The sequence below is a fragment of the Pezoporus flaviventris genome, unplaced genomic scaffold (assembly GCF_033815535.1).
Source record: "Pezoporus flaviventris isolate CSIRO_AGI_PZ_B2104156 unplaced genomic scaffold, CSIRO_AGI_Pfla_v1 ptg000025l, whole genome shotgun sequence".
NCBI lineage: Eukaryota > Metazoa > Chordata > Aves > Psittaciformes > Psittacidae > Pezoporus > Pezoporus flaviventris.
This window is the reverse complement of record NW_026892573.1, coordinates 22,383,533-22,627,325: the sequence shown is the minus strand read 5'-3', so window position 1 is coordinate 22,627,325 and position 243,793 is coordinate 22,383,533. Positions and strand designations below refer to the sequence as shown.

The 243,793-nt window shown below is 38.1% G+C and overlaps 2 protein-coding genes across 3 annotated transcripts; one reads left to right on the top strand and one right to left on the bottom strand.

Annotated features, from left to right (window-relative positions):
- Nucleotides 1–9,347: 9,347 nt before the first annotated feature.
- On the top strand, nucleotides 9,348–164,175 carry ARHGAP42 (Rho GTPase activating protein 42). 2 transcript variants are annotated; one of them, XM_061457833.1, is made up of 24 exons: nucleotides 9,349–9,861; nucleotides 46,369–46,464; nucleotides 66,507–66,568; nucleotides 92,595–92,666; nucleotides 110,445–110,546; nucleotides 113,957–114,067; nucleotides 121,969–122,073; nucleotides 126,736–126,865; nucleotides 130,692–130,792; nucleotides 131,507–131,616; nucleotides 135,118–135,196; nucleotides 135,998–136,037; nucleotides 138,181–138,243; nucleotides 139,776–139,850; nucleotides 140,509–140,593; nucleotides 141,800–141,858; nucleotides 142,152–142,257; nucleotides 146,246–146,405; nucleotides 149,032–149,176; nucleotides 152,051–152,431; nucleotides 154,400–154,556; nucleotides 155,682–155,744; nucleotides 163,122–163,201; nucleotides 163,446–164,175. In XM_061457833.1, exons 1-24 carry the CDS (start codon nucleotides 9,708–9,710, stop codon nucleotides 163,532–163,534), a joined length of 2,625 nt encoding a protein of 874 aa, XP_061313817.1. In that variant the 5' UTR covers nucleotides 9,349–9,707; the 3' UTR covers nucleotides 163,535–164,175. The 2 variants fall into 2 exon arrangements, with proteins under 2 accessions (XP_061313818.1, XP_061313817.1); XM_061457834.1 differs by lacking the exon at nucleotides 155,682–155,744 and having other exon boundaries at nucleotides 9,348–9,861.
- Nucleotides 164,176–179,367: 15,192 nt separating this feature from the next.
- PGR (progesterone receptor) lies at nucleotides 179,368–216,262 on the bottom strand. Its single transcript, XM_061457829.1, has 8 exons — nucleotides 214,968–216,262; nucleotides 213,473–213,624; nucleotides 200,263–200,379; nucleotides 193,204–193,506; nucleotides 192,260–192,404; nucleotides 188,889–189,019; nucleotides 184,078–184,235; nucleotides 179,368–181,668 (listed from the first exon to the last, which is right to left on the bottom strand). The coding sequence occupies exons 1-8, from the start codon at nucleotides 216,095–216,097 to the stop codon at nucleotides 181,513–181,515; spliced, it is 2,292 nt and encodes a 763-aa protein (XP_061313813.1). The 5' UTR covers nucleotides 216,098–216,262; the 3' UTR covers nucleotides 179,368–181,512.
- Between the last annotated feature and the right edge of the window lie 27,531 nt (nucleotides 216,263–243,793).

Sequence of the window (243,793 nt, the reverse complement as noted above, 5' to 3'; positions counted from 1 at the left end):
CAGGAGGTAATCATAAAAGGACAAATGTTGTTATTCTAATGAAACAAAGATTGCAAAAGCAGATGAATAGGGTACAAGTCTTCAGAAAAGCAGTTTTCAGCAAATAGTAAGTAAAGTCATTTTCTGAAAGAATGTGAAGAAGAAAGGAGTACAGGTGGGGTTACTTAAAGATTGTTTCGTAAACCAAACTATTCCACTGCAAAAGACAGATAGTGGAAGTAGCAGAGACCGCTATGGCTGCATTGAGAGCTCTTCAATAACTTTAAACAGTGAAGAATGAAATAGTACAAAAACTGAAAGCCAGGATGAACATAAGAGACCTAGAACATACCAATATGTGGCATAAAGGGTCATAAGGACAGGAAGACAAAGTGAATAGTAAGGACATTGTTGAGAAACAAAAAATGCTGAGAATGTTTAAATACCTAGAAGATGGAATACTAAACCACTCAAGCACAAAAGCTATTCAGCCTGTTCAGTTTCTTCTTGTAACAGCTTAAGTGGCCTAGTAAATAACAAGGTGCAATAAACTTTGCAATTAGCATAATTTTTTAATGTTGGTCTGCTCTGGCACCCTAAAGCACAAGTCTAATGAGACTTAGCATCTGAAGGGTATAAAGCAGTTGGAAAAACTCACCTTCAAACAAGCAGTTTTCAGTAGCTCCCTGTCATGCTGGGAGAACATTGCACAACTCCCAAAGAGATCTTTCCAGATTCCAATTTTCATTCACTGAAATTTGTCCTCATGAAACAGAAAATACTGTTGGTGAGAAGATAAGAATTTCAAATTGTTTTAACAAATCAGTAAGGTAACTTGCTTCATCTCACTGGGTTTAGACGAAATGAATGAACAAAACAACATGCAATTGTGAGAAAATAAAATACAAAGTAAAAAATATTTAGCTAGATGGTGGGGACAAATAAGTTCAGTTAGAGTGGTTTATACAGCGATGCTCTTCAAAAGAGCTATCTCATTCTAAGATGCAATAATGAAAATGATAACCCATACTACAAATTCAGATTTGGTGAGTTTGCATAGGAAACTGTTTAGTTTAGGAACCGCCATGCGTAGGAAAAATCTAGAAATATTTCTGATTTTGAAAAAAGAGCAAGAGTTTTTAAAAAGAGGGTGAGGTTTTGAGAAAAAAAAAAAGAACAAAAGGCAGTGAGTTTGTTTGGCTCATAAAAGAAGATAGAGGAGACATGGTAAAAATCTCTGGAAGAAGGACTATAACCAATGTTCTTCATGTCCAAGGGAGAAGAAAAAGAAGACATACTATTGACAGCAAAGATTAAGGTTGGAGAAGCTTTTCAGCAGGGTGGTAAAACTCCAGAAGGTACTATCTGAAGAAACAAAGAAAATATCCTTATTAAGAACATTAACAGGCAGTTGAATTCTTTCTCAGGGGGGTTCAGGTACAGAAATTTATACTGTATGGTCACCTTGATTCTCTCTAGCATTAAATTTCTGTATTTTTATGTATTAAAAACATGGGGAAAAGCAGGAAGGGAGAGTCATTACAATGAAAAAATTACACAATTATTCTTTTCCAATACTAGGAGGAGAAAGCAACAAAATACATAACCTTCATCAATGTCTAATTTAATTTTAGAATTCTAGATTAGGAGCATCTGCTCCCTGAGGTAGTTGTCTCCAGCCAGTATAATTTAATAATTACGATGCAAGACAAGGACCACATGTGAGCAACTCTACATTGAATAGGAAAATAGATCAGCAGCAACTTCAGTTGCAACTTAATTTCCCATGGCTCTGAGCAACATCAGATAGTTTTGTGAGCCATGTGTATAATATGTTGAGGACATTTAAACAAGTATCTTCTCTCTCCTCCCAAATATGGGTTTATCATTGTGTAATGCTTAATTTTAAGTTACTGATATGAAAAATGATATCTGGATTGTTTTAATCATATGAAACTTAATTTCAATGCTTCCACAATATTTTCCATTCTGACACTTTATCCACTAAATGAAAAATTCCCCAGGTTAGCTATAATAGCCTAAATTAATAGTTTTTAGATGTGTTTATTTTTTAACATATTTGTGATATACTTGTCTATCAACACACTTATGGTTATACACTATTAAACTGCTAGTAAGAAAAAGGAGCTACAACAACGTGTGTGAGAGGTTTTTTTAAGAAATGCAAAACCAACAGGACTCAAACTGAAACAAAATAAGTTACCCTGTAGATTACAGTACAAGGAAACGTAGCTATTCCACTATCTACAGGAGGGCTATCCTGTTGTTCCCTTAATGTAATGAAAACATTATGAATTAAAAAAAAATGAAACACCGATGAGAAAAGGACAGAGTTCAAAGAAAGTGCATATTTCCCTTGTTCACATGAAGATCTATTGTGCATTCATAGATGGAGCCATGAAAAACAGACTTCACTTACTATTTGATTTGGTTTGATACTAAAGCAAGAAGGACTTTCCTACTTTTAGCAGTAAACACTTCAGTATCTTGGAAATGATATATGGAAATTATAAATTTCCATATATTTCAGAAGAAGAAGGGGAAAATCCATGTCATAGGGGTTATCAATTATACAGTAAATGGAAAAAAATGCTAAAAACACAGTTCCCATATAAAGAATGAATAAGAATATATTTAGGTAAAATATTCCTGGGGAGTTTAATTTTGCACTACATATCTTTTATGCATTTTAAGATTTACTGAAATAGGTATCCCTAATTTATTTTAGTGTGATCATTTTGCTATAAATCCTCAAGGGGACACTGTTATTCTATGACAGGTATTTTAGTAAACTCCCAACTGTAGATAAGTTTATGGAAGTAACTTGCTTCTGGCCCATTAATCTGTCTCAGTTTCCCTGTAAGAAGAAAAATATATTTCACTGCACGTATTTTGTTCTAAACCCAACCCTAGACTCCCACAGTCATAGCCTGTGTCTTTCACCCTAGGGCCACTACTCAATGGCTTTCACATAAATTGTTTGACTGGTTTTACAGAAGAATGAAACTAGAACATGTCCTTATAAACTTGAATCACCAGGCACAGAAATTATTCTGCCCGCATGTGCCATAAAGAATACTTTTTTTCTGGATTCAGTCAGAACTCATAAACCCAAAACTACTTAGTCCTATCAAGACGTAGGCACTTCCCCACATGCACAAAACCAGAGCTTTAGGTAACAGAGTTAGAAAGGCATTCAGCAGAAAAAATTATTTAGTTTCTGGTTTATCTACCTCCATAAACACATATTTACATGAATAAAAAAATACTTTAACAATTACTTCAAAATAGCATCTGTTAGGTATTTTCTCAATCTTGAATTGCACTACTTTCTAATTAAACTTTTCTGTAATTAGTTTTCAGGGGAGAGATCATTTTTGGTAAACCAGTTCATGTGTCATCCAACATCTCTATTGCAGTGTTTAACTTGGCCAAGTCCAGATTTATCTTTTGGAACTGAATCCAGCCTTTTACATGGTAAAATGCTTTCTCTGCTTTATGGCTGCCAAAAGGCTTGTAAGACTTGCCTTCTGGATGGGCATTTCAGCTGTGTTCTGTCCACACAGCGATGTATTAGTGATGGGCCTACCCTCCTTGCTACAAGAGCCCACTATCCAGAGTAGTTACTGTACTCAGCTCATTTCTCACACTTGCCCTGCTAGGGTGGACCTAGAAGATCCCAACACTCCCAGAAAAAAAAAAAAAACAGATGATGCTGTATCAGAAAAGACTTTCAGATCTTTTTCCCCAGTTATTTGCTGAGCCAATCTAAATGCAGATTACATGCCACAGAGTACTGAATGCGAGGACCTCAGTCTTCCAGTGAACAGCAACCAATGTGATACATCCAGGAGCTCTTGAACCTACTGACTTTTGTGCTGTATCTTACTGACAGACATAGCAAGAATAGACTAGTCTCCTTTCCCATGGAGTTAAACAGGTTACAATTTCTACTTCAAACTGGCAAATAGTGAGGTATGAAGATTAGTTAGTAATCAATTACATCCTTTCCTTCAAAGATCTTGCGCACCTGCAAATCATACCATGAAACTACTAGCTGTAGAAAATTGTGCCGTCTCACTGCTCTGCATTTATAGATCTGGTTCTGCTCCTGAAAACCAAGCAGCATTGCAAAGACTTTATGTGTGACCCTCTACTAGTTGTCACCTCCTGATATCTGTTGCTACACAGTACAGCTGCAATTGCTATCTAGTTTCCATACAGTGGAGGGAAACACAATAAAGAAGACCGCAGAGATGTCCACCTTCCCTCTCTTGCTAAGCTTCACATGGCATCCCTTCTACCATGACCTTCCAAAGTGAATGAGCTTCCTTCAAATATCCTCCATTATTCCTGTCTCACAATTTCTATACAGTCTGCAGGAAACAGACAGCCACTTTGATGCAAACATCATGTAAAGTTCTAGCACAGATCAAATTTTGCTTACATCTGCCTATAGTCTGTTTCTTTTTTCATATTTGAAGTGATAAGGTTAGTAAGGATGGCATCCACTCATGGATTCTGGATGTGAAAGAATAATTTTGGATACCAATGTTAAAACTGAGTTTCTTGCATTTCACCTTGATAATGATTTTTAGAGTCCCACTGTTTACTTACTTATGTCCAATAAACAACAGCAAATAAAAGTATCTAAGTTACTTATAGGATAATATAGCCAAGAGGCTATAACAGAATCCAAGCAAAGAACACGTGAATCAAATTTCAGTAAAGATGTTACAACTACTTCTCAGATGCGTTGCTTCCGGAGTGAGAACTAAAGCATGAAAATACTTCTCTGTAGTAAACAGTCATGGATATTGATCCTAAGACTTTCCATGCTGAGTGGAACTCCCTGATGCTGTCAAGAAGAAATGTGAGGCAAGGCATTGCATAAGTTTCACCCTTCTAGAGGTGGACAATGTGAATTAGGTCTGCAGGTACCAAACATTCAGCTGTCCCACTCCATAAGCAAATGTTTTAGCTACTAAGATATATAAATGAAACTGGCAGTTGTAATTATCTTGCTGTGATTTTTAAGCTGTCGCATCTACTGCTTCCTGTAGAACACTGACTAGCCTTCATCTTCAGTTACTTGTACTGTATCAATCCCATCTGGGATTTGGGAGCTGCTTGTCTAAGCATAACACTATCATGTGGTTTTAGACACCTACTTCCTTAGGTAAATTTCTGAGCATACCAGAAGGTAGAACCAGAGCCAGTTATGGAATATTCAGATTCAACAAAGAAGTACCCAGGAGGCTGAAGCAAACACAGCATGAGAGTCACTAAACATGATTTTTAATTTCAGCTTTGAACTTTGCTGTTTGAAGTTTCTCCAAACCACTTAGAGCTTGCTCACGTATTAAAAAGACTAACATATTTTTCAAAAATATTACTGATCTGTAATTATTGACTACAATCGGAAACACTGATAGGGATGCACATGTGAGTAGACCTTTGTGCAGAGAGACCAGTATCTTAGGATAATGTGATCCATACATACTAAATTACATACTAAATTACATGGTTTGGCTTCTAAACTATGATTTTGGCTAGCTACATTCGTCCTCCGACAATGTTAACGTGCTGTAAAAAAAACCCAAACAACAAACCAAACAGAACTCACTGGCAGTTACATCATTTAACAATCAGTTTACAAAATGGAGATTGTATTCAAACAGAGAGCAGTATCACTTTCAGTTTATACATACAAGGAATTATGAAATTTAGACTTACTTCCTCGCTTCATTTCTATTTATTTTTTTTATTATTATTATTTAATTTACCACTGCTAGCCAATTTAAACTTAGCATCTAGAATCTTAATTTAACAAGGAGAATCTGAAAACTTTTAATAGCATTTATCTAGCAAGTGACCAGGAATCTTGCAAATTCCCAGCAAGAAACCTGTGGGAAACTGAGATAAACCAAGATCTTTGGGGAAGCTAAAACAAATCAAAATACTCTGTAAATAATTGTTTGAGTGGGGTTTTCTACGCTTTTAATATATTCTGTGCAATACAGGTACAGAGCTAATCTTGTACCCTTGAGCAGTTCAAGTGGATGCAAGCTTCAGTGTCCTTGCATTCTTATTGCCTATAATCCCACTCTCTCAAGGGAAAGCAGCATTTTTCAGAGCTATGCCACACAGCTCTAGAAGTAATTTTCCCATAATTGTATATATTGAAGCAGAAGAAACAACAAGGAAGTTGGCAGAGTCTCACTGTAAAATATTTCCCTCTGGGTAACAGACACTCAGGATTCTTGTCTCTGTTGAACTGCTAAATTAATAGCATCTAAAGGAGCAACACAGAGCCATAACATTGAAGAACTCCGTGTGTAGCCATTTTTCCATTGTAAGAGTAGGGGACATGCACTGCAGTAAGCAGGACCATTACACACCTCTCCTTTCCTCTTCCCAGGCAATCTGGCTAGCAGGACTGTGATAAGAATATTCCCCAGGCACCTTCCAGTGTCAGAGCTGGGCTATCGATTGGAAATTATAGTTCAGTGTTTACATTTAAGATGAAGGAGAAATCTATAATAATTGACCTCATTAACATGTAAGATTTTAGGATAAGTTTAGAATAATAAACATAAAGATGGATGAAACAGGACAAAGCTCACCAGGGTTCAGAAAAGAAAAAAAAAAAAAGAGCATCTAATTTTTCATTCATCTCTTCACAGCCAGTGGTAACATCAGGCTAACTCTTTTACTAGAGCCTTTCACCTACCTAGGTGTCTGAATGAGTTGCCATTCAGTATAGTTCCCCTCTTCCAGCATACTGTTGGTTTTCAAGAAACACAAAACACATACTAAAACTTATCTTTTCATGTAGACTTTGTTGTTAGTTAACCTCTCTGTGGGTGTGCCAAATCATTTTTTTACCAGACCCTCCTCCAGATGCAGCCATAAGCTCACAGGTTAACTCTAAACCTTTTCTTCAACAGTGGAAGATAATGCAGGGCTGGGTGTACGTCTGCTCACATACTGCTTTATGAAAAAAAGATCATTGTTCACAAATCTATTTCCTTAAAAATGAAAGCTTTGTCAGAGAAGGGAACGGCAGTACATGTGAACTAGTCAGATTTTCACACATTGGATACACTGTATGCTGGGCAATTCTCAGTTCATCTAAAAAAGATGGAATTATTCTGAAAAACATACAGAACTAGTTAATGTATAATGCTAAGTTATTTGTAGAGAGGATGTCAGGCTGGAGGTAAGTTCTTAGTAAATGTGGCTCAGTACTGGTTTCATTAATTTTCCATTCACGATCCTGATACCAAAAGCAGTGATGTGGTTATGGAACTTCTGAAGATGAGAATATTATAGTTTATGAAATGAGTCATCCTGGTTATTACCAGAATAATTGTTCTGAACTAAAATGCTAAGTACATGGTTTTGGGATCAACAAATATTTCTGCTCTAACTTTGGAACATGCTGGTTGAAAACAAAGGAAAAGAAAGATCTGAGTACCTTAGCAAAGCCACAGAAATAATTTTGCCATGAAACTGCCAAATACAACCTCCACAAAAGTGTTAAGTGGCAGCTGGTAGCATGGCTGAATAAGGTCTTGCATGTAATTTCAGTAAACTACAATCAAGAAATAAAAAATCAAACTCAGAGAGATCTAGACAAGAACTATGAGAATGAGGAAGGAAATTAATGATTTATTTTATGACAAAAAGCTTTCATTTATTAAGCTGTCATAAAGAAGGGCCAGAGATGTCATTATTGCATTCTAGAACCACATCAAACAATAAACATGGTAGAAGACAGAGACTATTTTCAGCTACAGATGACACTAAAGGAAGAACAAGTGTGCCTAAAATTACCCAGTGAATACACGTAGGTGGAAAATTACGTTTTTAATAATCATAAAAATTCTATTTGGATCATCCTTCAGTAGTTCAACTGGATTTTAAATGAGGTTTATTAGCTTATGAGTGAGATTACATGCTACTGCCTGAAAAAGCAAGGAAATAAACCTGTTAATGCAGCAGCTCTTTCCAGTCTTATTCTATTACTGGAAAAATAATTTGTCTCAGGCAACATGTTGATGAGCAGAGTTTTGTAAATTAAGACTCTTCAATGGATCTATTAATATCAACATTGACAGCTAGCTCTGAGATTCTGTGGGCAGGAAGTGTCAGCCTTGTAAAACCAGAGAATTACTATTTTTGCACTTCAACAAATTCTGCAGCCCATATGGCTGGAAACTGCAGCCTCTTCTCTGCATTTCAGACACTCACAAAACTCTACTATGAATACAAAGCAGCAAGTTTTGACGAATGGTTTAAGAATTGTGAAGAGCACAAACAGAGTCAAGGAACACAGCACATACAGCAGCTTTGAGCCTTTCCCCACTTGCACGTTAAACTGTGTAAATATGGAGGCCATGAATGATTTGGCAGTAGCATGTGCACAGTGCACAGAGAAGCACCAACGCCTTATTGAAAGCAATTTTTGGCAAGAGGTGGGCGATCCTGAAGCACAATTATTTTTATGGCCAGGCTTGATGGTTGTTTCCAATGCAGTTATTGCTGACTTGAAGGTGTGTTTACAGACAGCTTTCCTCAAACCCAGTAGTACGGTTGTATACATACTTGTGCACTGACACTCTGTGTCTGGAAAAAACCACACCAGATAAACAGAGAGTCATCATCCCAAGTGCTTCTGTTTACGGAGACAAGCCCGCTCACGTACTTGGAAACACACAACTTGGCTGTGGTAACTGGGCTTGCGTTTCTTGACGCTCCTCATTAGGACGGATTTGGCCCTCACAACAACCAGGTGCCATGGCAGAACACTGATGTCCCTGTATTTTGTATTTCCTTGGCTTCCACCTTCTTCTCTCCTCATCCTTTATACTTCAGTGCTTTCTGTTCTGGCTATCCCGTTAGGGGATCCCTAACCTGCCACAGCCCCGGTACTCGCACATCAGGCAGCGACCGCAGCCGTGCCGGGGTGCCCCCGAAGATCCCCTGGCAGCGCAGGCACGCTCCGGCTGGTTGCCCCAACCCCACGCACCCGCTGCTCCTCCAGCTGTGGCAGGGCTGCTCTCCTCCAAATCGGCCTCTGGCATAAACCGGCTCCAAGCACCCGCTCTACGACATCCCTGAGGAGGAACTTCCTTCCCTTGCCTTCCTCTGGGTCTCGCGAAGCCCCATGCAACGGAGGAGGGGAGCGCTAGCCCCGACAAACCCCGTCACCTTGTGCCCGGCCAGGCCAGGCCGCAAAGAGCACAGCCACGCAGCCGCTGGAGGGCAGAGTGCGGATGGGGGCGGTGGCGATCGAGGGGCGGGCACTGCCGGGGACGCGGCCCCGGCGTGCGAGCATGCCGGGCCGGGAGGAGGGTTTGCTCGGCTGGGCCGGGGGAGGTTCACACTGAAGTTAGAGCTGGAGACAGAGGAAGAGGGAACGCTGCCGGAAGCGGCGGAGGCGCTGGGAGCCCGCGGACAGCATGTAGCTGGGTGACAGCGACTGGAGCGCTACGCATCCGCGATCAGTCTGCCTCGGGTGCTGAGGGGCTGGTGCCTCTCAGAGTCAGGAGCCTCTTCTGGGAGGCGGAGTGGGGAGCGGCAGCTGCGCCTCGTCTCTGCTCTTCCCCGCTCTCCCCTCTGTCTCCGGCGCCGTCCATCGGCGCGGCCCTCCCTCAGCCGCTCGCCCCTTCACCGCCGGCCGGGGGGCTGCGGCCGCTGCCATGGGGCTGCCCACGTTAGAATTCAGCGACTCCTACTTGGACAGCCCGGATTTCAGGGAGCGCCTGAAGTGTCACGAGATCGAGCTCGAGAGGACGAACAAGTTCATCAAGGAGCTGATTAAGGACGGCAGTCTCCTCATCGGAGCCCTGCGAAGTGAGTCGGGCGGGGGCGCTGGGTGCGGCGGGCAGGAGAAGGGGCTTCTTTTGTTTGAATGGGCGCCGGGAGCGGGCGGGCTCCCCTGCCGGCCGCAGCTGCGCAGCGCCTCGCACGCTTTCCCAGCCGCTTTGCCTCGCGTCGCCTCGCGTGGCCTGCGGCGGGACTGGGTGGGTTTCCCGGGGGAGCGGGGGCGGCACGGGGCCCTACCCTGGCCGGCGGGACCGGCCGCGCCCGCCCCGACGGCGACAGCGGGGAGCGGGCAAGAGCCCAGCTTCGGCGTTGAGGGCTGGAAGTGGCGGTGGGAACTCGTTCTGGGACGTTGGCTGCTAAGTGGGTATCTTCAGATAATGAAAGTGACTATAAACGGGCAGAGCAAGACACTGAAGTGAATTTATATGAACAGTTTATATCTCACGCACACCTCACATCCTCCCCTCCCCCGTCTTCATGTAGTAAAGTAACTTCTGTGTATTTTGAAAGGTTCTGAAGGATAAGTGTGAACAGCTCGTGCCCTTAAAGCTCTGTGAGTTGAGCACTGACAGCTTCCCGGGGTGTGAAAACGGCCCTCATGCTTTGAAGAGCATAAAGCAAAAACTAGAAATTGCCATGAGCATTACTAGTCGCGGCTTGCCCTCCTGTTCTGTAACTCCGTGTCTACTGCTTGTCTTTAAGGACTTAATTTCGGACCTCTCTTGTTGGTCAGTCAGAGCTTTCCTTCAGATAGAGCAGAGAAGTAACTTACAGCTCTTGTGCTGCAACATGAGATATTCAAGGAAAAGAATCACTCTAATCCTGAACAGTATCAGCCACATTGACAGGGTGTGCTGCTTTTTGTAGGGTGAAGGGTAGCAAGCATTGCTCTATGTGGACAGAGAACAGGTGTTGCTTCAAGCTCATTAGCTCATAAGTAACCGAACTGATGCTAACTGGGAGTCTAAACCCAAAGTTTGTCCCTTTACTTGGGACAAGAGGTCGATACGTGAAGGTTTTGTTTGTCCAGCAGTAGAATATAACGTTAATTGTGCTTGTTTATGCATCAACTGTAGATGATTTATTTACAGCATTGTATTTATGCTGTATGACTTTTTTGATAATAAGTGCATGTTTTTCTGGATTAATCTCAGATTTAGTGAGTAGATGGATACAAATCTAGCATCTTACATGAATTTGTGTTAAATTCAATAAATTCCTGTATTCGTGCCCACAGAATATGTGACGATAGAATACATAGAAAATGTGTGTGTATGGCTAAAACCTCAGTGGTGCATTTTCTTTCCAAAGCAAAGCAGTTTGTTCTTTAGTTATACTTTCTCTTTGCTAAAAAGTATTCTCCATAGAACAGGAAGTTTGAGCTTGTTTTAAGTAGTAAAAGTGTAAGTTATAAAACTGTACTATTGCAAACTGGTGCTATAAGATGTTGCATGCAAATAGTAATGACAGGTTTAGGATACTACTTGGATGCTTTGTTGGCCTGGACTAGCACTGGAAATTGACTGGGTTTTGTTCCTGATCAAATAATAAACAAATACAGCTTTCTTCATAAGTTGTCAAAGACTGCTGTAGAAGGAGTGTTGTTCTTGAGAAGTCATTTAGAAATTGATTCTGGAGTAATCCCATTATTTTCGTGAAGAATACTTGTGAGTTCTTGCTAGATTTAGACCCTGTATCTACATGTTTACCAATTCTCATACTCTTCAAGGAGCAGCACTGTTTCTGTCTTAAGTAATGACTACTTAACTTGCAAGTTTTCCTGATTTTTCAAACTTTTTGTCAAATGTTTGACACAATGCTTATTGAATTAAAATGCTGTGTGCTATAGTGTATTTTAGCTTTAGGAAAATAAGGTCTGATTTGTAGTAAGAAATATTTCTCCTTTTGTTCATTTCAAATCCCTTAGTTTCTTGACCATACCTTTCACAAAAATACTTCCTTAGTTCCTGTATTAGGACAACTAGGAAAATGTCTGTTTTTTTTCTAAACGAAAATAGAAATCCTGGATGTATGCTGTCCAGGCTGGTGTAGATGCTACAAGGACAGTGTACTTCTTATGGCAAGTAGTACTATTGTGTATTTCTTAAAGTAGAGAACTTCTGACTTGTTAAAGCACACTAGCTACTCCTACTCAGCTTTAAAATCAGTGGAGTGTAAAATATGTGTGCAAGGCTTTTTTGTTTTTCTTTAATTCTTTTAAATTGTCAATTAAAAATCTAATCAAGCAGTGGAGTAAGTAGTTGATTACAGTGATGAACTCTTATGTTTTGATCTTTGAATATTTAATAACCTATGAGCTCTGAAGAGCAGCAGGCATTATTTACCATGTTTTATCTCTTTAGGTGATAGGATTTTTCATTTACATATCACTTTGGAGGATCAGTTCTGTTGTGAGTGAAAAATCCGGGCTTTGCTGCAGAGCTTCAGTGGAAATGAATTTTGGAACATGTCCTTCCTGACCATGTTTAGAGAAGAGACAGTGAAGCTGACTTAACACAGTTAGAAAATACTATAATCTTTAAAAGTTACATACATTTAGTATCTCATATATAATATGGGACTACAGTGCATGTTTTTTTCAGATGGAATTAAACTTCTGTATTACAGAAGTTACAAAATACTTATTTGTGCATAATCCAGTATGTAAGAAGTTACTATAAAAATGCAGTAACATCAGAACCTGATGAGATTGCACATAAATTGAGGGTAGAACAAATACAATTAATTTAGTATACAAACATTTTGCTTTTTAATTGGAGTGATCCCAAGAGAAGTTCGTATACTATTTTAACGTGGTTCATTCTGAAGAATGCTGCTTTCCAAACTGTTTCCAGAGCTGTAATACTGTGTTCCATGAACCGGTAGTTGACATTTTGCTTCTCCTAAATATGTAAGACTCTGGGAGTACCTCAGAAAAGGTCAGGTTATATGGTCTAGTGTAGTCAAGTGTTAGCGTTACATTTGTATGGCTATTGTGCCAACTTCAGCCTTGTCCTGCAATTAGTATTTGCACTGAGAGACTATATTTTTGTTTTGAAATTAACTGAGGTACTAAATACCCTACTAACTCTTGAAAGGCTTAAGCTTATGCATATAATGGGTGTTCCTGTTACATTAAAAAGTTATCTTTCGACAGAGGTTTAACTCTCTGTGTAGCCACAATTAAATAGCAGCACATAGTTTTCTCTGGTGCACCTGGGGGGGAGGATTCCTTTGTTGTTAACTTACAAATTAGAAAAAAAAACCAAACAGACTTTTTAGAAAAAAATGATCTCCTGTTGCAACTGGCCATCTTGATTATTAGGTAACTGTTGCTTCGATAACTTTTTTTGGGCACCTAATTTAATAGCTCTTTCAGATGCATGTTTAAAATGCATATGCTTAAGTGCTTCATATAGTGAGATCCATCTGTAGCTGGATGTTGAAACTGGATTTTTTTCTTCTCATTGATTCCAGCTTCTTTTCAATAAAAACATCAAGTCTGTTGTACTTTTTGCCAGTAGTGTACTTTGTAATTTCTTTGTAGTTGCCTTGTTAAAACTCAACCTATTCTAGGGCATTGTCATATACATTATATGGGAAATTTCATTATAGAATTACTTACATGTTTTTGATTTCCATACTAGGCCTACTGTTTTGCTAGAGTCAATGAATATTGTATTAAACAATCCCAGAAAGTAACATGCATCTTCTACAGGTGATCTCGTGGCTTATTGCTGTGCAAATCCCTTCAGTCTTCCCCTCTGATTTTTGAGGCCTTCTTGCTCCATCTAAGTCCTATTTTAGCACCAAGTTTGTGTATTCAGAGATGGGAACTATGTAAATTTTGGTTTAAATGGTTCAAAATTCAGTGGATTTGCAGCTGTTTTAAGTAATGCTGTACCTTTTAAGGTGTTTTAATATGATGCAAACAGTAATGCAAAGCTGTAGTGTAATATAAGATTTAACAAATATATTTAGGAATTTTTATTTAGTAGAAGTCATTAGTAGTTTTATTTTACTACTTAAATGCATGGAGAAACAGAGAAACAGGCACAAGATGGAAATGCCGTCTTTTGTGAGGGGAGGGTCTGAGGGGGTGTTTTTTAACAGGGTTTTATAGAAATTCCATACAGAAAAGATTATGTTGAAACTGTTTTGGCATATAGTTTTCAAGGATAACTTTCTTGTCTCAAAAACCTACTTATAATGGGACGGTGATGAACCTGCCTATGTGCATGGAAATCCTGGGGGGGGGGGGAGGTGTAGCTGGCTGGAGAAAAAAAAAAGCCTGCAGAAGAACCTATGATCTTGTTATCTCTCTTGGGAATCTTTTTTCTATGTACCCCGCCCTCTTATATTTTTCCAAAGCAATGCATTTTCCCAGATATCTTGGCTTCACATTATTTTCATGAGCTTATATCTTTACAATGTCTTTTCCAGATTCTGACTGGAGCAGGACTGAGTTCTTTGAATAATAACCACCAAAGTTTGATAGCAGTCATTCTCTGCTATTAATACAGATTCTAAGTAAAACAATTGATTCTTTATGTTCCTCATGTGATACTATGATGTCAAACATGGAATGATAAAAGTATAGCTTACTAGTGGGAATTTCAGAAATAACTCATATTGCCTTTGAAAATTTATTACTTTTGAGTCTTTTTAGTCATAAAATACAAAAATGCGTAACTTACCTTTCATGTTAGGGTTGGGTGAGAGGCAGGGCGCTACAACATGTTACATTTCTTAGTCTCGAAAATCTGTGATTCTATTACCAAATGGAAAAAAAGTTTTCCACTAAAAGGAAGTTGAACCCTAGTAATTTGCCTTAATGTTTTGAAGTCATTTGCTTCCTCACTGTTCTTTCTGATAGGTGTTTGTGCTGTCCTGCTCAGCTTCTGCTGATGTCTGAATTATCTATGGATTATGGATGGAACTTTTAAAAGCAATTCAACAGGGTTCAGCCTTTCATGCAGATACCAACAATAAGCTGGTTCTTGTCCAGAGAAGGAGCTTAATTGCTTCCTCTAGTATTTAAAGCAGCTGCAGACTGTATCATATTATCTTTAGCAAAACATGTATGGAGAAAACAAATAGTAGTATGTAGTGGGCTGTTACAGAGTGGACTGTTTTCTGTCCATCATGTGATGCGCAATTTTGAACCAAGAATCCCTGCAAGTGAATTCCCATGCTGTCAGTAACAACAGCATATTACTGTTTTGTTAACAAAGTCCTTGGATGACTCAGCATGGGTGTTCTTGTGCCTTAGTATTTAAGCAGGTATTCTTTAAAGAAGTTTTGTAATTGGATTGTATCAGGTTACCAGTGGGGTGGGTTTGAGTTTCAAATGCCATATGAAATGATGTCTCTGCTTTAAAAATGTTGTACCATTTTTAAAATCAGGATTTTCAAACTCTCAAAGTGATTTCTGGAAAGGTCAAATTTGATCTGTTCCTTAATGGGCCAGTTGGCTTGTTGTCCACTATGTGCTTCATTTATTATGAATAAGATAAATGAATTCTATTAATAAAAGACCAGCTGCTTCATTAATATTGTCTTTACTAAATGGAAAATATGATGCTGTAGTCACTGAAGTTGTACTGTTCTCTTGGGTTTTTGTGAGCAGAAGTGCTACAGCAATTTGCAGTTTCCTGTAATAGTAAATAATTTTGTCCTCTGTGAAAAATCCAGAGGACAATACAGTCCTTACTACTGAATGGTATGTAAAGCAGTTCTGTGTCTTTGCCTTCCTATTTTTCCTATAGTCTCACAATGGTAATTAGAAATAAGTTTGGAATATAGGAGAATTGTGTATCATGAATTTCCTGTGTTAAATTCTATCTCCTGCTAACGTTACATTATGTAATCCCTACTTGTCAAACTCTATTTAAAAAAGTCTTTATCCTTTTCAGCTTTTATCCTGTTTCAGCTAGAAGGCCGTTCTAGAACCTTGTTACTCTGAGGGTTGAGTAACTCATTAAAAAAAAAATCAATCTGGAAATTAAAACTTGTTTATGCTCATTTTCCTTTCGCTCAACATTTCTGTACTGTTGTTTACTTGGATTTGCTTGGGGAGTAATCATGCCTCTTGCTAGACTGAACAGGCTGTTCTCATACTCTCAAGTGCTTCTCTGGTTTCTTTCTAGCTCTTTTCTAAGCAGTTTTGAATTTGCTTTTAAGTGTTCAGGAGATTAGAAGTAAAAGTGAAGGAAACAGAAGTAGTATAACAACATTTAAGAGTTTGATCTTTCCATATCAGATTGTGTGAGAACATCAGTCATTAAAGGAAATCAGTGTTTATTATCGTCTTCTGACTATGTGTTGCTATGGATTCCACAAGTTTATGATTAGAGGTGAAAATGTCCTGGGATGTTATAAGCAGTAGCAGTGAAGTAAATATTAACATGGAGGAAGGTCGAGCTACTTTACATCAGTTTAATATGAGATTGAAGTACTGTTGGGCAGTAACCTAACCTCTCATTGGCACCCTGTAGAGTGTAAATTACTTTTCTTAGAAAGATATTTCACAGCACATTATGAACTCTGGGCTATGTTACAGTCTAGTTTTTTCAAATCAGCTGGAAGTTAAAATTTAAATCAATTCCGTGTCCTGAATTGTGCAAACTTGTATTTCACGGAACAGCAAAAGCTTAAACAAAATGTTGATGCACTGGAGCTGGTGTTTTGCTTGGCATAATTCAGGCATGGGAAAATAGTATGGAACTTCTATATGTCTTCATAAATCTCACCTTCTTTTAGCTTAATATTCAAAGCAGGATACAAGGTACTGCAATGCCTAGGTCATATAGTTGGCTTTGGTATTGATATTGTTTGATTTTTTGCAGGTTGCTTAAAGAAGAGAGGTTTGCATATCAGATGCCCATTGTAGTGTCTGTTTGCAGACGTACTCTTGTTCACTGAAAGATAGTATGTTAATGAAAGCAGGTATCAGAAACAGGATTATTTTTCTTTTGTAAAGAGCCTTTAAGTCAAATTAACATAATGAAAAATAAACCAGTAATAAGAAGACTCTATTTCTTTTGCCAAGAAAGTTCCTTGAGGTTCCTTCCAACCTGGTATACTGTGATTCTGTGATTTGATCCTGCATAATTACAAGGACTGATAAGTCTCTTATTTTAATTATTCTTTGCCTTTTGTCCTTTAAGAAAACATTGTTTTCTTCCTTTGGTTTCCTGTAGGGGAGGATGTCTCAAACGTATTTACCCCTTGCTTTTTTCTTTTCACTCTTCCTCTCCTTTTCATAGGTGAGAGTCCGGTGTTCTATGTCAGTAATTAAACTGCCACTGTAGCTTGATATCATGTGCTTTACTGGTGTCTAGTTGATTAGATCTGTTGTGGTTTTATGTTTAGGTGTTTGTTTTATTTTTGGTGCTTGTTTTGTTTGGGGTTTTTTATTTATTTTTTTGTCAATTTTTTGCGATGTGTAAGAGATATCCACTTACCTGATAAAATTTACCTTTGATAAATCTGTGTTGCCTTTTACCCTATTTTCTATCAGTTTCTAAGATTGTATTTGTTCTTTCCTCCAGTGTTCTAAATAATTGCTTGATTTTGAGGTCAACCTAATGGAGCATTTGTTTCAGATCAGTGTCTTTGTTTCTTAACACAGCAAATATATGCCTATATTTATGAGAGCAGACTGCTTGGTTTGACCAGTTTGAAAATCCTGGATACCAAGTCTTGTGTTTTTATGTGTTTCAGTTTTAGTGTTAAATTGTATCTGTCCTAACCCCTGTTTGGGTTTATGGAGCTCTTTTTTTCTTATTATTTGGGTAGCAGAGAGAGAATTTTACATTTTTAATGTACTCATTCATATGAATTTCTCCTGCTGTTCTCACACTGGTAGCATTGTTGAAAACTGAGGTTCAATATTAAATTTAGTTGGGATCACACTTTAATCTTACGCTGTGTCTGAGTCATCTTTACCGTGCGTTGGCCTTCTTAGCATAGTGTTGCCTTTTGGTTTTTATAGTTTAAAAAGCTATTTCTCCTTACTCTTTAAATTCTACTTTGGTTTGGCTTTGACTGCACAAAATGGTGGCTGCAAGAGTGCCACAGCACCACATTAGTAGCTGACTTAGCTCTTGTGCTATTGGAGTTCCACTAGTTTCTGGTACCAAACCTGGTTACTTTAACTGCTTAAAATCCACCAATATGCAGGTATAGTTGAATACTGATTCCATTCTCCACATCTTCTCTCCGCCCTCCTCATCTCTAGTCCATGATCCCCTGCTTGCATCTCTGTATCATTTCAGTCAGCCCCTACGTTGTTGTGTTTTGTGCATTTTGTGCAACACACGCTGTACCTTGGCATTGTACCTCTGTGTACAGTCACATCTATATGTCACATCTGTTCAGGTTCCCTTAATTATTTTTCTGAACTGTGGAACTCTTGTTACAGGTTTCTTTCTTTCTGTTGTTCTTCTGTTTGATTTTTAAACTGAAATGATTACTTCAGTTAATTTGATTATATGATTACTTCAGTTAATTTGTCAGACAGGATTTTGTCAAGTTACCTGTTTATGAAACTTACTTACCATGGTCTAGGCCAGTCCCTCACTAAAACAAGCCCATGTAGAAAGCAAGGCTTACGGGGTGTCAGGCGAACTGGAATGTGAATTTGCCTTTTCACCCTTTTATTTGAGAACTGTGGACATCGGTATTGTCTACTGGATGTCACACTAATTGTGCAGTGATCTTGAATTCTTGTATCTCCTGTTCTAGCACCTTTGTCCTTTCTGTAAAGAGTGATTGAGCTGTCCAGTAGTTCTCCCAGAATTTCTGACCAAAGGAGGTTACTGGAAAGCATCTATCTGACACAGCATTTTGCTGTAGTTTTAAGCCAGCTCTATTGCTAAACAAAGAAAAAACCTTCAGAGCCTGCCCCTTCCTTTTTTCCACCTCTTTCTATCCTGTAAGTGGTATTATCATTGCTGTTTGCTCAGCTGTATACTCTACTGGATCAGGAAGCTGAACTAACTGCAAATATTTGCTGAATCATTTTCCATGTGTCCCAGTTTCCTGATTTGGTTTGTTATACAGTTGTGAAAGTGCTCCTCTGGAACAGAGCACAGAGGAACCTGGGAGTGGAAGTGACTGTAGAGGCTGGTGAACAGGAGAATGAATAGGGACAGGACATTGATGGCAGTTGCAGCTTAACACACTAAACTGTGGCTGAAGTTAATGTACAAGTTTCCAGGGAGTCAAGTTGCATTTTTCTTCTGTTACAGTCTTATTGTTTGGGAACCAGCGAGGTGACTTCTGAGGGGTTCTCTTGTGTTGGGTTGACCTTGGCTGGCTGTCAGGTGCCCACCCAGCCACTCTCACACCAACACTCCTTAGCACCACACGGGAGAAAGTAAGATGAAAAGCTTGTGAGTTGAGGATAAGGATAGGGACGTTGCTTCCCAATTACCATTGTGGGCAACAGACCAGATTGGAGAAATTTATGTAATTTACTGCCAATTAATAACACGGTAGAATAATGAGAAGTGAAAACACAACTAAAACCACCTTTCCCCACCACTTCTTCCCTCTTAACTCTTCTACCTCCTCCTCTTCAGCAGTGCAGGGGGATGGGAAATGGGGGTTGCAGTCCGTCCATAACACTTTGTCTCTGCTGCTCCTTCCTCTTCATTCTCTTCCAGTGCTCCAGCATGGGGCCCTTCCCACTTGGTACAGTCCTTCACTAGATGATTCAGCCTGGGTCATTTCCATAGGGTACGGTCCTTAAGGAGCATAATGCTTCAGTGCGGGTTCCCCATATGCCACAGCCCCTGCCAGTAAACCTGTTCCTGTGCAAATTTTTCTCCTGAGGCTGCAGATCCTGCCTGTAGCCTGCTCCTGCATAGGCTTTCTACAGGCTGCAGCTCCCTTGAGGGCGTTGTGGGGTCCTCCATGAGCTGCAGTGTGGATGTCTGCTCCATCATAGTGCTTCACAGTCTCCAGGCAGACAACTGTTTCCCCATGGTCTTCTCTACAGGCTTATAGGGGCATCTCTGCTCCGGTGCACCTACTCCCCTCCTCCTTGGGTCTTGGTGTCTGCACTGCTCTACTGTTTTCTCACTCCTCTCTCCCAGCTGCTGCACAGTGGTTTTTAACCTTTCTTAAATGTGCTATCACAGAGGTGCCACCAGATTCAGTGATAGGCTGAGCTTTGAGTAGCAGCAGATCTTACTTGGAGCTTGCTGGGGCGATCTGTGTCAGACGTGGGCAGCTCCTGGTGTCTTCTCAGCCCTTCTCCCCTCACTACCAAAACCTTGCCATGTAAACCCAATACAGTTTTTTTCCAAGTACTTCTAGTATTTCTGTCTTTGGAAGAGACACTTTTTGTTTTCTCTTCTACCTAGCAGCTGCCATCCAGGCAATTTGATGACTGTTGGAGAATTGTTATTGATGGGGAAAAGTGAATTTATGAAAGGAAAGAAACAGGAGAATGAGTTATTTAAAAGTTCTAAGGCTTGCAACTCATTTGTAATCTTACATGAGGTGAGCACTCAGCTGACCTGTTTACTCTTCTATTAAGGATATAATTTGTTATGATGACCTTGTCCTGCTTTCTGCAGAAAATACCAAGGCAAGAACCTGGTTGCTTCTAGAAAATTACCAAATATAAAAACAGTCTTCACTCATTTTCCTCAAGTTCTCACCCTTGCTCCTGTCTCACTGACATGCAAAAAGAGCAGAAATTCTTAGTACAACAACTGATACATAGGGTAGGGTTTCATGGTAAAGACATTTTCTTTTTGAGTCAGCTGAGTCCTCTGCTGACTGAAGTGCAGAAGAAGGCGTAACTGGATGAATGTTTTTTCTTCCTGCCGTTTGATTCATTTCAAGAAGTGGCTGAATGTTAGTGTAAACATGTGTGGATCAGTTCTTTAAAGCTGCAGTTCTTAGAAGTGCAGGTCATATTTAAATGAAGACCAGACAGATTTACAGTGTTATGGTAGTGTGTGTTGGTGTTCAGCAGCCTTCCTAAATTACCTAGATGCAATCAAGGGCGTAGGAACAGTGCAACTGTGTTGTTCAGAAGGTTTACAGTTCACTTTAAGTCCATTCCTTGCATCTTTTGACCCTTTTCTGTCCTCCTTATTTGCCTTTAACCTTTTGTTTACAAATGACAAGGAAGAGTGGAGGGAGGAGGCAAGTACTCAGCTTCCTTGGGATGCATGATTTGTATAAACTGTTACTTTAAATCCACTAACATTGTAAAGGGGTGATTATTTTCACTCTATGGCTAAAATGATTTACAAGTTGCAGGAAGCACATAGGACGAACTTGCAGCTTTGAAAAACATTGCTCTGAGTCTGAGGTTATCTGTTTGAAAGAAAAGTTCTGGTTTTGAACCTTTTCATGTCTAACGCTACCACTAGCGTTAAAACAAGCTGTATACTGATACTTGAAGGAAAAATTGAAATACACTTCCTTGTCCCTCTTATGAGGGACTAGTTAACCTACATACACAGGGAAGCTAGAGACCTATGGAGGTTATCTTCTGGGAGACTTTGGAATAAGTAAGACTTGAGCTTTACTTTCGGAGAGGTGAAGTCCCCTTATTCTGGGGAAAAGCAGAAATTGTAAGAACGTTTGAGAGACTACTACAGCTTAAACCAACACGTATGTGTAAAAATGCGTGCGTTCGTTCTTAAGTATTATACATTTGTTCTTAGGCAGAAAGTGTTTTAGCATAGACAAAAATGATCTAATTGCTCTTCAATAAAAATATAGTTGGTTTATAGTAAAGATTTTAGTCTGTTCTGTGTACCTAGAGATGAATCTTGTGTCGTGGTATGTGTTATTCACACAAAAGGCTTATTAATAGTTGTTAGTCAGGGCTTTCAAGAGTTGAGGTTTAGCATTTCACAGTGTCTTCTGGTTTGGATTCTCTGTTTGAGGGGCTTGGAGAAGCCAGATGGAGCAGACCAGGCAGAGGTCCAGTAGTTCAAAACAGGCCTGAGGGAAAGAATTTCTACTTTCCACTGATAACAGTTCCAGTTTAACAGGTCTTGGTTTAAGCCACAACAGAATATGTGCGTTTAAAATAATCTTTGGGAATATTAATTTTTGCTTAAAAATGTGCCTGTACTTTTACTGAAACATAGTATGGCTAGTATTACTCTCCCTTCCCCCCCTTCTTTATCTTTTTGCCTTCCAGTTTCAGCATAGTATTGTTCAAGCCTGCTGGTAAAACCTAGTACAAAATAGTGCAGTTCTGTAAGCATCATGAATGCCTGAAGAGATGTTTTCTTATTAATGAATCTCCATCTAGGAAATACTAACTGGATCTATTGTACAGATTGGATATTAGGGTATGTCACCTTTATTTCATGAATTGTTGATGTAATTCAGTACAACTGAATGAATGTATTTCAGTTTTTCAAGATAGTTTCTCCTTGTCAAATGCCAGGGCTTTGCTCTAGTTTTAGAGGGAATTCTCTTGCTGCTGCTTCTTTTTTTAAAAAAGTATGGTGAGACTTCTGTGTTGAAAAATGTGATTTTCTTTGTTGAGAATTGAAAATAACATTGTTAGAATCACAGCAGATGTCCCTTCTTGTTGCCCTTGCATAATCTGTTCAGGGACATTTTCAACAAGTTAGAAATAATGAATGTGTCATGCCTACAGGGCAGTTAACACTGTGAAAGGAGGAGGTTGGTGGAGGGGGCAGATGAGTACACTTCATAAGCTGAACATGGGCTTGCAGACTGACAGATGCCAGGAATATATGATCTCTGCAAATATAAGTTGAAGGTTTTTATGGATATTGTATTTGTTGCATTTATGGGTGTTGAGTCTGACCCTGCTGCTTGTTTTCAGGAGAATGCTGAAAAATAGTGAATGGCTGGAGATGACCCTTTGAACGTATGAAGAACGTACGAAAATGCTCAAGCTCCTTGGAAACCACAAACACCATAAAACATATGTTTTTTGCAATTGCTTAATCCAAAGAGAAAATTAAAAGTTATGAGGGGAACCTCAATCCATCTCACTCTCACCAGTTTGATGCCTGTGGCAGCAAGAGATGCCCTGACCATTAAGAGGAATCGTAGGTCAGCAGAGAAGAGCAGCACAAATGATTTGCAACTACTTCAGCCAGTAAATTGGCTTCATCTGGGGCCCAACTTACTTGCCTCTACGCAAACTCACATAGCGTGGGGTATAAACAAGAGGAATTAGAGACATGAGCACACCTGTAGGGTTATGGTCTTACTGTCGTCTCGGAGATACGATGGGATGGCCTCTGTGACTGGAGTGTTGGCATGGAAGGATACAGGCTGTTCAGGGAGGACAGGCAGGGAAATGTGGAGGGGGTGTTGCCCTTTATGTCTAACCAGCTGGAGTGCATGGAACTCTACCTAGGAATGGAAAAGTAGTTGACTCTGACCTTATGGGTCAGGATTAAAGGGAGGGCAGGGACAGGTGACGTTATAGTGGGAGTCTGCTACAGGCCACCCAACCAGGAAGATGGAGTAGATGAGGTCCTCTGGCCCTTTGTAGACAGAATATACATATGTATGTGGAGCTTTGAAATGTGGGAAGAATACATCCTAAAGACATTTTATGGTTTAGTGTTTGTCATGTTTTAAAATTATTCAAATTGATGCCTCTGTTCTTTCTGCTACTCTCCTTCGATGTTGTGATTGTGATTTGAAATTGAGGTTTTATGCTGTAATAGCCATCTTGAGGGGGTGTTTTTGGTGTGTGATTTTTGGTGTTGTGTGTTGTGTTTTGTTTTGTTTGTTTCCCCCTGTTTTTGGTCTTTGTTTTTTCCCCCGTTCTATTCTTTTCCCTATATTAGTTTTGAATGCTATACTGGATGGCTTTTTAGTGTTTACACATGCACGTACAAATATACACTGAAACAAAACTAAACAGTTGAGGATGGTAATACTACCTTTATTTCTATATGTACAGACACTAAATAAATATGTTCAGTTCAAGCTGCTGTGCTACAGGTATGTAAAGACAGCAAACTTAATGTTTTTGAAAGATCTTTAATGTTAGGAAAGTGGGGTTACAAGCTTGTCTTTGTTAGCCTGTTGAGAAACAGATTGTCTGAAGTATTTCAAGCATCTTTGAATTCTCATAGTAGTTGTATCTACGTTGCTTTGCCATCTACTAACACAACTGTTTTCATTGGAAAATAGATAAACTGATGTAAAAACAAAGAAGTGTGTCTCCAAGCAAATTCTTGCAGGCATAGATGTAGGGCTTGGCAATAGACTTACTGAAGTTTTCTCACAAATACAGTCAGTGTGGTTGGCTTTTTTGCTGTGTGAGCTTAGAGCTGCTGCATCTTCACACTCTTTTGGGAGCCTAAGGTCAAATGAGAAATCAAAAAGATTTTGTTTTATGAAGAGGGATGTAGGCACAGCAATACATTTCCTGTTTACATAGCCAAATCTTCTTTGTATGCTGAGAGATTTCTGGATACACTCATGCAGGACTTTTGAGTTTGCACTTAAAGCTGTAACTTCTGCTACTTAGCTTGTTGAAGATGCCGTCATCTGTACACTCACCTGTATGACAGAACACATTTCCTGTGGAGAAGCAAGCTGAGAGGATGCTCGTCTAAGTCTTGGCACCTTTTGTTCATCCTCAGGTTGCAGTATTGAAGCCAAAGGTGTTAAGGCCATGTTTAAACCATTAGTTTAGCATTTCTTTGTTCAAGTTCTGTTGTGAAGTGAAAAACATACAGATTTTTTGACAGGTCAAGTACAAGTTTGTCATTTACCCCCCCCACCCCCATACTCCAAGAGAGTAAACTCAACATGCAAATTCACAGGATCCACTCAGTTCCTTTGCTTCCATACGAACTGAAGAACTTCTGGGTTTTATATTATTGTACAACATTGATAACTGCACATAATACTGCTTTTTCTGTTTAGTGCCTTCTCTATGAGGTTAAAATACAGCAGGTTAAAAATGTGAGTATTCTTATTTACGTTGTCACAGCACAGCAATGATGTAATTCTCTGTTTTGTTGATTCAATTCTTTTACTGTTGTCTCCTAATGTAGCATATCCCAAGTCTCCCTGGGAGTGGTAATCAAATTTACAAAAATAATATAGTGATTCACATCATTTTTTACACCAGTTTTCTGACAGTTTTCAAGTCATTTATCAGTAAAATAACACATTATGCTGTCACAATTCCTTTTGTCACTGGCACTCCAGAGTCTCTTTGTCTTCTGTGAGAAGCTACAGTTTTAAATACACCTTGAGACTTTAAGACTGTTTAACAATAAAAACTCACATTCATGCCTACTTTTGTCACTTGTCTTAAGGAGTCACTGTGAAGCACTGAGTACTGGGTGGCTGGATGAAGCATCAATCTTGCAGTGTTTTCTTGAAGGTTTAATTCACCCAAAGGAATTTCATAATATTTTGAGAAACGCTTTCAATTGTAAATTGAAATGTCACTTAAACAGTGATATATTTGTACAAATGGAATGAAATACAGACAGTGATACTTCTTTTACAAATGTGCACTGGTGGATTGGGGGTCACTGCTTTAGTGGCTTGATGGTGATGGTTTTTACAAGTTTGTTGGTGGTTTTTTTTTTTTGCTTATTTTTAAGCATGTTAAGTGACTCATCTTTTTTTTAATTTAGTTTTTTATTATTCCCCTTTGTGGGGTATGCAGGAGGGGCTGAGTGCAGTGAATAGGGACAGGACTATGAGATTCTGTACCAGTGGCAGTTTGAGTTTCTATGTATCAAATCCCACGTCTGGATTCTTGGCAGATATAAAGATTAGACCAGTTGAGTGCTCAATTCCTGCTTTCCTTTTGTCTTAGTTGTTCCACAGTAAAATAAAGCCTGTGATTTTGGGGCATTTATCTTCTTTAGCTTCTGCCCATCTTTGTAAAGATAGTAATTTTGCATGCTCTGTCTTTTACTGTACATATGCAGGTGTTGAGTAATTTAAGCAGCAGTTATATATAATGGGAAATATAACTTCCATCTCAGTTTCTGTGTATGGCTTTAGTTTAAAATAAGGAAACATTATTTTCTATAAATGTGTTAAATACTTTATCAAGTTTGAAATTGATTTGGGTACTTCAGAAAAGGCATATTTTTTTAGTGTAGGAGAGAGATCTTAGAAAGTACTTTTTTAATAGAATAGCATAGGAACTCAGCACCTTTTTTTTTTTAACAGATTATTCAGATAAGACTTATCATGGCAGTAGAACTTGTCAAACTGCTGTATGTCATGCTAACAGAAGTTTTATCATACTGTTTTGTTAAACTTCATTACAAGTGTGTTGTTCTTACTCATTCCAATGTAAGGATTGTATTTGTGCCTTGCTGAGAAATCTTGGAGGAGGGATTTATTGTGGTTTTACTATTTGAGAGATCTACAGCTACTATATGAAATTTGGTCTCTCCATGAACTAGTTTCTGCTTCTAAAAGAATGACAACTATATGGAAAGCTGATGTTTTCCCCTGTTGGTTTGTTGTTTTTTTTTTTGTTTGTTTGTTTGTATTTTTTGTTGTTTTGTTTTTTTTTTTTAAAGGAAAACTTTAAAGTGAGAAGAATCAACAGCCTTTTTATTTCTGCAAAACCTGATTGTTTCCCTGTGAATCAAATTAATGCAGTTTAATAATTAAGTCCTATTATTATTGAAACACAAGTACTGCACTCTCAGTAGAGCCATGCACTTTGCCTTCAGACGAAAATAGAATAGAACTGACCAGCTGGTACTTAGCTTCTAAAATAAGTCAGATGAGGAGAACCTCTAAATTGTGGTAGCCTTCTGCTGAAGTTCCCCAAAGTGTCCGCAAATAACCCCTTTCCAGAAACTGCTTTATCTAACCTGGGTTTGAATCCTGGTGTCCTGTTGGGCTCCACAGCAGACTGTGATAGCAAGCAGAGGGGTTCACAATTTAAGCGTGCATGGTTCACCTTTGTGGAATCCTTGCTGCTTGGTTATTTTATCTGATGATGGCAGTTTTTGTTTTAACTGTTGCCTATGTGTCTGTGTGCATTGCTTGTCCTATTCAGATGGGGTTGTATTTCCCTTTTTTCTTTTTTTTTTTTTTTTTTCTTTTAAAGACCCTTTTCTTTCTTCCCCAGCTACTCTGAGAATTTCTATTCCAGTTAGCTTCTGCTTTTAAATAATCAAAGAATCAAAGCTGTCCCTCTGGTTGTCCTTTGTGAACCTTCTTTGTGCTGCCTTCACAGTAACCGTTCCCTTTCCGAGATGGATTGCAGGAAACTTCGTGGTACATTCAAGGTGTGAATGCATCAAAGAATGCTATTTTTGGCTTTGTGCTTGATTTCTCTACTGAGCCTTAATGTTTTTGACTGTGCTGATTGTTGAGTTGGCATTCTGAAAGAGCTGCCTACAGTGATTCCAAGATCTTTCTAAAGTATTAAAGCTAATGTAAATCTCATCAATATGTGGATGTAATTAATTTTTTCTATGCTCATTAATGTCTGCTGCTTACATTCAGTTCTCCTTCTTACTTCCCTGACATTTGAGGTTGTGACATCCTTCTGCTTTTCAAGAAAGGAAAAAACGAAAGCTGATTATAAACAGCTATATCAGCAACAAAATATGTTACTCGGCATTAACAGCCTTTTTCCAATCTGATCTCCAGATTTTCTGGTGGCTCTGATAAATAGTAAGGCTCTTCTGAGATCCAGAAAGGAATGAAGTGGCATGAAAGTGAAGTGTCAGTAGTGATAATACAGAAAATCTACTAAAGTTTGGTTCCGTTACAAGAAGCTGCAACTGAGTTCAGTACTTGTTGCTGCCTTTTCCTTCACTGGCAGTTGCGAGACCAGTTTGGTAGGTCTATCCCGTGAGATTCCAGATCACTGAATATTTTACTGGCTTAAAGCCAATATCCTCATGTGTTTCTTTCAAAATGAATACTCTCAGCAGGAATATGCACTTCCCTGGTTTCAATACTTCGCAGAATTGAAGCTTTAAGAGTCTTCGGCTCTTCCCTCCCTGCAGCTCTACTACTGCCCTGCCTTGATTCTTAAATGAAAGGATTTGTTTGGATTTAAAAATATTATGAGGATTATTTAGGTTGCTAATGAAATATCAGAAATATGGAAGAACAAGAGCTAAAAGCTTTGGAATTCTCACTGGAATGAATTTTTTCAGAAATACCTATCTCAATTCAGAAAGCTGTTGTGCAAGCACCCTTTGTCTGTGTCAGGGAATAGTCTTCATTAATGTCTTAGTCTGGGTTTGACTGGTTCTGATACTGAGGGATTGGTTTTTTTGGTTTTGACGATGAATAGAAACAGTTGCTGACAATATCAATTCCAACTTCTGAAATATTTTAAAGAAAGTTATGTGTGATTTTTTTGAAGCTGTTGTCAGGCATCTTTTCTGCTGAATGGGAGCGTGAGAGCCCTAGACAGCCACCTTTCTCTTGTCATTCTGTACTATTCATCAAAATGCTGTATTGAAACAAATACTTAACCCTAAAACTATTTTTGAGGTTTTTGGACTCTTTTATTAAAAAAATAATAGCCCACAGACAGGAAGCATTTCCTTCTCCTTCCCTCTGCAGTTCCTTAATAAAGCTTGAGAGTGTCTTGGTAGCTGTCTGCAAATGCATGAAAGGATAACATGAAGGGAGAAGTGATTTTGGAGTCATTAGTATGTGTTGTCTGAGGGATCTTCCTGTTTCCAATTCATAGAATCAGGTCATAGAATGGTTTGTGATGGAAGAGACCTTAAAGATCATTTATTTCCAACCTGCCTGCCGTAGATGGTTCACAGTTCTGATGTGTTTTTTTTTTTTATTAAACTGAATGCTGCAGAAGGGGCAGTCTACTCTCTAAATTCTGCATTCAAATGAGGTCAGTAAAAATGGCTACTGTGAATAGCTGTTGTTCAGTCGAGTAGATTTTTGGTAAGATGATCATAGCGTGGAAAACTAATATTGTCCCCTTTGTGTATTGGGGAGTTTTGGACTAACACTGTGTTTTCCAGAAGTTGCAGAGAGAAACTTGGTGCCGGTGCTACCATTGAAAGTGGAGAAATATTTGAAAAGGTGGTGTGGGAGGGGTTCAGGAAGGGAAAAAACATAAATACAAAATTATATTGTAAAAATGTTCTGTCATAGTGCATACAGATTCCTGCAATGCTTAATTAAGTGAACAAATGCTGATTCTTAAAGGCCAGGTAGTAAACAAATTTTCTGTGTAGCACAATTTAATGCAGACTGTAACTGTCTCTAGTGTCTATGAGTTTGTTTCAGCAGTCTTCATTTCCAGTGTTTATTAGTGCTAGGTCTGTCATTCTGTTACTGTACAGTTCTTACTGAAAGAAAAAGCCAGTATCTTGTATTTTTCAGGTTATCTTTTGTTACCTTGAATGTTGTCTGTGTTTCATAGCCTTCTGCATTTAATTTTAAAATAACTAGTGTCAGTGGTAAGTTTTATCAGGAAGAGTTCTACAAGGCCCTGCTGCAGTCATGCAGGTGATAATGATAAGGAGATATTCAGGTAAATGTACTGTTTTAGACTAGTGTGCAGTAAAGGTACTCTTACTGAATTTTTCTTACAATGATCATTTACACATCCACTTGAATGTTATCAGAGCTTCACCCTGTAAGCCTTAAGAAGCCAAAATTCTGTCAAGCCTTTATGCTTTGCTTCCCTATGGAGAGATGATGAAGAACAGAATCTGACTATTACACCCAGAAACACATTCTGTTTTTTCATTCAGTAGTACAAACCCATGAACTTTAAAATAATTTTGTTAGGTATATCGTGGGAAGCTGTATACCAGCTAGTAAAGTAGGCAGCTGTGTAGGCAGTCGGTCAGCTGCTAAAACGCAGTTCAAGAAGACTGTTTAAGCTGAAAACTTCACTATATTTTGCTGCTAAGGCAGAACTTTTGAGGGTTGTTGGATTTTGTTTTTCTTTAAGGGAAAAGAAGTGTAAGTTTTTACGTTATCAATAGGAGGAGGAAGGAATGAAGGAAAAAAGAAGGGGTGACATTGGTGTCAGTGAGAATCTGGCACTGTAAGACCTAGCTTTTATTTGATTGAGCTGGTGCTCCTTTTCTTAGTAACTGTATATGTAGCTTGGTGGCCTCCAAAACCAATAGGAAAATAATGCTGAATGAGGCTATTTATGTCAAACTTCATATTTGTTCTCTCACCCATGTTATTAGTGATTGCTGCTTCCCAGACTAATTTTGAGCACAGCCTTTACCCAGTTTATATTTCTTTATTTTCTCTTGCAGCCATTATGAAAATTGACAGCAGAACACACAAGATGATTTTAGATATTTAGCTTGAGGGTATGATATAAAAGTTAAACTTATTAGCTCTTTGGCTGCTAAGTAAGGAATGTGACCAGCTTCCACTGAGGTAGCTCTGATTTTATCAGTGCTCTGTTTTTTTTTCCCTGTGCAAAGTGGGTCCTAAGAGTATTGTTTTGTATTGAAAGGTTCTTGTAAAAGGATTTAGCAAGCCTGCCTTCATGAGTAATTGGTGTGGTAAGAGATACTATGATACATTGTATGTTTATGGCCCTAGAGAATCACAGTCCTTAATAGGTGACCTATTATAACAGTCAGCAGGAGCCATTATGGTCTCTCTTTTGACAAGGTGTAGATTGGAGGTCTGGAATTCAGAAAAAAATTAACCAAATAGAATTGACTTCTTTGGACAAAATGCATACTGCTTTGCACATAATGAAATACCTAAAACCATCTGCTTATTGGATGCTGTAATTTTAAATGAAAGAATTTAAAATAATTTAAAAATAACTGATGTGTGCTGTGTTTTGCTCCTCTTGCAGATGATATTTTAGTGTGTTCTATTTACTTATGTAAGGGAAGCTCACATGAATGTTTTGGGAAGTTTTACTTGGCTACTCGTGCAGTTTCTTTGAGTAGTTCAAAGATAATGGGCTGTTTGTTGATTCATATTTTCTTACGTGTTCACCTGGACATGCAGCAGGATTACAGTCAATATACATTGAGTTCTGAAAGGACCCTTCATTGCAGTTAAGTATTTTGCATGCTTATGAAAAGAACACAAATTGCATTGGAAAAGCAATGTCCAAAATCCAGACTACTGTACTACAGTGCATTTGTACTGCCCCTTTGGTTCATATTGCTCATTGAAAACAACAAGTGTTGCCTAGATCAACTAATTATTTTTTTTCCCTATAGAGAATTCCTATTCTGTTTTAAAAATAATAAATGGTTTCAGAATTGCATTCAGTTGCAGAACTTGTTTGGTTTTTATCTTGCTAAGATTTCCTGTGTTTTTACAAAAAGTATAACTTCATGGAAATCTTCCCACTTGTATTAAATGGAGACTAGAGAAGCCAATATGTGAAGTACTGCTGGGCTTCTGAAATGGAGTCTGCAACTCCTTTAAGCAACTTTTCATTGAGAAAATGTAGAGGACAGTGTGCTGCAATGGAAACCCACCCACTCACAAACTGTGAACAATGCAAAGCTTGAGCTTCAAGTGCAGCTTCTTACAGTGTGCTGGAGGGAAAGAGATGTTATGGTGATATCGGGCATTTTGCAGTAAGTCTTTGGATAAAAATACAGTCCTAGGGTTAAACACCAAATTTTGCTTTATGAATACTTAATAACAATGAACTGGTATAGTCTTGGAGCATTTCTACTTTTTAACTTCATCATCCCAATGAATTATTCACATACGGACTCATTGTTGACTTTTGCATCCTGTGTGGAAAAAGAATGGGTGGTTATTTTCCAAAAGCTATGTTGTCAGCTATTTCAGTCCTGTTTTGTATATTTCAAGGAGTTTTTCCCATTTCTGCTGGAGAAAACCAGTAGAACTTACAAGCAAGCAATGCTCCTCACTATTTTCTGTCACTTCAGTATTCCTCTGAATATTGATTCTTGAGGTTAGATTGAAATCTTTGTTAGTGGGAGTTAACATGATTTTGCGAAATACAAACAAAATTCTGCAACACCTTAAAACTAATGGAAACATTTTATGTGCAAACCCCCTGTATTAAAGTTATTCAGATGTAAACTGTACCAGTTAAGAAACATGAGAATTTAATTATGCAAACCTTTATTGTTCTGTCCTGGTTTTGTTTCAGTTGTCTTTTGTTGTTATTTGTTGTTTTTTTTTTCTTACAGATGCTTGAACTAAAGTTTAGCAAGTGACTGTTAAGTAAGCAAACATGCTTGTGTGTGGTGTGTTCTCATTTTTGTGGAGACTGACTTGAAACAGATACACAGTGCTAACTGCTGCAGCTGGAGTAACTGGTAATTCTGTAGGGGCTATGTTAAATAGATCAAAACAAGGTTGTACTGCTGGTTTTTTTTTTGTTGTTATTTTTATTGAAATCATTATTTTTTCTCTCATTTTAATGTAAAACTTTATTTTTTTTTTAAATGATGCCCCCTTGGAAGAAAAAAAATTGCAGCTTTTGTGGGGAGAGAGAAGTGTGAGGAGCTGCATTCTTTCCAGCTCTGGTTAGCATCTCCTGGTCTGAAGGGATGGCATCTGTAATAATGGGCATGAAGTGGGGAACCACAAGGGTCTGCCTAATCACTACTTTGGTGTGTGGCCTTAGGCAGTCTTGCTTTCAGCAGTTCCGTCTGTCACAGAGGGTATTGGTGTTGCCTATGACTTAGAAATATCCTTCTTTTACTGTCTTTTAGACTTGGCTTGCATGAAGGCTGAGATAATTCTGTGTTCATTACAGGACTTGGATGGTATGCAGTAAGCAGTAGTAGGAGGACAAGAGGAGAACAATGCTGAACTGAGGAAAAAACAAGTATTGCATAGTTGTCCACTTAGTGACTGCCCTCACGTTAAGAACTAAGTCAGGAAAAGTTTTGAAGGCAGAACATGAAGATAATATGTTTGTGCAAGCACAGAGTGTGGAAGAAGCAAAGCTGTATAATCAATTACAGGCATTTGGTAACTTAAACCAACTTTTGTCAGCTCATGCAGTTATTTCTACTGTTGAAAATTACACCTAGCGTACCTTAAAGCACAAATCACTAAACAAGCCCTTGCTGGAAGAATGACAACCTTTTAATATGATTGAAGGCATAGTGGTCCACCTCTTCTGGCTCTGAAGCAGTTAAAGATGATAGAGCTTCCATGTACCTATTATCACTCATCCCCTGGAGCACATCTCCTGTGGTTCAACCAGCAAGGTAGAACGTCTTCATGAGCCTTAATTTTGCAGCACTAACTCAGCTCCTTCTCCTTCATTGTTGTCTGTTGCTAAAATAGGTGACTCTAGGTAGGTGACTAAAGTGTGCTTAGTTATGAAAAAGAGAACGTCTTGCTAGCAGATGGTGGTGTTCAGCTTATGGTGTCTTGAGTCGTTCAAGCTGTTGCAAAACATACTTGTCTAAATGGTCCTAAAAGACCATAAGAACATCTGTGCGAGGTCAGACCTGAGGCTTACCTGATGTTATATCAAAGAATGGTTTGGGTTGGGAGGGACCTTAAATCTCATCCAGTTCCAGCCCCTCTTCCATGGACAGGAATACCTTCCACTAGACCAGGTTGCCCAAAGCCCCATCCCACCTGGCTTTAAACAATTCCAGGGATGGGACATCCACAGCTTCTCTGGGCAACCTGTGCCAGGGCCTCACCACCCTCACAGTAAAGAATTTCTTCCTAATATGTAATCTGAATCTCCCATCTCTCAGTTTAAAGCCATTCCCCCTTGTCCTGTGACTACATGTGCCTGTAAATAGTCCCTCTCCAGCTTTCTTGTAGGCCCCTTTGAGCCTTCCTTGTAGGCCCTTTCTTGTAGGCCCCTCTTGAAGGGCTGCTCCAAGGTCTCCCTGGAGTCTTCCCTTCTCCAGAGCTGAACAAGCCCAACTCTGTATCCTGTCTCTAGATAAGAGTGGGTGCTGTGCTGAGATGTGTTTTTTTTTCTCTCACACGCAGCAGTGACTGCTCAGGGTAGAGAATCATAGAATCATAGAACAGTTAGTATTAATAGTTAGAATAAGAGTAGGCAGAATGTAGTGATGCTTCCGCTGCTTCTGGTGGTTTGGGGCTTGGAGATTTCCTGAGGAAGGGGCTGTGTCTTTAATAGCTGTCAGTGGATTTTTCTTCTGTGAACTTGTGTAGTCCTTTCTTGAACCCACATTTTTCATATCCACAGCATCTGGTGACAGGGATCTTCACAATTTAATTACACATTTTAAGAAAAAACATCTTTTTTTCTTTGATTTGAGCTTGCTTCTTGCTATGTTAGATAGCTTTTTGTTTCCACTGTGGAACAGACAGCCACCATTTCTGTACTCTTTGTGATTCTGTAAAACTTGTAAGGCTCCCCAGTTGTTTTTTCAGGCTGATGACTGTGAGTGTGTTTCTGTAAGCAAGATTTTCTTATTGTTGTCTTACCATTTACCTGTGTCTCATTTCCCTGTAGCTTTCCCAGGTACTTTGGGATGGCATTGAGGAATAAGACAAAATCTGTTCATAATGTTTAAATTCAGGCATCTCATGGATTGATGGAGTGACATTAATGGTATTTATTTCTGCTCATTTTCTCCAGTTTCAGATAATTACTAACATTCAGTTTGTTTCTTGACCAGACATGAGTATAGAGTAATAAAACAACCTAGTTATTATTTATCTGTTTTAATGACAAGGTCTCATTTGTGAGTGATAATAATTAGTTGAGAACTCATTACACATGCTGTAACATAAACACTACTAGTACTAATGGATGGTAAGATTATTAATTAAAGGATATCACTCTGCCGGGAAGATAACAAGAGGATGTTGTCATATGTTCCTAAATCTTCTTCTGACAGGAAAATAGAATAAAATCCCAGAGAATTAAAATTAAAAAAAAAACCAAACAAACCCCAAACCAGTAGATTAAGTCTGTAGAAGCCTAGTTGTTCCTTCTTATAAGTTATTTGACTTAAAAAAACCTAGGCAGACTTCAGCAGAAGATCATCGAAGTTCCTTATTTTAGTCTGAGAAGTTAATTAAGTAAAGGGGTCCAACAAAATGAATGTGATTTTTCTGTTTCCTGTAAAATCAGAAGAGCCTCTTACTGAAATAGGCTTTTTTTTTTTAATCTTACATACTTTCCAGTTTTATTGCATTCAGCCAGAGAGCGAAAGAAACCCTCCAAAAAGAAGTAATCATATGAAGTTGTTCTTCACATGTAAAACTATTTCATGACTATTAAGGAAATAGTCATATGCAAATTGGAGTTAATTTTGAACTCCTTGAATGCTTGGTTTCTGAGCTGCACAAACAAGAGCTCACCTGGTGAAACAGATTAGAAGTTGTGCATTTCATTATTATTTAATGAAGCATATTTCATTTGGCTGGTTCCTCCCCATTATTAAAATGTAGGTATTTTGGTAACAGATTTTTGAGTTCAGGATTCTGCAAGTGATTTAATTTAAATCCTCTGAAGTGTGTCTTTAAGACTTTTAAGTGCTTTTGTGGCTCTCATTTCTCATTTTCCGAATTCCTTTCATATTTCAAAGGCAGAAGAGAGTATAACTGGTATACTAAGCTCATTTACTATATAAAACTGTGGTGTTTGGTATCCATTTTCCCATTCTCCCTAAATAGTGAGAAGTAGCTCTACGATAAGACAGAGTGCAAGCAACTCCTTTAGGCCAAATTTGGTAAAAACATTTTTTGTGCCATTTGACTTCACTGGACAAAATCCTGCTAGATTTGGGGTCTCAGTTTTGTCCTCCTTGTCTGGGAGTGCATTTCTGACTCTATAAACAAATCTTACTTACGTCTGTGTGCATCTGTTTTAGGGAAAAAACCCACGCAATCCTGTTACGTGCAATACTGAAGTTCATGGGACTGTGATATTAGTTGTCTGATCAAAGGAACTTAATCAAGTGTTGTATTCCTGAGCTCTAAGAGCCTGAAAGAATTTCATATAGAAAGTGTTTCATTTCCTTTAAAGCAAAGTGGTAGTAACTTTTTTTTTTTAATGAGCTAAATATACACATTTTAATTTTTTTTTCCCTCTCCTCCTCCTTCTGTTCTTACAAAACATTTTACTTTGTTGCCCAAGTGCAGAAAACTTTGCCAGGAAGAAGGGTGAGCAAAGCTTCTGTTTCCCATGACCCTCAACTCTAATGTTGTTCCAAGAGCTCACTACTTACAAATGCCTTGATAACTGCTTTCATTCCTTTCATCCCTCCCCCGCTGTCCAGCATAGGCCAGTGTGAACGATCCTCCTCTGAGCAGCAAATAGGGGGATCTATTTAATGTAAAAATCATGGCACACAAAAACATTTAAGGATATATTGCAGGAATTTTTACAGCTAAAGATCCGCATAATAGTTGATGCAGTGATTTGTTCTTTTTCCTGCAAGCAGTTTCTTAATAGCTCCCAATTCATACCAGAACTGTCTAACCCTGTTCTTCCCCCCCCCCCCCCCCCCAATTGGGTAGGGTAGTAGAGGGGAAATTGCATTTCATTTGCATGTACACCTATGCAGCACAGAACTGATTTTGCCCAAATAGTCCTAACTGTGGCTCCTTATGAATGCATTGCAACAGGCTTTGATTATATTGTGAAACTATATTATCATATATTGCTTTGTGTTTCACTGCCTGTAAATAGCCACATGCATTTTTACAATTTCTCTGCATGCACTGTAAGATTAAGAGCAAACTGAAAAATCCCTGTATTTTCAAGTACTACTAAAAGACTGATGCACTAATACCTTACGTTGCACTAGAAATCTGGGAATTCCCATGTTTTTTCTGGCAGCTCCTTGGTTGCCAGACAGGAAGTCACTGCTTTTTCAACCTCTGGCAACATCTGCTCTTAGTTTCTCTGTCCTTTTTTTTTGTGGTGCTCCTCTGCCTGCTCACTGATTGCTGTCTCTGGGATGTGCCAGGAGGAGTGAGAAATGACACAGCAAGCCTGATAAACCCTGCTTCAATGAAATAGATTTGGGAAGACAGGGCTGTGGACCCAGCTCCCTGGAACAGGCTGGGAAATAAACATCAGTGGAGTGGGGGAGGAATGTGGAAGATAGTGAAGGAGTGTTTAAAATCCCCAGAAGGAGCAAGAGAAAGGATGTTGAGGGTCAAAGCAAATTTACAGGGAAGAAAGTTTAAGAACGTAGGACGGGTAATGGAGTGGTAGAAAACTGTGGAGAAGGTAAAGTAAAATGATACAGAAGATATGGAAAAACTAACAAAAAAGAGAAAAAGGGGGGTGGGTGGGGAGGAGAAAAAAGTGCAGGGCAAAAAAGTTGGCATTCTGTCTTTTTCCAGTGCTTAGGATTTCTGTATAATCCTACACAAAGACTGCTGCTTTAAATTGTGTCTCATTCAATGACTGTTGAAACAAACCTGAAATTAATTGTATTTGGCCAACGTCAAACACTGCATTCATAAAGGCTGTCCTCCCTTTTTTAAACAGTTCCACATGGCTTTGTGCCCTTGAATTGGATACCTTGGTGTGCTATCTGCATTAGTAACACAGACATCTGAAAGAGATTGCACACTTAACATCTGCGATTTTAGCACAGCCTTGAATTACACTGACTTGAGATGTTGCACAAGGCTCTCGCCAGTGTTACTGTTGATATCCTTTTGTAGTGTGAGAATTAGTGTATGATGAAGACTATGTGAACAAAAGATTAATGTGGCTCAGCTACAACATCTTGTGTGCCACCATGACCCTGGACTCTTCTAGCGTGTGTAGCAAGTCAGAGACCAGCAAGCTGCATCTGCCTGTAAAGTGTAGCGAAGTGTACTGAAAGGCAGCAGGCTTAGGAAAAGAATGGTATACAGCCCTTGGCTGAAGTAAGCAATTTGAATGCCAGATAAGTCTTTAATCAAGGAGGCAGGTAAGGAGTGAAGTGTGCTTATTTCTGGAGATTTATTCTCTTCTGAGGAGAAATACTGGAATATTCCAGTATTTGAAATACTGGAGTCCTTGCTGTGGATCTTTGCCAAAAAGCTTACTGAATGAAAATAAGCATATCTGCAAAACTGGCATTGTACAGAAATATTTTGACTGAGTGTAACTTTAAAAAAATGTAATAATATGCTAGAAATAGTACTGTTATACCCTACAGCCAATCTTCATTATTTTGAAAGTGAACTGAAACCGAATGCTTTCTGCAACTTCTAGCCATGTTTGTGGAAAACAATTTTTAAATTACAATTGGTAGCAAAGGAAAAAAATTCTATTCTGTTTTTAACCATGTGATTTGTAAACCAAGTCATTTGGAAAGGTTTTATTGTTGCATTAATTCTGTGATTATGGCTGATGATAGGAAGGTTTAGACCCTAGTAATACCCTGCACAGTCAGTTTGCTTTCTAATCAGATGCAGCACTGTTGTTGAAAAGTCCTATAAACTAAAATATTGAGGAAGGATTTTTGTAGCAACAAGGTAGTGAGGAATAACATAGAAGAATGTGGGAGTACTGAAGTAAAATACAATGACACCACTTAATATGGCAGAAGTATGAAGTTATAGATGTGCCATAACTTTAGATAAGCAGATGTGCAGTACTTACCATGTGGTATCCTCCACATTGATGGGTATAGGGTGTACATTCTAGTTGCGTTTTCATTCTTTTGTGTAGTTATAATTCTGCCAAGTCAAAAGGAGTTAATGTATAGATTTTACAGATTTGCATACTACACTAAAATTCACTTCTTTCTGTTCTAATTGTGTGAAGAAGGTTGGTCTTCCACATCTGCAGACAAAGTGAGGTGGAGAAAGAAGGGGAATAGTGAAAGAAGGGATGGAATATAACTAATGTTGTCTTTTGACTGTGTAGCATTATGTGGTTCAACATCTACGTTTTGGGAAAGTTTGAGTGTGATTTTATCGAGTAAGCATCCTGATGTGGCCTAAAACCATCCCCTTCACATGAGACATCAGTGTTCTTTTCCTGGGGTGTCTTCAAGAATGTATCGAACTTGATGCTTAACCATAGAGAAAGACTAAGAATATCCGAAGTACTGTACAGTTTTCTAACATTAAGGAAGTTGAGACTTAAAAATGTTGGTATGAGTAGCTACAAAGTTTGTAGAAGGTAGGGACTTTTCAGTAGCTTTTGCATCATAGTGTTAAGGAAGTGGGGATTTTGTTGCATTTGATCAAGGGGATTTCTCAGTACTTACTAGAATGAGAAAGTAAATTGTGCAGTTTTCTCATGGAAATATTAATGAGTTAGAAAATGACACTGAAAAATTTCAAACTGCTATCGTGCCTTATTTAACCCCAGAGGAATGCAACAATGCATGGGCCACATGTTGATATATTCTGCTGATCTCCTTTCCCTGGAGACTGAGAAAGAAATTAGCTTCCTTGAAATTAAGAGCAAAACATTGAGCCTAAGGTGGAAAAGTAATGTGGAATTGTTGGGGTAGAGGGTTGTTTATTTTAGCTGCTTATTATTGATCCATGAATAGCAAGCTGGCAAAGAATATACACCAATGAAGCTCGCAAATTAAAGGGATAAAGAGTTCATTGATAGTAACAATGAAAGACTGTGTCAATACAGAGCAGTGACCCTTGTGCTGCAAAATCTTTGGCACTGGACTCTGTGTTCCCTTGTGGTTTTTTCTTGTGGCTTCTTTAGAAGGCATTATGGCAAGTGGCCAGCATTAGCTCCATCTGCTGCTGCAGACAGCTTCTCCTCTGTGCCGGCTTGCCCTGTGTTTTGCCAAATGAAATTCTTCTGCAGAAATTTGGAAAAAAAGCAATGAAGAGGAGAATTGTTTTATTTCTCCTCAGAAGAGGAGAATTTTTTCTTTTTTTTTTTCCTTTAACTTTTCTGATTGTCATAGGAAAAAAAATCCACAAATGAATACAGCTGAGAAGTCAAGAATAATAATGTATGTGAATAATTTTATCCAATAGACCTCTAAAAGCAGAAGTGCCATGTTCATTATTGCATGCGGTGGTATAAGCTGTGAATCAAGTATGGAAGGAAAGACTTTTAGTATTGAAAGCCATTCGAAACCAAAGGTGGCAGAAGCAGTGTCATCTAACTATGCAGATTTTTGTGCGTGTTTAAAAGGCATGTTAACATGAATTTTAAATTGCTTTCTAACTACAGGTGATACAGGCACGTGTTATGGTGGTGATATTTTATTAAGTTGGGGTTACCTGTTCTGGCAGCAAACCCCAGAATTCCTTTCATGTGCAGTTGAGGGAATTAACTGCAGTAGTGCGGTATGTGCCAGCACCTCCATGCTCAGCGTTGCTGTTTTGGGCTAATGTGCAAGTCCTTTACAGGTCCCCTTGTTTGTGCTGCTTGCCATCATATACATTATGGAACTGGAAGATTTTCTGTATGTGACAGTTACCTACAGCCGTTGCTTTTCATTTACTTTTCATTTTAAAGGAGTAGTGGGTGATGAAGAGTAAAAAGAGGCAAAAACATGTGAAGAAAATGGGAATTGGTGCTGTTTTCTGAATTAATATCAACAGCTGTGGAGCTGATATTTTTAATGAGAAAGTCCTTAAGACACAAAGTAATCTGTAGCGTAGTGATATACGCAATCTTGTATGATCACTTCTTTTAACTGCTTAATCATTCATACTGCCGAACTGTAACTGTACTGCCAGCTGCTGTGTTTACAGTCTGTGATGTGGAAAAAGATGTCCCACTGTGACATTTTCTAGTTACAATCAAATTGACTGTAGCAAACACAGAAGCTGTTGAAGTTCAGTGCTTCTCAGTGGGATGTTCTTGTTCCTCCAGCTTATTTCTGGCTATTGATATAGCTTTGCCTCTGTGAAGCTCATTCTTATATAAAATAGCAAAACCAAGGCAGTTCCTGGTTCATCTTCACAGTAAAGAAGTGTGTTGTGAAGTGTGTGTTTAAGGAAACATGTGTCTCAAGTATTTTTCTGGCTAAATATCATTTTACAGATTTGTGTCTGAAACACTGAAAGCCCCTTTTCACTTGTATGAATTTTTAAGTGTTTCCTTGCTTCTGTCATTTGGTGCAGTAAGAATTCTGCAAATCATGCTCATAGCTGCTGTTTCACAATAATAACGTCTCCATTATAAATCTACTTTTTCAAGTGTTTAGATAACTAAAAAAAAACGTTTATGAGAGTTGCTTAAGAAATAAATCAAGAAAATAAATTTACTTGTAAAGCAATTACTGAAAACCACAACGGTAACTCATTTTCAGGTACTGAGGAGTAAAAGTCAATGAACTAGATAAATGGTTCTCTGCATTTTAACATGCTGTTTTGTCAAGTACTCTGGCAATATTGTGCATTTTCTGCTGTTTTATTGTCATATTACAGCTCCTTAATGCTCTGTTTTGTTTATTTTTTTTGGTTTTAATAAACCTGTATGTCTGTGCATGACTAAATGAGATAGCTCATCAAACATGGCACTACAATGCATCTAGTCATATCTGGTAGTGGAATCAAACTGCCTGAAGGTTTGAAACACCAGAGACTGAACATGGTCTCCTTTCCAGTCTTCAACTGTCCTGAAATTCAGCTGACTGAAGAATTACCTCTAATATCCTGCCAGCTCAGCCATCGCCCCTTTGCTTCTGCTGTCTTTGAAGCCATACAGTAATAACTAGCATTGTGTCAGATCACCAGATACGCTGCTGTTCCTATTTTAGCCAGAGTGTTTGTTGTTTGAAGTCCCATTTACTGCATTCCAGCTAGCGCTCAGGAGTTCATTTGGATATGTTTAATCTTCTCACTAGGTTTCAAGTGCTGTTTTTCTTTATTAACCCAGTGAATAATACTAAGCTTTTCCAGGATGATCGACAACAGTAGGGAAAAGTGTTGGTTATTGGAACTCCATTTGCTAATTAAGTCATCTCTGTAAGTAAACAAGTGGAAAGACTTTAGCTTTGATGTATTTGCTAAGAACAGTTTCTTGCAGGCTATTACTAGGGTAAAGATATGGGCCTTTGCAAGAACATAAAGTTTCTGCTTTTGGAGCTTGTTTGTCTCCTACCAAAAGCTTGGGCTTTCTTCTGTTAACCCAGCCATCAGACTGGCAATAACAAACAAACAGCAGCCTTCCTACACAGACCAAAAAAAGTTCCTTGTGCTCGCTAACTTGTAGAAATATTGTTAAGTTTCCTTATCTGTAGAGCTTGATCCTTATTGTGATGGGCTGTGCCAAAACTGATATACTTGTTCTTCAGTTTTCAGGTAATAGCATCTATCATTTCATTGTTTTATTGCTCCTACTCCTCAAGAATTTGTTTTATGATGTGTTTAACAAATCTAGGACAAGAAAGTTGTTCTAGAACAATTCTAGTAATACAGAGGGACTGCATCATGTTTTTAGCATCCTATATACAGTATGTAAGGCCTTATCTGAAGCCTAAAATAATGTTACAGTTGAGATCAAATCCTCTCTTTTAGCAACAAAATGATTCTTAAACAAAAATGACTTCTAGGTTAGAGTTTTCTTCCATATTTTATTGGGTAAATATGTGTGAAGCAGATGGATAAAAAATGTAGAACTTCAGGAAGAGATACAATAGAGTAACATGTTTCCTGATTCCTCTGTGACTTTCCTGAATGGATGACGATTTTCATTGTTCTTGCATTAGCATTATAATGCTGATGGTTGGTATTATATATATCCGTATTTAATACTGCTGTTATATTACTTTCTTGTGGTTAAGCTGCAATTATCCTTTTATTGTTTCCGGTCACACTGTAGTATGCTTCTTTTAGTACTTCCCCTATCGGAGCTCCACAGAAAAAAATCTTGCTGGCCAGTTAAGTTGCTTCAGCTCTTAACTAAACCAGGCAATTCTGTCCCAGTTATCTCCTTCCACTGACTGCGAGTAGTGTGTAGATGGCTTCTTTTGACTATATGCCTCACTGCAAAACTGAGCTGAACCCTCCTGGGGGAAAAAAAGGGAACAAAAGGTGCAGGTGAACACTGTTAGAAAATAAATGCTGACAGAATTGTTGGTTAGAAATTCAGCCCTCTGGCAACTGAGGAATAATGGGGTGCCTTTTAACTCTTTTGTTGGTACCCAGAGAGATTCCTCTATTTGAGTGCCTGCAGAAGAGCAGGGGTAACAGTATTTATGATATTATAGAGATTTTTTGAGTAGCCGTCCTTTCCTGGATGGTAGACTTATACTGTCAGTCAATAAAGCTGATCAAGTTTTTATAGTAACTTAGAAGGTAAGTTGACTCGGCTTGGAAGAGAATTTCTGTCCTTAGCTAAGTGGAATATCCTAGTTTGTGTACTCCATGAAAAGAGGATATGACTATCAAAATGTTTATGCTATAAGCTGAATTAAGAGTGACTTTTGTAATGCCACGTATCTTGCATATGATAAAAAGTTGATTTGTTTGGTGTGGTGATTTACCTTCCTACATCTGGAAGGAGCAGGATGTATTGAGGGCTCTTGGGGACATTAAGATTCTGGGACATGCAGTGATAAATGACATCTTGTAAAGCTGGACAAGGTCTCTACTCCATGTGTCTGTTCTTATCATTTTTCCTTTTTGTCCAGACAAGGTAAGATCCTAGTGATACCACTTGCCTCCTCTTAATTGAAGAGGTGGTTGCTCCTAAATCTGATTTAATTCAGTTTTGAATCTTTTTATCTCTTAAAGAAGGCCTGCTTATTGCACAGCTAGTCCTTTTTGGGACTAGATGAATTCTGTAATCAGGTAAAGTGATGATGCTTCTAAGAAAGAAATTGATGAATATAACTAATGGAACTGCTTGGTCCAGTGTTGGTGGTTCAACTACGATGTTGAGCTTTGAATTCTTACAGAGTAACTTCTGTACAGCCTCTAGACAGCTGTCCAAGTAAGCTGGAGTTTTCTGTAGAATATTTTTTATATTTTTCAGGTAAAATTAACTTTATACAGAACCTGTAAATTAGTGTCACAGGAAGCATCTGGCCCTGGAACTTCATTTTATTCCTTGCTACACTGAAAACCTTAACCTTACTGTCACAGAATAACAGAATATGGTATAATACAGTGTCTTCTAATACTTTCAAGCTATTAGGATATTAGAGGCAGAAGTCTCCAAATGTTGTAATTCTGGACATTTTTATCAAGCTATGAGCTCTGTAATTCTTAAGTACATTTTTTAGACCCACTATTTCTTAGGTGCCTCCTCCAGGTTCAAAACATAAAAGCATTAACACGGTATGATTTGCTGACACAGTGAAAGAGCATCTGTGTATGACTAATCCAGGATATAAAATGGAGACTCCACCTTGGATATTTTTATCATTTGTTTTCCTTTCCCTTGACATTTGTTCCACTGAGCCCTGCACGTGTTGAAGAGTGATAGGGGAGAGTCCACGCTTCCTCATTTCCTTTCATGTTCACAGAGATGCTGGCCATTGTGGGCAGCTATTAGATTGTCCAGAGGAAATAAATTTGTATTCCTTTTAGTGAGAGAGAATTTTTACATTTCAGTGTACTTGCAATATAGAATATTTTTCATTCGATCACCTTAAGGGCCATATTGGTTTTGACATCAGTTGGTATGCAGCAATTTCATAGAAGGGTTTAGTACCCAGTGTAGTAACTTGCTGGAAGAGCCAATAATAAAACTGTGTTTCTTTCCTTTAAACAGAAAGCATCCTGCTGTGAACAAATTAAAGTTTGTCTTTCTAACAGCTGTAGAGCAATCAGTTACTCAGATACCAAAGATGCTACTGTATTTGCATAAAATGGAGTGGTTCATCTTCTGAAGATCTATTTTTTTCATGTACACAAAGAGTAGGAAACACTTTCTGTTTAGAATCTAATTTGGTAATGCATTTAATAATATAGTCTTCATTTACAGCACAGTAGGAAATGTTCAGTAAGGATGCAGTAATTTTGGGGAGCGTTCTTTCCTGTTTTACATGCTTTTAATCAAAAAGATACAGATTTTGTTTACCTAATCCTTTATAACCTAGTTATTTATCAGATAAACACATGGAATTCTTTACTAATACAAAAGAAAATCTGTTCAGGTCTACTTCCTAAAGACTGCTGGTTCTCTTGTTGGACTGATGTACTCTGCAGCTGCATGTAAAAATATGAAAGCAGCAGGCACTGAGTAAATACAGTGGTAGGACAAAATCCTGGTAGAGATTCTGTCACATGATTGTGGTTACCTTTAATTGAAAAATAAAGAAATTAGTCATCTTATTGTGTGGATTCTTGGAGATCTTTGACAGATTTTCAACCCATACCTCATTTAGGATAGTGGGTGGTTCTTACTGTTTGAGATTGCTCAAGTTTAAATCACACTTTGTGTGTGTGTGTCTTGATTTAGAGCATTAGGCCAATTTGTTTGTTTATATGCTGGGTTTTATTCCTGACAGGAAAAACGCGAGCCTTCTAATTTTGTGTCCACCATTGAGCAAATGAGTGTTTATGGCTTTACAGTAAGAGAAGGTTAAGGAAATCATAGACTTGCAGCATATCTGAGGTGGGGAGGGACCTCTGGACGTCATCTGATTCAACTCCCCTGCTCAAGCAGGGCCACCCAGAGCTGGTTGCCCTGGACCATGTCCAGACGTTTTTTGAGTGTTCCCAGGAAAGGAGACAGATGCATATTGCTTTTAAAACAGAATTTATGACTTGCCTTTTGTTCCTAATTTATCTCTACTGTGACCTTTGATTAGATTTAGCAGATATCAGAATCCTAATTGCCAATTTTTGCAGCTTCAGAATAGATACTGTAGATACATCCTCTATGACACAGAGAATTGTTGCTGTTTGCCTGGTCTTATCTGGGCTGGCTGGGTAGTGGGTTTAAATATTGACTGAGTTCATTCATTGTCACATTCATCTCTGCATTTGCCAATAGTATGCCCCAAAAAGAAAATAATAGTTTCATGTGGTTCCCCTAATATTCTGTATTAGTGATGTTACTTATTATTTTTTTTGGAATGTGTACAATTCTAATGAAATTTTATGCTATTAAGTTTGGGTTACTTTGACATTTCTCTGATCCAGAAGTCCGCTCTCTGTAATTCAAGTGAGAATAATGCTCATAATCCATGGATAACATGGTTGATTGCCAAGCACTTGTGTTTATTTTTTTCTCACTTTAATTTCTTTTTACACAGCTTTTAGGTAATACTGTATAGTGTTTTAGAGTATTAGACCAGTTAGAATATATTATTTTGATACTGTTCATGTTCATGAAATGAACTGTCATGAGCTTTATTTTAATCTGCAAGCTAATCTTGCCCTATTTTAAACATGTCTACTTACATATGCACTTTACCACTAGACATTTATTTCTTATGCTAATTTCATCTTTTTTCAAGAATTATAACAGTTCTTCAGTTGTTACCGTATTACCTTTATTAATGTTTGAAGTCGACTATCAGTGTGTTTCATAGGTTTCTGGAATATCTCTAGTACTTTGCTTTCGAAATGGTAATGGCGATTTTTGAATGAAGTTACTGTCCAAAAATGTAATAGGAAGGAAACTCTGTAAAGAGAAAAAATGATTCATGAAGAAATGCATGAAGCCTTGTTCTAGTGAAGTCGTAGTACAGTAATTCTGATTTTCTTCTCTCCCCGCCCCCCCTTGTTCTTGAATTCTAGATTTATCCATGGCAGTGCAAAAATTTTCACAGTCTTTACAAGATTTCCAGTTTGAGTGTATTGGAGATGCTGAAACTGATGATGAAATTAATATTGGTAAGTACTTTATGTGCTGTGGTTGCAGTAACGTATTGTTTCTTACATATTGCATATAATATCACAAATATAGTGGGGCAGTTCACAGGTTTTGATTTGTTTTTGGTTTTTTAAATGGAGCTTGTAACAAAAATAGAAAAACTTCAGTAAGTAGAAGTCATACAAGACTTGAAAAATACATGTCAAAAAATTACATCTTTATGCCATAGCTTGGTAGAGAAAAGTATTCAGCAGTAGTCCATCATCTGATTCAACTGTGAATTGTCTAAATTCTGCTCTTGTCTTTCATTTGCAGCCAGTTTTCAGTGAGATACAAAAAGGTACACGAGTTGCCTATGAAATAACATAGATCTGCACAAAACACTGAAGTGCCTAGTAAGACACAGGAAGTATTTAAGGGGCTAAAACACATTAGTATGTTCTTTATAACTTGTGCATTCCTAAGTATATAGTTCCCTGAACTTTTGGCACAAAAATTTACTAGCTGCTTAATGTTCTGCCTCTGTGCATACCCAGAACTTCTGCATTAGCAGAATTGAACAGCTCATCTTGAGTGTAAGTCTCTAATATTGTCAAAATATTCTTCCCTTAGCAAGCTATTCCTGGAAACATTTCCAGGATTCGGAAATTAAGCCTCTCTTTCCTTCAAAGCATTGCTGTAGTTGCAATTACTAATGTAATTACATAATAATGTAGATGCATTAGGGCAGTAGCACAGCAGCTGGAGTGCTGTAGCTCCTGTTGGTGAGAAACTTGGATTATAATCTGTCTTCGGAATGGCTAAATTCTGTGTCATGAGCCTTACATACCACATGGCTGCCATGTCTCTCCCAAAACATCTGAGAGGCAGGCAGGCAGTTTTTGAAGAGTAGTAGTTCCTAAAATTAAGTAATTTGGCAGTCCAAGAGGGAACAAAGGACTTGTTAGTATTGTTTAAAAGATCTGCCTAAGGCAGAGAGGAAACTCAGATTTAGGTTCTTCCATGCATATCTCTTATTATAACCTATTTTCAAGTCTCTTCTCCCTTCAATATGTACCATTTCCTGAATTATAAGTCATAGACCAAAAGTCTGAGCTGCTAGCTTTCACTGGCAGGGTTTGCCCTGTTCTAACCCCACAACGCTGTGATAGTCAGGAGACTGTGAACAAAGGTGGTTGGAATTTGGTCACTCTCTTCCATTAAACTTTGGCAGAGGGGTGGGAGGGGACATTTACTGGCGTACAGAAGTAAGGGGGAGAAACCAATCTGAGCTGCTGCTGCTCAGACTTGAAACTCCATACATTCTTCAGGTATATTAAGCTTGGAAAGAGGCAAAAAATAAATGGGTTGTGTGTGCTCTTTGGCATTCTGCGTTTTGTTTCTTGGCTGTTAGTTTGTACATATTTTATGCATTTAACTAAATCTGTGCTATCTCAGTGAAATATCTTGCATTTGGTCAATAACTTTTTTAAACATCCAGGGGTTTGCATTTAAAATGAGGTGACTGGGGACAAAGACAACTTTTATTTTACTTGCAACCTAAATGTAGCAAAGAAAAGACATTTTATGGTTTGAACATTAAGCAGGCATTTAAATCTACTTAGGAAAAAACAGAGTTCCTGAAGCTTGACAGCTGATTTATTTCACTTAAAGCTTCAAAGAAGGGATTTCTAGCTTCTAAAGCACACATTGCCTGATGGATTGTCATGTACATCAAAGAAGCTTGTAAGAGTAAAAGGTAAACTGACAGGAATCAAATTCAAGTCTAACAACTTGAATGATACTGTGCGCTTCTATATGGTAAGGCTCAATTTTTTGATCTCCTTAGAGCAGTGACCTAGAATTTATCCATATCTTTAACATGCCCCAGCAAGCTAAATGTTTGCTTATCATCAAAGACAGCTTTATAAAGAAGAATCCTGCTGTCTGTGCAGTGATACTCTGACTTGATAAATTTTGTACAAAACCACTGTATACAAAGGATCTTCATTCAGGAACTATATTCTGAAGAATTTAAAAATGCATTTCTCTTTTAAGCTTAGCAATGGAAATCTACCCTAATCCAATTTAGCTTTGGAAATTCACTCTGAATAAAGCTTCTTCTGTCATGTGATTATTTCTGTTTAAAAAAAAAAGTTTAAACTTTTTTCAAAATTGAAATATAAATGATTTGGGGGGGGGGTATTTATTTATTTCTGCTTACCAGTAATAAGTATTTGGAACTGACAGCTCTATGAACATTTTTTGAAGCAGTACTAGACTTGAAGGTCTTATTCAGTAGCTAAGTACAACATAATTATTTTTGCTTTTCTTGTCAATGTGAGCTCTACTAACAGCATTCATTTCTATTTGCATTTCCTGTAACCTGTGCCTTTTTAGATGCTCTCTTTATACAACTCACTTATTCCAACACACCCATTACACAAAATACATGAGAAGTCATTTCTGTTAAGTTCCGTGACACACTCAAGCAGAATTATGATAGTGTCCGTGATATTTATTTTAATCTAGTGATGTATTTTTTGTTTTCTTTTAATTCCTTTGATTTTTTTTTTTTAGTTTCTTTTTATTTACAAATATTTATTTTTTTCATAGAAGTGGTGTTCTTTGAAAAATCTGTTTTTTTTGTGGCTGTATAATGCATTTTAGCTAATCTTTCCATGTGGTTGCAAGTTACCCAGATTCATTTACATAGCCACTTTCAGATATAGCATGCCCAGTTTAGATCAAGACATTTTTTGCATAGTTTGTAAGCTATTCCCTTTACTTTCTTAAAAAGCAGACTGTCTTGTTCCTCAAATAATCCACAACTTCATTTCTTTTTCTAAACTGTGAAAATCAAAGTATTCATGCTTCAGAAGCTTTTTCAGATTTACAGATATTTGCCAGCAAATTGGGTTTGGGAAACAGTGTTCCCCAGCTTTACTAGCTGCTCTCATTAAAAAATAAGCAGCTAGTAACAATTGCCAATGTTGTCTCTTCCTCTGTTTTGAAATGCATGTGACAGCATGTGATATGCAGCAGTGCAAGGGCCATGATATTTGATGGGGCCATGCTAATTGATCGTTCAGCATGGATATTAGCTCCAATTGCATGTGATTCAGCCAAGCTGTAATTTCTTTGTGCAATTGAAAAGTTATGCAGAAAGTGGCATCTTCAAAGCAAAATTAAGATGAGTGACTAAAAAGGCATAGCATTGAAGGTTTGATGTATCTTACCCTTTCTCTGAGAGAGCATTGAGTTACTTCCCCCATCTTACTAACAACTGTGCTTTCCTTGGTCTGAGATAGGCAGAGACAACACTGCCATTGACTTTATTGGACATACCACCTTGTGCACAGTTACTGTCACCCCCCTTTGCAGTTAATATTTTGCACAAAGATTAAGTACTTTCTATTGATATTGAATGAATGTAAAGGAGGTGTCAGTCATTTGACATCCTTAGTGAGAGTTTGTTTAAAATAGATACATGATTTTTACATATTTTGAACCTTAATGGTAACAAAATGTTACATAGATGGGGTAGGTGCAAAACTATTTTTTAATGAATAAGTGTCTTTTTCCTCAGTAAGCACTGTGCAGGCATAAATTTTGCAAGGACAAGGTCTGCCCAGCTCCTCGTTTCCTAGTATTATCAAGGTTCTGTCACCTGATTCCAACAATCTCCCTTGATTTATCATCTTTTCTTTTGCACTATGTGGATTGTGGCTAATAGAGATGAAAGCAATAAATGTTATTACTTAACTGAATGGAATACTTTCTTCTTTCTTTAACAAGTTCTTGTCTCGTTTGTATTATGGCTAACTATAGATCAGTGAGCTTTAATATAAGCAGTGTAAGACCATGCTCTTCAGAATTCAAAGAAACCAAAACAAACAGATGCATTCTGATATTCTGGCATTTTACTTTAGTATCTATTTCTTATTAGTGAGCTCTATTTAGGAAAAAGCCCTGAAAGGCATGTGTATTTCACTCTGTCACTGCTGGGTTTGAATTATTGTTTATTTTTCCCTGAAGAGAATTATATTATGACAGATGTTCCAGGTTGCACCAGATGCTTGATTTAGGAATGCAATAAGAGTATTATGATCTATGAAATCATTATTAATTGAGCCACAAGAAATAGATTAGAAGTTCTAAAATGTGGTACCTTTGCTTGTGGGAACTGACTGCTTCTCTTGCTGCTAGCAGTTGTGGCTCATGTGATCTTTGCTGTCTCGCATCTCAAGTCGTTCACGGGATTATTAAAATGTCTAGCAACCAGCCATCTACGGAGCTGTTAACTCATACCAGGCAATCAGGTTATATACAGCAGTTAGTTTCATAGAATCATAGAATAGCTAGGGTTGTAAAGGACCTTAGGATCATCTAGTTCCAACCCCCCTGCCATAGGCAGGGACACCTCACACTAAACCATCTCACCCAAGATGTTTCGAGAAATCAACTAAAATGTACAGGGGAGAAAGAGCTTTTAAAAAAACCCCAAGCAAACACAAAAAACAAACAAACCAGATGACCCCTAAAAAACCCAACCCCCCCTGCCCCCCAAAAACCCATCAGCAAAATAAAAGAAAGGTAAACCTTTAATAGTAGTTGTTTGTTAGTCCACTGCTGTGTTCATAAAGCTCTCGTTTGAGTTGAGCAGTGATGCCAGAAGCTCAGTTGTCTTTATCGCTTGTACTGGGCATCCACATGCACAGTTCTTCTGAGCTAGCAGCTGCTCTACCCTCTTGGAGAGCCTGTCGGAAGGCAAGCATCCTGTCTTTCAAAGCATCAAATAGATCTGTCTTGGGAAATTTGTATATAAGAAAACCTAAAGAAGAGGAAAAAATAAGTAAGTTTCTCTTCCCCCTCCACCCCCCCCCCCAATGATGCGAGAGGTTAATTGGCATTAAAGAGATGTTAAATTCCTTTCTTTTTTGTTAATGGTACAAACTGTGTATGCAATGCTCTGTTAAAATGAAGAAGAAACAGCAAGAATTTGTAAGAGCTTTATGACTGACTGAAATATGTCAAGGCAAATCTTCACAAATCAGTCTGTAGACACTGCAGTCTCCAAGTTAGGAGACTCTTGGAGCCTAATCAAGAACCTCAGAAAGTAGCTGTTAGGCTAGTCATGATTTCAAGCCACTGTATCTCTATTGTTTGTAGTGTGTAGTGTTTTTTTGAATCTGCCTGGCTGTTTTGGAATTATAAATTAAATGCTAGAGCCTTTTACAGTCTGAATCACTTGGGTATCTTACAGGTCATCTCCTTAATTACTTGAGGTTAGCTTTGATGTTCAAGGAAGTTGGTTTTAGTTTTAATATTCTACCTGTTTTGGATCAAATTCTCATTCGTAACCAGGTTTCTGAATGGAATTACCAAATACCAAATAGATATAACTTGAATTCCAGTGGCTCAGCTCTCCTACTGCCTCATCCAAACCAAGCAGAAAGGAGGATCTTGATACCACCTTGAGGGTGTAATTCCGGGGGTGGATTTTTTTTTAGCATAGGCAACATCCCAATAACTTTGTAGTGCTTGAGTTTGTTGACCTTGTGGAACATATTAGAGACAAGCATATTTACCAAAGGCGTTTTTTTTGATGGGTGGGGAATGGCTGAGTCCTGAATTAAGGTAGAAAGCTATTTGCAACTGAGAGTGAATTTGCATAGAAAGACTGTGTTTTGTTTTTCCACAGTAATTACCTGCCTACATTTGCCAGCTGCTTTTCATCCTGTAGGAAGAATGAATTTTAAGATTAACTTTTTAGATGACCTTCAAAGCAACTTTGCATAAGCTACTTGTAAGCTTATTTTCTGAATCTTTGGTATTCCTGTTGGAATAATTTTATCTATGGAAGTTAAATAGTAACAAATTCTGGGAGGAACTCAGCACAATCAGGGTGTGAAATGCCTAAAGTATTTGTTTAAAATCTGTTAAATCTGCACCTACCATTATTTTTTTTAATTCCTGTTGCATCTTTAAACAAAAGCCACCTGTTTCCGGAGCACTATTTTATCTTGATTGCAAGAAAAAGAAATGAGTGATTTTATGCTGGTGCTAGGATCTCATGGAGGCTTCAGAACAGTACCTGCACCAGAAAGAGAAGGCTGGTATTCTGTTGGACCAGCCCAAAGCCCTTGTCCTTGCTGTGGAAGGTCAAATGAGGCTGACAAAGCAGGAAGTACAGTGATGTTGCAATAGGGTTTTATCTGTGCAGGAGAGAAAGGTTGAATACGATCAACAACACAGACCTAGTTTTTTCTTCTCCAAGATACATATCAGAAGGTTGTTAGAATTTGCATGTTTCATTCCCTGTTTACCTTAAGATGCTTATTCAAATAGAAAAAAAACAGATTGGGGTGGCTGATGCAGTTACTGTCTGTCTTACCCCTCCCTCCATGGCAGGAGTAGCTGGAAGTAGTAAGAGATCTCCTGAGTCACTTCAGTTTACAACCTGGTGTTCTACAGGAGTCCAAAATTCATGCTAGTTCGTTTTATTGGACTGCAAAGTTTGGTGTCTCAGACTGCCACTTGCCTTGGAGCAGATACTGTTTACAGGAAGTAATCGAGACAGGCAGTAGACAGCAGTAGCTTTGGTTTGTCCTGGTGCATTCTGGTTAGGAGATTAAATGAGTCACCATTTGATCTGAGCAGCTGAGTAGATGAGAAAGCAAGTCCATGCCACTCATGGATGAAGATGAAGTATCTGTTTTGTCCATCATTAATAGTTTGATCTTTTGGACTTTTATATCATAGAATCATAGAATGGCTTGGGCTGGAAAGAACCTTAAGTTCATCTAGTTCCAACCTCCCTGCTGTGGGCAGGGACACTTCCCAGTAGATGAGGTTGCTCAAGGCCCTGTCCAGTGTAGCCTAGATGCATTCTAGTTTATTGTTCTCATTCTGTGACTTCAACATGCTTCTTCTTCCCTCCTTTCTCACTTAGCTTTGTTGTTTCTAGAGTTGGGTATCTCAGTGGAAGTATGAATGCGTGTGGGGAGACGGTCTGAGGACTAGAGAATTGTCATACAGAGTTGGTTTGAAAATAAGTGATATGTACTGTTGCTGCATATCATAAACTTCTGGTAAAAGAGCGTAACATTTTAGAGCTGTCAAGTTAGTATATCTCCTGGGCAACAAGCACTTGTTTTCAGAAACAGGTAGTGGTTTGATCAACTCAGCTTTGAGATATTCATCTGCAGGTTTGAGCAAATAAGATGAAGGATTTGTACTTTCTAAAATGAAAATCCTTAGTAGAGATTAGAGTTGTAAGCACAGGAAGTCCTTGATCCCTTTGTAGGCCTAAATTCAACAAAGCAATTATGGCAAACCTAACATTTGTTTAAGTATTTGACGATATTTTTCCTAATTAAAGTGTTTTGCCATTCACATAATAAATGCACTAAATTTTACAAATCAGATAAACAGTAATAATGACTCTCGGTTGTATTCTGAACACATTGCTTTTATTTCTGCTAATTCAGCACCTGCAAAGAGCCACACACAAATAAGGTTTGTACAGCTGGAAAGATTGAAATATCAGGGTTTTTTCCTTTCATTTAAAATATGGATGTGCCTCTGAAGAATTGTGGATTGGCAAGCATGGAATGTAGTCATAATTCTAACTTTGTAGTTTATGGAATGCTAGGATTGAATATTACTTTTGCAGCTTAACCACTGGGCAACATACAATATGTTATTTCCCACATTGTCTTGTTATTCAGCTGTTCAAGAAACTTGAGCATCAAGTAGCCATTGTTTTCTCAGAATGAAAGATCTGTGTTCGTAGTCAATTTATACTGTGATTCTTTCTAGTGGGATTGGGTATCAGTCAACTCCTGAGAAGTCTGATCTGTCCAAGTCAAAGGTTAACGGTTAATTTAGTTAAGGTAACGATTAATGGTATTAAGTGGACTTTCACAGTATAGGAAGTTATGCTGTTAGTTTCAATGGGCACCAGTTCAGGCTCCTAGGGTGTCAAACTAGGTCTCCAGAAACACTTTAAAGATCACTTTGTACCTGTTGGACAAAAGATCATGTGTTGAATAATTTTCCCTACACCCTGCTGAGCTATGCTGCTATGGAGCTCAGCCCCAGGGTTGCTGGCATTGTGGCTCCATCAGAGGCTGATTTCTATTTACTGAATATGATAATTTTAAACCCTATTTTGCAGTGGCATGGAGATGCAGTATTTCTTAATGGCCACTTGTCTAGAAATGGTACCTCTTTTTTCTGTGAGAACATGGTGAAAAGAAAAGATTTTTTGTGAGTAGTCCCAAAAGCCCCCAGTCCTTCACAGAAGTGTAAAGGCAGGGGAGAGACAAGAAAAGTGATGTACTCATTTGTGGAAGGTTTTGATATAGTGCTCTGTGAGAGAAAGTGGTGGCCAGGGTGATCCATTCTGTCCCATATTCCTAATAAAATAGAAGAAATTGCTTAGAAGATTTAAAATGTTTCTGCTATCATTTTGTGATGCTGCGTTTTGGGATACATGCTATAGAGTAATAGAAGTCTAGAGTGGGCTTTTTCTGCTGCAGCTTTTCTAGTGTTGTATTTGAAAACTGTTGGGTTGAAGAACTCCTGCTGCAGAAGGTAGGTAAATTTCCATATTGAATTATATATTTTCAAAATATTAGCTACTTTTATAATCAGAGCAGGGTAATTCTGACACAGGGTAGATACATTGCAGATTTTTTTTTAATGAACTGTTAAAAGTATGGCGGAGGTATTTGAAAAATTGTTTTCTGTAGGTTTATTTTGTTTTTACTAACATAGGGTGCGATAGGCAGCCATTATAAACTTTAAAAGTCTTTCAGGACTCTAGGAAATGTTCTGCCCTTGTTTGATCCATTTAGAATTTTCTACTTGCCTTTGCTTTGTGAGGTTCTGCATGAAGAGGTCGTGGCAATTTACTGGTATTAACTGAAGTAATTGGATTTATTTAAATTGTGTAACATTGCATGTCTTAAGGTTATCTCTCCGAGTATTGTGTTTGACAAGCGCTGACACTGAATCTGGAAATCTTAGATAACGTGACTTTCTTGCAAGCCTTAGTTTGTATAAACATGTAGCTTTTTTTGTAGATTTTTGTTGAAAAGAAGTAGAGTGGAAAGTGCAAATGTCTTGGCTGAAAGTATTAACATTTGCATAAGGCTTATATTTGTTTGTTTAAATATTTGTGACACAATAGCTACTTTTTATACCAAAGAATTCTTGAGTATGATACTGTTTGTAACTGGATTTAGATACCTATGCTGCAAAGGTTTGCTTCAATAAAGTTCCGTAACAGGGAAAAGGATTTTTACTCCTGCAAGTGGCCCTACATTTCATGGTTTACATTTAGAAGGTTTAGAAAAATACCTTCAGAAAATACCTTGCTGTATTTGCTCATTAACTTTTGCAAGATTAAAATACTTTGGGGTTAAAATTCCAGTTGCCTGATATGGTATGTACATATTATATTGTACTTGAAAGCAGATCTTGTAAAGCTTTGGCCTTTGATTAAGCTCAGATTTTTATTTGCTCCCTTACATGGTTTACGTATTGGTCTGTGCTTTGAGGCACGTGTATGCTCAGGCAGGAGGTTCCATTATTACTGTGGAACTCACTGGCCTCTTCTGCTGGTCTGTCCTGCCTTTATAGTGTGACAGAACCTAAAGACTGGTCAGGGGAATCGCATGTGCCTGGTATATGGCCAGCAAAGGAAGAGCTTTTCATGGGAATCTGTTCATGGGGAGCAGTCCCTAAAAGCACGTAGGGATTGAGTGCCATAACCCACGGGGGTCAGGTGGGGAGACTGTTACTGGATCTGTGATAGTTCATTATCAGTTTTGTTTTTTTGGGGAGTTTGGAGCAGTTATTACCATCTCCCTGTCCTAATCCTGTAAAGAGCTAATATGCTCCAAATCGTGATGCAGAGGAGAAAGTATCAGTGCACTTACAGTGCTTTAGCTACAATGAAGTAGAGAAAAGCTTTGCGTTTTGTTTCATTACTTTTATTTACATAGATTTCAGTAGCTGTGCTCTGATAAAGTTCTCTGCTTGCTAGTGTATAGTGGAAGATGTGATCATATTTGAAGAAAGGTACCGTAGTCCTTGAAACATAGACATTAAAGTCTTGTCATTTTTCTTGCTGCCTGATTTCTGTAATCTCTTTGCAAAAGTTTTAAACCACGCATTTTTCATCAGTGTCTCTTTGTCTCTTATCATGCTTTTCCTTCCTGATGTACAATGGGTTTGTTTGGAAAGTTTGGATTTATTTTTGTAAGGTAGCACACTTATTTTCAAGAATAAAAAAAAATTGGCAAAGCTCCTTTCCTCACAGTTCAAGGTGGGAATTGCCATAGGACACAAAATTACCACTGGAAGTTGTGCTTCCTGGGAGGATCTAACACTTAAACAATACCTACTATCTATTTTTCTTATCAGCATGTCTGTGTTAAGTCAGGATAAGGCATCCTTGAAATTGGATGGAATTTTTAGTTTTTTAGTTCATCAGAGTTAAAAGTTCAATCTGGATTAGGTAGAAATTTCTTCAAAATCTGGAAGATTATGGTACTCATTGATAAAAAAGATGTGGATTAAGCCCTTGCAGAGTATACTTACCAGATTAATTGTGGAGCAAAAAGTAAGAATTTTCATTTATTGAGTCCAGAATTGCTTCACTTTGCCCGCTTTAAGTATGTCTTGATACTGTTGTAAGAGCAGTACAGACCAGACAGAGTTGCTTTTACCTTCGTGTATCTTCTCATGGTGGAAGTCTTTAAGGAAATTTTTGCTTATTTGGGCTGTGAATTTAAACTACTGTCTCCTGGCAGAATTTGCTGTCAATATGAGAGTGTCATGGTATTTCCATGCAGTTTTAAACCCCATATAGTTGAGTCTTTGCTTCAGCCCGTGTCTTTTACTATCAGAAGTACATTTCATTCTATTACAGGAAGGTTCTTTTCCTGTTGTTATGAGGTTGTGTTAAATGTAAACATGGACTAGAAGAGTCCATGAGGTCTTTATTACAGATCCATAAAATCTGATACCCAGATTAGGCAATTAAGAGAAACCAAATGGAGGATAAGGGAGCTCATCCAAAATTAATTTTCCAGATTTAAACGAGACTGAAACCCCATGAAGAAATGAAGCATTATCTTGATATTCTAACTTCATTTTCCACAATAGAGTCTTCTAACATGATTTATCTTTTGACAGCAATAATCATCTTAAATTTAAAACTCATCTGATACACTGTTAGTTTACAGACAGGAATTTACATAAATACCTAAGCAATATTCCATGAAACCTAAACAGCAGAAAGCTGTTACTCTGTTTCATCTAATAACTTGAGAAGGAAATCTAGAAAGGAATGAAATGGGTAAGAAGAACAATGGTTTCAAATCCTGCACTCATTTCCTCTTATTTTGTCTTCTCTTCTGCTTTCCCAGTAAACCTTACTTACAGTACTCAGCTCAGTGTTCCACACTGAAGCTTCTCCACAAAAGCTGCCACTTGGAAAGTGAGGAAAGCGACCTATGGTGTATATGTGTGCATACGTGTATATATATATGTGCACATGCGCGTAGTATACATACAGTATATTCTGATATACACTACAGATATAATATAGATAGCTTTTATGACACCCAAAATTCTTGTTAGGTAGAAAATACTGAGAAAGCAGATTGTTGTCTCTTTATTCCAGCATTTGTGTTAGCGGTGTTAATCTGAAATTTGTGATGTTTCTGTCTGATCAGGAAACCATCTGTTGCTCCTCTAGTCCCATTCCTCCCCCACCCCATAAGGCTTAAAGCCACAGAAAGAAGGGGGGAAATTTGATTTGATGTAAAGTATTTTTGAAGAACTGCTTGAAAAATCATTTGTGGTTGCAGATAATGCTACTTATTAAAAACTCTAGAATAGATCTGTAAATTAGTAACTGTGATATATTTTCTTTCATTTTAGAACTGGAAAATAAAGTCTCTTTTCCCAGATCTCCCAGCACTCATGGTCTCACACTTCTTCTGCTTTATCACTGGGTCTAGTAAACAAGTTTTAATCCTTAGGAAATTTCCTTATGGGTCTTAGGTCTATCTTGAATTCTAATCTAGTGTCGTGGTTTAAACCCAGTCAGGTAACTTGTTCACTCACTCCCAGTGAGTGGTGCCGAGCTGACAACAATCGAGGTCCGTGTCCCCCCCCCCCCCCACCGGGGCTCTCCCCTTCCCCGCTCCCGGAGGAACGGGGAGGAGGATCGAAAGAGTGCAACTCCTACGGGTTGAGACAAGAACAGTCCAGCAACCAATGTACAACACAAATCACCGCCGCTACTATCAACTACAACAATGATAAGGGAAAATAACAAGGGAAGAGAATACGATACCACTGGCCAAGAAACGAGTCCCACCCGGAAGCCCCTGTCCTTCCGGGTAACTCCCAGTTACCCCCCACCCCGGGCGTGACGTGCTGTGGTATGGAATACCTCCCCGGCTAGCCCGGGTCAGGCGCCCCGTCTCTGCTTCCTCACAGCTTCCCCTCCTCCCTGGCAGAGCATGAGCCTCACAAAGTCCTTGGTCAGGGTAAACATCACTTAGCAACAACCGAAAACATCGGCTTCACCAACACTGTTCTCAGGCTGGAAGTCAAAACACAGCACTGCACCAGCTAACACAAAGGAAAAAACATGACTGCTACTGCTGAACCCAGGACATCTAGTAATCTATTACTTTGTGGGAGAAACTCAGTTGGAGGCTTTAGTTGAAGTTCATGAAGTTCATAAAGTTCAAGCATGAATTCAGAGCCTGCTGTAACTTCTATGCTAGATACGACCAGTTCTGGAGAGAGGCTTGACTGACCTTCTTCCCAGAGTGTATTGGGAGCAGTGTACATCACAGTCCTGGCATTTCCCCAGTAATGAAATCTCTGCAGGCTTGTGCATTTTTTTGCTTTTTATACAGCAAGATACCCAACTTCTTATACAGCAAGAAGACAAATGACATTTCATATGTATAGAATCATAGAATGGTTTGGGTTGGAAGGGACTTTAAAAAACAGCTAGTTCCAACCTCCCTGCTGTAGGCAGAGCCACCTTTCACCGACCAGATTGCTCAGAACCCTATCCAACCTGGCCTTGAACACTGCCACAGCTTCTTTGGGCAACCTGTTCCGGTGCTTCACCATCCTCACAGTAAAGAATTTCTTTCTGATACCTAACCTAAATCTCTCTTCGTTCAGTTTAAAGCCATTGCCCCTTGTCCTTTTACTGCATGCCCTTGGAAAAAAACCCTTTTCAGCTTTCTTGTAGCTGTCCATTAAGTACTGGAAGATGCTCTAAGGTCTCCCTTGAAGGCTTTGTTTCTCCAGGCTGAACAACCACAAATCAGCCTGTCTTCACAGGAGAGATGCTCCAGCCCTTTGATCATTGTATATTTTTTTCCATGCTGGCATTTAGGTATCTGAAGGTCATGCTGATACCTGCTTGGAATGCTATAAAATGTTGTTTAGTGTCCTTCAGAGGATTTAAAATCGCCTATGCATTTTAAGTGTAAATTAAACCAACAGTCCATTTCACAGAAATGAGCATTTATTTTTATTCTGTCTTCCACAGTAACTTTCCATGCCATGTCAGGTTGGACATTACCTTCCAAGCTTGGCTTTACGTCTTTGAATTAAGTATTGGTTATATAATACCACTTCTAGGTTTTAAATATGTTGCTTTACTTTTCCAATAAAATATAAATGGTGTCATACCTATTGTATGTAACATTCAGGAGCGCAGTATAACACTGTACACTTTAGAATTGAGCTAATTGTTGGTAGAGTAGCTTCAGTAACATAGGCATGCTGTTTCAAGGTGATGCATTCTCTACACAAGTGTAACAAAAACTTTATATAGTTTATTGAAAAAAAAAAAGTTTCAAGGTTGTGTTTTTTCTTGGGGGGGTGACCAGCAGGTTGAAGGAGGTGATCCTGCCCCTCTACTCTGCTCTTGTGAGACCTCACTTGGAGTATTGTGTGCAGTTCTGGTGTCCTCAACATAAAAAAAGACATGGAGCTGTTGGAACAAGTCCAGAGGAGGGCCACAAGGATGATCAGGGGACTGGAGCACCTCCCGTATGAAGACAGGCTGAGAAAGTTGGGGTTGTTCAGCCTGGAGAAGAGAAGGCTGCGTGGAGACCTCATAGCAGCCTTCCAGTATCTGAAGGGGCCTGCAAGGATGCTGAAGAGGAACTCTTCATGAGGGACTGTAGTGATAGGACACAAGGGGTAATGGGTTAAAACTTAAGCAGGGGAAGTTTAGATTGGATATAAGGAAGAAGTTCTTTACTGTTAGGGTGGTGAGGCACTGGAATAGGTTGCCCAAGGAAGCTGTGAATGCTGTTCACATGCTGGCGGTGTTCAAGGCCAGGCTGTACAGAGCCTTGAGCGATGTGGTCTAGAGTATGAAGTGTCCCTGCCCATGGCAAGAGGGTTCCAACCCAAACCATTCTGTGATTCTATTAAGCAAATGTTTTTTTCCTAGGAACCACTGGGTTGACTTCAATGCAGTATACCAGAATTCTAGAGCATAAATGAGGCATAATATTAATAATGCATCCTAGGATTTCAGCTAAATGAGGGTTTTTTAAACCTTTTTCATTTCTCCCTCGTTTACTTAGTGCTACACTAAGCTTCAGTTCTCTTTTGATTATGCTAGTATAATTGTGGAGCTATACCATATGTTTGAAATATTTGCTTCCTTACAAAGCAAATGATTTAAAAGATTTAACTTAAAAATAAAAAGGGTGTTTAGTTTGATTGTTTTTTTTTAGTACTGGGAGCTATTTCTCCTGAATTAGGGAAATTTTGCAGCAAATTGTTGCTGGGTTGGGAACACTCCAGGGAAAACAGCTGTTGACCTGCTTTTAATTGTGGTGAATGAGACTGCAAGTATACAGCTGGGTACATATACCATTGGTTTCGTTTGTTGGGTGTTGCTTGTCATAGACATCAGTTTCATCATGATTCTAAGTGTATCTTACAGCTCCTTTGAGTAGCCCTTCATTAAAAAGCAGACTGTAAAACTATTTGGATTTTGTAAGCTAGTATCTCCTAATGGCTTGTAATAATGTATTAAGGCAGGACTTTGTATTACTTAATGGCTCATCAATAACAATCATGCTTCTTGAAAATAATTAAGAACGCCACTGTATTTAATGTAAGTTAGGTTTCATACTGTCCTTTATGTTATTGCTATGTTTTCAGAATTTGCTTCTTATCAGCGCATTCCCATGACATTTCCGCTTGTAAAATACTTGGCTCTTCCTTCCCTCGCCCCCTTTTGTATTTAGAAAGTTCACTTTAATTCTTCTTTCTGTATCCTAATTAAAAAGAAGGGGAGGGAAAAAAAAAAGTTGTTAACAGCATTAGTAAGAAAAGATTGTGAGGGCTATGTGTAATTCCTGGGCTTCCTGACAGCGCAGAGGGCCACATCTGACACAAATGTTTCTGATTTTTAAATCTTCTGTATTTTAACTATGCAAAACTATGTACCCATCTGTTCTCCCAGCCCAGGCCCCAAGTGAGGTGGGGCTGTCACCACTCTGCAGCCAGAGCAGGACTGTGGGAAAAGAGGGAAGGAGGAAGGGAAAAGTGTACACTGTGAAAAGAGGAGAACAGGCTGCCTTGCCTTGTCTTCGCCACCAGGCCTGCTGCAGCATCAAGCACAGATGAAGTTCTCTAGGGACAGACCCTGGCTTTTAATGAGGTCACACTGAGTGGGGGTTGTATGGGAAGAAGGGTGTAATAACATGAAGGATTCAGAAGTACTGCCCTACTCATTGGTGTTGTAGGAGAGCTGGTGGTGGTAAAGTGGCTTTTTGGTGCTATGTGGTGCCATTGCAAGGACAGAATAACCGCTGGGGTCACCAGAGACATCAGTGTTGCTGAGCTCTGTCTGTGTACTGGCTGTGCATCCTTGCTTATGGTCTGAACTACATGATTCACTTGTTCTCCCTGTGAACCTCCTGAGATGGGAAGGGATGGTCCATGACTTTGTGGGCACCTACTGTTGCAAAAAGGATGGATATGGTGGGTGTTAGGCATGGAACAGTGGAGACGCAGTCAGGATTGCAGTGTTTCTGCAATGAAGGTGTCTCTGGGATCAGGGGAACAGTTTGTCTTAGTGTTTAGAATGTAGGTTTTGTGTTCTTAGTGAAACTTTGTCATTATAATCCCCCAAAGGTGAAACCATGTGGAAGAGAAGATGGAGACAGCTTTTATATCTTTGGCTGAGGCAGTGTATATGTGATATACTTAGTACTTTTGTATTAGGGCTAAATATTGAAGAAAATCTTGATTTGCACATGCCGTTTTAGTACTTCTTCCTCTATCTTGGATTTACTTAAATCCTAAGCAAAAATTTCAACTTTGAAACTAAAAATCTGTTTCTGCCCTGAAGGAGGAAGGTTAGGAAAGTTAATCAGAAGCTTCTCTTACTAGATTGTTCTTGCCTCCTTCTCACAGTTCCTTGCCATCCTTCTGTGAGGTTTCTGATTCTTGCTTTTCTTCATTTATTATCTTTTTGCTCGTAAAATACTGAATATTACCTGACCAGAGGGGATTTGGTTTGTTTTTTCCACAACTGTGTTGCTTTTGCCTGCCAGTCCCACACCCTTTTCATTTGATTTAGATTCAGTCCTGTCCATACTTTGTGGCTGGGAAGTGGCAGTATTCGTGCTTGGTTGCTGAAAGGTGTGAAGTGCTAACTTGCTCATTGCAGATGATGAAGAAAATAAAATCATGACCCTTTGTTGTATTAAGGATGGTTTTAATGATGTGATCAGGAACCAAAGTGAAGAGGACCATAAGGCTTGATGTGGGTAGGGAAAATTGAAATTTCAGTAGGTTGGTATCTGGTATGATGGTGCTTGGTATGACCATTTCTTTTTGAAATTTGAAATTATTCTGTCATTGAGTGACTTCACAGTAAAAAAAAGTGGAAAAAAGGAAAAGGAATGGAGTTATAACATGCGACTGCAGTAATAGATCTTCTTGCAGTTAAAAATCACCAGTTATTTCACTGAAATAATCTGGAAACTGTTTCTCTTGCTGGCTTTACTAGAAAGTCAGCTGTTTCTCCGAAGTGCATCCTAATTCCCTGAATAGGTAATCAAATTCAAACAATATGTTTATCTAGTTTATTTGAAAAGATTAACATTTTCTTAATGATGGGTAAAGAATCACCCTGCCACATGTGCAAGGGATGAACTGGCTCTGTCCTGGTTTCAACAGGTAAGGATAGTTGTTAAACTTGGGGGTATTGGTATGAAAATATGAAATAGTTGGGCTCATTGTTTATTTAGTTTTTAGGATTTTGCAATGGCTACATAATTATTCTTGAATGTAATGCTTAACAAATTTCTTATCGGGTAAATTAACCAGTCCACCTCTTATTTCTTTACTTGATTTTGACTGATGGGACATTATAAGCTGAATGCAAGAGGCTGAGTTAATACAGTGGATAGTAAATTATGTTCTTGATTATCAAGCTGTAACTGATAAAGACTGAGCTGGTAAGTAACTGAAAGGCTCAGCTGTTGAGCCCGCGTCAAAGAATTCAGAAGTTTGTGCAGGAGGCCTAGAATTTCTTTTACTTAAAAAGTGGCAAAATTTTTTAGTTTGTGTGCTCTTGGGGAAAAATAATAAAGGAAAGGTCCTACAAGGTCCCACACCTCAGTCGGAGCAATCCCAGGCACAGCTACAGGTTGGGCAGAGAAGAGATTCAGAGCAGCCCTGTGGAGAAGGACTTGGGGTGTTGGTTGATGAGAAAATGAACATGAGCCAGCTTCAGTGCACGCTCCCAGCCCAGAAAGCCAACCGTATCCTGGGCTGCATCAAAAGGAACGTGACCAGCAGGTCGAAGGAGGTGATCCTGCCCCTCTACTCTGCTCTTGTGAGACCTCACCTGGAGTATTGTGTGCAGTTCTGGTGTCCTCAACATAAAAAGGACATGGAACTGTTGGAACAAGTCCAGAGAAGGGCCACGAGGATTATCAGGGACTGGAGCACCTCCTGTATGAAGGTAGGCTGAGAAAGTTGGGGCTGTTCAGCCTGGAGAAGAGAAGGCTGCGTGGAGACCTCATAGCAGCCTTCCAGTATCTGAAGGGGGCCTATAGGGATGCTGGGGATGGACTCTTCATCAGGGACTGTAGTGATAGGACAAGGGGTAATGGGTTAAAATTTAAACAGGGAAGTTTAGATTGGATATAAGGAGGAAATTCTTTACTGTTAGGGTGATGAGGCACTGGAATGGGTTGCCCAGGGAGGTTGTGAATGCTCCATCCCTGGCAGTGTTCAAGACCAGGTTGGGCAAAGCCTTGAGTGAGATGGTTTCGTGTGAGGTATCCCTGCCCATGGCAGGGGGCTTGGAACTAGATGATCTTAAGGTCCTTTCCAACCCTAACTATTCTGTGATTCTATGATTCTAAAATGCTCAAGACCCAATTGGGTGGACATTTAACTTACCAGGTGTATTTGGACTAAACAAAAACTCATGAGTAATGAGGAAAAAAGAATTTGTCGATAAAGAATGATTTACAGCTCAAGATATGCAGGTATAGAATTACAGTTGGAAAACATGGAAGTTGGAACAAACAGTGAAGTGCTTTTCAGCTGTAAAAGTTAAAAGAGAGCAAGAAGAATGCAAGGGTGACTTCTGCAAGGTCCAGGTGGGATAAAGGGTAAAAAGGATTTGAGTATCATCCAAAAGTAAAGTAGCAATTCATGAATACAGATAAGGCACTTAAGGCAAGCCGGATACTGGTTCCCTCTTACAAGGTATTGAAACATAGCAGATCTTCTAGAAAATGTGCTTATTCTGTTAAAAATTTCCAGGAAGTTGGGAAAAGATGAAGCCATATTATTGGAGACTGTCACATTCTGGAAAAACACTGAAGAATATGGAAAAATAGCCAGGAGGACAAGAGTTCTGTTAACATGCCCTCAGCAGTGTATGCTGTTTAACTGGGGAGACTTTTCTAAGCCTGTTCTTTTGAGAAATTCTGCAAGTTGTGTTTACTTGAGGGTTTTTTTCCTCTTGCTAAGATAATTTAGATTGCATCAAGTTTGTTGTGAGAAGCTGTAGGATTTATGAATCTGCATTTTGAGATGAGAGCTTTAAACCATGAAATTCAGCATCCTGACACTGGCAGCAATTGCTGCTAGATGCATCAGAAGAAAGTGGAAAAAGATACTTAGCTGTCTTCTCATGATTCTTCTCTGGCATTTTTGATTGTGGAACTGTTATGCCGAATTCTGAATAACCCATATGCCCTTGAGAAAGTAATATAAACGGGAAGATAGATTTTTCTAGAGAGATTTGCACCACTTGCTTACATGAGAATGAAGCCTTAATAGTTTTTTAATGTTTTCCCCTTTCTTGCCCTCTTTTATGGGTTAATACTTTTATTATGTTTCACTTGACATTTGCTATAGCCCTTTGACGTATATTTGAAGGCAGTTTTGAGCAAAGACTCTCACAGTTGTAACAGAATTCAAAGCTTGCTAATAAATCAGTCATCTGTTCTTGTTACCTGAGAGTTTGTCCTTGTAAAACTTAAAGCCAAAGAGCTGCTGAACCTAAACACTTGGCATAAGTAACACATTTCTTCTACAGTGTTGACTTTCAAATTTTTACCTGAATACTTTGCATAGTTCTTGAAAATATTTGTTGCACTTTAATAGGAATAACTCAGTATTTTCTTTTTGGTTTCCTTCTGCTCCTAGTGCTAAAGTAAATTTTGCTGCTGATTGTTGAGTTCTTTGTTTTGAGACTGATCTTTGCACATTTCTGGAAAATCAGTTTGCCGTGTTCTGATTAAAAATTTGTTTCTAAAATGCACATGACTCTCACCATTCAGGTTCTTTTCCTTTGTCTTTTATATGCTCTTGACCTGCTGCTTGCTTCAGTCTGGGCCTCATTTAATGAATACTCATTTTAGTGAAGTACTGTATAAGAACAGTATCTTATCAGTACAGCTTAAATCCAGATAATGGTCTCCTCTGGTCTCAAAATATATTTCTGACCAGTTTTTTGTTTTCTTTTCAGCCCAGTCACTGAAAGAGTTTGCTCGGCTTCTGATTGCTGTTGAAGAGGAGAGGAGACGACTGGTAAGTTTGCTTGCAATATTATGTTGCATTGGGCCTCTTTTTGTAAAAAATAGCACATTTTATTCCTCCTGAAGTGCTTTTTTTTTTTTTTTCCTATTTGTATAGTAGGTGTTAAGTGTTTCATAAGAATCACTTGGAATTCTGCAAAGGCAGAAACATGCTACCGCAGACTGCGGCAATTTTTAATGAGGTTTTCAGCCAAATGGTTATTGCATTGATTTAAAAACTGCTTCTTCACTCCCCATCCCAAAATAACATTTGAGTGCTGCTGTACCTTTCCTTTCACCCATCATGGCCTGTTAGTCACAAGACACAGCAATAAAGTAAACCATAAACAAAGAGCTTGCAGTGGAAATGTCCATGTTTTTATTTAATGAAATACTCTTATTAGTGTCATTCAGTGAATGTATCCTAGAAATCTGAGAATATGATAAACAAGTGGTAACAGAAAGAATATTCATCACCCCTGAGAAATCTTGCAGAATACATTATAGATCAGACTTGTCAGATTTGTTCTTTGTTATGATATTACTCCCTTTGTTTCCATAAGGATGAATCTACAGGTGCAGCTTTGTTAACAAAATTATAGGTGTATTCTTACACAGGTATTTTTAAAAAAATCTACATAAGCAATGAAACTAGTTTTCTTTTTTCTTCCTTGGAAGTCAATAATGAATGAAGAAGTTGAGGGAAGGATTAACCTTGGGAGGGGGATTTTTAAAAGTTGTGAAAGTTTAACTAGCTCTAATCCATCCAGTAATGACTATATCTGCCCTGGTTTTCCTTCATTTTACGGGTGCTTAGGGAGCTGAGGGGAAGGATTTTCTGACTCAGATTGAAGCAAACATTAATCCAGGAAGAGGCTGGTATGTGAAGTTCTCTTATTCCTAGGAGTAAATAACCATGGAATTGGTCTCCCTCTATTTCTATTTACGTATTTAATGTGGTAACTTCATAAATATTTATATGGTGCAGTTGCATAGTTAATATCACCTAAACCTATAAAAGTGAAAATCTTTTTGCTTCCTGCTAAACACTTTTTCCTGGTAGGTGGAGTGAGGTGACTGTTCAGTACCACCTTAAAGATGTTTAGTAGACAACTTAGTAATTACTTAGTTAAACAAGGTTTCAAACTAATAGCTTTCCAGTTTAGGTTAAAGGTTATTGTGAGCTAACTATTAGAAAAAGGAAAAACAATGGATAGGTGAATGTTTTATTTTTCAAACTGGTTAATCTGTCATAATATGTATGTGTAATTTCCTTTTTGTTTTTTTTTTCCTCAGAGGAGTCATTCCCTTTTTTTACTCTTAGAAGTTTCTGGTCTCTCTGGTTTATAATTTGATCTTCCCATGTGACATTTTACTTTGTATGTTGTAGGAAGGCCATTAGAGTAAAAGGGGGAAACCCCATGAATCTTACTAAGTGAAAAAAGACCATTTTCACTGGCCAGTGGCGAGTCCATCTTGGAGCCAGCTTGATCTGGCTCCAGCAGACATCGGGAAACTTCTAGCAGCTTCTCACAGAAGCCATTTCTGTAACCCTGTTACCAAAATCTTGCCAAGCAAAACCAATACACTGAGCTGTTGGATCCTAATGCAGGGTCAGAGTCTTGGGTGAGATTTCAGTCTCATGGAAAAATATTTTATGTATTATGTTAAGTTCAGCAGAATGCAACCATCAAATCATCATAAACAAAGTGGCAGATAGTATTCATGTGTGGCAAAGCCGCTCTTGATGGAAAGTTTTTTGCATCCAGCTTTTTACTAAGTTTGAAATAATTCCAGTCTGTTTACTCTTCAGGTTGAATGCTCATGCTGAGAGAATTGAGGACACACAGTTATCATAATAGTAACATCTGAATAAGAAAAATTCAGCTAACTTAAGAATTTTCTGCTTTTGAAAAGTTTGATTTGCCTGTTGGTGGAATTTATTTAATTATTATTGGAATTAAGCTATTAAATATCACTTTTGTCAGAGATGCTTGGTTTTTGTTCTCCAGTTCTTACTGCAGTTTTCTGTGTGCCATTGTAGAAACCAGAGGTCTTTTTGAGGATCAGTATGCCACGCTATGTGCTGAACAGATTGCTAGTAACAGGAGTTTTCTGCTTGACAAACTTGTGATTTAACTGTGAAATCTTCAAAAGTTTTTTTGCTCATTTCTGAGGGAGTATGAAGCATTCTGCATACACTTTGATTTCTCTGCCGGCAGCACATTAAGCCAACCAGTTTATAGAGTAGTGATGATTTTAGAAAAAGTTCTGTGCTGATAGGGAAGCTTGAGATGGGGCATTCAGGTCTTTAAGAATTTTATTTCTTTTGCTTCTGCATAAAAAGAGAACACTTGGAAAAGGTGTTGGTGTTTTGGCTTTGGTTTGGTTTGTTGTTTTGGTTGTTTGTTTTGTTTTGTTTTTTAATTCTTTTTGACATTTTGTGGAAGGCTTGGAGAAAAATACCTAGTTGAGACTGCTTATGGATAGGCTTCATCATACCATTTGCAACTTACTTTTAATTCTTGAAGTGTGTGACAGTAAAAGACAGTATTGTATCAGCCCATACTGTATTGAATGGCAGATGTTAATTTTAGTTACCAGCTAATGGTCTTATTTCCCTGCCTTGATTTTTCTATTACTAATTTATGAACTTGTGTAGAAGTGTATGAATGAAATTTTAATGTGGAAAGTAAAGTATATATTAATATCACCAATTTATTTCTCATCTGATGCTTATTAAATTCTTCATAATTACCATTATTGTTTTGATGAACACAGAGATTGTTAGAGTGCTTGCCCACTGAATGCATAAATTATGTCTTTCCAAGGAAATAGTTTGAGAAGTGCTTAGCAAGTCTTCTGTTCTTGCATGAGGAATCAGAAGGAGCTCAGTTTTGTTTTCTTTAGAAGCAGCTAATGAAACAAGATGTTATGAACAGTATTACTGGAAAAAACACTGCAGTATAAGGTTAAATAGAACTGGGTTTCACATAAATGTTCTGTTGTCTAAAGCTTTGCAGCCATTATTATTGGCAGCAGTAATAATATGGTGATTAATGTAAGTCAGTTTCTTTTATCCTGTCTTCTATTTCCTGATGCTAAAAAAATTTCTAGAAAAAATGAAGTCCGTGCACCAAACATTTACCCTTAAAATGCAAATAAAGGAGAAACATAAAACATAAGACATCTTTTTTATGATATACAGCCTCATGTTTGATATCTGTCATTTCATGGTGTTGGTAATTTGATGATGCTGTTGGTAAATGGTGCATTAAAGTGACTGAACTAAGCAGCTCTGATTTTTGGGTTTACAAGTAGCACAAACAGGATAAAAAGTCAGTTCATCCCCAGTGCCCTTCCAATGACTTTCAGGAACAAGCCACCAGGGAATGAAAAATAATGACTTCTATTTCTCGGTGATTATTAGGGAACAATAGAGATGCTATAATTTAATTTCATGTGAATATTTGGATCTATATCAAGGGAACTTACTTGAAAAAATTTCCTTCCCTTCTTGCTGAATTGACATTGTTTCTGTTAAACCAGTGATATGCTTTTTTATTTAGAGATTCATGCATTATTTATGTTTCCTATTCATTTGATATCGTTAGTAACCTTCATAACAAACAGAAATGTGCTGGGAGTGATATAAAACACTAATTCCTTTTCCTTTCATAGGATTATGCTGTGTTGATGTAAGAATAGATGAATTGATTCATGCTGCTGGTTTCCTCTTCCTTGAGATTCCCTATCAATTTGAAGCACTGAATGTGTTGTTTTGAGTGTAGCTCCCTGATTAGTTTTAATGTTTACTAAATTCCAAACTGAATCAGGTGTCTTGACTCTTACATTCCTTGCTACTTACCCAAGTTTTTATGAGTTGCTGGCAAGTGATAAATGGTCTTAGGGCTTTTCTGTCTGGCATTGTCAGTCAGTGACATGTGTTTGGTTGCTTTGAATTCCTGATCAATATTAAATACTTTATATGATAGTACAAAACTTCTGAAGTGAATAGTTGTGTACTATGCTCAATGAATATTTTTCTTTTTAACATCTGTCCCTTTATATCTCATGATCTTCATGCTTCAGAGAGTATCTCATTGTTGTGGACTTCTTTTGTATTAGCTGGATGTTCTCTTTGTGATTTTTGTATTTGCCCTCACATAAGGGGTCTGATGCTATCTGCTTTCAGGGATAGCATCAAAATATTCAAGTTTCAAAAGCTGCACTTGAAGAAAAATAAATGAACTGTTAAAACCAGCTATCCATGGAATGGTACATAAAATCAGATACCGAAGGACACAGCATGTTGTTGAGTAGAATTAACCTTTTCCCTATAATGTGAAGTGGGTTACAGATTCCATCTGAAGAATAAGCAGACTTTTATCCACAGGTATGCTGCTTATTACTCAGTTTATAAAGGGGAGATATTATGAAGTCATTTACATTAGCGCCCTCAAACTGCAGAGCTTGCAGATGTCATTTTGTTTCACGTAGGCCTTCTCTTAAAATGGCAAAAAAATAATGTATAATGGTGGGTTTATATACTTGGTAACTGGTTTTGGTGCTTTTTACCTCTCATACCAGGTTTTTGCATTTAAGTGAATCTCTTTGGTAGGAATCTGCCTGCCAGGAGACTCTGAAAGTATATTACTACAAGTGAGAGAGCACCACCACAAATAAGAGGGTTTCTTCTCTTTGTGATTAGGGTCAGCTTTTCTTCGGTTTGTTTTTTTTTTTTTGTGTGGAACACCCACCCCCCACCCCCATTTTTGTTGGTTTAAATTAATTTAAAAGCACCTTCAAGTTGTTTTTGGGGTGTTGGGTTTTTTTTTTCCTTACACTTAAGATGATATGCACATATCCTTCAGACCAGTTAAGGAAGCGTGTATTGTATTGTTTAACTTCTTTGAAAAGACTTCCTGATTTTTTGCATCAAACTAGTAATTTGGAAATACCTATTTGCTAAGTAAATGAGGTTTCTGTTGAACAAGGAACAGTCTTTAGTCAATGGAATTCCGAAAACTAAGAAAATACTGAGTTGCCCAGAGAGGTGGTAGATGTGCCATCCTTGGAGATACTCAGGGCCAGGCTGGATGTGGTTCTCGGCAACCTGATGTAGAACGTGTCCCTGCTCATTGCAGGTGGGTTGGACTAGATGACCTTTAAAGGTCCCTTCCAACCCAAACTGTTCTATGATTCTAGTGTATGTTTGTTTTTTAGACTGTCAGCTTAATGTCTACTGGCAGTCAAGCTAAATTTTAGAAATAATTGGGAAAATTATGGAAAATAAATCATCTGCCTTTTTGGTGAACCCCCCTTTTGAATACTTTATGCATTTCTGGTCTGAAAGCGTTATGTTGACTGGAAAAGATACAGAGATGGGCAACAGGGAAGGCTAGACACCTGGAAGTTCAGGATGAGAAGAGACTGCCTTCAAGGAGGACTCTTTAAGTAGCTTTACTTCAAATAAATTCAGTCAGTGTTATTTGGGGGCCTGGGATTCATTAATTGCAATGACATATTGCAACACCCTTTAAAATTTTTGGCAGATCAGACCTACTAGTTCTCAACAGCAGGCTAACACTTTAGCCCTTGAAATGAGATTCTTCTTTTGTTGTTTCTCTTTTTCCCTTATACGGTTGTCATTCCTGCTTCCTTCAGAACTAACCAGAAAAAACATCTTAAGTTTTGCTTCAGATAGAACTAAACATTTCTGTCACTCTTCTGGTCCATTTCCTGATCTGAGTCATTTGCAAATACCTTGAGAAATGAGTGAAAACGACAAAAGAAAAAACACCTCATCCTTTGTTCTCCTGTTATTGAGTGCATCACTAGGGAATTTATTCTGTATGCAGGGCAGAGGTATCAATGACAGATCTTTACATCCCCACCAGAAAATTTTTTTTCATACCTCAGAGTCGCCAGGAAAGGTGTGCTGAGTAGGGCAGTGCATCAGCAGCGGTCCTCTTTTGTCTTAGAAGGTAAGAGAAGTAGGGATCTAAAGGACCTGTTTGGTAAAACATCTACTTCAAAATGCTTAAAAGGGTAGTTGCTTTTCTAGAAGAAAACCAAATCTGCAACATTGGAGGAAAGCTGTGTCTGAGTGCAGAGATTGGTTGTTGCTGTTTCATCCCTTTTTACTGTAAATTGTTCCTGGAAATCTTTGAACAAGCCATGGATGCGTCTCAGTGTTGGAGAACTTAGCAGAGTATGTTCAGCCTCACTGTCTTCCTGCTTCCTTTTCATCCTCCTGGAATTTGTCTGGGATCCCAAACTGTGATAAGAGTAGGTTTTGTCTATGCAAGTGAAATTTGTGTTAACAGATAGCTGCATGTACACTAGTCATCTACGTTTCTCCAGTTTGGACTCGCGTTGTGGAGTCTGCGAAGAGGAATTGGAACTGTTCTCGGATACTGTCAAGCATAAGTAGATGCTCGAAATGTAATTTACTGGCAATGTATGCATATATTTCTCTTCAGGACATGTAAATTTTACCTTCTTCATGGTTAATTTGGGTGAATCTTCAGTTTTTGTGGAAGATGCTAATTTATTTATTTTAATTTATAGAACAGTTTTGCTTATTTTTCCATTTGTCTCTTCTGGAGAAAAATAAGTTTTTATTACCTAACATAGTATAAATTCTCATTTTTGGGATATGTAATACTATTTTGTGCAGGCTTTTGCCTATTGCCCTTGGAAGTCGTTGCAGAAGAGAGAGAATGTAGTCTGAAGCAGTATAAGATCTTCTGCTCTGGAATGGTTGGAGGAATTGTGCTACAGAAAATTTCAGCTAATAAATGTTTTTCAGAACCAGATTTGTGCCCCATCTATTGTCAGTGTAAAAACTGGGAGGTAGTTCGGGAAGTTCAGTGGCACCTAGAAGAATGGTTTTGTATTCATATTAATTGTGTATTTGTAGAGTATTTCTTGGACCCTCTAAGAAAATACCTGGTCTTCCCTGTTGTGTTGGTATAAGTGTTTGTGTGACTGTGTAGTGAATATAATTGGAGAAGTGATACAGCTGGAAAAACAATTCCTTTGGCCCTGACTTTCTGTCAGCCCCTTCCCGTCATTTCAGTACACCAAAGGAAAATGATGACCTTCTGGGACAGAATTACTATCAAGAAGATAGTAACTTCTTTGATATAATTGCTGTCAAAAAGATATTAGAGCTATGCCTGTAGATGTTATCTGTGACCCCTAGTAACTGATAAATGAAATAAAGAAGTGATAGGCATATTCTCTCAGGCAGGCTTCCTAGAGAGCATATCTGCAACATGATCCTTTGGTGTGTTCCTGTTGAGGGAGAACTCGCAATGCAGCTTTCCCTCTTGCTGTGTCTTGCACTAGAAGGAATCCTGTTTGCTATCTTTCCCTGCGCCACTCGAGTACAAAAATATACGTGTTCAGGGAATGTTTCTTAGCATTTGTGCTCAATTAAAAAAACAAAACAGAGTAATAAAAGTAAACAGCTCACGTTCTGTTATCATTAGTGTAGTTTAACATCTAACATCTGTATGTAGGCATGGACATTCCTGAACTTTCCCTAAATAAAAAACATGTACTAGGCCAATTTGGAGATAAAATTATGGATTATCTCAGTACAGAGTATTAGCTGGCTTTTCCAGATGACACTGCATCAGCTTCCATAACTTTCTCAGATAGTAATGTCTAGGAATGCATATGAAGCTCTAGTGTTACTTTTACCCTGGATACATTCCTAACTTGTTTAAAGTATAGTTCTAATTTCTCTAATAATTTTAATTCTTTAAAACCATTTGTTCCATTGTTATTGTGGAAATGAAGAAAAAACCTGAAGTCATCCGTATCATCTTATAATTGTAATCATTTATTTACAGTATTTAAAAGATCAAAGTGTTCTCACTAGAAACTAGTTGCAGCTCGTACATCTCACATCACGTGTCAATACCTGTTGACATCTGAGATTAAAATGTGTGTCCCTGTTTTCTTTAACATTGCACAAAGTACCTGTAGAATCATTTTGATATGACAGAATTATGCCATTAATACAGAATATATTCAGAGGTTTATGATGATGAAGTCAACAGAGAACCTACTGTTCATATTTTGCACTGTCTTTCTTAGCAGCTTTCTCTTTTCTTTGTGCTTTTTCTTTTTCCTTGAAAATGTGAATTGTTTCTTGTTGATATGAATGTCTACAGTGAAGAACTGTAGCATATGCAAGGTCTTTTGCACCCTGTGCTGCTCAGCTTGGTGCCAGATAATTTTGTTGCCTTGTAAATGTACCAGTTGAGGAAGAAAGCAGTCTGACTATTTTTAGAGACAATCTTTGCTATTTTCCAAGATAGCTGTCATAGAACAGAATTGTGACATAGTTATTTTCTTGTAGTAAACATTTTTAGTCAGAAGTGTGAAAGTGAAGGTCTGTCACACTGATCCCAGCTGTTTGTGTAGGCTGGTTAGCTGGCATCAAACAGGGACCACTTGTCTGTGGTGGTGGGGCCAAGAGACTGTGTGTAGGACCTGGGACAATTATTAAGAGGAAAGGAAAGGGGAGTGGAGATAAAGGGCTTCACTAGCTCTAGCTTCTTGTTTACAATACTTCTTAACATTCAGGTACCTATAAAATCTTATATAAACAGTATACAAAGTCTTACTAAGAAGGATTTCAGAATTAGTGGCCTTCTAGGGTTTGCTTTTCAGTTTTCTGCAGAGAATGGAAATGAAGAAAATCCATTGATCCAAAATGAAGAAAATACAGTGTGTGTTGCAGGAGTACTACAGTGCAGATCAATATAATTGATTCAGTGAACTATTACAGTTTCTCCTGCTTTATGTATGTTTGGGATGCTTGTATTTGCATTTACCTCTGTATGGATACCTGACAAGGAAGGTGCTAGGATGATTGCTCCATGTTACAGTATAAAATGATTACAGGGAGTCTTTAATCTTTGGTCTATGAAGTATTTTAATAAAAGATCTAACAGCTTGCTGTAAACAGTCCCATGATTTTTATAGTGTCCTGGAGAGCTGGCTTGGTGCCTTAGTAACATTCCTTGCAGTCCTTAATTGACTAATCAGCAGTGGGTGCAGTAAGAATAGGAAGTGGTTGGTGAAAACCAGTCAGTAAAACAATAACACGTGGCCAAGTCTCTGAAAATTTTGCTTTACTTTGCATCACTTTTTAGTTAGGAATTCACAAACTGGGGTTCCTTGCAATTCCTCAATTTTGAAGAATCTCACCAAGAGATAGAGAGGTGAAATCCTCCCTTCAGTAATAGTGCAAAACAATGGGTTAGTTGGAAGGCCGCTTGGTAGTTCATTTTATAAATCTAATTTGTTCTTGATTTCATATACTCACTCCATGTTCCCTGTATTTCAATGCATGTGATGTTTCATTACAGGACAGTAACTTCCCACAGTGTTTTGAGGCATTCATTGAGTAGCATTCTAGAAGAGTTTATTTTAATGATGTTTTGGTCTTCACAGAAATGCAGGTAGTTGCCATTTCATCTTGTAGGTGCTTTGGCTTTCCACACAGTCACTTAACCAAGTGTCTTCTCAGATGATTCTTTACAGAAAAAGAGAAGGATGTTTGCACTTCTGAATGACTGTTTTGAAGGAACATGAGTTTTGCTGGATCAACCAACTTTACAGCCTTGAAATTCTATGCATTTATTCTGTGACTGCAGGGGGAGGGAATGGAGTTGCTGGTAGCAGTGGGTATGTTCAGTGCCCATTACTAGCCTGTAATAATGTCAGACCATGCTGCTACCTGACAACTTTCTTATTTTTTTTTAATGGATTCTGAATTTATCTGCACTTCTCCCAGTAGTATGAGGAAAAGTACTTCATTCCTACAGTTTATTTTTGATTTTTTCTTCATTTAGTCTGATCTCCAGAATAGCTTGAAACCCTTACATTTGTTGTTCTTATCCAGTGTCTTGGGCAATGTGATTAAAAACAGATAACAACACAAGCACTTTATGTACCGAAGGGTAAGAAGGAACAAAGATGCCTTTGTTTAAAACAAACAACACCACCCAAAAGAATCCCCACCTTTTCAGAAGAAACCAAGATATTTTTCCTTAGGGAACCTGTGTAATCTGCATGAGCCATAGCTGTGCTACACACGGAGATGTTTTATTTCCAGTGTTCTCATTAGGATGTTATCTTAAGGTCTGCAGAACACTTAGATTGCTTTTGTTATTCCGTTCAAATGTCCGTAGGAGCTCCAGTTATTGTTACTTTTGCAAACTTTCTTGAATGCATCTTCCTGAGCAAGTGCTTTTACTTTGAACTAAGACTGAAAAAGATTAACAGTTTTGTTTGTTTTTCCTGGCAGCAGTGCCAATTTGCTATGTGCCCACTTCAGAAAACTGGCTAAAAGCAAAGCAAAACAAACAGGTTTTTAGCGGGTATTTTTCAGCAAGGTGGCCGCAGATTTTTTTCAGCATCACAAGAGAGGGCAAAGGAGGAAGTGAAAAAGAGCATGAAGAAGCAATGTGAGATCAATGAACTCTGCTTCAGCTGGCATGACCACTGAAATAAATGCCTGAAAAATCTAGCTTTTGGTGAATTATTTGTCGCAGCCCTGCCGTTACAACTAGTTGTGGTCAAGGAAAGAGTGTGGGTTTTTTTTTCTGATGGTAAAAGGAAATTATAGCAGAAATCTGGAAGCCGTGTCGCGTAGTCCTGCAGAAGGTTTTGAATGATGGGGCCGTGGAAACTGGTAGCCTTAAAGGTTATTGTAACCACTTCTTTGGATACCTGTCCAGTAAAACACTACCTCTAGAGAAACCATGCTAGAGCTTTTTCTCCCCTTAAGCTGGATCATACACTGTGATGAGACCTTTTTACAAGCTAAATGAGAGCTTTCTAAATTGATTTGTTGTTGGTCAGACTTGCATTAGAACAGAAAAAAGACTAAGAAACTTGTATCTGATACTGCTGCTAGCCCTTTTGCTCTAAATGTCTTGTCATCTTGTGTCCTGCATCCCTTTCTTCATTTTGTGGGCTGTACCCAACAAGCTCGTTTTGAACTTTCACCACTGACAATTGGCAGAACCTCTTAAATCATAATTCTTAAGCATTTGAGGCTCTGTGTGTTAGCTATCAATAAAGCTTTGTATGTATGCAGCTATAAAATTGTATTTCACAGTATGAAATCAATTTTTTCATAACTTCATATATTGTATTTTCATATTGGTTTGTTTATCATTATGCTGAATTTTTAAAGAGGCATCAGAATGTTCTCCTGTGGTTGTAAGGAACCACCCTGAAAGCTACATTGCACGTTTCTAATGTACTCTAAATTTTGGTTAGGATTCCAGAGTGCTGTACACAGAATGAGTTAATGCTGTCAATAGTATGGACATACCAAAAGATTTTTCTATGGATCATGTACCTATAAAAGTTCATTTATCTCTGAATAGTTCAGATCTGTGGTTAAGCTACCTTTCTTAAGAAGTATCTTAAATGTTCATACATGTGCTTATGTTTCCTGAAAGGATGCATACATCCAATCTTGGAGTTAACAGTTCCTGGGCATAGTACCACTACAAACAGGTCGGCTGATTTTGGCGTTATGCCTGGACATGTTCATTCATGAAATAGCTGCTAAAACAAAATACAACTTTGAATTATATTCATCTCTTCAAATAGCTGGTTTCCTCAGCACCAGCTTTCTCCTGTTTATTTTTTTTATTTTTAGCCATGATGGCAGAAGTTGCCCAAAGAAGCTGTGACTGCACCATCCATGGCAGTGTTCAAGGCCAGGTTGGGTGGGGCTTGGAGCAACCTGGTCTAGTGGGAGGTGGCAGGGGGGTTGGAACTGGATGAGCTTTAAGGTCCTTTCCAACCTAAACCATTCTGTGATTCTGGCAGGTTGTTTTTTCTGGTGGTAGGCTTTGTTGGTCCTAGAGAGATTGCAAATAGTAGATGATTTGTATCAAGAACCAAACATGGCACATAAGCAAATGTTAAATGGCTGTGCTTTTACACTGACTAATTTACAGAAGCTGTTAGTAACATGTCAAAAGTATTTTTGTAAATTGCATTAAGTAGTTTGTATGTCCATTACAAGCTTTTTCAGTGTTTTAAGCCAAACAAATCAGGATAGCAGAAGTATATTAATACTTCAGTGTTGGTAGCAGTTTAAAGGCAAAAAATAGCTTTCTGAATTTTGTCTCATAGACTCATTACAAGCCCAGATTTTTTTATATGTATATGAAAAAAAGACACGTACTTATCATTGTATATTAAACATCGACAGAGTTTGAGTAATTATTCAAGTTTGTACATAGCTAAGCATATGTATAGATAATGCATGTATAACTTATCTGCTTCTGTGTTTGTGTGTTTAATCTCATGCTATTACTTGGGCATTTTCAGAACCTGTTGAGTGTAAAAGCAATGAGCTTATGAAAGAATGAGATCAGGATCTGATACAGCTTCTTTCAGATAGTCTCATTTCCATTTTTTCTGCATGAGCTCCTGAAAAGAGGGAATTTTAACTTTTCCATTTTTATGTTATCAGCTGAACTTCTGTTACTTAGTGTGGGAAGCATGTATGCTGCTTACATCATCTAGCAGAGAAGAGGCAATCATCTGACAGGAAGAAATTGGAAGAGAGTTTAGGCTGTATGTCAGAAAAACTTCCTCACAATGACTTACATTGTGAAATACTTTGCCAAGGAAAATAGAAGAGTCTAAGGCACAAACTGTGACTGAGCCAAGTGTTGGGAAAAGTAATGTAGAAAAAGTACTTTGTATTAGGCAAAACAAAGGAACCACTACGTCAGGTACAACCATTTCTGGCAATTCAGAAAATTTGAAACAAAATCCTAGCTCTAGGAAACATTTCTGCCAACGTCTTGGCCGCTTTGTTGGATTATCCATTTGGTTAGTTGTATCCCTTGTTGTTAAACTTCCATTTGGGGGTTTTGTTTCAGGTAAAATTTTGAGGTGTTCTTCTTTTGGATTCAGAAGTTGCTGATGATATTTGGGCCTTCAAACTCTTGATCTCTTTTAGAAGTCTGTTGCTAAAGAGCAGCTTGTCTGTCTGCCTCAGTGTTTCCAGCTTCTGTTTAGGAAGAAGGCACCTGCACTCAGGGTTTTGGGGTTTTCTTTTTTGAGGAAAGAATATATGAAGCTAGTTTAGGAATTCTGACAAATGAAGCTTTTTAAAATAAATGCTGTGGTGAGTCTGACAGCTCAGCATCCCTTGAGGGATAGTGTGTGCTAATGAAAAAATATTTGTTTTACTTTTCACAGTAAGTCAGAAAGTTCTTACTTAGATTATTTAAGTGTTTATTTAGTCTTCTATTGATTTCCAACTTTCCCTTTACATCGTAATGGACCTCACAAAGAGGCAGTCACTCCGCTCTGGAGAGGTTTTGTTGACATTGCAAGGAAGGAAACAGGCCTGGCTGCAAAATTCACAGATCGGGATTTGGAAAGGCAAAGAGACAAAGTAATAAACATACGGAACTGATTTGGGGTGACTCTTAAGTAAGTCTAACAGCCAGAGTGAAAGTGTCTGGGAAGGTTTAAGATAGTGACTTTTAAGATGAGGACTTTGCAAAGTAAACTTTGTTGCTTATTTGCTAAGATACCTCTTTAACAGTTACAGAAATTACCTGATTATGTGTTTCTTTCTGAAAAGAGTATAAAGCCACACAAACTTTCAGATTCTTTCACTTCTTGAAGATTCCCAGCAGTACAAGAAGCTTTGGTTTTGTTGTATTTCCTTTTTCTTCATGGGGAAAAAATACTTTTCTTTCTTACCATTAAAGATACTGTGAATCATAGGTACACTTGGATTCTGATCTATTTTTTCTTAATTAGTTCTTTGCTCCAATTATGCTGTTTCCTGTGTTTATGTAGTCATTTCCCCCTTGATAATATGTAATGTAAACATTCAAGCTGAGGATTTATTTTTGTTTGTTAGGAAAGCCATAAAGGGAGGAAAAAACAGAAAAGTTTTCTTCTCCTGGCTATCTGAAATGACATTTTTAAGTTCCCCTTTGCTTTCATTATGATTTGAACTCTCAGGCTAGTCAGAAGACATATGCTGTTTGTACTGATGGTAGTGATAAAAAGATAAATACCAAACTTGCAAGCACACAACTGAACTATTTTTCCTTCATTGTGCTTGTGATTATTTTATCTTTATTGTTTTCACTGCGTTACAATCCATGGAATAAGCCATAAAAAGAAGTGGCATCTCCTACCAGATGATTAGCTGCCCACCGTGACCATATCCATAGCTGTTTTATGTCTGCCTTCTAAATGTTTTCAGGGGTTTGCTAAGGGAAAAATTAAAAACAAAAAAAACAAACTGTTGTGGGGTTTGTTTGTTGTGGTTTTTTTTTCCTTGTTTTTCTAGAGGTTGTTTGTTTTTAACACCAGGTAGTTATTTTTCCCTCAGGTGATATAAATAGTGTCCACATAGTATAGGTGGAATCCAGGCAGCAAAGGATTTGTCTAAAGATTTCTCTAGTTCACAGTGTCCAAAGTCCTGCTGTGTCCAGGTTGTCTTCTATCACTCTCCTCTGGATACAGGGTAGTTACTTCCGAACAACAAAATTTCTTGACAGAAATTGGTGAAAAAGCAAACAAAAAACAGTAGAAAGAAAAAGGTGAATCTCCTCTAGTTATGAAACAAGCTTCAGTCATCTTTATGATTTTTTCATATATTACTAAAAGCTAAAGGCATTCTTTAACACTCTATAAAATGGTCCCATCTATGTAGAAAATAATTCTGTTGCCACAAATAAGTAGCAAGATTAAAAGACAGGAGAGACTTACGAGGGAGAGAGAGAGGGCAGAGGGGAAATACAGTATGATTTTCCAGCTCGTATTGTGACAGTAGAGACAAAAAATGCCCTGAGCTCTTGCCCACTGAAGGGAAAACAGGAATATGGAACACAGAGAAATCATAACTTCTTTGAAGTGTGGCCTTATGCAGTGAAGGAGTAAGTGGCATGCATGGTCTTTGTTGTGTGGAAGGACTTTTAGGTGAGAGAAAATGCTAGCTTATCCTGAGAAGAGATAAATGAAAGCGCAGGACGTACAAATATGGAGCCCCATGTGTGCAGCAGACTTACCCCAGTATATTGTCCTCTAGTGGGCTTTTACAATCAATGACAAGGGGTAAGTCAGTTGAGTTTTTCCCCTTTCCTTTTTATTTCCTATTAGCTTCTGTTAATCTCTTTAAAACTCCTAAAGGGTTAACGTGTGAATATTTTTCACATAAATGAAAAATATTGAGGGGAAGACCTTAATGTACAGTGCATTCTGCATTACAATTTTACTTTGCAGTGATCACTGTGTGTAATGCCCCCCAGTTATTTTCTTAAACATGCTTTTGTGTGAGGTTTCTAGTGGATCAACACATCTTAGAGCCTGACTATAAATATATTTTACTTTCCTATAGGCCAAGAACTGGTTTCAAGTGGTCTCTTCCTCTGTGAATGAAATGTAACAATATTGGAGTCCATCCTCCCCATCAATCAGAAACAGATTTATATACCTTGCCCTTCAGGTTCTTAACTCTCTGTAGCTGAGCTGAAGGAGTGATCAAAAGTACCTGTGTAGGCACTCCCCAGGCACGTTTGGTATTTTTATAATGAGTTCACACGTCCTAGGTTCAGTATTATTTTTGAATGTTAGGTATCTTGAGTTCTGCCTTTCTCCTTCAGAACACAGTAGTAGCTATGTTAGTTACAAGAAGGGTGGTCCGTGTGAACCCTCCAGCTGTTAAAAATTACTGACTCATGAAGACAGGTTTGGAGCTTGTCCTGTTTAAAACTCAGTTCTTAGAACTGCGCTGTAATGAAAATTTCCTATAGTGGATCTAGGCACCCTGTTGTAGATGCATAGCTGTGTCCTGAGAATGTAAGTTAAAGATGGCTTAATAAAAGTAGTGTTACAGAAACTTAGTTTACAACCCTGTTGATCCATAAGTTGCTTGAAGTAGATAACATTCTTCGATTTTGGATTGGATCAATGGTGCTGTCAGTTGTAAAACATAAATATTGTATGGTGTCGCATAAATATTTTATGGCACTTGATTACAAGCAGTGAGATTTCTGAACAACCCTGAATAATTCATAGATGCTTTCTTGCCCATAACCACTACACTCAAGAATCATCAACATGATAATTTTTTCTCAGAAGCTAATGGGAAGCAGGTAGAAAAGGTTTGAGCATTAATAGTTGTTGCATGATTCTGTCAGCCTTTGCATAGCATTTCCCAGAGCACCTTACAGAGCCTGGCTAGGAGCTGGGAAGGTCTGAATAGCCACTGTGAACTCGACAATTGGTACAGAAGGCTGATACCCAAAACTTGTGTGTCAGTGCATGGGTCCTACAAGTTTACTCCTCTGTTGCTAAGAGCCCAGGAGCAGCAGCTGACACCAGTGGTAGGACTGGCAGGCTGGGGTTGGCTTGCACAGACACTGTTAGTAATTCAACAAAGTGCTTTTCCTTGCCTGTACTCCAGCAATGCAAAGTTCAAGCAGCACTTCCACCCTCCAAACTTTTATTGCTAATGAGGGCCCTTTATTCAAATCCATTTCCTGGCAAGGCACACTGTGAGAGGAATGAAGTCAACTTTGTTAGAAGTTACTGTGGGAGGGCAGCAACAGCATTGTTAAAACCTATGTCTGGACAATTCCCTTGCTACCATTTGTTGCATCCTAATTGCCCCCTGAAGCCTAATTAACGACATGCTAGTGTTTACATCTTCATTCCGTAACTGTAATAGTTTGACATTTGGAACAGAGACTTGACACATGAGAAGATGTGTGCAATTTTTTTTAATTGTTATTTTTTCAGGCAAAAATAAATGAAGTTGTAGGGAAGAAGTTAAATTTTAAAATTTGTCATTTAAGAATAATATTAATTTTTAATTTTCCCCCACCACTTCAACTGCATTATAAAGCAAAACCTATCTAAATCTGTTTAGACCCCTTGTGTACACAGATGTTTCTTTTGGGGAGTATCTTAACATTGTAACAAATACGGGACTCCTTTGCCTGTTTGTATGCTGTCAGTGGGAGAGGAGAGAGAAGTGTTCACTCTGCAAACACTTTCTAGTCTACGATCTGATTTCCTTGAGTTTAACACGCATAACTAGTGTGTGTTTATGGTCATAAAACTAGCCATGGCCCTTAATAATTCAGCTTAATTTCGTTGTCTTGATGCCAACCTCTAGCGTTTTCTTGAGACTATTAAATATTACTAGAAAATCTTATTTTTGTTTCTTAGAATCCTTATCAGCTGCTGTTTTTCATTCCTCCATTTCCTCATCTTGTAAAGTGCATTGTGTTGCCTTTCTTGAAGTCTATTTTCAATTTTATCAGTATTATTTATAGATGATAATAGCTATAGTTTTTAATGTAGTCTCTTAAAAGATGTTTTAAGTGTACATTTTTGGTATAATAATTTTATGAAAGAGTGAGTATATTTTAAAAGTCTGTAGTAAAAACTTTAAGACACTTTTAAAGGTGAACATCACATGGCTTTCCTGTTGTAATCTGGGTTCATGAGATGCTATTGAATATGGTAGCTGGAAAAGATACTGTTTGACCTTTCTTGGGTCAGATATTTGAGGTATTTTAACCTGTCTCGTCATTAACTCTCTAAAAAGAAAAATCTAACAGTCTTTTGAGATCTGCAGAAAAATAAAGAATTATGAGAAAATAAGAGACTATCTGACTTCATACATACATACATACATACATTTAGACATTATGGAACATGACTTTTTTCAGTAATCCGTTTTCTTAAGGCTTTGTTCTGTGAACCTGGAAGATGTACAGCAGAATTAATGTACAGGTGTTTGTAGCAATTTCACTTCAGCAGTTCACAATGCTTGAAAGGCGTGCAGTGTTCCTCTGAGAACAAATCTACTCTCTATATGCAGATGGATTGTATTATATGGTGTAAATAATTTTTAAGGCTCTCCATAAAATGTATTAGATATCTCATTGCCACTGCATGTTATCAAAAGCATTTTTTTTCACTGGGTATGTGGCAGGTTTGTAGCCTCTGACTTTATTGCTAGTAAGAGTGATAGATCATGTGCATCTGCTGCATTTTCTCCACTCAGCAGCACAGTTTGAGCATCAGCTATTAAAATGTCTTTTACAGTAAATTTAGTTTGTCAAACCTGACCATTTAGTAGGAGGTGATTATAATAAGTACAGTTTCTGTTCCACATACAAACAGTGTGAATTGGGTAGCTGCTTCTTGGTGCTGTTTAAAGTTGCGCTTGAAGCGTTAGTGATCTGACAGTGCCCAAGGATCTTGTGTTTATGACCAAAACAGATTAGCATACAAACATTAAAACTTAACTACTATAAAATAACAATAATTCTGGGAATTTAAATATAATGATATTTTCTCTTTAAATATTTATAAGGCAACAAAGACATTTTAAGCTTCCTGCAAATTCTCAAATGTGGAATTTGAAACAGATGGAATGGATATTTAGCTTTTCCCTCCAGAGACATCAAAGGCAATGAATGCATTGAGTGAACAAGATAGTTAAACAGAAATAGCATTAAAAAAGTATTAAATGAACGTGTAGATAATAGACGTTATCTAGATATGCCAAATGCCATTTTTCCATCTTTAAAAACTTTTACTATATGGAAATTTTGTGGCTAACTTTATTCTCCTTTGCCTGTGATGATGATTTCAGCCAGAAATAATCTGCCTCCTAATGCAAAACACAAACTGTTCAAATGCAGGTGAAACTTGCTGCTGTAAATTCGTGATGCAAGTATGCTCATATGAGTGCCTTTTCTACCTTTCCTATGTGTCTTGTGATTCACTGAACAATATCTCAGATCAGAGTCCAGTCTTGCCATGTGGCTCATGAAGAGAAGAGCAACCCATTAACAAAAATGATTGTGAGATGCTTGAAGTCCTATGTAGGACCTCTTACTTCCTGTATAGCTCTGTTAAATATTTGTCCTGTACTTCAAGACCTTGCCATTAGATAACATAATGATGTTCACCTGTTTCTGAAGCAGCGTTAAGTGACAAGTATCAGATGATGAGAGCTACTGATTTCTAAACATCTGTTTTTTCTTTTGTTTTCCATACTCTGCTTCAGTGAACTCCCTGGATGAGTCCTGTCTCTGTCAGACTCCAGTTCACTGCCATGTTCCAGAGTCAGCTGATGAATCTGCCACCTTAATACCCATTAATGACTGAAAGTATGAGTAGTAGAGGTAGCATGCTGTCACAGGACTCTGTGATGGAGAGAAGAATGCTATTTCTGAGACTGAATGAAGACCCATCATAAAGAGAAGTGATGTATAATGGCAGATTTCTATTTTAACATGCAAAATAGCAGATGAGCTGTTTTGATGTACCTATTTCAGCACTCACACATATATTAGTTGGTGATAATTGTAATAACTATGCTAGAAATTAATTAAATAAAAGGAAATTAGAGAAAAGATTAATTAGAGTGGAGATTCAGAGCAGCCCTATGGAGAAGGACTTGGTGGTGTTGGTTGATCAGAAAATGAACATGAGCCAGCATTGTGTGCTCACAGCCCAGAAAGCCAATCGTATCCTGGGCTGCATCAAAAGGAGCGTGACCAGCAGGTCAAAGGAGGTGATCCTGCCCCTCTACTCTGCTCTTGTGAGAACTCACCTGGAGTATTGGGTGCAGTTCTGGTGTCCTCAACATAAAAAGGACATGGAACTGTTGGAACAAGTCCAGAGAAGGGCCACGAGGATGATCAGGGGACTGGAGCACCTCCCATTTGAAGATAGGCTGAGAAAGCTGGGGCTGTTCAGCCTGGGGAAGAGAAGGCTGCGTGGAGACCTCATAGCAGCCTTCCAGTATCTGAAGGGGTCCTATAGGGATGCTGGGGAGGGACTATTCATTAGAGACTGTAGTGACAGGACAAGGGGTAACGGGTTAAAATTTAAACAGAGGAAGTTTAGATTGGATTTTAAGGAAGAAGTTCTTTCCTGTAAGGGTGGTGAGGCACTGGAATGGGTTGCCAAGGGAGGTTGTGAATGCTCCATCCCTGGCGGTGTTAAAGGCCAGGTTGGATGGAGCCTTGGGTGAGATGGTTTAGTGTGAGGTGTCCCTGCCCATGGCAGGGGGCTTGGAACTAGATGATCTTAAGGTCCTTTCCAACCCTAACTATTCTATGATTTTAAATAAAGAAGTATAAAATATTTTCTTTTTTTTTTTTTCAAAGGATAACAGATATTCTGTATTACCTAATGTAATAAAATTTAACTTCTTTATTCCCTGTTTAACCCCACTTTAGAATTAAAAGTGTATTTGACTGGTTTTTTTTGTTCTTGTAAATTCTGAAGCAAGTAAGTTGTTCCACTATTTCATTGGTTGTAGTATTCTAGGAATTTATTCATCATTTTGGGAGTATGATTGCATTTGTAGTTCTGCTGTTTGGTTACATGTTAGGAGTGTCATATACCTTTGTGAGACTGGGTAGCTTAGGACTGTGAAGTTAACTTGAGAGTAACTTTCAGTGAGTCTTGTACTATCCTTAATGTTTATCCAGTCTCGCTTCTTTCTGCTGAAAGAGAAGCAAGTCTACTGCCCAGTCCCAGATTTCTTTGGGTTATTCCATATAACTTTAAATAGGTTTGGTATACCCCTGAGTAAGAGCAGACTTCAAGCCCTGTGGCTCAGACATTCATTTACTTTCTATTGGAAACATCTAAGCAATGTTATATTTAGGCTTTATACATCTACTCAGAATTATCTTCATGGAAACAAACCTGATCTTGATTGCAGAGAAGGTGGCAATTTCATGATGTGTTGCATCTTGTCTGAAACGTGTTCAAATGGATCATGGGAATCTTGTGCTTATTTCTCCCTATTTATTGGGAAGGGAAGCTTATGTGTCTGTATCAAGTGCAGAGATTGTGAATATCTAATGTTAAGTGACTGAGTTAATTGCCTGGTATGCTCCTGAGACTATTTGTACTAGTGTTGTCACTGAGATGGTAATGTCCTCTTCCAGATCTTGCTGTTGGCTGGGCATGGCCTGATTCAACAGGGGACACAAAGTTCAAAGGTTTTGTGGGGGAGCTGTTACTTAAACTCAGAAATACTTTGTTCCTTTCTCTACTCTGTTAATGCCACTCCTTAGAGCTTGCATTTTTCTGTTGTTACTTGGCCCCAAAGAAAGTTGACCAGTATTAGTACGGAGTGCTCTCAAAGGTCCAGGATTTCAGGGTCATTCACAAGAGTTGTCTTCTGGGAGCTTCTGCTTCACAGTTATTGCAGACACAGAGGGTATTGGTGCCTCCTTTCTTTCCACGAGGATCAAGTTACTATATTTATGAATAGCTGTACTGGACCTTGGGATCTTTGAGTGCTGAGGTACCATAAGTGTTGTAGCTTGCCATGGAGATGGAGATACTACAGAAAAGGCAAGATGCTTGAGAGTGGTTGGGATGTTATTTGGTTTGTACTCCTTGTACCCTCATCTGAGATAGGAGAACTCATCTTCATCTCATTTAGGAGCACACGGAAACATCTAGGAAAGCATATGCCTGAACTTCAAGACTGTTGGGTGTGAACTGAATGAAATATGGTTTATCTGAACACTTGATTAATGATTCATGTACTAATGTAATGAAAATACTTTAATTCTTTTTAATTACATGCCATGCTTAATATGCTAGTGGATAGTTTAAAAATAGAAAAAAAAAAAAAAAAGAAGGTGCAGTCAGATATTTCTAAAATGAGGTGTACTCGCTCATTCCTGCCACTGAGCTCACAAAATGGAGTGATTGCAAACTGTAATGTTTTCTTGCTTGGAAGGAACAAAGGAAACTACCAAATGAGAGAACAAGCCTAAGAGGGCCTCCTGGTATTTGATGTTCTCCCCACCCAGCTTCTTGACACAAGGTCGCGTCTGGTTAGCGATCACAAAAACAGTCACAGTACTCTTTGCAAGGTTTGCTTGTTTTCATACTGCTCTCAGCAACCTTCTTAGCATGACAGGGACTGTTTGTTCTTTGATTTTATTTATTTATTTTCCTTCTTTTTTATTTCTTTTTTTGTCCACTTCCAAGTGCAGTCCTGGGAGTAATCCTTGGATTGATTCCCCTCAGTGAGGGCCTAGGCTTTTCTCTATTCCAATAGCACACAAAATGGTACAGGTACAGACCTGGGGCTCATCATGCTTTCAAGAATGTGTTTCTTTATGCATAAATTTATTTTTAAACATACGTTTTATGTGTATTTTACTTTTAAACACAAGCTGCATCATATAGAAAAATAGAAAATAGCATTCACTTGACAAAACTTAGAGAAAAGTAATTTATTCAGCCATATGTAGCTGCTCTCAGACTTGATTGGCATCCACTTGTGTAAGTGTATTAAGACCACTTGATAAAGCACTAGGATTTTTCTGAAGTGGTTATTGCCTTACGCATTGTACATGGAAGTGTCCAACCTCTGTTATTACCAGTCAGTAGTTATAACTTTCTAATCTGAACCTGCTTTGCCATCATCTGAATTTCAACTCTGCTTGAAATAACCAGCATTGGTAATGATCTCTTTAGAAAACTGGCACAAGCTTGGATATTTTTGATGTAATCTTTTGTTTAAGATTAAGATATACTTTGAATATATTAATTTTTTTTGTTTTATAAGTGATTTCTGTGTAATGTTTTCCATACAAAGCTGTAAAAAATATTTGCTACAGGCACTGAAATTCAAATTACTAACTTTATGGGATATTTATACTTTTTAACTTTTAAAATAGAAACTAAGGACTTAAATACACGGCAAATGTTTTATCATGGCATATTTATATTCTTTGTAGCATGTAAACCTGATACATGACTAAGTTACATAAATGCCTTGTAGTCTGTATTTGGTGTCTGCTGTTATATTTAAAGTTATATTGATTAAGATCTGTTGATACAGGCCGCAGACTGAAAGAAGTGGGTTTTTTTCTGACAGGAGTTGAGAGAAGTATTTCAGATTAAGTTATTTCTTTTTATCTAGTGGAGCAATATATTTCTACATCAGAAATGCATTACTGTGAATATTTTAGCTATGAGATTTGTTGCCTTCTCTGAATTAATTTAATTGGTATTTTTCAGAAGTCTCATACCAACATGAAGTAAATCAATATTTGTCAGCATTCAATATTTGTGAGTCATTCAGTATTTTGGGGAAGTGAGTTTTATTTCCCATATGCAAGTGTGATAATTCTGTGTTGCAGTGAAAAGTACTTGTAGGAGATACAGAGCAAAAAAAGATGTAATTCAGATAAGCTTGATTTAATTCCTAATTCTGTTGCTGCAAAAGTGCCTCACTTGATATTGTTGCTGTCTTATTCTGGCAATTGGGAATCCTGTTAACTTAATTCTGTCAGTGACCTACCTAGTTCTTAACCCTACAATTAAAAATATAAATCTCAAAAGGTATTAACTGTTCTTTTTACTGCAATTTAGCATTATAGATTGTCACGTGAAGCTCAAAGCTTTTAGTGCTTAAACAGCTTAAAATTTCTGTGTCTATACTGTTAGTATTTAATAACAAATAAGCATCTGCATCAATGTTTTAGTTAAGTGTCTATTTATATCCACTGGATCTATCTATATGAAAGGAGATGAAGAATATACAGTCTGCATATCATTCACTATCCCAAATTTAGGGCTAGAAAACCAATTGGGAAAATTCAGTCAAAAAAATAACATTGACTTAAATTTAAGGAAACCTAAAAATGGAAATGCTCAGATTTAGTTTTAGTCTTCCCTTTCTAGCATAGCGACAGTTTGGTTTCTAATAAGGTTATGTTAGTTGATGTTGAATTTTTTTCTTCTAAAAGCTTAAAACATCCCTGGCAGTGTTCAAGGCCAGGTTGGATGGAGTCCTGGGTGATATGGTTTAGTGCGAGGTGTCCCTGCCCATGGCAGGGGGGTTGGAACTTGATGATCTTAAGGTCCTTTCCAACCCAAACTATTCTATGATTCTATGAAAAGATTGCTAGTCAAAAATGTCTTCTCAGCACTGATGTTTCACCATGTTGTCTCAAAGGCCATCAGAACATACTGAGATTCTTCAGTTATGCCAACAGAAAGTGACCTCATAAATTGTCAAAGCTGGCTGACAAAAGGCATTTAAAATGTGTAAATGTTTATTTTTCAATATCTTTTACGATTTCAGTATGATTTTGGTGGTATTTATTTTAACAGTAAAAATCTAAAAAGCAGAGAAAAACTTTTGTACATGAAAAGGAAAGAAAAGATGCATCCACACTTCTGTACCAGTGACTCCAGCAAGCCTTTGTGATTCCTGTATATGCCAAAAGCCATATGCAGGCTCTTCATGCTGCCAAAACTTCCAGCTGCTGTTTCCAGGTGTATGCACTGCAGTTCTGCCTGACTGTGGGCACGTCATGTAGCAGTTCTGCACTACCTAGTGATTCTTGTATATAGATTATCTTTTGTGAATAGCATGCACTTTGCCTTGTATAAAGTATTGAGTCTTGAGACACAGTTTGAAAACGTCCACTTGGAGGGTAACACAGTTTTGTAGTCTGCTGCAATTGAACTGATTAGAGGAAGTTGAATGCAGTGAAAGCACTCCTCTTCATCCTCTGTGCCTGGTTTCTATTTTAAAATGTAGCACGTTTTTATCACTGCATCACTGAGCATGCCAAGTGTTGCCTTTGCTGTCTTGGACTTTCTTATGTTAGGATGTCAGTGAGAATCTCAGTTTTTCCTGAAACTTTGCCCTACTGAGAGATGTGGTGGTTCTGTGGTCTTTTGAATTGTAATGGTAGGTTTGGGAGGAAAGAAAATGTGCTTGTGTTTCAATGGGTTTATTCTATATGTTTATTATTACAGCCTTTTGGGAGGTTTTCGTGCTCAACTGACAATGTAGCTTTATCAATTATTGTTATGGAAGAGTCACAAGAGCTGTATTCATTCGCGTTTGGCTTAGGTACATGTTAGCTTTGCCCAGACCTCCAAACCTGCCAAAGCCCAAATGTGGAATGTGATGAGTATGGTAAAGACTGGGCTGGTGAGGAGAAAGAAAAGCTATTAATGCAGAAAACCTAACATTTTGCCTGTAGATAGTATAATAGAATATTGTAGTGTGTTTTATTGTGCTTTATTTCTGATGTGTTGGCAGTTTTCAGTTTCTTCTGAGTTTTCTGCAGTGAAGTCATGTAGTTGTTTATTCTGCCTGTCCCTAGGAGGCACATGGTGAAATGCTAGGGGTTTTTCGGTGAGTGGCAGAATGGCACGGCTGGCATTCATATTCTGCTGCATGTGTGTTTCCAGTCCAAATGACTAGGGACCATTTTGGGTGGTTGCTGCTGGGAATGGTATTTGGAGAGGGGTTCCCAGGACTGGATTTACACTAAATAAACAGAGGCTGTGAGGGGAAAACTGTGATTCATTAGGAATCCTGGTTTAGGTTAAAGTGGTAGAAATAACTGCAGGGCATCTTAGATTAGTTTAAAAACTGGAAAAGTAGAAGGAATCTAGAGTGTTTTGTAAATTGTCCACTTTTCATTTTAGAGTTCTCTGCCTTACTTTTCCCCTGTTAGCCAAAATAGTCCAACATAGCCAAAAAGGTTCAGCAGTCAAAAATTCAGATTCTGTATACACAAGCTTTTCTAGGCGGTGCTGTCAGTACTATTATGTTTGTCTTCTCTGTTCTGCCAAAACATGTCTGAAAGCTTTTGTTTTCTATTCTGGTTCTAGGCAGGACAGAAGGAACGGAAGTAAAATACCAGAAAACCCATCTACGTATTGCAGAGAAGCTTACTACATCATTCATTACAACTGCTTTAGAAATTGCTTCATGAAAGCGATCAATAGTAGACTAGTGAACATGTGTGTTGTATGTTTTACATAAAGAGGACGTAACTGTTTGACTCGCCCATATGTTCTTACCAGAATGTTACAGACAAGATTTTTTCAGTCTTGCACATTGGCAGAGTTAGAGTGACTCCACTTCCAGCGAGTACTCTGTTTTAAAAAGATATGTCTTATGTTTAACTTTGCAGATCCAGAATGCTAATGATGTGCTAATAGCACCGCTGGAGAAGTTTCGCAAAGAGCAAATAGGAGCAGCAAAAGTAAGTGGCTGTGGAAACAGTTCTTTTTCATTTCATGTTTATTTGAGTTTATCAGTGTGTTTTGAAGGCTGGACTGAAAACAAGTATTTTTTATTCAAACATACTTGATGCCATCCTCATTAATGCGTTAGTAAATTATACTGGATGCTTTGCTTCAGAGAAGGATACGATTTAAAAATGGAGTTTAAAGACTGATTATATGCATAGTACAGCTCTTACAGCTGTTGCACATTCTTACCATCTGGAGTTGCGTTCATATTCTGGTGTCTGCCTTCATGCTAACATTGCATCTTGGGTTAACCAAGAATGGCACAGCTGATCTGGGTGCAGTGGCCCTCAAGTGGCTATTGTATAAAGATGGAAAGAAGTCAGAGTGTTTCAGCCATACACTCTCACTTGTCTCTGCTTTCCCTCTCCACTTTACATGGCTGATGCAATGCAGAGTATTCATCTTCATGTTGCCCAGAGATTTTTCCGTGGTGGAAGTGCTCCAGTTGGTGATTTAAGCCAATTCTTTGGTGTTAAGTGTTAAATTTGTGTTAAAGAATTAGTGCAGATTGTCTATACCAGGGTCCAGCTGTCAGCCCAGGAAATGAGATATACTGGGGAAAAAGATGTTGCAATGAACCATTAAGACTAAAAGAGCTAATTTCAGTCTGAACTTGGAGTCTTAAGTGGTTATCAGTGTCTGTTTTGATCACAATCTCAGAGAAATGCATAAAGGCTGAGGTGGTCAGTTAGAGATATGTTTAGTAACATTTCCTTCTGTCTATATAAATATGCTAGATCTGAAAGCATTTTGCATCTTGTATTAGTGCTTGTACATTTTTCCAGGAAATCTGCCATTTGTAAGGTTAAATGGGTAGAAAAAAATACTTCTCTTTGATGTTGTAGCTGAGGTTGCTCATGTGCTGTACTCAGCAAACCTCAGAAGAAGAACAGAGCTCTTGGAAAGAGAGACTGAGGGTTTACACTTTTTGTACTGCTCTTGTGAATGTGTAGCAAGCAGATGAGGCTACTTCCGCACAGGAACTAAGTAAATGTTTGCGGAGAATTTTTACTGTGAACTTGAGGTCAGATTTTTCTGAGATGTTTTTGTGTACAGCTGCATTCTTCTCATCCCACCCCTATGCTGCTGTGAGATGCAGGGCTGGGAGTTTATTTACCATGCTGCACAAATCAGAATTTAGTCCCAACGCAAAATTATTTCTAGTTTTCAGTAGGTTTTGGTTGCGTTGTTCAGTTCTTTGTGTTACCATTTTGTTTCATATTCCTGTAGTTCATGGGGCATCATTCATCTCTGCAGAGCCCTGTTTGAAAGCCTAAATTGCTGTACTATTGACTGTCCTAGTTTATCAGAGAGGCAAATCCACAGGCAGTTCACAGAGCTCTCTGCAGATGCTCATGTCTCCCTTGACTACGTCACTGAGTAGATGTCAACACATATTTAATGATCTAATTGAAGATAAGTCCTTCAGTTTTCTGAATCAACAAGTATTTAACAGAAAGTCTGGGCTGGTTGAGTCCTCTCTGTGTAGGATATCACAATGGCTGGTTTCTTTTCCAAATGACTTCCAGATAAAATATTGACATTTGCCCATCTTATATGATTTGTGGAAATAGTGATCATTTTGACTTCTTTGTGGTCACACAACAGTGTACCGAATGACTTCAGGAGGGAGCCTGGCTCAGTTAACTCTTATTCCAGTGCCTAATGGACTTTACTATGCAGTATTGCGTGTGTTTTGGGCAGCCCAGGATACTGGCTTGATACGCTGATTATATATATATATGTATATATATTTAGAGAGAGAGAGAGAGAGAGAGCTCTTCCGGGTCATTGTTGTCAAATAAACTCCTACTTTCTTGCATTGCTCATAAAGTTCAACTCTCAGGCTCAAAAAATGAGAGATTTGTACTGCCTGCATAGCCCATATGGTGACACAAACATTTGCCTCTGAATTTATTTGCATCAGTGTAAGCAATTACAGTTGGCCTTTAACTGAATGGAATCAATACAAAGAAGTGAGAGATTAGTTATATTTAATAATGTTTTTCTAGTAATTAGAAAACCGCAATGTATGAGCTAGGAATAATAAGACCAGTGTGAAGAGTAGAAATCTGGGCTTTCCAAAAGTCAATGCTAGTAGAATAGAGAATGTGGTGAGATAACTACTCCACTTCTGTTCACCCAACTCAGTCCTTGAGTATTTCTGAACTCTTGCAGATGCGGGATGAGTTGAGTTTGCTTGTTATTTGTCTGCAGTTAATGAAGGTGTGCACAGAGATTTGGCTCTTTAAACTCCTCTAGGGTGATCTGAACTGATAGCCAAATAAAAATTAGATGCTTTCTTGTTGCTTGGGCTTCAGATGCAAGTTTCAGAGGACAATGAGAATGTCGCTTTTTTTTTTGAGGTCTTTAAACACGCCAGCTGTATGGACCATATATAACCTGTTACTTTTTGTTCTGAAATACCGAGTTTGAGCTGGTTTTACCCCTTGTATTAACTTACAACAGCATATAGAATTTCATTCATTTCAGACCCAAACTTGCTCTAGTTTGTCTGCCATCCTTCTCTCCTCAAAAAAAACAGAAAACTATGTATGTGTTCCTCTCCAAGGAGAGGTTGAAATAGTGCAGACGCCACAGGATAGCTGATAGTTGTGTCATATTGTGTATTTCTAGAGCTGTGAATTTTCAGTTAATTTGCATTGTAACATCTTGTGTACCAACATTGTAAGAGATAGGTATAGAAGCATGAGGTTAATTATATATATGCTTTTTGTATTGGCAATTTCAGCAGTAGCTAGAGGTGCAAGCAGCTGGTCTTTGTGATCAGTCTTACATTGTTAGACCATATTTTATAAACAGTGATGAGTGCTGGATTCTCTCCCTTTTGTCTTTGAAACGATCAGTTCTAGTACCTTGTTAAGCTGTGTTTCCAAATTTATGGAGGAAAAAGAAAATAAGGGATAGTTGTGTTACCAATATACATAATCAGAAATGATACTAGGTACTACTGTCAGATTTTGGTGAGAGGAAGATTACATGAAAGAGCACTTAAAAGTGCTTACTTGGCATTTTTTCTTTCTTTTCTAAAACACTTGATGAAATTCAACTGGAGATAAAAACAAGCACTCCCCCCACCCCCACCCCGTCACCCTGCCACACACATGCAGGAAAAAAAAGAGAAAATGTTATAAATTGATGACAGGTTTTTGCTATGATAATCACTGTTTTATTTTTATAAGTAACTTTTCAGGGTTTTCACAGTCGTGATGAACTGTTGTAGGCCTATGCTACCGCTGTGTCTAATACAGCGAATGAGAGTATTTCCTTCTTTATTCAAAGCTGTATCAAGTTTAGGCAAAAAATACTGTCACAGAAATTACAGATAATATGGAGGATAAAATATATCCTGTTGATGTTGCAAAGCTTTATTTCAAATATGAGGACAGCATAAACCCAGAGTGCAAAGTTCAAGTGGTTTTGGAACATCATAAGAGTAACATTAAAGACTAATACTTCACATGCGCTTCAAAAACCTGAAGGTACCCAACAAATCGAGAAACTTTCCCCATAAAACATTAGTGTTTGTAATCAAACCAGCAATACACAAATCCCCATCACTCGCTCTTCTCGATTTATACTACTCGCTCTTCTGTTTTTATTGCACATATTTCAGTTCTTCCTTTTCTGTACACACTCAGTTTAAATAAAGCTGAGTTCTCTCCAGAGACTACACAAACCCAGCTTTGCATTGGGTAGCCTGTTGATTTACTCCATCTGAGTTTAAAGAAATGACCTCTGCAATTACTGCAGAAATGCGAGCAAAAGCTGGGTGAGGTAACTGGGAAAGGATTTCAGGCATGAAGCATTTTCCCTTTTTTGGTCAATGTGGTCTGCAAGTCCCCAGCTGGTAACATTGGTGAGATCACTGTGTGATGTGTGATGTACAAAAAGGCCAGACTTTCGTGTTCTTTTTATCCATTGAGTACAGTATTTAGCAATATTTGTTCCAATATTCATTGACCTTTAGTGCAACTTAAATCAGATCAAAGACAACAGAAGCAATTTTGGTTTTAAGACTTAAAAAGCAAGTTTTGTTTCCTCCTTACAGTTCCATCTGTTTGTTTCCTAAAATTATTTATTTTGGCCAGGAGGATAATTTTTTATTATTATTTACTTTAATTAATTCAAAGCTGTGAGTTCCTTTCTACTTGGGAAACAAATCCATGTTCACTGCTGGGATTAATTTTCCTGCATCTCTGTTCACATCTATACTTGCATGATGTGGGCAGGCAGGAGCTGGCACGCTCCCCCTGTTTTATTTGGATTGTCCAGAAGTTGAGGATCATAAAACAAGAAAAAAATCACCTGATTTTTGGAGTCTGTCAGAAAGCTGTCAAAGCTGAGGTTTAGCTGGCATCACTAGAAATGCCAGAATGCCCATTTTGTGAACTGGTTTCCTTGGTATCTAATCAATCAATTGCAGCATTTGTTGTCCTTTAACTGAGAAAAATGCCTGACATTGCTCTAGTAGGTACAATGGAAGGTGTTTCATTATAAGCAGCATCTGTTACTCAAGGTTTAATACTTGTGTCCACTAGTTTTGTGATATTTTAATGCCAGTTTGAACCTTAGAGGGGAGGAGGCCAGTGGAAGGAAGCAGAAATAGAGGCCAGGATAGATGAGGTCCAAATGTTTGGAGTTAAAATGCAACAGTTTCCCAAAAATGTTTACTACCAGAGTTACCTGATAGCTTTTTTGATAAGAAGCTTATTCTACAGGCAAGGAAATGCAGCAGTTCAAATCTGATTTGTTTTCAGCAAGGCCTTTAAAGCACCCTGTATTAGGCATTATAATTTAGTTTAGACAGGGATTAGTATAGGAAACTCCCTTTGCCCAAGGAACTGGCTAATGGGGAAAGGGCAGTGAGTTTTGTTTATGGGGGAGATTGTCTGGTTAAGGAGAAGTTACTAATTAGAAGATCCCAAGGGGCAATTAGAGATTGATCTGTTGTTTTATTTTCCTTAATGACCAGGTAAAAACCATCTGGTGGTGCTGACACAGTTTGGGATTGCATGTGTTGGGAGCATTGCCCAGATAGAGGAGGACTGGAGGATTAGGAAGAAAGTGTAAGATGAAATGACCAAGTGTGAGGAACTGAGGCTGCTCAGTGGTCATGACACAGCTGCAAACCAAGTAGTAGGCTGTACGGATAAAAAGCTCAAGTGGGATTCTCTTTAGATATTAGAGGCTTTTAGGGATCTATGTCTGGTAGGAAGAGAAGTACAAATTTTCTTTAGATTTTCTTTTACTTGTATAAATCCTTGAGTTTTGGATCAAGTTCATGAAATGTGAAAGAGTTGTAAATTGCATTTATAAATACATTTCATTCCAAGGCCTTGGTCCTAGATAATTATCTGAGAAATAATGCAAAATATGTTGTCTAATCTGGTATCCTATTTAAGGTAGCATTGATAGATGCAACAACTGAGAAATTGGGAGGCTAAGCTTAAAAAAAAGGCTTTTTCTAATGGTAAATTTTGTTTGTGACAATTGTAAGAAAACTTGAAAATTTGGAAACTTCTTCAGATTAAATATTGTTAAAACTGTTTGGGGTTTTGGTTTGGTTTGGTTTGATTTCATCTTGTTTTTTGCTCAAAATACAGTCATAGAATCATAGAATAGTTAGGGTTGGAAAGGACCTTAAGATCATCTAGTTCCAACCCCCCTGCCATGGGCAGGGACACCTCACACTAAACCATGTCACCCAAGGCCTCATCCAACCTGGTCTTGAACACTGCCAGGGATGGAGCATTCACAGCCTCCCTGGGCAACCCATTCCAGTGCCTCAAATAAATAAATTCATGGCAATAGGAAGCTGTGAAAGACCTGCATCAATTTGGTAATCTCTATTAAAATTATTTTTAAAAATGTAGAAAATATTTGGAGTGCTATGGTATTTGTAGCCACTGTTTCTTTTACACTACTGTGTGTGAAATATTTGGGAAGCTTCAAAAAACTTTCTTCTGCAGAAAGCCAAATCCATTAAGGTGGGAGATATCTCTGGCTGAGTGTCTGGACCCAGAGGTTTTTTGAAGCAGCTAATCCACCTGGGACAGCTCTTGTCATTCTGCATATGCAGCAAAAATACTGTCTCATTGCAGTTTACTTCAGTTCAGTAACTGATTCATTCAAGGCTGAGAAACTTCTGGAAGTTGACAGAAAAAAAAAACATAAAACCCAAAGAGAACAATCCTAAAATCTTGTTTCATTTCCAGTGTATTCCTTTAAAAAAACAAGAGCAAAAATTCAAATCTCATCACTGAAGTATTGTGGACACAGTGTTTAATAACTGTTGGTTCAATCCATTAACTGTAGGTACTTTTGAGTAAACCAGTTAATATTATGCAGAAAGTCTGTTTTAATAAATTCTGTTAAATGCATTCTTTCTTTTTGAAAAATAGTATGATTAACTGGCTGCCTGGCTAAAAGCAGTTCTGAAGCTGTATTTTTTTCGTCACTTTAATGAAATTCGAATTTACATTCAAAAGAAAGCAGGTATAAATTAAGAGTAGGTAAATTAGTCCTCTATAGTAAATAGGAAATGTATTTTACTTTATTATGCCTTAACATCTAAGAATTAAACTTAGAATAAATGTGTTATTCAATGGAATTGCTGAAGTGAATATGCAGGGTATTTTTGTTGGCAAAAAGAACCATTTATTTAAAAAAAATAAATCTATGTTTGGTAAAAAAAAAAACAAACACCAAACAAAACAAAAACAAAAACAAAACCCCCCTAAGACTTAGGTAGCAGGTATCAGCCCTTCTAGTGGAAAACAACGAAAGAACATAAAAATACCAAAAAACCACCATATTTTCTAATTAAATTAAGGTCTTTTTCATGCTAATTAGAATCAGTGTTATGTGTATCACAGAAAGGTTGCATGCTGACTCCTCACAGCTCCTAGAATCCTGCTGGACTCCTGAGTCATGATTAAAAGTATGGGCAAGGACATTCACCTCCAAACTTTATTTCCAGGTCACAGGGGAACTGAACTTCATATTGAGTGCTTCAAAGCACAGAGGATTTTGCAAATACACTTAATATTTAAAAGGAAAAAACAATACCAAAAAACCCACGCCAGAACAAAGGGCTTTTCTCATTCTCAGTGGGCTGCTGTAGCTTAACTCATGTGTTATGTCCCTTCTAGCCTTGCTGTCAGCCACAGCTTGGAGAGGATTATGTTGCACACCAGAAAAACAGGTCTTAATGTTGTTGATGACACTTCAAGAATCTCAAGAAGGTTTTAAGTGAGATATAGGAAGCGGCCAGTCACCCATGGTACAGAGAAGGACTTGGAGGAATCAGAAGTTTTAGTATTCTTCTACCTGCACAAGGTCTTGGTTTCCATTCAGTTAGTCAGAGGCACCTACCTCCCCTTCCCCCTGTGCTCAAAATTAAACTCCACCCTGAATTTTGGCATCTTTTATCAACCCAAATTCATCATGATTTCAGAAAGGCAGCTGCATTCTCTTACCCTGCAGGGATTACTTCAGAGTTGTGCTAATGGGTGTTGCATAGTGCCACAGCTGTGCCAAACAAAGCTTAAGAGGCTTTTTAGATGGGTATAAGTTAATTCATTAATCTTATTCTATTACATGTTGGGGTTTTCTTCAGGAGTCTCGAGGAAAATTATAATCTCTTTCTCCATTGCTTCCCTTACTTTTGTGGCGCGTTTAAGGTAGCAGCATAAAAATACATCTGTTTGGTCATTAACTCAGATGATGTTAAGTCTGTGGGTCTTTACTCCACACATATGGTGGACTTTCATTTTCCTTTCTAGACAGAAAATCATTTGATTGGGACACTTGGCTCTATCACCACAGGTTTCCCTTCATCCAGTATGTTGTTCTGTCTATGCAACAGGTTCTGCAGGGGCCAGAGAATATGCAGATTTGCACTTTCTCACTGTTGTAGCAATTTTGCTTTTGACAAAGCGAGGATGAAATAGCTCTATTCCAAAGTGTAGCTGGAAAGTGTCACTTCTGTGCTGTAACAAAAGATGGGCATCATTACTTGAAGGTTTAATACAGGAGCACCAAGAGCACAATCTTTCTGCTAAGTTACTCAGCTTCATTATTTCAGGCTCTTTCAGTCTGCAGTAGCCACCACAGAACAATATATTCCTATGGAGCTTGCCAAGAAGGGGTGGTCTCGGATGGTTGTCTGGAAGAGGAGATCATCCCTCCCTAAGAAGTAAACTGAGAGGTCTGGTTGAGCTGAACTGCAACAGTGGGGAGGCATAACTCTTCACCCCTAAGTGACAGTTTGTGTTCCTTTATCGGTGTTGTAAGAGGGACTCTGAAAATAGATGCTTTCAAAACAGAACAGAATAACTTCTGACATTAACACCAGACTGTAAACAGCAAAACTTCCAGTTGTGTGTATTAATCTAAAAGCTTTCTCATAACAAGGCTCCAGTTCATCCTTGGCTGAACGTTGTGGTCTCGTTGCGATGACGTGTGAGGTGGCGTGGGACCATGTGCTGTGTGGAACGTGCTGCTGGCATGCTGAAATCTGCAGTGTCGGCTGATTGGTTGGCATAGACAGGAGAGAGATTCCCAAGGAGTGTTTTTAAACAGAAATGACTACTTGAGAAAAGAGATATTTTTATCTTCTGTTTTTAAAATAAAGCAGTGAGTATGTGACATTTTAGACTACTCTGTCAGAATTGCTTTATTTGAATGACATTATGTTCTTTGCAGCTTTTTTGTACTTTCTTCAAGTGCATGAAAGAAAGAATCAGAGAATCATAGAGTGGTTTGGGTTGGAAGGGACTTTAAAGATCATCTAGATCCAAGAAGATAGTTGCTAACTGTGCAGATGAAGTGGTCTCTTCATACCCATTGTACTTTACTGTCATACTGAGAGATTCCTGAAATACACTTTATTTAGATTAGAGAGAATTAAAATAGGAAAGGAGACATGGAGAGTCTGAAACAACAGTGTACCTCCCATGGGGAGGAAAGGAGATGGACAAAGCCAAGAAGTGAGGGCAGGAAAGGGACAATGGTGGAGACCAAGGGAAGTTGCTGGCAAGTCTAATGTGTTTTTAAAAATTGGTTGTTCTTTTTGTAGTTGAGAAATTCACTGCTCTGAATGTTAGAATGAAAGCAAGCCTTGCTGTCAAGTGCAGGGGTCATGCTACAAAGCTGTTTTGCCTGTAGCATCCCTGAACTGTGTCTTTAGCATTTCTGTGCACTTATGTTACTAACTGTAGAGCCAAGTCGATCTTCTCTGTCCTTAGTATGAGAACTAGAGAATTAAGAAAAACAAACTTTTTTCACTGCTGGTGCAGCACTGGATAACAGGTTGGTATGACTGCTGAACTTGAAAAGCAACTTCGATCTGTCTAAACATGGGTGAAGCTGATAGATTTGTCCCTGCTTTGTGCAGGAGCTGATGTGAAAGGTGAGGCAAGAACTGGAGCTGCCCATTTCCCATGAGCAGAACCTGGGCACTTCAGTATAACCCATTGTCAGTGTTGCTTTTCTTCTGCTAGCACAGTCCATGTGTGGCACTGAGTGCCTCAAAGATTCGGTTACAACCCACCAGACCTGGTGTTATGTTTGTTTTTTCCTGTAAACCTTCTTTTCTTTCCGTTTGCCCCACTTTGTCATCTGAAATGACCTGATTTTGGTACGTATGGAAATGAAGCAGAAACAATAAAAAACATAAGTTTTTTTGTTTTACTTTTCCATAATGAGCTTTTGGTAGCTGTGGAACTAGATAATGAATAAACCACAATACAACTACTTTCTACTCGAAAGTCTCCTCTCCAGTCTCATTTTGGAAGCATTAATGCTAACAGGTTCCCATGAGTAGTGTTGCCACTTCAGTGACTTCAGCATTTTGAATATTCTAAATCACAACATGTGTTGTTGCTGATTGACTGTTTAGAAGAACAGTGTGCCCTGATTTGGCTTCTTTCCTTTTATCATGTAAGCAATGACTTAATATTGGGTTGTATCTTCTGTTGTCATTTACTTTCTACTCAGCATGTATAGCTTTATCGATTTCTAACCTACCTTTATTGCTTGTTACATGAACGGTCGATTCCATTTGATTTTTGATGAAGTATGTGAGTTAATTCAAGCTTTTTTCTTAATTCCTGAAGAGGAGATGTAGCCTTAAATGATTTAAAAAAAGAAAGTCACAGCTTTTGTACAGGAGCAGGAGACCTTCTTGCTGTTGATGTTTTAGCTTAAGAAAACGATCTTAAACCTGCTTCAGAGAAGAGTTTAAAAAGTCAGTTTCTGCCATTCTAGTGAGCTGCTTAAAATTGTTTAAGCAATAACATGCTAAAGTCCTAAGATCTTCCAGAAAAAAATCCTTTCATATTCAGTGGACATTAAAACCAAAATAACTAGATTACGTGTGTAGATTTACCAGTCCTGCTGTTTGGGCAGGGATTTAACAGATTCCCAGACATCTAGCAGCTACTCCTGGAATTGACAAATGCCAAATACACTCCAGACAACTCTACAGCTGAGTAGCAGGGAGTCTCATGTGTCCTGCTTTGCGACCTGCCAGTATTGGCAGGTTTGGATGTCTTTTCACAGCAGTGCTGGGAACTTGTAATATTTTTCCATTTCAAGAGAGAAGTTTTGGAAAGAAACAAATGACATCCTACAAACACATTTGTTCATTTAAGAGGAACTTCTTAATTTGAACAGGATTTTAGCTCTCATAGAAATAGTGAGGCTTTTTATTTATTTTTTTGCTTTCAGTCTCTAATGGTAAGTACCTTCTGTCTGCTCACATCTGATGGAATTACATAGGGAAGTATCAGGAAACAGCTGTAGGATTCTACTCTTCCAGGAAACACACTTGAAAGTACCTGATACCTGTCAAGGCATAAAGGAGGGAAATGGAAATTTTCTTCAGAGGTTTATGAACTTTAAAGTAAATTATCTCTTGAAGGTATATTCAGTATTTTACACAGATGTGAATTCAGTCCTAAACTTAAATTAGTTTTGGGTTGTTTAAAGTATGTTTTAGTTTTATGCATATCTTACCTTGTTTTAATTGAGGTTACTTTTTAAACTGACAGTCTTTAATGTCTATCTTCATAGCTTTAACGCTGCTAAACACTCTTGTATTCCTGGTTTATTGCCTTGTTACACTTCATAGTTGCAATATGTTCTTTTTATTATAATTATTTGTGTCTTACACCATACTCTTTTTCTGGATATTCATGGTTTGCATATGGTTGTTCTATTTTAGTAAAGATAGGTTTATAGTTGTTGAGACATTTAATTTTCTGCATGATGTATTCAGCTTCAACTTGGAAGTATTTTCACTAGCAGTTAGGAGTAACATAAGTCATAATTTGTGACTATATTATCCCTATTTTATATTGAGTGGCAATCATGTCTTTATAAACTACAAAATAACTTTGTTCAACTCCATGTTATTTGCTAGCAATACGCAAATGATACCCTGTAACTTCCTAGTTTTCTCATGGATTTGGAGAAACATTATTGCCTCACAATACATTAATTTCTGATTGGGAGAAGGAGGGAAGGAGTTTTATATTCCCTTTTCACTTTTCCTTTTGGAAGAGCTCTTTTGGCCTTATCTTGAACTATGAGCATTCACATAATGAATCAAACTCTCTACCAAAAAGAAATCCCCCCACCTCCAGACATCTATCAGAATGCAGTCTGTAGTCTCAAATGCCTATGATAATTTCAATTTTATTAAAACAAAGCAAAAAATACCATTCTCCCAACGCACCAACCAACTCCATGAGAATTCTAAGCAAAACCTCAGACAAAATAAAATGGAAGGTGAATTTATTTCTCTTCTCCTCAGAAGAGATGTTGTGAGACTCTGAGGTCCCACATTTTCCAGGAAATCATAGGATCTGAGCTCAAATCAGGATTTCCAAGACTTAGTTTATTTTCTAGTCTACAGTTCTACTTTTCTTTATCCTACTACTTTGTAAGAGATGATCCCAAAATTTACAACTCAAAACAAAATTCCAGTAACTTCGTAAAAATACATTTTGAATTTTTGTCTGGAAGTTAATGGAAAAGGTGGCTTTGAAAAATATATTTTAAGTCTAAAATTCCGAGAAGGGACCATCTCCAGTGTGTTGTTATATCAACATTTTTGCACTTGTCAAAGAGGAGGAAAGGGGATGTGGATTTATTGATCTCTGTGGAGTTCACCATTGCCTTCAGTTTCTTCCACTGACAAATGCGCCTAACTTGATGTATATTCAAGTCTTACTGTTGCATTTTTGTGCCAGTTTCTACAGTTTCTGCATCTCAGCTTGAATTGGGGAGAAAAATATGTACTAATTTTGGGTGGGGGAAAAAAAATTATCACAGCTATGTTTCACAATGTTCACTTGTTTCTTAAGTAAGTAAGAGATTCTTGTTGAATTTTTTCTTCTTTTTCTTTTTTTTTGCAATGTTTTCTATTTTCCTTTCCTTTCTTGATCCTTTTAAGATCACCTCCTACAAAACATGCTTGTTTTATGGTTGCACGAGCATATGGTTATTGAAAATTAATCTGAACTAAATGCACAAGGTTTTTTGTTTAAAGGATTAGTGTGTTAAAGTTTACATATGAATTCTGGGACAAAGAAAATTACCTTGTTTAGAGACAGATGTAAGATTGAGTTAAGATATGCTAATAGATAAGTATGATACCAAAAGTTATTGCAACTGAAAAAAAAAAAAATGAAAAGAAACAAGGATGGCAAATCCTCTTTATGAAAAGTAAAGAGGAATAATTTATATAATAATTCTGAAGATACGTATAACAATTTTGACATAAAATACTGGACACAAAGTAGTGGCAAACTTAGATCATTAAAAGACAAAATCTGATTTCTTGATGATCCCACTGGAAAAGAGAGGTCAGCTTCAAAATACAATACCCCTTTTTGCTTTACATCCAAATATACAGCTTGTGGTTAAAATTTATAGGAATTATGTCAGTGATTCATTGCATGCATGTGATTAGTTACAGCATGGAATCAAAATCTTTCTGAATAGGAAAAATATCACCTGACCCAACTGAGTCACCTTTTTAATAACTGATGTCTGATCTTTTCACAGGTGTTGATGTAAAGCAAGAGGGATGGGAGAATATCTTTTGAGTTAAACTTCTAACTGGCACACTTTAATTAGTGGTATCCTGAGAAAGATTTGTTTCTGAAAAGATGATTTTCTCTTTTTGGAGATTTTCTGATCAGTTTTGAAATAAAACTGTAGAGGAAAATTAAGCAGGGAGAACAAAGCCAGGAATTAAACCTGGATCTTGTGTTACATGACTTGACACTGTCAAGAGGGTACTGAAGTCAGTAAGACTCCGTTACGTGCTAGAAGCTGAGCATTTGGTTAAGGGCTTTCCTAATGGGATTGTTAGAAATTTGAAGTGTTTAAAACTGTAAATATTTTAACTGATTTAAGGTTTACTGACCTGGCACACCAAGGAATGGTTAAACTATAGAGAGACATTTATAGTGCTTAGCGTCTGCAGAACTTGGTCTATACAAAAGGTATTGATGTCTTATACATCAGTGTAAAATACATCAAGGATTAGTATTTTGTATTTTTTTTCTATGTTTTGATGTTTTTATTGCACCTTCTTAATTATTTCATGTGTTTCTAGCTGATATTTTGACAGAAATGGCTAAGTTTCCAGGACAAAGAGAAAGGATGAGGATTACTTGCAGGAAGGAAGGAAGGAAGCTGAAGGCTGAAGGGAAGAAGAGACATAGTGCACAGAGATCAGGAAGAGCATCTTCCTAATGGCCATGTACCTTATGATTTTGTGTCATGGCTGGTGGTGGCTGTTCTGGTAACAGTACAGCATGAGCTTTCTTAGCCAACCACATCTCTTTCGTCCATGGGATTTGATCCAAGGTGGAATCCAGAGGCAGAAGCAATTCTCTGTCTCCTCCTTTGCAGGGAGATAGTTTTGCATGGAAACCTTCTTTGTAAAGCTCTTGGCATGTGGAAAATTCTCAGTCCTGTGGGCACAGACTGCTGGTACCATGGTTCAGATGACTAGTTTGGGCAGCAGCTGTGTATAAGAGAGTGTTTTGAGTGTAGCAGAAGAAAAGGCTAAGGCTAGAATGAGGTAAGTCTGTGATTCCACTTAGGATGTGCCTGTATGCCTGTGAGTCACTGGCTAAGTGTGCAAGGTGAGAGTTATCTTGGCTTAAACTGAAGTGTTTCTTCTCTTCCAGAAAATGAATCATCTGCTTCTGAGTGTATCTTTATTTCTTACGTTTTATGAAGCAGCAGTTTTCAGAGGCTTTGGTACATTCAAATATGTGGGGTTTACTGGCATAGCGGAGGACCTTTCAAGTGAAGGGAACTCGCTCACCTGTTGGGGCCAGTATTTTTTAGCCTTTTCCCAGAAATGTGCCTGAGTGATCAGGACAGTGCCAGAAACACTGTGCCGCTGGCATTGCAGCTGTATTCCCAGAAGTGTCACTGCATAGACGATAACGCAGTCAAAATTGGCAAGTAAACCTTATTTTCAGTCTACTTAAGTTTTTTCTTCTTACTTTGTCCACTACTAGCTTTGAAGGGAGAAATTTTGTTGTGTTAAAGTCCGGAAAAGAGGATCTGCTGCCCCTGGAAACACTGCACCTGGGCCTGAAGTTGTCCTGGTATTGAGGAAGCTCCAAATTGTTAGTTTTCTCTTTGACTTTGCTGGTATAAAAACTGCGAAGGTAGTGGTTGAGCAGATCTGTTACATCAGAGAGATGCAGCCTGAGAGGAGGGTGGCAGTGCTGGCAGAAGACCAAGAGAGCCTTCAAGTTCTGTGTGTCCTCATGGACAGTGCCATGGAGATAGTTATGAAGCATCACATGAGATACAAGATGGCTTGCAACCACAATTAGTTTATTTGATTTTTTTTTCTTGCTCTTGTGGGAGTTGTATCTGTTCAGATAACATACTTTCTATGTTTTCCTTTCTACCTATGAAGAGAATAGGTAATGCAATACATAATTCATACGTTCTGTTGTAGATGTTAGCACAAAATACAAGCAGCTGGATTTGGTGCATTGGGAGCCATATTAGATGCATTTGATGTGCTGTATCAAGAAGAGGAGCTATTTCAGACAGACAAGTTCCATTTTCACACCTTTTCTCTGACTCTTACCAAGCAGCTTAGACTTCAGACTCTTCAGCTCTTGTTAGTAAAGGTTATGTTAAAGTGAGCTCAGGTGGCTAACTAGACTTTGGATCATCCATCACCTGTATATCAGCTTGATTCTGAGACAAATAGTTCACAAAGCAAGAGGAATACCTACTGCTCATATCCTAAATCTATTAGGGAGGGAATTGGTGCTGACTGGGCTGGGTGATTTCTAGTGTGACACAGGTAATCCTGCAGGAGTTTTGCCTGTGGCTTCACATGTCATTCCTTTGGTCCAGCCTCTGAGGAAGCAAAGGCCATCATATTGTCAAGCCCAGATCTGTAGTATGCGTCATCTGCACCCAAGCCTCACTGTTGAAGGCTATGGCAAGTTACCTTCTGAAGAAGATAAGTCTCATGGACAGGGTATCTACTAATGAACTCCAACCGCTTGTCACTAAAAGCTTCAATATTGCGATCAGGCAGAATCCTCTCCTAACTTGGAGTGACATGGAGGCTGGGGGTGGGGAAGTAATTTTCTTTTCACTTTTCACTGCGACAGTTGAGTTTTTCTTGACTTGGGGATTTCCTCAAGATGCTGGCTTTTTTACCGGTGTCACTTGGATTTTAAAGTAATCTAGTTATTTCTTTTTAATTCAGCATCTTAACATCACTGTCTGAGAAGGTAAGTTAGTATGCAACTAACTACACCTTTTTACCTGTGGTGTGTGATCAACTGAACTGTATTTCTCTGTCTGACTGAAGGAGATGTTGAGATACTGAGGTTGTTCTTGCTTGGTCATAACAACCTGGCACTCGATTATTCCCAATAGAACTGTGGCTGTGGAACCAACCTATGGTTTCAGTCCCACAGAGGTTAATTTGTCAGCTGATCAGCCATTTGATGAGTCCTGCCTTCTCTCTCTTTCAAGAATGTTGTATGGGAAAGATTTCAGAAGATAATTCATATAGCTTATTTTCCCTTGCTAGGCAAAATACAAGCTTCTATTTATTTTTTTTTTTTGCCTTTTTTCTTCATATCTGCATAGCTGCAATTAAATATAGAAAGCATTGGGAATTTTTCTGTGTTATTAATTAACTTTTGCTGGGCCAGGTGCCTTCCTTTCCTTATGATGTCTTCTGAAGATATTTCTATTTTGAGGTAATGAGAACATTAAATTGTGCATATTTTTCATACTAAATATGTTTGAACTTTTTGCAGGATAGAAATATCTATACTGTTTTATAATCCAGTATGATTACCATTGTAAACTTTAGTCACTGGAGCTAATCAGTAAGTGGTTTGTTGTTACAGCTGGTTTTTAGGTTTTCATTCGTGGCATGAAATTCTTCTTCATATTTCTTAATTCTCTGACTAACCTCACTTTCCCATGATGTGGCAAAGAAAAACAGGGTGATGCTACAATGCAGGCTAGCTATTTGCTTTTGTATATAACTATTTCTAGGGGGAAAGGGGTCAGGAAAAGAATCACTACAGTTCTGAAGATGACCTGATGTTACTGTGTTATGTCCAGGAGCTGGATTTTCCACTATTAATAGCTTTTGCACATGTGTAAGCAGGACTGGTTCATCTTGAGTTTTCTTTGTTTTCTCAAAATATTGAAGTTGTCAATCATTGCAGAGAATCCTTAGGACTTACCTAAGGTAGTAAAAGTCACTGACAGAGAGATACTCTTAATTGGAGGATATATAACTTTATAATTTAACATTCTGGTTTTACCATTAATAATAATCTGTTGGATATTTACTTTAATTTCTCTTCCTATTTCCTGAACTTTGGCACTTCTTGAAAGATGGAAAAGCTTTTGTGAAAGCTGCCTTTTTCTTAAATTTCAGATTTAAATTGCAGAGTAACAGATTGAAAAAAATTTGATGTATGAATTCTAAATTAGATAATGGAAAATCAGGTGTTTCTTAATTTACTCATAGCAGTAGCCTTTTATTGAATTATCATGCATTAAAGTAGTCTGATGGTAGAAATGTGAGCATTGTCTGACTGTGATGGGAAAAACTTAAGAAGAGTGGGGAAGGAAAAAGGCAGGATAACTCTTTTAAATGAAATAAGCTTAAATATTCAGACACATCAAAACATTATTGGAAACAGATTTTTGGACGAATTTCCTATTGCAACCATGTATGTGTTTTTCCATCATCCTCATATTTTAAGAGTATGGGTGGAAAATAAGCATATTAGTCTTGAATGCAAAAGATAGGCGTATATCATCATCAAATTTATTACACTCATCTACCTCTTCCACAATATTTTTCTTCAGTGAAGACAGTGTGACAGGTAGGTACAGTTACAAAACTTGGGGAAGATTATTTTGCATTAAATGTCTGCTTAGCAAGATACCACCTACATAAAACCTCATGTGTATTTATTATGGGAAACTGATTAATCTTGCATTTAATAATTGAGTCAGTTCTCCTAGTATCTTCAGGCCTATTTCAGAATAAACCCTAAAAACATTGGAACCAACAAAAGTAGCTTTTGGCACATATTCTTTCTTTTAATTGAGGTTAGTTATGATATTTAGTCAAATATTTTATTTAGAAATGTTTTGTTTTTCAGGATGGGAAGAAGAAGTTTGACAAGGAAAGTGAGAAATATTATTCCATCCTAGAGAAGCACTTAAATTTATCAGCAAAGAAGAAGGAATCTCATTTGCAAGATGTAAGCACTAAACATACTCTTACCCAGTTTCACATTTGCATAGAGATCTTGGTAGCAAACTGGTTCTCTTCAAGACTTGCTGTGTTTTTTTAATGTGAAATTGGGGTGGTTTCTTGTGGTCACACTTCTTGTGAATATAAATTCTTGAGTGGAATTAATATGACCTTAATAAGTCTTAAATATTTTAAGAAGGCAATGTTCTATGTGTTCAACTTTGTGTATTTCAAATACAGCTGTTTATTGATCACAAAGCCAGAATTTCATCACTACAATAAAAATGTGACTTTTATAAGGTATTTGCAGAATATTTGAAAGTCAGTTAATTTCTTTTTGCTATTTAATTTATGACATGATAAAATGCTTTTGTTTCACGTAGGCTTTAATCTGGGAGACTGATCTGAGATAACCTTAATGATGCTTTTTTCACCTTATTCTGGGACTGCAGCATCATGCCCTCAAATGGTGTCCACACCTTCAGCTTTGAGGAGGCTGTATGGCTAATTCTTTTCTGTTGAAAAAACAAACAGTGAAGACTTGTAGTTTAACAGGAGGATTCCAGGGCTTTTCAGTATGCTGGTAGAAATAATTATGATTTGTGTTTGAGGCAAATTACAGTAAAACCAGCAATTTGATATCAATGACACTTTGGGATTTGTGCCAAAAGTAGTTAAAAATTATTTGATGAGACTATTCTTGTGACAGTGACTTTAAAATCATGGGGATTAATTTGCAGATCGAGTTCAGTTTTCACAGAAGATGTAACCATCACTCAGTCACAAATTGTAGGATTTCTTTTCATGTTTACGAATAATACCATAATTCCCATTAAATGAGGCTTAGCTATTAAAAATTTGCAATAATGCTTATAATCCTGAGTTGTCTATATAATAATTACTGTAGATAAGACATCAGTTGTGTAGAATTGCTTAATTATTCCACTTGCATGTCGACGTTTTATATGTACAACTTTCACTTTTTCTGAATACTGTGTATATTGCTGAGAAGCAGTTCTGTTAGAGACAGCACCAGCTGCGGGGGGGGGGGGATCTTATCAAAATGTAGAAAAGTGAACTTAATCATCAATTAATGCTAGAATAGAAATGAAAGAAATAAAATATTTTACTCTGGAGGCATGAGGTTAATTGCAGCCTAAAAACAGCAACTGAAGTGGAAAGTAACAACTGGGAATCTAATAAACTGTGGTAGAATAACAACAGATTTGGCTCAAGTTTATAAACTAATGGAAAACCAGAATAAATTTTTCCACTGTGTCCTTACGTGACGTCTCTGGATTTAAAAATGTTGTAACTGATGCTGAGGTTTTTTGCCTTTCTGGATGCCCTGCTTATAAAGCACTTAGGGCATAACTTGTCATTTCTGTCTTCCATGGTTTTGTACAGCTGTAGGTGTGCTGAATCAGTGATATGGACTCACCATAAATAGAATGTACAAGAGCAAATCAGTACCAAAAATGTTAACTGGGTACCTTTTGGCCTGTGTCTGTACGAGAAATAAAAGGAAAGGCAAGCACACCAATTCCATGCCTGAAATCCAAGTGATTGCTGTTAACTCACATCTAGAGTGATTCCAGTGAGCCCCATTTGTAGCCTATGTGGCCAGGACAGAGTTCGCTGGACCAGTCCACAGCAGAGCCAGGGCACGAGCAAAGAGCCACAGGGGGCTGGTGGCTGGGGCTGCAAGGCTTAGTGCAAGTGAAGGGAAGTCCTCGCCTCAAGGCAGCATCATGCATTTAGTGAGATGGGATACCTTTTATTGACTGCTGCTGTCACACTGAAAAATACTTCTTTTTTTAAGCCACTGTTCCATTGAATGTTGAGTTTTCTTGGTACCTTATCTCATTATGTGGGTTAAAGAGCACTGGGATGAGCAAGGAGTAGTTCTCGTACCCTTTTGGGCTATTTGACATATCTCACTTGAGTACAGTTAAGAGCACCTTAATTAGGCATCTAAAGTTTGATGGTCTGAACATATTCTATAGAGAGTTATTTGCATATATTTCCTGATTAGGTTTTTATAAGCATGGCAAGGAAATGCTCGTACTGCATCATTTGAAGCATATCATTGAGGCCCATGCTTTGAAGTAGTGTTGGAGCGCTGTGCCAGGGAAGTGAATCAATGTTGTTGAAGAGTCTGTGCAGCCAAATCATGGTAGTAGCATGTTGTTGACTAAAGAAACAATGTTAATTATATATGGTACTATTGTAAGCCAAGTCCTGCCTGAAGGGAAACACTGACTTTTTTTGCATTTGTATTGTTAAAAATATGAAAACACTGGTCTATTTGCTGGTTTAGTGTTTGCTGTCAAGGGAAGACAATATCTAGCTTTTCCAATTTTTGTTTATTTGATTTTTTTTTAGTACCAGAGTTGAACTAGGGAATATACAGAAATATACTGCTATATTTTAACTGGCATATGTCAAAACTAGCTGAACTGGTGTTACTCATGTTGTTGATACTTGATAGAATTTCTTTCTGACCTAAGACCAAAGCCTAACTAATGCAGCCCAAAAGAGATTTGCTTGAGAAAATGATTTGTTATGAAGGAAGATGAATTAAAATTAAATCTGCATCTCTTCCTTAAGCATTATCCACATACTACACTACTTGTCTGTTAGGTTCTTCTATGGATTGTTTAAATTGAGGATAAAAGCCTGTTACACTTTATCAGTTGATAAGAATTAATTCTTTAGCTATTTAGGCAGAAGACGTTGTTTTGTTACTGTGTCTTCCTGTTGGTTGCTATTAGTCAGGCACTTCTGACAAGTATTGCCTTGTGGTTCTGGCATTTGAAAATTAAAACATGAAAAATAATTGATTTATGAGGTTAAGGACTTAAATATGTCTATATTCCAAGAGCATGAGACTCATATTGTGAAACAATAAGTTTCAAGATGTCATTGTTAAAGACAGTCTGTTTAAGAAAGAAAATATCTTTTGGGGAAAGTATTTGAAGCTTAGAAATAGATATAATTTTAGTACATGTGATAGTCAAACTTTTCAATCGAAATAATTATCTTTTTGTCCATCCTTAATTCCTATCCTCTCTTCTGTTTCTTTCTCTAAGCTTGCCATATACCAGGGAGAGATTTCCTGCTGCTGCCTTTCTATATTTCCCCCTAGGGTATCTTAAAAAGTAGAATATTAAAGTGCAAAAATAAAGAGGAAACTAAGAAGGAGTGGAGAAAAGGCATGAGACTAAAATGTGTGATGCTAGTTTCTTAAACTTATGTTTAGCTATTTTAAGTAGGTATTCTAATTTTCACGAAGAAAACTGACCATGAAGCTTGTAAAGTAATCTTATGGAAGATCTGCTCGTTAATGACAAAATCTGTTTTTAAATCAATCATGAGAGTAAATTAATGTTGTCTATATTTCATTTTGTCTTTTAGGCAGATACACAGATTGACAGAGAACATCAAAACTTTTATGAAGCATCATTAGAATATGTTTTTAAAATTCAAGAAGTACAAGAGAAAAAGAAATTTGAATTTGTAGAACCTGTAAGTTTTATGGTTTATTTTCTTTAGAGTGTATGCATTTAAAGCTGAAAATTGAGTTTAAAATATCTGGGTTGCTCCCTTTAACTTGTGATTGCAGGTTGTTTGTGTATAGAGAGACATTAAGATCTTGGCTTGTATATATGCAGACATTAAGATATTGGCTTGGGCACTTTCCATGTTTATTAAAGGATAATGTAAGAGCTTCATATCTACTGTCAGTTGAAATGTCTGACCACTTGGAGTGCGCATAACATTTTAATGGAAAAATATGTAATGTTGTGTCTGTGCAACATATAATGGATGCTTCCTAATACCTTGGCTTCATGGCTAAAATTCTGAGCCACCTTTTGGATTTAAATATTCTATGTAGACAGTGTACATATATATTTTTCTGAGTTACACATAAAATAAAGTGAAATACCATTTTTTTCTGTAGAATAGGTAAGTTTAGATTTTGTTGGTGGACTTATTGGTCTTTAGTTTACTTTGCACATGTACTAAAGCATACGTTAACATGCATAAAAGAGTTCTGTTTCAAAATCCATATTTAGATCTGGGATTTTCTCCTGGACTGGGTTTCCACACACCCCCACCCCGTAGGCTATCTTCTTGGTCAGTCATTACCAAAACCTGCTTCAGTATGATGTGCTAGCATATTTCTGTGGCATAGTTAAAGAATCACAGAATCATAGAAAAGTCCAGGTTGGAAAGGACCTTAAAATCACCAAGTTCCAACCACCCTGCCATGGGCAAGGACACCTCACACTAAACCATCCCACCCAAGGCTGTGTCCAGCCTGGCCTTGAACACCGCCAGGGATGGAGCATTCACAGCCTCCCTGGGCAACCCATTCCAGTGCCTCACCACCCTTACAGTAAAGAAATTCTTCCTTATATCCAATCTAAACTTCCCCTGTTTAAATTTTAACCCGTTACCCCTTGTCCTATCACTGCAGTCCCTAATGAAGAGTCCCTCCCCAGCATCCCTATAGGCCCCCTTCAGATACTGGAAGGCTGCTATGAGGTCTTCACGCAGCCTTCTCTTCCCCAGGCTGAGCAGCCCCAACTTTCTCAGCCTGTCTTCATACGGGAGGTGCTCCAGTCCCCTGATCATCCTCATGGCCCTCCTCTGGACTTTTTCCAACAGTTCCATGTCCTTTTTATGTTGAGGACACCAGAACTGCACACAGTACTCCAGGTGAGGTCTCGCAAGAGCATAGTACAGGGGCAGGATCACCTCCTTCGACCTGCTGGTCATGCTCCTTCTAATGCAGCCCAGGATATGGTTGGCTTTCTGGGTACAAGCACACACTGCCAGCTCATGTTAAGTTTCTCATTGACTAACGCCCCCAAGTCTTTCTCCGCAGGGCTGTTCTGAATCTCTAGAATAGTTGTAGTATTACTACTGTTCATGTCATACAGGATTAGATTGCCAATTGTCCTGTTTAGTTAGTGCCTGTCGCCCTTGACAGTGAACTTCCAATGTTATCTGCCCCTTCCCATTAAGCGTATTGAGCATAGCAGAGCATCAGTTGTGGAATAGGAACATGGCAGGTGTAACTTTTTCTCTCCCTCCACACCATCTCACCATCTTCCAGCTTCCTTGTAACTAACTGAAACAGCACTCATGACTGTGAAATAGGTTGAATTACATCTCTAACACCAAGTGTCACCAAGAAGAACATCTCAGATGTCTCTTATCCATGAGATGAAAATGTGTTGTATAGCGAGTGTTTGACATTGATGCAAACTAATGAACCTGGATTCAGCAAGCAGTACTTACAGAAATCCTATCATTATGGCATACAGCTGCCAAATCTTAGAGACTAAAACTTTGCTCAGATTTCTAAATAAGAACATTTTTCTACCTGTCACAGTTTAATCCAGACTGTGTCTCTCTGTCTACTTCTGTGAAACTCTCACATCCTGGAAAAAATCTAGCAGTTCTGACCTAGCTCTGACCCTGGTATAGGAGATTTTATGCTCCTTTAAAGTAATAGAAACTTTCTAAATTTAGATGACTTTGTATATAGGGAAATATTACTGTGCAATTCCATATAGTTAAAATAGGGCATCTTTCATTCTATGTGCTACACAGAGAGGAAAAATAGATTTGATTTTATATATATTATCTGGACACACTGAGCTTTATCCTTTTGACCAGGAGCTGTCCCCACATTGTCAGCCATCACAGCAGCAGCTATGAAATACTAAAATGAGAGGGCGATTTATCAATTCACCAGTGTTGATACTGGGCAAGCAAGCAGGGGAGGTTACTGGTAGGCTCAGTCTCATGGGCCTGGGTGTTCTTGTTACCAGGTGTCCACATCCAGTGCATAAAATTTACTTTTGAGTGGATCAGTTAGCATCCTGTGTCACATCAGTAGGCATTTCGTCCAGTATGCTGTTTGTTATGCACAGGTCATTCTTTAGTGTTCCAGAGGAAGGTACGGGTACTCTGGTGGCTGGGTAATGACAGCCCTTGCAGACAGCGTCTTCTGGCTCCAGATGGGATTTTTTCTGTAAGCAGTCTGGATATAAATGGAGCTTAAATTGCAACATCAGTTATAAAATTTTGAGCCCTCAAAGTTCTTATGTTTTTTTTTTGTTCCTAGTCTGTTGCATACAGTGTGTTAGAATAAAAGTATAAAGCAAAGTATACAAGTAGATTATGATACACATCAGCAATACCATGAGAACAAAAGAAGAAAAAAATGAAGTCTTCAAAATAAGCTTTCTAAAAATGCAGAGTTCATGTAAGTGATGTTGGAAGTACGAGCATGTGCTCCTAGATGCAAGTAGATAAGGACAAAGCCTAACACTTTAGAATCACAAATCAAAAGAATTGCTATATTATTAATTTTTCTTTGTGTGCTCTGCAAATGCTCAGATGCTAGAAGCTGCCTGGTGGTCTGTCTGTTAAGACGCTTCTCCTCAGGAGCTCTGCTGCTTGTGGGGCATTCTAGTGTGTGTGCTGCTTATGCCTCCAGTTTATCAGCTCAATGCTATGTCTCTGTATAACTGTCTGACATATTACTAGTAGACTCTTTGAAGGAGAGTTTAACTAAATAAAAGAAAGGCTATTAATGCAGTAAAGGGGAAGTTTGTGATGCCCGTGTGGAAGAAGGATAAGAAGGACATGGGAATAGAACTTGAAAAACAAATTATCTGCTAGAGCTCCTTCCGGCATCTTTCAGTTTGTCTATGCCAAAGGGTAAGAATGGTCTGGGAACCTGAGTGGGAGAAGTAGCCTAGCAAAAATTGACAGGTGGGTTGCACCTAGGACAGTAGGACAGTAAAAATTGCTAGCAGTGGAGTATGTTTCCTCCTGGGGAAGAGCAGGGAGAGATTTTAAGGTACACAATGCTAGTGACTCATACTCTGAATAGAGAATTACAATATTTGGAGTAAACTTTTGCAGCTGCTCCTCAGGCCGTGGATTTCTCTGCTGTTCTTTGTATCTCGTTTGAAGGAGTCTCTGATTTGTACTACTGTGAGTAACTGACAGCTGCCTATTTGTGATCTTCCTAGATCCTGACTTTTTCCAAGGGAAAAAACCCAAGGCATAAAACTTTTCATACAGATCATTAGTTCAAACTTTTTCTCAAAGACAAAAAAATAGTGTTAACATCTACAGCAAGTTAAACAGCAAAGCATAGTAAGTGACAATAATCTCTCATCTTGGCTTTGTCTTTGTGGGCCCAGAGAGGCTAGTCTAAACCAACACCACTTTCTGAGGATGCTTGTTGAGAGAAATGTAAACGCCTTCCTGGAGCTCCACTTTGTCCCTCAGCAGTGCCAGGTCTTCCTTGGCCTATAGAAATCAGGGCCCAGGGTTCCTAAGGAGTGAACTATATGAAATGTGAGGGGTGGTCCTTAAGTATCACAAAAGACCAGAAGTGCTTGTTTAAAACAAAAGAAAAACAAACACAAAACCACAAACCCTGGTGTAATTGCATGCACTGTGGACATTAAAGTCAATTTCTTCTCCTTGGGCTTTCCGCATTATTAACTACAATCACTTCAATCTGATGAATAAATGCTATCTACTTCTAAAAAAAAAATTAAACCAGGGAGATAGGGACTTCTGGCTGATGTGCTGCAGGCCAAAGGTCAAATTCCTCCCCTATCCAAAACCTAACTACAGTCTTCTTCCTGTGAGAATGAAATGACCAGGCAGACTTGAGGTCACCAGCTCTACATCAAAATAAATAAAGTCTCAAGAAGTGGTTGGATTTTCTTTCAGGTTCTGTGTTGAAATCCTTGTGGTGCTGGGTTACTGAATAGCATTGTATTGTGGAGTTCAGACCTCTTTCTTGATGTGGCTGAGTAGATACTCAGAATGAAGTAACTGTAAAGCACTTGTTGAAATGAAAAAGTGTCAATATGAACACATCAGGCATTGTATGTGATGTTTGGGGGAACAAATCACCTCTTTACATGTGAAGACCACTGTAAAATACATTCTGAAAGTCTTTTTGAAAGGAAAAAAGGCTATTGCTCTTCATTATTTAATATTAATCTCCTTAAAATTATGAGCCTGCCTTTAGCAGTAGTACCATTTCTAACACCAGCAACAAGAAAACCCCAATGTGAGCATAAGCCTAGGGCAAAAGTCTTTGGCTTTTAGATCTCTTCTGTGCAATGCTATGGTTGTACCTCCCCTGATGGAAGTGGTTATGAAGATGCCTTAATAACACAGGCCCATTGGGTACAGGGCATTTTCTGATCCCTGTTCCTTCCACCACTAGTGACATGTCCATAGGAGCTAATACCATCCTCAATGTCTGTTTCAACACATAACTTGAAATAAGCTGGTTTAGGACTTGCATAGAGTGTATTTTTACTTTTCTTTTATTCCTCTTTTTCAAAGTGCTCAGAGAGTATTTGACCAAGAGAACCTCAGGGCCAGATCCTCTCCAATGAACAGCTGCCAGAATACATAAGAAGTACTTTTAACCAAGATGTGTTCAGATTTTTCTCAGGGTTTTTTTGCTGCTGTTTTTTTGCTTTCTGATAAATTCAGCTTTGCTGCCATCTTGTGTTAAATATTTTCTTTCTCGGTATTTCTCTGTGCTCTGTAAAATCATTTTGTGTGGTAGAAAATTCTTTTAAGTATTGAAGCTGAAATTTAAACAGTTTATAGTACACTCTCCTGAAATGACCTTTAAAGTGATCTGTAATTCAGGCATAAGCTGACGTACTTTCTCCCACTAGTTCTTTGATTGTAATTTTGGCGTGCTCTAACATTCTGGTCTGGTGCAATTTCACTGAGCACTCATTACTCCTCCATTGCTTCTTTAGCTGAAAGGGTTTAGCAGCAGGCCTCTGCTTACAAGTAAAAGTTAAACCATGTCCCTTTGACTGAACCAAGTCAGAGTAATCACAGGAGTAGTTAAGCTGCTGTATCTCAAGGAGCTGTAGTTGAGAACACTGATGAGTAAATAAATCTAGACTGTAAGCACAGGCTTTGCACAGCTGGAGCCAGAGCTTTAGTTATTATTTATTTACTTATTTTATACTTTATTAATGAAAAAGGAAAATAGTATTCTTTCTTGTATGTAATTGTTTCTAGAAATACATTATAAACCTTAAAATTACAGAACTCTTTCTATCTGTTTATGTAATTGGAGCTTTTTAAGATAAATTGTTGTATTTGGACCCTCCTCAGAATTGAACAATTGAATAACCAGTAAGAGACTTTCAGGCCTAAGTCCTTAGTTGAGATAGTGATTTCAGGTGGACAGATGATCAGGTCAAGGTGAGACTGTTTCCACAATCTGTGGAGCCCTTTGTTTGACCATGTTGTGTTCATGTCCGTTTGTTTAGTGGTGGGATGTGGTTCAGGAATTCACACCCATTGTAGAGGCCCCATAAAAGGTGGCTGTTAACCCAAGGATCTTCTCAGTTCTTCAGGTTTTATGACCAAATTACTGGGTAGCCATGGGCTTTCATTATCTCTGCCCAAGGCCAGATTATCTGATCATGCAATACCAGTAAAAAACCAAGGGCCAAGTCCTTCTACCAGGCATGCCTGCATGCTTCTATTTCTGCTAGCACTGATGGTCGACTTTGAACTGCTTCAGCTTACTAGTGCAGCAGAACAGCAGGCCTCTGGGGCAGGTATGCTCACTGAAGGGCTTAGTGCCAGAGCTGGCACAGGCTGCCCAGGGAGGTTGTGGAGTCTGCCTCTCTGGAGACATTCAAAACCCACCTGGACATGTTCCTCTGTAACCCCTCTAGGTGGCCCTGCTTGGGTGGACTAGGTGATCTCCAGAAGTCCCTTCCAACCCAAACCATTCTGTGATTCTGTGGTGTGCAAGGATGTGTGACAAAGCTGAATGGGGAATGAGAGGAGGAGCAGGAAGGGGAGAGCAAGACGCAGGTCTGATTGCAGCAAGTTATCATGTTAGCTCATCTGCCCATAGTGCTGCATCCTTGATCTCTCCTCTGCCAAGCTGTGGAAGTTTGCTCGTTGGAAGGTATGGAATGCCTTGCGATGCCAAATGGATGGGGTTCTAAAATTGCAAAACATTAGTTTAGCTGTTCTCCTGAAAATAGGCGTGTTACCTTAGCACGATAGTGAGTAGTAGGGAAGGGGGAGGCAGAACAATTTAACTACATTTCCTCAAGTAGGGCTGAGTGTAAATTTAAAGAAAATATAAACACAGTAAAAGCTACATTTTTAAGCTGTTTCACTTACAATAATCTATGGTACTGGTAACACAAGGAAAAATGCATTGAATATGAATTATGGCATTTTTGTTGCCTGAGTCTAGGCTACTTCAGTAGCCGACAGAGAGAGATAAATGTTTGCATTGGATCATTCATCCCATCCTGAGAGAGAAGTTTGAAAAAGGAAAAAGAATTATGTTCTTGAATACCTGTGGTTTTTTTACTGAGTTAGGAGGCAGCCCGGACAGCCTGTTACTTAGCCTAAATGATTAGCTTTCCTGTGGCTGTAATATACTGAGATAAATCTGTCCTGTTGTTACAGCTTTTGGTTTTGTACATACACTTAATATATCTTTTTTTGTTGTTTTCCTTTTTTTTATAAGCTAAATTACAGATACAAAGACAGCAATCCATAATAAAAATTTAAATGCTTGTTATTTAATAGCAGGTAAGATGACACAGTAATGTCAAAATGCTTTGTAGAACAGAGTAAGGAGGTTTTTAAAACTAATAGATTGTAGGAGTACATTAATTCAACAGCTAAAATCTACTTGCACTTTTTACTACTTCAGCTTTTTTTAAAGGAAACTTTAAAAAGAATTTTCAACTGGATATGCACAAACTTCAGCTGACAGGAAGAATTAGTCTGGGTTCCTTGTGTTGTATTAAGCTGTCCAAAACATACTTTCAGGAGTCTCATTTGTGGAAAATAGGCCATAGCAATTAGTATGAAGAAAGTGAAAAAATATTTTGAAGAAAAAAACCCTTGAACTCTGAAAGCATGAACTTAGAAAATGCACAACACCAAAGACTCCAGCTGGAATTCTGGTTAAAATGACTAGGACAGTGAATTAAATTGTTATGGGAATGGCACCTTCATGACGAAAAAGCTTGTTGAACCTCTCTCCTAAGGTCTGACCATGGATTGCTCAGCAAAGCTTTTCTATTGCAAATAATGAAAGCTAAGAGTGTTCCAGGAGCTAATACACAGAGTGGGTTTTGGTGGTAGTTTGCAATATTTCGGTGCCGAAAACAAGTAGGAAATCAACTGGCCTTAGTTTTTGTTTTCTAATACGCACCTGAATAGAAAAAGTGTGCAGCAGTTGCTAAGAACCTTTTCCTATCTCAGGCAATACTAATTCTTTATACGTTAGTGTATCTTCATGTCATGCAGTGTTAAAAGCACATGTTAAAAATATATAATACTTCTCAATCTTACCTTTTCAGCTCTTGGCCTTTCTTCAAGGATTATTTACATTTTACCATGAAGGATATGAACTGGCTCAGGAGTTTGCACCATACAAGCAGCAACTGCAGTTCAATTTGCAGAACGTAAGGATGATTTATATTTACACTATTATTTTTAATTTTTTTTTTGGCTCATTTAATTTCGGGATATTAAAGTAGTCTCAGAGCACTTTATTGGAACTCTTAATGTGTAAATTTACCTGCGTAAATGCTTTCTTGAGAGTGAGGCCTGTCTTCTGGAGTGACTGGATGTCCCAGAAATGCTCCAGTTGGTACAGAATGATACAGTTTGTTTCTTTAAGATCTCAGGTTGCTACAAAAAGCTTGTCCTTTTTATGCTAGCTTCCCACTGTATATGAAGCATACATAGAAAGTCATTCTCTTGCTCTTCTCTGGAGCATCAAAGAATTGGTGGGGCCTTCCTCCATGGTGACCAGCTCTCACAAGCATTGAGTTCCACCTGAAGAAATGTTCTGTTAGTTGTGTAGAGAGTTACTCTCAACTGAGCAGGTGGATCTTCTGCAGTAGATTGGTCTGAATTTGAGCCATACAAGATGAACCGTGCCCAAGAATTCCATAGTTTTCAGAAATAATAAAGATGCATTTAATCAACATACTTTTTCACTCCTCATAACTGCTGTATACAACTGTATATTTATTTCAATGTTAACTCAAATGTTACACTTCCAAAGACATACAGGTAAGTAGATACAAAGCATCTTTATTAGTCATTTGCATTAGAGCCACTGTTATTTGCATTTAAAGCAAAATGTGAAGTTCAGCATGTTAATAATGGGCCAGCCACATTTTTCATGACAAGTAACGTCAAAGTACAGAACACATTCATTAAAAAAAAGTGAAAGAATTCTATCATTTGTTCCAAATACTGTATGTTTGTGGTGACTCCATTTCTTTTCCATTTTATTCTTTCAAGAAAAGATACCTAATTGAAATTTATATAGCTTCACTAGAGTCAAAGAAGCTACATCAGCTTTTGTAGGTACTGTCTTGACTACTGAACTTAGGGAGTATGAAACAGATTTGGGAATACAAGAGCACCTTACTGTGCTCAACTGCTATTCCTTGTGCTTTACTGAAAAATAAAATACATTTTTCACTGTAGCATCTTACTATTAGAGGCGTGTTAGCTCAAAGTTGGAAGATGGCGTTGCCACTAGTGCTGTTAATGTAGATCTCATTCCTAGAAGTACTGCACTCTTCCAGGTTTTGCTGCAATTAAGTGTGTGCAGCACACCTCCATAGCCCCATCCCCTTTTATGTCCATTGATCATATGTAGGTATAGAACCCATTTAAAACAGTGCTTGAGGAAATAAGTCAAATCCTTCTAGATGATTAACCTTTTCCTTTTAGATTGAAATGCAAATGCGCAGATTCTCCTGGAAGGCATGCTAAGGCACATGAAAATCAACAAGGTACTTGGTGACAGCCAGCATGGCTTCACTAAGGGGAAATCCTGCCTGACCAATTGGGTGGCCTTCTATGATGGGGCTACAGAACTGATGGACAGGGGTAGAGCAGTTGATGTCATCTATCTGGACTTGTGCAAAGCATTCGACACTGTCCCACACGACATCCTTGTCTCTAAATTGGAGAGACATCAATTTGATGGATGGACCACTCGGTGGATAAAGAACTGGCTGGATGGCTGCACACAAAGAGTTGTGGTCAATGGCTCAGTGTCTGGCTGGAGACCAGTAACGAGTGGTGTCCCTCAGGGATCGGTGTTGGGACCGGTCTTGTTTAACATCTTTGTCGCTGACATGGACAGTGGGATTGAGTGCGCCCTCAGCAAGTTTGCTGATGACACCAAGCTGTGTGGTTCGGTTGATACACTGGAGGGAAGGAATGCCATCCAGAGGGACCTTGACACACTTGTGAGGTGGGGTGATGCCAGCCTGATGAGGTTTAACCATGCCAAGTGCAAGGTCCTACAGCTGGGTCGGAGCAATCCCAGGCACAGTACAGGTTGGGCAGAGAAGAGATTCAGAGCAGCCCTGCGGAGAAGGACTTGGGGGTGCTGGTTGATGAGAAAATGAGCATGAGCCAGCAGTGTGTGCTTGCAGCCCAGAAAGCCAACCGTATCCTGGGCTGCATCAAAAGGAACGTGACCAGCAGGTTGAGGGAGGTGATCCTGCCCCTCTACTCTGCTCTTGTGAGACCTCACCTGGAGTATTGGGTGCAGTTCTGGTGTCCTCAACATAAAAAGGACATGGAACTGTGGGAACAAGTCCAGTGAAGGGCCATGAGGATGATCAGGGGACTGGAGCACCTCCCGTATGCAGACAGGCTGAGAAAGTTGGGGCTGTTCAGCCTGGAGAAGAGAAGGCTGCATGGAGACCTCATAGCAGCCTTCCAGTATCTGAAGGGGGCCTATAGGGATGCTGGGGATGGACACTTCATTAGAGACTGTAGTAACAGGACAAGGGGTAACAGTTTAAAACTCAAACAGGGGAAGTTTAGGTTGGATATAAGAAGGAAATTCTTTCCTGTTAGGGTGGTGAGGCACTGGAATGGGTTGCCCAGGGAGGTTGTGAATGCTCCATCCCTGGCAGTGTTCAAGGCCAGGTTGGACAGAGCCTTGGGTGACATGGTTTAGTGTGAGGTGTCCCTGCCCATGGCAGGGGGGTTGGAACTAGATGATCTTAAGGTCCTTTCCAACCCTGACTCTTCTATGATTCTATGATTCATATGTTCTCTGCCTGTTGTGCATCTTAGCCTCCTGTCCTTTTAAATTAGGTATTTGCTACTTTTGGTTTGCTACTGAGCCTTTCAGATAAAGGCACAAGGTGTCAGTGTTGTCGCACATCACAGTTTCAGTGAAAATGTGAAAAATGTGCTTCAGCCCATGAATTTTATTTACTTTCATGTGACAAATTCTGGTAGGAGCATGAGGCCACAACACAGACCCAAACTGGCATTGTAAGTCAGTATGTGTCAGTATCTTCTGTGCGTATATCTAAAGAAACAGAATTATTAAAGGATTTTTTTAAATTCAGTGTTAATGAAGAAATAATTAAACTTAATCTCTTCTTAAATATGATGAAAGTACAACTTGACGTATAAATAGACTACAGGGTAGAGGGAGATGTGAACTTAGGCAGAAGGAATAATGTATTATGGTATTTTTATTATACATTATAGAAACATGTGTAAAGATGTAATGGGGTATAGTAAATCATCTGATGCTGTTACACAGAAATTTGAATTCTGGCTTTAGATCTAGATCCACAGCTTCCTTTTGCCAGCTGGGCTATCTACTGACTTGTCTCTCAGAGCACCACCCTACCTCAGTCTGAAGTGCAACAATTTATGTAGGGAAAGTCAAACTGAGTACAGTGCTTAGGGAAAATTGTGTTCAGACTGTGTGTTGAAGCTGTCAAAAATGCTCCTTTCCATTGCATTCTGTGTTAAGGTCTTAGAGAACAGTTGATCTGAGCCGCTGTTTCTCCTCTTAAAATTCCCCTACTTGTTAGAGCAAGAGAGTAACAGCTGTAGGAGTAGCAGAGTAGTGGTAGACCAGCAGCACTTAACAGGTTACCATGTCCTAACATGACCTGTTGTCACTTCCACTGTTCCAGCTGGCCAGTGGTGTATTTTGTATGTCCATTTGGCTTTGTTTTCTATAATCTGATTCAATGCCCTGGCTGCTTAAAAGTAGTAATTAAAAACTTACTAGACAGAGGTAAGTTCTCAAAATGGGGACATTCTTCCCTTCAATGGCATATCCCTCTTGCAGGTCTCAAAATGCCTTCTCTTAAGTTTGGTCTGACCTGATATTTCACTCTAAGGGTACAGTGTGAACAATTCAGAGAAGAACTGTATCATCCCCTATAGTAAAAATTTTTCTCTTCAGGAAGAAGATTTAATGTGTGTTATCAAACCTGTGACACCTCTTAACAGTTCTCCTCCACTATACCATGCTAGGTATGTGGAGGGGAAACCCTGGCCTCACTGAATTCAGTAGGAAAAATCTCCATGTCCATGCATATAGATATTAGCAAATATGAATAACCCAACTTTTTACGTAATTCTTTGCCTGGTTACACATGTGATATTTAGGACAGACACAGTATTTTCATGCTTTTGGCACAGTTCGGTCACTTGTGACCTCTTTCTTTCCTAGTGTGTTTATGTTATAATTAATTGTTGCGTTTGTATAGCCATGTGAAAAAACGTTCATGACAGTAACCTGCCTATTCTGAGTATCAGCAGCTGTGGTATTACTGCAGATACAGATACACAGTACATTTGTCTTTTCTACATGTGGAGAAAGCACAGCTGTTTAGGGACATTAGCCTGGCATTGACCCAGATCAGTGTTTTATGCAGTGTACTTCAAGTGGTTCAGTGGGACTCACTACTTCAGGTTTGGGGTTATGCTATAAGACTGGTGTCTGTCTTTGCCTGTCTGTCTGTATCCTTAGTGTGTAAGCATACCTAAAGATGTAAAATGACCTCCTTTCTGAGTTTAGTGACCTGCAGAAGGAGGAATGTTACTGTTCTCAACTATATTTGCATTACAGTTGTGTGCTTCAGTTGAATTCTGCATTACTATGTTATTCCTATGCTTCTAGAGCAATGAAGAGTATTATTCTTTATTGCCTTTTTTTTTTCTTTATGTCTCTCGTAAATACTTCTGTTGGTCTCCAAACCAGTCTCCTTGGCATTATTAGTACTTTCATGAGATAACATGGTTTTTTGTTTGTTTCCTTTTCTTGGTGTTAGACCCGGAATAACTTTGAAAGCACTAGGCAGGAAGTGGAGAGACTCATGCAGAGAATGAAATCAGCCAACCAGGATTACAGACCACCAAGTCAGTGGACAATGGAAGGCTATCTGTATGTGCAGGAGAAACGTGAGTATAACAGATGTACTTTTTAACTGAATTTGAAAGGCACAGCATCAAAGGTGAGGACAAGAAAATGGTCTAGTTAGCCGGACAAAGCAACAAGTTTGAATGTCTGCAGACTCCTGCTCTGGCTCCTTTCCAAATGATTGAGCGGTTCAAAAGAAAAATAAGTGACTTTTCGAAAAGCATTCAGAGTAGCTATGGTCAGATGGAATGGGGATCAAATCACTTGTAAGCAACTCAACCTCTGCCCCCTGGGGCTTTGTGGGTAGGTGCCTGCTATTGGCCACCCTAGAGGATGGTAGGAAGCTCTGCTCTGGCTGGCTGCCCCATGCTTTGCTGCAGGAACTGCAAGCTCCCAGCACTCTGCTTTGTCTTTATCTGTCAAACCCTGCTGTCTCCTGTACTTTCTCTGCCTGAACAGGGCCTATGTTCACCCAGCAAGAGCAACTTCCACCTTGTACCAGGAGTCTCCACTAACCCAGCCACCTTAAGAATAAATGAACATGTACATAATGGAAAACAGAAGTAGAAAAGTTTTCTAAATACAGTCTGGCGGCTTCAAAATAGCTGCAAATATGCCTATGTTTTATACAGTTCATGAGACATGAGAATGAAGTGACGAACTAAATGAAGGATCAGAACTAAAGTTGTCCTAAGTGTCTGAAACTACTTGGAAAAGCCTAACAATACATCATGTTATGAATAAAAACAGAACCAGGAAATATGTGAAAAGTCAAATGAGAGAATTCAAAACTATACATCACGTGAAGTACCATGCAAAATCCTGAGTAAGAGTTATTATTGCATGGGGTGCCCAGATTTATATATTTATTCGTTTTTCTAGTTGCTGTGGAAATCATCCTGACACTAGAAAAGTATATAGCAGTATTTTGAGATAGGGTGTACATACATGCTTGTGCAAGTTTCACATTTATGCAAAAATACTAAATACAACTTTGCACCTGATTTCTCAATCTAAAAATAAATGGAAGGCATCTGGATATAGAATTCTTATGTCAGACTTGACCCCGCTTTTTCTCAGTTTTGAGGATCTCTTCTTCAGTGCTCCCACTTTAGATGATAATTGAAGAGACTACATGGAGCCATAAATAATTGATTTCTCAAATAACTAAATTAATCTTTATTCCAGATGTGAGCTAAAAGAAAGAAACCTCACTGCTTATCATAGTTACTTTCGGTAGCACTGAAAGTTTTAAAAAGGCCTTTTAATTGAGTAATAATGATAAAAGGAACCTGTTTTAAGTGGAAATTACACTAAGCTCTGCTAATGGGGGAGGCAGAAAAGGAGTGGAGCATTGAGCACATGCTGTGCTTCATTAAATAGTGAGAGGCCAACTTGACATCCTCTTACTGAAAATAAATTTGTTCATTTATTTATTTTGGAGTAAGGGTAACAGGGCCTATAATCTCTGTGTCAGTAGGGAAGACACTAGCTATAAATTTCCTTCTTGTGCCAGTTTACTTTCCTACAACCATCATCCCATAGACTCTTGTCAAATTATGGGCAACTGCGTTAAATGCTTGCTATTCTGGAGAGTAAATCCTGTGTGTATTTGTTACTGATCTGTATGATAGTAAATATGTTTAAAAGTAAAATGGCAGTAGGCTATGAATTGTTTTCATTCAGGTGGAGAGTCATGAGTAACGGACGTAAAGCCACAACACAGGTGTCAGCTACAATTTTTTAACGAGAAACAGGTGACTAGACGCATCTAAACCCTCTTTGAGTGTGCTCATCTTTCTTATATATGCTAAAAGAGTTAATAAAACATCGTGAGAGGAAAAATTGATTCAGAGTAATTATATATTTTGTTTTCCTAAGTGAAAATAAGTTAAAATATAGGAACAGAACCTGAGGGTGGGTAACCAGTTGACTTTTCAATTCCCATCATGACCTTCCTGCAGAATGCTGGTGATTGGAGAGCTTTCTCCTAATCAGCATAACAGACCGTGTAAATTTCCACATCTGCATTTCTGGATTGCCAGGCATCTGATTTGCATGACCAATACAATGTTGTGTACACCTTTACGGAAGTCTGCATTTAGAAGGCAAAGGCAATGTATCTATAGCAAAACTACTCAGTTTTTAAAACCTCTCCTTTTTATTGAACTGTTTAAGTTAAAAATAAATTGAAATACGTGGTTGTTGGTTTCTTATTTAGAGCTCTTTAATTTTAAAAATAATTAAAAGATCCAGTATACTGTAATTTGAAAAAAATCAGTATCATATTTTTGCCATGAGTAACTCCCATTGAAATGAATTGGAAAATCAAATGTGGGTTGAAAATATAATCCAGTCCTTTCCTATTTTGAATTTGCATTATACATATACACATATATATGGGTGTGTCATTTGCCTTGGCACCTACCTTTGTGATGGCTCTGCAGAGAAGGGACGTATTTGAATGCCAACCTCTGAAGCGTAATGCTATCCAAGAGGAAAGACAATCTTTTCCTTCATGGTATGATCCAAGGTGGAGCAGTCACACTGCAAAAACCTGAATTATCCTGTGCTCTGCAGTGCACTAGCCCTCCAGATGTGTCTGTAAGAATCCGGGAGCTTATCTTGTTCTCTGTGTGCTACATTAAACGTTTGGTTTTTTTTCCAGAAAATCGTGTGAGATCTTAATTTTACATCTAGGATGTGGAGAGAGTTATGGAAATGTTGGGAGGATTTACTCCATGTCCTCACAGAAAAGAGCACACTATAAATAGCTGTATCTAAGCTAGGCTATAGATGAAATTTAAAATACCATTGAGCTTAATCTCAATGTGTGTTCAGATTCACTACAGGTTTACAGCAGTGCCTGAGCAAAACTCTGGGTAATTCAAGAGTGAAAATATCTTCTGCATCAGAAACCCTATACTTTGCAGTAGAATTAAGAAGTGTGGTATGACCTTTCCTTATAAGGCATACATCCACTGATTGGAGATTGCTGTTGATTTTATGTATCTGAACTGAAGACTAGTAAATCCCAAATGAATCTAAATTGAAGACTAGCGAATCCCTATGTATGTTATACTCTGGTGTTGTGAGTGTGTGCAATTGTCAGTTTATAGGCACAATCAGTTGTGCACCACCATTACAGACACCTCCTCTACAGAAGGACATCTTCCAGTGCAAGAGGCCAGTGTTTCTTGCTGAAGGTGCCACCTCTGCCACCCAGAATTTTATCCCTCATCTCTAACCCACTATGCACAGAGTGCACTGTTCTTTTCCTTCCTTTCCTTTCACGTAATGTAATCACCTTTCGATGTTCAACTACGTAAGATTAAATCTGCCTCTGAGCCAGTGCCATTTTACCCACTCTTTTAAGGTAACAGGTAGAATAGCCTTCTTCTGATAACTACCAAAAGCATTTGTTAGCCTTGACAAGAACGCTGAAAGTAAAGGTAAATGCACTCTGACTTCAAGACTTCTCCAATTCTGTGGAGGTTTCCCTCAGAGAAAAGATGTAATACTGAATCCTCACGCTTTACTTGGGATGATAAAATCTTCAGCTGTATTTCCTAGGCAGAAAAGTCCTCAGGAACTTTCCTGTCCCCTGCCTGTTTACATTAGTATAATGCTATTACCCTTCCAGTTGCCAAAGAAAATCAGTCTGCTCTAACGTTGTTGGCCAACCTTATAAAGCTGCAGTATCTGAAAATTATACCTGAATAACATGTCCAAATTAAAAAATTAGGGGAGTTTTTGATTTTTATAGGCTACATGTGGATGCTGTTATGTTTTATTTCTCTAACTCCAATTAAAATAGTGATAAAATGCCAAAATAATTATTTTTAATACTATCTCTCTTCAATCTAGGACCTCTTGGATTTACATGGGTAAAACATTACTGCACTTACGATAAAGGAACAAAAACATTTACAATGAGTATAGCTGAAACAAAATCTGGTGGAAAAGTGGTGAGTTGCACATACATGAACTGTATATTCCATCTTTTATGTTAAGCATCCAGGAATTGTTAAAAGAAAAAATGTGAGCATAGTATAAGGCTGGTTTCATACATGAAACAGTGCATGTCTTTTATAGCGTAGACAAATAAAGTATTTAAATAAAAATATTTATTTTAAATTATACATAAACTGCAGAATAAATTCTCTAATGTGATGGTACCAAATGCATAAGAAATCAAATCATGTTTGCACAGAATCATAGAATGGATGATGTTTGGAAAGGAGGTCTGTAGATCATCTAGTCTAATCTCAGTGCTGGGTCAACCAAAGCATGTTATCAAGGCCTGTGTCCAGTCAGGTTTTAGATATCTCCAAGGATGGAAACCCTTATGGCCACCTCTGTGGACAACCTGTTTCAGCATTTGATTACTGTAATAATACTCATTCTAACATGTAGCATATAATCAGATATACAGATGTTTGTAAAGTTTGAATTTAGGGAGTTTTCTGAAATACAATGATTAAATAACAAGTATGTGTCAGAAAGCTGTTAACTGTAGTCTTACTTTATATACAGAAAAGTTACTGTATATGTTCCTAAATAATTTTAATCCCTATTTTAAGACACGTTCTTTGGACAGTTCATACAGTTAAATTTAAGATGTGAAGCCAAGATGTATCAGCATACTGTCTGTGCCAATTTTGTTTTATTTTGTTTTATAGAATGGCCTCGTTACAAGCTCACCAGAAATATTCAAGCTAAAATCTTGCATCAGGAGAAAGACAGATTCAATTGACAAACGTTTCTGTTTCGATATTGAAGTATTTGAGAGGTTTGATTCTTTTTTCATTGTTTTAACAAATTGAATATAATTAAAAATAGAAACACTTGTAACCAATATCTAATAATTACTCCTGTAATAGGATCACATATTTCTCAATAGGCTTGTATACAGACAAATTAGGCTCTCAGGACTTGGTTCTTGTTCAAACCTATTTTCTAACGAAATCTACTACACAGAATGTGTTGTCTGAAGTACATTATGTTTGCATGCGGATACAAGATGAATTCTAGTATCACCTGTATCACAGCCGACTACCCTCTTTTAAGAACAGATCAGATGTATTTTTATAAATACTTAATAAGCATATTCTGTACCAGTATATTTCCTTCAGAAATGTATGATAGCACATCATAATTTTTCTTATTTGAAAATTACTTCTGCACATTGGTTAGTTTATTTTTCACTTGTTCCTGGATATTATAAAAAGTAGATTCAAACAGCTTTTCTGTATTTGAAGTATGTGTACACAGAACTTTGTAAACATATTTTTTCCAAGCTTGGGAATAAAAAGAAATATTGAATTAATTTTTCCCTTAAAATATGGTAAATAGACTGACTTTTGTAGTCGTTTTCTTAAGAAATATCTTGTGACTGCTGCTGTCATTTTAAGTTCCATTCAGACCTGCTGTATTTATGTGATAATTTTGAGGCTACTTTGGTGCTTTCAAATATAATACATTATTTTGCTAGAATAGATTTCTGAGTGAGTTCAGGTTTAAGAAGTAGAAATTTGATATGAACAAATATTGAGACTAATTGGTCACTTGAAACCTCCTGAGCTTGAATTGACAGGTTGTATTTGAAATTGGTAGTTGTTTCTTTCGATGTAGAATTGCATTTGTTAGACACATCTGTGGTGATACCATTGTAATGTATTCACGAGTGAGTGTTGTCCCTTCTGTCTTCCTTACTCTATTAGAACATACACAGTTCAAAAAAACTACACAGAAAAATTAGTTCCATCTGCAGTTCTTCAAGTTCTCATCAAAGAGACAGTTATAGGCACTTCTTACATGTTACTTACTCATTCTGAACATTCTGATTGATTATATCTGCATGGCCTGTAAGTTATGGGTATTCTGAAAACTTGGACAGAAGGTTAAAACGGGAGTAAAGTACAAAGTTACTAGGTCATTATTGTAAGGATCTGACTTTCACAGGCTGGTGGAAAGTTCACTCTTATAATTAATTTGGTATTCAGCAGGGAAGTACTGATTTTTTGTACAAGTCAGCAAGGTAAATAGACAATGAAATACCTAGAAATATTTGGTGGGAGTTCACATACAAGGACAACATTCATCTCTTCTGAATGTTACGTTGATAGAACGAGTTTCCCCTGAGAAAATGCAGTGGCCATTACTGATGTCAGTAATGACTAAGAATGTGAGCCAGTTTATATAAACACAGTACTGGAATACTGAAGATTCAGAAAGACTGTGATAATGATTACATTTGAACTAATTTTAAATTCAAGACTTGATGTTGTTTACTGGGAGTATAATCTTGGACATCACCTGCAAAATAAAAACCTAAAGTTTTTTAAAAACTTTTGAAAACTGACAGTAAAACATAAACTTCCTTGGTAATCTGAGGGTATGACTTCTCCTCATGAAGAGCTCTTGTTAAAACCGTGCATCTATACCAGTCTTCAAAATATTCTTGCAACTTCTGTCTCCAAACACTTTAACCCACAGAGGTATCTCTCTCCCTGCATTATTATTTGCAGCATTCTCTGAAACGTTATATGAAATACTATTTTATTAAAGCATTAGAAATCTGTGCAGACTGATGTGCCCATCTCATTTCTTGAAAGAATCATTTTAACTGAAAGAAACCCTTGTGAACAAGTAATGGGGAGCACACAATGTGAGCCCTTCAAGACATAATTAATTTAAAATTTACTCTGGGGATTATGGTATTAGGTATTTGTGTGTTAAAACATGCTGTTTAATGACTGCAGACTTGGATAACAGGTTATGTGAGAAATCCAGAGCTAAAAGAGGTATCTCACAGCTTGAAGTAAAATAACGCTCAGAAACTTCTGTTCCTTCTGTACATGCTGACCAAGGCACTGTAAGTGCAATTTTCCAACTAAAATATTAAGCAGCAGTCACAGTAGAAAGAAAAAAAAAAATCAGTTTCTATTTCTAAAATGTTTTTGTGAGAAAAATTCCTAGGTAAGAATCTGTGGGTAGGAAGCAAATAGAATATTAAAACACAAATAAATTTAGAGTTTACGAAAACAGAAAAACAATTATACATCTTAATCTGCATTAACTATATTTTTTCATACTTCTGATAGTAGATAGCAAACAAAATAGCTTGGAATTTTTATATGTGAACATATTTTGATATTTTGTGTTGTCCAGTTGATTTCTCTCACGCTTTTTTAAATACAAGGTAAAAGTGTTGGTCTTTTGGAGGAGGTGGGGAAGGATGGTAGTTTTTTGGTTATTCATTTTAATGGTGGAAGATAAAATCTATAGTGTCCTTTATTTGTGAACCTGCCATAGAAGGATCCCTGTTTTGGACAGTCTGCTGGAAGTCTGAGCGGAGATACACTACACTGGTGTGGGAGCTGGACTTCTTACTGTCACGTGGGCATTCTATGTTGGCCAATCAGTGAATTAATTTCAAAGCATTTGTTAAAGAACTCATTTGCCTGTGATCACAAATAGAGGCTAACTCTTTGTATCTCCCTGTTTGTTCATATAGTTATTCAAGGAACAGATTGAAATTGGTTCCCTCATCCCTTCACTAGTTCCATGACTCTTTTTCAATGCAACATCAAAGCTTCATCAACAGAGAGGATATGCCACTTTTCTGACTTCAGTCATAGTGGTTAGAATACAGCCAGCAGAAATAACTTGTTTTTTGATTCCTCTCAAAAAAAAATTCCTGCACCATGACAATACTCAGCTCAATTGGCTTTACATCTCCAGACTTGAGATACTATCTCAAAGTGCTCTTTTGAGGCAACTGTTTTAGGGGATATTTCTTTTCATTGACTTTGGATGTCTGTTTCAGGATATGATGACCTTTAGATTAAAAGTACCTACTGGTCTTCGTTTGCTATGAAAGGAAGTAGATAATGAGCTCAGGTATAGACATATTTAGTCAAATTGAGCTGATGTATCTTGTCCTTAAGTTTTCCACCCTGAGCGCCTCCCCAGTAAAAAATTGGTTGTATGGGATCCCATTTGCAAGTGTATAACTCATCTTGCAGTATGGAGGTACCTCATACCTATTAGAGGGTTGTAGCGCTGAAGACTAAGCATCTAAAATTACATGTTGCAGTACCAAACTTTTAAAAAACAGACCTGTTCTTAAATCTACCTCAGAGTTATTTGTTGTGTCAGAAGCTTTCATCTTTCTCTGACTTCTCTCTGTCTTACATGTGTTCACTTCATGTCAATATGTATTTGGATTCTGACTTTGGATACTGTTTGAGAAAAAGAAATCAGTAACATCAGTGTATGTTTTTGACAGACCTGGCATCATCACACTGCAGGCTTTTTCGGAATCTAACCGAAAACTTTGGCTCGAAGCTATGGATGGAAAGGAACCAGTAAGGATATTTTTTTCATTTTCTTTGCCTTTAACAGTTTTGTGGCACACCTATTAAAGAAAGAAGCTAGTATGCCTTTCAGACTCTTAAAATACAGGCAAATTCAGTTCTGTTCTTTGTGAGACACTATTGCAAGTAGAGTTATGGTAGATAGAAAAGGAGGACTCTTAGTGAATTTAAGCCTTTAAGTATTTTATGTTGGGATATTCAATGTTTAACAGGATAGCATGTTGCCTAATATGATTGATGGTTCAGATAACATTTGTGAACCAGTAGTTTCTGCCCTGGTAAAGACACTTTTGGGCAGTGTCATGGAGTAAACAATTAGCACCATCTTGAAAGGTGCTGCGGAGAGCATAAAACTGTGTTGAAAGCTACTAAGAGACAGTCAGATTTCTTCCCATTATTAGTGTGCTCTTAAAATAGTCACTGAATGAGGGTGATGTCAGACCTGTATCAAAGGGGGGAAAAAAATGGTTGATTGCTTTTAGGAGACAGAAAATTGTTTCTACAAGTGTCTTGCTTGACTGATACAGTACAGAAATTAGATCAGTACTTGTACTGAGTTTTAGACTATTTGGGAGTCTGCAAATCTGACTTCTAACACATTTTAGGTGATTGTCCTATCACAGGACCTTTAACCTGGGTGCTAGGGGGTTCAATATCAGGAGAAGATGAAAGGCAAGGCTGGCATTTCCCTAGAGGCAAGCTAATTCACAGCTTGTTGCAACTACCAACAAACCTGGCGGTAAAGAATTTACAGCACAAAGATTGACTTGCTGCTTTTTTTTCTGTCTACAGATCTACACCCTGCCAGCCATTATTAGCAAGAAGGAAGAAAGTAAGTTCTTTACTTACATAGTTACCAAATATTGGTAGATTTCTGTAATGTCCAGGTTTCTGCATACGTGTGTGAGAGATTAATTATTATACATTTTCATTCTATTGCTATGAAATAACTGTTTGTTGTATTACATGATTGGGTTACATAAAAGCACATCCTAAGCTATGTAAACTGTGAGAAAACCTTCAACTTTTGTGTTACTATCAAACATAAATTGGAAGAAAATTTGACTGGCTTTGAAGCTACAGTATATTTTACAAAACTGTAGAAAGTTTCTATCAGTAGTCTATATTCCTAAATGAAAAAGCATGCCATTATGTTGAAATAATATCCTTATATAGAATAATAGAATCATTTAGGTTGGAAAAGAACAAGTCCAGCTGTAAACCTAGCACTACCAAGTCTACTAAACGATGTCTGCAAATTGCATGGTTTAGTAAGACTAAAAGACATCTACATGTCTTTTAAATCCCTCCAGGGATGGTGACTCCTGAGCACACTGTTGCAGTGCTTGACAACCCTTTTGGTGAAGACATTTCCTAATACACAATCTAAACCTCCCTTAGTACAATTTGAGACCATTTTCTCTTTTCCTATTGCTTGTTACTTGTGTCAAGAGACCAACGCCCGCTTCACTACAACCTCCTTTCAGGTAGTTGTAGAAGAGTGATAAGATCTCCCCTGAGCCTCCTTTTCTTCAGGCTAAACAACCCCAGTTCCCCCAACTGATCCTTATCAGACTTGTGGTCCAGACCCTTCACCAGCTTTGTTGCCATTCTTGGGACACGATCAGCGCCTCAATGTATCTCTTATAGTGAGAAGCCCATAACTGAACATAGGAGTCAACATGCAGCCTCACTGGTGCCCAGTACAGGGGGACAGTCACTTCCCTAGTCCTGCTGGCCACATTATTTCTCATACAAGGCAGGATACTGTCAGCCTTCTTGGCTGCCTGGACACAAGCTGGCTCATGTTCAGCTGCTGTTGACCAACAGGCCCAGGTCCTGTTATGCTGAGCAACTTTCCAGCCGATTTTCCACAAGCCTGTAGCATTGCATGGGGTTGTTGTGACCTAGTGCAGGACCTGGCACTGCCTTGTTGTACCTCATACAACTGGGCTCAGCCCATCACATCTTTTGGGCTTTAGGTCTATATGCACCTCTTACATATACACTGAGTAATAAAATGAGGGTACTGAAAGATACTATGAGATTTGTGTGTGTACTTGTATTAGATTCAGAATGGTTTGGGTTCTCAGGGACCTTAAAGCTCATCTAGTTCCAACCCCCCTGCCATGGGCAGGGATGCCTCACACTAGAACAGGTTGTTCCTGTCCAACCTGGCCTTGAACACTTTCAGGGATGGGGCATCCACAGCTTCTCTGGCAATCTGTACCAGTGTCTCACCACCCTTGCAGTGAAGTATTTCTTCTTAATATTTAATCTAAATCTACTCTCTTTCCGTTTAAAGCTGTTCCCGCTTGTTCTAAACCTACATGTGTTTTAAAAGTCTCTCTTCAGCATTCTTGCAGGCACCTTTTAGGTACTGAAAGACTGCAGTAAAGTCTACTAGAGCCTTCTCAAGGCTGAACAACCCCAAACCTCTCAGCCTGTCTTCATAGTAGAGGTGCTCCAGCCCCCTGATCCTCTTCGTGGCCTCCTCTGGACTTGCTTTTCATGTCCCTCGTGTGTTGGGGGCTCCAGAGCTGGGCTCAGTACTCAGGGAGGTCTCATGAGTTTGAAGAAGAGGGCTAGGACCGCTTTCCTCAACCTGCTGGTCACACTGCTGGTGGTGCAGCCTAGCATACAGTTGGCTTTATGGGCTACAAGTGCACATTAGTATCATATTACCACATATATGTTATTAACATATTAATATATTGACACAAATATATATGTGTAGACAATCTACTGATTTCTGAACAAGACAGTATAATATCCTGCTTGCAATGATCCTCTAATGATTTGAAAGTTGGAGTTTTGAGTAGAAAGGTTTTATCTATGAGAATACTATTGCAGAATAAGTATCGTAATCTCATGGATAAATGCGTATCAGTCCTTCCTGACTAACATGTGAAGCTAAACACTGAGAATTGTGTATTGCTACATAAGAAAATAATTACCTTTTTTTCTTTTTATAGTGTTCTTAAATGAAGCAGGTTTCAACTTTGTGAGGAAATGTATTCATGCTGTAGAAACAAGAGGTGTGTATTAAATATGTATTAGATTATTATGGGTATTTTTTCGGAAATATTGCTTTGATAAATTCTACGTGTTTTATAGCTGTGCTTTAGAATGTGTCTTTCATTTGGTTTGTACTTTTCATGTTATTTGAGTTCTTTACACTTTAAAATGTTGCCAGAAGTTCCAACAACAGTTTTAACATACTGTTTAAGTGGGAGTTTTAAACATTTTCTGTAATTTCATGTTGTTTAGACACCTTAATACACAGTTGCACACATCTTTAATTTGTGCGCACTGAGCTGTGCTTTCTCATGGTAATACTGTAGGGAGCCTCAGCTCCCAACTTTGGTTGTTGGCATGAAAACAGAAGGCCAAAAAGTGCCATCAGTACTCTCTGCTGGCACGTTTCTTTGCAAAACATAATTCCCATCATTTTATTCACTCTTTTTGCACATGGTTTATCTCTTTTTTAAAAAATGTTTAGACACTCATTTTTTGGTAGCAGGAAAACAGAACAATAATCACTGTAATGATGACGTGATATCTTACAACTCACAGCAGGTTTTTAATTATCCCCTTCCAAATGAAGAGGTGTGGCTTTTATGTCATAAAAAGAGGTAACCTTTCTCTGTCCATGCACTGGACTGTCACAATGCAGCTCTCTTCTAATCAAAAAACTGGGTGGTCTCTTTATGCGACACTGAGCTCAACAGGAATTCAGTTTCTCAGGTAATAATGTTATATAGTTTTTGAGTCACTGCTGACTCAGAGCTTGCGAGTTTTTCTTGGGGGGTTTCAAAACAAAACACCTATGTTATGTGAGATCAGACTTTGGGATTTTGTTTTCAAAGGAAAAGTGAACAGTTTTTAAATGATAAGACTTGAAGTGGGGAAGAGGGAAGACTTAAATCCTGCTGATTTTAAAAGGCAGTTAAAAATAGTAAAATTAGCAGTGGAATACTGAAATACTGTGTTGTGAATGTTAGACTTTAAACTTTATTAGTACCTGTGCTATTAACCCCCAGCAATTGAAACTTATGAGTAAATTGGGACTTGTCTGTCTCCATTTTGCACTGGATCTATGCAGAATATTTACATTTTCAACTGCACTGTTGCAGCAGTATACAGTGTATGTTTTTATTTTGGGTACAGTCATTTCTCCTATAAATGTCAATCAGATCTTAATTGGAAGGGATCATGGTCTAAGCACATGCAGGCACATAGTAATTCCACTGAAGTCTAGGTAAAATAAATTTGTTGACATGTAATGTGTTTTAGGACTGCTTTTTTTTTTTTCATTTTTCACTTTTCCCAGCTATCTCCTTATGGATATTGGGTCATTTCTAAATGACTTTCTATTCATGGAAAGTTATGGCTAATGTAACTATGGTATGGATTCAGTGGAATGCATTTGTTAGTAACCCAGAGGAGAATTCAGTAGGGAAGCAGTACTCGAGAATTTAATTGTACAACTTTCCATGTATACATTCAGATGTTTTGAAAACATACACAAAGGAGGCATCGCTGTATTTTCATTGTTTTCCCAATGTAGGTATTACAATCCTGGGGCTGTACAGAATAGGTGGTGTAAACTCCAAGGTGCAAAAGCTGATGAACACCATATTTTGTAAGTATCTGATGTGACCGTTTGTAAGTTATGCAGTGTGTGCGCTGTGGTCCCTTTTGCCTTAACTGCTGTGCTCAGAACTGAATTTGACACTTACTGCCTCTCAATTGAGTTTGCTTTCTTAAAATGAGTGACTCGTCTAACTAGTTTCTTGTGTGCATTAGTACTTGATTTCTGCATGTTATCATTGATATACATGAGCAAATTACTACTAAAATGCAGTTCTCTGTTAAGTTTTAAAGTTCTATTTATTGCTGCATATTTGGTGTATTTCAGAAGTGTTCCAGAGCTTAGTACTGTAACACAGCATAGCTCAGTTTAATAGACAGTTGTTGCAGTCTTTCACTTTCCTTGCTAATTGGGCTCTCTGATGCCTGTGTTTGAATGTCTAAGCTAATTAGTAATTCTCTGTTGGCTTTGGCTTACTTAACACTTTGATATAACGCATATAGTTACCTTACAGATGCTAAATGAGTGCTAAATGCATTTTTATTAATACTTTGACAGAGATTAAAAGATTCAAATTGATCAGGTTGGTAGTTAATCCAGCTACTAAGTAATCACATGAGCTAAATGACTTATTAGCTTCTGTTTTGTCGCTTTTCTAGTTAGCATGTTAGTCAAACTATAACACAATCACAATTCAAATTTCTACCAGCCCCTAAATCTCCTCCTGATATGGATATTGATATGGAACTTTGGGACAATAAAACAATAACAAGTGGACTAAAAAACTACCTCAGGTAAGTGTGAAGCTGCACAAATCTCAGTATTCTTTTTCTGGCCCGTTGATCTTTTGCTTATTAATACCATGTTACATTTTAGCATGGTAATAACTGAGTATATTATTATCTTGCCTAATATCCCCATGATTGCCCATAATAATAAATCTAAAATTTGTCACACTCTCTGCATTGTTAAGCTAGTTATGGCTTATATAGCCCTCAATTTGGCAGAAGTTAATTAATTGCATGTTTTTATTTAAAATTTTCTACATTAACAGCAAAGCATGTTGTGCTCAGTCTTTCTTTTCTGGAACCCTTAAGCTGTGTACCATGAAGTTTCATATCATCATTGTTGGAGCAGAATAAAAATCTCTGCAAAAGCACAGGGCTTTATCCTGTGCTGTTGGTGTCTTCACAAACACAGTGTCCCAGTGTCCCTCGTGCACTGTCATTTTTTTCTGAAGATTTTTGGTAATGAGACAGAATTTTCAAGAATCATGATACTTCCAAGAGAATTTTGTTATGGGTCTCAATTTACAATATTCAAAAGAAACATCATAAAAAATATCAAATCTAGATGGTGGGTGTTCTATGCCTTCTAAAAATCTAGATTTCCTAAACAGGTTACGTAACAGAAGGCAGCATTAGAAATCCCTATTCAATCTGGAAAACACGCCTAGGATTTATAGTGGAATGCCAATGTACACTTCACAGAAAAGGCTGGCTTTGGTTGAAGACATTTATAATACATATTCAGAAGCATAAATCACTGTATGTACTGTGTTTGTGAAATTGCATGAGCTAGCAGTAGCAAGTAAGGCAATTCACAGTCTGCCTTTCAGAGATGACTCTTCTAAGATCTCCCAGATCAGAATTTCAGTCCCAGATTTCATCATGGTTTTGCTTTTCTTGGGCAAAAGATTGTTTTTGTAGTCTACCTTACCACGTTAAGCAGCTGTATTTATTACACTTCTGCAGTATGGAAAACAGAAAACAGTCTCTGTGCCGTAGTCTAACTTCCCTTACTAACCTACATGATGACACCAGCTTCAATTCAAATTTTCAGACTATGTGCATGACTAAGTTATATGCTAATTGTAACCAACCATCAGTGAATACACATTGTGCAGATGCTGAGGGCTATCATAATCACACCCATAAAACTTAAAAAGACTTTGAGTAATGCTTTTTAAATGTTCTTTTAATATTGTTTTTTACAACCAGGTGTCTTTCAGAACCACTGATGACTTTCAAGCTGCACAAAGATTTCATTGTTGCTGTTAGTAAGTAAAGTAATAAATAAAGTAGTATTATTTCTAACCCTTAATCTCTTCAGTTACTAGCCTTTTGTTGGTTCCAGTATTTGTGGTAACTGCTTTTGACAAGTTACTTGAAATACAAATTTCAGAATGTTGTACAAAGTATAATCAAACTGTTGTCATGATTTTAAAGCCTGATTTTGTTTGGCTCCTTATAATGCATGTGTGTACTAGCATGCATTGGCATTGGTGACATTTGTAGTCACATCTTAGCACATGTTCTGATTTATCAACAATATTTGTTTTCTGTTTAATAGAGTCAGATGATCAGAACTACAGAGTTGAGGCAGTGCATGCACTTGTGCATAAGTTACCAGAGAAGAACAGAGAGATGCTGGACATCCTTATCAAGCACTTGGTCAAGTAATTCTTTTTTATTTTTCTCTTTGCCATTATTGTAAGATGTGATTATTTCTGCTTTGAATTTGTCGGTATTGCTTAAACTAGTCTCTGTGTTGAAACAATGCCACTTGAAATTACATTTAATTTCTAAAATGCTGTTCTCAACATATCTCAAGAATACTCACCAAAGAAACAGAAGAAAAACCAACCTACCATGAAGAATCACCAAGATGACCAACTATGTTTATAGAGTAAACCCACTCAGTGTTTTCATTCACATTCCTACTTACTACAGGAATTGTCACTAATTATATTTAAGAAACATCTAAAACTATGCTGAGATTGTTAGAAAACACTGCTTTGAATCTGACTCAAGGTCCCACACTGTATCAGAAACGGAGAACAATTCACTTGTCCTTCATGTTTGAGCTTATTTTCCTAACTCCTCTGAATTGTAGTATCATTTGGAAGTGTTAATTTGAAGTTATTATTTATACTTTTCTGATCTGCCTAAATGTCCAAACCCCGTGTGGGGGTTTTCACCAGTTTCTGTGAGTATTAATTAAATGTCAGATGGAGAAGATTTTGCACTTCTTTGAACTGATGATCTTTTTTCTTTACTGAATTACCTTAGCATGTGCTGTGAGATAAAAAAGACACGGTTTTATTCTATTACATCTCTCTATGTCACTACCTATGATTCCACACTATTCTTACATTATAATTTATTCTGTTTCTGCCTCAAATGTTTTTCATGTACATTTTAGTAAATCATTGGTCAGTTTTCATTGGTATTTGTTGAATACTTTTTAATATGTATTATTCTTTCTGGTGCTATATATTTGTACATTTACCAGTGATCTGGGAATGTGAATAATGAAGCATCAGTTGTTCAGATAAGGCCCACATGACTGAAATATGTAGAAGACATACTATTTTCATTCCATTCATTATATCCCAGCAATTCCTTTTTGATCACAGCTTGAGCCACAACCTGCAGTAAGCTGTCTACAGTGGAGCAGTTTTGCTTCCTCTGAGAACTTTGCAGACTGCCTTGATAGGAATTTAGCTCTAAAAAATAATATTTGGCCCTTTATGTCATTAGCCCCTGAAGAACTAACATGATAGTGAGCTACTCTGAGTGTTTCCATTGGAAAAACTGGTTAGGCAGACCTTGTGTCTTGTACGTGGGGTAACCCAGAGAGCCAGATGAAAGTATGTTTCAAAACTCTCATTACTCACAGGGTTGTTTGATTAGCTAAAAATTACAACATCTACTGCTAACTTGCTAGAAGTTAAAACATTTAACGAGGGATTAATGATTACTGTAAAAGCTGCTAGTCTGGAAGCCCCAAAATCAGAAATATGTGTATGTAGAACTGACTTATTTGTAGGCAGAATCAGTTATAGACAGGCATTTCTTTCTTGACCTCTTTTCCTGTCCTCTTTTTTCCTAATGTGATCACAAATGCATTTCTAAGGAAGAACATGCCTGCAGTATTCCCTTCTCTAAGTCTTGCTTATTTTCTCTTTGATGTGATTCTCATTTCCAACAAATGTAATCTTATGGTTTTATACTGAAATTTTTCCATTCTTTTCTTTCCAGCGTTCAATTCATCCCTTTTTATTTCTTTGTATATAATTTGCCAGCTGGTGTTTATGCTAGCAATTCTAATGAGACCGAATTCAAAGTTATTCTCTTGAGTGTATTAGTTATCTTCCTTCCTCATCTTTTTCCTACCACTGTGTCAGATTTTTCAAGGAACAAATGGCAGATGAAGTGCCTCATTTTATGAAAATGGGAAAATACGGAAAAAAAACCGAAAGCAAACCAGCCTCCTGTTTCTTCATTTTTTTTTTTTTAAATACAGTTTCAAATTATGCATCCTTTCCCTGTATTTCTTTTAACTATTCAGTTCTTTATGTATGCTTTTGTGTCTAGGTGAAAATACTGTATACCTTTTAACTATGGGTTACAAAATAGGGATAATAGTGGTTTTTTCTTGGTTTATGTCTTAAGGTCTTTACCTCTCTGCCTACCTTGACTTTTGTGTCACTGTGCAAAATTAAATATGATCTAGATGATGTGGGATGTAGGTCATACTAAAACCAAACAACCAAACAAAACCAGCAAATCCTGAAAAGCACCTTGCAGAGGTGATACTGCATGAATATATACTCAGTCAGCAGCTAGACAGACACAGGAAGTGTGGTGGTGTTTTCACATAGGTAACTAATTTTTTGTTTTTAAACGTTCCTAGTCAAATTACCTGTCTAATTTAAAGAATATTTTTTCTTTGGTGTGATTTAATAACACCGTACTTTGCTAAGGTGGATAATCAGGATTCTGCAATTTGTCAGCATCAAAAATTAACTGATGATATTACTAAAAGAAAGAGATTTTGAGGAGAAAGCAACTGCACCTTAATGAATGCCTTACAGCTACCTAAAATGCATGATTATCTTGGCCTATGTCTATTCAGTAGCCCAGCAACAGTAAGACTAGGTCAGGGGAAATTAGCTTTCAAAATAATCCATTTGCAGGCATGGGGTTTTTCTCTTTTGCAAGAAATTGAGTCTTTGAAATGCATTGTAAAAAGTCCTTTTTGGTTACAATGTTATTAAAGTCACCATTCCTTTTATTAACAAGCTACTAAATTTGTAACCAAGGAAACCCAAACACAGGACAAACACTTCTTTCTCTTTTATGCTATAAGACTATGTTTGTGTAAGAGACCTTAACAGTTACTGTGCAGCACAAAGCAGAGTAACATTGCAAAGGGTTTGGGGTTTTTTTTAGATTTTTCTAACAAGCCTAGAGCTGAGTAATTAAAATTCTGTTTCCATTAAAATACTAACGGTCTTCCCACCACCCTTTACTCACCTAAGCCAAACGTAAGGTCTGTTACAGAGAAAACAGAAGATACAGTTTGCTCCTACCTGCTAGTTTCCAGTATCTTATAGATACTACTGCTTCTTAATTTTAAATGGTACAGGAGTTATTTTAATTATATAGTAAATGGCCATAAATTCTCTTCTTGACAGTGATAGCAGAAATGTGAACAAGTGCCTCAGTAACTGATTCTGTTAGCAGATTCAGTATAATTAAACATTAATGTAATTATAAAATCTTTACTTGGCCTGATATTTCTGAGACATGAGGCAATAGGGCAGCTGTGACTTGGGAATCACTGGCAGTTATTTTGAAGGATTTAAGATGATACATTTTTTATTTGGCAAATCTTATTCATAAGGAGAGAAGAGGGCACTGAGGATTACTGATTGATGGGTTTCATTTTATTATCTGATATATTATTGGGAAAACTAAGTTTCTGAATTCTACATTAAGAAGAAAAATGACAGAAGAGGTAAACAATAACCGAATATACGGAAGTAAAAGGTTATTATATTTTAAAGCCAGAAGATGTCGTTATGATCATCTCACGTAATCTGTACCACCAAAACAGTGATACCACTGACCCCGTTGATCACGTTTTCAAGATATTAATAAAGAGATGCTATTGTACTTAAGTGCTTTCAGTAACTAAGTTTTGTTCCTTTACATGAAAGCTGATGTATATTGTTGACCTCTGTTACCTACATAGTGTTTTCAGTAAACCCACTGTCAAGTGTTTAAGCTCCTGCATAATCATTAGAGAGGGATAGGTGCCTACCCGAAGACTCCTAAACTTTAGATGGTCTGGATCATTCTATAGAGACCTCCAAAGATATTTGCTTTTCCCTGTCAATTATGTCAGGAACTCACACACTTACTCCAGAAAGACCTGCTCATTATCTATTAAGTTATTGCAGTATGGGAGCCTTAGTGGAAATATAATTGTTGTACTACACCATATTCTGACTAGTAGAAGTAAAAGTTTCAAAAATTTTTTTTAAAGGGGAGGTGAGAACTTGGGATCTTGTTAAAGAAGTAGCATTAACAGGGTTTTGCCTGTTGGAATTGCAGTTTAGCACAATTTAATTGCATATTGTTTGTGTTCATTTAAAGGGTATCATTACACAGTCAGCAAAATCTAATGACTGTATCCAACCTTGGTGTTATCTTTGGACCAACTCTGATGAGAGCCCAAGAAGAAACCGTGGCTGCTATGATGAACATTAAGTTTCAGAATATCGTCGTTGAAATTCTGATAGAGCATTATGAAAAGGTAGAAAGACATTATCTGTTTTGTGAAGTGGAACTAAGATCTTATTTTTGTTACCATCATTAAGTTCTTAAGAATAAGAAATAACAGCATTTGTAGAAAGTCATTGATAGAAAGAATACCTTCTTCCCACCCCATGCTATGGGTCTGTGTTCCTGGCAAGTCTTTTGTCACTGTGCAAGGTACAGATCCAGGGTATAATCTTCCATGCTTTGAAGGACTTGCTCTGAATCTTCAGTTGCTTTCTGTAGCTCTCTGTGTCATTACATCAAAAAGCAGAATGAGAAGGTCATAAATTGGCTCCAAGCACTTACATTTCTCTCATGCTAGCAGTGTATGAAGGTTAACTCTGGGTAAATGCATGGATTCTCCCCTGAGTGCATCAGGCCAGAGTCTTTCAGACCATTTCTGTCCTTTGGGAATACACCAAGTGCACAGTAAACATCTACTCCCTCCTAAAACCATGAAACCCCAATGATCGTCAGTTCCTCTTTTCAGAGGCAGCATCACTATGGATCCCCAGCAGAATCCCACATTTCTATGCATTGTGTCATTTTTCCTTAGTTTAGATACTAAATGAAAAGTAAAAAAGCTGAAGGAAGAAATAATGTATCTTAGGTAAGGTTTTTTATTCCTAGTTACAGGTTTTGTGCCCATCATATCTGTGTGATTTAGAAGTTTCTAAATAATCTGGAACCTTCAACCCTCTTTAGATACTCTTCTGCTTTGAAGAAAGGCACATCTGTTTATTTTATTTTCCCCGAAGAGATCATTCACAGCAAAGGTCCATCTCAAACTGTTTCCTTTAACATTGAGTAAGAACTGCTTCAGGGCTTGAGAAAATCTGTGAAATCTTAAACTTACTTTCAGTCACTACCATTGCAGGTACCAGATTCACTGAAAAGTCTCCTTAATTTTTTTTTTTGGTTTATTTCATTTTATTTTAATTGCTTGATTTCAGAACTCAGCAGAACAATCAAGACCTCTTGATCATCAAAAGAAATTCTATTTTGGGGATCTTTTATTGTTGTATATTATCTGTCAGATGACTAACAAAACAAAGGGAAAAACATTTGTGTTTCTTCCATTTTACATTACTCAGCTAAGGGGTACTTCCTGGTCAATACCAGGTTCCCCTGCACTGGTTGGTCAGTAAGTACTGACAGTACTGCTTAGTATCATCAGTTTTATTTCTTAGGGACTCCTCAGAATTGGTATGATACATATAGCCTCCTTGGCTGTAACTCCAAAATACATGTATTATGGATTTCCAACACTGAATTTCTCCTCCAGAAGATTACAAGCTCATTCAATACAAAGACCATGGCTGCAAAATCAAAATCACCCTTGCTCTGTTTCTCTGTCTACAGACATTTATTTTTTTTTATTAATATCCTACTCACTAATACCTAATACAGTATTAATGTACTTCAAGAGCATTTCAAGACACCCATTAATGTATTTTCTGCCGTGGAAGTGTATTTCCTTTCTTCCACTTCTGTGAATGGCATAGAGGTATCTTTTCATTGCTCACTTCATCCATTTCTGGGAGTGCGCTATTGAGAGAGGATCCAGAAATCCTTGTGGAGATGTATTTTGGCCTTGCATGGTATTTAGCCTACAACACTTGGTCCTGTGGAGATTGGACACTTCTTATTCCTTCAGTAGCTTATTCAGGCAATCTGTCTTTGTAAAACCTCATCTCCATTACACAGAATTCCACAGAATGCCATAAGCGGTTTTCAGTAGAGTTTAAAGTCTACACTAGGATGAATAAGTGAGAAAGATCTGAAATTAAAACCTGCATATCTTCTGGCCATACGTTTTGCTTTGGTCATCCTCCAGAGCAGTAATTTACAAGCAGATTTTTAGGGTCTCTGCTGCATGTGTCTTGGATATTGCAGAACAGATGATACAAATGAAAATCAAGAAAATTATTGGACCTTCTGCGTTGCTCTTGCTGACAGGCTTGACAAATTTATCTGCAGAGTTCTTTAAAACCTCATGTGTACCTGTATCAGACTACAGTAGTCAGATACCCTTAAAAAAATGAGTTATTTCTGCAGCAGTAAAGCACAAAATTGACCAGTGGTATGTAAAAGATAAAAATGAGGAGATGCTCCAAACAGAAAGATATTCCTCATCGAACTTGAGTTGTTTCGCAAAATAAAGTGGTTTTGTGAAATATGAACTGGATTCTAATAAGTTATGACTATGACACATTTCTATGGCATACAAAAGCTTTCACATGAATGCAGAGAAAAAAATGCAACTATAATATTTTTAAAAAAATATTACTTCTAGGGCAGAAGTTATAAGCATTTATTGTGTGCTTTCCAATTTAGATTGTTAATCACTTCTTAAGAAAGGCTATAAAATAAAACAATTTAAACAAATACTTTTATATAACTTGTATAAATTTTAAGTACAGCTCAGTATTCTGGTTTTTGCATTGTAAAATGAGATTAGAGCAAAGTTAGTATTCTGTGAATTTATTCTTTTTTGATGTTTGAGACTATTACGGGATTAAGTTCAGTCACAGTGGTAAGGAAAACGAATTAATAATGCAAGTGTAAGAGTACCTCTTTGTTTATGTCATTTTGTCCCCTTTTTTTTAAAAATTATGCAGATATTTCACACTGCACCAGACCCAAATATTCCTCTACCCCAACCTCAGTCCCGATCGGGTTCAAGAAGGACAAGAGCAATTTGTCTCTCCACAGGTCCACGTAAACCTAAAGGAAGATATACACCGTGTCTTGCAGATCCTGACAGTAAGTATGTTCTTCTTGACTGGTTATCTTCCTTTTTATGTCTTATCTTTAACTTTCCTGAGTAATATCCATTAGGTATTGTATTCCAATAATTATAAAAATAACGGGTGGGGTTTCATCAGCTTTTTAACCTCTCTTGAGTCACAGCCACACTGTTCAGTGACCACATTCCTTGCTTCTCTCAGATGAGAAAGGCTGTTTGCTTTTAGGAAAGCCTTGTATTGCCTACAGTGTTCAAAAGTCATTTAGAGTAGCCTTTGTATTCTAACCTAAATGTAGTCTGCTTGGAAACTCAAACGTTTGTTGTACAAAGTTACTCTCATTCGCTTGTAAGATGACTAGTAAGGTTGAGAAACTGTAAATAGAATCTTTGCTCTCCTCCTGTAATAAATGTAACTCAGTCAAGGTCAGGACCGTTATTTGGCCTTTTTCACATGCATGAAACTGGTCATTGGTTCAAAGCCAGCCATTGCCTAGTTGCCAAAACCACTGAAACTTGGGGAGTTTTCTGGAATCGAAACAAACGCTAATGTTTTGGGGAGAAACAGTGAACCATATCATATGGCTTACTGTTTAACAGCAGGGAATTATGTTTATAATTAATTGCTGCTTAGAATGCTTATTCATTTTCATCCAGATGTGGCTATTAAAAAGTTTCACTTCATTCATTTTCATCTAGCGGACCATCACTTTTTTACTTATTGGCTATACAAGTAAGAAGTATTACAACTTTAGCAAAGATTAAGTTGTTAAAAGTTCTACACTGCAACAGACTTCCAGAAAAACTTCTGAGTCCCTTGGTACGCTATTGAGATTTGCGTAAAACTCTTAAAGTAAATTAATCCACACTTAAGGTGCATCCGTTCTTGAGGATCTGTTGTAATTCTTAATTCTGTAATGTTAGGAAATGTATCCTCAGTATAGTCCTGCACAGGTGCTGCATTTCCATATGTTTATGGTACACGATTCCTGCCAGTGAGAGTTTAAATACTAAATGAGAGCAATAGCTTCCAACATATTGATTGCCAGTGTGAATTGCATGGGATCTTGAGTAAGAAGTTACAGAGGTATCATGAATTACATTACCCAGAGGACAAATTGGACAAGTTTCAACTGTTTTTCACTGTGTAACTACAGTGATTGAATGCCAGCATAACAAAGGGGCATTTATGCGCAGCATTTTGCAGAACGTATACAAGTTCATGACAGGGTGGTTGGAACCAGATGATCTTAAGGTCCTTTCAACCCAAACCGTTCTGTAATTCTGTGATTCTTCATTCAGACACATCCTGTGCTGGTGGCTTAATTTGAACTATGTCTGATCAAAGAGCATTCCACTTGTGCTTTGCTTATTAGCTCAAGCTCAGCACTTGCTTATGCAAGTTCCAGTTAGGATCTCAGTTATGCCTGGAAGGCTGAAGCATAAGCAGAGGTATTCTCCCAGCCAAGTATCTCTAGGTGTGGCTGGAGACAGGCAAGAGAGAGCCTTAGCTTCTGGCAGGAGCAATTTCTGAACTACTAGGTGGGTTAAAGTCATCATTTAAATGAAGCGCAGACATCTAACTGTATTGCAGGAAATTAGGGAATTCTGTATGGCAAAAGAAAATGAACTACAGGTTTCAAATGGTAGGGAATGATAGAAAATTACAGAAAATGTATCTGACAAATTCAGACTTCAACCAGTCTTTCCATTTTCAAGGGCCTAATGGTCTGTAAAGGGGCAAGATGAGGGACAATCTAATCTGGAATACCAGAATTATGGCTAGAAGAGGACAGAGTATTTCACAGTACTGTACCAGTGTCACTACTGTTGTCAGAGCCACTCATTGTGCAAGGCACTGGTATTTCTGACCTTATCTGTAGTATTGTGAGGGATTCTGACCACTTGTTGCCAAGGATATTGTAACATTTGGAGGAAAAGCAGCTGTACATCTTATAACTACAGTGTTGTTGAAGAATACACGTTTTCTGCTTCCTGTGAAATTTGTGAAACCTGTCTCTCTTAGCTTTTGGGAAAAAATCCTACTAGAAACCAGTGTATGACTAGAATAGACTAAATCCAGTCTTCAAAATAATTCAGCCATCACTATATTATAGGCCAGTCCTTCCTCAGTTCTGATGTATGTTTTATCTTTATATCATCAGCAAATTAGGGTATTTCTACTTTTTGTTGGAAAAGATTACTGGAAACAAGATGAGTACAAAGATTTTCTTGTGTACGTAGGTGACTTTCTCTAATACCAATCTAACTGAAGAAATTCATCAAATGTTCAGCGTTCAAATTGTAAGTAAAGGAATGGGATTGTAAGTAAAGGAAATGGATGATGACTGAGAAAATAGGCTACCTATAGACAGACTTTGGACTAGTCTTACAGAGACTGCAGAGATACTCAGCAGCTTCATAACTGATCTAAAACTTAGTTCTTGTGCCTGCTGGCAATAAAGTCATGCATTTAAGACTGTAAGTAGGACAACAACCACAACATTTGCCTTAGCATGGAAATCCAGCAAGATATTCACCACAAAGGTCTTGCAGCTTTGACAATGTTGAATTTTCTAAGGATTGTCTGTATTGCTGGCAAGTCTTTTAAAATGCAAAATTCTGTGTGAGGTAGTTCAGCCTGTAGCCCACTGTGTTCATCAGCTGTAAAGAAATAGCCAGGAAAGGCAGCTCTCCCAGGTTAAAGATAAGAATATGTGTGAAACAGTGTAACTAAATAGGTATTTTGTCTTGACTCATTGCCTCTGAAACCACAGATTAATGAGTTTGGTGACAAGTGAGGTACAAGGAGCTAAAGATGGCATGAGAGAAATGCACATGATTAGAAAATGTAAATTATTTTTCTTTCTCTCCCACCCCTCACTCCTCCCTAGGTGACTCCTACAGCAGTAGCCCAGACAGCACTCCCATGGGCAGCATTGAATCTCTCTCTTCCCACTCCTCTGAGCAGAACAGCACCACCAAATGCACACCCTCGCAGCCCAGGGAGAAATCAGGAGGGATTCCATGGATTGCCTCTCCTGCTTCTTCTAATGGCCAGAAGAGTTCAGGCCTCTGGACTACAAGTCCAGAATCCTCATCAAAGGAGGATGCAACCAAAACAGATGTGGAGTCAGACTGCCAAAGTATAGCTTCTGTCACTGGACCAGAGAATGCCTCTCCACCAACAGACCTGACCAAAAAGAGTTCTTGCAGTCTCTCTGGGCTGAAAAGGTCTTCAGCATCTTCCCTTAGATCAATTCCATCAGCTGAAGGTAATTTCCAAGGTCTTTTAGGACATCTGTGTTTATTGTGATGCATCAAAAAACAAGAGCTGCATCTGAAAGCAGTAGTTAATTCATTGTATTAATTAGGCTTTTTTTTTTTATGGTATGTTCTTTCAGTTTTCAAACGGTTTCTGAGATGTTTCCATTGTTTGTTATCTGTACTGTTCAAACAGCTTAAAAGATACCAGCGTTTCTCAGAATTTAGAGTACTCTCCTCATCTAGACCATCTTGTAAGAAGATTGCTGGTGTATAAGAGTCGGTAGCTATGTTCTGTCACTGTGTCAAAGAAATGAATCCTTGCAATGACTGATACTGATCAAAGCTAGTATTTAAATTTAAAAGCACCAGGCTTAACATATCTAGTAAATAACAGTTTTGTCACTCCTTGTTGGTGTGCCTGTTTGTTTGTTTGAACTTTTATGTCTGAAACCCTGCTGATGGAATGACTGCTTCAATCTGCCCTACTTGCATGGTTTGTTATCCAGTACTACAAGTAGGTTAGCTTAAACAGAAGATTATGGCTGAATAGTGCTGTATATAGACATGATGTGCAAAAAAACCAGCTTTAGGAAGCCATTTCAGTGCACAAGTTAGGATGCCAGTTTTCTGTTCAGTGAAAGAGGAATGCTGCTTCAAAGAACATCCTCAAAGCATGTAAGCTGAGCCTGTGTCCAGTATAAGCCTGTGAACAGGGCTTCTTGCAGACAGAGAAGCTTAAAAATAGCTTATTAATGTAGACAGTTCTGCTAAATGCTGTTAGCTGGAATGCCTGTGAACCCTTGCTGTTCTGAGTATCTCTGTGAGAACATGAGGTGATATTGCACTATATTGGAAGCTATGTGGAAGTTACTTTAGAAGAAACACCTTGAAGTCAGTATATTTGTAGTGGTTTGTATTATGAAACTTAACAGCACTGAAACAGTGAGCTCCAGTAGACTTGAGTGCCAAGTTTGCCACTGAGCTGTCAATAGTATAAGTAATTCAAGTACAGGTGGACTAAATATGTAGCTATGTGCAGATCCCTAAAAGTTTAAGAATGTTCTCTCCTCTCAGCCCCCCATGGATAGTACAAGCTTTTTCATAAGACTTCCATATATGAATTAGTGTTATATTAACAGTATTAATAATGTTGACTGATAATTACAATTAACATTTATAATATAGAATTATATGATAAATTAACAATATTACTAATATAGGTATTTTTCTTTTGGGGGATCTCCTTATAACAGCTTTTAAAGCATTATTAAGCATCTGCTGTTCTTCGGAATAAAGAAACACAGTTGTTGTCTTGCAGAATGTATATGCAAACAAGGCAGCAATCCACACATAAGTCATCTTAAAGACACATGTGGCCATGCCTTATATTCATTAAGAGGACTCTAGTGTGTCCGATGCAGTCTGTACAGCTGTAGATTTGATTTATCAAGTTACAATAGCAGTTGTTTTAAGCAAAGCACGATCATTCAGTCTGAAATATTTTTTAAGATGCAATAAACGTCTGTGGATACAGAAATACTAATTCTTACAAATCAGTGAGGCCTGATTTCGTAGTGGATGCTGCATTGAGACAGAATTTAGACTAGATTACTTCCTGAGATGCCTTCCAACATAACTTTTTTCTACAATTTCATGCAGTGTACTAGTTTATAAATGTTGTTTATACTGTTAATTTTTAGTGACACTACTATCTAGCTATTTAAGTGCAATGTCATTTTTAGCTTTCACAATTTTAATGTCATTTGTGCATTCTTATTGCTGCTGCTTTTCTTCTCACTTTCTGTCTGAAAGGCTGTTTCTTCTCTTTTAGTAAGTACTTTCTCTGCCTATTTTGTCTTTTACATGAAAGAAACAAATAACACAACAACAACAAAAACTTTGTTTTGCATGTTACACATGTTACGAACAACTTCAAATTACATTTACTATTCCCTGTATTTTCTTGTTTTCTTTAGGTAACAAAAGCTGCAGTGGATCTGTACAGAGTTTATCTTCAGCAGATACCAAAGATACACCAAAGGCTCTACCAAACCCTGATTTGCCTCCCAAAGTGTGCAGGAGAGCAAGATTAGATACTGCATCAAGTAATGGCTATCAAAGACCAGGATCTGTGTAAGTCATCAAGGCCCTTTGGAAATTTGTCTGGTTACAGTATACTTGTCTGCTATAAAGTGGTCCCAGAGAGGTGCATAAGTAGTTAAAGAAGCAGCCATGAATACTTGATTTTAATATTTCTCTGTGTGTGAAATTTCTATCTAGCTTCATTAAACTGTAAACAAAGGAGGCATTGCGCAAAATCTGTTGAAGTGAGTTAAAAGACTCCCATTGACTTCATTAGACTAGAGAGAAGATCTATGATGAAAAAACATATCTTTGTAAAGTTATTAGTTTTATTATGCCTGGTTCTTCTGAAATGTAATGCTTAAAGGAATAGAAATGCTTCTTACTGTCCATGCTGTAATGTCAAGAAGATCATTGGATTTTATTTAAGTCCAAAATTGGAGAAAGGGAAAAAAAAAACCAAACCCAAACTCCTGCTCTGAAATTTCTTCAGTTGCTGCATATTAAATAGCTGATTTCTAACAGGTTTTGGTTTGATGTTGGGAGGAGGGTAGTTTTAAGCAAAATTTAGTCTGTTGACATTTAGGTTAGCAATGTTTCTCAGTGCTGTTAGCACAGACTTCAAAGTCAGAAGATCTTTACTGTAATCTTGACTTTGAGCCAGAATATCTCTTTCCTCATGAGCAAGTGATTTCCAGATGTTCAGAGCACCAAGAAATTCCCCAAATACTGCAGGGCTCTATTCAATCTCTTCACTTTTTAAACTGGAAGGGTTCACTGTAGCCATTTCACAGTCTGCTGTGCCTTAAAGAGAGTCCTGTGCAGCTTAGAGTTCCAGCATGATAGTGACAGAGTGTTAGTAAAAGCATTTCCAATATATCTATTGGCCATCTGTGAATATTATTTTAAATACAGGGTATTGAGATTTCCCTTCCTGACTCAGAAGGCACTGGAGCATGTGGAAGTTGGTGGCCCCAATTACATTATGTCCTTAAGAACGCTGCTCAATAGGGACTTAAATCCAGCTTTTGAATTTCCCCAGTTTCTCTAAGTGAATAATTAAAACAATTAAAAAAGAAAAAAAGTGTCTGTGTCTTTAGATGGTTAAAAGTGGACCTAGTCTGTGTGTTTAATCAATGAATTAAGTATAAAGTAAGGTGGTGTTTTTATTTTCAGAGTGGCTGCAAGAGCACAGTTGTTTGAAAGTGCTGGTTCACTTAAGCAGGTTTCTTCAGGACGGTAAGTGCTTCAAACTGTTTAACAATTTGTAAAATCCTTTCTGTTTTGCTGGCTTCAAAGATTGAAGTAGGTACGTTGGAGGTTTGTTCTGTGTCTTTTGGGCATCATCATGTGGCGTGTGAAATTTTTGCAATTTATTAAATTCATCCTTTTTCCAAAAGCAAGCTAAATCTAATAGAGAATAACAGCCAGCCTGGCAGTTCTGTCACCTGAGAGAACTGCAGTAAGAGATGCTCAGGGTATTGATCTGCTTAAGAACACTGCTATAGGAGTAAATTAACAGGATTTAAATTAGGATGCTGTACATATTCTATGCAGCTGTCCGTATATACATGCTTTCAGCAGAGTAGCAAGCATGTTACTTTATGGTAATTTGCTCATATAGGCAGGTCTTGAATAACAGCTGCTTTAGAAAGTTCAAGGTTAACTTGATGAGGAATTTCTGTCCTTGCCATCACACCTTCCAGTATATCTGTATGGAGAAACTGTGGCCTTTTCTTCTTGACAGTGCACAGCAGGAATTACTTATATTTTTCTTTTTTACAATTGTTGCATTTATTTGGTGGATTTGATTCATTCTTATTATTCAATGAATTCAGAATATTCTGATAAGTGTTTATCCAGAAGCAGTGTCTTCCTAGGTATGTTACTAACCCCCTTACTATTAACAGATTAAAGCAGATAAGTAACTGGAAGTGGGAAAAAGTCTGTCTCCTTTTTTTTTTTTCCACTGTGCCTGCATTTCAGGTTCTTTGAGACAGCACGTGTGGTTTTGTGCATCACTTTACTCACTGATAGCAGGATCTTACTGAACTGTCAAGCAAACTGGGGGGAGGTTTGGGAGGATGTCAGACCATTAATCCAGAAGTAGTAATCTAAAGTAGCACAGCTGTAAAGGGAAGTACCAGTGTATGCTGAGACTTGTGGCAGTGGAATATAGCTGTTCTCTCTGACAGACCTATCAGAGGAAAGAAAGAGAAAGCTGGCCTACAAAGGCTCACTGATTTTGTGTGAGAGAAGCAGCTTACAGGAATTAAGGCTGTTCTTGTTTTGTGTAGTACTTGAACTGTAAGGTGACCAAAAAAGAGGGTGTCAGGGGAGGAAAAAGGTAGGAAAAGAGCAGGGCAATTATCTAAGGAAATATAAATTAAGAGACTGGAATGTTCTTAAGCCAAGAGTGATGACTGCTTCGCCAGTTCTGCATAATTTCACCTTCCTACTCTTATTTTTGTATTACTCCCTTCTTGTAAACTCTTCGCTGTTGCTCAGAGCCTGTGCCACCTCTATCTATATATAAAAAGCATGTAAGAAGCAAAAATCTGACAAAGAAAAAATGTAGCAGTTTGATAATGGGTATGGAGAGCCAATAACAAAGCCAAAAATGCTGAACGGCTTAATAGCTCCTCTACTTCAGACTTCCTAAGAAGGCAGAAGAGCAACAGTAACAAGGGGAATGGAAAATGAGAGGTGAGCAGGCAAAATGAGGAAGAAATAAGCAGCTCAGCTGTTCTTACAGTGCTGCTAAAGTCTGAGTACATTTTTGCAATTTAAAGCCAGCTTTTGTTTACCTCTCATGCATATTATGAACACGAAGGCTGATTTAAAACCTTAGGATAGTCATTTTTTAGCTCTGAGGTACGTAGAAATCATGGTAATTAAATCTTGATCCACTCAGTAGAAAGGCTGTTCGTGGTCATAACTCTGTTACCTAATGAGTATATGCAGGACAGAGCATAAGACAGAGTAATTATTTTTAAGCTGTCTGGTCTGATACCAGGAATACTCAAGACAGTATTGAACTCTGTGCAGGAATAATTTACCCTGCTAAAATAACTAGTTTTGAAATTTTAAGCTACTGCTTACTTATATATTACAGTATCTAAGTAGCTTCATTTGTATTTGAAGCATCTGTTGCCTCTTGTGGTCATTTGTACAGTCGACAGATGGAAAGTACCTCAGTCTCACATGTTTCTATGTGTTCCACCAGATAATTTTGCACTTGATGCTTTACCACCACTGCGGCCCAGTGTTACTTAATTCCTTCTTCCAAGAGGTCTTTGCAACCCTGCTTCTTGACTTTGTATAATGCAGCATCTCTGAGTCTGTGTCCCTTTTTTCTTTTTTAATGCTGGGATGTTATTTGACCTGACTGTTTTCTCTCCTTGTATGCCTGAGTACATGCCCCCATAGTGCTACCAGTTTGAAGAGATTCTGTACAAAATGCACCAACACAATCCCTGGCTCTATGTTTTCTTGACTTTGATTCAGAGGTACACAGAAAGTCAAGTCTTCTGAACTGAGAAAATGCATTATAAGAAGAGGAATTTTCATTAGAAAAGAATACATAGAAAAATGGAGTTGATGACAGTAAGGGGAGTTGATGACAGTAAATGGCTCTAGCTTGGAAGCAGGATCTCCAGGCTCAGTGGATTGGGACATTAATAGGAGTAGGCTGACAGTATGAAGCCCTCTGTACCTGTGCTCCCCTCCCAGCCATATGATTGAATATGCTTTCCCAGTCATTCTTCTGGTTTCATTTTCATGCTATATTTTGCCTTGACCAGACCAGACCAGTGTTTTCTACTCACTCAAGCTTGGCTGTAAGTCTGCCATCTCCAGAACTCTATAAACCTTTCTTCTTCCTGTAGAATACTATTAACTGATAAGTCATTTGAGAGAAGGATTCGTGTGTTTTCTCTCAGTCATTCCTTTTCTGGCTTCTTTGTCTTGCAAGACTGAAAACCCATTTGTGCAGAAGCATAGTTTTAAAACTTATTTATAAAACTTCTAAAATTATTGTTTCTTTTGTTTTTGTTGTTGTTGGAATTGTTGTTGTTGTTATTGTCATTATTATTAAAAGAGCCTCAGGTGGTGTTGTTATCATCATTATTATTAAAAGAGCCTCAGGTGTTGTTGACTGCATGTAGACAAGCAAAATAATTTATGATCTGATCCTTCTGCTGCTAGTATAAGTCTATCATTATGGGCTCAAAAAAATGTAATAAAAAGTAGGAAGAGGTAAAGTGCATTTTTCTCATCTGGAGTCTTATTCAGTAAAGTCATGGAAAGAAGGAACTTCTAGGAAATGTGGTTACCATTTTCTGAAGTTGTTTTTTTCTCTCTGCACTGAACAACATGAATCACACTTCTCAGATTGTTAGCCCCATATTAAGAGAACCATAATAAATGATGGTGACCTTATCACATGTTTTTTCAGAAGCAGCCTTGTTTGCAGGGAGGACAGCATTAACACGCAAGTAAGATTGTCCATTTTGATAATCACACACATGCAAAAAAGAAATACCCAAGAACCTGCAACCCCTTTTCAAGGTTAATGCTTCTCGCTGGGTAGGGTTGAAGTAATAACTATTATGAAAACCTAAGTAATCAAATCAAGTGTGGAGGCAATAACCAGGAGCTTGAAAGTTGCTGAAGAATTATGAGTAAATATTCTTAGAATCTGTATCTCATTACCCTATCACACAGTTTGTAGATAACGTTGAGATGTAATTATTCTGTATCAGGAGCAAGGTAATGGGAAGGATCTTGTAATTCACGAGCTTCAGAGAAACTGACACCGTTGTACATGTGTTTATATATCTGTCTAAATATCAAATGCTGGGAAGCTTTTTTTTTTTTCTAGAACTGACCAAATCAGAGTCCGTGGTTGGATTGGGTAAACTTGGAAGAGTTCAGTAGACAGAAGAGAATATAGGATAAAATGGCATTTATTTTCTTAACTTTTTTGAAGGGCACTAAAAGCAACATGTCATATTTCAAGAATAACTTAAATAATTCTGCCTCACATTTAAATATTGCTGTTCTATTACTGCCTTATATGTCTCTTGTCACAGTACTATTCAGATGTCACATTCTTAACACGGGAAACTGTCTTGATAGTCATGCCACTAAGTAATGAGGTTTACTAAATTCATTACCAATTACCTTGTATTTATTGGAACTGTACTCATTGTTAACAGTTACTCTACAGTTTTATATGTTTAAAATATATGATTAGGCCACACAGGTGTATTGGGTTTGCGTGGGTAGGTTTTGGTAGCAGTGGGGCTACAGGGGCTGCCTCTGTGAGAAGCTGCTAGAAGCTTCCCCGTGTCTCATAGAGTCAGTGCCAGCCGGATCCAGGATGGACCCACCACTGGCCAAGGCTGAACCCATCAGTGATAGCGGTAGCTTAACATAGTTAAGAAGGAGGAAAAACTGCTGTGCAACAGCAGCCAGAAGAGAGTGAGAATATGTGAAACATCCTTGCAGATACCAACGTGCAGGAGGAGGAGGAGGTGCTGCAGGTGCTGGAGCAGAGATCCCCATGCAGCCCATGGTGAGGCAGGCTGTAGCCCTGCAGCACATGGAGGTCCACGGTGGACTAGATATCCACCTGCAGCCTGGACAGAGCCCCATGCCACAGCAGGGGAATGCCCAAAGGAGGCTGTGACTGTGTGGGAAGCCTGTGCTGAAGCAGGCTTTTGGCAGGACTTGTGGCCCTGTGGACAGGACAGAGGATCCCACATGGAGCAGGTTTGCTGCAGGACTTGTGACCCCGTGTGGGACCCACGCTGGAGCAGCCTGTTCCTGAAGGACTGCACCCACGGAAGGGACCCATGCTGGAGCAGCCTGTTCTTGAAAGGCTGCACCCCATGGAAGGGATCCATGCTGGAGCAGTTCATGAAGAACTGCAGCCTATGGGAGGGACTCATGAAGGACTATCTCCTATGGGAGGAACCCCATGCTGGAGCAGGGGAAGTGTGTGAGGAGTCCTCCCCTGAGGAGGAAGGAGCAACAGAGACAATGTGTGATGAACTGTCCACAGCCCCCATTCCCTATCCGCCTGCACCACTCAGGGAAGGAGAAGTTGCACGCAGGAAGAAGGAAGGGGCAGGAGGAAGGTGTTTTTAAGATTTGGTTTTATTTCTCATTACCCTACCTTGATTTCATTGGTAATAAATTAAACTAATTTCCCCAAGTCATGCCTGGTTTTTGCCCATGATAGCAACTGGTGACTGATCTCTCCCTGCCCTTATCTTGACCCACAGGCCTTTCATCATGTTTTTCTCTCCCTTGTCCAGTTGAGGAGGGCAGTGATAGGCTTTGGTGGGCACCTGGTGTCCAGCCAGGGTTAACCCACCCCAAGAGAAAATAGCTGCTTTTCCAGTCTGGATCAGTGTAATAGAACACCTGTAGCATTCTTTGTTGTATTGACTTTGAGGAAAAATGATCTTGAGATTAAAGTATTCAATTCTAGCTTATAGGTTACTTTTAGTAAAGCCATCTAATCTCCCTCTGTATATTTTATTATATATTATAGAGATTATTATGTGTAAATGTGTATGTATTATCTTCACACTTGTCAACTGTAGATGGCAAATTCTTCGTAACAGTAGGCACGAAGGAGCTGTCTTGGAAAAATGCCGCCCAGAGAGCAGACTACACCAACCAGAAAGAAAGCTAACATTTAAGTGAAGTAGACATACAGGAGTCCAGTGCTCATGTTGTTCTAGTTAGCAGTGGAGATGTATCCAGAACGACAGTACTAAGAGTTAGAAATTATTTTCAGCATCCTGAGAATAAGGTATCCTTGGGTACTGTGGCCACAACTCAAATTTCTTGACCTCTTCTGGAAATCTCAGCCTGAGAGTATAGCCCTTGATGAGTCAGTTGTTCACTTCGGATGAAGGCAAAACATGCCATTTGGTCTAGTCATAAATCAGCTTCAGAGAAACATAAGAAAAGCTTTTTCTTCAGAGGGAGAAAACATTTCTGGAAAGCTCACCCATAAAAACTTTGGAATATGTCCAGACACTTTCACACCCTTTTAAAGATTTAATGACGATAATGATGGTGTGCTAGTACTGACTGGGACCAGGGAATGACGCCAGGGTAGAGGGATGCTTTCTGCTCCCTTTAGGAAATCCATCCCTGCTTAGCCTCCCCAGGGAGGCATGGAACTCTGAAAGTGAAGTGCCATGGCCCCATCAGTGATGATACACAAAATAAAATAGACTTCTTATGCTAATGCTTGTGATGTGGCAGTGTTACTAACCTAATTTACGACTGTTATCTAACTATTTTGGGAGGAAAGGCAAAACAGATTACATGTCTCTTGCATATATACATACTCAAAAAGTATGCAAAAAGCACTAAACTTCACCACAGGTCACATATTGGGTCATTGAGATAAATCCTGGCTGGAAGCTAAGCTGAATCAGTAACTCCCCAGCATGTCGTACAACGGTGAAATAATCAAAAGTTCATCTTGATATAATGTGGGCTTCCAACAAATTTAAAGAAACTCAGAAAAATCTCATGGAACATGTAAAAAATGCTTTGAGTGTATAAACTGAAATCAAGGTATTAGGTAAAGCGCAGGAACTCTAAATTTTCATCTTCATGGTCAGTCCCTCATTTTGCACTTTGCAGAATAATAGTACTAGAAACCGTGTCAAGAGATGACCTAATCTGTCCTTCTTGTCTGGGATAGAATAATTATATATCTAACTTTTAGCTGTATCTGTGTAGTGCCACTTTGTTTTCTTAATGAACTTTTAGTAATAGGAATTCTTCAATTCAGGAATTCTCCAATGCTTGGCACTTCTGGTGCTTCACTGTTCTAAACAATAGAGGGGTCTTCCAGCTACAGATTTAAGAGACATAAATTTACCTGTCTACATATAGGAGTCTTCATGTCAGATATTATTTATTTGTGGCAGGTTTCTTCACAGGCCGTGGAACCTGGTGAGCCATTCATTGCACTCAAATACGTGTCTGCCGTAGCAGAAGCCAGGCCTGGGGTGTCCATGCAGCTAGGCATGTAGTTTACCTAAAGACATCTAAATTCAGGTGTCTGAAGCTGAAACCCACTGAAACCAAGCCACTCAATTTAAATCTCCCTTGCTGCAGTTTAAAGCTGTTTAAATCTTGGGTTGCTCCTTTTTGTCTCATATTTATCGTCTGTGTATGATTTTCTTCTGTAGACTGATGAACTATATTTTGTCACAAGTCACTTTTAAATGGTCTTCAGGCAGTCCATCACTTGCTTCAAGCAATATGCTCAGTTCAGTATTCGAGTTACAACTTCAACTAGAATGAACAAATAATGTTAAAGGCTATAAATCATATTTTTGCTTAAAATTCGAAATAGGATGTTGGTCTCTTTTCTGCAATAGCATGTTTGTTAACCCCAGTAAACTTGGAGTTAGTTTCTGCTGTGATTCTGCTCCTCTGACCTACTGTCTAACCAGTCATTACCATCCTGCATTTGTGCAACTGATTTTTCCTACACTTCCCTGGGTTTAGTTTAATTTCTTTACATGTTTTTCTTGTTATTTCATTTATTGCAAGCCTGCATTTTTTTTCTTTCAGACAAGCAAAAGCCATGTATTCCTGTAAGGCTGAACATAGTCATGAGCTGTCTTTCCCACAGGGGGCAATATTTTCTAATGGTAAGAAAAGTTTCACATTGTCTTTATTATGTCAAAAAAAAAAAAGTAGATATATGAAAACTGAGCTGTATCCATAAAATGAGAGTGTAATTCCATTTTCAGTTCTCAGTTTTTGCTCTGATTTTTCAATTTCTCTTAAATAAATAGTATCTATATAAATCTATTAACCTAGGGGTTCATAGGGTTGTTTAACAGAATTAATTAATTGTAAATCTGTTTTTTTTGTCTGGCTGTTTTTTTGCAGTGTATCCATCAGTGGAACCAGGTTGGTTAAAAGCAACTTACGAAGGCAAAACAGGGCTCGTTCCTGAGAATTATGTTGTCTTCCTCTAGTAATCTTTAGTGGACAGCAATATCTTCATGGTATCCATGGTAACAAATAATAAGCACTATGATTTTTATCTGACACAGATATGGGATCAGCCTGTTAGCTGAGTGGTAGATTTCCTTCAGAACAATGCAGCTGCAAGTTACACAGCTCCCTATCAACGGAACAGAATGTAATGAAACAGTTAACAGTTTCTGTACTGAAGACGGTACTCTGTTTAAATAACTTCCATTGTTTGCAAAAGGTTGTTCTGTTCTTCTTTTATGGGTAAGGAGCACTAGAGCAATAAAATCAAAAAAGTTGCTATTTAGCGGCAGACTTTCAGGTCCTAGGATGTTGCTCACAGGAGTGTGAAATTTAGAGGCGATGCACTCGGTGACATTTCTTGCAATCTGTGGGTTTTTATTATGGAAAATTGTATTTTTTTTCCATAATGTAAGTAATGCTTCTATTGTGATCTGAATTCTCTCTTAGAAAACTTAATTCTAAAACAAGTCCTAACCATTTCAAATAAGAAATGAGTTTTCCATAAATCAGAAGTTTGAGCTTCTGTTAGTTACTGAGATTACAATAAGGCATAGAATTTATACAACTGATAATAAAATCAGTTTATACACTGCCTGAGCAGAAATGCTCATTCAAAATGTGATATTTTTAATGAATGCTTCATTCAAATGCTTCTTAGATTTATTCCCTTCTTTCTGTATTGGTATACATAATAATAACTTTTGTTTCTATGATACCCATCATCTGGAAGATATTATCTCTCACCACAACCTCTGTAGAAAACAAGGAGATGCTGACTCTGGTAGTCATGTGAAGTGAGCAGTGAAAAACAGCAACATGTTTTGAAACCAGAGATAAACTGTAGCTGAGTCCTTTTTCAACTTTTTCCATTGCAAATAAGACAAATGGCCTGTGAAGTATCTAATTTTATAAGCTATGAATGCTGAAATCTCCATCCAGCAATAGAAGTATTTAGTATTATTTCTCCCAACTTCTGCCAAACTGTTTGACAAAGATTTCTCCCCTTTGATGGAATAAAAAACTCAAACCAAACTAAAAAACAAAACCAGAACCATAAGCAGCTTTCTCAGTCATGAGCATCTTTCTTGCACATCTTGAGGAAAAACATACTGATACTTGGCTATGTACCATACCTGATTGAAAAGCAAGATGTTTAAGCTCCGTATTAGTAACTCTTCAGAATTAGTGCTAAACTTCTGTTGGGACTAAAAACATCAGTAATCTTTTTCTTGTTTAAGATAGAAATTTTTTTTTCCTTCTTTTTTTCTTTTTCTTTTTTTCCTTTTTTCTTTTTTTCCTTTTCTTTTTTCCTTTTTTTTTCTTTTTACATCTTAAGGATGGAAGGTTCCATCAGAACCTTCTTTGCTTGTATGTAGTGTGTAGTTTCTGTAGAGCTGTTCTGTGTTTGAATTCAGACAGGTGGCAAAAGCCTGCAGGATCCTTCTCCTCACTAATTAAAGTGGTGATCAGAGAAGGAGAGAGGCTGGAAGAGCATCCTCCCAGAAATCATCTAGCATTTTTTTTCTCAGAGGGGGATTCTGGACAAGGCTGACTGCAGTTGAGGACAGACCCCTGGAATTAGTGACTGAGTTATTTGGGTTCTTTCTTCATTCTAAACAGTTTCATTAAGTCTCAAATCATGTTTCACTTCACCTTAAGACCAGGCTGTGTTCAGTGCACTGAGTGGTTGTTCCAGCCATTGTCACAGGCAGTGAAGGCTGACGTGTGCTCATCTAATTTGCCCAGAGCAGATGTGAAAGGAAGTGAAGGTCTTTTCTCACCAGCTTGAGTCTTTTTTAGTCTTAAGGCAAGCCAAGTTTTTGTAGTGTAAGCTATGCCTGAAACTGATACTGCCCTGAGATCATTGGCATGGTTTTGGTTGTGGTTTTGCTGTATTTCACAATCCAAAAATTGCAGGTTGTCAAAAGGCTTCCCTCTGGTGAACTCCCCATGAGAAAGGCTGCTGAAGGCAAAAGCAGCAGAGAGGGAGGCAGAGCTTTGAGCATACATCTTACCCAGGCAGAGAAATGCAGTGGTCTAGGGAAAAATCCCAACTTCTGTCTATTCCACCAGGGCCAGTGTCAAACTGACCTCTGTTGAACATCCTCTGATGACCTCTTATACCTCTTGGGAGCAGTTAAATGTTGTGAAATTCTTGAGGAATGCTGAAATAGAAAATGTTTGCTCTCGTGTTGCTTTAGCCTGATTTAAAAAGCAGGGGGAAACTAACATTAGGCCATCTCACAGCCTGTGTGTATTTCTGCCTACTCTTCAGTATTGTATTTTGAAGCCAGCTGATCTGAGGACTCAAAGATGCCAAGTTCATTAAAAGCTTTGTAAAAATGCAACGTTCAGTTACAGATTAAGCAGGGCCTGTACCTACTGAGGGAAAGGTTGTAGAGAGACCTGGAGGAATCCCTGTGGAGGTGTTTTGTATGTTCCCGTGCATTCATCTCACATTAGACACAAAATTGAATTGCAGAAGTGAACTTCATAAAAACTGGATGCCATTCATTCTGCCGCTTACAAAACATCTGTATTTTCCTCTGTAAGGCTCTACACTGTTTCAGGCCCTTCTTCTGAACAAGCCATGATGATCGCATAAATAATTTTGAAGTAGCTTAGCTTTAAACTGGCATTTTGATCTGAAAAAGGTTATGCCCCTTCTTAATCACAGTGAACCACTCACTCTCAATTAGTAGGATTTTCTTCTTTTTTAATATTTTATGGGGTATTTTTTTTCCTCTTTTCTGCAGTACATAACAAGCACTTTCTGTATAATCCCACTGCTGGGTTGTGGATGCTCCAGCTCTTCCTTGACTTTCTAAGAGAGAGTTTGTTCATCTCTACAAGAAGCTGTACATTTAACTGGAAAGTTAAGTACCACGTACGCAAAGATTGAAATGGGGAGAGCACAACGCCAAAGCTTATTTAATGATGATACTCTCAGGCCTGACCAAAAATCCCTTTTGGTAATTGTAAAGGAACAGAAATCTATATAACATTTAAATGAAGATACAGTATCTTGATAGTGCCATACCAGAAAATTAGGCAAGCTGAACTAAATTAGTTCATAGTACTGATTTACTGGGTTTCAATTTACCAGCAAAGGTTACACAGTTTTTCAATTATTATTATCCTTCCTAAAAACATGCGGCAGTTTTTGTCCAAATATCACTGTAGAACTCAAGGTAGATGACACGTTCTGATTGCTGTTTGTCCTGTGGAAGTAACCTCTGTACCCACAACTTATGTAATTAGCCATGTTTTTATTTTGTTAAACCTTTTGATGCATGTTGCACAACATGAATCAAATTAATAGTGTGAAGGACTGATATATTGTATGATAAATATGTAAAGTATAATATTTTATATTCACACTTTTTATTAATGATGATAAAGATGAAAAAATATTTTTTGTGTAATCCCTATGAGTTCAGTATTAAAATGTCCTTGCCATATTTTGGCATTTAGAGTTATATGTAACAAAACTCTTAAATTAAACCATAGCTATCACTTACATCCCTAACTAATCTGTATAGTTCATTGTTCAATTATTTCTGTAAAAAACAAATGCACAGATTTGCTGGCCATGCTATTCTGTGATAGTAACTTATTTTCCTTTCGTATGTTTGCTGGTGCTAATCTTTATTCTTTGCCTGTAATTGGATTGAATTGTAATGTGCCTTTAGGAAAGACATGTTTGGAGAAGAAAAGTTGCAAAATTCAGCAGTTCAGAACAATGAAGCAAAACAAAGAAAAAGCATTGTATGACAGCAATTGGATTTTCTTGTTACATTTCTCCACTGGTTATTTTCTACGTAATAAGATTGCATCAGAATAAATAATGAAACTAAAAAGCATTTTGTTCTTTGTACTTCTTTTCCTAAGGCAGCAGTTTGTGCAATATTGGATTGAGCAGCAAGAAGCGAAATCCCAGTAGGGGATCAGGTCCCCTGGACTGGAGTGGACCTTCTCCACTGACAGAAACTCTCAAAGCTCTAGCGAAGTCAAAGACAGACCTTTAACAATTTACTGTGAGGGTTGCTGGCCAGAATCCCCCCAGAAGTAAATGGCATATTCTGTTAATGAGGTAATATATGATACGGCATGGCATTACTCTTTCTTTCAGCAGAGTGCCCTATATAAATTACTCATCACACCATCTAGGCATGAAGCTACAGGCAATGTTCAGTCTCACTGTCTGTGGTCATGCAGCCCTGACAGCTGCAGCCCTTCCAGTTACTGCTCATGCTAAAATCAGACTGTTGATTGGCCTCTTCAGTGCAAGTTGGGAGGTCTGTTTTTAGGAGAAGATTTTGCATGGGCTTTGGGCATTTGCTTTATTTTGCTTTAATATGGTGCTTGGTATCCAAACAGCTACTAATTCACTGTTGTAATTCAGTCACTGAAGATTATAGCATTGTTTTTCTTGTCCTGTATGTGGCAGTATTTAATAAGCCATTGGATTACCCGTGTTAATTTTAAATATAGAGAATGGTGCTGGTGTCTCAGCTGAAGGCTACTCTGCATCTGAGCTTTTTGCGAGTGTTTTATCGGGAATTATTGTTAAAGTTCTGACTCAAAAGATAGCAGCCTGATCTCAGCACTGGTTTTGTTATAGCAGAGGGCAAAGCAGCTAAACAGGGCACATGGATAGTTTCAGTTTTTAATCATATTTATGATAATTTTGAAGGTATTAGAGTTTATAGGGGTTACTTTAGATACTATATGGGATTTTAATAGTAAAGTATATGCAATCAATAGCTATATATATTTAATAAAGTCCTACTAAATTATGTTATAGAACTCTCTGTTTATTTTGTAGTGTGGTTTCAGTAATTATCTGCACTCTGTATATAGCTACATGTAAATAACCGGCATGACATGCATAAGCTGACTTGCAGACATAATTTGATGTTGTACTTTACACTGTATTTCCAAACTTTGAAAGAAAAAAAACAAAACCTGATTTCAAAATAAAAACCTTTCTACACAAAGTGGTTTATTTAGTATTTTTAGATTTGGGCTCTGATGCAGCCTGATTCTTTCTTCCAAATAATAACACTCTTGTTCTGTTTTCCTGCATTTTTGAGTGGTGTTTCACCCCTGACGATGCTTTACATAGAAGACATTGCTCCTTATGTTGAGCAATTGGTGTGAGTACAAGTACTGAACAGTAGTATGTCATCTGCTGTCCTGGTCATACAGAACTCTCCAAAGATGTGGCTTTTGAGGGAAAAGAAAATGACAACTTTGGATGTTAGGTCACAAGCAGCACAACCCTGGTATATCAAAACATGATGTCTTTGCCTCTGAAAATTAGTGGGTGGATGGCTCACGGAGGGGGACTTGGTGACCTGATTCCAGCAGCACTGCCTGTGAGGGAAGCATCATGAGTACAGTGGTTTCTGCAAGTTTCTCCAAGTTTCCTTGCATCCCTTTCCCAGTGTTTCTCCAAGGCTTTTTGCCTCAGGGACCTGCAGCTTTTCAGGCCCTCAGGAGGGAGTTATTTCCATCGTTGGCTGTGCCAGAGGCAGGAGCTGTGAGGTGGCACCTTCCTCTTGAAGGGTCTCCACAAGAGGCTTTTATACCCCTGAACCAGTCAGGTTTTATGATGATGTTAACTAACTTTTTTAAACCAGAAGATGAAACACCCCAGCTGATTAACCCTCTCCCTGTGTGGCCAGTGCACAAAGCTGCTGCATCGGACCAGGAATGACAGGTCCTGCTCCCACACGGCTGGCTGCCTGCCCTGGGCACACAGGGTCACACAGGGAGATCTGTCAGCCTGCGCCTGTACCGTGTCAGCCAGCACTGTGACAGCTCCATGTGCAGCTGGCATGAGTTATGGCTTGAGTCACCTCGGCTCTTGTCAAGGACCATGAAAGCAAGCATGGTACGACCTGCCACAGATGCCCAGCTCTGCAGAGTGAGCAGGGACAGAGAAAATGAAAGAATATGTGCATTTTGATAGTTCACTTAAAATGATAGCCCATTTTTTGTTAAAAATATGAAATAAAATGTTTTTTTTTTCTATTAGTTTTCTGCTCTTTCCCATGGGGATGCAGGCTCCTTGGCTTTCAGATCCTCTGCTCTACAGAAGTGAACACAGACTAGTTTGGGGTCTAGACTAAGCCCGAAAATAGATCTCATCACTCATTCTCCCATTGTCTATAGGGCCATTTTATTTGGCATCGTGGAATAACTAAGATTTTTCTCTCTTTCTGGGAAACAAATGTTCCAGCTTGCTGTATTTTGATATTTCAGTGAGTAAATGTAAGAAGACAAATTCCAGTTAAACTAACACAGCATTACCCTGTTATCACCAAATCGAAAACTCCCAACGGATGAGACACCTGTTTCTTACCAGAAAGAGTCAAGACAGATTTCATTACTTGGTTGCATTACGTTGCCTTATAGTGGGTTAAGTCTCATGTGTTTGAAAAAGCAGATCTACTGCTCTGCAGGCTTTTATGACTTGGTAAGTGTACAACATGGACTATTAAGCAGGTGAGTTGCGGAATAGCTGTGGTAAAAAAATGGGCACTTGGCTGAGGGAAAGCAGGATGCGAGTGGGGGGATGCAGCCATGCCAGCCCTGCCTCCCGTGGAGCCATGTGCTCCTACAGAGCAGGAATTCCAGTGACCCAAGGAAATGATGCAGGTGTAGACTGAGCAGGCTGCAAAGTCGGTTCAGATCCCAGTTGGGATTGTTTTCCCATTAACTGGGTATGATTCATTCCTTCAAAACCTACCATTCTTTCTAACACGAACTCTATACAACCTAAACATGGTAAATAAGGTATTTGCACTTTGATCTTTTTAATAATGTATTTCACATTTGTAAAGCTTTTCCCTGGTAATTTGGATTAATCATTGATACGTAAAGAAAGTATTAAAAGATATTCTTGGCTTCTTTTGCAACAGTTGGCTGCTTTTCTATTGTATTTATGGCAACAAGCTCAAAAGCTGAAGTTACCTAGAGCAAGTGCCTTTGCCAAAGATCATGGTGTGCTTTTTTAATGTAAACGTGGGGATTCATGGGAACACTGAGTGACCTTCACAGCCAGTACAGAAAGGAGTCTTAATTCACTTGAAAGTACTTTGGTAATTGGAATACATCTTTCTGCCAGGATAATTTGAGAGGCTGATTAGTTAGACTTAGCATGGGTGTATTTAATTTAAAATTACTGTTAATGGCTCTCGGGTGCCTTTAGAAGGGATTAGAGTCTTGTCTGAAAGAAAAACATCAGTGATTTATTTTTGTTGATGGTCATTGCTTTTGTATTCTTACCAAAAAGGTTGAAAGGGAAGCATGCAGCTTATCTGGATTTGGGGCATTTTCAAAATGAGATTTGCAATGGCACTCTTCATGCTAGGGTCATCACAAGCTCCATGCCACTACTGGGCAGGGGGCCGAGTCCCTTGGTGGACTTGATGGGGTGGATGGAGGGTGTGCAGCTTGTCCCAGCACAGCACAGCTTAGAGCAGGAGGCATGGGCTCCAGACAAGCTCATGTTGGGGCTCTGTGGTACAGATGTGGCCAGATGCTCACAGCGTCGCTGGGGAAATGTCAGCATGCTTCATAAGCAGGTGAGAGTGCGGGGTGGGCAGCCCCATGAGAAACCTGTCAGAGGACAATTCACAGTCCGGGGCGGAAGGAAGATAAGAAACCTGAGCTTGGTCAATCTGTAGTGTTCCTCCTAATAAATTAGCCAGCGTACAGGATACAGCTGGTTCCTAGAAAGAAACAAATGCTGTGTGCAAGGGCCTCACAAGAAGATAACAAAGATTAGGGTTTCGGTGTGTGTGAGCTGTGGAGCTGAGCACAAAGTGCTGGAAAAGGAGGCTGTGAAAGTGGTGGGGGTGGGAGTCCAGAATTGCCACAAAACAAACAGGATGCCTCTCAGCAGGGAAAACCCACCCAAAAAATGCATCTGGTGGTACCATCTGAAGGAAGCAGGTAGACAGCAGAAGACCTCAGAGATTTCGGTGCAAATTGTGACACCGCTGGGCAGCAGTGGTGCAAATGTGTCCTTACAAAACACCACAGCTTAAACAGTCCTTTTGTTTGTCCTGCTATTGCTGTCGGTTGAGGATGCTTATGTTTGGTTCTGAAAAGTACTGTTTCTTTTCTGTAAGTATGACAAATTGTTCCTGCCTTGGATGAGAAAAAATGGTCATTCTGCACAATGTCCTGCCTGTCCTCTTACAGGCTCAGTATAAGGCATCTCCCTGGGCCCTTCATTGAGAAATCTGCAGTGAATGCTGTACAAGTGTTCCACCCAGCTTCCTACTGTGATTTCTAACACCTTTTTGCCTTGGAATGGGTCCTTCTCTCTGCAATCCTTATTCCCCTGTCATCTAGATGATGCAAAAAAAGCAAGCACAATTAACGTTACCTTCAGAGAAAGGCAGAACCAAGTTGTACACAGATGTTTGGTTCTGTCACTGCTGAAGCCTTTCCTCAATGACATTTTCTCATCTTTATTTAAATGATCCTCTGAAACATTCCTGACTAAATGAACTGGGAAGCCAAATGTCTGGATATCTGTAAGTGCATCAGCACGAGAAACTCAGGTGAATATTCTTGTGGATTTTAGCTAACAGAATTAGCTTTGCTGGATAGTTTTTATCCAGAGGGAAAATCAAGAACGGGTGTTTCTGTATCATGGTGTTATTTGTGTGCATCTTGTCCTTGGTACACCTGTAACCCAGTACAAGGTCTCTACAAACTGCTCCTCTCCTGAATGCAGCAGGAACAAACACAGCTCTGTGCTTTTCGTAACTCCCAAGGCACTCCTTTGGGTCAGTCTTCCCCCGAAGGATGCATCCTGTTTGAGTAAAACAGTGTTAACACAAAACCCGTTACAGCACAGTGATTTGGGACAGGGGACCTCCTCATAGTGTCACCTCAGCCTTGGCTCAGTTTGGTGCCTTCCCAAGTGCTGCAGCATCTTTATTATTGACATATGCAAAAGGAAATGATGGTTTTCTGCATGGCAGGATCTCTGACACTGCTTATTTCTTTGACTTAGATAATTGCAAAATAGCAGGGCTGTCTCCCCTGTGCACAGCTGATGATTATGGCATGAACTCATCAGTATGTTTAAATGGCAGCTCACCTACACTGTGCAGGGGTGAGTCACTCTTTGTAGCATCTGTATCATTACAGAGTCTGTGATGTTACAATAAAGAAACATCTCATTTAGGCCAGCTGTTATTAGCTGAAGGTTAAAGCAAAACCTTCTATCTCAAAGGGCTTAAACATCTTATTTCAAATAATGAGTAACCTTACTTTGCTCGTTGGACCCTTCCATTACCTTGTCTGTTAAAAACACAAAACACAAAACCATTTTTGAGCAAAAGAGGTAGGCATTCAGACTGAATCTGGCCATTATATATATATTCATTCCACTCAATCCAGAGGAGCATCACTGCATAAATAAATAACTGGGGGCTAAACAAAGGTATCGGTGTAGGTGTGTTCAAGTGAATGCATATTTAAGTAGAAGCACAGTCCTAACCTTTGACGCCTTGAAGTTCTCCAGTGTCTCAAAAACTTATTTTCTTCTGTGTGCTAGCTGCCAAGAGAACTTTCACTTTAAAGAAATCGTGTATTTTTGTATTGCCTGAATGCCTTCTACTATTCTTTAACGGTATAGTTGTATTGGATGTTTTAAAACTAGATTAATCTGGAAAAAAATATCTATGTGGTAAAACCCAGCCCCGTCAACCTGTTCATGATGTGCACATGGAGTACTGATAACGTCTAAGAGATCAATTCACAAGAACCAGGACATTCAGAAATAAAACCAAAACATCACTTTCCAGATGTACTGTATTACGTGGAAATAATGTGGAAAACTGTCATTGTCATTGGCACAGTTAATGGAGAGCACGGTAACGTTAAAGTGCATCCTTACTGAGGGCTGACATTCAAACTGCCAATCCAGACCTGAATTACAAGTTTTTCCCTTGAAAGGAGAGGGGGAAAGCGGCGGTCTCTCCCATTGAAGAGCACATCACACTGCTCAGCTTTTCTGCCTGGTGCCCACAGCCCTCACGGGATGTGAGTCCTGCTCTTTGCTCATTGCACACCATGCCAGAAGGCAGTAGGGTGGGAAGTGGGACCTGTTAAGGGTGAAAAAAGGATGCCATAAAGTGCTGGATGCAATTCCTCAAAAGCCAGAGGTGATGTTCCCAGTCGGTGCAGCCAAGAACAGGTTGCACTAGGCCAAGTCAATGACCGGTCTGTGCTTCAGCAGCAGGAAAAGACCCTTCTCGCCCACAACTGCAGACTGCAGGATGGATGGGATCCTGCAGCATGCTGCATCTGATACCACAGGAATCAGATCCTACTGTTGGCAGAGAACCCCAGTTACCAGTACACACACAGCAGTGAGCTCATGGACAGCATCTGTTATATCTAAGGACAATTTACTCTCAAAACCTGGCTATAAAATACATATAAATGCATCATTACCCAGCATGTACTTTGCTGTGTTAATTACATTTCTACTCAGATGAACTTTTTCTGGTATGGAGAGGCAGCACAGTGCCACAGCCCCTGCTCCCACAGCAGCATCTCTAACTGGTGCTGCTGTGTGTGCACCTACGCACTGTAGGTCAGAGTTTTGAATAAATTCTGCCTTTGTGTGTATTTATGATGGAAGATCAGGAATGAGATGTAACTTATTTTTCTGGGTTTATACACTAGCAGTTTGACAGTTGGTAGTTTTAGTTAAAATCAGTACCTTCTATATAAGGAAAAAAAACACATAAAAGAAAATATTATTGTTTCCTGTTTTTTGAGACTTGTAGAGGGTTTGAATTGAAAACAAAATGGAAAACAATTCCCTCCCCTCAGCCATATGGGTTTAAAATCAATAAATAAGCAGTATGTGTTGTCTCTAACCTGGAGCTGCCATAGCAATCAAATTTATATTGGCCTTTGGCTGCTGCCGCATAAGGCTGCAAACACAAGTGGCTCCACCAGCCTGGTACTGGTGACTGTAGAGCAATGTTCAGGGATAGCACGGTGCCAGTTTGTGGTAACTGAGGACTTAAACACTTCTCATACTACTACGAGGTAAGCACATCTCCAATTTATTGGACACGGCACAATGTAGCTAGACAACACATTTACAAAAATACTGGAAAGCTATTATTTCAGATGTACAAATATACAGATGCAGGCTCGTCTTCATGAGAGGAAAATACAGAAATCTCATACAAGCTTCTTTAAGAAAATAAAACCAGTAGCAACAAACAGTAAATTATGCCCATGATCTTAAATGTTAAATACAGAGAAATACAAGTAGTGTGTCTCCAAGTTAAGGATTATTTGGCTTTCTACTGAATTTTCCAGCAAGGATTACAAAGCTTGCATAAAGTGCTAATCCCTCAGACATCCAAGTGACCCTTGGGAAAGAAAGCATGTTAAAGGCAGGGGAAGGAGAGGAGAGGAAACATTTTACAAATGTGGGCCATGGGATGTAGAAGTTGTCTGAAATTCAGAAACTGCAAGAGACCGTGAACTGCAAGAGGTTCTTAACCCTTTGGTTGTGCTTCTCTCTATCATGTAGTTTTCCTTAACATTAATGGCTGTCTTCAGGGAAGGCTTTAAGGGTACTTAAATTAAAATCTTTCTAAAGTGCTGTTTTCAAAATTCTGGAGGTTTGAGTTTTTACTGTTTTTTAATGTGAGGTGTTTATAACCTTGCTTTGTGAGCAGACAAGTTGACACACGACCTGTATTACAAGGCTTCAGGAAGCATGGCCGTTTCTGTCCCCCAGTCAAACACAAGCTGGCTGTAGCTTGTGTTGGGAATATGCAAATTTCAAATACAAAATGTACAAATACAACCACTCCTCAGAGCAAGCCCAGCGCTGATGCTTTTGTGTAAAATTGCTGTGAACTGGCCATGGCTTGAGCAAAGTGCAGGGCTGCCAGTGTAACAGCATTTGCCTGCATTCCCATGTGTGCCTGCATGTGCGTGATCTTAAACTGAGTATTTCAGCCCTGCATGCACAGTGCTCCACAGCTGTCAAAAAAAGCACTGTGCACTATTATTTGTAGCAATAGCTTTAACTTTACATTTATATACATTTGGTAATAGCTGCAATCAACTGCCTTTTAAATAGACAGATGTGTCCATTTTGGGGAGTTTGTAAAGTTTATGGCTTTACAGTTTTCAAAGATTATATAAGATGACTTTGGAATGGATTATTAAATTTCAGTATACAGTCAGCCTTATTCAGGCACTGTGTAATATGAAACAAAATCTACTTTTAAACTATATAGTGATTGCAGGTAGCTGGGTGTTTCCAAGTGCTATTAAGTAAAAGCATGTACACACCTTTCTGAACACACACGGCTGTATCTGTTTGGTGCTTTCCTTACTCATACTCCATACAGCCACAATCGACCTGCTGGAATAAATCAGGGGGTTTTGACAAGCGCTATGATGAGAACATTGTTCTCAACTGGAGGTATTGCAGATTTGAGTCTCACACTGGACATAAACTAACAATACAGGGTATGAAGTATAAAATCATTACTCTTTTTTTATCTAGTATATGAAAAACAGGCATATGTGAAAACTACAAGCTGGAACGAGCAACCTACGGTGATGTTCATGTAAGTCTCACCTGTATAACACCACCGTCTGCACTGCTCTTCCTACTCATTTCTGACTTGATGGCAAAGGTATTTATTATGCCCCCTAGGTGCTTTTCACCCAATCTAGCCCCTTGTTTGAAAGGACACTGTCGTGGAGTTCACTCATGCAGAGTTCTGGATTGCTGTCAATTATGTATTTCTTTTTCCTCAACATAAAGAGATTTTAGTACTAAACTGGCTGGGTGGATATTCAAATTGAGCTGTGGGAAAATCAACAGAGTGAGACTATTTAAATGACACTGTGAGAACTTCCTCGCTGATATGCCTGAATGTGAACTTGGTAGAACTATTGTATGTGTTGAGGTGAAAGGGTAATTTAGTTTTCATGGTCAGAAAACCATGATCTATGGGTAGAAGACTTGTGGTGGTATTTTTATAATAAGCACACCACACACTGGCATGAAACTGAAATGTTGCCAGTTTTAAATGATAAATTAGAATTAAATGAAAGCTCACCACTCCCTGATGTCCTTTATCATACAGAGCACTGTGCGCCCAACCCAGGGAAAAAATGCCTAAATGTGAGTGAAGAAATACATCAAGAGAGCAGTGCTGCTCAGGTACTTGAAGTTATGCAACTGCTGCATTAGTTTCAACAGCACTGAAGGCTTATTTTCTGAGGATTGTTTTCCCTTCAAGGTAAACAGCCAGCTAAAATTTAACTTGGTTATAGTTATCCATGCAGTCACCTCTTACTGCATGTTTCTAGCTGAGCTTGAGAAGCTACAGTACCATTCCGCATGCAAATAACATCAATCTAATTAATTAATAGCATTCATTGGAAAAAAAACCTCATAAATTTTAGAATAAAAAACACCTAAAATATTTTTTTTTTCCCTTTTCAACTTCCAGCAGAGAAAAGTGAACTAAATTAAAACCAAACTCTCTGCTCAAGTCAGGTCATCATGACACGAAGCAGTACAAACCAGTAAATCCAGCAACGCTGACAGTCCAGCCTGGCAGGATGTACACAGGCTCTTGAGCCATGGAAAGCTGGGAGGGCTTTGGATGTGAGCTCTGTGGCTGCAAGCTGGCTTAGAGGAAGGAAAGAAAGGTCAGCGTGCCACAAACGGCATGTAAGGCGAGACGCGTGTACGTGGATTTGCACTGCTGCATGGCTGGAATACAGCTCCCTCCTGCTTTGGGGATAAACTAATCTCAAGTTTGTGTAAGCAGTATAAGATAACCAGTGTTCATGCTACTGGTATATCACGGACAGCATTTGGGTTTAAGTAGGAACGCAGGAAAGCAGCTGACTTTCCCAGTAAGAGAAGTGTTACTGTACTTCAAAAGGAAAACAAACCAACCAACCAAAAAGCTCCTAAGCTACTAATGAAGCATTGACTGGTCAGAAAATGCAAACTGAACTCTCAGCTTCTCTACTGTAGATATTACCCAAGAAAACCTAAGTGCAGTGCAGCTGGAGGCACAGCCAGTGTTCAAAGCTACCTAAGCTCCAGTTTATTATGCACACATACAACCAGACCATTCTGAAGTGCAGTGAAATTGGTTTAATTTCTCAGGCTACATGAACGAGGTGCTAAGGAAGCCACATTCCCCTTCCCTAAAGGCTGGTCAGTACAGTTGATCCAGGTAAGATCTTTGCAAACATGAGCCAAGCATTTGACCTTTTGTGCTTCTTTGAGCGCAGCAGGTACAGCTGTGAACAACTTGCTGTGAAAGAGCAGAACAGCTCTCTGGGGCTGGAGGCCTCCTCTTCTCTGCCCTGCACTGTCACAGCTCTCCAAACACAGCTGGGCTGCCACTGCCAGGCACTTCAACCTCCACAGGTCTTTAGAAACTATAAATGCAATGACTCCACAAAGCTGACTAACGACAGCAGAGCCCAAAGGAAACGGTTCACTTCATGGGCTGGTTTGTTTGCTTCACTGAAGTGATAGCACAAGGCAGTGCTGAAAACTTTAGGGTCAAAAATAGCTAAACTGCACAGAATAGGAGAGGCTTGGCCTCGGGTGTGGGACTGCATTACTTAGTGTAAGATGAACTTGTAGTGATAGCTCAGACAAAAAGTTATGTCTGCAATCTGAAGAAGATAGCAAGCTTTCTAATTAGTACAACAGGTCTCTTACCTTTCAGATGTCGTCAGGCACATCATAAACGTGAGAAAACAAAAAAGTACATCTACCAAAACCTCTTGATTTCTAGTGTGCGAAATGCAACATTAAGAAGGTCCAGAACTGTTAAGCTTTGGTCAGTATATTGAGAAGCACTGCAAGATGTTTTATTTGGACCTATCTGTAAAGCTCAGGACAAAAAGCACCTTAATCTTCAAACAAATATTAATGCAGAGAAGTGCAAGCAACTGCAAAGCCTCATACTCTCTGAAAGAAAAAAACCTAGTTTGCTGATGGCTCTTTGGACATTGCTGCAGTGATAAAAAGGCACAGTACCTGCTAATAGGTAAGGAAGGAAGCAATCTTGAGTTTCAATCAGTGTTCATGGTATCTGTGTAATCCAGAGCAAATGATGATGAAGAGACTAAAGGCAATTTTATCAACTGGGATCAAATCTGGAAGTTCTCAAATTAAAACAATGAGTTTTTTAATTTCATACTGCAGCCACATTTAGCCAAATGTGTTCTATCTTATGTAGTGCATTTATCATGACCATAAGGTTCTGGGAATTTTTACTGTTAGAGAACTTTAAGAAATACAAATTAAAAATGTTTTTAACCTTTGTCATCTATTCCCCAAAGGCGTCTTTTCTTCCTTTTTGGTTATGCCTCTGAGACAAATACAGAGCACTTCAAACATTTGCTGTATTTATGGGACATGGTGACATGGCAGCCACTTGGAACAAATTTCAGGGATTGAATAAAAGGCAGATGGAGGCTTGTCCAGGGCAAACACGCTGACTACTCTGTTTTCTAATTTCACAGTTAGGGTGTTGAAGAATAATATTTAGTGTGGGACGTTTCTGTTAACAGCTGTTAAACAGTAACATAGTTTATTCAATAGTAAATTATGTGGCAATGCTTAAATTCACAAAGAATGCAAGAAAATACTGTTGCTACACAAAAGAGGAATAGTTGAAGTGGACACTAAGGTCCACAATTACTGAATCTAAATACAGAGAAAAATAAAGAAAACAAAACTTCAAGATGCAGAAATAAAGATTTTTGTGTTATTTATTAAAACATAATTGCTTTAAGGATCACAGTTAGAAGTCAGATTGTATTGAATATGAAATAAATTGTTTGTCTTTGGGCAGTTAGCAGTGATGAACCTAGTCACCTAACACAAAGTTATGCTTATACCATTTTATCCAGGGCCACATCTTCACACCAACTACAGTGGGTTTTGTACTATTATGTGGGAATCTCAGAAACACTTTTATCCCCAGTTGTAATGTAGCTTCTTCCTCATTGGCTTTAGGAAAGAACAAACAGTAAGGATACCTTTAGATATACCTTTAGTTGTTACTTGTACACACTTTTTTAAAGAACAGAATGTAAATTTTATGAACAAGCAACATCACTTGCGCTTTTAATGAGGAGCACCCTGATCTGATCTTATGTCCCATGGGACTTCGTTCAGGTGACAAGGATATTACGTCTATGAAGATGAACCTACACATCATCAACGTTATGCTATCACACGATGGATGCATCCAGCATGGAATGGAGAAGAGCAAAACCATATGGCCAGCAAGTACTGAACTAAGACTTGCCATTTCATGCATAAACTAAACCACAGGAAATTCCACCTGAACACGAGGAAGAGCTTTACTGTGAAGGTGACTGAGCACTGGAATAGCTTGCCCAGAGAGGTTGTGTAGTCTCCTTCCTAAGAGATATTCCACACCTGTGTGGACACAATAGTCAGCAATGTGCTGTAGGCAACCCTGCTTTAGCAGAGAGGTCAGACTAGATGAATCCCAGTGGTCCCTTCCAACCTCAACCCTTCTGTGATTCTGTGATTTCCTAAACTGTTGGAGAATTTCAGTATAATTTTTACTGACTAGCAAAATTTGTTGTATTTTAATAGATTCATAAGTTCTTGTGCTTTATCTGTTTCTCTGGTTTTTGAATATATACACAATTTACTGCCTTAAATGCATGAGCTGCTTTATATCCACATCAAAGAAACAAACATCACATTTTTTTCAGTCAAATATTTTTGTGGTAAAACATTACATTCTTCTTTAATGTATAAAGCTAACATAGTCTAATTCCTCTTTTAGAGTTACCCCAATTATAGTGGCATGACTTTAAAATATAAAATATGCAGCTCCACTAAACAGCACTGAAATGAGCCTGATGTGTATCAAAATGTCATCTTTTCAATTTCTTTTTTGCACTTAATCTCACTATAATTTGATGTTAATAGCTGTTTGAGTATTCAGCATTGGAATTCAAAACATTAAGATTATTAAGAGTTGTAGTCAGTGAAGACATCTCTACTTAAAGCTTCTGAAATACAGAATTGTGAAGTTGATGAATTGAGGATTACAGCCAAGTGATTAAGCTTTAGTAAATGCTAAACTTTAAAGGAAAATAACATAAACCAAAGCTTAGCAGGTCTGCACACTCATTACTTCTGTTGTAATATACACTGAAATTTTACTAAGCTTTCCTATTTTTGAAGGAGAGCGACACTGAACGGTGCAGCGAACAGCATACTGAACTCAGCGTTTCAACACAGGATGAGCACAGACAAGAGTATGAATGGATACTTTGTGCCTAACACTTTAGTTACTCATGAAGGTGAGCAACAACTATGTAATCCCGGACAGCTGACTTTGAAAAGATATTTCTGTGAGTCAGATTAATTAATAAAAAGTGAAATATCTGTGAGAAAATGTGGGTAATATTTATTTTTAATCCTCCAAAATCCTGTATTATACACATGCCCACATGCAGCCATGCACACAGTGTATTAAAGTAAAAAGTTCACACCATGTCGTATCAGAAATTTGAGAGCGTGTAGTATGTAAGAAAAATGTTTAAGATAACTGTTCTTAGAAATCTGACAACTCTATTCATTGTCACTCTTATACATATCTTAAAAGCAACCTAGCCAAGTTTACAAAACATTTCTTACGACTGTTGTGGTTTTTGCAGTTAAGGAATCAGGGACGCACAATATGTACATCAAGCTTAAACGGCTTGTGTATGTTACAAGTATAAAGCAGTAGGCAGAGTTAAGTGTGACAAATACACTGAAGTCTTGACATTGCAAAATCTTGACCAAAATAAACAAACAAAAAAATGACCCAGAAATCATCTCTATGATAAGAGAAAAGACATTTCACTTTTTGTGAAAGAGAAGAGGCTTCACCATCCCTGCCAGAATCTTGGGTAGCTGGGCAGCAATCACCTCTGACATCATCTCAGGGAATTCAACACTCAGTGCACGGGACTGGAGAAATGTGTTCAGACAGAAGAGATGGAGCTGTTTCACTAGCTGGATTTAACAAAATACAAACATGATAAATCAAGATAACAGTAATCAGTCAGGCAAGCATGCTGCAAATCACATATCTCAAACATCCATCAGCTGACATCTTTATATACCTTCCTCTGTCATTTCCTGAAGCAATAATGAGAGTGCTTGTCATTCCCTATTAAAATATCCTCCCGTGGCAAAAATCATAAACTAAACATAGCCACATGTCACATAAAAACAGTGCCTTACTGATATTACAGAGTATCATCCTCACTTATGACAGGCACCATGAACAATGGCAATTACTAAGCAAATATTCAAACTTATTTTATTCTCACATTCAGCACATCTTAGTGCCTTGACCACTGTGTGCTGTCCAAACACTGCTCTGAGGGACAGCATTTACTGTTTGCCTGCAAGCTTTTCCACAGTTCTGATTACGATCGTATCTGGGTATGCCACAAACATTAAACACCACAGGCCCTCATCCCCTGAAAGCAACTATGACTGTTTTACCTCTTCTACCTTCTCTCGGAAGTTCAAATCTTATAGTAGTTTTTCTTTAAGACCTGAGATCTTTACACTGTGAAACATTGTACTATTTCTCCTACCTTAGATCTTAACAACACAGTCTCTCCAATGTGATGATCTTGTATCTCCCATCACTTTATCAGCCTAAAAAAGGCATTTGAATGAAGGTACTTTATAGACCAAACATTACCCTCACCATCACCTTGCTGGATATTTTGCAGCAAGGCTCGCTCACAACCACTAAGACTATCTTACTTTAAGCATTTGAAATTAAGAGATTGACTCTACAGCCAAAGAGGAAATCTCAGAATTTTCCTCTGGGTGCTATGACTCTCAGATTGCAAGTTATTACTCCAGGTAAGGCAGGAAGCCCTTTTATGCTAAGCAAGACTGATCCAAACTGTTGCTTGAGCAGAGGGCTACTACAAGTAGTATTCTGGCCAGGACTTGTTATTCCAAGACTGTGTTTTCCTACAATGTTAGAGAATTTGAGTATCATTTTTAGTGACTGGCAAAATTTGTCATATTCATACAGATCCATAAATTTTTGTGCTTTATCTGTTTCTCTGTTGTTTAAATATATCAACATTATAAAGCTAATCCAGTGAAGGGTTTAGCTCTGACAGTCCCAGGTGACAACCGCAGTCTGACTACCAGTAAATACTTAAAGTTAAGCTCCATATCCTACCTTCAGAATTCTCTACCTTAACCTGAAAGGATGTTTTTCATACTTGTCTCATTCTCGTTTTGCTGTTACCTGAGACAATGCAATAGCTAATAGTGAATGTGAATTCTGTAGATAGCAGAAGCTTCTGGAGAGGTTTGTGCAGTGGATTGAAAGACTCCATACCACCTGGTGAGCCACAAAATTATCAATATTGTTACCTCTCAACTCCCATAAACGGGATTCTCAAAGGGTGCCTTTTTTTCCCCCATCAGAAAGAGGAATTAGTTACAGTTAAAGGTTTTAGATGAATAAATGTGTTTATTCATGAACAATTAAAATAAAATGCAGATTTGCAGAGTGAAGAACACAAGCATGCATGGACCCACCCTTCCCTGAACTTCCTGTGAGCATCGCACCATCAACACCAAACTCAAAAGCATTCTTCCTAAACTATTTCAGTGCTACTTCTCCAGTGCTTGCTAAAAACATAGCTATTGTCCTCTTTTTGCCTGCTTTCTGCCTCTCTTGCAGAGATACACAAGCCAATACAAAACAGTATTCACATGGGCAGAAGTTATAAAGATATGTTATGCCTCAGTTTCAGTGGATGCTAAGCCAATAGTATATATGATGAATTCTCAGAGGTATGGAAAGGATTCAGATGCATCTCTTAAGACAGATTAATCTCTGGTATTACTACTAGAGATATCAAAGATGACTCAATTCCCAAATACAGACAGAAACTGAAAAAATGGCATAGAATACATTCATAAAAGTAGTTGAATTAAGGTTGCAAAATTTGATTGTCTTTCTCTAATTCTTAGTACCCTGACTTTGGAACTTGAATTGCCTTTTCTTTGCATTATTTAAATATTTTCATGAACATGTATAAACACACACACATGCTGTCCCTTAACAAAACCTGAAACTATACTAGCTACATTACAAAAATAATGAAACAAAATGGTAGCATTCAGTGCACATTTCTCAATCTTGTCATTTTTCTTAAATCGTATTTCTTAAATCTTGTCTACCATATAATATATACACAATATATATCCATGACGAATATACAGCCATCTATACATGCAAATATACACACTAAATTAAAAATGTAGAGGTTTTCTTTTGTTGTTTAGAGATACTGTCTAGCCACTTTCCATAAAATTCCATGTAAGAAATACTAGTTCCTCACATAAAAAGCAAACCACTTCCACAAGTAAACTTACATCATGCATGGAATCCATCAGTTTTGTAAGCTGATAGAAACGCTGCGAGTTGGCCACAACGCCTTTCTGGCGCAAACCAATTGCTTTCACCAGTTCTCTAATATAACTTGTTCTCATCTCATCAAATTGGCTTTGGCTTCTTAGACCTTCCAAAGGAACTAAAAAGAAAGTAACACTTCTGTTGCAATTTATTCTGAAGGCAATAGGAGAAATTTAAAGTACAGAACAATTTCTAGTATTTCAGACTGTGGAGTGCAATTCATTATTATACTTCAGGTCCTTCTTCTTGTTCAAAGGCTACTCCAGAAGCAGTGACAGAGTTAGTGTCCTGGGATATACCAGCAACAATCAGACATTTCTGCTGATTGCTGATGTCTAGAAATAGCCATAAGCTTCTGCAGACACCTGTCTGCTTGTCCTGGTTTTGACTGTGATAGAATTAATTCTTTTCCTAATAGGTAGTACAGGGGTTAAACCTGTCCAGTGGATAAACCCCTGGTAGTTGGGGTTAAACCACAACACTGCTGAAGATGGCTCAAAGAACCACTCCCATACTTGAATAAAGCTGTTATGAACTGGCTTATGTTTACACTGATGAGGGTTCATGTCTGTTCATAGCAGATTTACGTTAGAGAGATCTAGATGGAGCTGGGACTTCAAAATGGAGTCAAGAACTAACAACTATTAAGTAGTGTAGACAGTAAAGCATCCAGTGTTCAGGCCTTCTGTTTGGACCTCTTAATAGGATAGTTGCACTATTGGAGTGAGCATGTGAGCAACTTTTTAGAGAGATTGGCAAGGAGGGGTAAATGGTTGAACTCACTCTTCTCTTAAAGGTGAGCCATGAGGACCAAAATGAGAATATGGAGAAAACACTGAGAAATACACCCGTTAATGGCTGTGATAAGATCATATCTGATTGCTGACAGTATGTGCTGGTGGCATTGTAAGGAAACAGTGCAAGCTCTAGTCTTTACTTTCGTGGCATGGTGATGTGTAATACACAAGTCTTATAATTTATGTTGTCAGAGGCAGTTAAGAAATTAAAAACTTTAAGAAATTAAACTCTAAAAATTATTCCCATCTGGCAATCAAATGTAAATCCTTCTTCATTCTACTAATCCTACAGTAAAACATGCTCTTGGGCACATGGAATGTTCACTGTTTTGGAAGTATCCTTAAAAAGAAATGTAGAGATGCTTATTTTTCTCCATGGACTCTGAAAGAATGTCATAGGGACTAGCTCAGCTAAATAAATCTTCTGATAGTTATCTAGGTATCTAGAACATTTCAAACTGGTATCAGACCATGACTAATAATAGGGCCACAACAGACTTCAAGGGAAAAAAATTAAAAAATTAAAAAATTGGTCCATAATTAGATAGCAAATCCCACACTGTGAGCAACACTGCTCTCTGTTCAGGAATCACAGACCCTGTTCTGAAATCAGCTGCCTAAGTCATGTCTGGTTCCTCAGAAAAACATAATGGGAAAGGAGACACTTCAGGCAAACAGTAAAAGTCCATCACCCCAAACCCAGAGAGAACTGTCAAGGCAGAAGCTCATGTCTCTGTTCTACTTGAGTTAAGCAGAAGTCTCCTGTTTTGCAGGAGACTGCCCAGGAGAGGAAACAATCCCGTTCGTTTGCCGAGATTGTCTCTTGCTCAGTGTCTCCTCTGACAGCTGGGTGTCCAGGGGAAGGAGAGACACACATACAGAAAATAGCAGGTTTACTTTAAAGGTAAGTGTCTAAGCACTGAACTGGGCTACAGAAGTCAGGGTCTGACTGCTAACTAAAACAGATTCAAACAAAAATAAAAATAGAGAATAGAAACTGTGACTGCTTCTACGGAAAGTACATTTATTACAGTACACCTAAGAACAGTCCAGCTTTTAGGAATGCCATGTTAGGTTTTTTTCAGTGGCTGATGGAGATAAAATGCTGGATGAGGTGGGATTTTAGTTTGACTCAGTATGGCCTCTCAAGTCCAGATAGACAAAGGAGGTATCTGAAAGTGTGGCTGTCACATCTACATCATAGGTCTGAATGGAAAGCACAAGTTCTGGTTTGCAGAGAATACAATGTGCTGAGGAATAATACAGGCAGGAATACTCATGGCAGGGGAAAGCTGAGTCATGGAAAAAGAATAGCTTGATTTTCAAAGCCTGGGTGGCTCAGGGTATGTCTTAACAGCACATTTACAGACATCTAGGAAATCTTTTTCGTATCAACTGACATTCTGATGGAATTTAGGGTTAGATGGATGATACCCTTGACTTTTATCTATAAACCAGCAATTTAGCCCTTACATTTCCTTTGTGAATTAAGTTAAAAGATTTCTTCCAGCAGTGAATAGCCCATTTCCCTAGAATTCTGCAAAAGCATGGTCACATTCTTGTTTAATCACAAGAAGTTCCACTAAGCTATGTATTTGAGTGAAGAATTACAATGTGTTACATGCACAAATGCAACTTAAGCACAGTTAGCTCAAATGTTCCTTCCCTCTGAACATATGTAAAGAACGTGGATGCTTGTATGCAGTGGCAAGAACACAGCCAAAATCTTGTGCAACAAGATTTTGCAATTCCTCTAAATCAAAGTCTGGAAAGTGTTTGAGCTAGAACTGAACTTACTATATGCTTATTTCTCTCTTTTTCGTACAGGTCTGCTTTCTTAAATCAAGGCATTTCTGAACTATTCATAGTACTACTTCCCAACTGCACACGGCCTCTACAAAATGGAGCCCTATTTAGAACTTACGGGGCACTGCTACAACACAGCATGTTGCATACAGTAAACAAGGACCTGTAAAATAGGAACAACTGCAGAACGTAAACATGTTGGTCCACTTTTGAAAAGACTAATTCTGCTTTCAAGACATCTTTGAAACTGTCACAAATACAATACATAGAATACACCTAAGTCATAGCAAACTCAATGGAAAAACTGTAAAATCAAAAATAACGTTAACACGTAGGCTGGGGGGGGCATTCAGAATTAGAAATGTATTGAAACTGACATTCTGTTGTGCTTAATGCAAATTACTGCTTCTTCAAAATGATAGAAAAAGTAAAAAAGAGTTCATCTAAACAATAAATCAAACAGAAGACAGAATGAGAAACTAAAAGTTCAGACTTGATTTACTGTTAGTATATGAAAGCTTGAAATGGCCATACTTTCACATTTGAAGAGGATTAAAATGAACACCATGACTGAAATAAAAGTAGTTTTAAAAAACACTTCAGAGCAACAATGAGGTTATATGTTTTTTTGAGAAGAGTTTTGTGGAATTATATTTATACAGTACCAAACGTCTACTAAATGTCTCAGCAACAACGGTTAGGTGTGTTCCTTTTCCCAAAGATCTGACAAACTGTTTTTTCCTACAAGACAATAAGTGCAGGAGAGAACAAAAAGCAAAGCTCATCAGCACAGGTAGAAATACTTTCTTTTTTTTTTCCTTTATAACTAATTTCTTGCATATATATATAAACAAATCATCCTAAAAATAAATTTCTGAGTGCAATGCAATTAGTAAAGAATGGTAGTTTGATGAATAATGTTAAACTGATGTACACATATATGACAGGGATTGGATCATTGTAATGCTTCTTTTAGCTTTGAACATTCTGGGACAGAAATGGATGGCTGGAAAATCACAAATGGATCTAAATTTCACTGGAATTTAAAACTTCCCTCTAAGATTCAAATGATAGGCAAGGGAGTTCATTTGTGATGAAAATAAGATGGAAAACATTTAAACGAAGAATGCATTCAGAATTCAACAAAGCAACTGGATTTATAGCAGGGATGGATTTTCATCCACATTATTTTTATTGCTTTAGCAGAGTATATGGTTTTTTGCTATTATTTTAGTATTTTTAATGTTCATATGAGCTAAATTTAATCTTTACTGCTTATGCCCTGTTGAGACCAAGGGTTGTTTTAGCATGCAGCCAAGGAGAGCTTAAGGGGGAATAAATTTTAGCTCCTATGCTTTACAACCAACAAGCACATTATGCAGGATTTGCACAGCTCTCCTCTGACTCCATAGGTGTGTAGAGAACCAAACTTCAATATTTTTCCAATTTTATTTCTCAGAGGTGCTTATTCTCATTTCTAGTAGCACCTGCACCATTTTAAAACTTTCTATTTGGAGATTCATAACTAACAATTATGGCCTCAGCAGATGTACACGTTAGTATTTTAGAAAAGGTTGGAAGATACCTTCATCAAATACCACATTCCCCATTTAAAGTGGAATGCAGCCGTATGCTGGATGCTTTAAAAAATGTGTATGATTAAAAGTGACCATGGCTTTTGTTCTAAAGAAACAAACCAAAGAAAAACATTTCCATATCTTTGTGTTAAACTTAATCTATTTATAACTACAAGAGGCTGAATACGTGTTAATATTGTTTGCCATGTCCATCTCCCTAATTCTTTTGAAAAAGTATGCTTTAAGTTCTTGGCCAAGATAAAGCCCTGAGTCCTGACAAATTATTAAATATTTTTCAGTGTATTTCTAATGCTTGTAAGGTTTTATTTTTTTAATCTGTATAAAGTCATTTAAGCTGAAGAGCTTCCAGGCAAAAATTCTGCACACTTGATTTGAAGATGAGAACCAAGAATGAATCACAAATTATTTGTTCCTTATAAACACTAGAAAAAATATTTGTAGGCCTTGGAATACTAACATTCCTCCTAAAGAAGCTTTAATTGGTTAAGCCAGACAGCTTAGCAGTTGTCAAGTTAAACAACATGGTTCAATACTCTTCCTAGTGAAAAAAATAGAAATCAAAGAACCTACTTGTGTTGAGGAGTAACAGCGCTTTCATACACAGAAACTCTTCTTGGCTAACTTGAAGTCTGACAAATTCCTGTGGGAGTTGCCACATGGATAGGCACAGGGAATAGAACGATGACTCTTTCATCCTCTGTCTTACCCAGAAAAGGTAAAAAGAAATAAAAAAAACACCAAACAAAAAACCACAACATGAAAATAAGGAACAGCTCCAGTACTGCTTGTTTGAAGAAAGTACCTTGTTAGCAATTTCATTACCACATTACAGAAATTGAAGAAAGTTTAGACACATGAATATTCTGACATTTTTGTACCTACAACCAACGGCTGGTTTTTAATTGTAATGAATGTGCTATTATTTGGATCTTACTGCCACCCAGAAAAACAAACAAAACCAAACCTCAGAGATTATGAAGGCTGAATGCTAACTACCAAAAAAGGGGGTTTATTAATTAAAAACACCCTAATGATTAATATTTTCTTTTAGACACTGACAGAGTTTCATATTCTCTGAAAAGATGTCAAAGCATGAAATCAAAGACAAACCTAAAAGTTTACAGAAAACTTCTTAGGTTTTGCAAAAATGTCTGCATCAAAATATTTTGTTGCAAGTCTAACACTGTACTGCTAACAGCAATGATATTATTTTGTAATGACTTATGTCATTAAAGACACAGTTACAAATGTTGCATGTAAATATATACCAAAGGCTTTTAGGTAAACTTAGACATTAGTACAGCCTTATCTAAATTAAGAAGTAACAGAATAAACCTCACAAGGAAATACATAAAATTGTTTACAGTTTTTTTGCAGCACTTCAGTCTTACTTTTCAAGATGTTGGTATAGTGAGTATATTTTATTGCATGCATTTATTGGGAAGGCAGTTTTCAACTGAAATGACTGCCACAATTGCATTACAAAGTTTGTAATCATCTGAACTGAATTCATTGTACATTAACCAGAAGATCCAGTAACTTGGGCTAATTTTACAAAGTCGCATCTCAAACCAGATGAATTAGGTAAAAGAAGAAGATTAAATTTCCCCCTCAACACCCCTGAAGTTTATACAGCATTCCAGACTGACTGCAGATAATACCTTCAACAATGAAAACAGAAGATATTTTCCATAAACAAAAGGCTTTTCTCAATGCACTGAGGTATCTTTCTTGTTATTTAAAGTGTTACTGTTATCATAAAAGAAATTTTTTTCAGCTTTGTTCAACATCTGATATCTTGTACCAGCTCTTAAATGACTCAGACATGGAAATTTAACCTGTTAGATCTGAATGGACTGGTTATTTCTACATCTACTTTAAATCTCTCTTCCTATTCCTTTCTGGTAGTCTCTATTCCTAATTATTATCTATGAACAGTGATAGCAGTTTTCAGGGTATGTTTAAATGCTGTTCTTAGTCATGTTTTGAGACACTGCAAAGTGTAAGTAACAGCAAATCTTTTTAAGAGCTGAAAACCTTTGTCAAACTAACACTCCTGCCTTTCTTCGTCCAAAATCAATGCTACCAAGCACATCATTCCCAAGGAGCACGACGACTCAGTTTGCTAAATGACAGACTGGCTGTGAAACAAGCTTTGGATTGTGGTTTCATGGTCATTTTGAAACAACTCAAGTGTGTGTTGCCCATGTGTCAGTATTTTCCATTATCTCCTTCCACCTCTAGGTGTGCACTCCCACTATTCCGGCATTAGTGCCTGCACTCCCATGTGGGGAGTCAGAGCAGGGATCACCTCCACCTTTTAATTAATGGCTTTTTCTGAGGTATTTCTCAAGCATATAATTTCCTTATCTGCTGGAAAATGCAGCCAGATAGTGTTTGACCCATCTTAAGTGAAATCATGGGGATGCATGACCAGGACAGTGCTTAGCAGTTACCTTTGCTTAAAGTGATCATGAAAGTACAATCTTAGACATCATTGTAGACAAGGAATTGCCTTACATTTTACTTATCTAAAAGCTAACTTATTTCCCAATAAATAGTTGCAGCTATGATTTAGTGCTCTGGTTACTTTTCACATCTAACTATAACATTTCCAGTATGACCTTGATGACATGTTCTACAACCAAAAGAAGTTTATGTATGTTGTCAGTACGTCTCCTCCATGTAGATGGCCTTGAGCTACAAATAAGAAGCTGTCTCTGAGTATAATCAGAGTTCATAAATCTAAACCCTATACTGGAAGAGAGTCTTCTTCACAAGATGGCAGCAGTGGTCCACACACAGGGAAACACCCCAAGATGTGACATTGCTGCCTAATGCCATCTGACTTTCTATTTCTTATGAATGCAACCATGAGATATATCACAGAATATGCTGGAACAGAATACAGTCAGAAATTTTCTCAATCTCATCCCTTCAAAGTATTTCCATTTGTACAGCAAATACACATGGGAGAGGAAAGAATTCATTACACTGTAACTTCACAGTGATTTACGATCATCTGGAAGAGACAAGGTCAGGAGCTACATGGCCTGCTCCACCATGTATTTGCTATGAGGAAGTTCATTGACAAGAACTTTCCTATCTATACATTTTAAATTCAGATACCTAGGTCTTCTGCAAATCCACCTCTTAATCCTTAAACAGACATGTCTTGCAAGAAAACTGTTTAACTTTCATCCCACTTCATAGTAGTTCTTTTAAGATTTTAAGAAAAAATAACTAAAAAATGTATTAAGGAAAAATAAACAAAGATTAAATAATGTTTTACTGTTCACAGAAACCTCCCATGTAGCATAAAAACTGTATCTATCTATATATCTTTTCTGAAAATCTGACAAACTGTAATGACGATTATCAGAATTAATCAGCATAGTGAAGAAAAATCTAAGCCAACAATCTCTCCCTCAAGACAGAAAAGAGCAGTTTCACATATTTTATCCTTGATATTAAAATTCCTTCTTGCTAAATCATTACAATTTTCTAACAAGAAATGGCCTTCAGAAAATCAGAGCTTCATCAGAAAGTGTCAAAACTGAGTATTTAGTCTATACATGAACTATCTGCAAAAAACACTCAAACAACAATGATCAAAGGAAATCCCATTCTTAAACATCAATTCATGTCTTATTCAGGTGAATGCAGGTAAATCTTCCAACAGCATCATTTTTAATACATTTTTCTCTTAGGTAACTAAAATATTATTCAAACTTTTTGTTTGGCCATGCCAGCAGAATATTTGGGATTCCCACAAAACGCTTCCCAAGTTACTTTACTTTAATATGATCAGAGCACTTGGCTGTTAATTCTGAAACAGAAAAAAGTAGTGAATGAAATCTTGGTCTCAAGGAAGTCACATTCTCACTGACAGAAGTAAGCTCAAAATATCATTCATGTCATGCAAGAGCAGTTCTACTTACTCATTTAGAATCAGATCTGGTGCAAAATACAACATCTGACCACTGACATGTTTGTATGATCTCCATCCCATTGCAAAAACCATTAGACTCATCCATGAGTACTGGATGAGGGTTATCTGATCATCGATATGTAAATTCCGAAATCCTGGAAATTAAATGGAAAGTTAAAATAGTTCATAATTTTCATTTAGACAACAGCTGAGTAGGTGTTCTGAGATTGCATTTCGAGCATTTGTCTTTTCAGGTGTTGTCAGTTTTATAGCTCAAAGTTCAGCCAAGAGGTATGACAAGCAGAAGCTGCAATGGTGAGGAGCAGTGATAGGTACTATCTTTTCCTGCAGCAGCGAAGTGGCACACTGAGCTCACATGAAGTTGTGCTTTCTAGTCTTTCTGCTTGATATATTGATTTTTATATATGCCATAGGATCAGGCCCCTATGACCATACAGCACACGTACATGCATAACATGATTTTTTTTTGGAATCCACAATTGGATCTTCATACATTCAGTTACTTCTCATTACCAGTCTATTTGTGAGCTGCTTAGTCTGAACTGGTACTATTTATTGCAGCTTTTCTCTGTTGCTTTCAAAAATTCATTTTAATAAGAAAAAAGAATATGCAGAAATATAAGCATTTTTTAACACAAAAAGAATTAATAACAGATTAGGAGGGGTTGAGGTGGAAAAGCTGCTCTAACAATCACATACCAGAACTCTCCAGGCTTCTACTGATTTTCAGAGTGAGTTTCAATGGTTAGATGCATTCCTTCAAAAGTGCCCCCTTATTAAAATGAATTTGATCAGATATATTATCTGATTAAGCAGAAGTTTGATCATTTTAGAACTTTAATTAACAGGCAGACAATAATATCCTCTTTTGACTGCTCATCCTAGGACATATTTGCTTAACTAGAATTCACTACATATAAGAAGTGCTATTACCTGGTAGCAATTTAGACCATTTGACCACACAAAGAAGTTGCCTCTCACAAAGATGATTTAGACTGGTCAGCAAGGAACTTGGTGTTTCAGGTTTTGTATTGTCATAACCTGCATAGACAACTTCTGGCTCAATGCCTCTTAAGACACTTATCATTGGGGGAACAAACTGTATTTCTTGATTTGGAGAAAAGGACAGCTTTTGGGTAAGAGACTGGCTTTCATCTTGAAGGGTCGCTGGCTGCTGGAGTGCAGCATCTAATGCTCTCACAACCTTGATTTTGTTAAACTTTTTAAATTTTCGACCTGAAAGAGAAAATTGTTGAACCGTTAAAAAGAATTAACCATAAACACTAATACTCTCCATTAGTGGTGGATTGCACTTTTAATCTATACAAGGAAACTAGAACTGTCTTTGGAGTAAGCTTTTTATTTCTTTGTCTATTTATATAATTAAGAATAATTATGGAAAAAAGAGTTCCTACTTCCATATCCTCCTCCCTTCACTAAGAGATGAACGGAACCCACCCATTAAAATTATTGCCATGAATTCCAGGTTACAGTAACCTCATAAAGTGTTTTCTGGTTCAGTTCCCACTGTTCTATCATGTGCTGACAGCAGAGCCAGCTGGCTCTACAACTCAGCTTCTATTCAGTGTTAACTTAAGGATCCTGTTTCTTTTTTCTCCCTAATACTCAGAAACAAAAAATGCTAGTAATTCATTACTACACACAGAAATTCCTTTCCTCAAGCTCCACAAAGGCTTTTCAGTCTCATGGCTAAATTCTGTTTTGACGATCTGTAGGGTAATATATTCATCCTGTTTTCCAGAAAGAAAATACAATTCAAGGGATGAGTGAAATGCCAACAAATACTGTAAAACCACATGCCAACACTTAAAAAACCTCTTCACTTTCTGAAGAACTATTTCTCTGTCTCAGTATTTGTAATTCCTATTTTCATATTGCAGCAGTTTGAAGAAAACTAAAGTAACAGAACTGCCTTTCCAAAATAAACACAGATACTACATCTGATATGGCTATGGAAATATACAGAGCTCTAGGTTGCAACTCTTCGAATTTCTTTCATGGAAACAGTCTCGCAGTACATCATACAGACACGGAAAATCAGATCTTCAGGGGTTCAAAGACAGTAACCCTCAGTAACATGTTACCATATTACAAGTTTCATGAAAAAATGGCTGCACGGAACAGATTTCCTTTAAACAGATCCTCAAAGGTGATGGAAACCCTGTTAGATCATTAGTTCTGCCAAAGAGGTTTGGCTTAGTGAAAAAATGGATAAAAATGGAATGAAGACACTGATTCTTATGGTCTGATTTACATGATGGTGGGACACTTAGAGAGATGCAGGGTGATAGCAAAAAAAATAAAAGGGTAAATCATTCTGCTAACAAAGAAAAAAAAAGAAGTTTACATGTTTCAAGTTTACCTTCAAGAAAATAACAAGGAATGAGAAGGTTTTGCTATAAAAACCATCCAGAAATCACACGGGTATTTTTACTCATTGAGGTATTGCATACTTTAACAATAGTAGAAAAAGAGATGCACCAGATTTCACTGGGTGAAAAGAAAATCCATGACTATCAGACTGCTGAACCACTGAGAAACTGCATTATAAAATGCCAACATGTAAAAATCACTCTGAAAGTATGGGAGGTGAAAATAGAAGCATAACAGTATGCATCTATTTGGTTGAACTAAGATCCCGTTTATAATGTGCATATTGAATTGTCTTTTAAAATATGGTACTTTTATTTACAAGCAACAGATTAGACAAGGGAACTCACCACCTTCTAGAAAAAGAGACAAAGACGTCTCCATCTTTCACTGCCTTCTTTTTATTTTAGTTAAAAGTAGTGCTGCTCTGTCAGAATGCAGCCAGTGCACCAAAGAGACCCCAGGACACGGTAGTAGGGAAGCACAACTAAACTTAGGCACATGCTCTGAATCCATTCTCCATCATTTATGGAAGGAACCCCAGGGATGCTAGCATAGTCAAACTCATCTATTACTTTCCTCCTGAGGAAAGTCCCGGTCTTCCAAACTACACAGTAAACCAGAAAGGTTCAACAAAATTGACTTTATGTAGGAACATGCTTATTCCATTTTCTTCAGGTGTTGCCATACCATACAAGATAGAAAATGTTATGAAAATCCAGTGTTTCTATTTTGGAAGACCTAGTACGTACACTTCAGAGAATTAAACTGACCTTTTCAAAACATTCATTAGTAGTACACAGGTAGTATAACTTCAAACAAGATTAATACCTGGGAAGATTCCTTATGTCATTTTTAAATACTTTATGCAGAATGAATTCTATTACTTAAATCAACTATTCTTGATGCACCCTGGCATAACTGGAGGCAGAATCATTTTGTGAACCAGACAGGACTGAGCAGATGAACACGATCTAAAAAGCCAAAATTTGCTTTAAAAAGTAATTTTCTGTTATTCCATCACAAATATGCATGTTTATGCACTTCAAATACAACAAAGTTGTACCCAAAAGTGCAAAACCTCAATTTAAATTAAAACAATATTTAAAATCCAAAGGGTGTATACTAAACAAAATTTCAAGAAACACTACTGATAGTATAAATATGAATGATGGACTCTTTGGTCATACTCATCATGCAATGGAGTCAGGGCTCATACTCCCACCAATTTGTGAGTTTAATTAGCTTAGGATCATGCGCCCCAACAATCTTATGCACATTTCACCACTTGTGGTAGAAATATAAATATTGCTGATCAGTGACTCCTTAGTGAAGAATCAGACACAAACTTACTTACATTTTGTTACATTTATGTTAACAGCTGAACCAAAAAAAAAACACCCACAAAAGAATAGACAGCATATTATGACAAGAGACCTAGGGCCAATTTCTATCATAATATAGTCTCAAACATGCTGGGAATTTCCCACTAACTATTGTTTAGGCATGAAGGAAAACAGAAGGAACAATATATTTGATAGTTCATAAATAATGATTTCAGGTATTCGCTGAAATAATGGCTTCGGATACTTTTACAGTTCAGAGAACAAGTAAAGAAAGAAACCAGAGTGTTTATCACATGGAAATGTTAGTAGTTAATAAGTACCCATGTTTCCAAGTGATTAAATGTATCAGAATTAATGTCACACTGGCTTGCAGAATTGCTTATGCGTTTATTTCTAATTATGTTGCTTAACAGCCACTAGAAAAGCAACTCCACTTGTTACCTATCTACTGCAGAGGCGCCTAATAACTCACAGTAAACTTGCCCATCCACCACAAGGAGACCACGTCAAATTAACGCAAATTCTTAAGGACCTAAAGAAAACAACAGATATTTGATAACAACTTAGTTTTCAATTGCTCCTTACAAAAATATCCAGATAAATTCCTGCTGTAAGATAAACAAATGCCTTCACTTAGTCCTATAATGTGTAAAGAACACTAACCCACTCTGGCCATTATTCACCTTAATACTAAAACTTGTCTATGCATATTTAGACAGCACACCTTCTCTTTGGAAGATGTTCATTAGTTTGTTTAAAGATAGACAACCAAACAAGATGCTTCCTAGTACTCACAGTTCCCTTACCCTCAATTATTATAAATAGCATGAGTAGTGTTTGTGTACATGTACCTAGAAAACATAAAGAAAAAAAAAAAAAAATCTCATTATCAAATCTACTAAATCTCATTATCAAATACCTTAGGATTTTCTCTTTGAAATATAATTCTGTATTTTAATATTCTTTTAACTGGGCATAGAGAACCATACTGCCAATCAGCAATTACTGATAACAGACATTTCATCTTAAAATGGCTGGGCTTTCTAGTAAAAGTCTAACATCATACTATCCTTCTCCATACCCTGTAATCAGGTGAAAAAATATTGATAATTTATTATTCTTGACAGAACACTAGGCTTTGACTTTAAGGTCACTATGCTCTTGCATCTTGCGTAGGAGAATAAGCTGTACACACCTTAAGAGGGTGTATACAAAATAAAGGAACAAAGCAGCAAAGCAGAAGTAATAGATCTTGATTTTAATAAACCCTTTAATGCTACCTCCGAAAGCATTACCTTGAAAATTAATTCAAATGTGTCTGCATGTAATCACTGCAATGTGGACTGAAAGCTGACTGAAACAATGAAGAAAGCATTAATTTAGCAATACAGCTGAACAAGGAATCTGTGACAGCCAGCCTGGGAAAATTACAGATTCACTGAAAGAAAAAAAGCTAGGCATTTGTTTATTCCAGAACCTGACCCAGCTCCCTGCTGTCCTATTAGGTAGAAGATTAGAAAGGGAACAGATTAATGTGTCTAGTTAGGTGATTATAAAACTCAAAGACAATTAACAGTCCCCAGAGAATAACAATTAAGGCATTATGAATGTATGCTTTAATTGATACTTCCCTTCCATATACTAAGAAAGAAGAAACAGACCACATAGTGAAATTGGTTACTAAAGCTCTTTGCTGCTAGTCTACAATTTACTTAAAACTGACTACAATTTATTTTAGAACAATGCAGGTTCATTTCACTGCTTTGACATCAGGGTCAGAAAATGGAACTGCTGCCAGTGAAATATAATATTCTCTAGCTATATGGCTGCCACTCAGTAGTAACATTTAGCAGAAGATAAGTGTACTTCTCCCAGCAGTGGGTTTAATTAATGCAGTAAGAATCCTTAGAATCTTATAGTTAACATCCTGTAAAATCTTAGTCTTTTTGACCTTGATTAAGCAATATTGGAAGTCTATATTTAGTAACTGAAGGATAGCATTAAGAAACTAAGTAGCAGGAATGAAAGAACAAAAATATATCTATGTAAGTTCTGAATGGCTGAAATCAGAAAATGCACAAAAAATCTTAAAGTATAATAGACTATAAATATAGTATTTAAAATACTGACAATTCTTACTCATTTAAAATGCTCAAGAATGTATTTAACTATGGTTGTTTTTTTTTTTTTTCCATGAACTGGAAATTTGTTTATGGACACTTATGTCCTGGGGAAAATTAGCCCCATATATGAATCAGTATGTTCATCAGCATGGCAAGTCATGGGTAGGAAATATTCCACATGTGATACAATAAAGGAAGTATAAGAAATGGCAGAATAGGAAAAGAAAGATGACAGTAACAGAAGAAAGAGCATTATGGCCTAATTTGAGATTTTCTGGTGTTTTGAATTTTATATCTTCATTTCCTCATCTTCTGGCCTACATTTGGGCAGAGACATCTTTTACAGATGAGGGTGCTCAAACCTCACAAGACAACCTTACAAGTTGTCCTCAACATTAAAAGACAGGCATCTGCCACCTCCTCCTTTCCCAAGTCTTGCTCTTATCACATATTTTCCACAGCCCACTCTGGACCCCTGCCTCCCCAGCTTTCTCCTCTTCCAAACCTGGGCAAACAATGTTTCAGGTTCTGCCCTCATAGTAATACCTTTTTTCTCCTGCACTGCTACCCCAGGTCTAAACCACAACTTCTCTCTGAGAAGGATCCAAAGGTTATATTCTTTTGCTTTTGTCCCTCTTCCCCCAGTCCATTGCCACCAACACTTGTCAGCTCCATTTGCTTTACTGAGAGGCAGCACTGACTGCCCAAGGTGCAGGAAGGAGGGAGAGACAGTAACACCAATTAGATTGATGGCTCTCATTATCTCCAGCACTGTGAGGCTTTGCAGTTTCAAGACAACTCAAAGGAGAGGCAGCACTAAAGATCTAGGGAGGCTCAGGGGTGCAACACAGAACACAGTATATGCCATAGCACCGCCTCTCCTCCCTCTCATCCTGCTGGCTATTCCCTGCAGCACTATCGCTTACAGAAGATGAAGTACCAACAGCCACTTGCTGTTTGGGAACTACTGATTCACATCACCAATAAACGTATAGAGGCTAACATGATGGCCATATGTGCGGAATCCTCCAAGTCCATATATCTACAGGCACTGAAAGCGTAGAGCTGTGCAATCAAAATATCAGTCTGAAAACTATGTACACATTTAAACTTAGGAACACAGATTAGCAGGATAATGAAGTTATGCACAGCATATAATGCCAGTTCTTCATTCAAAAATGAAAAACAAAACGCAGACAGTGAGATAGAGATGTTTGATGCACTAGAATAAATTATGTTAGGAAGAAGTTATATTAGGAAGAAAATGTCCTTTCTTATTCATTCCCTTTGAGTACATATTATTTTTATTATCTTCATATAGGTAATTTCTTATGTATTAGCCATGTATTTTCAAGCTTTGTGGTGATCCCAAGCCTTATATAGCTAAAGTTCTTGTGAAAAACATAAAAGGAATACGGTTGAATTATCTTATAGTCCTTTCCAACCCTAATTATTCTATGATTCTATATTCATCATTCTCGCACGTTGGCATGGCAAAACTGTGACTACATAATCCTAAACCATTTATTCCCTGTCGGTTTTCAAAGGCACAGTGCTCAGTTTTGGTTCACTTCACATAAAAAAGGCAAATCTGTTGCAGCAAGAGCTAAAGGTTGGGATCCCAAAGATGGGATTTGCCAACACCTAGTATGCAAAGTCTGTAGTGTTGGTGCAACCACTACCAGGCCCACTTTGGCAGAACACAGTACATGTTGACACATACTCAGAGCAATTACAGAGAGCACAACAGGAAAGTGAAGGAGATAGTACTGATTCTTGATTTTAGTGTCCATCTCAATTTGCTTCTTTATGTTTTTCCTAAATCTAATTTCCTGTTCCAAAATTGTTAATAAACACAAACTAAAGACACAATTCCTGCCCTTGAAAAAAAATGACTATGAGCACACAGGGTGGGAGAGATTCTTACATAAAGGTATTTTTCTTTCAGGATTTCCAGACTCATTAAATAAAAATTATAGAGAGTTGTAAAACATCAGGTAATTCTTCCAAAACCAATATTTAATGTGATTCTTTCCTTTACAGTATGAAATCAATGTGGTCTAAACTCCACAAATTGAAGGTAGTGTTCTTGACTGCTCATTTTTCTGACTCAGATTTGAAAAGCAGCTCACCTCCCAAGACCATACCGGCTTGACAGCACTTCCTCAAGCGACATGCTGGACAGTTCTTCCGACGAATTTTATCAACTATGCAGTCATTTCTTCCAGCACATAAATAGTTGTGCTGCCCTGTAGGCAAGAGAAAAGCAGGATTAATACTGTCTTCTAAACCAACAAAATTACTACTGTGAATAGATGTTCCAAAAAGTAGAGGATTCAAAGATTACTTGAACCATTAAAGGTCTCCTTCATTTGACGCTTTCAAATAACCATGTGTTACTATTTAAATACAATAATTTGTCTGGCCTGTTTCAGAGTGAATCTCCCCTCCTATGAAATACCAAAACAATTAGCAGACAGAATGAACTGCTTAAGTTATGTACTATTGATATTTCTTAAGTAAATCAAGCATGAGGACACACCGCTTCATTTCATTCAAACCTATGTTTGTTTTAAGCTACTGTTCCTGATTTTAAAGAATTTAAGTAAATTTCATGTGGAGTTTCCAACCGAAAACTGAATGAGGAAGTCGGGGCACTGCAGAAAAGAGCCCTTTAAGCAGAGTAAATTACCTCTGATGGAGAAGCAGTTTTGTACTAGACCTACTGAAATGCCAACTAAACAGATGCAGCCAACAGAACCATAAAGGACTACCAGAAGAAGGCTGTAACTTTTTGGTTTTGGTTAGATCTTAGTTTATTGTTTAATTCTGAAGGTTTCAGTTCAGAAAAGCCTGTCATTACTGTATTAGAATAGAATTTTTTTAATGCAATCAGCTTCCAGCAGAGCAAAAAATTAAATTCATCTGGTATTTCGGCATTCTTATGGACAGAAACTTCAATACCTCCAAATTTCACTTGAAGACAATGACAAAAACGTATTCTTATGCTTTAGTATGATACTGATAATTTCTGTGATTTTAATTTTGACTAAGAAAACAAAGCTAAGCACATAAGTAAGAAGAAATAAAAGCTAACTTTCACTTATCCTTTCAAATTAAGCCCAGGTTTGCCCTGTAGGGTTTAATTTCAACATCTGTTTGATTACGCACATCATCCTCTGTGCATGTCTGTATTTTCAGTTTCTTACCAGTACCTAGCATGAAAGCATAAAAAAGAAAACCAAAAGTATTTATTCTGAGAGCAACAAAATGGATCAAAAAAGTGTGGACAACCTATGCTAGACCCTTAAAATTTTCACTACTTTCGAGACCAGAATTACTCAGCCATCTGATGTCACCAGTATCAAACAAATCTGAGGTGATTATTCTGCTCAGATGCTGCTATTCAGCTTTCTATAACCATGTTCTGTCCTTTCTCTGCACATGGTAAAATGAGTAACTGTTCACCAGTAACTTTTCTCCACAGAAGACAAAACTGAAAATGAATCCTGAGATGAAAATGCAGGAGAAAGAACATTCTACTGTAACAAGAGAGCTACTGCTAAAGTACATGAAACAATGTATTTTTTTCTGAGCTAGCATTTATTTTTTTTATAATTAATATACTCCTTACCCATATTTTTAAGAGCAACTTAAAAAACAGTTGCCTCACGCATTGCCTGGCATTTAAAAAGTACTTAGCAATGCAGGAAATCAGAAGAAATTATAACTTAATTCCTCCCATTAATTCTAATCCCAAATTCCTTCTCACAGGAAAATTACCAAAAGTAACAAAATGAATACAAATCTGGCCTGCTTCAAGCAGCAGACCAGAAATCAAAACACTTATTTTGAACATGTCTTCCCCAGGATTATGTGCAGTTTTCCCTCATCTTGCTTTTCCTTCAATAGCTACAAAAGCATTCAGTCTTTTGATAAGCAACAACAGTTTAAAAACTCTGATAGTTTAACTAAAATCTATGAAGCATCAGATTATCTCTGCACTGTAGCGTTCTGATGCTTTAATGTAATTAATTTACAAAGGAATGCTTAAGCACAGGTTAAGTTTTGTTTGTGAGTGTCTTGGTTTTGGGGGTTTTCTTTGGTTCCCTGAAAGGAACCTCTTCTAGACCTCTTTTCTAGGGAATCTTTTGAGTCTACACAATATTCTCTGAGTCCATAAACCCCATGTCCATTACAAGACCAAAAAATGGAATACGTATTTCCAGTATGGCAGCAAATGCTCACAAGCAGGTCACAGTGCTACAGACATTGTAGCATTGTAGCACTATAGCATACAAGGTACATACTTTCCCCTATAATGGCTCTGAAAAATGCTGATCTACAAAAGCCAGTGCCACATTGTGAAATATGTCTCTTTAAGCACTCAAGAGAACACTGTTTACAGTTCTAGAATGATGTCAGTATTTAAAATACACTCCTGTTATCAGGATGTGGTTTGCGTACCCAACACCCAAGCGTGTGCTCTAGCTGCTAGAGGAGGCTAAGGACTTCGGGTAGAGGCAGCAAGGGCAACACTGTTCCTGCTGCAACAGGAAATTATTTGGAAAAACAGAAGTTAGTGGTTTGATTTATACTGATAACATTTAAATAGCCTGCATTATTTATCAAATTGTAGAATTTTAAATTTAGAGTTACACATTTCAGTCTAGCCACAGCTCTTAAAAACTTCATAACTCAGGGGTTATCAGTAGATCCAGCTTCCACTTCAACTGGAAATACATAACTTACTTCAACATTAGGTAACAACTCAAATTGCTTGTTATAAATCCAAGAATGAACATTTGCAAAATAAATTGTAAGTGAATCACAATTATGAAAACTACTCTTCAATGTTTGTATGTTCTAGACTTTAAAATTAGATTAAATAATTAGGATTAAATAATCTCTCTGTTCAATACATACCATGGAAGAAATGAAGTCTTTTATTGGAATTTAGACACAGTAAGAATTTGCTTTGATCTTCAGAAGGTATTATTTCATAACTACTTCATAAATTGTACTTACGAATCTAATTATGACCAATGACCTAATCTTTTTCTGTCTTCACCTAGCTTATTTCTTCCATAAAGCCTCTATGATACTAGAATAAAAAAAAGCCAAAATCCTAACCACCCAACCCCTCCATGACATTATGTCAACTGATAATATCTCAGTCACTTCAAGTGGTTGATGCTTACTGTCAACTACCTCGTCTTCAAGACTCTACACAAGCCAATCACATCCTACACTTGAATTATACCTTCATATGAGTTTTCCACTCTTCTTGCTTCTACCCAATACCCAATACCTGCCATCCCAAAGTGTATTCCGTTCATTCTGATTCAGCTGCAGCTTATGTGGAAAACAAAGGTTCATTTTTTTTTATATATATATAGTATTTTTCATAGTCTCATCTGTCAAGGACTTTCCTTATAATGTCATTCATCTGACTGGACCTCATATCTATAGATTAATCTGTGAATGTTTACTTCTGAGAACGTTTCTACCATTGTGCAGAGTTCTGAGAAACTGATACTTGTTTGATGTTGTGGCAGCAACTACTTGAAAGACATTTAGTTTAAGAAATGGAAAACATGCCATATATTTGGTTAATTTCAGAATTACAGACAATATTTAGTTAGATGAAGCTTTTTGTAATGTTTTCATGGGATGCTAAAACATTCAGTTGAAAATACACTTGCTGTATCTCAGTCTTCATGATCATCTATGTTAACTGGCTTCAACACGTGAGCATTAGTTACATTAAATGCATGTACTAATAAAGTATCTAAAAATCCTCACCAAGATAAAATTCCTGTTCAACTGGTAGCTAATCATTCAGTATCCTATTATAACCAGGGAAAAAAAACAAACAAAACAAAATAAAAAAAATAAAAAAAAAAATAGGTAGTAGTCTAATAACCAGGCCACAGGTCAGAAGGTGAAGATGGGTATTTGTGTTTCTTACAAAAACATGAATCTGGCAACTTTCTGCAACTGCCAGTTTCTCATAAGAATTCGCCCAATGCTGTTTCCTATACCCTTACTTTTCACCTCTTTTTGAAAGCGCACATAGTAGCTCTCTCTCAGAATATCAACGTATCAGCTTGAAACCTGGATTTGATTGAGAACATGGAGAAAATACAGAGGTGATCTCAGCTGTTACTCATACGTTAGATTCTTGTAGGACAGCTTTTTTCTCAATCTCTGTCAAAGTCCATTTCTGTTAGCAAAGGTGGTGGTTCTAACTCAAACAGGCAAATACAATTTTAAGTGCTGTAATGACTAATGGCAATTTTGAATGAGAAAGTGGTCAAAATGCCAATGGTCCACACACACAAACACGATCATATGTTTTGCTGCACAGACCATACTCCAGCATGGAGGCATTTTAATCCAAATACTGCTGGAAGCAGCACTTACAGGGATCTTCAAAAATTACTGTATTATCTGAGTGACATGCTGTAAGTCACTTAAAATAATTCAAATAAACTAATGAGTTGCAGAGATCTTGTGGATATGAAAAATATGGAAACCATAATGCTTTAGCTGCACTGGGGGTGTAAGATGCAAGTGATTAGTTATTATTTGTGTAAGTGCATCTATGCTGAACTGCTGCCAGCCTAGGCAGAAGCAAAGCACTGAAAATCACAGAAACACAGAACGGTTCAGGTTGAAAAGGACCTGAAGATCATCTAGTTCCACACACATCCCCTATACCACTTGTTTGCAAACTCTCAGTTCCTCCTGTCTGTAAATACAAGTACTTTTGCCAATCTTTTTTTCTCTCCCTATATATGATTCCACCTCCCTGTAGCACTCAAAATGGGCAATACTTCTGTATAAAATCATCCTATCCCCACAACTGGTGGACTGTTCTTTGCAAAACATATCACAGTATATTTAGTCTAGTTTTAGACTTCTGCCGAAAACCAGCAGATATCCATTGCATCTCTTTGCAAATTATTCGATTGCCAAATCTCTATGTTAATTTTTTTGTTTCCTAAGTGCTAGCTTCCAGTTTTTGCTCAATGTTTTACTACCAACATGCCTTATATCTTATTTTCAAAAGTACCAATAAAATCAATAGGTTTAAACCAAACCAAACAAAAACAAAACAGAAAAAATCCAAAGGAATGACTCTTTTGACATAACTAAATTTGGAACTCCTGGTCAGGGGTTCTTGTGGAAGCCAATAATAAACATGGTTTCAAAATAAACAAAATGGAAAACAGCTTCACCTATATACCTATACTAAACATAAAGGAACAGATATAGCTTTTGAGTAAAACTGGTTTCTACAAGCTAAGACAATACTAGATTAAGAATTACTCCGCACTTGCTCTGATAATTTTTCTATAATTAGGACAAACACTCTATCCTAGCTCATCACCAGTAGTGGGAAACGCAGCAAAATTGGCTTTTGCTCTGATCTAAATCTGACACTCGTCTATTTACACTCTTTCAATGTGCAAAATAGCAAATGCCAGTTGAGTTCACCTCTCACTAGATGGGTTTAAAAGCTTCTGTCCTGAAGAACTAGGAATCTACTGCACAGTTTGAAATACTGAAAATACATCCTTCGTGTCCCTGTATGCCATTACAGGCCATTATGATCTCCAAGATTCCACACCCCTCAAATGTTTTTTAATAATTTAATACCAATTTCATTTCTATGCTAACATTTTCTCTTAAAGAAGTCCCTGAAGGGAGACATAATATTCTAACCACTTAAAAAAAAAAAACAAACAACAAAAAAAAAACCAAACCAAACACATCTCCCCACTGACTTTACGACTCATGATCTGTTTATAAAAAGCTCGATAGTGGGGAACTTGCTTCCAACTCCCCTTTGTCCATTGAAATAAAATTCTCATTTCCAAACCCTTCAGCAGGTGTCCTGACTACTATGTAGTCCATACTGGTATAAAAACCTGCTACTGATGCAAATCCACTTCACAGAAAATAATAGATAATTCAATGGACCAAAGATGGCAAAGAGTGGACAGCAGAGTAGCTTGTAAGTATGTTCCGTCCTGGAATCCTCTTCTAGCTGAAATAATGTGGAATTCCTTTCTTCATAACAATGTAGTTCAAAGCAAAAAAACAATAAAGAATGATTGCATCCCAAGTCATCCAACATCGTGGTGGTCAAGGCTGCAAGGAAAGAAAGGCGTGTTTGACTGGCTTCAGGTAAGAGAGATGATGAACACAGCTCTCATACCGTGGGTGACTACCTTACCTCACTACCTTCTTACTGATGGGGTTTGTGATTACAAGAGGTACTACTAATTCCTTCATCTTTGTGAAACTAGTCTTTCATTCCTTTGCCTTAATTCATGTGAGGAAGAAAGGGTTGAGTAAAAATGTTTTGATCAAAAAGAAGGGAAAACCATAAAATGGTCATTCCTAAGTCAAACTTAGTGTGTTGTTTTTTTTTATATAGTGTATTTTGCTTTGGTGAAAAGATTTACAAGTAATTTTTGATGTAATTCTACTTACAACAACCTTTTGGTGTTCTTCCAATATGCTGGTTTAAGCACGTAATCGTAAAGTCCTCTGTCAGGTTTTTTTGCTTAAAGGACCAAACAAATTTGGTTTCTCTAGCAGGGATGAACCTTTTTCAAAATCCCATGTATCTAGCACTGCTTTCCTTCTCTTCTACAAACCACTTCCAATGTTTGCAACATCTTGACTCACACCTTCCTTCTCTTGTATCCTTAGCTCAAGATCTTCCTGCCTTTTGCTGTGAATCCTGCAACACCATTGTCTTTTTCTGGCCAAAATCTCTTCTCCAGGCAGCAACCTGAGCACATTGTTTTTGCAATTTCAACAAAACAGAACAATTAAACATTGCTATTCTGTTTTCATTCACTTCTGGACAGAGCTGAAAGGTATGATCCTGTTGATCCTGCAAAATTCATACTGATTTGCAGTTGGTTTGCCTTGAACCAACCTTGTTGGTTTATCACAAATTGTTTACTGCAACATCTTAACACGTAAAGTCTTTGAGTCTAAATATGGGAACTAACAACAGTAAAATAATATCCCACAGCCAATAATTTTCAGGAGATGATGGTTTCTGCAAGTCAGTATTTCCAGTTCTTTTTTATGGCGCTGTGTCAAAACTGCTCCTTGGTCACTATTTTCGGTCAGCTTTTTTGTCAGTAAAGGGTCTATTTCTCATAAATACAGAAACATGGGATTTGAACACAAAACCTACTTTAAAACCACTCCAATTCTTTCAGGTGTGTATCATTAAAGTGCCATTTGTTCTTCTGATCCCTTCTTGGGCACGAAAGAAGAATAGGCGCTTTAGGTTGCAATTTATCTTGAGCAAATGTCTAAATTTTGGTTCTTTAATAGCCTATTGCTCCCCAAAGGGCATTTAAAGCGATTAGCCCAAATATTCCACATTGTAAATGCCTACAGCTGGGTGAAACAAATCTCACATAAAATACTGTCTTCGAGGACAAGAGAAGATGGCACAATAACAATAGGACAAGGACAGGGTAATATTCTTCTGGATCTCAATGTCTGCTTACAGCTCTTTCTATGTTTAATCTACGAAAGATTCCACGTTGTTGAAATGTGCTCAGATGCAATAACCACTTGTGAAAATGTAGGACCTGTGACTAGGTCTAACTAGGAAACCACTGAAGTGCAGCTGTATAGCACTACACGTAATGGCAGATTCTAACATACCATTTGTTAAGTCTTTCTATTCAGTAGTTTCTAAAGAAACAGCTCTTATTAGTGCAACATCAGTACTGTAGAACAGATAGACAGCTTAAGGAGATGGAGGCCATCAAACCTAAATCTATTTTTAGCAGGTAACAGTTTGACTATAAATACTTACATTTCATAACTTGTAAGTTAGTTACTGCTAAACCCAGGACAAATTTATAAGTACCTTAGTACTTAAGCATCATTTAAGTATAAAAAAATATATATGTAATACTTCTCATATATAATACTTCAAGTAATATGAAATAAGTAGTTTATGTATTTCTTTTATGCACTACAGAAATGCATTAGCTACCTTGATGATATGGGTGGGATTCATACTACTAAACACAGACAGTCCATATCCTCACCAGACACTCCTTTATACTCAGGGCTGAGAAACAGTACTGTTACGGTACTGTTATTTTCATCCCAAGTAAATATTTAATGTAGTGAATGACTTCCTAGAAGTTGCTGTTTCTCTCCATTCACTGTAAAATGAACTGAAGATCACTCAGATTTTGCACATGTGAAGTTAGAACAGAGGAGTATCAGCTACACTGAGCAGTCAGTTGCCGGGGTTCTTTCAATCATGCAGCTTTATACTACTTGAAATGGCTTCTATTCCACCTGAAAAGATGTTTTAATGTAATATTGAATACCACTTCTAAAATCCTACAGAAAGTTAAACCAAAAATTTCAGTAATTCACATTTCTGCAGCTGAGTATGTTCTAAGCCATGTCTATTTGGAAAGAAGCGTAGTAAATCACAATAACAGCAGTACGAAGCCCAGTGTTAACACAATAGCCAAAGTACCAGAAGAAATGCAATCTCAGCTCATTCCGTTGTTGTGCCTCACACGGATCAGTTCACCAAATTGTTTCTCAAATGGCTGAACAACAAACACTTCTGAAGTTAGAAGTATGATGAAGATACACAATTATGTATCAGATTAGATTTTCTTCTTTTCCCTTTTCATAATGGAAATTCTTTATTCTCACTAAACTGACATTTCACACTTGAATTTTAGGACCCTCACTGGAGTAACTTCATGTATTTGAATCTGGAAACACACTTACCTTATTGTACCTCAACACATTTTGGTCATATGCAAAATAAAAGTTTTAATAATATTAAATCTGTTATATTAAGTGAAAAGCATTTTCATCTCTCAACTTGTCATATGTATGTTTTTTGTATGTTTGTATGTTTTCCTACTTTGTGAAACTTTCACCATTATCAGACCTACAGTACACGCTGTACCGAATTCTGATCCCAAGATTCAGCCTGGAAAGTTGGATTAAAAATTAGAAATCCCTGCAGAGTTAGGAGAAAAAAGGAACTTTTTTACATCTGCCATCAATTTCGCAGCCCAAAGGGTCTCCATATTTTGCATTTCACTCTGTTTTCAAAGAGGATTTTCCATTAGTGGTTGGCATTTTTAAAAATATTTGGCATGTTGTGCCATTTTACATTCTTAGGCTATGGAAAAGAACAACTGCTTAGCCCTGCATTTTTCCTTATTCACAGTATTTCACTACTTACACAGTGCACCACACTGTCATCACAAAATTACCTATTCATAACACAAGTCAGATAAACTTTATCAGAAAGTTTGGCTGAAGTCATTGTCAGCCTTCCTACTTTGTAGGTGTAGCTCATCTTTAATTCCTTCACTTTCCTCCATGGTGCCTCTCCATAGAGAGAGTGTGAAAACTCCTTGGAAACCCAACTTTCTGCCAGGTAGTTTGCCAAATGCAGGCCTCTGAAAAGTTCACACTCTGTCAGTTAAATGTTATCTACCCTGTATGGTTGAGCTTATTCCCTGATACCATTATCTGCACTGAGCTGTTACCCTCAGCTTAAAGAACATACAAAAATTAGACAAATCTGCTATACAATCATTTCATCAATTTTGCAATAGGGTCCCAGGTATTTAAACAAGCCAAGAGTGAGCTTCTGACCCACCTGCTGTAATACCATGCATTTATATTGGTCTCAAACTCTTCAGGTTTGAGCAATTACTCTTCATTAGATGTCAACAATATCAATAAAGTGCACGCATAAATATGAACAAAAATGAGAAGTGGGACCTCATATAGGAAACGCATCATTTGGAATTATTTCAGGATTTAGGTAATTTTAATTTTTCATTAGTAAAACTACTGCAAATGAGATGCTTTCAACAAGACAGGACTGCAAGCCACCAAGAAACCATGCTTGAACTGTGTAACTCCAGAATCCCAAAACTGCACACACTAGGTTCCTGTTGAGGACAGAAATTTTACACAGTGTTACACAAGCACCTTGATCATGGTTATCCTGCATGGGCTTTCTACGAAACTCTTTTTTTTCTTCATTTAAAAGTTATACATTTTATGCTGGTCTTTTACAAAGAACTGATTAACTAGTCTCTTGATTCACTTCATGTGAAATCAAATTACAAGGCTTTTTTAAATGCTTTAAAGATCTTTCAGTATAATGAAACCCTCTCCTCAATTCCAGCAGTAACTATTTTCCGTATCTGCTATACTACCATTTCCCCCCCAAAAGACTTCCATTTTTGTTTAAGCTACCCCAAGATTCTGCTTACAGTAAAATACGTTTATTGTATTAACACCTTCCTTTACTTTCGTATATGGGCACATATGGGGAGCCAAGAGTCCAAAAGACAAGAAAATATCTACCAAATCATGTAACAATTCATTGTCAACAAACATTCTGTAAGTCTAAATTTACAGTTTCATTTTTGTGATCTTCATACAGTTCTAATCCCCAATAAGGTGTGTATCTACTAGTTACATCCAAATGTACTATTAAAACACACTTAGTATACACACATTTCAGAGTTCACCTATATAGTTTTAAATTATCACTCAGTCTAAGCATTTTATATAAGCGCTGGTTTTATTTCAGAAATATTAGAGATGGATAATGGGAGTTTTCTGGATAATTCAGTGGTCTGTTTTATCCCAAAGAAAGTATTTAACTAGTGCAGTATTTTCCACACACAGGGGGAAGAGTAAAATGGTGTATGAATATGACAACTTCTGTGAAAAAAAAAAATATATATATAGGCTACTAGATTTGAAACAGTCAACATATCTGAGATTACAGAAATAATTAAAATAAACAGAAACCAGACATATTCCTACAAATTCAATACCACTATATTGTGCACCCGGTTAACTATCCCCTTTAAAACTCATGACATACAAAAAAAATCTTGAAATGTAGAAAATTCCAGTGATGTTTTAAGTTCTCATAGAGATCAGTATCTTATGGAAAATGTCTGAAAAGTAGAGTTTTGATTGTGAAGTTACACATACAGTTTTACATCTTATTTTCAAGAACTATTATTAAAAATATTATTATAAAAAAGATGACATTTATAGTAGTACTAAAAATTTAAAAAGGTAAATAATTAATTTCCAATTAAAAAATATGGAGGACATTTTACATAAGAAAAATGTTCCAGATTTATACAATTGCCACTATGAATTTTAAATGCTATTTTTTTATTTTCAATAGTTTCTTCTTACAGAAAAGTAATTTGTCAGAGTACTTACTCTGACAGTAATTTTATTTCTCATAAGAAATAAAAGTCATTTAAATCTATATTAAATCAAATTATCTATCCATAAATGGGATTATTTTAATGCCACTAATTATATCCTATGCTTCCACTAAAATAAGAAATCCATCTCTTTAAGGAACTCTCTGTAAACTTGCACTTTCTAGACAAAAGCAGGTAACTGTACTTGTTCATCTTGCTCATGCCCACATTGCTCATTTCTTCCCATTACACCCGATAACCTCTATTTTTTCACATCATAGTCAGGTTTCTGAGGTAGCTGTCCATTCTTTGCACATACTTACTAAAAGAAACAAACACGCTTCCTCACCATACTCAGTCTTTGGAATCATTTGAAAAATGGAAGTACGAAGTTGCTTTGTAAAATGTAAGCCTTGTGTTTGTGTAGCAATGTTGATGCCTTGTTTCTCCACATGTCTATATTCTTAATCTGGAAAGATTCTGCAAACATGGGTTTGATTAAATAATCAGTGAAAACAACTTTAGGATGTTTCTACCAGCAATTTATATGCCTGCTTAACATTCATCATTAAAATAGGTAAGCTGAACAATAATAAAGTATGTTTTTGAGCAGGTTCACCTACGGCACAAACACAACTGGATACTGGTTTAGGAAAGAGATGAAATTCAAGAGTGACAGGATCAAATTCAAATAAAAAAGTAAAATATTACTGCGTAGGTGAAAAGTGAATAATGAAACATTTTAAAATATGGAGCTCATAAATTACGATATACTCATTCTTAAAACTTGAGCTCCATGACTTCATGGAAGTATGTGGCTGATTTCCCAAAACATAGCAAAAATATGTGAAGCCAAAACAAGAGCCCAGTTAGCACAGTGAAATTTCACTGTATTCCCATAATGGACTTAAAGAGATGAGTGTTTTCCTCGCAGTCGAACATGCACATTTCTAATGACTTTCTCCTAAATCTCATTAAATGTATTACAGAAAATGCAGCACCAGCTCTAAAGTCCACCCAGCCACCTAGTCTAGCATTACCACGTTGTAAATATCTACTACGCTGAGAAGAACATGAGCATATGCTTAAAAAGTAACAGCACACTGAAACGAAAATTCTAATTGCATAATTCTGCTAACCTTTTAATTTTCTAATATTCCCCTCTTCACCTGAAGGCCAATAAAGTCCATAAAGTTCAGCTTTATGGAGTAAACTGTATGTCACAATAAGAAAATACACAATGCAATTTTTTTTATTATTTTAAGGAATCCTATACATTGTAACAAGGATTTTTTCATAAGGATAAGGAGCAGAAAATTTGAATATCCTCATTTTGACAGGATCAGATAATAACCAGAAAAGGAGACAAAGCATAAAATGTAGCAGAATTTGTTTTACTGCTTCATCAGTTGAACTGTATAAAGCAGTCTGCTCTTGTGTTCATATTTAAAATCTCATTGGACAAGACATAAAATAAAATCCAGAAAAAATAAATAAACATACATATTGCTACTGATTTATTAAACCTGCAGCTTGACTTTGTAATTTAAAAGATATTTGGAACAAAAGTCAAACCCATTTATTATTATTATGTCTTGAAATAGTTCAGTGGAACTTGAAAAACTTCCATAATTCTCAGGAAGCCAAATTTTGTATCCTGCAAGCAAGAATAATTCCAAGACTTCAAAAAGAGAATAAAGCCAAAATAAATTCTTATTTGCCTATGTCTAGTTAAGACCCACAACATTTTCCTTTGAGTAGCATTTACACTTTTTAAAACAAGCTGTGTAATACACAAGATTTTTATGCAAGTCCGTTTACTTGGAAAGATACTATATAATAAATTGAAAATAAATAAAAGAATTAATACTAGCAAAATCAATTATGAAAGAATTTAGTCAGCATTTACTGTTAATATTTAAACAGTCACCAAAGCAACAGGCATGACTTACAGTGATAATATTTTTAAAGATCAGCAATAAATAACCAGTCTGTCCTTAGCAGTAGCTAGAAAGATATATCTCAGATAATTAGGAACAATGGCATCATGTAGTACCTTCCATTGCCCTTTTAAAGAAGACTTTACAACTCCCACAGGTGAGTACTCCATAGTGGCAACCAGAAGCCTCATCACCGCAGATGAGACAAATCTTCTGGGGTAGCGATTCAAAGCCGTATTGAGAACTTTGGCTGGTTTCTGTATCTGGCCTTCAAAAGAAAAGATTTAAGAGAAATTAAATATGTAGTTTTGCAGCAGTTAACTCCTTACCTTTATTGATCAGTTCTGCATTAAAAACTCTCCTATTTGTGATCAAGCTACAGAGGGACAAGGAAAAAACCTACAACTGCCTTTCTGTTTAAGAGTTTGTCTCTACCAGGGTGAAAGGGACATCTGTAACATTCGGCTAGTCATTAAACAGGGAAGTGATAGGCAAAAAGGACAGTTATTTTATTCATTTATTTATTTTAGCTTAAAAGGTACAATTTAGAAACTATCTGTTAAGATGTTCATCTTCCTCAGATAACAGCTCTTGTGAATGAAGTCAAACTAACACTTTTTTCCTGTACATAGAGTAGTGCAGAGACATAATCAGAAGTCAAATGAAATCCAAAAGCCTCTTTCACATGGGGCATGACTCAGTTTCACCGCAGTTAGAAAAATCTTTATTAATCAATTTGTTACCTCCCATTCAGCTGCAGCATTCTCATCAGTAGCTAACTAATGAGCACATCAACCGTATTTCCCAATTTCTCTCAAAGAAACGAAACAGATTAGCCTAATTAGCCATTACGTTTACAAAAATAAAGGATTTCAGTTGAAACTGTAGTATTACATATGCATATTTTTGCATGTTTCTAGGTAATGCACATCATCTTGGCACTACAGTACGCTGTTTTGTTCTAACAGATCAATGTACAAGTGTTTACATCTTTTTCTTTTTTTTTTTTGGGGGGGGGGATGAAATTAGCTGGATTGTTTTGTAATTTTTTTCCCCAAGCTGGGAACAGTATTTTTGAGATATTACCATAGTTCTAAACACTGTCTCGCTATCAGCAAGGAGTGACTGAAGAACATACTTCTCCCTCTCCCTAGAGGCGGTCGTTTGCTCAGACTTCGGATGGCACTGAACCATCACAGCGACAAAAACGCAGTTTCTCTCGGACCGTTATGATGCTAAAAAGATCTGGGAGGTGCCGCCCGCAAAGTTAACACTGTGCTGGTTTCACACAGACCGGGCAGAAAACGGAAACGCGGCTGCAGTTACCGCCTAAAAACCCGAATGGCGGTCCGCCGGGCACGACTTGGCTCAGCACCTTCCAGGCGCCGCCCGGGGTGACAGCCCCTCTCCCCGCGGCTCAGCTCCTCCGGGTGTCGGCCCCTCTCACCCTGGTACAACCACCCAGGGGTGCCGGTCCCTTTCCCCGCGGCAGGGCCACCCTCCCTTGGTGAGGGTGCGAAGCTCTCCCGCCGGCAATCCGACGCCGCCGCCCACCCCATCGGAGAGGGAACCCCCGCTAAAGGGCCCACCGTCCCTTGCCGCCCCCCTTACCGGACGTAGCCGAGATAGGGCGGGCACAGCTGGGGCAAGCCCTCCTTCAGCACCGCCGCCGGGAACCCCAGGGGCTGGTGCCCGTTGAGACCCAGGGGCGGGTAGAGGCCCGGCGGCGCGGCCGAGGTGGAAGGCAGGCTGTCGGGCGGCGCTACCACCGCCGGCGGCCCGTAGGGCCCGGCGAGGAGGGTGGGCTCCGTCTTGTAAAGGACGCACTCCAGCGACGGCTCCGGCCCGGCCCGCGGGGACTGCGGGAAGTCAGCGCAGCCCGGGGCTGGGGTAGCCCTGCCGCCCGGGTAAGGGGTGGGGAGGCCGAGCCCCTCCTCCTTGATCTTCAGAGCCGGCTGGAAGTCGCCGTATGCGAAGTGCCCGTCCTTGCCGTCGGGCGGCGGGTAACTGTATCCCGGCAGATCCACGGCGGGCAGCGGCGAGCGCGGCACCGCGGCGGCGCCGTCGAACTCCGCCACGTCCAGCAGCTGCCGCGTGCGCGAGGCCAGATAGGCCGAGTTGAGCGGCAGTAGAGGTACGTGCAGGTACTCCTGACCCGCGTCCCCACCTCGCGCATCGCCCTTAGGAGCCGCACCGGGGCCCTCCGCACCGCCCCCCGGGCCCGATGGACGCGGTTTTGCGGCGGCCGTCAGCGGTTCGTCGGCAGGCCAGAGAGGGACGGGCCGCGGAGGGGGTTGCGAGGGGGCAGGCGGTCCTGGGGCGGCTTCGCCCGCTTTCTGCGAGGGGCAGCGGTTCATGGCGTCGTCGGGTGCCTCCGCCGCCTCAGCCCCGAAGAATGACCAGGGCGCCGAGGGCACGGCGGAGCTGGCATCAGCTGTGGGCACCAGGAAGGTGTCCAGAACCGTGTCCGAGAGAGAACCGCTCGCCGGACGGTAGGAGAGGGAGTCCCGGTCCTGCTCCTCGTCCGGCTGCTGTTGCTGCTGCTGCCCCGGCTCGTCCTCTTCCTCCTCCTCCTCTTCTTCCTCGTCGCTGTTCTTGGGGTAGATCAGTCCGTCTAGGGAGATGTCGATGGCCTCCGCTTCCCTGCGGAAGGAGTCTCGGCCGGGCTGGCCCTGCAGCAGGACCGCCCCGTCTCTGGCCGGCGGCGGTGGCCGGGGTTCCTTGGCTTTAACCTCGGTCATGCTGGCCCGGGGCAGGGCTGGACGCCGGCGTGACTCCTGCCCCAGGGGCGGCCGCGCGGCTGTTCACATCCCGGACGTACCGGCGGAGGCGGCGCGGGTCCCTCTCACATGGCTCTGCCTTCTGGGGGAAGGCTCAGCCGCCGGGAGGGGAGTGAAACGGCACCGGGGGCGGTGCAGCCTGGGGGGCAAACAACCGGAGCGTGTGCGGGCGGGGCGGCGGGCGGGAGCGCGGGGTGCTCCGCTGCCCTGCCGGCGGCCGGAGATGCCGCTCGCTGTCCCCCGCCTCTGCTCTTCCCTCTTCTGCCTCCCGTCGTCCGCGCAGCCCGCCGGCTCCACGCCCCTTTGCCTGTCCCGCCCCGCCGCAGGCCGCTGCCCGCCGCTGCCCTTACCAGGGGGTACGCTGCCGCTCCTGGGTGCGGCGTGCCCCTCGCTGCTCCGCTCTCCGATCACTGCTGCACTTGCCTCCGTGGGACAGCCGGTCCCGGGCTCTGCGTCTCCCCGGCAGCGTTTCCACCGGTTCCTCCTCGGCTTCGCCTGTCCCGGCCAGTCCTTCCCATCACTCGCCGTCTCCACATCTCACTCCCATCGCGTCTGAGTCCCTGTGCCTCAGGGGCACCTGGTCCGTTTTTCTGTTTCCTCGTCCCTTTCCTCTTGTCTTGTGCGGGTGCGCTGTCCTCAGCCTTCACCATCCCGAGAGGTGCATGTCTGGGTTGGGCACGGGCTTCAAGCAGGTTGAGTGTGTCGTTGTTTCGGAGAGCAGAGAGCAAAGCAAGCTTTCCTTCTGTGTAGTGATGATAGCTTTCCTTATGACTTGTTTTTCATTGCCACCTTCAGACATTCACTAGTTTTTCAGGATTAAGGCCCTCTGATATAGCATCCATTTTCCAGGACCAAAGAAACCAAGGCATTGTAAAACACTTTCAAATTACATTCAGGGACCTCCAAGTATTCTCTATGCCAAGAAAGCACATTTTGTTGTTTTGGTTTTTTTTTTTTTTCTCCCCACAAAAGAAGGGGAAAAAAAGGCATTCTTTGCTTCCAGTATTTTCCTTTAATTACTTTGTCATTTAAAATGGAACTGATTTACAATGGCTGGCTGGCCAGCCTGCATATAGCAAGTTACAATCCAGCCCAAGTTAGTTCTGACCAAGAAGCTGTCACCACCTAATTGCTGCCTGCCGTTCTGTGTAAAATGCTGGCAGAACCCATTCAGCTCAGTAAGATAATTACTAATTGGAAAAAAAAAAACAATTCTGGCTATAATATGTGTTATATAGCAGTCTTAGGAAAGAAACTCATATTGAAAGATCAAAGAACGACTTAATGTAGGAGTAGTCCTCTTGACTTTGAATAGAATCAGTGTATTTTTGAGTCACAGAGAAATGCATGCTGTTACATGCTTGTTTATGCTCTGTAAATATAACATGCTGCTCAGAAAACACATGTTTTTTCAAACACTCTGATCACCACAAAATAGTTGCTTTTGTTATTTTACTGTCAAGAAAAAATTCAGACTGAAAAGGACAGGTTCTCGGAGAGAAAAACATAACTGGAATTATTTCAGTGTTCTGGAAGCTAACATCAGAAATCATACAGGGCAAGCTGATAGAAGCAGCAGCTTCACATAAACCTTATTCAATGTGGTGTGTACTTTCTGTGTTACTCTTGGCAAAGCACAACTGGCTTGTAGGCTGCTTTGGGAATCTGCCCTTTATTCCATTAAGAAGTAGAAGAAAATACCTTTTTTTTTTTTTTCAACAAATCGTGGTTTTGTGGTAATACCTAACATTTCAAAACTTAGATGTCATGTAGGCACCTCTCTATACAGTCAGGAGGTTCAATGGAATGATGTATATCAAAGAATACTTGTTATGTATAGGAATATTTCGTTAACAGCAGTGGCTTACGCTGCTGATATTGCAGGGGAAAGAACTGCTTGACCAGCAAGTAGCAAGAATTGAAGATGTCTTTATAAAGCTTAGTCGAACTGATGTTAAAAGAATACTTTCAAGAGAAACAAAATGTTTCTCTTAAAACATGACATTAAAACAAATAATTTAAGGGCTTCTCTGGCTACCGAGTTTCTGCTATTTCATGCTACAATCTTTCCCCCTTCTCCCAAGCCTTCCTTTTCTCAGGAGAGACAGAAGTTCATCTCCAGTACTGTTCATCTCTGTGATCCTTTTGGTTTTCCCCTGATGTTTTCATGCTTAGTCAGCTAGAAGTCATGCCTGTTTATTGCCACTCTCTTGCTTTCTCATTTCCACTTCCTCAAATGCACACAGGATTCATGGCCTGCATCTTTAGAGAAAGACTTGTTTCCTTCCAGTTGCTTGACTCCTTACTACTGCTTCAGGACTGGAAGAGGTAGTGAGCTGCAGCTGTCAGGAGCAGGGGGTCCTGAAAGGAAAGCAGCATTGAGTAGTTCCCACAAAACCAACTCAGTACTGGTAATGACTCGCCTGCTGAAACTCCACACTAACAAGGCCCTGTGACTGTAAGTACCTGTAAATTAACGAGAAATATAAATGCTTACTACTTGCATTATTCCTCTAAATGCTAGCAATTTCATATTGTCCAGGTTTTATGTCGTCCTTCCTAGTTTCATTTTTATGACTCATCAAATATGCTCACTTCTTAAATTATAATGATAATTATGCTGAATTGTCATTAAGGAAAAAATTCTAGGTTCTTTATCTTTAGAACATGCATTGGACTTTCGTATATATAGGCTTCACATGAATTCTATGAACTTTCGCTGGAAACTTTTGAAGTTTTCTTCATATTATTCTGTCCATAACCTTCCTGCCTCATCCCTGGAAGTGTTCAAGGCCAGGTTGAATGGGGCTTTGAGCAACCTGGTCCAGTGGAAGGTTTCTGTGCCCATGACAGGGGCTTGGAACTAGATGATCTTTAAGGTACCTTTCAACCCAAACCATTCTACGATTCTGTGATTCATTTATTTTCTTTTTCTATCATATTTTTTCACTTTATTTGAATGCTTTCCCTGATATTGCTATGGTATCGCAAGTTTTTCAATAAAAGCATTTCAAAGTTCACCCTACCAAATTTACTGACATTCTAGTGTTGTTGTCATTTACTCATTTTGATTTATTAATTTTCTGAGTCTAGAAGTCACCGTTACAGAAAAACAGGTATTTTTTTTTTCTGTAACGGTATTTCCTCACCTGATTTTCGTTTACAAGCCATTAAAACTGAAACTGACATTTTCAGTTCCGATCTGAAGATGATGGGCTTTTATATTCAGTGAGCTTTTACTGAATATACACATTTCAAACAGTAAACAGTATGAATAGACTTCTACTTCAGGAGAAACCTATTTTGAACCAAGCGGTAAAACACTGGAGGGTTTGATTGACACTATTATATTTTTTACAATTGAACTAAAACTTGCAAATACAACATTTGAGAGCTGAAATTATTCTCATGTTGTTTTCTTGCTCTGTTCAAAAACTGTGACAAATAAAAGCTGCACTTAACGCAACTTCTCAGCTGTCTTACTTTGCAGCATAATTCCTGTATAAAATGTCAACAAAAATAGCAATAGAGTTATATTGAGAACTCTCACTGTAACGCTTTAATTTGCATTTAATGTTTAAGTAGTTCCTGAGCATTTGTTTGGCCATTCCGACAATAAACTGTATACCTTTAAGCAGTAAACTTTAATTGACCCTTCAAAATATTTCTAATTTTGTGGGTTTAAATAGAAGAAAAAAGGCTGTATGAGAAACAAGTGCACAGCTTGCTCAAACACTGCAATATCAAAATCACAATCCTTTTCTGTGACCACCTTAAAATAATCTTGAAGCATGGCCTGCATGTCCACAAAATCTAAGTTCCATTTCTCAGACTAAAGTGTTCCATTTGTGTGTCAAGAGCGTTCCATATAAACACTGACATAAAATTAGTGATTTAGTGTTTAAACCTGGGAAAGGACAGAATGATTACACTTGAAAATCTGAATTAGTGTTTTAGCCCAATCAGACCTTTCCTGTAGTGAGCCACAACATTGTTCTGCACAGGTTCTTTGAAAACAGGAGCTTAGAAGTTAAAAATAATGTTTGGGGTTGTTGTTTTTTTTTTTTAACATTTAATTAATGCCTGCCAATGTTGTCCTATCATTGTTCAGCATATGATTCAACCAAAACATGATTCACTTTTTAGAAACAAAGAGGAAGAGAGACTATCTGCTTCAAAGAGCTTATGAGCTCAAGGTCAAAAAACCCCAAAGTAAGTAATTTGCACAGAATTATAGCATCATAGAATAGTTAGGCTTGGAAAGGACCTTAAGATCATCTAATTCCACCCCCTCTGCCATGGGCAGGGATGCCTCACACTGGGCCATGTTGCCCAAAGCTCTGTCCAACCTGACCTTGAACACTGTCCCAGATGGAGCATTTACCACTTCTTTGGGCAGCCTGTTCCAGTGCCTCACAGTAAAGAACTTCCTTATATCTAACCTATGGAGAGGCTTTTGCTTCTATCACAGAAATAACATTTTTATAAAAAAATTAAAAAAAAATAGACCTCTGTAGCTGCAATTTGTAGTTCCTGTAGTTCAAAATCCCCTGTGTTTTCAGTATGCCGTGTAGAGGTTAAAAAAATAGTAGTGTCATGCAAATAATGGCACGTTCTTGGTATGTTAACAGTTCTTGGAGGTATGTACTTCTGTGGTCACATCCCTATTCTGGAAATATTTAGGCCCCTAGTTAATATGGTACATTTCATTTACATTAGAAAGCAGATATTAAATATGCACTTCTCAGAAATCATAATTTTGAAGTTATCAGCAAAGTCATGAAAGCACTTAATATGGAAGGTGTCACCCTGGGAACTAGGTGATCTTTAAGTCCCTTCCAACCCAAGCCATTCCATGTTTCTATGATGTGGCCTAATTGTAAGTGTTCACATCTGAGCCAGTTAATAAGGCTTCTGCAGTCAGGTAAGAGCCATGGAATCATAGATTCATCTTCTTGGAGTTCTTCAGAGACACTTAATGACTTCTTATTAAAGGTATAAAAAACTTCCATGATCTGAAGCAGTCCAATTAAGAGCCATAGCGTTTTTTTGGCAGTGCAATGTCTAAGATTGATGCCAAAAGAGGTCTGAATAAAGTCCTCAACCCTTAAAATGCAGTATCAATGTGCTCTTCTACAATGATTAGAACATTAGAGAAATCATAGTTTTGAGACTGCACTGTAAACGTACTTTTCCCCTAAGCAAGGACATGGCACAATATAGTTAATATCTGTGATATGTTATCAGGTGTTTTATTAGTTTAGGCTAACCCATTAGATTAAAAAATAAAGCTTTCAAAATTGTTGGCTTACCTAATACAAGGGTGTCTTGAAACAGATATGTTTCAATCTGCGAACAGAAAGGTATGCAGCAAAGGAATCTGCAAACAGCACATGTGCTGCAAAGAAAGCAATAAAGGTATAAAAGGAGATGAGGGAAAGGAAGCTAATCACAGTGCACACTATATTATTTCTCACTTTCCAGGTGATAAAGTTGCCACAGGGATAATATCAATATGGGGGTGAAGTGGGCTCAGGGACACTTTTATCTTCATAAAGGGGGGAAATAGATGGGTATTGAGTTATATTCATGAAAATGATAGCTGCTCATGGGACAGAAGTCATAAATTTTATTTATTGCTTTTTGTTTATGCTTTGGCTAACGCTTACTGAACTGCAGAACGTAATATGCCTGTAGCGAAGAAAATAAGCAGGAGCATGAGAAGTGAGACAAAAAGAGATGAGAGATGCTTTCTGGTTTTATACTCTACAGAGAATGTCCTTGTTTGCTGGGCAACACCCTCAAAAACTTTCTTAAGCATTCTATCTTGTGGCTTTCAGTGAATGCATCACCTAGGAGTGTCAGAGGGCACGCACTATGCATCACTCAAGGCCTAGCTAGGAGATCTTTACCCAAACACCCCATCTTGCTCAAAGTGCTTTTTTTAGCTATACTGCCTTGCCTCAGGGAAAAAGAAATAAAGATTGAATTATATAAAATATTGTAGTCAATTATCTGTATATATGAAACACATATTTCATAAAAATACGTAAAGTGGCCGTACATAGACAATCAAAATGCTAGGTGGAATGAGGTAACTCCCAGCAGTTTAGCATTCATGACAGTCAATGCATTGCAACAAGTCTTGTTTGCTGGATGTAGAGTAGGAAGTTACAACCAGTGATACTAAGCCACTGTTAACATCTCTGAAATTCAGAAAGAAGTAGTCAATAATTCTTTAGCAGTATTAAAACTAATATCCTGATTCAACTGTTGAGTCCTAAATAATCACAGAAAAGAACATAATAACTGGGTAGAATCTCAGGAAATTTACATGTAAATTTGGAGATCCAAACTGATGTAAAAATGCTATTCAACACAAAGATAAAGTGAGGGTTGAACCTAACTATGACGCTTTATAGTTCATAATCTGGATGAAGTAGAGCTGACCTTCGAACTGAGCTGCACAATAAATAGGCATGATTTCCTTTTATGTAGTGGTTGCTACCAACTTTAATTCCATAAGGACATCCTTCCTATGCAAATTCATATTGTCATAGCAAGGGTTAATCTTGTATCTACTTATTATATTCCCAAGTTCTTACTCCTGTTTCTACTCACAGTCTTATTCCCCCACCAGGGACTTGGTTGTCCCATGAAGTCTTAAAATTGAATCTTCAATACTCACAAACTCCTCTGAATGTAGTTTCTTTTCATCAGCTCAGGTTAAAGGTGTATATTTTTATATGAAATGAGTATTAACCAGTTGTGTCATACTTGGCTAAATGGCATCATATCGAGCATGTAAAAAATATCATGAGTTTCTTGCCTTACTGTGCGTCCCAGTCACTGTTAGATAGATACTAAAACACGTCTTAAAACTCCACCTGCTATGTAACAATTTCCAGAGAACTTCGGCTCTTACTGAGTTCCAGATAATTTTTATTTACTCTGTATCTCTTGTCTTTCAAGTTTTTCTGTGTCCAGCTCTGTCTGCTTCTGCCTAACAACCTATGCAGGTTTCCACAGATGTACTATAGGAAAGCAGAGAAGCCCAATGTACCTGTACCTAGCTGCATGCTTCTTGCATAAGTGTTTGTGCAGTAAACTTTCTTTTTAAAAGCAGTGTCACAGGCAGGGTAAGTTTATACTCCAGAGCAGGCTGGTCAAATGACTTACGGAGTCTTGGGTGCCAACATTTGCCCAATTCAGCCTTAGCTGAAGAGGTCTGAGTCCTCAGGTGTGGGCATAATGTCTTTTCACATTTCTGGAGGTGAACTGACTTCAGTCAGATTGCTCTTTGGTGACAAAAAAGGGATCAAACCCAAGTGCTGTTAAACTTTTATATTAGAAAAATCATGCAAGTCAATAACCACAGTACTATGTATAGCAGAAAAGGGCACTGCTTTGCTTTGATGTCACTTGAAATCTTCTTTTGGTTTTGTTTGAATCACAAAGTTCTTGGGTTCTTCCTTTGATTAGGACCTTTATAATTTTATTTCCTCATTAGAGCTCAGCAATACAATTATTCAAATCTTCCAAAATATAACTTTACTGTTCTGAAATACATATGCCCCTTTGACATGGTATAACATATATATATATATATATATATATATATATAAGCTATATCAATCTAATAGAATAAATCTCAAAAATTGTTCTAGCATTCTGCAAAATCCAATTTTGTAATGAAGTAGTAGTCTGCCATATAATCTGGGAAAGAAAGAAGCACAAGTATGTCTTTCAAGGCATGCTTCGTGCATTAAATTACACCGTATTATACCTCTGCTGTGAAACTTCGTTGCATTACATGTGAGCCTGCTCAGTCTCCTAAATGAAAGGTTCTACATTAATATGTAAATCTTAAAGTGGCATAAATATCTTCCATGTCTGCTCACCTTTAACAGCTTCTGTATCAGAATTGCTTGTTTAAAAATTCGGAGGGTTTTATTGGTCATCCTGCCTACCTGAAGGTCAGAACAAGCTACTTTCTGTATATGAATGAGCTGCATTAATTAAACTTCTACTGTGAGAACATGGGACTGCATCGACAAAAGGGCTGGAACTCTGGGCTCTGCATCAAATCTGTCATCATTTCTCTGTATATAAGCTGTCCTTAGCATACAGCAGATCTCAGTATGGTACTTATTTAAATTTCCTGTTGTAACATCATTTAGCTTTTCTTTGCTTTTTCTAGGACATATTGCTATCTTGGATTTGAGTCCAGAATGTAAAGACTAAGTGAATTATTCGTCATCATTAAATTCTTGAAAATCAGAAATCATGCAGTTTTCCTTCATGGCTCCTTCACAAGCAGATACTGATATCTCATAGTATTTTCTTTGATGAATTCACCAGTTTAATTGGTTAAAAATACATGGAATTAAACAGCAGCTAAATCAAATTATGCTATAGTTACTCATTACTATAAGAATGTAAATTTATTAATATGGAATATTATATATTAAGATAGCATGTATTGTGTAATAGTTCATAACTTATCTATGCATGAATGATTTTCTTGTTGAAAATCTGTTTCCAAAAAATTATATAAACTGTGCATGTGCAACTATGGAACCTCTTATGGTGGATAGCAATTTTTTAGTCTCAATCAAATATATAGCTTTACATTGCTACCAAGCTTTCATCTAAACATCCTTTTGGTGTTTTTGTGTCATCATAAAATACATTACAACAGCAAAATTGTTCTTCAGTTATTTTTGTCAATGTTGAAACAACATCTTTCCCTCTGCTGTGTGTTGGCATTCTTGGCCAGGCTTTGCAAATCATGTCTTATAGTGTTCTCTGTCTTTGTATTTAATGGATTCGATTTTGTCACTGGATAAGATGATTTTAAATAATAACTTTGGATTTATACAGGATCACTTGAGGAAAATGGTTATCAAGATCAAGATTTACTTTGCCTGTTTTCTAATTCTAAGCAAAATAGTGCTTGTATTCAATTAATATTTCCAGAAAATGAATCTGTTTATTAATGGTTAAACCCTCCTTCATCACTGGATGTGTGGTATAAGAGGAATCTAAGGAGTAAGGCAGGAGGCCTGCATAAATGCTGCACAGCAGATTGAAAGTGTGCTGTTGAAAATGGCAGTTCCTTGGTTAAAGGAAATGCAAATTATTATCTCATGGTATGGCAACATAGCTTTTTTTCATAACTTGTAGAGAACAAGACAGATACGTGCATGACAGATTTAGCCACGTGGTGAAGATGAGGTGCAGTGTATGAAGATTAGCTATGAAGCTGTCCATGTGTAAGGCAATTCTGCACCAGCAATGCTAAGATGAGAAAGAAAGTGCCCTGAAGTATTAAAATTAAGCAAAGACCGAGGTAGGAGTCCTTCACCTTGAAAAGTGCACTTCTATCCAGATAGTCTGTAACAATAAAATCTACTAGAAATATTGCCAATTGTTTCTGAATTGGACTACCATTAAGGAACTGAAATATTAGACTCTGGATTTTGCATCAGATACTCAGATGCCATAAATCAGCATGGCTGCATGAGATCCAGTGAAGGAATTAAACTTTAAAACTGTCAAGGGACCAATATTCTTTAATTCTCCAGTTCAAAAGATCCCTTAAAGCATGTCATTTAAGGATAATAAATGCCAGGTCATTGTTTCCCAAGAAGCTTAGAAGACTCTCACATTTGTACCTTTGGGTCTGGATAGTTGTCTAAATAGCAAACTGTTCTCAAGGTGCCAGATAAAACCAGTGTTTCACATTTGGCAGATCAAAAAGAGCTAAATTATTCTAAATCCTCAGGAAAGGGAGCAGCAAAAAGATGGCCAGGGAATGCAGAAGTGGAGATTTGCAATGCAAACACTCAATTTAGACCTTGGCAGATTTTAATTTATTACTCACTATTCAATAAAAAAAAGAGACACAGTTAAGCCACAAGCCTGCTAGGCACTGAGTTGGACATGGAATATTACACAAGAAGTGAAGGGATGATAGTTGCTCAGCTTCTTAAGCAAATGAGAGCAAATTAAATTTCATCACAAAAATTTAACATTACTACATGCCCTTTATAAATTAAATCAGTATTGAAACTTGTATGGAATATGAAAGATAGGTCACCATTTAAATTAAATTGGATATCTTTCAAGATGAGAAGGCTGTCTAAACTAAACTGCTATAAATTCCAGGCTATTTAACAGATTGAGAAAACATCATTTACCACAGAGTAAAGCCTTCAAGTTACACAAACTATTTTTATGTCCACCTGAAATGGCAATTTGAAGATGAGTTCCATAACTAGGCATGGGAAGATGTATAAGGCCTGGTCCCTTCTGGTTTATACTAGTTCCAAAAAAGGAAATGTATTCATGTCAGTAAAGATCAGACTTTCTAGTCCTTGATTTTGAGAAACTCTGGCTAAAATATTCCTTTGTCGAATAGCCTCATTAGTTCTGTTACTAGTTGTAGCTGCTGGTGTTGTGTTCATCCCTAGAGGTATCTGTCATTGATCAGAGGCCCCAGTTCTATGTTAAGTATTTAACAGATCAAAAAGTGTTCTGAAAACCTCTCACAGGAAAAGCGATTTAGTTAATCTCATATATATATATATATATATATATAAAGTAAAGATAAATATTTAAATGATGTAGTTTGTTGTAGAAATGTAGATACATGAGAGGAAGAAGTTAATTTAATCACAGCCCCAGAAGCCAGCTACAGCTATTAATCAGTCTGCCCCAAAATTAATTCCCAGATATGCTGGCTTTGAAATTCTGGCCATAAAGCATCTTTACAGGGTTATTGCAGGGTGTGATTTTCTTATGACTTCTTCTGCCATCCTTAGGCTTAAAACGTAATAGGTGCATTTTTATTTTGAGGGACCAGTATGCTCACAGGGAAAGGTAACAACAACAAAAAAAATGCATAGTGAGGTGGTATCAGCAGTGCTGTTGGCTGTAAAATTAAAAAAATATTATCAGTGGTCATGGGAAAATGAATGATGAGGTAGGGACCAAGTTACCAGAGGTATGAAGGAAGCGATGAATAGCCAGTGAAGGCCTGGCAGTGACACCAATGCCATGATTATGTTTTGGGCACCAGTGGGAGCCTCTGCTGCAGAGACAGAAGCCTGGCTGGCTGTGCATTATGGTAGTCTGTTCATCCTGTTCTTCATCACTTATTCAAACAAATATCATGTTCAGCCAGAGCTGCTAGATTTGTGCAACATTTCCAATAAATAGACCACCCAAAATCTGCTGTCAGCCTACAAATACAAATAAGCAGATCAGATATAAATTGTGTCTGAGATGGTGTGTAAGCTCTACTTCTAATAGAATATAATCACTAAATGAATGGGACACTCATTCTGAGCTATTGGAAGTCAGCAGAAAAAAGTGAAGGAGGTTGAATAACTTTAATACTAAAATATTCTTAAATTTTATATGTTTTAATAAATTATATATTGTATAAACATGTATATGATACCATTTTATAGAAATTTTTATATAAAATAAAGGCATTAAACTCTCTCAGAGTATTACTTTGGATTTAAAGGATCTTACTACTACCCTACCTGCCCAGTGAGGTCCAAACTGTACCATTCCTCTCTGAGCTAGGAAAAGTTTCCCTCCTATTCCCAAATCCCACATTCAGAATACATGAGCAATATACACCAGTGGGGTAGGTTAAAATCTACTGGCAAAACAGGGAACATTTAAGGCTAGAAATTATAAACCAAGCTTTTCTTACTTGTCTTCCTATCTGTTCTTGTATCTGTACATTTTTCTTACTGCTAAGTGGCATCTTTTCCTTTAGTCTTTAACCCTAGGCTATATTGCATGACCATTCTGTCATGAGTTGTATTTACTCAATTTTAGCATGTTTGCTTTCTCAGATCAGTCCTCTTTCTCTGTTTTTTCAAAACACAATACTCAGTCCTGATTTTTAAGTAATGAAAAGCGGTCAACAGTGTAGTTGTGTGAAGGTGCTCTACCCCAGCAGATGGTAAATAAAAAGCATGATTAGAAGATAATGTGTTTGATATCACAGTTATCAAAAAGTCATCTGTGTTCTGGAAAACGAATTGCTGCAATTTCCAGGATAATGTATGGTGTTATTTACAAAACACTTGAATTCTTCTGTGTGTAGTTACATTTACCCTTTCACAAGCAAATAGGGAAAATAAGCATGACCAAAGCCACTGTGTCTGATCCAAAAGGATATCTGAATTGTAGTCCCAGCTCTGTGGGGCTCCGGTTCAGGCATCAGTATGAAATCAAAGCAAAACCAAGTTTTGAGTAAACAAAGCATGAATACAAAATCAATCTTAAAACAGAAAATGATAATGACATATTTAGATGCCTCTTGTACATTGATACATTTAATGTGCTTTCTGTTACTAATGCAGGACTTCGCTCATCAGAGAAGGTTTCTATCTCTGGTATACACTGGTAATTAAATGTAAGTAAATGTTCCAGAGCATTAGCAATTGATGTGAAGAATCTTCCATTTCCCCAGAACATTAAAAAGCTTTCAGGTAGTACAGGATGCAATTACACAAATAAGCACCAGGTCACAGTGCTAGAACTGCTGTCTTGACCTACTCAAAAGCAGCAGTTGTGGGTTTTTTTCAAATGGTGGCTCATATTAAAGATGTGACATAGTGACTCAGTAGATATGTACACTGTGCAGAAGGGAGCTGGACAGGAAAATGGTCTTGTTTCACTGTGTTTTTCAGAATCTGTGAGCCCTCCAGATGCTGAAGATCCTTGTTCTGGGAGAATTAGGCCTAATGAGAATATTAGCAGAGCTGTATTTTCCTGCCTTGTTGAATGAGAAAAAGATATCAACCTTTGACATGGAAAGTTCACACCTCTTCCTTTTTCCAGTGTGGAAAAGTACTGGGAAAGTAATAAATTAAAATTCTGTACTTAAGCTCCTGGGAAGAATTGAGCCACAAAATTTATTAATAATTATGATTGATGAACCTGATAGCTTGCAGATTTATGACTATAAATCCTACCAGGTGTTCTTCCTCATATTTGTATTTCATTATTGGTTTTCTTTTTAAAAAATTGCACAGACAATTCCAAAAGAGATCCACTAAAAAGGTCTCCTAAATATTAGATTGAGATATTAGATTGAGAAATAGATGTTTGGGCAAAGATTTTAATGCTAAATCATAAGACTTTTTCAGAAATAGGTTCTCTGATATTTTTGATATTTATTGCCTTTTTAATTTGATTTTTATAAGTTACTTTCTAAAGTAAAGAAATATATATGCATCTTTTCCTTTTTAATGCTTATATTATAGAGCCTTTTGTGGCTTAATGGGCAGTTTAGTTCTCTTTTCCCTTCTTTTGCCAAAGGAAATAGTTAGAATTTATAATTCTTTTGTGTCTTCATAGAGATGACCTAGTTTCGCTGTTGCACGCTTCTAATTGTGCACTAGAGAACTGAGATTCTTTTAGCTTGCAAGAGCACATGGTAGAAGCCACCAGAAAAACTGTTTTTTTTCACAGCCTGAGGCTGCACACATGAAAGCTCAGTAGCCATACTACCAAACAGGATGTGTTTTCCCCTTTATAAAATCTTGAGGTATCTGTAAGGACTTAAATGTTGACAGTAAAGTGAAAATAAGAGGTGTAACAAGTTTTATATAATTTGCTTCAGTCATGTCTATAAGACAGCTTATTTCTGAGACCTACTGGCCACGCATCAGCTGCTGTGTAGCCAAAAGATCCTTTTTTTTGCTAGTGATTTGCACAAGCTACACTATAATGTCCCAAATTCTTCAAGAATCCGGAATGTGCAGTTTCAGCTAATGCATATTGTCTTCCACAATTCCTTGGTTATACGTTCATCTTGTGAATGGTAAGACCTTCCAAAGCTTAGAGGTGAAATGTTTTTGCAGTCTGCTATTACCTTCATTCTGTTAGGTACTTGAAAAATAACCTGGTTAGAACTGTACACAAAAGTAATAAAATAAACAAACTAAATTATGCTCACAGTAGAAGCTGTGGAAGCCATCATTTCAACAAATGCTAAGCCCAGCTGGTTTTGCAGTTTGTCAGCATGTGTGAAATTATGAGAATATGTAGGTGTTTTGAACACTGTGAAGATAAACTAAGCTTGTCAAGTTTTCCAGTTTTGAATCTGAGAAAGGTAGGTTAGGAGTCATTAGAAGTTATTGGGTTTTTTTTCCATTTGTACATCTGACCAAATTAAAGAACTGCTGCTTTCAGCATCTTTTCCATGAGTCTTATCTGACTCATATCCTGTCATCTGATTAGTGACAGGATCCTGGTTAGTAGATTTTTTTATTACAGGAGCTCAGATCTTAAAAAGACTGCTGTATGGCAAAACAATTACATATGTTCTTCCCCTCATCTCTAGTTAGGCATAAAGGTAAGAATCAAGTATGCCTAAAACACTTTTTATGATCAAAATAGTATGTCCCTGCTTTGTTACTTCTTTTTCTCTATACTGATTTATGTTTATTATTTAAGGTTAATTTTATGCTTTTACTTTCTTAATGTGTCATTAGTCTTTGCATATTGTGCAGTATGCTATGAGCTATAGCTAAAATGCTATACAGCCACCCTTCAGATCTTATAAGGATGGGATGTTCAGCTCACTTGTTATCTGTGGGCAAGGGCAGAGGTACAATGCAAAGCAAATGCAATTCTCTGCCTCCTGGAGCAACCTGATTCTGCAGGAGGAGCACCAGTTCCATCAGTGTGAAGCCTGAGGTCATACTCTCCCAGGACTTACTGGCCCCACGCATGGATTGCAGTTTTGGCAACTGAAAGGATAGGAGACTATCAGAGCCAAGGGAGGGGGATTTACAGTTTCAGGACACATAGGTATCCCTCTCACCTGTGTATCAGTACCATTAACTGTAAAAGCTCTGGTATGTCTCCTATGTTTTAATCCCTCAGACCACTGTCAGGCTGTGTGTGGCGATTAGTGCTACACTGTAAAAAAAAAAACACAACAGGCTTCATCTAGTTCTCTTCGGTGCAAACAACATGCAAAAATTGTAGAAAAGATCTAGCATATTCAACAGTACCGAGTGACCACCCTTGGCTGTCTTGGAAGCCATCACTGTCTTGTATTCAGTATTACTGGCACAAACTGGATAGGTTGTGCTAATTTGATTACACCTGCATAAGATGTAGTGATACCTCTATAAGCATATACATAGCATGAACATACACACGAAGCATGGGTACATGCCCTTGTTCATTTTCACCAACCGGAAATACAACATGTCTTTGTTTTATTCATATATAAGGAGAAATAAGTGTTTAAGTATGTTTAAGTTTATGATTTTGAGAGCTTGGCAGACTATATTTATGATTTTGGAGACTGGACTTTTCTGAGGAACTCTATTTACCAAAATGCGTGCAGTACTTTTTAGGTCAAGATATGGTGTGTTTTCAGCTGTATCAGAGCTGCTGTTTCTCTTTTCTTGATGGCAACTTAGTCTGCCATACTCTTTGGATCTGATAACAATAACTGAGAGATTGAATAAGACAGCCAGGTAGGAAATGAAGTTATAGATATTTGAAATGTACGTATTTGCAAGTAAAAGCAATGCTGACTGCTTTGGAAGCGGGGTAGGAAATACACATACAATGAAACATTCTGTTTTCTTAATGGAGCATTGCACAGATAGAAATCAAATCACTCATCTCCACTTTACTATTTTTGCACCAATCAGTCCAGGTCACTTTTATTTTCACTCCATTTTAAGAAGCAGAATGAAACAAAACAATATGATTGCTGCTAACCAGGTCATGATTTCATCTTGTGTCTGCCAGCACACCAGTATGAGTCTGGTGCCCCTCTGAGACCCATATGATCAAAACATTTAGTAGCATCAGAATATGTTTGCCCAATATAAGTAGTCCTTTTATCTGAAAGAGTCCCCTAAAGCATACTAAAAGCCCAAACATCTACAAACATACAAAGTTCACAGACTCCATCATCACATACTGCTGTGCAAAATCCCCCTTTTGTGAACGTCCATATCAGACTGCCTCAATAATTCCCACCGTATTTGCTTAGTTAGTTAAGAGTTTTCCTAATATCCTGATTTGAACTGTTGTGTACTTGTTTTCCTTTCTTTCTAGCATTGGTCTGAGCAGCAGATCTGGTCCCAAGAGGGACCAAATTGTCTGTGCTTATAACTGACTTGCCTTCATTTTAGACAAATTTCCCTTCAAATATGTTCTAGAAATTGAAAAGGGCTTCCTCATATTACTTGTTTTCTTTCTTCATACAATGCATTTGTTGTCCTGGGTATTGTTTTCCAGTGAGAAATAAGCCTTGTGCCATCTGCCATCTCTCATGGACAAGCAATTGTATCTTTATAGTTACTCACTGTTTCCCTATTTAGTCTTCCTGTGACCTTAGAAAATTTTTTTCCCTCCTCATTAACTGCTGTAATAAAAACACTACCTCTGTAAAATACAGTAAAGCACTTTTACATATTCATTTTCATAAGCAGACATTTCACATTTGGGAAATGTGAAAACATGACTGAACTTAGGAGAAAGGAAAATAAAGGCAGTAGAGGTTCGCAAGTAGGTTTTTTGCCACCAGTGGCAGTATCTGCCAAAGACACAAATCACTACAAGTGATTCTGTAGTATTCGCTATATTTTGCCTCCGGCTACCTTCTTCTGAGTTGGTGAAAAAGTCTGTTTTTCTGTTCCTTCTTTATCTTTTACCTGATCTTCTGGCCGGTGTGTTTCTCACCCAGCCAGCCGGCCGCTTACAGCAGCAATTAGCAGCCACCCCTAACTGCTTTTGGATTTAGTGGAATTTTCCAGGCACTAATAGTGATTTCCAAAACCTCAGGTATTCTGAGCAGGAAATGATAAGGAAAGTTATGTGGGAAAAGTATTTGAGATGGTGGATCATAAATCTGGCAGGGTTCTGGATTCTCTTAAAGGAGGGGAACATTCTTTTTTTCTCACATTTCCAACAAAGAAATGAAAGAGAAGTGGTAGCGACCAAGATAAAAACTGCCAAGTTTATGCGGCCTAATACTGGTAGGTATGTTGCTATCTGTCTCTTCTGTGTATCTTTTTCCTTTTTGGGGGTTGTGTCTGCACATAAACATGGGGGTTTTACACCTTGCTCACACTTCACTATTTTTCCCATTTCATAACTGCTACGATAAATTATTCCAACTAGTGTTGTAACATAAGCAGATGGTGATAGCATGGATGTAACTTGTTAACATAGAATCACAGAATGATAGAATGGGTTGTGCTGGAAGGGACCTTTAAAAGTCATCTAGTCCAGCCTTCCCTGCCACGGGCAGGGACACGTTCCACTAGACCAGGTTGCTCAAAGCCATGTCCAACCTGGCCTTGAACCTGCCAGGGATGGGTCAGCCACAGCTTCTCTGGGCACCCTGTGCCAGTGCCTCACCACCCTCACAGTAAAAAATTTCTTCCTTACACGTAGTCTGAACACTTGTGTTATTTTACCAATAATATTAAAAGAGGTACCACATAACTGGAAAGGTTACCTAGAGAAGGTACTTGTATAATGCAAAGATCCTAAGTCCATAAAATGCAGGTTTCACTGCCAATTCTTTGTTGTTTCTGATTAATATCATAGAGTTTTGGTATGATTTATAATTAGGAAAACAAAACAAAACAAAAAGAGGACATTCCTTTATGCTTTTCTGGAGAACATACCTAGACAATTTAAAGTAGTTTGTTGTTTAAGTATCATCACCAGACTTTTAAACTGGACATTACGCTAAATCATATCATCCAAGGCCTCATCCAACCTGGTCTTGAACACTGCCAGGGATGGAGCATTCACAGCCTCCCTGGGCAACCTATTCCAGTGCCTCACCACCCTAACAGGAAAGAATTTCCTCCTTATATCCGATGTAAACTTCCCCTGTTTAAGTTTTAACCCGTTACCCCTTGTCCTGTCACTACAGTCTCTAATGAAGAGTCCCTCTCCAGCATCCCTATAGGCCCCCTTCAGATACTGGAAGGCTGCCCATGGCAGGGAGGTTGGAACTAGATGATCTTAAGGTCCTTTCCAACCCTAACAATTCTATGATTCTATGATTTTGAGGTACAGTTTGATTAACATAGGCTGTGGGAAATTTTAGGAAAGCATGTATGCTCTGCAGAAACTCATACTGGCTAATATATATTTGCACAATCAGGAACATTAGCTACTGGAAGATAATCTGTAAAATAATAATTTTACTCTAATTTGCTCATCCAACAAAACTATAGAAATTATAGCAAATCTTTCAAAAAGGTAAATTTCTAGATGGGCAGGAATTTTATGAATGCATTCACCTTAACTAAGCAGTCACTCCACTTTGCATGAGAGTCTACAAACTCTCTACACAGAAGTGTCAATCACTCCAGTCCTGCTCTAGGTTGTTATCTGGAGAAGTCAGTAAAATGGCTAGGAGAGTGGCTGTGGTGATGGCACCAGGGAGCCAGGTGAACCATGGCCAGGAGGCACCTGAAGGGCATCCTAATCTTATAAGAAGGGACATGGTGGTGGGGACAAGCCTAGTGCAAAGGGGAAGGTGCAATATCTGGCTTTCATTTGCTATTTAACTGACCCATAGGGAGTGCAGAGATCTAGGTGACTGCAAACACGGATGTGGCACACACTGTGGCGGTGCACGTGGCAGGACATGTGCAGGAGGGCTGGGACACTGTTTGGCTGCTCTTTGCTGTTGGAATTTGCATTTTCCTGAGCAGTCAGGGCACTGCTTCTGCATTTTCTTGGTCTTCTGGTAACAACTTCTGGGAACTTTGGAAAACTTCTGAAACAGTTCTAGAAGCTTGAGGATCTTCAGGGTAGGCGAGTAAGATGGTGGGGCTGGAGCACCTGCCCCATGAGGAGGCACGCTGGGAGCTAGGCTTGATCATCCTGGAGCTTTGGAGAAAGCTAACGGCAGCCTTGTAACACCAAAAAAGAGAATACCAAGAATACAGACCCAGTTTCGTTACTCAGATGCACAGTGTGGGAACAAAAGACAATGTTCTGAATGAAGACAGGAGAGGTAAAGACCAGACATAAATAAAACCTTTCACAGTGAGAATAGTTAGGCACTGGACCAGGCTGCTCAGTGAGATTGTGCGGTCTGCATCCACAAACATTTTTAAGACCTGAATACAAAAACCCCTGACAACCTAATTTGAACAAGAAAACAGCTTTGTGCAGGAAGTTGGACTAGAGACCTCCTAAAGCCTGGGTATAATCCTATGGTCTTAAGAACAAGCCTATTCCAAAATCTCACCAATACTATTATAATTTTTCATGTATGTGTGGACATAGTCATATTACAAATGAGACAGTACCACACCTTGTGTCTCCCATGCGTAAGACTGGGGAGGGGGTGCAGAACAGAGCGGCTTTGCAGCTGAAAGTGGCAGCGGATTCAAAAGAATGAAGCTCAAAAAAGATTTATTTTCCATTTAGAACAAGACAGTTTCAGATATGAAACAGTTAATGAACAGTTAGTCTGCTCTCTGAGGTGATTACTGTGTTCCTGGAGCACTGAATGAGATCTCAGGGACACAGTGCAATGTACTTAAGTAAATATAAATGATGTTGCTAGACTGTGCTATCCTTGTATCGTCTCAGCAGGTTTGGATCAATGGCTGCTATTATGGTGAATAGTAAAAAACAAAGAATGTTGCAAAAATGTAGAAGTATGCTTCAGTCATATAAACTGCATTGGTCAGATTTCTTTTTAGTGTAAACTAAGGCAAGCTACTGACTTCTTGACGTGACCCCATTTTACATTCATGGTTTAGCCTTGGGTTTCCACATACTTGTCCTGTGTCTTGTCCAACTCTTTCCAAACCTGGCCACATCTCTAACATCTTTACATCTTCCTTAAGATCTCCCCGCTTGTGTACCTGGTGGATACTCCTTTTTTTTTTCCAGGTCACTTCTCAAAACTAGCATTTTCCATGATGCCTTTTCACAAACTAAGAAACATTCACATACTTGGAAGAAACTACATGCATTGTTTGAATACTATGCCTTTGATCTGTGGACCTTGTGCTTTAGTAGTCTTCTGGGAGCTTAAACACACTAAGCTGTTGACAGCATTCAATAAATAATTGAGGTGGAAAGCTTCCAATTAATTATTGTACTCAGTGAAATATCAGCCTTGAATTACAATCAATTTGGTTTTGGTTAGGAAAAAGTAGACCACATATTAGTAATTTTCTGACACCAGACGATATTATATTACTCCTGTCTCTAAATGTCATACTTCAACTTGTAATACGGCCTTGTATTTATTTAAGCATATATGTGAAGGACTGCACACTATTTGCTTATGGAAGGATTAAGGTAGGAAATTTTTAGTGTGCAAAAGGAACTTTTAAATTTTATATTGAATTCTGATTAGGGAGAATATTTATGTTGCTTGTGAAGTTACTCCAATTAATTACATAAAAGCTACCTTGGAAAAGTGTGAACAAGTTATAAAACACTGAACAAAGAAGTTTTTGTTTGTTTTCTTGGTTTTAGGATTAATCGTAAAATAACCCTGAAATTTCAGGTGTACATTTTAGTTATTAATATACTTTCGATGAATAGAATTAATGACAGTGATAAAATTACAGGTTGTTTTTTTTTCACTTGTGAAAATAAATAATCTTCATCGAGCATGTTTCAAATGCAAATTTCCTAGTACTATGTAATCTGCTGGCACACTATCTTGTACTAAAGAATCCTGCTTGTCTAACCTTGATTTAAGTGTGCTCTGTGCATAAGCAATGACCTCATTTGGGTCATGAATTGCTGAATCAATGGAGCAAAAAGTACCATGTTTGACCTTGCCATTAATGGCAAAGCCTTAAAGAGTGCTGTATTATGTTCTTTTATGTCATATATATGTTATTCTGACAATATTAGGTAGTTTTCATTTTTTGAAAAAACCACAAAAGCATACAAGTGACATGCTAGTTCAGGCCCTTGTGCTCCCCTTTAAACTAGCAGGCAGTCCCTGCAAAAAAATCTTATTCATTCATTAAAAGTTAGGACATATAATATTAGCAAATTTTTATTGGCATTTTGATTGCAAAACTGCCTGTAATAGGGGCTGTATTAAAAATGGGAGATAATGGCCATATAGCATATCTGAAACTGTAGTTCAGCAGTTCTACTGGAGTGGGATTATATAATGTGACTATAAAATCCAGACAGCTGACAGTGTGACAGCTGGAAAATATTGCTGCTGCTGTGTTTGTCCCATCAGAAATAAAATTATACTTTACTGTATAATATACCTTACTTACCCATAGAATGCCACTTGACCTTCATCACTGGCTTTCCTGTGGCATGGGGTCTAAGACATCATTTTTATTTGCATGTTTTTTACAGTTCACAGTAGTCAATAATAATGTGAGAGTGGTTGCTTCAAGTTATCTGACCCTGAGAGCACATCATGCCTTGGGATGTGGCATAAGAGCATGCTGAGGGTGTCAGATGTGTTAGGATAATGGTGGAGGGCAGCCAGTGCCAAATGTGAAGTAGTCTGTTCTATGCTACCAAGAGGGAGCGAATGCCAGAGAGAAGTGCCCCTAAAACCACTCGTGGATTTTGCACTGTAAGGAACTAGGGATTCACCCTAAAAGAGATTCCATGGACTGCACAGTCAGGACATCCAGCCCCAGACACCAACATAGGAGTGAAGCTATTGATGCTGTACCTGCACCTAACAGCCATCCTGCATCATGCTGTGGTATATTTTGCTTAATTTACTAGAGTCAGATGCAGGGCTGAAATGAAGCAGTGTGTTGTTATTGGTTTACTTTTATCTGTTTACTTCAAATTGTGTTTGTTATTTTGTTTTTGGACAACCCAGAAACATGTTTTGGAGCTGTGAGGACATTCAGGCTGATCTCACAGTTGGTAGGAAGACACACTGTGTAATCATGCCATTTCCTGTTGAATATGCAGTTGATCACAATAAATTCCCATCCTGAGTGTGAGTGGAGATGTTTTTTCTTTGACAGGACACAGAGAATGAAACTTCATGGTTTTTTCATTTCCATTTTGCAGGCAGACAAGGTCAGTGTCAAATGACCACCAAATGGGTACACAACCGAGCAGCTTCAGAGACTACCTCCGATTCTTATGCTGAAGCCCAGCGGGGAAAGTAGCTTTAGAGATTTTTAATCATTGAAGGATTCAAAGCAGATCTCTCTTTTTTCTTGCAAGAGTTTGGCCTGTAGGCACAGTCTTCCACAGATATCCCAAATGGCGAAGATCTCAGCTTTGGTCGTCCCACCAGCTTCCTGCATGTCATGACTTGGAACTATTCTCCCAAGTCAAGCTGTAATGACTTCTCCTAATCTTTGCTTCCTTGTCACATGGTTGTTTCTAGCACCATTCTGCCCTTCTGATTTTATCAGCTGAAGCAGTTATGTTAAAATATTTGAACCAAAAATGATAATAACATAGCTCCCCAGCTATTCCTCAGGATTTTTAGGCAGAGGAAGGTGCCATGTTCTTTTATCGTGGTCTCCTGCAGGATTTGCACTCTGCTGCGCGGGCCATCTGGGTGAAGGTGCTTTCTCAGAATAACATTTTTGTGTCACTCCAATAGAATGCATAGTTCTGATCAAATTAAATCTACCAAGCTGAAAATGTACTGCTGAGAGGCAAGAAACAAGGAAGGTTTTCTTCTCCCTTATTATTACAGAATATTAGCTGTTACAGAGGGTTCTTTGTAAGTATAATACTCCAGCCCCTCTCTATTCCATCTTATCACTTTCAAGAGTGGAAATGGGTAGAATTTTTCTCCCGTAGTTATAAAGAACGGTTCTATTTTGAGGATTTTTACTGCCTTGTAGAGGTCATGCTGGCATTTCTAAGAGCTACTTCAGACTTCTCCAAAAATTTTCATTATGTTGTTTCCTGTTGGGGACTATAATTCTTTAACCTAAAACCAGGCTGACATTAGTTCTTGAGAAATAAAATCATAGGCACAAAATTTGGATTCTCATGGTAGCTCCCTGGATGGTGGAGTGCTCCACTGTTATCATCTGGAATGTCATTTAAAAGAAGTTTACTGTCTTTCAGCTCAACTTCTGAAAATGTAGCTATCTTTAATGTAATTCTGTGGTGGATTTCTTGTTAGGTTTATTGTAATTATTGCCAACTACTTACATCACTAGAACAGAAGTGATTGATAATGGCATTTTTTCATTGAGCTGTACATAATAATTGAATTGTGCTGTGTAGATGGAACATTAAAGTCACTGGAAGCTGTTTCTGAGATGAGTTCAGAAATAAGACTTCAGAAATTACTAAAAGCATCATTAAAAATTTACAGACAGTCTGGAAAACTATCATCATTTTCTATAAAGAGATCAAGTAATTTTCTCTCACCTTTAGCATCTCTTTTTATAGAAGATAATCTGCTAGTTCATCTGTGCTGCCAGGTAAGTAGAAGGTTCAGGCTTCATGACTGAATAGGATAGAGCAACACTGCATAGGTAACAATTACTTAGATATATTTCACTGGGAGCAGAGGGACTTTTTCAGGTCATCCAGTCATCACAAGCACTTGATGATCACAAGCTAATAGGTCATGCAATTTAGTGCTATTGATATAATCGTGTGATTACTTCTTAGCTATGCTTGTGTTGAAAAGTTTTCTAGCATCCCACTTGCAGCTTTTCCATGTTTATTTAGCAATTTCCAGCAGTGACAGCTGATATAGATCAATCCAATTATAGTGTTATTTTTTATATACTAACTAGATTTAAGCTGTATTTAGATATATACCTATAGTTTATATTTCTCTTTCAGTATTTTCTTGAATCTATACCAACTTTAATGGTTTGCTATCTCTTCTGACCCAAGTTACACAGGCATATTTCTCCTTGTACAAGGAGCTACTACCATGCATTTTGAATGAGAGTCCTTCTAGTTTCATTCAATGCCCCCTTTATCCTTGTACTGCAAGAAAAAAAAAAGACCAGCAAATATGGTCTCATTGTTTAATAGACATGCATCATACATCTCTCTTCCTAGTCATATTTTTCTCAATTTTAGTAATTCTTTTGGTGGAGCTGTAGTATACCTTCACAAAAACAGCCGTGGTAATGGTTATCCAGTTGCATTTTCTATACTGCTTGTTTTTCCCTTGTTAGCCTGATAAAAACTTGGAATGCTTAATTCCTTCATTCCAGGTTCCTTTGTGCTTCTTACTAGCTTCTCATAATTTCAGTATTTTCATTTATGTATTCTGATTTATTCTGTTCATAAAAAGAAAGCAGTCAATGATATGTATGTTTGGGGTTCGTTTGGGCGGGGGGGGGGGGGGAAACAGGGGGAATTAAACACAGGATAAAAAATAAATCAAAATGAAACCAAGCCATAAACCTCAGAATCAAAATATTCTCATATGCCAATCTCCATTCCAAAATATCAGTCTGTTCATGTATACTTTTTCTATGAACATCACGGATACAAGGAGTAGTAGCTACTAAGAAGTTCAAGTAGTAGAAGAAATGCTTCTTAGTTCTTGACTAAGAAGCAGTCAAGCTTAAGAGAAAATCAGCTATATAACTATTGGCATGGGACTCTCCATTTCCAAAACTGCTATTTAGCTGATCCAATATAAGGGAGAAAGAGGAGGATCCATTCTGAGAGATATTCTGACCCCTGCACTTACATACAGAAGTGTGATTTCAGTGTCAGTAAATAGGCTATCCCTTTTGCAAACTAGAAATCAGCATTAAGAATCATTAGCAGAAAGTGATTAAAACTGGAATATAGCAGAGGGAAAGACCTATTTCTTGTTTGCCCTTTGTTATTTCAGAACTGAATCCAGCTTCTTGAGCAATGGACCCCCTTGGAGGATCCACCAGCTGATGAGCCTGCTCTTGAGTTGCAGGCCCCACATTTTGGGGTAATTTTCTGTGGCATTCGCAGAAGCTAAGTTCTAGCTCTGCATTAAACGTGCAACCTTGCATTGCCTGAGCTCTAGCCTGTTTTGCAGAGGTAAAATAAAGAACTTGGAAAACATCAGATGATTCAACACTGGTTTCCACAGGCTCATTTATATTTCGGTTTCACTGGCTGGAGGGTGTGTTTAATATTTAATTGTAAAAGTCACATCCTGGCCCAGGGCTGTCCTTTGGCATTTGTACTGCAGCAGTGCTGTTACAGCGCTGTATCACTGAAAATGTCCTTGACCTCTGGGATTTACAGCACACTGAAATGTGCTTTCTAATTTCATTTAATTTGTCTTTTTAAATAATGTCTCTATTGTCTCCTCCTTTTCTTACAAAGGAGAATTTAGAGTACTACATCTGTGAATTCTGCATTATGGGAAAAAGTAGATGTTGCCAAAAGGCAGTGACAGAGAATCAGAAAAGAAATGATGCAGCAAAGCAAAACAATAGCACAGGCAGAGTTATGCATTTTTGCCTTTAGTTTGTGCCTTTTCTAAGGAATTCTCTTAGTCATGTCATGCAAAACTAATTCTCATGGCTTTAAGGAAGCAGTGCATATCTCACTGATGAACCACTGCAGTTTTCAATGACAGTGATGTTATGGAACCATAATATGGTTGCTAATAGATTACGACTAGCAAAGATAGTAATACTACCGGTAATAATTATGAACAGATTTTGTGCTATGAGACCATAAAATGGCACAGGACCTAAAATAGTATGGATTCCATGCCTTATGCCTGTTCTTAGAGGGGTTTGCTTTTGCTTGAATATTGAACTGTCTGGTCTCTGGCCCTGAAGAAGAATTCCATGTCCAGGAGGAAACTAACTCTGTGTTCAGTCCCAGAAGGAGAAAGAAGTGCCTTGGAGAGGCTATCCAAAAAATTCACACACTGAAGTGTCTTCTATGTTTCACTTTGCCAGGTGTAAATCCACCTGACACAGAACACACTAATACAGAGGAACATCCTGGACGTTTCTTCATATTAGAAAAAACCAACATACCTGGCACTTGAATGCACTCTGGATAAAGTGGCACTCAGGGCAGAACATACAAGATTAAATAAATAGTTTTCTTAAGTCTGTTGTCAATTTTTTTTTGGTTTTTTTTTCATGTTGATGTTTTCTCTAGACATTAAAATTCAATCACAATTACATTGTGCTCTGTTAATTCCATCTTCTTGCTGTGGTGATGGTGAAAGAACCATTTTGACCAAAAGAGCATCTACTCAAATTGATAATGATTGGGCAGAAAGAATTAGTATGTGACTACTTTCCTCTAAATTAATCCTTACATATAATTAGAGTTGATTAAATCATCACCTCCTGTTTAGAATGTTTCTTTTAAAACCTGCCAGGATTAATGGTTGTAAGAGCAACTGGCAGCTCATGTAACAATTGGTTACATGTAGTATATTAAATAACTATAATTATATCCAAATAATGAGTAGCTCTTTGGCCAAAGTCTGCTCTGGATTTGTACAGTGTCCAACAAGGAAAGTCTTATTTTATCTGAGATGTCTAAGCATTACTGTAATAAAAGGATAAAATATAGTCAGTGGTGCATTATTTTAACACATCCACATTGGAGTGAGACAGTACAGAGGTAGTATGCACCAATGCTATTTTGCTTGGGGAATGATGTGTACTTGTAAATATATACTCACCTACCTTGGCAGCAGTCAGAATCAATGACATAATGCAGTTTTTCTTTTCCTGCAATGTAAGCAAGGTATATTAAAAAAGAATAAAGGTGATTTTATTCTCTACACCAGCTTGCTGTTTGTAGCACTACATCCTCTGGTCACTGGTAAGAAAAGTGAGAAACTAAAGCTGTTTTACACTTTGTGGCTGTGGACTTTCCAGCACTGCGCCATCAGTTTTTCAGTACACAACCACTTCAATTAAAACATGTAGTAAATTCTGATACGACAGATGTTACCATATTGTTTTGCTTTTAACTGCCAGTGCCAGAGTGTAGCAAGGCTGTTTGTCAGGCTGTTTGTTCGATGGACTTCATCAGGACTGTGGTTCCCTCACAGCTTTATGCAGCAGGTTGAGAGTGATCCTTCAGTACACACTTAATTGGGTAGTCTAGCTATATAAAGTATCAATTGCAGCTTATATGACTTCCAGCATTTTATGTGTGTACTGTAGGATGCTGAGCTCTCAGCCAAATGAAATTTCTTTCTGCCCAGCTGTCCTTATCCTAGTCAGAAATCGGGGGGTTTGCCATTCTCTCCATTCTCTGTGACAAGACCTGAGTCTCTTTTAAAGCATTCAACTCAATAAGATAAAACATCACTGACACGTTCTGACAGTCTGCAGTGGCAGCATTTATTGCATCATCTGCTGGGAATCATAATCTAAATAGTCATCAAAAAATATACAGATAGTGCAGCTGATTTTCTAGATATGAAGCCCATACACTCTAATGATCACTCTTGTTCTGCATGACAGCCTGTAGCAAAAACACAGATGTAAAAATGGTTGCTCTTAACAAGTCACTAACACTTTTTCCCCACCCTGTGATTTTTAACTTCAGATTATTTGTCCAGAAAATAGAATATTGCTGTGATTTCTTTGTGTTGTTGCGAACACAGGGATGGGATTTTGGTGTTGTTTTTTTTTTGCTTCAGGTGATTGCTAGCTAGAAGGGGAGAAGTAGTTCAGATATAAGGAG

What these genes read in the sequence shown, in the direction of transcription:
- ARHGAP42 (XM_061457833.1), top strand. Translation starts at nt 9,708, where the DNA reads ATGGGGCTGCCCACGTTAGAATTCAGCGACTCCTACTTGGACAGCCCG. An exon ending in TGCAGTTCAATTTGCAGAAC is followed by an intron (nt 122,074 to 126,735) that starts GTAAGGATGATT and finishes TCTTGGTGTTAG; the next exon opens with ACCCGGAATAACTTTGAAAG. An exon ending in GGACTAAAAAACTACCTCAG is followed by an intron (nt 140,594 to 141,799) that starts GTAAGTGTGAAG and finishes TTTTACAACCAG; the next exon opens with GTGTCTTTCAGAACCACTGA.
- PGR (XM_061457829.1), bottom strand. Translation starts at nt 216,097, where the DNA reads ATGACCGAGGTTAAAGCCAAGGAACCCCGGCCACCGCCGCCGGCCAGA. An exon ending in CCCTATCTCGGCTACGTCCG is followed by an intron (nt 213,625 to 214,967) that starts GTAAGGGGGGCG and finishes TTTCTTTTGAAG; the next exon opens with GCCAGATACAGAAACCAGCC. An exon ending in GCTGTTACTCCTCAACACAA is followed by an intron (nt 184,236 to 188,888) that starts GTAGGTTCTTTG and finishes CTTTCTTTTTAG; the next exon opens with TTCCTTTGGAAGGTCTAAGA.